Genomic DNA, 288,358 nt, shown 5'->3' with positions numbered 1-288,358 from the left:
CAGTTTCCTGCCGCTAAAACAGCGATAATTTTAACGAGGTTCCTTGCTAATATGCCCCTAAGTTTATTCAATTCTTAAACCAAAAATGGCGGGGGAGTGAGAACAGCTTCCTATTAGCACTCTTTCTTGCGAGGTAACCTGTTGCCTCACGTAATCCGTCTCTCCCTCTGCGTCGCGTAGGACACACCCAGTATCCACAGTTTTTCATTCAATGATGAAGCATGACACAGCTTGCTGTGTGTGAGGGAAGTTTAAAAAAAAATTGGTGCCTTCCACTTTCACTCACCCACCACCTAATATTATCATTATTATCCCTCTTCTTTTTTTTATATAAAGTAGTGGGAGATAAGCCTTAGCGGTGCATTGGACTTTCCCATAAACTTTAACTTGTGATCCAGGTTTGTCTTTTATATTTTTGTTTGGTAAGCCTAGTGGTTGGTTATGTGTCTGGGAGGATATAGGGGCATGTGTTGATTCCATCTCCCTACCCAGGATCCCCGTTGTACCCTGGCCCTCAAGCTGTTGGACATATACCCCTGGGATCATGTTGGATGGAAGAGGGCCCATAGTGTTCATATTACCTGTCCCCTGTCTGTCTTCTAACATACTTTTTAAAACCATTATTTGTGACTACATATCATCAAAACGTGACAATAAGGGGGCAAGTTCATGCTTGATTACGTCTCTGAGAGACTCTTTAATTTTTTGTATAAAATGTTCCATAAGGTCTTGGTTAGAGAAGCAAAATGCCATGTGTTCACATGTAGGTTCACATGTTGATTGGGATACATTAGCAGTGGCTTTCACTGGCCCTTGAGTGTCTGCAGCGGCATGTCTCTGCTCTGTAAATTTATGAACTTTATGATTCTTATCTTTAGCTTCAGCTTAGATTGGGTCCTTGAGAATAGGCTTCATCCTCTCCTCTCCCATCCCTAGGGGATATCTTTAAAAAAACAGAAGTAGTATAATACTAAGATTTACATTTATTTTCAGATATGCAGAAAATCCATTTTCATGTTTGCATTGTTCGTATATGATAAGCTTGAATGCACAAGTTGTCATAAAGGTTATCTCTCGAATCTCTTTTTTCCCTTGTCTTCTTTCTCCATCTTTCTTGCCACCTTAAGCTCTTCTGCAATTACCTGTTTTTACTTACCCCACCACTGTGCTGTGGAAGGTGGTGTTGCGTTCAACAGGAAAACTCCTAAGCTTCCCTGTCAACAACCTTAAATTGATCTAAGTAACCATCTTTTATGAGCTTTATGACAAAGGTGGTACATTACTCTAAGGGCAGAAGTGGAGGGCAGAACTGAATGAATGGTCGCCCTCTATTGCTTTTACAAAACATATGCCGACCATAACCGAGATACCTCATTTTGTGACCCAAGCAGTGGCATCACCTTGCGCTCAATCACCAGGGCTCTTGGCGTGTGGTATAGTATTTGCTTTAAAAGTGGCCTCATGTCTCTTTTTAAATCCATGCCCACCCTCTACATGCAGTATTCCTCTGAAGATAGAACTGAATGTAGTTTGCACTTTAAACACTGTGGCGCTTATTTACAAGCCCCTTGTGCCGTCGGAGCATCAGTTTTAATATGGGAAAAAGTGACGTACTAGCAGTGCAAGAGGCTTCTAAATAAGCTCCTATATTTTTTGTTATATCTTGCTAAAAAATTGGTCTGGTATTGTCCCACCAGATCATTAAGATCCAGCTCAAAATCCCTCCTAGTTCAACCTCGGGCCCGGACGTCGCGTAATGGATGTCGGTCCATTTCCTATGTGGCTGCTCATCTCTGAAATAAACCTCCCCCCCATCTTCTCAATTACCAACCACCAGCTATTTCGAAAAAACTTAAAAAACGGGCTCTTTCCGAAATCACTGCTACCTAGCAGCCCCAGCCTATGTCAAGGTTGTTGTTCTTTACAGCAAAGCTTCCTGAGACCGAAAGGTGATTTGTGCGCTCTATGAAAGCATCTGACTTTATGACTTTATATTCAGGTTTGTTCTGAAACAGATGTAAATATCTCTGTAATGGATATTCACAGGCACTTTGCTGAAGCTGGGAACAAAAGACATCAAACTTTAATATAAAAGAATGACTTGGCCTAATCTGGAGGAGTGTGGTAAAAGTAATTTCCCCCAAAAAGGTGGATGTCGTGCCCTACTCCTCTGTGCACCACTGCCCCATTTACATGGCTATGTTCCCAGTGGGAGAGCCACTGCCAGCTTCAACCATGAGATTCACCCACTTGACATAAGCGTAATGGAAGGACATGGTGTTGGCGTTGACCACACAGTTTAGGGCATCCTGTTGGGCGCCATTTCCACAGACACTCGTTCTGCCCTGCTCCATCATTAAAACCGTAGCAGAGCAGATCCTGCTGTGCTGCTGGGAGCCTTTTTGTGGGAAAATGACAACTGCTGCAACTCACAGACAACTCAAAATTTTAGAAAACAAAGGCATCTTTTCTGCATAGAGCTCCTTGGCCTTTTACATAAAACAGTGGTTATATAATTGTTTTGCCCAACCTAACTCATTCCTCTTTAATATGAAATCAGAGATAACAGGTGAGCATCTGAACCTGAGCTGTTCGCTCTTAACCCACTGAGCTTTATTAAAATGTAATATTGATCTGTATTCAAGAAGCACACAATGTTTCAGTGGATGTACACGTCGAAGAACACATAAATCCAGTCTCCTATTGAAACTAGAGGAATGTTCAAGTCATAACATGAGTTTCTAGTACGTTTCTGGTTGCATCAGTGTGAATTCTCTTTAATCCTCCCTTTTTAGGTCCAACCTATAGCGGCAGAGCGCATGCGCTGCTCGCTTTGCGAGGCATGCAGTAATCGAGTATGGAGTGGAAGCTTGACCCTCTCTCCGCCCACTCTCAGCCCATGTTTTTAATTGGCTCCTGTCATTGTCTTGATTGATTATGAGGCTTGTTAGTCCCTCCTTAGCACAGCCTTGTCTTCTTTTGTAACCTCCCATGGCTACTGGCCCCTTTACTTTGAGGGTTACACCGTACATGTACGTTTTTCTTTATCTTTGTTGGCATTGGAGAGTAAGCCATCGAGGAGGAGGGCTGACCGCGCTAGGGCCAGGTGGTGGTCATAGAATGAGACAGAAGGGGCATGAGCAAAGCGCCCTTTAAGAGCAGTGTCAGGTGAATGTTGCGATTGTGAGAGTAAAGGTCACCCTCAAGGGAGATCTCGATCCGTAACTGTTTCCCCTCTTCCCGTGGACATTGAGACTTCTATCCCTGCGAAGAGATCCCCTCCCCATGCCAATTATAGTGTCTGTGAAAGAGCAGTCCTTCCCTTACAAGAGGCTGCAAAAAGTGGTCTTTCTGCAAGGTCAAGTACCCTTTTTTCTAACAGTGGACGTACCATGCCGATCGCTGCACACTGCCTCCTCCCCGTTGCTGGGCGGCTCTTGTCTTGATATTGCTGCATGCCTGTTCCCGAGATGGGACTCCGTATCCACATGAGGTCACCAGCTGTTGTGACCAGATTCCCAATCTCACTTCATATCTGCGTGATTTTAGGGGTGTTCTCTTTTGATGGTCCATGCCGGTACGCCCCTGTAGAGAGCCACCCGGGCTCTCCCACACAATGTTGCCACTGCACCATGCATCCACGCATACCCCCGGGCGGGTTCGCACCGGGGTATAAATAAAGAAGGCGGAAGACCGCTCGGGGTCTTTCTGGCTAACTAACACTACAGTGCCTGTGTCCCTTATTTCCATAGCCTAGCAGCCACGTGCTAGGCCCTGACTTTGGCCCACCACACTGGCGATGAGGCCGGTCTGGATGCTCGCGTGCCTGGCCACCCCCGAACTGCCAAGCGACACTGTGCCTGCTTCGGACTGCGGAGCCCACCCGCCTTCTGTCCGGTGGCTGACCACGGCTCTGAGGCCTGCCCACGCGTCTCCCCGTCGGGTGCGCCTTCAGCTGGCGGGGCTCGCCGTGAGGTCCTCCGCTGCCGCCGAACCTCCAGCTGGTGTGCGGGTGAGTCAAAACCCCTCTTAACCCGCCCGCGCGGCCTACCTGGCCTAGGGAACTCCCTGTCACTGCGCGGAGGCCCGCTAGAGCCGTCGTCTCGCTCCCGGCCTGCAAGGGGAGGAGCTACGCGCCGTGAGGAGCGCCCGGGCACCGCTCGAAGCAGGGAGGCCCTGAGTAGGCCGCCCCAACGGCGGGGAAAGCCGCTGAATGTGCCGGCAGGGGTGGGAAGAAGCCTCATACCCCACACCCTCATCAATCATTGGCAACACCCAGGGAGCAGAGGATAATCCAAGGGCACACACACACTGGAATTCGTAGCCCCATCCCCACAACGACCCAGCGCAGCGGGTAGCTCTGAGCAGGGGGAGAAAGAACACACACAGCAATTGACCTTCTCTCCCTAGCAAACAAGCACAGGACAAGTCAACAGTCTCGGGAAAAGATCACTGCGCGCAAAGTCCTCTCAGGCAGGTACCAGAGAATGTCCAATACAGCACCGGGAGCCGGTCAAGCTAGGGCAGGACAGAATCCACCCGTGGTGGTCGCCCCGCCACCCGTGGTCGTCGCACCACCGCCACCAGGCCAAAACCAGGCCGGGGCCATTGCACCAATGCCACACAGCCACATGCACTCAGGCGCAGCGCCAATCCCACCATTCAGCGAGGCGGCAGATCCTGCGACGGTGGCGACGAGATGGAAGGCGTGGGTAGGAAGGCTAAACCTCTACTTCAAAGGCACAAGAGAGACCAACGGGACTGTCAAGAGGTCGCTCCTCATCCTGTATGGGGGTCCAGAGATCTACGACCTATTCGAAACACTCCCTAACACCGGACCAGAGCACGACTACGATGCCGCGGTCGCTGCACTTGACGCGCATTTTGATCCCCAACTCAACAACGACTTCGAAAAATTTAAATTCAAAAGGGCGTGGCAGACCGAATCTGAATCAATGGACATGTTCTACGCCCGGCTGCGTCGACTGGCAAAAACCTGCCCGTTCAACAACCCGAGAGAAGAAACCCGAGACCAGATAATAGTGGGGTGCCGCTCCAAATTATTGAGGAAACTCATTCTCCGACAACCTGGCATATCGCTGGACGAAATACTGATCCTGGCGAGGTCACACGAACTTTCGGACGGCAGGGCGGAGGAAATGGAGGTCGCTCTACGAACACCGGTGGTTGCACCGGCTATGACCAGAACAACACCGATCAAGGAGGAGAAAGTCGATGCCATCCACAGGAGACCCCAGACAGTCCGCCCACGGGCCCCTGCCTACCGAGGAAGCCAGTGCGGATACTGTGGTGAAGACCACCCAGCGACGGCGACGTGTGCGGCTAAGGGGAAGACATGCTTGAAATGCGGTCGATTGAACCATTTCGCCGCAGTGTGCCGAGGAGGAAAGTACAGACCAGCAGGTCCAAGGCCCCGGACCATGACGCAACGCGTTCGGCAGCTGTCGCTGTACCAAGAGCCGCCTCCTCCAGACAGTCAAGCCCAAGAGAGACGACCCCGATATGAGGATGACGAGGACGATGAAGTGTATGTCATCTCATACGTCAGCAGAGCGTCGACTAACAGAAGACCGCCGCCCATGTGCTCCGTCGCCATAGAAGGCACCAAAGTAGAAGCCCTCATAGACACGGGGGCCTCAGTAAATGTGATGGACTCCGACCAGTATGAAAAGATGTCTCCCAAGCCTCCTCTTGCACCTTCCAATGCCAGGATTTATTCATACGGTGGTACAGAGCAGCTACCACTGAGAGGGGTCATCCAGACGACCGTTGTAAATGGCGAATACTTAACGGAAACACGTTTTCACATCACAGAAGGGAAGAAAGGAACCCTGCTGAGCTGCCACACGGCAGAGGACCTTGGGCTAGTGTTCTTTGCGAACCAGGTACACCAGGCACATGCGGACATCCTCCTGAAAGAATTCCCAGCACTGTTCGAAGGCCTTGGAAAACTGAAAGGGAGAAAATTCAAACTCCACATCGATACATCTGTAAAACCGGTAGCCCTATGACATAGACGAGTACCATTCAATCTGAGACCGCAGGTGGAGAAGAGCTCCAGAAATTGGAAGACCTGGGAGTGATAGAAAAAGTGTCGGGCCCGACACCCTGGGTGTCCCCATTGGTAGTAGCGCCCAAGCCAAAACAGCCTGGGGCGATCAGGCTGTGTGTAGATATGAGGTTGCCTAACGTAGCTGTCAAGCGGGAGAGACACATCACCCCCACCATGAACGACATAGTGGCCGATCTGAATGGGGCCAAATGGTTCTCAAAACTGGACCTCAATTCGGGATACCATCAACTTGAACTGGAGCCAGCGAGTCGGTACATAACTACCTTCTCAACTACAATGTAGGACTACGTCGCTACAAGCGGCTGAGCTTTGGCGTATCCTCCGCTGCAGAGGTATTTCAAAATGCTATACGCGAAGTATTGTCCGGGCTGAGTGGAGTGATCAACCTCAGTGACGACATCCTAGTATACTTGGCGACACTGGAAGAACACCATACGCACCTGAGGGCAACCCTCCAGAGGCTGGTGGACTGTGGGCTGACCCTACACCGTTCAAAATGCTCCTTTTATCAAGAGTCTATTGATTTCTTTGGGTATACCTTCACAAGAGAGGGACTGAAAGTTGACCCCAAAAAGGCGGAAGCGATCAAAGCAGCCAGCACTCCGCGGAATCCTACAGAAGTGCGGAGCTTTCTAGGCATGTCCACCTACTGTGGCCGGTTCATCCCGAACCTGGCGGCTCTCACAGAGCCCTTAAGAGCACTCACATGGGTGGACCACAAATGGGAGTGGACGGTGTCGGCAAATAAAGCATTTCAAGACATAAAAGCTAATCTTGTGGACATGGCAGTGATGGCCTACTTCCAACCGCGTCGCAAAACAGAGCTGATAGTGGACGCCAGCCCAGTGGGCCAAGGAGCAGTACTCCTGTAGGAACATGGACCGGAAGTATGGAAGCCAGTAGCATACGCAAGCAAAGCGTTATCGGACACAGAAACTCCATACGCCCAAATCGAAAGAGAGGCCCTAGCCATAATATGGGCATATCAGCATTTCCACCTTTACCTGTGTGGCCAAGAATTCACCGTAATGACGGACCTCAAACCGCTGTTGCCACTGTTCGCGGGGTCCTTCAGGCTGGCACCCCCACGGATAGAGCGCTGGGCCGTCCAACTACAAGGGTACAACTTTAAAATCATCTTCCGACCGGGAGCACATAACCCAGCTGACTATCTATCCCGGCACCCCGACGCCGCCAGTCAAGGCCCGACACAGGAAGACGAAGGAGATAGGGGAAGCAACTGCAAAGGACGAAACGCTATCCAGAGTGCGCCACACGCTTGAAGGGAACCGTTGGGCACACTTCCTCGATGGGGCGCAAACCCTTCGGCCAGAGGTCAGACACACACGCCAACAGCTATGGCAAGTCAGGAGCGAGCTAAGCGTGGGAGATGAAGGGGTCATCCTGAGAGGACATCTGATCGTAATACCTGAGAGCCTCCAGCAAAGGATACTCGCGCTGGCTCACATAGGTCATCAGGGAATGGCCAAGACGATAGACCGCCTGAGAAGCAAGGTCTGGTTCCCCGCATGGGCAGTCTGGTCGACGAAATGGTGCGCTCCTGTCATGCCTGCACCATCACCGGCAGCGATCCGGCACCCGCTCCAGTGATCACAGAGGACGCCACCCAGATGCCATGGTCACACCTAAGCATCGACTTCGGGAGCTTCCCCGACGGACGGCATATGCTAGTCCTGGTTGATTCATTCTCAAAATTCCCTGTGGTGGAAGTAATATCCTCAACGGCGTTTCCCCAGGTCAAGAAAGCCCTGAATCGCATCTTCGCCACCATGGGTCTTCCGGACGAAATTATATCTGACAATGGGCCACCCTTCCAAGGGAGAGAGTTTCAGAGCTATCTTGAGAGTCTCCAGATCAAGGACCGGAAGATTACCCCTCTGTGGCCCCAGGCCAACGGGGAGGTCGAAAGACTGATGAGGACACTCAATCGAGCCCTGAGGATCGCCGTAGACAATGGAGAGGATCCCGAAGCAGCCCTGGATCAGTTTCTAGGAGCCTATCGGCAAACGCCGCACAGTACCACCAAATGTGCCCCAGTACATATACTATTCAAGAGAGCACCCAGAGACAGCATCCCGACCGACAGCACTTGGGTGCCTGGAGACAGGAATGACGAGGCCATTCAGGCTCGGAGGCGAGCCACCAATCTGAAAGCGAGCGCGGCACATCACGCCAAAGAGCCTACACTGCAAGTTGGAGATACCGTGGTGGTTCAGGATCGACACCCGGGATGGAAATTCCGAACACCTTACGAGCCCGAGGTGTGGGTTGTAGAGCGGATTCAAGGAACCATGCTCCCCGCCCGGCGGAATGGGCAAGTAGTGACACGCAATGTGTCGTGTTTCAAGAAGACGAGAGAGCTGGCAACAGGCCATGAAACAACAGAACATTCAGAGATGGGAGATGATGGCGGTCTGGATCTTGGGGCATCGTTCCCAGGATCACCGGTGGCAAGGCAGTACGGAGGGAGCTCACCCAGGGCGGAGACGCAAAACACCACGACCGAGTCTAGTCGACCGAGCATATCCCTGAGCAGTGAGAGTGGAGAGGCGACCCCGGCTGGGGCTGCCGTATCCCCGTTTGCCCGGAGCCAACGGTTCAGTCTGCGATCCAACCCAAGACCAAGTCAGAAGCTGAGAGACTTTGTCTGGACATCTCCCTAAGGCAAGAGTTTTGATTCCTGAAACGAACAGACAAAATTGAAGGAGGGATGTAGAGAGCCACCCGGGCTCTCCCACACAATGTTGCCACTGCACCATGCATCCAAGCATACCCTGGGGCCGGCTCGCACCGGGGTATAAATAAAGAAGGCGGAAGACCGCTCGGGGTCTTTCCGGCTAACTAACACAACAGTGCCTGTGTCCCTTATTTCCATAGCCCAGCAGCCACGTGCTAGGCCCTGCCTTTCCCCACCACAGCCCCCAACTGATTAGCTTAATGCTTTTTATTGACACCTATATTGGAGCTTGGACACAACACTCTTGTTTGCTGGACGTGTTCGTTCATTGAATGATGTAATTCAGAAGTCATTACCCTCCAGACCTAGTTGCTTTATAATAATGACAGTTTCTGTTCTCACTTTTGGGTCCTATTCTTACAATTGTTTTCTTTATTAACTACATCTGTGCTGTTTGCGGAAGCGACCTAAACAAGGTATTAATGAACTCGCTTTCTACTTGATTGTGCAAGATGTGCCATAGTCCTCTTTCTATGGTCCTACATGAACCTGCCTGACCCCTTCTAGTTTTGGTCGAGACGTAAGAGAATCTGAGAGGTCTGAACACACAGCCGTGATATTAAAACTGAAGAAGCAGGAAACGGTGTAAGCTTCCAAAGTGCTGTGTGTGAAGAGGCTGACACAGTACTGTCTGCAGAGCATTAGCCTGGAGATCGAACCCTTGCCTGCTGCCCTCTTCTTTCACAATTTCCTGTTTGCAAGTTTCCTTCCAAGACTGATTAAAGTAAAAGGTGAGATCACCTGCAAACATAGGGTATTAATCTGATCATGCACCTGCACCACACTTGTATCACATCCTTTGCCTGCCTGTACTTTGTACCCCATCCAAAACGAGTTTTACAGTTTAATCCAGGGGCTGTCCGGTCTGTGCACGAGACCTAGCAGTGCCAGCTGAGGGGTGTAGGCTATCCAAAAATGGATGCTCATCTACACGGCCCGCACAGTACGTTTGTTCAGGGGTCTTAGGTCACAGATTGCGAGATAGAGAAGTGGGAAGGTAGCCAAATACATAGTGGGTGCTGAGACAGAGCTGAACAAAATATAAGGTCTACACTAAGAGCTAAAGCGTCAGCTGCAGCATCGAAATAGTCGAATATTCAAATAAGGGCATTTAATGAGGTGTTTAAAATTCCAAATAGCATCTTTTTCTACAATTTTGGATTAAAAAGTTGGAATTCCCGTGAATGGCAACAGACAAGTGATTGTACTACATAAGTATTTAGGGGCAGATTTACAAGCCCCTTGCGCCACTTTTGCGTCACTTTTCCCATGTGAAAAGTGATGCAAAAGTGACGCAAGGGGCTTGTAAATTCTGCCCCTTAGTACGTATATATCTTGCTCGCATTCTCTTTCTGAATCTAAGATATAAACCTAGGCACATTTGTTTCCGAACACTTTTCAATATTGATTTATTCAGTCTCCTATATAAGTTAACTTTACGCAAAAGAGGGTGCGGTGTGTGAAGGTAATCCTAACTATCCAGTTTCGCTGGTTTTCAGGTTTGTTTTGTAACCACAACACCATCTAACTGTTTTTCCTGGGAAAGTGAGTATTTTTATTTTTAAGAACACATGTTAAAAGTGACGCAAAAGTGGTGCAAGGCACTTGTAAATCTGCCCCTTAGCACGTATATATCTCGCTCGCATTCTCTTTCTGAATCTAAGATATAAACCCAGGCACATTTGTTTCCGAACACTTTTCAATATTGATTTATTCAGTTCCTATATAAGTTAACTTTACGCAAAACAGGGTGCGGTGTGTGAAGATAATCATAACTATCCAGTTTCTCTGTTTTTCAGGTTTGTTTTGTAACCACAACACCATTTAACTGTTTTTCCTGGAAATGTGAGTATTTTTATTTTTAATAACACATGTAATGTCCTATGAGCAAAAGAAACAATAATTTAGCCTTAAAGTTGTTTTTAGTGTGTGTTTTGTTTGTAGTTGGTTATAATACATCCAGCTTCCAAGTTTCTCCTTCCACTCTTCCCAACCTCCTGTGTGGTCAGCAATGGGTTCATGTTTCTTTGGCTGTGCGCAACAGGGATTAGCTTTAGGACATGGTCTGCAGCTAGATCCTGCATCCAACACGCAACTTGTTCACCTGCAGAAAACTTCGACCATGTACACAGGGTGTAGGCCACAAAGGGCCAGATGTAGGTAATTCTATTTTACGGATTCATAAATACCGAATTTTACCGATTCGGTATTTATGAATCGGTAAAATGGAAGTAGTCAGATGTAGGTAATTTTCTTTTCACATTTACCGAATGCCTTGAAGCCCATAGGAATCAATGGGCAATACCGATTCGGTATTTACCGAATCGGTAAATACCGAACCCTGCAAGGGTGCAGGGGGTGTCACGTTGACACCCTCTAGCACCCCAAATACAGGCATGTGTGCCATGTGGCACACAGACATGCCCTAAGGGCATGTCGGTGTGTCACATGGCACAGGTGTGCATGCACAGATGTGCATGCACACCTGCATTCGATATTTTACCACCCAATAGGATTGGGTGGTAAAATACCGACTCTAAAGGGCCTGTGGCACTCTCAGGAGTGTCACCTACATGTGGAATTACCGAATCGGTAAAATTACCGATTCGGTATTTTACAGATTCGGTAAATTTACAGAATCGGTAAATTTACCGATTCTGTAAAATGCTGGCCTCTACATGCCGATTCCTAAATACCGGTCGGTAACGGCCCTATTCGGCCGTTACCGACCGGTATTTCCTCTCCTACGTCTGGCCCAAAGTGTCAAGCCAACTCCAGTGCTTTGGAAATCTACTTCCTTGCCCTTTAATCTAATGGCAAACATCCATGTGGGCAAGGCTATGCTAAAACATTAATAATTACACCGGGGTGCCGCTCATTGTGTGTTGCTGCTCGTGAGCCTTATTCCCGTTCGGTGCGAAAGGAGGACGTCGTGGGATTCCTGTAAACTTGCCAGCGATTGCTGCCTTGTGCGTTTGGTGAAAGGGGAGAGTTATCTGACAGCTTTAGACGCCGAGGGACTGCGAGGTCCAGCAGGCTCTCTGCTACACAGCTACTGCCTCTTCCCTCGGTGCTCCCGCCCCCCCGCCCGGACACTTGAAAGACACATCGCGGCCCCCGCTTCGCGGGAGCCGCTCATTGTGTGTTGCTGCTCGTGAGCCTTATTCCCGTTGGGTGCGAAAGGAGGACGTCGTGGGATTCCTGTAAACTTGCCAGCGCTTGCTGCCTTGTGCGTGTGGTGAAAGGGGAGAGTTATCTGACAGCTTTAGACGCCGAGGGACTGCGAGGTCCAGCAGGCTCTCTGCTACACAGCTGCTGCCTCTTCCCTCGGTGCTCCCGCCCCCCCGCCTGGACACTTGAAAGACACATCGCGGCCCCCGCTTCGCGGGAGCCGCTCATTGTGTGTTGCTGCTCGTGAGCCTTATTCCCGTTGGGTGCGAAAGGAGGACGTCGTGGGATTCCTGTAAACTTGCCAGCGCTTGCTGCCTTGTGTGTGTGGTGAAAGCGGAGAGTTATCTGACAGCTTTAGACGCCGAGGGACTGCGAGGTCCAGCAGGCTCTCTGCTACACAGCTGCTGCCTCTTCCCTCGGCGCTTCCGCCCCCCGCCCGGACACTTGAAAGACACATCGCGGCCCCCACTTCGCGGGTGCCGCTCATTGTGTGTTGCTGCTCGTGAGCCTTATTCCCGTTGGGTGCGAAAGGAGGACGTCGTGGGATTCCTGTAAACTTGCCAGCGCTTGCTGCCTTGTGCGTGTGGTGAAAGGGGAGAGTTATCTGACAGCTTTAGACGCCGAGGGACTGTGAGGTCCAGCAGGCTCTCTGCTACACAGCTGCTGCCTCTTCCCTCGGCGACCCCGCCCCCCCCCCCGCCTGCAGTGATTTAATCTCGCTTCCATTCCCGCGACGCGGGACGCTCGCGGGACATAGCCCGGGGCGAAGCCCGGGCAAAGGGCGGGCCCTCTTAGGCCCTCAGAGGCCGAAGTAGGCCGGGCTGGGCCCATTCTCTTCCATTTTACATCTGATTTCACTGTTTCTCTATTTGTGTTTATATCAGATATTGTTGCTTGTTGATTAGTTTCAGCTTCTCATAGTTTATCTTGTTTAATTCTTTTTAGATATTTTTGCATTCTTATTTTCTTTTAAATATAATCATGACAGCTAAAAAGCTTCGTTCAGGGAGACTTTTGGTAGGAAGGTCTTGTGCTAAAACCAAATCTAACCCATTTAGAAACAAAGAGGTCCAAAACCTGCAACTAAAGGGCCAGTGTCAATTATTCCAATTATGGGAGAAGCCCAAAGATAAGAATATGCCTACGGATATGGGTGTAGTTGGTTCCCTTGTGGGGTCTCCCAAGCCGTCATTGGAGGGTCCACATATGGAAAAGAAATCAGCCATGAGCTCACTGATCTGTGAGGAAATTCATTTGACACAATCTACTGCTTCCCTTTCTACTAAATTACCCGCCCCTAGAGCTGAGTGTATGTTGCAGCATAATACTCTTACAATGTCCGGGGTCAACTCGATTCAAGAACTTGCAGTTGGTTCCAACCAAAGGGAAGTAGCAAATGAGGACTCTCAAATGTTGGATATTGATCTGGATCTTTGTGGGCGCTACTTAGTAGATGGATCTTTGAAGCTATTGAGGCCACTAAAACCCCGCTTGGCTCCATTCCTTCGGGTCTACGACTCTATAGTAGCACCCCTTCTATTAAATCCCAAGATATTACCTCCCTGTCTAACAACTCAAATAGCCCCATGCTGAATATATCAGGCATCCACCCAGCTGTCTTTCCCCGCCCAGAGAGTCTTGATAAACCTATCTCTGAGTCCCTGATTGCTTTAGAACATCTGCTGTCCTCTATATTACTGCTATTGGGTAAATTTGTGGGTAGTAATGATTGTGTTCTGGAAACAGTTACCCAGATATTGAAGGTCCTTTTAAATAATTCTTGGGATAAGATACCCAGTATAGATCCTCGAGGTGGTTTGCAAGGGCCTAAATCCGGTGGTGATGTTTCGCCAGGATCTGGGCCCGTAGACTCTCCTCTTAATTCAGCCCAGAGCATCCCGTCTGTTTCCGCTGGAAACGAGCTTATATCAAAAGTGCTCACGTCAGTCCCTAAATCCTCAGCATATAATTGTATTACGGACTTGGCTCTTGAAATTGCAGAAGATACTGGCGAAGGAGTTGACTTAAATTCTGTTAAAGAGTTTTTTCCTATCTTTGCCCAAGAGACTAAGGAGAAGGGGGAAAAAGAAAAAATGGAAAAGCCAGTAAAGTGTAGAGGAAAAAAGAGGAAACCTACTCGCAGATTAAAAAAAAAGAGGCAGAGACAAATAATTTTTGATGATGTGTTAGATCAGCACGTCAAGAGTGATGAAAATATGTCCTTGCCGGCTATTGTTGGGGCTGAAGATGGAAGCCCAAAACAGGGCACCAATATGCAAAGAGATGAGGCTTCAGTTCCCCTTGTTGAGAACAACGATATCATTTCCAGTAGTACGAATCCCAATCTAGGAAGCCCCACTATCGGATCAGGGAGGTCAATGAACCCTTTTCGGATAGTGAAGATGATAAAATCTGCTCCTGGATTGGTATCGGCCCTCAATCCTACTGCTCCCCCCTTTCCTGCCCCGATACAAGATGCAGTTTGCTCAAATAAATCCCCTGGTACCCCAATAGAGGATAGTATAGACACGCTGACGTTGGATTTCCTCCCTCTCTTTGACACTGAATTAATAATGAATAGATCTTGACTTCTTAGGTGTTTTAAGGAGATGGAGAGTTTGAAGTTAATCCAAACTAGTGACATTGATCTGGTCTCAATTTTGAATGTTGAGGCAGGTTCTTGTACTAGGGTAAGGTTCTATTCCAAACTTATTGTGAACCACATTTTGAAGCAGGCTGAGAGTCTACAGAGCCGTGGGATCGACGTAATGCCTTTTTTCTCCATCTGTAGAGTTGATTCCTTTGATAAGAGGCCCTCTGGCTCGAGACATGCCGGTCCTCCTTTCCCTTTTGAGGATTTAAAGATCTGCCTTTCTAAATCTAAACGTCTAGTAACACATGTAATTCCTCCCTCTTTATTTCTAAATAGAAATAGAGTAGATGACGGTCAGCAATGGAACTGGTTACCTGGCGCTTTATCAGGTAAATCTACGGCCAATCCCAAATTATTTTCTCATCTTTAGCAGTAGCTTAAAAATTATCTCTTGGAATGCCGCTGGAACCAAGAACAGCCCTGAAAAGATGCAGTATCTTTATTCCTTGAAGGCTAATGTGATTTGTATACAAGAGACGTGGTGTGTGGATACAATGATCGTGGGTAGGGATTACATTGTCCTAGAAGGAGGGGCTGTTGCCTCTAAGAGGGGACATGCTAAAGGGGGAATTGCATGCCTGTTATCTAATCGGATAAAGTGGAAATATTCACACCACTTAGATCCCAGTAACCTTTTTCAGGCTGTGACACTATTTAGTTTTGACAATGTGGAAAAGAAACACCCCTGGTATTAATAAATGCATATATCCCCCCCCCCGATGACTGTTTCAATGGAGTGTTAAAACAAGTTTTTATTGAACAAATTAAGGATACAGTTCCCTCCCCTATGTAATTTTACTGGGTGATCTTAACTGTAAAGTCTCTAATTTAAGCTTGGATCTATTTAGAAACAAGCTTAAAGAGGAATATTTTCAGATCCCACAAGCTCTTTTTCCAGTTTAAATTAGAACGAATAAGAGAGGGAAATTGCTCCTAAAAGAATTATCCGAAACCAAGGGTATTATAGCTAATGGAAGGCTTCCCTCCGACACACCTGCACTTTTTACGCATAAATCCAACTACAGTGAGTCGATATTGGATTACATAATTGTTGATTATTGCTTGTTTTACCTTTTAAAAGATCTAGTGGTCTCCCAGACCTCATTCAGTGACCATAAGGTAATTGCTTTAACTCTTACTATAACTCTGCCTCCTGCTGACCCTTGGACTCTTAATGTTTCTGGACCTCAAAAGCCATGAAGGGTCTGGAACATATTCTACATAAAGCACTCAAAGATCTCCATAATTGGCTAGGGGCCGAATTGATGTCTTTTGAGGTTTTTATGAAAGAGGTTACTCTGGCTGCAAGGAAAACCAACTCAATCATAAAAAAGCCCATACTCCCCAGTTCGGTCATTTCCTTAAATAAGGAAATAAATAAATTGGTGAGGGAACAATACTTGTCCAGATCCCCCGAAAGATACCGTAAAATAGCCCTCTTAAAAAGAAGGAGACGAAGGGCCAAGATTAAAATCAAAAAAGAAAAAGAGGATTGTCTCTGGATCAATCTGCGTGAGGCCGCAGTAAACGGGCACGCTAGATTGTTCTGGTCTATAATCGGGGAGGGTTGTGGAACAAGGGTTAGTCCCCGCCCAATCCACATATCTGAGCAAATCTGGGTTAATTATATTGTAAATTTATATGTCAGTAATGGGCCTGCGGCCGAGAATGGGAGATTTTGCAATGATAGTGATCCTCTAATAGATTTCCCGTCTGAAAAAACCATTGAATTGGCTATAAAAGAACTCCGCCTTTCAGGTGCAATGGGGCCTGATGAGCTCCCTATATCTGTCCTGAAGCAGGACCCAGTTTCTTGGAGCAAAATTTTGTTCCTCATATTTAGATTTTGCTTCCTGAATAAATCTGTCCCCTCGTCTTGGAAAGGGAGCATTCTGGTGCCATTGTTCAAGAAGGGTGATAGGAACGAACCTAAGAATTATCGGCAAATCGCCCTTCTCGATGCAATCGGTAAAGTTTTTTCCAAATGTCTCCTATATACTATAAATGACTGGGTGGAGAGGAATCACATTTTACCTCTAGAACAGACAGGTTTTCGCAAGGGTCATGGCACATTGGACAACCTCACCGCACTTCAGATAATCTCTGATAAATATGTAAGGGTTCGAGGAGGAAGAGTATATGCGGCGTTTATAGATTTCTCCACAGCATTCGACAAAGTGGATCGCCGTTGCTGTGGAGAAAACTAGCGGCCTTAGGCATGCCTCCTCTCCCGTTAGATTTGGTTAAGGCCCTTCACTCGGATACTTGGTGCCAAGTCCTTCAAGGAGGGGAAAGGGGGTTATCCCAAAATATTCCGACTATCAACAGACTAAAGCAGGGTTGTCTTTTGGCGCCTCTGCTCTTTTCCCTATATATTTCAGATCTCCCTATGTCTTTATCTGCTTGTGAAGGTATCGCTCCGTCATTAGGGGAACCCCAATTTCCTGTTTGTTATATGCGGACGATATCCTTGTATTGGACCTTACGCCCAAGGGGTTAAATAATCGTCTGCACGCCCTACACCTTTTTGCAGAACTTCATTATTTAAAGATAAATACGGCCAAGAGTCAAATTATGAGTATTTCAGGGAGGAAAAAACAAAATATGTGAACTTTGGTTGGTCCGTAGGAGGTCATAAACTGGAGGTGGTTAAGTCTTATGTCTTCCTGGGGAAAATAATATCTGATAACCTAAGCGACAAGGCCCACATCGATAATAACGCCCGGAAGGCCCTGTCTCAGGGTAAAAGTCTGAGTGCATTGTACTCTGCCACTGGGAGAAGACATTTTCCTCACATGCTAGAGGTTTTCAGGGCAAACATCCCGTCATCCCTTCTGTACGGTATTGAAATAGTTGATATAGGGCAATGGGGTTTTTTACATGTTGCAGAAGGAAAAATTCTACGGTTTTTAGCCTCTATTAACACTGCCTGTACAGTGGCATCTCTGAGACTTGAGTTTGGCATCCGTAGTAGCTGGGTGCAGGGCTTGGCAGGGCTTGGCAGGGCTGGTGCGTTGGGTAGCCAGTCTGGCCAGAGGGGATGTGGGTACCTTGAGACACTTAATGAAGTCGGAACTGTTGGGCACTTTAAGGGAGTTCTCCTCTATTGTAAAGAATTTCAGCAAAGCTGTTGTACTTCTGCAATTGAAGGAGAGCACTCTTTTCACTCTGTCTGCCGTACAGTTAAAATCACTTTTGAAACAGGCCTCGTGGGACCTCAGCTTTAGGCTGGACAGGGAATCTATTCTTGCAAAGAAAAAAGTATCCCCCCTCATTGATACGTGCGTATTAAAACGCATGCAACCCTATGTCGCCTGGAATCTATCTCATGGCATACGGCGTTTTTGGCTTCTTCTGAGGCAGGATCTACTCCGTCTTAATAAGTTATGGCTAAGTGGTATGGTTGCTCCGCAACTTGCAATTTTTGTAATTTGTCTACCCAGGACTTCATACATGTTCTTTTTGTATGTCCTGCACTTCGTTTATCTCGTCGCAAGTGGTTAAGACAAATTTGTTTGAAATTGAATATCCTTACAGCCAATTCTTTCTTATGTGCTTTATATGATCCTCCTAATGAAATGTTCTGCTTTAGCATTTTTAATTTTTTTAAATGTTTCTTAGATATCTACTAGAGGGTTTTATTCAACTGTGCTGTGTTGATTATTTAGTATTTTGGAAAAAACTTGTTAATGTTTGTTGCATTTGTATGAGTACTTTGTATCATGTATTTCTTTTTTTATTTTATGTGGACATCTTTGGAGTTCCAAAACATAATAAACAAACTTGTAAACTTGTAATAATTACACCCAAAGTTTTTATTCTCGCTTATTTCTCTTTAGGTCTAGTGGGACATTTGAATTTTAATATGGCAATCGGCTTATGACCACCTTTATATAGCAAGGATTGAATCCATGCATGCCTACTTGAATTTACCAATTTCTTTCCTCCCTAGATTTAAACTTTCTTTGTATAAATCTGGTTGTAAAACGTCTGCAGGAAGTTTTTGGTTCTTATTTTCAGGGTTATCTTTCTATAAGCTAGAAACCACGAATCACACATAATGGGAGGAAAGCTAGTTTGCACATACTCTTCTCCATTATTTTGTACAAAATCACTATTTGGGTGCACAAACACCTCCATATGCCCACTAAGTATACTAGCGCCTTGATGCCTTAGGGTGATTGTTGCGCTCTATAAATATCAAGATCAACATCAGGGTATTGCTTTTGAACCCATTAATGCCCCGCTGGCATACAAAAATCTTATTAAGATACCATGCAGTAGCCGGACATGCTGGGCAACTGAAACTAATACAAGAAATCATCCCATGATGTAGCGTCAATCCGAGAATGGGCAGGCACAATTTTGGAAAAACAAAACAGGATATGAGCTCCAAGTTACTACAGCCCAGCCCAGCTCCTTGCTGACCCTTGGGCCCAATTAACAGTCATGTGGTACTGATGCAGTGGAAACTTCGCACCTGTAAACTCTGGTACCTTGTTTTAAAACCTTGCCAGTACCATGTAATTACAAATGAAACCAAATAGAATGAGGAATAACTACATGGAACCTGATTTACCAGCCTGAATACTACACAGAATTTACAATACTGAGGTGCTAAATGCACATCTTTATCACCTAAATGTGTGCTGAGAGTCTGGTACAACATAAGGGGTGGCCTGAAAGAGGAGAATGATGCCCTGCAAGGGGAGGCATTACATGCTTCTCAGTACCTTTCCTGAGGGGGGAATTGGTGCTAAATAATGGGTCCAGGCTACAATACAGCCCTCCCTAGTGTAGATTTGCCAGCTGGAGTTTCCAGTAAGTAAAACTGGGCTCTGTGTTCCTGCCCCTGGAAAAATCTGAGAGTGGGCACACTACCAATTTATGACTGAGCAGAGAGAAATTCCAAGCAAGAAATCTGGGCAACTCTTAACCAGCGTGTTAATGTGATCGTACCTTACATGATTGATCTATATTTCTGATTAGTTCTGTACTAGAAATAATATGAGATAGTGTGGTTGATTGTCAAATCTGCATGACAGAGATATAGCTTTACTGTGTGAGACTTGAGCCTTGTAAGGTCTGTGTAACTAGAGTGATAGCTCTGTTGTCCAAAGTAAATATGTTCTGTGATAATGTTGGATTGCACTGCTGCTGAAGGCTTGTGACACTATATATAGTTTTGCTGTCTAAAAGCTGCCACCTATGAGGTATAGTTCTGCTTTCCAAACTGTATGCTAATAGGATCTGTGTAGCCTGAAGGAGAGCTCTTATGTATGATTCACAAGTCTGTGAATTCTGACTCGCCTGAGATTAGCTCTCAGGAGTGGAGAGTGGCAGGCACTGCAGGAGCATGCACTAAAAATGACAAGGTCCCATCTTGCTGACGCTTGGTGTGATCCTGGTATGTTTGATCAGTCATGTAATGGAGTAGTGTAATGTTAAGGATTAGCTTCCTGTATAAGTCCACAGACTGTTACATTAGGTGGTAACTTGAGGGATAGCTTTGCTATATCAGCACTGAAACTGCATGTTCAGTGCAACCTGATGGGTGGCTCTGCAGTCTAAAGAAAACATCTGTAAGTCTTGTTAGCTTGAGAGCTGGCCTTGTTAGCTAAAGCCAAAAGCAGAGCACAAGAATTACACAATGTGATGAATTGAATGCTTGAATTAATCTTAGACTCAGGCAATTACCATGTCTGAAGCTAAAGCATCTTTGTTCTGTATAACACAATGTGCACTTCTCATGTGTGTTTCCTGAGCTTGTGACTTCTGTGTCTCCTGGGGAATAGCATGCTGCCTAAAGGCAGATCCTCTTTGTCTGTGTAGCCTCAGATATTGCCCTACAGGCAGTGTCTCTGAGTGTAAGGCCTGTCGAAGCTATGTGATGGCACGGCTCACAGTGGCTTTGATGTATGCGCTCTGAGTTGCTAGTTACATATCACCTGATATCTTTAGCCTAAACTCTAAATTCTGTGTAGCCAGCAATGGCCTCCCATCTAAATCATATTTAGCTATATCTGTGTGTGCATCATAGACCCTTAACCCGATGAGCTATCTCTATTTGATGTATTTCTTACACCTTGTATCATCCTGTCACACAGAGGCCAGCTGTAGAAATACATTGGGAGTTGATTTTTCTCTCTTCGTTTCCCTTTCACCCCTCATTCTGCTTCCTATATATTTGTATTCTTTCTCTTTCAGTCTCTGTCATCACTCTTCTTCACTCATTTCTTGTTCTGTCTAACTTGCTTCTCTCCTTTCATCACCTTGCATCTAGTTCTTAATGCTGCCTTGCCCCTCTGCCCTCTCATTTGTCTTTCTATCATTTCATCGTTTGCACTCCCTGTCCTCTCCCGCTTTCTTTTCTCTCCCCTATGGTTCCAACTTTCTACCTTTTCAGGCTTCGCCTTGGACTGTTGCACCAGTGCAGCATCACCTCAGCACCAGTCAGCACTACCTGAGCACCAGGACAGAACCACCTGAGCACCAGGACAGAACAACCTGAGCAACACCAAAGCATCACTCAACACCACCAAAGCATCAATCAACACCACCAAAGCATCACTCAACACCACCTTAGCATCACTCAGCACCACCTCAGTATCACTGAGAACCACCTGAGCACCAATTCTGCCAAATCACACCACCATCTCAGTATTACTCAGCACCACCTAAGCACCATCACCCCACCATCTCCACATCAACACAGCACCACCTCAGCACAGCACCATCTCCGCATCAGTGCACCACCTCGACTAGCGCAGCTCCACCTCAGAAGCAATTTAACCCTTATGCAGCACCACTTTAGCATCAGCACAGCATCATCTCAGCACAGCACCAGCTCAGCACCACCTGACTACCAGAACTACCTCAGCATCCCTCAGCACTACCTTAACATCCCTCAGCACCACCTTAGCATCCCTCAGCACTACCTTAGCATCCCTCGGCACTACCTCAGCATCCCTCAGCAGTACCTCAGCATCACTCAGCACTACCTTAACATCACTCATCACTACCTCAGTATCACTCAGCAACACCTCAGTATCACTCAGCATCAGCTGAACAGCACCACCTCAGCATCAGCACAGTACCATCTCAGCATCAACACAGCACCACCTCAGAATCAGTGCAACACCACTAGCACAGCACCACCTCTGAATTAGCGCATCACTCAGAACCACTTGAGCACCAGCGCAGCACTACCACCTCAGCATCACTCAGCAGCACCTCAGCATCAGTACACCACCACCACAGTGACATCCTAGCATCAGCTCAGCAACATCTCAGGATCAACACAGCACCACCTCCTCATCAGTGCACCACCTCAACACCACTGCAGCACCGGTGCGGCACTAGTGCAGCACCACCTCAGCACCAATGATGCACCACTTCAACACCAGCACTGCACCATCACAGCATCAGCACAGCACAAACTCCGCATCCCTGCACCAATCACCAGCGCAGCCCACTTCAGCACCAACGCAGCTCCACCTCATCAGCAACTCAGCACAATGCAGCACCACTTCTGTATCAGCGCAGCACACCTCGCCACAGCATGACCTGAGCACCACTTCACCAGCACCATTTCAGCATCACCCGCACCACCACAACATCACTCGGCACCACCTCAACAACACTTAGTACCACCTGAACACCAGCACAATCAATCAATCAATCAATATATTTGTAAAACGCACTACTCACCTGTGAGGTCTCAAGGTGCTAGGCGTGGAGGGGAGGGAGTGCTGCTACTGCTCGAACAGCCAGGTCTTGAAAAGTCTTCTGAAGGTCAGCAGGTCGTGGGTCTGTTGCAGGTGGATGGGGAGGGTGTTCCATGTCTTGGTGGCGAGGTGGGAGAATAATCTGCTGCCGGTGGTCGTTCGGTGGATGCGTGGGACGGTGGCGAAGGCAAGGTCAGCGGAGCGAAGTTGGCGGTTCGGGGTGTAGAAGGTGAGTCGTTTGTTGAGGTATGCTGGTCCGGGGTTGTGGAGTGCTTTGTGAGCATGGGTAAGGATCTTGAAGGTGATGCTCTTGTTGATGGGGAGCCAGTGCAGGTCTCTCAGGTGGGCAGTGAAATGGCTGTGGCTGGGGGTGTCAAGGATGAGGGGTGCGGAGGTGTTCTGAATGCGTTGTAGTCTTTTCTGGAGTGTGGCCGTGGTTCCCACGTAGAGTTCGTTTGCAGTAGTCCAGTCTGCTGCTGACGAGTGCCTGGGTGACTGTCCTACTGTTTCTGGTGGGGATCCATCTGTAGATCTTGGAAGCATGCAGAGGGTATTAAAGCAGGAGGAGGAGATGGTGTTGACTTACTGGGTCAATGATAGTGATGAGTCCAGGATAAAACCCAGGTTGCGTGCGTGGTTGGTGGGTGTCAGTGCAGCTCCCAGTGCGGCTGGCCATCAGGAGTCGTCTCAAGCGGATGGGGTGGAGCCGAGGATGAGGACCTCCGTCTTGTCTGAGTTCAGTTTCAGGCGACTGTTCTTCATCCATTTGGCGACAGCTTTCATTCCTTAGTGGAGGTTGTTTTTTCTCGGTGGCCGGGTCCTTAGTGAGGAAGAGGATCAGCTGGGTGTCATCGGCGTTTGAGATGATGTTGAGGTTATGTTACCAGACGATGTTGGTGAGTGGTGCCATGTAGACTTTAAAAAGGGTCGGGCTGAGAGATGATCCTTAGGGTACGCCTCAGGTGATCTTGGTGGCTTCGGAGCGGAATGGGGGAAGGCGGACCCTCTGGGTTTTGCCGGTGAGGAAGGAGGGGCTTTGTCATGTTGTGGAGGTGTGTGCTTAGGGTGTGGTGGCAGAAGGTGTCGAAATTGGCCGAGAGGTCCAGGAGGATGAGGGCCACGGTTTTGCCTTTGTCCAGCAGGGTCCTGAAGTCATCGGTGGCGGCGATGAGGGTGGTTTCGGTGCTGTGGTTGCTGCAGAATCTGATTGGGATGAGTCCAGGGTGTTGTTCTCCTCGAGGAAGTGGGTCAGTTGCCTGTTGACGATCTTCTTGATTACTTTCGCCGGGAACGGGAGCAGGGAGATGGGCCGGAGGTTCTTGAGGTCCATTGGGTCTGCGTTGGGTTTCTTGAGTAGGGCGTTGATCTCAGTGTGCTTCCAGCTCTCCGGGAAGGTGGCTGTCTCGAAGGAGCTGTTGAGGATCTTACGGAGATGCGGTGCAATTATGGAGCTTGCTTTGTTGAAGATGTGGTGGGGGCAGGGGTCGGATGGCCAGCCGGAGCGGATGGTGTTCATGATTTTGATGGTGTCTTCATCATTGATGTGGTTCCAGGAGAGCAGGAGACCGGTGTGGCTGGGGGGCGATGAGTTGGAGGTGTTGGCGACTGTCGGGGGGGTCTGGGTGTTGTAGCTGTCGTCGATGTCTGTGATCTTGTGGTGAAAGAAGTTGACTAGGGAGTCGCAGAGGTCTTGCGACATAGGTATGTTATTGGAGCTGTGGTTGGCGAGTTCCTTCACGATGTTGAAAAGCTCTTTGCTGTTATGTGCGTTGTTATTGATGCGTTCCTTGAAGGAGGCCCTTTTGGCGTTTCGGAAGCGTTGGTGATGCTTGCGGATGGCGATCTTGAGACAGCGTGGTTGTCCGGTGTCTGTTCGTGGTGCAACTTCTCAAGTCTTTGGCAGGTCTGCTTGGATACCTGGAGGTCGGTGGTAAACTTGCTGCACCTTCTGTTGATGCATCTGTTTGAGGGTTTCTTGATCGGGCAAGAGTGTTGGCGGAGTCATCGAGCCATTGCCTGAGGTTGCGGTCGATTGTGTCGGTGGGGTCGGTTGGTGGGTCTCGGGCGAGGGCGGTGATTAGCTGTGTCATGCTTCGTCATAGGTCTGCTAACACACCTCCGTGCCTGCCCAACGCTGGAGGTGAAGCAAAAGCGAGGGGAAGACAATTCAACATACAGTGCCACATCAAGGGTGAGAATTTGTGCAGAAAAATTGATATGAAACTGATCTCAGGGAATCCTTATTACAATTTTAATATTTGGTACCCTGATCAGAATTAAAAAATGTGAATATAAAACTGTGGATGCTGGGTTGGGGAGCTCATAATGGGACTCCAACCCCTCCACTCTGCTTAAGTGTTGACATGTTTCAGCCGGCAAATGATAATTCCCTGGCTTTCCTCAAGACTCTCACCACTGTGACCCCTGGGTGCTCACCCTCCCTCCTATAAATCCAGAAGAATGGGAATGTCACCTTTCATAGAGCCCCTCACATTTGGAGAGGAACCAAGGGGCATATTAGCAAGGAACCTCATTAAAATGATCGCTGTTTTAGCGGCAGGAAACTGCAGCTAAAACGGTGATAATGGGCTTGCTAATATGCGTTATAGAATTCCTATAGAAGCCCAGGTTTGATGTGCAGGACATCTAACCTGGGCTTCTATTGGAATTCTATAACGCATATTAGCAAGCCCATTATTGCCGTTTTAGCGCCAGTTTCCTGCCGCTAAAACAGCAATAATTTTAACGAGGTTCCTTGCTAATATGCCCCTAAGTTTATTCAATTCTTAAACCCAAAATGGCGGGGGAGTGAGAACAGCTTCCTATTAGCACTCTTGCTTGCGAGGTAACCTGTCGCCTCACGTAATCCGTCTCTCCCTCTGCGCCGCGTAGGACACACCCAGCATCCACAGTTTTTCATTCAATGATGAAGCATGACACAGCTTGCTGTGTGTGAGGGAAGTTTAAAAAAAAAATTGGTGCATTCCCCTTTCACTCACCCACCACCTAATATTATCATTATTATCCCTCTTCCTTTTCTGATTTAAAGTAGTGGGAGATAAGCCTTAGCGGTGCATTAGACATTCCCATAAACTTTAACTTGTGATCCAGGTTTGTCTTTTATATTTTTGTTTGGTAAGCCTAGTAGTTAGTTATGTGTCTGGGAGGATATAGGGGCATGTGTTGATTCCATCTCCCTACCCAGGATCCCCGTTGTACCCTGGCCCTCAAGCTGTTGGACATATACCCCTGGGATAATGTTGGATGGAAGGGGGCCCATAGTGTTCATATTACCTGTCCCCTGTCTGTCTTCTAACATACTTTTTAAAACCATTATTTGTAAATACATATCATCAAAACGTGAGAATAAGGGGGCAAGTTCCTGCTTGATTACGTCTCTGAGAGACTCTTTAATTTTTTGTATAAAATGTTCCATAAGGTCTTGGTTAGAGAAGCAAAAAGTCATGTGTTCACATGTAGGTTCACATGTTGATTGGGATACATTAGAAGTGGCTTTCACTGGCCCTTGGGTGTCTGCAGCGGCATGTCTCTGCTCTGTAAACTTATGAACTTTATGATTCTTATCTTTAGCTTCAGCTTGGATTGGGTCCCTGGGCTTTTTACTCATTTTTGGGGTTGGATCTGGTCACTGGTTTACCTAGCCCTTGGCTGTTTAGGATGTAGTGATTGAGCCCCTTGCAGGGACGAGGGTATTGTCATGGGAATTATCCTCTTCTAGCAGTGCATCTAGTAGGGCAGTACCAAGACCCTTGGCAAAGCCTTCCCCTCCAAGAGTTCAGTTTCAGTGCTAATCACCTATAAAGCTCTTTCCAACATTTGGTCAATCACAGTATGTTTTACGGGGGGTTCTGGCCAGGGGTTTCCCTGGTATCCCTCTTTTGCCCATGGTCTAACTGGGTCAACAAGCAGAGAACAAAAACAAAATTTCCCCCAATGCAATATAAACAAACACCAGTCGACAGATGATTTTAAGCACACAATTTCCAAAAAAGGATTCTATTGGAAACACATGGTCCCACTCGTTTAGAAGAGTAAACTACAAGGATACAAATTGACCCTCAAACGGTCGATGTCAGAGAGGGGGCCAAGTCCAGCCTCATCCGGTCTTGGATGGGCACAGACGGGAACACCCTCAGCACTGGCTTGGCCCAGGCGCATCCCATGCAACGGGGCTGTGGCATACTTTTAACGAGATTTGGTGATCCAGCGGTGGCAAGGAATTGTGGGGATCAGGAGGACACGCAGGGGACATCGGAGGGCTCCAACCCGAGAGGCCCGGCTGACCGCAGCAGCACCAAGGCGAAGCGCCCCCCCCCCCCCCCTACCTGTGCCAAGACATTGCTGGCGGGTCCGCGGGGCACCGATCAGGAGGTTTTTCACCTGTCTTTTTAACAACCTCTCTCCCCCCTTGCAACACATTGTATCCCCATTTCTCGGCTGGCTGAATGCCCCCCTAGCAGCGGCGAGCACTGCCACCACTGCATCCTCCAGGGGAGCCTGCTCCATGAGCTGCTAGCGCGGGGCAGCCGCAGTGATCGGCCGCAAATGGCGTGCGGAGAGGGGCATGTGGGGAGCGGGAAGCCCGTCAGCCTGCCGTCCAACCCACCACCCAACAACAGCGGCTCCCCTGGCCCGCTCTGAAGCGGAGCCCGGGTTCCCCGCGGCCTCGGGGGCCAGAGCAGCGCCGGAGGCTCCTTTCCACACCAAGGAATTATGGTTGTCCCGGACCTGCAGGATCAGCACGCAGCCCCTGCCAAGAAAGGTGAGCCCTGGCCGCGCCCCCCGGCCGCCCCACATCTGCAGCAGCCCCTGCAATATTCTGGGCCAGCAGAGAGGGCCCATGCGGAGTGGCCTTCGGGGCACACACCCCCCTTTGCAAAACAAAGCAGCGGGCCGTGAAAACACCAGATACAGGCAGGGCCACATTCGAATGAAAGAAACTATGCCACGGACTCTCCTGGACTTCTTTACTTTTTTCTTTTGTCCTGGCCGCCATTTTGCTGCTGCTCTCGGACGCTTTTCTCTGGACCCTGACCCGCCATCTTGCCCATTTCCTCGTCCTTTAACCCTCTTCCCTCGTTTCCCCCTTGACGATCCTCAAATGTTTCTTCCCTTTTCTGAATTGCCTTTTCTCCATACCCGTATATCCTTCCCACCCACCCTCCCTTGGTGCTCTGCCTGCATCCCCCCTCCGACCCCACTTAATGGAACTCTGCTTTTCTGTATATAGAGATAACTCTAATCACTAGTATATGCAGTACACCTTTGTACTCTCTACCATTCCTATGTGACTCTTGGAGTTTATCCATTCGTGTCCCTTCTCTATGTATATAGAGATAACTCTAATCACTAGTATATGCAGTAGACCTTTGTACTCTCTACCATTCCTATGTGACTTTTAGAGTATATGCATTTGTATCCCTTCCCTATGTATATAGAGATAACTCTAATCACTAGTATATGCAGTAGATCTTTGTACTCTCTACCATTCCTATGTGTCTCTTAGAGTATATCCATTAGTATCCCTTCCCTATGTATATAGAGATAACTCTAATCACTAGTATATGTAGTAGACCTATGTACTCCCTACCATTCCTATGTGACTCTTAGAGTTTATCCATTCGTATCCCTTCCCTATGTATATAGAGATAACTCTAATCACTAGTATATGCAGTAGACCTTTGTACTCTCTACCATTCCTATGTGACTCTCAGAGTATATCCATTCGTATCTCTTCCTTGAGGGACTTTACTATTTGTACATTTGCAATTTTTCTTTCTGTTTATATCTCTTCTTTGTTTGACTTTACATCTAGTACATTTGCAATTTCTTCTGTTTGTGTCTTTTATGTAACGCATGTAATCCTTAGTCCTTATGTTTTGCAACTGGTTCTTATGTAAAGCGCTCTGACACGTTTGGGTAAAATCCGCAGTATATAAAATCGCATTAAATAAAATAAAATAAATACAAATTGTAGTGCCCCAACAGTAGTCAGCAATCCCATGGCTCTCTCCCGGCAGGTTCTGTGCTGCAGAAAGTTCCGCAGGCACAGCAGAGCTGTGTGGCGCTTTTTAACACAATTTGGTCCAGGTGGTGGCAGGAAATTATGGGGATTGTAGTCCCCCAGCAGTGATCAACAGTCCCACAGCTCTATCCCAGCATGCAAGCTGCATAAAGAGCACCTGATGCAGCAGTGCCGAAGTTCGCTTTTATGTGCAATTTGGTCTTCCAGGTAGTGGCAGGGAATTGTGGGGATTTTAATCCCCCACCGGTGGTGGACCATCACTTCCCTGGAAAGTCCATGCTCCACAAAGCGCCCCAGGCGCAGCGGCGGCTTTAGTGCATTTTTCAGTGTGACTTGGTGCTCCCGGTGGAGGCAGGGAACTGTGGGGATTGTAGTCCTCCAGTGGTGGTCGCCTGTCCCGCGGTTCTCCCAAGGCAAGTTCTGTGCTACAGATTGTGTCCCAGGTGCAGCTGGGCTGCGGCGTGCTATGAAGCGTGATTAGGTGATCCAGGTGCGGGCAGGGAATTGTAGGGATTGTAGTACCCAAGTGGTGGTTGACAGTCCCACGGCTCTCCCACAGCATGTTCTGTGCTGCAGAAAGTGTGCTTCATTGGTCGTCGGGGTTCACTCCATTCATGGATGGATTTTAATGGTGGAGGTTGGAGATGAGGTAGGGTGTGGTTGAAAGTCGAAGTTCCTGTAGATTTTAGATATCTTGTTGTGGAAGAAGTCAGAAAATTAGTTGCAGAGTCCTTGTGATGGGATGGTGTAGTTGGAGGTGGCTTCCGGATGGGTGAACTCCTTAACTATAGTGAAGAGTTCTTTGTAATTGTTGTTTCTGGCTTCAATCCTTTGGCTCAAAACTTTTTTCTTGGTCTCTTTCAGTTTATGGTGGTAGTTGCAGGCCTTCAATCAATCAAAGGCCATTTGTAGAGCGCACAGCTACATCCGCAGAGGCCTAGAGAGAAGGAAGTCACAAGCTGCTATTCCGCCTGCTTGAAAATCCAGGTTTTTAACACCTTTCTGAACTTGTGCTCTGAATTCAGCATGCGTAAATGAAAAGGCAAGTCATTCCAAAGTTTGGTGGTCCTAAATGTGAAGGACCTGACCCCTGTCTCATTTTAGCAGAGCGAGGGACATTAAGGAAGCGCTGTTGAGTAGATCTTAATGTCTGCTCCTGGCGGTATAGGCTAGGCCTCAGCCTGAGGTAGAGCCCTTGCGATGGATGGCGCGAAAGGCAAGGGTAAGGGCCTTGAATTTGATCCTCCTGGCTACGGGGAGCCAGTGGAGCTGTTTATGGTGGGGGGAGATGTGCTGGCGCATAGGTACCTTGCGGATGAGCCTTGCCACCACATTCTGCGCCGTCTGAAGCCTGTGGATCAGGTAACCAGGCAATCCCAGGTAGCGACAGTTGGCATAGGCAAGTTCACAAAAGGTCACTAAAGAGTGAACCGTAATTCTGCTGCCCCCTTCTGGCAGGAAACCTAAAAATTTCCTGATGGATCTAATTTTTCCAAAGCAGGCCGCATAAATTTGCCAAACTTGTGCAGTGAGGGCAAAGTCCTTGTCTCATCTGACTCCAAGGTTTTTAACCGAGTCCTTAGGGGAGGGTGGGGAACCCAACTCCCTAGGCAACCAAAAGCATGGCAAAGGAGGTGTTGCCTGAATACAAAATAAGACCTCCATCTTATCTGTGTTTAGTTTCAAGCAATTTTCGTTCATCCACCCAGCAATTTCTATCAGGTAGTCCGTAAAATTGTCAAAGATCCCCTGCCTTCACTCACAGTTATCACAGAGCTCCGCTTACAAATGCGTAGAGTCCTCTCATACTCCTTATGTGTGTGAGTGAAGGTCCAATAATGAAGCAAGCCAGAGGTGGTACCTGTGGGTGAGGACCCTAATAAATATATATATATATATATATATATATATATATATATATATATATATATATATATATATATATATATATATATATATATATATATATATATATATTGCAAAGCAGAGATACAATCACAAAAGGAAATCAAGCGAGGCCACAAGATAGATGTAGCAGGTGAGATTTATTCCTGGCAGCAAAGACGACACGTCACATGACCTACGTCTCCACAGTGGAACCATTTTAAAGGTACATTTATAAATTGTCTAACATAGACAAAGAAGAAAGTAAAGTTTTTTTAAACATGTTAACATTACATTTCAAAGTAAATAAAAGTGCGAAAAAACACAATTGTGCATTGATTAAAAAGATAGCTACTGCAGTTTGTGCAGTGTTGTAGCCGAGGTATTAAATGTTTAGAGTACATTCGTATTAGATACCAGCGTGGCTTCATAGGTGACAAGTAATCATTAATGACCCCAAAGAAAAAATAATATATAACAATAATAACCATGATAATACATAGGGATAATTACAGTATACATTGGATGGAAAAATGCATTATGTTAGAGTTTCTTAGGTGAAACTGTTCACTGCGAAAGTACAAGTTTGTCTTATTTGAGTCCTCATAGTGCAGGTCTAGTACCTGAGTGTGCTCATACATTCGAAGTGAATTGGAGTTCGGGCAGACGCCATGTGCTCCAGTGCTCATATCGCTATCATGGGCGTGAGTAGCTAGGTAAACTGCACGACACTCTCCTGTAAGAGGAAAATAAGACAGTTAATGCATCAAACCAGTCTATGTAAACATAGTACGTAGAGTAAGTGCGTAGTATGGGGTGTAGTACATATGACAATATCTGTCACCTAAGCGGTTTGTTAAGTGGCATCTGAATATGCAGTCCTTAGATATTAAAAAGTAGGGGATCGGGAAGTGAGATGTGGTGGAGGAGGAGGAAAGTGGGGAGAGTGTAGGGAGGTTAAAGGAGGAGAGGGAGGTGAGTTAGTCAACGAGGCAATGCGAGTTTGGAGGACATGATACATTTTCTAATTTACAAGTGACTGTACAATTCCTCATCTTGGTTCATGCCATACGGAAACTTGCTACCAGCCTCGCGTTTGCGGAGAGCCGCCATGCGGTTACCTCCTCTGGGGTTGGGATTAACGGTATCTAGGCCAAAGATCTCGCTTTGGTCCAGTCTGCTTCGTGTTCCTTAGCAAAGTGTCTGGCTGTGCTATAGCTGTTGTCTTTGTTTGTAATAGCCCGCCAGTGTTCTAGGATGCGCTTTTTCACTGCAAAGGTGGTGGACCCTATACACCAGAGGCCGCAGGGGCAGACGATGGCATAAACGACAACTTCAGTGTTACAATTGATTAATTGTGGTATTCTCCATTTGGTTTGTGTTCTCTCTAGGATGGTGTCAGTGACGTTGTTACTATATTTACAGGCCTTGCAGTTTCCACACTTGCGGAACCCTTTAGTCTGTTGAAGCCAGCTACTCTTTTAGGTCTGAAAGTGGCTTTGTACCAATATGTCCCTGAGGGATGAATTTCTTTCCTACGTGATGGATGGTGTGATACCTATCGTGTTGCGTAAAATAGGATCTTGTCTCAGGATATCCCATCTGTTCTTAAGGATATTGCAGATCTGATTTGAGTGACTACAGAATTTAGTGATAAACCTGATCGGTTTCGTATCGTTGTTCTGTCCCTTCCTGTTTTTGGTTCTACCTTCTTCCAGTGTTTCCTCTCTGCATTTGGTTTCCACTCTAGTTTCAGCCTGGTGTATGGCTTTCTTAGAGTAGCCTCTTTCTTTGAAACTGAGTTTCATGTCTTGTTTGGTTTGTGTATAGGACTCATCAGAGCTGCACGTGCATTTGGCTCTGAGAAATGCACTGTAGGGAATACCCCATCTGAAGCTGGGTGGGTGAGCACTGCTGGAGTGTAGGATGGAATTCCCTGCTGTTGCTTTACGGAAAAGATTGGTGCCTATTTTCCCTCTTTCTACAGTGAGCCTCAGATCTAGGAAATCAACTGATGTTTGGCTGTAGTGTCTGGTGAATTATTAAAATCATTACAGTTGAGACAGTCAATGAAGATATTCAGCTCAGTTTCAGATCCTTTCCATACAAAAAAGATGTTGTCTATGTATCTCAGCCACTTTGCCACATTCAATGCCCATTTTTCTGTTTGTTCATTCCAGAACACTTGCTTCTCCCACCAGCCCACCATGAGATTGGCGTAGCTGGGAGCAAAGCAAGTGCCCATGGAAGTGCCCTGCAATTGTTTAAAATGCGCATTATTAAACAAAAAAACATTTTCTTTAAGGCACAGAGAAATCATTTCTAGCAGCATGTTTGTATGTTGTAAGTATTCCACTCTGCAATTCTTGAGGAAAAACTGACAGGCTTTTATGCCATCGGCAAGTCGTATGCTCTTGTAGAGCCCCTCTACATCTAGACATAACAACCAATCCCCCACCCCCACTCTGATGTCTTTGGTTTTATGTAGGAAATCGGTTGTGTCACGTATGTATGATTTTAATTCCAAAAACACGTTTAATGTCTTTCTGTACTTTTTGAATCGAATTGAAGGCTCCTGCATACTTGGCCATTTCCTTAACAAAGTATTCACCGAAAAGCATTCCGTCGGCTCTTTCGCCAGATTCTTTTGAAGCTAATGCGGCTAATTTAGGGTCAATTTTCATGAGGAGGCTCTTTCTTCTTTCGATACAAAGGGAGGCATTAGCATTGCCTAGAAGGCAGATAGCCCTTTGTATCCATTGGCGAAGATCTATTGGGTCAATAATGCCATTTTGTAGGTAGGCCTCTTCACAAACGTCGAAGATTTTGGTCAAAGGTCCAAAAACGTCTAAGAGACGATCTTGTCAGCCTTTCAGGCCTTTGTCGAGTCCTCGTCTTGGGTCTCTACCCATTTTGTTGAGGAATGTAAGCATTTTAGAGTCGAGCTCAGGAGTAAGAGCAACTTTATTAGGTAAAGAGGGTCTGGGACACTCTGATCTCAGTTTTGTTCTTACTTCTCTGGATATTTCCCTTCTTATCCAGAACTGGACGTAATCGGCAACGTGTTTGATTGGTTTCCATTGAGGGGAGAGGGGGTGCTGAATTGAATTAGGATCAAACATTTGTTCCCCTAAGGGGTCAAAAAGGCAATCCGCATTTTCTTTTTGGACCTTTTTAGCATCTATTTCATCTTCCTCCTCGGAGGTCTGAAAATCAGAGGAACATGAGACCAGTATGTCTCCACTACCGGAGGATTCATCGCAAATAATTATTTTGCGTTCCCCTTTCATGGCCTTCATAGCCTTATCTGTAATCTCCGTATCTCCGTATGAGATGGTCTTTCCTTCCCTTTCAGCATAAAGGGCTTTTACTTTGAGATACATCCTCAGTATGCCTCCTCTTTTTACTGGCCTTTACACCACTACCCGAGGGTATGGAACCAGATCTGTCTACCTCCAAAGAGCAGACTTGAGCAGTTGTATCTTTGTCCCTTGACAGTCTCTCCTCCATTCTTCCAATACAGTCATCGAGCTTTTTACCCAATTGTGTGGCCAAAGTTGACACTGCTTTGTCAACTGAATCTTTGATTCTCATATCAACAGAGTCTCCACTCAAATCTGTTTGATCCATAATGGATGTAAGAGGGCGTTGCTCTAAGCGCCCCTAATATAAATATAAAAAACAAGGACTTATTTAAGTATAATATACTTATTATCAGATCCTCTAAAGAGTTCAAATTAGGAAGTTAAACTGGTGAAAAGGGTTAAATCCGATCAAACTGTGAGGGTTAAATCGATCAGTTTGTGGGGAGCACGAAGATTTCGTCGATCGTCGTTGAAGTCCCGAGGGAAAACTGTCAAACCGGCTCTTTTGCATGTCCAAAAGATGGCCGATAGTTTCCCATGGGTTTGATAGGCAGGATCCCTATCAAAGATGGCGGTCGCGTCAGGTGACCGGGAACGGGAAGCTAAAAGGGTTAAAGTGCGTCCGAATGCAGTTAGAAGATCGCGCGTGTGGAGGAGAAAAGCGGAGGGGGGCCTCTGGTTAAAGGAAGGAGCAGAGTCGGGTGAGGGCGAGTGAGGAAACGGAGAGTCTCTCTCTCCGTGTCAGACATCTCAAATGCGGCGGCGAAGGGGATTCCTGGTCTTTGGCGGTAAGTGCGGGGAGGGGGAGAGATCTCCGGTAGGAACGCGGAAGCTCAGGAATAAAAGGTCTGGGAAACCCTAGCCATATCTGAATATGGTTAGAGCGAACGTAAGGGGGGGGACAGCAGGAACTCGCGACTCCGTAAACGGGAGTAGGGGGGAGAGAAGATTATCAAAATTCGATCCTGATAGGAAAAAAACGGAGCGTGAAGAGCGGGGATGGATTCGGCTAAGAGTAGAGTAAAACGCACATTTGTGAAATGAGCAAGATGTAACGTCTTACATTCAAATCAAAACATATGGAGGAATAAGAAAAGACGTAAAATACAAGGAAAACATCCTCAAGATCAGCAAGTACAATTACAGAATGTCAATACAGTAAAATCAGGTTCACAGGCCCCAAAACATGACCAAAATCAGGTAAAAAACAAGGTAACCAACAGGCACACAGAGAAACATGACTTATCTTGGCTGTGAGCAGCAACAAAGAAGGAAGATGGCTGCCCTTCACAGAACCTTGTTGACTTTAGAATGTTACCTTTTAAATTCTAAATTCTTTGCATTGTTTGCTGTTGCTGCTGTGAGTTGGCAATTAAAGAAATATGCATAATATCAGTCTCCGTGTCTTTAATAAAATCATGATTTTCAACCCACTGAACTGTGGAAAATCTGAATTCCTTGACATATGGGAAGAGAAAGTGGTCTACAAATGTGCTGGTTTTTTCCATGAGGCTGTTATTTGAGGAGACTATGGGTCACCCTGGCGGATTGGTTTTGCTCTTATGAACCTTCGGTAGAAGGTATAGAGTCAGTGTGGTAGGTGTTGCATTGGTGATGAATTGATTCGCATCCCAGCTAAGGAGACCTTGTTTATGACAGTTCTTAAGTTTCTCATGGTATGGGTTTTTTAAGGGTGACTAGATATTTTCTGTCTACTTTGGCATAGCATGTCTTGTCATCTAGTTGGCGGTATGCCTCTTTGAGGTACGTTTCCCGGGTCAGCAGGACAATGTTACCGCCCTTGTTAGAGGGTTTGCTTGATTAAAAAATTAGACCTCCATCTTACCTGCCTTTAGTTTCAAGCATTTTTTGTTCATCCACCCAGCAATTTCTATCAGGCAGTCCTTAAAATTGTCAAAGATCCCCTGCCTTCACTCACAGTTATCACAGAGCTCCTCTTACAAATGCATAGAGTCCTCTCATACTCCTAATGTGTGTGAGTGAAGGTACAATAATGAAGCAAGCCAGAGGTGGTACCTGTGGGTGAGGACCCTAATAAATAAATATATATATATATATATATATATATATATATATATATAATATATATATTGTCCGTTCGTTTTCACTCAGCAACACGCCCATCATCTGGAACTGCGGCAGAAGAAGAAACAGAAGACCCAGAGTGCAGGTGAGTATTTTTATTTTAGGCACACCTCGCCGGCATAACGTTTCGGCCTACACAGAGGCCTTGGTCACATGACGCACTGAGGGAAGTGAACTAAATTTAAAGTGCTAGTGCTAAAGGGAAAGTACAACTGATTGGCTAGTACATTGGGAGGGGGATGTCTTATGATGATCAACATAGAAGACATCTTGTATAAAGTGCTGAAAGGGAGTAATCCCACAGTATTATTAACATTCACTGTATAAATACATCAAAATACTGACGCTTGCCAAACCTTTATCGTATATAGTCCAATACCACAATAAGATGCAATAAATAGACAATCCATATTTTTAAAAAGAAAAATTATATATGTACATATGTTATATTAAGTTTAATTAAGTTTGGCACACCAGACCTCAAAATACTGTGTTTAAATACACAGTTACCCTTAATGTCTGATACCGCACTTTAAACCCATGGCGATAGTTATGCTGATGTTATGCAATTGTAGTACCACCTACGCATATCTCGTATATTGGGTTTATACACATCTCGTTTTATAAACTCCATAGCCAAACGTCTGTACTGGTGTGATAAACAAAACAAAAACATGTTTTTTTATATAAACTTGTGTGTGCAGACAAAACCAAATGTGGTAAAATCTTAAAATTCAGGTTATGTATAACCAGCACTACGTGATGCATGTTCCGAAGAAAATGGACCAGGTGTATTCATTGTATGTGTACCAAACTATGCAACCTAGCTGTTAATACTTATATAGTTGTAATAGTAGAAGGGTACAACAATACTAGTGGTAAGCAATTGATACAGGCAACTCATAAGTTAACAATGGAGGCAAGTTATTAGTTAACATTCAGAGTTGGCTAGAGACACGTATAGAAATCCTCTGTAGAATTGAGGCCATGAGGGGTCTTACTGTCCATTTCTAAGATGTATCTGGTCTCCAACGCTCTTAAGGTGCCTTCTCTATTGCCGCCTCTCCTCATAGGAGCTACAGCATCTATGGCATAATACCTAAGGAGTCCACTGTTGTTGTTGTGCAATTCCTTGAAGTGTCTAGCAACAGGATACGTGGCATCGTTAGTGTTGATAGCCCTGATGTGCTGAATTATCCTCTTGTGGACCTGCAATTTGGTACTACCAATATATTGCAGGCCACACGGACACTCCAGCACATATACCACCTATTCACTCTTGCACGTAAGTTGTTTTTTGATTTTACGGGGCACTGTGGAAAATGCAGTTTGGAACTCGGTTTTATTGAGTCCATGTGAGCAAGCCTTGCAGCTCGAGCATTTCCTAAATCCTTTGCTTGCGGCCATCCAATTTTTAGGAGGAATCACCTCAGGACTGGATTTAACCAAAGCATCCTGCAAAGAGTACGCCTTCCTGAAAGTGATCGCTGGCTTACTAGGCATATGTTCGCCAATTACTGGGTCTAACCTGATTAAGTTCCAGTATTTATTGACTATTTTCCTTAGTGCACCGTGTTGCCTATTGTAGGTCCAAATGAGTCTTGTTGGTTGAGATGGCTTAGAATCTGTGAGTCTCTGGACTCTTTTATGGGTCAATGCATCATTACGGGACAGGGCATTCGCTTTGTTAATAGCTATGTCAATTAGGTTTTCTTTGTACCCCCTAGCCAGAAACCTTTGCTTACTGGCTGCCTGGGCTGTTTTGCAATGGTTGTCTGTGCTGCAAATGCGCCTAATTCTAAGCATCTCCCCGTAGGGGATGCTTCTAATTAGGTGCGGGGAATGGTGACTATCAGCATGCAGCACAGTATTGCCCGCAGTGGGCTTTCTGTAAAGTCTAGTGTCCAACCTGTCCTGGCTGACCTCTATTGTGATGTCCAGAAATTGTGCTTGTGTCTGACTGAGATGTGATGTAAATGCCAGATTATATACATTGCTGTTCACGGTTTCAATGAAAGTATTTGCCTCCTCAAATGTCCCTCGCCAAATCATAAGGACATCATCGATGTACCTATACCATCGTACGATATGGCGGGAGCAGATTTCGTGGTGATCACCATGGAGGACCTGCCTCTCCCAGTAGCCCATGTGCAAACAGGCATAACTGGGAGAGAAGCAGGCCCCCATGGCAACACCCCTAACCTGCTGATAGTACTGATTGAGGAACATAAAATAGTTGTGGTTTAAACAGAAACTGGTCATAGTGAGTAACATTTTGTTATGCTCAGCGAGCTCAATCGGGCGCTGGCCCAGGTAAAATTGGATGGCTCTCATTCTGTCTGTGTGTACAATACTGGTGTAAAGTGATGTTACATCAAGTGTAATTAACCAGAAGTCTTTCTCCCATTGCACATCTTTGATTTTTCTTAGCAGGTCACTTGAGTCCTGGATGTAGGATGGGGGTGCCACAACATATTCCTGAAGAAACGAGTCAATATATGTTGTGGCATTCTCAAGTAGCCCCCCACACGCCGAAATTATAGGTCTTCCTGGCGGTTTAACAGAATTTTTATGCACTTTGGGGATTAAGTACAGCACAGGGGTGATTGGATGGTCATTTTTTAGAAATTTCAGCTCATCCATGCTGATGAGCCCTCCCGACCGCCAGCCCATCAACATGGAGTGGAAATCAGATTGCGCTTTTCTTAATACACCCACATCACAGTGTTTGTAACAACTTAAGTCATTCAGTTGCAAGTACGCCTCCTCCATATAGAGGTTCCTGGGCCAGAGCACCACATTGCCGCCCTTGTCAGATTGCCTGACAATCATGTTACCATCCTTTTGTATTTTTTTGACCAGTTCCTGGTATCCATTGTTGCACCTTTGATTATGTTGTTGAGATTTCAATGTTTTTACATGCAATGTCTTGACTTGTTGATAATTGCATCATGAAATATGTCGATGTTGTCATAGGGCGTTACCGGAGTGAATGTAGAATGTGGTTTGAAATTTGTTAGCCTGCCAATTTTGGCAGTTGTATCCCCCTGTGTGTACTGTGAGGGAGATAGTTCCACTCTCAACGCTTCCAAGTCCTGCATGAGCGGGATATCATTCACAGCCAACCCCGTAGTAGTTGACGTAACCGTTGATTTCCTGGCTGTGTTACGTAATTTACTACTAGCAAAATGTTTTTGCAACTTAAGCTTGTGCGTAAATTTAAAAAGATCTATTCTTGTGTCCGCGTAATTAAAGTTGCTAGGGGGACTAAACGACAAACCCATCGACAGAATACAAATCTCTGAGTCAGTAAGAACAGTAGGAGTTAAATTGATATATATATATGAGCAGCAAACAGGGAATTAAACCTGACTTTGAAATGGAAATTCACGGTGTCAGTGCCTTTACTTTGATGCGAAGTGTGGATTGGTAACCAATATATATTTAAATATATATATATTCACTGAAAATGCCATAGGTTTCAGGCACTTTATAGTTAGAAATGCGCATTTAAAAAGCCATAGAAATTCACTGAACAAAACCATAGGTTTCAGGAACGTTATAGTTAGTTGGACATTTCACTCAAACAAAACCGAAGAAATTCCGGCGTTATATAACTCGCGCCCCTGCAATGCACTGATGATGTCACATATTACATAATTTATGACATGGTCAGTGACATCACTGATGAAATCACTGATGACATCTCAAATGGCATCACTGATGACCCCATCCAGTGACTGTGTGTTTCTTTAAAGTTTAAATATTTATTTATAAAGTTTTTTATAGCGCAAACAAGATCCCAAGGGATAACAGAGCGCTTTACAATATGATGGGAGGAAGGACAAAAGCAATATCTTTAACAATATCCATAAGAATAAGGGAGAGAAAGAAAATACAGTGCAAAATACAACTAGGATGGTAATACAATAAAACAAGTGTAGGCGGGTAGCAGGGTGAAACACAGTGTACAAGGGGGAGCTGTATCAAAAGAAAGAACAAAGTCAGCAGTGGCAATGTTAACGGGCCTGTGAGTCTGACCCTTTTAGGGTGTGAATTGGTTCATTAAGAATCTTTTGGCTTCCACTTTGAACACCGTCAAAGAGGAGATTCTGCGAACTTCCGGTGGGAGAGAGTCCCAAATCTTAGGGGCAGCTCCGGAGAAAGCTCAGTGACAACTTCTCTTTTTTTTCTTAAGGATGAGTGGTTTCAGGAGTAGGGTAGAGGCACTTCTTGAAGTTCTTATGCCACAGGATAGTTTACGTTTTTTTGCAAGATACGTAGGAGTATTAAGGTGAAGGGCTTTGTGTGTAAGAACAGCAATCTTTAATTGAATTTGTGCTTCGAAGGGCAACCAATTGAGAGATTTTAGGGCTGGGGATATGTGATCTTTTCGCTTGGTATCAGTAACCATTCTAGCAGCCGAGTTGAGTGCAACCCTTAGTGGAGCCAGAGCGTATTTGGGTAGGCCACAGAGGGTAGTACTGCCGTAGTCTAACCTCGGCAAGACAAGCGCTTGGACCACTTGCTTGAAATCATTTAGAGGAAGCAAAGGTTTGATATTTCTGAAAGATCTTATCAAGTGGTTAGCTCCTTTGCATACATTGCTGATATTACCTTTCATGTTCAGGTGCTTGTCCATGTTGATACAGAGAGACTTGGCTGCATCTACGATGAGCGGCGTACAGTTGAAAGCAGTGAGGTGACTCAGCCAGAGGTCTAGCTTGGGGATGAGATTCGGAGGGGAGATGAGTATAAATTCCGTTTTAGTGGTGTTGAGCAGTAGATGATGCTCCGTTAACCAGTTTTGAGTAAACATTAGGGTAGTATTGAATGAGATGATGTTTTCCGAGGATGAGATTTTCAGATATAATTGCATGTCCGCATACATGTGGAAGAGAATGTTCATGGAATTTAGAGAATGTGCAAGAGGTTCCAAGAAAAGATTGGAGAGGATAGGAGATAGAGCAGATCCTTGGGGGACCCCCTTGAGTACGGGAGAGTGCTGTGAGAGAGAGTGGTTCGCCTTGACTCTTTGAGTTCTGTGATGAAGGAAGGATCAGAACCATTGTAACACCTGATCAGAAAAACCCATTCTATTTTGCAGGATGGATAGGAGGTTGTCATGATTAACCGTGTCAAATGCAGAGGAAAGGTCGAGGAGGATCAGGAGGCAGGATTCATTTTCATTGAGCATAATTAAAATGTCATCAAAAACGTGAGTGAGAGCCGATTCAGTGCTGTACCACTTCCTAAAGCCCCATTGATGCTGGTCTAGGAGTTGGTAGTTCTCTATGTGGGCACAGAATTGGGATTGCACACGTTTTTCCAGTAGTTTCGCTAAAGTGGGGATGTTGGAAATGGGGCAGAAGTTATTGAGATCAGATTTGTCAGTGTTAGTTTTTTTTAGTATGGGTGTTACCTGAGCTGCTTTTAAGCAGTCTGGGATCATGCCTTGTGCTATGGAAACATTTACAATCCTAATTCTTGTGGGGATCAGCGCATTCTTGATTTCTTTGAAGATAGAAGGGGGCAGCAAGTCGCAGAAGTGGTTGGAAGGGTTGATATTCTGAAGAATCTTGAAGATATCATATTCACTAAAAGTGGTAAAGGTGCCCCATGATGCATTGTTCTTCGGATTCATGGGAGTCGATTTACACCTAACAGAGGAGTCAATGGGTGAGGCAGCAATGGGAGAAGATAGTAGAGCCTTCTTAGAGGTGAGGTCAATGGAGATGATTCTTGATTTCTCTGCGAAGAAGTCGGCAAGATCATCGCTAGAGGGTGGGTTGCCACAAGGATCAGATTGGTTAGACCCAACAACTGATTGTTGTTTGACCAATTCGAAGAGTTTCTTGGGGCGGCTTGCTGCTTGATCCAGTTGGTGTCTGAAGTAAGTCGCCTTAGCACTCTTGATTTGTTTGTTGTATCGGCTCCTGGCATCTCTAAGGAGTTTTAGTTGGCCAGAGGAGGGATTGACTCGCCATGACCTTTCAAATACCCTAATGTTGTGGCGTTCTGAGTTTAAGTTTTCATTATACCAAGGTTTGGATATTTTTGTTGAGGCTTTTTTTTGTTGGAGTGGAACAATATTCTCCATGATGTTGGAGATGGTTGAATTGTAGGCGTCTGTGAGTGATTGCACCACAACTATATCAGCATGGAAGGAGAGGGCAGATTTACAGTGGGCAGCTAGTTCATCAGAGTTTATAGCTCTTGTGTCCCTTTTCCAGGTCTTAGATTTTAGAGGTTGAGCCTTTCACATCAATACCTCCCTGTTGATATAAAAGAAGATGCAATGGTGGTCGGACCAGTCACAAGTTGTGATGGAATCTATAGAGATAGACTGCTCTTTAGAGATAATGAGGTTTAGCATTTCTCCTTTGTTATGAGTTGGTTGGACACAGTGCTGAATCAGATCTTGATCAATTAAGAAAGATTTAAAGCAAGATGAAGCGGGGTCATTGGGGTTAGGCCAATGAAGGTTGAAATCACCAACGAAGATTTGTGACACCGCTGAATCAACATTACTAGAGATGATTTCCATTAGTTGCTCATTGAAAGGGAGATTGTCACCTGGGGGGTGGTAAAAGGTGTGAAGTTTGCAAACCGGTAGGTTCATACCTGATATAGTGAGTCAGAGGTATTCACAGGAGGTAGGTAGGTAAATATGTTTTGTACATATGCCAAGGTGTATTGAAGAATGAGTGGGTACTATATAAGTGTCTGGATGGAGGATTTAGTAGGTGCGTGACTGACTGTATAAGTGAGTGATTAAATGTGTCGTACTGAATGCATGAGTTAGTGACTAAACTGTGTGAATGTCTGTTGTTGTGTAGGCTGCTGCATCAGTTGGTCAGTAGCTACATGAGTGTCCATAGGGGTTATTGATTGGTTGCCTGAGTATTTGTATGGGAGACTGATTGTGTGTGTGGGTGGGTGGGAGGTGTGTGACTGTTCATAGATGTGTGTGTGAGTGGTTGATTCACTGGGTGTATGGGTTCAAGAGTGCATGTGGAAACAGCTGAATGGGTAGGTGACTGTGTGTTTGTTTGGTGCATTGACGAGTGAATGGATGTCTCAGTGGTACATGTCCAAGTAACTACATATGTAAAAGGCAGTGTATGCGAGAGTTGGAGTATATAAATGACTATATGTGAGGGACAGTGATTGTGAGAGTGGCTGTATGGCTGAGAGTGTACTTGTATCAGTGATTATATAAGAGAATACGCATATGTTAATATCAGTATGAATAAGTGAGGTGGTGTGTGTATAACTGTATAGGTGAGTAAATGGGAATGTGATTGATTCTTTGCATGACTCACTAGGTGTGTGAGTAACTCCATGGATGAGTGGCGGTGTGTGAGTGTGTAGTTGTATGAGTGTATATGATAGTGTTGTATTGATGAGTGACTCCATGTATGAGTGATTTTATGGGTGAAAGAGTGGATGTGTGTGTAGATCTAGGAATTAGTGAGTGTGTATGTAGTAACTGGTATTGGTGTCTCGATGGTTTCAAAAATAGTAGTCTGTATTTTACAGTGGGTGTATCAACAGTTATATTAGAGTGTGAGGAGGTAGGTCAGATTTCCACATGGATGATATCATCAGTGATGTCATTTGAGATGTCATCAGTGATGTCATCAGTGATGTCACTGACCATGTCATGAATGATGTAATATGTGATGTCATCAGCAGTGCATTGCGGGGGCGCGAGTTATAGTTAGCTCAACTAACTATAACGCCGGAATTTCTTTGGATTTGTATGAGTGAAATGTCCAACTAACTATAACGTTCCTGAAACCTATGTTTTCTTCAGTGAATTTCTATGGTTTTTTTAAATGCTAATTTCTAACTACTAACGTGCCTGAAACCTATGGTTTTTTCAGTGAATTTCTATGTTTTTTTAAATGCTAATTTGTAAATATAAAATGCCTAAAACCTATGTTTTTTTCAGTGAATTTCAAAGGTTTTTTAAATGCTAATTTCTAACTATAACATCCCTGAAACCTATGGTTTTTCAGTGAATATATATGTTTGTGTAGTGTAGGAGATCCTGCTGGGGGTAGTGTTTTAGAGTTTATGACAATGCAGTGGTGTTTGGGTAGTGTATGGGTTCATGCTGGGAGTAGTGTTTTAGTGGTAAGGGAAGTGCAGTGGTGTTTGGGTAGTGTAGGGGGTCGTGTGGGGGTAGTGTTTTAGGGTTTAGGGTAGTGCAGTGGTGTTTGGTTAATGTAGGGGATTGTGCTGGGGGAGTGTTTTAGGATTTAGAGTAGTGCAGTGGTGTTTGTGTAGTGTTTGGAAGTTCGTGCCGGGGGTATTGTTTAGGGATTAGGGTAGTGCAGTGGTGTTTGTGTAGTGTAGGGTGTGTGCTGGGGGTAGTGTTTTAGGGTTTAGGGTAGTGCAGTGGTGTTTGGGTAGTGTAGGGGTCATGCTGGGAGTAGTGTTTTGGTGTTTATAGTAGTGCACTGGTGTTTGTGTAGTGTAGGAGGTCATGCTGGGAGTAATGTTTTAGGATTTAGAGTAGTGCAGTGGTGTTTGTGTAGTGTTTGGGGATTCCTGCTGGGGTAGTGTTTTAGGGTTAAGAGTAGTGCAGTGGTGTTTGGATAGTGTAGAGAGTCGTGCTGGGTAGTGTTTTAGGGTTTAGGGCAGTGCTGTGGTGTTTCAGTAGTGTGGGGGGTCATGCTGGGGGTAGTGTTTTAGGGTTTAGGGTAGTGCAGTGGTGTTTGTGTAGTGTAGGAGGTCCTGCTGGGGGTAGTGTTTTAGAGTTTACGACAATGCAGTGGTGTTTGGGTAGTGTAGGGGTCATGCTGGGAGTAGTGTTTTAGTGTTTAGGGTAGTGCAGTGGTGTTTGAGTGGTGTAGGGGGTCATGCTGGGGGTAGTGTTTTAAGGTTTAGGGTAGTGCAGTGGTGTTTGGTTAATGTAGGGGATCGTGCTGGGGGTAGTGTTTTAGGATTTAGAGTAGTGCAGTGGTGTTTGTGTAGTGTTTGGACGTTCGTGCTGGGGTAGTGTTTTAGCGTTTAGGGCGATGCAGTGGCGTTTGGGTAGTGTAGGAGGTCATGCTGTGAGTAGTGTTATGGTAGTGCACTGGTGTTTGATTGGTGTAGGAGGTCATGCTGGGAGTAATGTTTTAGGATTTAGTGTAGTGCAGTGGTGTTTGTGTAGTGTTTGGGGGTTCCTGCTGGGGGTAGTGTTTTAGGGTTTAGAGTAGTGCAGTGGTGTTTGGATAGTGTAGAGGGTCGTGCTGGGGTAGTGTTTTAGGTTTTAGGGCAGTGCAGTGGTGTTTCGGTAGTGTAGGTGGTCATGCTGAGGGTAGTGTTTTAGGGTTTAGGGTAATGCAGTGGTGTTTGTGTAGTGTAGGGGGTCATGCTGGGGGTAGTGTTTAGGGTTTAGGGTAGTGCAGTGGTGTTTGTGTAGTGTAGGAGGTCCTGCTGGGGGTAGTATTTTAGAATTTACGACAATGCAGTGGTGTTTGGGTAGTGTAGGGGGTCATGCTGGGGGTAGTGTTTTAGTGTTTAGGGTAGTGCAGTGGTATTTGGGTAGTGTAGGGGGTCGTGCTGGGGGTAGTGTTCTACGGTTTAGGGTAGTGCAGTGGTGGTTGGTTAATGTAGGGGATTGTGCTGGGGGTAGTGTTTTAGGATTTAGAGCAGTGCAGTGGTGTTTGTGTAGTGTTTGGAGGTTCGTGCTGGGGGTAGTGTTTTAGGGTTTAGGGTAGTGCAGTGGTGTTTGTGTATTGTAGGTGGTAGTACTGGTGGTAGTGTTTTAGTGTTTAGGGTAGTGCAGTGGTATTTGTATAGTGTAGGGGGTTGTGCTGGGAGTAGTGTTTTAGTGTTTAAGGGAGTGCAGTGGTGTTTGGGTAGCGTATGGGGTCATGCCGACGGACTAACTCACAGAGCTCCGAGCAAACGGACTGGCTTCTAAAGGCAAAGCAACGACCTGGTGATGTGGGGAGAGGCAGCATGAAAGGGGTATTTCACACAGACATAGATGCAGTATATTTTCTGTGTGGCCTCCCTTTACAAGCCGATGGCTTTCTGTGTGTCCTGCTAGACTGAGTCACAAAATGTCTGACAGCTTGCAGACCCAGACCTGCGAGCTGACGCACTGGCTTCTAAAAGTATAACTGCGAGCTGGTGATGTGGGGAGAGGGACTGTGAAAGGGGTATCTCACAGAGACAGAGGTGCAGTATATTTTCAATGTTGCCTGACAGCGGTATTATTATGGACCCTATGGCGTCTACACAGAGAGATGGGAGCTGAGGGACTGAATCACAAAATGCCTGCCAACACTTCCTAGTTTCAACAGTTCACAGCCAATGAGCTGCAAGCTCGTGTTTGTAACCCCTCAGCCAATCAGATGTCAGAATTCTCAAATATCGATATCTGTGAAATGTGATATTTCTCAAAAACTACTACACGGATTTACACCATTTAAACAAAAGCGTGCTTTCTGGACCAAGACCTTTCTCCCTGCCAAATTTGGCGTAATTTGGTTCAGCAGTTTCACCTGCAGCCTTGTCTAAAGTTTCCTATGGAAATTGCATGAAGAAAACACGTTTTGGGACCCTCTTTTTCCTCAACCCCCTTTCACCAATCACTCCTAAACTCTCATGACCTCAACATCCTCTCCTACGCCGATGACACCCAGCTGATACTCTCCCTCACCAAGGACCCCCACACCGCCAAAACCAACCTTCACAAAGGAATGAAGGCCGTTGCTGAATGGATGACGAACAGCCGACTGAAGCTGAACTCGGACAAGACGGAGGTCCTCATCCTCGGATCCAACCCTTCGTCCTGGGACGACTCCTGGTGGCCGACCGCACTGGGAACCGCTCCAACACCCACCAACCACGCACGCAACCTAGGAGTCATCCTCGACTCCAGCCTCTCCATGACTAAACAGGTCTACAAGTGGATCCCCACCGAAACGAGAAGAACAGTCACCCAGGCCCTTGTCAGCAGCAGGTTGGACTATGGAAATGCCCTCTACGCAGGAGCCTCGTCCAAACTCCTGAGACGGCTCCAACGCATCCAGAACGCCTCTGCACGCCTGATCCTCAACATCCCTCGCCGCAGCCACATCACACCCCACCTGAGAGACCTGCACTGGCTCCCGGTCAACAAGAGGATAACCTTCAAGCTCCTCACCCACGCACACAAGGCACTCCACAACACCGGACCAACGTACCTCAATAGACGACTCAGCTTCTACACCCCCACCCGCCAACTCCGCTCTGCTGACCTCGCCCTCGCTACAGTTCCCCTCTTCTGAAGAGCGACCTCAGGCGGCAGATCATTCTCCCACCTCGCTGCCAAGACGTGGAACACCCTCCCCATCCACCTACAGCAGACCCAAGACCTGCTGACCTTCAGAAAACTCCTCAAGACCTGGCTTTTTGAGCAGTAGCAGCATTCTCATCCCAGCGCCTTGAGACCCTCACGGGTGAGTAGTGCGCTTTACAAATTATATGATGGATTGATCAAAACATGAGGGAAGCCCCCGCAGCCCCAGCGAGCCCCCGCTGTTATTTTTTAGGAAATGCCCCCGGAACCTAGCCCTCAGGGGCCTCATTAAAATAAAACGCAGGTACCCAAAACCCCAGCGCAACATTTTTTTTAAATGCTTTTTTTGGCCCTGGGTGTCCTGCTGGGACCTCCTGAGAAGGCCTAGGGGTCAGGGTATTTCTACCCTGCCCCCTTCTCTAGTTTTATATCTTTGTTTCTCTGTTTTCTGGTGACTCGCTTCTACCGAGTCACAAGAAGGCTGCCAACACTTCCTGGTTTGGAGTGTTGGCAGCCAATCACAGTGAAGCTCGTGCTCGGGAGTTAGGCTCTGCCCAGATATCAAAACTTTTATTTTGTAACTTTCTCAGCAACTACTGAACGGATTTACACCATTCAAGAAAAAGGTTGCTTTCTGATCCAAGAACTACCTTTTTGCCAAATTTGGGGTAATTCCATTCAGTAGTTTCGGCTGTAGCCTTGCCCAAAGTTTCCTATGGGAAATAGATTTTTTGACTCTTATTTTTTGGATTTCTCAAAAACTACTGAATGGATTTACACCATTAAAAAAAGAAAGGTCGCTTTCTGAACCAAGCTCTACCTTTCTGCCAGATTTGGGGTAATTCCGTTCAGCAGTTCGGGCTCTGGCCCGTCGCAAAATTTCCTATGGAAATTAACATGAGGAAATCGCATTTTGGGACCCCCCCTTTTTTCTCAGCCCCACTTGACAAATCACCCCCAAACTTTCAGGATAGGAGCTGACTTGGATAGACTTTGTGGGAGATTTTTGCAAGGAATCGTCAAACGACGCCAAAGGTATTAGCAAATCAAAAAATGCTTTTCCTATGGAAACTAAGTTCTAACTATAACTACCTACTGGCAACTGCCAGTAGGTAATATATATGTATATATATATATATATATGTATATATATATATATATATTCACGCTCCAAGGTTGTCCACCATGTGAGTAGCACGCGAGCAGCAGCTTTATTTATGTGTAGGTGAGGACGGGGATCCGCTTGTAGACGCCGCTCCGTAATGGATCTGCCCGACGCGTTTCGAAGCTCCATCTGCTTCTCTTCAGGGGCTTTAACGGAAGCGGTGTGCGCACCCGCTACACTTCTCCAATTATATAACTCGCCCGTCGATGGGAGGCTCCAGTGAGACTTCTGGGAAGTGTAGTACGGAAAGCACACAATCAAGTCCTGTATGGACTCCACAAGTGGGACCGTCCTCGATTCCATGTACGGCTGCTACTTCACTGCAGTGACCCCCACGTTAACGGGGTGGTGCATATGTGTAGGTGAGGACGGGGATCCACTTGTAGACGCCGCTCCGTAATGGATCTGCCCGACGCGTTTCGAAGCTCCATCTTCTTCTCTTCAGGGGCTTTAACGGAAGCGGTGTGCGCACCCGCTACACTTCTCCAATTATATAACTCGCCCGTCGATGGGATCCGCTTGTAGACGCCGCTCCGTTATATAATTGGAGAAGTGTAGCGGGTGCGCACACCGCTTCCGTTAAAGCCCCTGAAGAGAAGCAGATGGAGCTTCGAAACGCGTCGGGCAGTCCAGCCGCAGAGTATGCACCACCCCGTTAACGTGGGGGTCACTGCAGTGAAGTAGCAGCCGTACATGGAATCGAGGACGGTCCCACTTGTGGAGTCCATACAGGACTTGATTGTGTGCTTTCCGTACTACACTTCCCAGAAGTCTCACTGGAGCCTCCCATCGACGGGCGAGTTATATAATTGGAGAAGTGTAGCGGGTGCGCACACCGCTTCCGTTAAAGCCCCTGAAGAGAAGCAGATGGAGCTTCGAAACGCGTCGGGCAGATCCATTACGGAGCGGCGTCTACAAGCGGATCCCCGTCCTCACCTACACATAAATAAAGCTGCTGCTCGCGTGCTACTCACATGGTGGACAACCTTGGAGCGTGAATCTATATGCGGCAGTCCAGCCGCAGAGTATGCACCACCCCGTTAACGTGGGGGTCACGGCAGTGAAGTAGCAGCCGTACATGGAATCGAGGACGGTCCCACTTGTGGAGTCCATACAGGACTTGATTGTGTGCTTTCCGTACTACACTTCCCAGAAGTCTCACTGGAGCCTCCCATCGACGGGTGAGTTATATAATTGGAGAAGTGTAGCGGGTGCGCACACCGCTTCCGTTAAAGCCCCTGAAGAGAAGCAGATGGAGCTTCGAAACGCGTCGGGCAGATCCATTACGGAGCGGCGTCTACAAGCGGATCCCCGTCCTCACCTACACATAAATAAAGCTGCTGCTCGCGTGCTACTCACATGGTGGACAACCTTGGAGCGTGAATCTATATGCGGCAGTCCAGCCGCAGAGTATGCACCACCCCGTTAACGTGGGGGTCACGGCAGTGAAGTAGCAGCCGTACATGGAATCGAGGACGGTCCCACTTGTGGAGTCCATACAGGACTTGATTGTGTGCTTTCCGTACTACACTTCCCAGAAGTCTCACTGGAGCCTCCCATCGACGGGCGAGTTATATAATTGGAGAAGTGTAGCGGGTGCGCACACCGCTTCCGTTAAAGCCCCTGAAGAGAAGCAGATGGAGCTTCGAAACGCGTCGGGCAGATCCATTACGGAGTGGCGTCTACAAGCGGATCCCCGTCCTCACCTACACATAAATAAAGCTGCTGCTCGCGTGCTACTCACATGGTGGACAACCTTGGAGCGTGAATCTATATGCGGCAGTCCAGCCGCAGAGTATGCACCACCCCGTTAACGTGGGGGTCACGGCAGTGAAGTAGCAGCCGTACATGGAATCGAGGACGGTCCCACTTGTGGAGTCCATACAGGACTTGATTGTGTGCTTTCCGTACTACACTTCCCAGAAGTCTCACTGGAGCCTCCCATCGACGGGCGAGTTATATAATTGGAGAAGTGTAGCGGGTGCGCACACCGCTTCCGTTAAAGCCCCTGAAGAGAAGCAGATGGAGCTTCGAAACGCGTCGGGCAGATCCATTACGGAGCGGCGTCTACAAGCGGATCCCCGTCCTCACCTACACATAAATAAAGCTGCTGCTCGCGTGCTACTCACATGGTGGACAACCTTGGAGCGTGAATATATATATATATATATATATATATATCAGGAAATGCTCCAACCAGGGAAAGAAGAAGCAGGGGAAGCCCAGAGGAGAAGAGGAAAGGCAGCCTTTATTCACCCGGTTCACAGAACTGATGGCGGCGAATGCATTTCGGCGTGTGCCTTCGTCAGCGCCCAACATCAGCATGACTCATAGTTCCTCCCTGCTGCCGATTACATGGTGTGCGCAAGTTCGTCCCTCCCCCTTGTGAATACGACTCAGCTGGTGCAGTCCGTTCTCCATAATCCGGACTGCAATTCCCAGGATGCCTTGTGGTGCAGGTAACCCAGAATGGTGAGTTGAATCTGTGGGGGGTTATGTTGTAAACGCCGAGTGCGCTGATTAAACAGGGAGATGTCATGAAGCCGTGTCCCAAGTTCACTCGGACTCCTCTCGGGTCTCCTCAAACTGCCACAGCCTCCCGAACCAAAGTCAATAGTGCAGGGGCCAAACTGCTGTTGCAGAATGCCCACGAGAGAGGTAAAATACCTCCACTGCTCCTCTCTTTTAGTGCGGGTGGCGGGAAACGGACTGATCCATACCTGGAACGAAGGAAATGGCCGTGAAGCACACCAGTTGAAGTCCAAACCCTTTGGCGTGGCAGGGGCTATCCCAAGTGCGTTACTGGAGACCGCACGTCAAATGTCAGGAAATGCTCCAACCAGGGAAAGAAGAAGCAGGGGAAGCCCAGAGGAGAACAGGAAAGGCAGCCTTTATTCACCCGGTTCACAGAACTGATGGCGGCGAATGCATTTCGGCGTGTGCCTTCGTCAGCGCCCAACATCAGCATGACTCATAGTTCCTCCCTGCTGCCGATTACATGGTGTGCCCAAGTTCGTCCCTCCCCCTTGTGAATACGACTCAGCTGGTGCAGTCCGTTCTCCATACTCCGGACTGCAACTCCCAGGATGCCTTGTGGTGCAGGTAACCCAGAATGGTGAGTTGAATCTGTGGGGGGTTATGTTGTAAACGCCGAGTGCGCTGATTAAACAGGGAGATGTCATAAAGCCGTGTCCCAAGTTCACTCGGACTCCTCTCGGGTCTCCTCAAACTGCCACAGCCTCCCGAACCAAAGTCAATAGTGCAGGGGCCGAACTGCTGTTGCAGAATGCCCACAAGAGAGGTAAAATACCTCCACTGCTCCTCTCTTTTAGTGCGGGTGGAGGGAAACGGACTGATCCATACCTGGAACGAAGGAAATGGCCGTGAAGCACACCAGTTGAAGTCCAAACCCTTTAGAGTATAACCAAGGATGAGCATAATTTTTTGTGGAAAGAACATCCGACTATACCAAACATCTACTTTATCCCGATGGTCCACAAAAAGGTGCTTCCCACACCTGGGTGACCAATTGTGTCTTCGATCAATAGCATGTTTGAGAACACCTCCAAATACATTGATCACTACCTACAGGACTTTGTAACAGCATTACCTGCCTACATTAAGGACACCACAGATTTCCTTTTCTTGCTGAATCAATGCAAATGGTCTGAGGAACTGATGTTCATAACTATGGACATTGCAACGCTCTACACAAGCATTGACCATGCTGATGGACTTAGAGCAGTAAAATTCTATTTATGCAAAAGACCCATTGAAATGTACAATCACAATGGCATGATACTTAAGATGATTGACGAATGTTTGAATAATAATATTTTTTTGTTCAACAACTCCTTATTTAAACAACTTAGAGGAGTGGCTATGGGGGCATGTTTCTCCCCCAGCTACGCGGGGCTCCACGTAGGCTGGTGGGAGGAACATGTCCTCAGGGTCTGCTTTGCTTCAATCTGCTCGAATCACATTTTGAAATATTGGAGATACATTGACGATGTATTCATTATATGGCAGGGATCTACACAAGAAGCAGTGAATTTTGTTAATAACATCAATAGAAATGATTTGAATCTTAAATTCACAGCTAGCATGAGTAGAACAGAGGCAGATTTTCTGGATGTACATGTGGCAGTTGAAAATAATGAAATAACTACTAGTATTTTCAGAAAGAGTACATCGGGAAATACGATCCTCCATGCTGGGAGCTTCCACCCCAAACACACAATTGCTAGCATACCTTACGGGGAGTTTTTACGAATTCACCGTACTTGTAGCTCTCCTACACTCAGAGATAAACAACAAAAGGATGCCAAGTGTAGACTTACAGCTAGGGGGTACACTCCATCCATGCTAGATACAGCAATGAGAAAGGCAAATTCTTTAAACTGTCAAGATCTCCTAAATCCAGACAGAAAAAACATAGAAAAGGAATCAGATCCAATGGTCTCTAACCAAATCAGACTTATCACTGGGTTCAGCAGGCAGGCTAAACAAATCGGCCAAATTGTAAGACGTGAATGGCCTATTATAATGACCGATTCAGTTTTGAAGGAGATCATGCCCAAAGCCCCAACCATTACTTTCAGACGCGCATTTTCAATGCGCAATGAATTAGTCACCAGCAGCCCTGAAATTAGTAAAGGAACGAACTGGCTATCCCCCAAACATGGTTTTTTCAAGTGCAATTCCTGCCGGGCGTGCACTTTTGGGGTCAATACCACCACATACACAACCCCATTTGTAACAACTGAGTCCGGTCCCCCTCAGGGCCCATTTCACGTGCCGTACCGAAAATGCGGTATATGTGCTACAATGCACTTGCAATCTAAGGTATGTGGGCAGCACGAAACATCCGGCCCACGTCCGCATTTTGCAGCACATAAGGGCTATTGTTAATACTGATGTAACATACCCCGTAGCCCGACATTTTGATACCACTCATAACAAAGACTTATCCAACTTGCAATACTTTGTTATCGATGCAGTGGAGCAGTCGAAAAGGGGTGGGGACATAGAGAAGACATTACGCCAGTTAGAGTCTAAGTATATTATCAAACTTAATAGCAAGACTCCTGGGGGCCTTAACATGGGTGAGGATCTTAAAAATGTTCTCTGAATCGGGACTGAAGGATGGTGAACTCCAGGCTTGAAGCTCATATTTAGATCTAACATTAACTTTATATTGTGACATATATTTATAAATGAGTCCCCCTCCTCCTGAGGGCAGTTTAATCATATTATGAATCAAGATATTCTGTGAAAACATTTGATGATTTTGAATGATAGTCACATTTCAATCAATTTTTAAAAACACCATACACTTTTTCACTTCTTATCATGCATTTTGATAGGGAGTGTCCTTTTCTTCTTCTTTTGCAAGTGTCTCTACAATTATGATCTCCACCATATGCATTTGTACAAAATAAAACACCATATGGATTGTGCCAAATACTCGCAAAATATGATTATATGCCACAGTTACCAATGAGGCATTAGTGCGCAGAGATATTTTTTAAATATAGGGTATATTTTATGCAATCTTGATGTGGATGGCAGCATGAGAATCAACATTTTAATAGTCTCCCTGCGGTTTTTTGCATTTATCCTATTCTGTCCTTAATTGTCCCATAGACATACCTAACATGTTTACATCTTTTAGCACTATGCACTTTATCCATGTTATATGGTTAATTTTGCACAAGTCGTATGTTTACATCTTGAAGCACACTAGCACTTTATTATTGCAATGTTGCACTAACCAAAGGCATATTGTAATACTGTAGGTATTGCAGCTTTCCTATATAGTGTTATTCCATTATAAATGTATTTGTACAAACTATTAACTTTTCTTTATATTTGAAATGGGACTATGTACAACTGACAGACCTTTTGCACTAATGTTAGGAGAACGAACAAATGATATCATGTTTCTCATATGCCTTTTTTCCATCATCAGGTTATTATTATAAATAACTTTATATATACATATTTTTACTTGCTCACTTTATGAATGGCCAATTTGATGTAACCGGTAAATTTTCTAGTGATAACCAATGTGATGTTCAGATGTTAATTGCATCGGGACTATGGCTTCCCATACTGTTCAAATATGGTGGTATCTTTCCATGTTTATAGGAAAGCATTTGACAGCCTATGTCCGTTGTTAATGTTCATTACCAAACAGCGAGTTTTGGCACGTCTTTGTTACACTGTGTATATTTATAATGGTGGAGGCACTATGGCTAATTGTCAGTGAACAAGGGCACAGCCGGTGCCCAAAACGCGTCTGACGAGGCTTTGCACCCTGCATGCACGAATAAATTTCAACACATGAAAATTACCTGAAGTCTGGCTGTGGCGTTATTTGATGTCCCGTTTTCTTGTCAGCGCGCCAAGTGCTTTTCGTGACAAGCTGGAGTTTATATATATATATATATATATATATATATATATATATATATATATATATATATATAGAGAGAGAGAGAGAGAGAGAAAGAGAGAACAGAGCAAATCCCAGGTTGTCACCAAACTTCCACGGCGCATAAACACAGGTACGGACCACTCGAGGGACGTAGTGAAAACTGTTGTGCTTTATTTAAATTCCATGATTACAAGCAGTCAGTCCTGGCCAGTGCCTCAGCATGACGCGTTTCGACAGATACGACTCGGTCTTGTTCATATAACGCGCTACAAGACATCATGTGTTTAAACAGTGTAGGTTTTTGAAAATAAGTGGGCAAAAAAACGCATCTGGGTGCAATTAAGCCAAAGTTACGTGACATATAGACATAAAAGACATACAATGAGTAAAAAAATACCTGAATTGCATAAATATGTGGAATCAATATTTAAAATCTCATTAATACAAATATAAATATTGGAAATGTAAAATTATAAATATTCAAGAACCACATTTAAAAGAAGTAGAGAAGATGAACTTTATATGATTAATGCCTGTACCAATAAATATAAACTTATTGTCAAATACATCTTGCATATAAGTAGTCTGCAAAAATAGAAATAATATTCCCTCACAGCTATATTGTGCATAGTTATGTATGTAAACTAAAACTCATGTGCAAATAATCAGCAGCTACAAATATTGTCTTAAGTCTTGGAGTAACTTTATACTGGTGCGTTTGTTAAAGTGCAGAAAGTGTAAATGTGCTAGTGCATGAATAATACCCAAATTTAATACTTTAAAGAGAGGACAGAAGCCCCCGGAGCCCCGGGGAAGCCCATAAAAATAAGAATAATTGAGTGGCTAAGATAACATCTTGAATATCGGGCAAGTGCCCTTGCTCGACTAGAACATATACTAAAAAGAGAATAGTGGTGGTGGTATTGGTGGTGTTGGTGGTGTTGGTGGTTTTTGTGGTGGCGGTATTGGTGGTGGTATTGGTGGTGGTGGTATTAGTGGTGGTATTGGTATTGGTGGTAGTATTTGTGGTGATATTGTTGGAGGTGGTGGCATTGGTGGTGGTGATATTGGTGGTATTGATGGTGTGGTATTGGTGGTGGTGGTATTGGTGGTGGTTGTAGTGGTGATGGTATTGGTGATGGTGTTGGTGGTATTAGTGGTGGTGGTGAAATTGGTGGTGGTATTGGTATTCCTGGTGGTGGTGTATTGGTGGTAGTAGTATTGTTGGTAGTGGTATTGATGGTATTGGTAGTGATATTGGTGGTGGTGGTATTGGTGGTAGTGGTGGTGGTGGTGTTTCTGGTCGTAGTGGCATTGGTGGTAGTATTGGTGGTGTTGATGGTGGTAGTGTTGGTGGTATTGGTATTGGTGGTAGTATTTGTGGTGGTGGTATTGGTGTTATTGGTGGTGGTATTGGTGGTGGTATTGGTGGTATTGGTGGTGATGATATTGGTACCGGAGTATTGGTGGCGGTGGTATTGGTGGTGGCCGTGGTATTGGTGGTAGTGGTGGTATTGGTGGTGGTGGTGTTGGTGGGTTTATTGATATTGGTGGTAATATTGGTGTTGGTATTGGTGATGGTGGTATTGGTGGTGGTGGTATTGGTGGTGGTAGTGGTAGTGAGTGGTGGTGGTACTGGTGATGGTGGTGATATTGGTGGTGGTGGTGGGGTTATTGGTGGTGGTGGTATTGGTATTGGAGGTGGTGGTATTGGTGGTGATGATGGTGGTATTGGTGGTGGTGATGGTGGTAGTGGTATTGAGTGGTGGTGGTATTGGTGGTGGTGGTGGTATTGATGGTGTTGGTGGTATTGGTGGTGGTGGTATTGGCGGTGGTGGTGGTATTGGTGGGGTGGTGGTATTGGTGGTGCTGGCGGTATTAGTGGTGGTATTGGTGGTATTTGTGGTGATATTGGTGGAGGTGGCAGCATTGGTGGTGGTGGTATTGGTGGCATTGGTGGCGGTGGTATTGGTGGTGGTGGTGGTATTGGTGGTGGTGGTAGTGGTGATGGTATTGGTGGTGGTGGTGGTATTAGTGGTGGTATTGGTGGTATTTTTGGTGATATTGGTGATATTTGTGGTGATATTGGTGGAGGTGGCGGCATTGGTGGTGGTGGTATTGGTGGCATTGGTGGTGGTGGTATTGGTGGTGGCGGTGGTATTGGTGGTGGTGGTGATGGTATTGGTGGTGGTGGTATTAGTGGTGGTGGTGATATTGGTGGTGGTATTGCTATTGCTGGTGGTGGTGGCATTGGTGGTGGTGGTGGTGGTATTGGTGGTGGTGGTATTGGTGGTAGTGGTATTGTTGATAGTGGTATTGATGGTATTGGTAGTGGTATTGGTGGTGGTGGTGGTAGTATTGGTGGTGTTGATGTTGGTGGTGTTGGTGGTGGAGGTATTGGTGGTGGTGGTATTGGTGGTGGTGGAATTGGCGGTGGTGGTGGTATTGGTGGAGGTGGTGGTTTTGATGGTGGTGGTGGTATTAGTGGAGGTATTGGTGGTATTTGTGGTGATATTGGTGGTATTTGTGGTGATATTGGTGGAGGTGGGGGCATTGGTGGTGGGATTGGTGGGATTGGTGGTGGTGGTGGTATTGGTGGTGGCGGTGGTATTGGTGGGGGTGGTAGTGGTGATGGTATTGGTGGTGGTGGTTTTATTGGTGGTAGTGATATTGGTGGTGTTATTGCTATTGCGGGTGGTGGTGGCATTGGTGGTGGTATTGGTGGTGGTGGTATTGTGGTAGTGGTATTGTTGATGGTGGTATTGATGGTATTGGTAGTGGTATTGGTGGTGGTATTGGTGGTAGTATTGGTGGTCTTGATGGTGGTGGTGTTGGTGGTGGAGGTATTGGTGGTCGTATTGGTGCTGTTGGTATTGCCAGTGGTGATGGTATTGGTGGAGGTGGGGGTATTGATGGTGGTGGTATTAATGGTGGTGATGGTATTGGTGGTCTTGGTGGTGGTGTTGTTGTTAATAAAACAGGCTTTTCAAAACAATCCGTAAGGTGGCTTTAGTACATATGACATGCAACACAGATGTGCTGTTGTCAGCTTCAGCTCATTAGCACAGGATTATGTGCTACCTGGAATTCAGATAACTTAATTCCCTAATCATTTCTAAATCCATTTTACTTAGGGAGTTGAAACAGACACAAGATAATGCAGGTTAAAGTGATGGAAAGCAAACTCCCTTGGTATGTGGGCAGCCATGCTGCTTAAAAAAACACAAGCTGTTTCAGCTGAAGCAGCGGATTTCTGGCCTGCAGTAAGAGAAACTCAATAAAGTAAATAGGGCTTACAGACTAAATAACAGGTCCCTTGTAACAACCGAAGTAAAGGGGCCAGTCACAATGGGAGGTTACAAATGAAGACAAGGCCGTACTAAGGAGGGACTAACAAGCTTATTAACTAATCAGAAGGCAGCATTTACAAAAGACAATGACACAAGCCAATGAAAAATATGGGAGGAGAGTGGGCCAGGCTTCTCTCCCATACTCTACTACAGCAGTCTCGCAGAGCGAACAGTGCATGCGCGCTGCCGCTAGGCTCAACCTAATGAGCACTACGAAGGCAGTTGGGGTCATCCGCGTGGAGGTTAAGATTAAGATCCCCCAACACAGTAAAATTGGCATAGCGTGTGGGCTATGAAGTCTACCAGTTTAGGCGTGTGACTGTGCAGCAGACCAGCAAAGGATAAAGAGGGGGATATTTTAATATAAACAATTAGGCCTTTGATGTTGCCGATCTGGCCCATGTTGGAGGTGGAAATCTCCCAAGAATCCTTAAAGGTAATGTCCACCCCACTCCCATATCTATAATCGCCCCTGTTGGCACACACCATTTGATAGCCGGAGGGAATCGCCAAGGCCACGTCAGGGTTAGTTTCTCCCCTTAACCAAGTCTCTGTGAGGAACGTTATATCCCAAGCATTATCCACAAGAGATTGGCAGACATCTTGGAACCTTATTTAAGTAGACTTATTCTGGAACCGAATATTCCACCAGTTCATCTTTTTGGAGTAGACCATAAAGTTCTAGCGTACGCGGATGACGTCGCAATTGTTACCTCTGACGTCTCCTCTGCGCTATCCATAATAATCAATTTGGCCAACGAGTTTGGAAAGGTTTCTGGCTATAAGTTGAACATTACTAAAACCCAGATTATTCATTCAGAGACGGGTAAGCCCACTGATATTCCATTAAATACTACTGGTTCTTATCTCGGTGTTACCTTATCCTCCAAGGTTGAGGATATCGTTGCATTAAATGTAGACCCCTTGCTCATATCCTCTAATAGATCGTTAGAAAGATTCAATAATTTACATCTGTCATTATATGGCCGTACTAACGTTATTAAGATGATGATCTTCCCAAAATTTCTGTATTTTTTTCGTACTATCCCTCTATTTTTTCCAATGTCTCTCTTCAATAGAATAGACAGAATGGTGTCTAGGTTTTTATGGGGATATCATCGTGCTAGAAGATCTTTAAAATGGTGCACTCTCCCACTAGAGTTTGCTGGTTTGGGGCTCCCGAATTTTAGAATGTATTACTGGGCTATTGCTCTGAAAACTTTTCGGGTGTTGCTTTTTCATGATTATGTTCTAGATCCTGCTATGACACCCTCTATTTTTGAAATGCTTCTAGGTGCTGATGCACGGCAATGTTTGGTGAAAGTTATTGAACCTAGCTATTATAAAAAAACAAAGTTCAAGGTAGTCCTTGCGGCAGGCTTAATATGGAGGCAAATGAACAAAATTCTATGTTTAGTCCCAAAATTGAATTATTATACACCTTTGTTTGATAATAAGTCATTACCTATAATCTTTCAAGACACGGTAATTTATCGGTGGTACTTGAGACAGATCTATTCACTTGGCCAATTGTATCAAAATGGGTCCCTTCTGTCCTTTTCTAAATTACAAGAGATTTTTGGTCTATCTAGGAATGATTTTTTTAAATATTTACAGATTCGTAGTTTTTTGGGAAAAAAAAATGTTTTATTTACTGATACCATGGAAACTATTGATATTCTAGAAAGCTCTAGGAAGAATAGTCGTATTGGCATTATCTACCAATTAATGAATGGTAGGATGCAGAATGATTTGGATCATCATACTCGGAAATGGGAGAGGAAGCTCTGTGTCGAAGGGATCGATCTGGTAAAAGTATTTGAGTTGAGTAATAAGACGCTAATTAATAGCTCTCTCAAGAGTCAACATTATATGTCCACCTTAGATCTTTATAATACACCTGCAAAACTGGCAAAATGGAAAGCTGTAAAGGGTATCAACTGCAGCCGCTGTGGTACTCTAGCAGCCGACTCAATCCATATGTTCCATAGTTGTCCTAAACTTGCTGATTACATTGAGAAGATTGAAAAGTTTTTATCCAATTTGTTACATGTCCGGATTATGCTGCATCCTACTATTATTATTTTTGGTGTGTATTTTCCTCCTCAGGACTTTACAATAGATCAAGAATATTTTCTGTTTATCGGAATGTCTATTTATCGAGCTTGTATTACATCCAGATGGTTGGATGTAGATCCTCCAACGTTTGAGTTATGGTTGGGAAAATTACTAAATGTTTACAGAATGGATAAAGCAGTTTATAAATTGAAAGGACTCAGAAAGAAGACTTTTGGTCGGAAGTTATGGTCACCAATTGACAATTGGATCTGAATTGCATTATTGTTTCTTGGTGTAAAGAATCTTGTCTGACTTTGTATTTTTTTTTTTTTTTTTTTTGGTCATGTCCTTGTATGTATTACCTCTGCTAGAAAACAATAAAAAAAAATAAAAAAAAAAAAAGAGATTGGCAGACATCACTTGCATGCTTAGGTAGGGACCTGCAGTTGATTAGGCAGGCTTTAATATCCTTGAGTCTGGAAGTCTGGAGAGTTTTGTGTGCTGCTTTTTTCACCTTTTGCTCTGGCCTTATTTTGAGAGAAAAGATACTGGCCGAACAGCAGAACTCCAGGCACCCTGACCCAAAGTCGGCGCGAGGCATACCTGAACACGTCTCACCTTTTAATGCAACAATCTGGTCGCGCACCTATCTTAAAATCCTGCCCTGTCCTTTGGGCAGCATGACTGGCGGTGCCCGTGATCCAGTAGCTTACAGGCACAGACGGGCTTGCCATCCGTGTTGCTGTGGTTCAGATATAGCAGCCAGGAGGGGGACTGGGCTGCTCTCCCTACCCAAAATGGTGTTGGTTTATGTCCTAATGGAGCAAGGGAAAAATGGCACTACTACGCCAGGGCCTTCCTGGAGGTGGGCTCATGTGAGGTTCTCCATTTTCTTTCTATCTGTTTGGATTGCCTCTTGGACTCTCTCAATGCATCGGTGTACCAGCTTGTTTGTTTGTTTATCCTCTCCGGGTTGGCGTTTATGAGAGATGAGTGGATATTGCTGCTGGTGGAGATCCAGTTATTGAAACAGACTGTGTTTCTGTTGGTGTTGTCAGTGAAGATAGGGGTGTGGAGCTTGAGGGTGCTAAGCAATGTGACCTTGGTCACCTTCTTCCAGCTGTGGCTGGGGGTGTGTAGTCACTCCATCAGCATGGTGGGTGCAGTCGAGATGTTGAAGTATATGTTAAAGTGGTCCATCAGTGTGAATGTGGAGATGTGTATGTCCTTGATTTTACTGCTGAAGATAAAAATGGGGTCAAGTGTGTATCCTGCAGCATGTGTAGGCCCCTAAACAAGATGTGTGAGTCTGATGTTTGTAGGCTGTTTAATAGGCATGTGGTATTGGATCTGTGGGGTCACCGAGATGGAAGTTGAGGTCATCTAGAAGTAAGAAGTCTTTGGAGTTTATGGCGAATACGGTGACAAGGTTGGTGAGAAGGTTGCTGAAGTTGGTTTGGGATCCTGGAGGTCAGTATGCGAAGATCTCATTGAGGGTGGTTTGCTCTCTGTCTAGAGCTTGAAATGTAGGTGTGCTAGGAAATTAGTTTCTGGGTTTTTGGTTATGGGAAATTAGTTGGTGTCTTGGTGGTGTAGGTGCAGGATCTTGTATCCTGGAGGGATAGCATTAGTTGAGCCAGGTCTCGGTGAGGAATGTGAGGTTCTGTGTGTGGGAATGGATGAGGTCCCAGACCTCAGATGTGTGCTTGTTAAAAGACTGCGTGTTGAGGAGCATGCATGAGAGTGAATGTTGGTGAGCGGGTGAGCTGTGCGAAGTGTGGGTGTGGGTGCTGGAGTCGGGATTGGTGCTGTGTGAGTAGGTATGGCTGGAGAGTGCTAGAGTGCAGCGGCAGGCAAAGCTGCAGTGTAAGAATGTGAAAGGGCCGACTGTGGAGTGTGTGCGGTGAGGCAGCAGCAGTCTTGGTGATGTCCGTGGTTGAGACTAAGGGTTTACTCAGGGGTGTATCTGTGGGTGCCCAGAAGACAAGGATTCCTGGCGATCAATGCCAATCAGGTGCGTTGGGCTCAGACGGGCTTGACCTTTGTGCGCACGCAGCATGGGAAACTGTGGCCTGCATTAACTAGGTCTTGTGGTGGGTGGGGCTAGGAATCATCAGGTATGGGGGAACCAGCCCCCTGCAGTGCAGCAAGTAAGGAACAAGGAGGTAGCAGCGAGAACCGGGCAGAACCAGACTAAGCTAGCCCAGGAATCATTCCAGGCAGAGGAACATGATCGCTGTGGCTCACTGGGTGTCCTGCTACCTACTCAGAGCAGTCACACTACAGCCTGCATTAAGTAGGTCCCAGGGTGGGCAGGGCTAAGAATCAACAGGAACCTGGAGAACTGGAACAAGGCAGTGCAGGCAGCAAACAACAAGGAGTTAAGAGCTAGAACTGGGCAGGACTAGACTAAGCTAGCCATTAAATAGTCAAGGCAGAGGAAAAAGCAAGCTGTGCCTCACTGGGTGCCCAGGAGCCTAGTCAGTGCAGTCGCACTGCATCCTGCATTAAGTAGGTCCTGGGTTGAGTAGGGCTAGGAATCAGTAGGAACCAGGAGGGCGGGAACAAGGCAGTGGCAGTGGGGGCAGCAAGCAACAAGCAGGGCACAGCTAGAACCATAGAGAACTAGACTAAGCTATCCCAAGAACTAGCCCAGGCAGAGAAACAGGAAAGCTGTGGCTCACTGGGTGCCCAAGTGTCCATTCTTGTATACTACTGCTGCATAACAATAGAGAAGATGTTAGCAGCATGATATATGTGTATACATTTATAAACTTGAGGGAAACCCTTTATAATGTGGTTCACATTAGGTTATTTGAAGGAGTTGTACGTTATCTGTATGCATTGTTCTCTAATGGTATGATATTGACATTGGGGGATTTTAACATACATCTGAAACCATCCCATGAGACAGTGCTATGTGGAGAACTGATTAAACTTAACAAGATATTCCCAGGAGGTTTTCCACAATGCGACATCACTGAAGTTACCATCACACATCTGAATAGGAAGTGACATACTGGTTTTCTCAGCAAAAACATCATTGAGAGAAGAAGCCAACGAAGAGGACGTCCTTTCCCACCTCCCCTCAGCACAGGAAGCGATAGCATCCACCTGCACAGGAAGTGACATCACTGACTTTCCCATCAGCAAAGGAAGTGACATCACTGAATCTCCCATCATCCATCTGCACAGGAAGTGACAACCCCTGAATGTTCCATCATCCATCACACAGGAAGTAACATTCCTGGTTTTCCTCCCAAAATCGTTGTTTAAAGAAAAAAGCAAAGCAAGAGGACTTCATTTCCCACCATCCATCAGCAGAGGAAGTGACATCACTGGATCGTCCATCATCCACCTGCACAGGGACTTACATCCCTGCATTTCCCTCCATTCATTTGGACAGTAAGTGACATTATTGTTTTTCCCACCAAAACCGTCTTTGAAAGAAGAAGCCAAGCCTGAGGGCTTTATTTCCCATCCCCCATCAGCATAGGAAGTGACATCACTGTATCTCCCATCATTCACCTGCATGGGTATTGATATCACAGAATTTCCCATCATTCATCTGGACCGGTAGTGACAATCCTAGTTTTCTCACCAAAACTCTCTTTAAAAGAACAAGCCAAGTAAGAGGACTTTATTTCCCACCAGTCATCAGAATAGTACGTGGCATCAATGGATCGCCCATCATCCACCTGCACAGGTAGTGACATCACTGAATGTCCCATCATCCATCTGGACAGAAGGTCACATTACTGGTTTTCCCACCAAAATTGTCTTCAATTGAAGAAGCCAGACAAGAGGACTTCATTCCCATCAGCCATTAGAACAGGAAATTACTTCATGGAACCCTAGACTTCTCCCCCTCTGACAACCTACTTGGTAACAGCTGCATGACGGAGAGGCAGCAGGCAAGCCCGTCTGTGCCCATTCGTGTCAAGTACCAAAAACCTGCTCTGATCACCACCCAGCGCAGCGATACTCTGCAGCACTCCTTGGGTCGCTAGGCCTTGGACGCTGTTTCCCCAAATGCTGGAAGAGGGAGTTGGAGATAAATCTCCAGAAAATAAAATATATGGTCTTCATCCCCAAATGGAAGGTAGGCCTTTAGAGAGGGTGTCCATTTTCGATTATCTGGGCCTCACACTGAATGATAAGATGGATTGGGGGACCCAAATCAAGAAAGCCAACCTTAAATTAACACAGTCTATAGGGGTGCATTTTAAATCTATACTACTATTACATCATTGTAATCGTCAGGGTGTGCAGATGGACATAGGCTATACTACTATTATAAAGGAAGAACTTTGCACCTTTGAGGCGGGTAAACTCGGGAACCACAGCGCCAGTCCTCACACCCGATACATCATTGTAATCGTCAGGGTGTGCAGATGGACATAGGCTATATAAAGTATAAAAATATACGTTATTTAAAAAATGAACATAAAAAAAAGCAGTCCCTTCAAAGTAGCGCCGGCCGCGACCTGCGTGCTGACGTCACGAGCGCGGGGAGGAGCGGCGACCAGGAACGCGAGGAGGAGCAGTGGACATGGCGCGGGGGAGGAGCGGTGAGGACCAGCGGACAGGTGGAGGAGCGGTAAGCGGCGCGGAGCGGTGAAATGAGGAGCGGCGGCTGAGGTAAGGCTCCGGGCAGGTGGGGGTCGGGGCAGGCCGGGGCCCGGTTTGCACGTGTTGAGTACTGTTGTAGTTACAGGTGCTCCAGGCATGGTTCTGCACACTGCTGTGACTACAGACTGCAGTTTAGAGGGCACTCTGCGGACGAGGGGCAGGACTCCGCCCACAGCCGGGGACGGGTCCAGACCAGCTCAGTCACGCATCCCTGGCGGGCCGGGGTCAGGTTCACTGACAAGGCCAACTGCAGGGCACGGGTAATGGCAGTACAAAGCGGCCGAGGGGCAACGAGAGGGTCCCAGGTGAGGGGCGGGCGGGCCAGTGCCAGGCCGCAGTCACTGGGCCTCTGTTGTGCGGCCTCTGGAGCGGGGCGCCCAGCCCCGTCTCATCCCCTGATGGGCCCTAATGGAGGGGTGCGGGGAGCACAAAGGGCCTTTCAGCGCCGCAAGAGCCACAATGAGAGCCTTGTCGCCTGAGCAGGAGGGAGGGGGACTGCTGCCTGCACCCTGGACGGATAGCGCTTTGAGGCCGCGGCTGCCTGCACCCTGGACGGATAGCGATTCGAGGCCGTGGCTGCCTGCACCCTGGACGGATAGCGCTCCGAGGTGCGATGGGAGGATAGCGCTCCGAGGTGCGATGGGAGGATAGCGCTCCGAGGTGCGATAGAAGGATAGAGCCGTGCGGTGGGAGGAAAGCGCTCCGAGGTGCTACCTGCACTGTAGATGGATAGCGCTCCGAGGCCGGTGCTGCAGCGCCCTGAAGTCTGCTGTCAGAACTAAGTGCTGTCACACTGATGGTCTATTGTGAGGCATCGCTAAACTCTCTGACACCTGCAGGGGGTGCTGATAGCGTTCCGGGGCCTGCCTCCAGCGCTGATAAGGTCCTGGGGCCCTCAGTTAGGGATAATATCACCATCGGCATGCAGGGAGAGCTGAATGTTTTCTGAGGAATGAGCTATAACGCTCTGAAGGGTTTTCTGAGAGCGGAGAACGCTCTAGGCACCGGGCTGGATTCACAAAAGTAACGGACACTTATGAGTAAGCTTACTACGTTTCAGTGTTCAAAGTAGTAAGTTCAGCAGTGCATATGTTCAACCAGTGATATTACAACACCCTCCCATAGAAAATAAGGGATGTAGGGACTTAAAACCAGTTAATACTGCAAATTAAATTATTTTAAACAGTTAAAAATAAATAAATACAATTCATATTATAAATAGATTTAAAAATAATGTATTTTTAAGATTTAACTATAAAATATTTTAATCACCTATTTTGAATTTAAAAACTATGCAACCATACATGTAACTATTAAAAAATGAAATGCATTTTAATCTAATATCTATCTATATCTATATCTATACTACTATTATAAAGGAAGAACTTTGCACCTTTGAGGCGGGTAAACTCGGGAACCACAGCGCCAATCCACACACCCAATACATCATTGTAATCGTCAGGGTGTGCAGATGGACATAGGCTATATAAAGTATAAAAATATGCGTTATTTAAAAAATGAACATTAAAAAATAAAAAGTAGTCCCTTCGAAGTAGCGCCGGCCGCGACCTGCGTGCTGACGTCAGGAGCGCGTGGAGGAGCGGCGTCCAGGAACGCTAGGAGGAACGGCGGACATGGCGCGGGGGAGGAGCGGTGACGAACGGCGGAATGGCAGTGAGGACCGGCGGACAGGCGGGAGGAGCGGTAAGCGGCAAGGAGCGGTGAAATGAGGAGAGCGGGGGAGGAGCGGCAGCTGAGGTAAGGCTCCGGGCCGGCGGGGGTTGGGGCAGTCGGGGGTCGGGGCAGGCGGGGGTCGGGGCGGGTCGGTGGCCCGGCCTGCTTGACAATGTAGGGGCGGGCGGGGGGCCGGGCTGCTGCAATTTGTGCGGTGAAATGAGGAGCGCGGGGAAGGGGCGGCGGCTAAGGTAAGGCTCCGGGCAGGCAGGGGTCGGGGCAGGCGGGGGTCGGGGCAGGCGGGGGACGGGGCGGGCGGGGGCCCGGCCTGCTTGACAATGTAGGGGCGGGCGGGGGGCCGGGCTGCTGCACAATGTCAGGGCAGGCGGGGGTCGGGGAAGCCTGATTGCTCCCGGACAAGGTCGGGACGGGCTGCTAGTAAAATAATAAAGAGAGAGCCCAAACCTTTGAGGCGGGTAATCTCAGGAACCACAGCACCAATCACAACACCCAATACAGCGTTGGAAAGGGCAGTTGCAGCAGAAGGACATAGGCTATGCAGACGCCCACCATATACATTTAAAAGGTAAAAGAACCGTGCCAGAAAAGTAGTCCCTTGTGGGCGTGTCTGCGTTGTGCTGTGGGCGTGTGCTGGGGCCGTGACAAACGCTGGGGGCGTGTGGTACGTTCCGCCCTTCATGCCATGTCTCATATCGTGTGCTGTGGGCGTGTGCTGGGGGCGTGTGCGGGGCACGGGGCGCGGGATTACGGAAAAAAAGCAAGCGTTGTGGTGCCCAATCTTTCATTGTTTTTTCTTCCCAGGTTCTGTACATTCCAGCTCCGGGTGTCCGCCCTGCTCCCTTTAAATACCCCTGCACCCCATAATCATAACCCACCCTTACTCCTTAAAATACCCCAACACCCTTAAACACTAACCCATCTTAACCGTATAAATATACCCTGTACCCCAAAACCCACACCTATCCCTAAACCCTAAAAATACCCCTGTACCCCAAAACCCAAACCTAGCCCTGAACCCTATAAATACCCCTGCACCTCAAAACTCAAACCAACCCCTGAACCCTAAAAATACCCCTATACCCCAAAACCCAAACCTAGCCCTGAACCCCAAAAATACCCCTGTACCCCAAAACCCAAACCTACCCCTGAACCCTAAAATACCCCTGTACCCCAAAACCCAAACCTAGCCCTGAACCCTTAAAATACCCCTGTACCCCAAAACCCAAACCTACCCCAGAACCCTAAAAATACCCCTATACCCCAAAACCCAAGCCTAGCCCTGAACCCTTTGCGCCATTTCAACAACTGGGAGCAACAGTCTACTTACAGAATCCTGCTCGCCTAAAGGTTATATTCAAGGGAACCACACGCAGCTTTGCATCGGAAATCCAGGCCCAAGCGTATTTGCAAGAAATATCAGCTCACAAATAGGATAAAGTTGGCGACAAAAGATATATGAATAATCTCTGAACATAATTTTGTGAAGCGAATACCGGCTACACTTCCTGACTGACTTCTTTTTTCTTTTCCTTTTCTTTCTGGGTTTCTTTGTTTTTTATTTACTTCTTCGTCCTTCGTCTTTTTCTTGAATTGAGACTAGCAACAGTAATAGTAATTTTCTCTTTTTTTCTCGTCTGTTTAAATAGAGCGAATGTCTCTAAACCAGAAGTCAACAAAATTAAGGCGCATTGATGCGATTTGTACAGGGTGGTACTATAGAATTATAGTGAAAGTAGAGGGATTGGACCGGGGAGGGGCACGGGGTCACAAATGCTTGGATGCCATCATCTTGGCTCTTCCGGCGCCAGGTAACCTCAGTGGTAGGTGGTGGAAGGGGGGTGGGGTCTGAGGACGGGTGGTCTAGATGGGAGAGGGGGCTGAGGGGAAGGGGTTGGCACTCTGGGGGCTGACTCATGGGGCTAGATGTATGAAGCTCAAATGGGTTCGCAAACGCCGAAATTCGCAAATTTTAGTGCAAAATAAGGAACCGCAAATTTGCGATTCCTTACTTTGGGGTTGCATGTAAGGAATCGCAAAATTTGCGTTTTCTTAAATGCAATGTATGATGCAAAAAAAATTGCTAATTGTCTCTAAGGAATCGCAAATTACCACCAACTTCAAGTTGGTGGTAATTAGCGAATTTCTTGAACAGTGCCATTTTTCAAAGTGCCATGTGATGCACATACATGCCCTTAGGGCATGTATGTGCACAACATGTGCACCCATGCTTATTTCAGGGGTGCAACAGGGTGTACTTTGGACACCCTTGCACCCTTGAAATTGAAAATCGTAAATTGAGAATAATTTCACATTCATTCGTATGGGCCTCCTGGCCCATAGAAATGAATGGGAAATTATTCCTTAATTGAGATTAGCAATTTGCTAATCGCAATTAAGGAATTTTAAGAAATCGCTAAAAAATAGCGAATTTCTACATACATACCATTTTGCAATTCTCAAATAGCGATTCCTTAAAAATCGCTATTTGAGAATCGCAAAAGTGTATCTTGATACATCTAGCCCTAAGCTCCTTGGTTTTGTTATTATGGCAGAAAAGCATTTTTATTAATGAGTAAATTATGTATTGCAACAATTAATATATGTGGTCTTAATGACATCAAAAAACGGCCAAACACTGTGGTGGGGCTACGATTGTTAAAAACTGATATAATATGTATGCAGGAAACACACCTTGAAAGAGCACAGATACATTTGCTGGAAACACTTGGATATAGATTGGTTGGGGCCACAAGCCAAAATTCTAAGACACGGGGGGGTAGCAATATTAAAAGCTAATCACTCTATTCATTCCCTCGAACAATAGCTGATCAGAATGGGCGGTGGGTAATCACAGAGTGTTGTAGGGACAATGGGGAGCCAATCACAATATGCACTATCAATGGAAGTACTCTAGATGATCCAACTGTTTTTGACTATATAAATAATGAGTTAGCTACATGGCCACTACCTATTGTTATTTGTGGGGATTTTATTTAAACTTGCCTGCTAGTCAAATGTGGCCTTTGATAATGGCTGGGAATATAACATTTGTCTTGGAGACATTGACCTAATGCCACTCTGTTGTTGGTAGAAGTTAAGATTGAGGGTTGTAGCATTTTAGGTCGGTAAAATTCCCTCAGACCCCCCTGTTGTATGTATTGTTATGGGAATATAACAGGCAGAAACACAAGGTTTTCAGAGCTTTAAGGACACTATGGGGCCCATTAGGATGGCGGGCGGATTGCCCCTGCCAGGCCAGCGGTGGTCACCGCCGGCCTGGCGGGGGCAATCCGCACGCCATCCGTTCCGGAATGACCCCCGCCATATTAGTATGGCTGGGGGGTCCGCGGCGGACAGAAAGACTGTCCGCCGCTTTTCTGCCCCGGTTGCCTTGTGACCGGGGCAGAAAAGGGTTTATATGGTTGTGGTGTCTATCAGACACTGCCAGCCATATTACCATGGGCTTTTACTGATGCCTTTCCGTGGCGGGAAAGGCATGCAGAGACTGCTTTGGGGGCCAGTTGAGGGCCCCCAGGGACTCATGGGGGGGTGGGGCGTTCACATGGGGGGTACCTATGGTACCCCCCTGCATTACAATGGACAACTTGGCAGGCACCGTGCGGTGCTTGTCACGTTGTGCTTTGCAATGCACAATATATTTTTAGCATTGAGCTGGGCGGTGCTTTCAGCACCGCCTGCCGCAATGCCAAAATTACTGGAAGCGCCCGCCACTGTGACTGGCGCATCCTAATATCTACAACGGGACCATTCACCGGTAGGATGACGGGCGGACAAAGTCCGTCAGTCATCCTAATGGTGGCCCATGTCTTGAGCAGGCACTCTCTGATATCTGGAATTGGCAAAATCCCTCTGACCCGGGTTTTAAATTTTTTTCTTGTCCACACCAAAAGCATGCCAGATTAGACTTTATTTTAGCATCACATACTATTCTTCATGAGCGCTCAATTGAGAAAGCTCTGAACTAACTAGCAGATCACAACCCTTCAATAGTAGAACTTAAAGGGTTTGGCTCTAGAACTAAGGATAAGTCTAATTGGAGTTTTGAGCGAGCTCTACTCTTAAACGAGGAATACTGTGGGCATATGAAGAAATGGATACCTCATTTTTTTAAAGAGAACATAGGGAGTACCTGAGTAGATATAGTTTGGGACACACTGAAAGCAGGGATACGGGGGGAAACACTCAGCTTTTCACTTACTAGGACTAAGGAGAAGCAACGCTTGCTCAATGACATGCAGTGTAGTTTGGGTGTTGCAGAAGAAAATCTGATTGTAGCACTTCAGGAAGGTAGAGACGCCACGGAAGCACACATGAAAGTGATAGTAGCTAAATCAGCAATTCTCAAAGTAATAACAAAGAGAGCGGCAGATAGATTAGCGGTATGGCGAGAAAAGGCGTACAAATGTAGCGAGCAGGTAGGGCACCACCTCGCAACTAAAGCCAGGCAAATAATAACTCGAAATTCAATAGCCGAGATCCATGACCCTGTAAAAGGGCGAACTACAGACCCAGAAGGTACAAGCAAGGTATTTTACTCATATTATCAAAATCTATATCATGAGGATATTCTTGATAGCCCAGAAGATGTTACTCTATATCTTAATCAAGGCTTAGGGGTACAATTCTCCGAGGAAGACCGAGGAAGATTAAAAACAACTTGAGCAACTTCCCCAGTAGGTGGATATTTTGCTCTGCATTAATAGTCTTCCGAGCAGTAAAGCTACTGGGTTGGATGATATGTCCCTGGAGTTTTATAAAACGTTTGCCCCACAGTTGAAAGAGATAATGCTACAGCTAATTATACATCTATTTAAAGGAGGGAAACCACTCCGGTCCTGAACACAGGCCAAAATCATTATCTTTCTTGAAAAACACAAATCACCACTAGAACCTGGCTCTTATTGCCCTATCACTATAATTAATGCTGATAGCAAGATTTACTCAAAAATTCTTGCCATTCGCTTAGCTGCTGCCATTCACAAGGTAGTCTCATCGCGGCAATAGGGTTTTATACCAGGACGTGGAACGACTGACCACATCAGGAGACTTATTTCACTATTTGATGTCGCCAATATTAACGGAGCACCAACAGCACTTATACTGCAGGATGCTGAGAAGGCCTTCGACAGGGTCTTCTGGTCCTTTTTATGGGTGGCCCTGTTGAGGGTCGGTGTCGGCAAGGGACTAATACAGGTTTTAAAATGTTATACTTTTATCCTAGAGCAAGACTCTCTGTAAATGGGGTTCTCACAGACTTATTTGAAATAACCAGAGGTACCCGACAGGGTTGTCCAAGTTCCCTGCTGCTATTTGGACTGTACGTAGACCCCTTTTTACGACAACTTGAAAGTAACAGAAGGATTAGTCCTATAGAATCTCAGGGTGGGAACACTAAAACTTTGGCCTATGCCGACAACATTGCGATATTCACCCCTGATCCTGAAATAGCTATGGGTGAGATAGTGGCGGAAGCAGTGAGATATGGGCGACTCTCGGGGTACTCCTTTAATAACACCAAAACCCAAATTGCTTGTAGCAATATAATCAAGGCTAATGACGCTCGACAGGTAGAAAAGGCCACATATTTTGGGGTTGATGTTCTGGCTTATGTCGACAAAATTGTTGAGGGCAATATTGCTCCTTTGATTGCTAAATCTAAAACTGACTTAATGAGAATAGATAAACTACACTTGTCGATTATCGGCAGATGCAATATAATTAAAATGCTTTTCTTTCCCAAATTTTTGTATTTTTAAGGGCAATTCCTTTAGAATTCTCTACTCTATGTCTGAAAAAGATTGAAGACTTATTTTCTTGTTTTATTTAGGCATATGATAAGTCGAGGAAAGCATATAAATTGTTATCTTTACCAAGAGAGAGGGGAGGTTTGGCATTGCCAAATATTAGATTATACTACTGGGCCACTACCCGATTAGCTAATCTAAACCTCAAATCTGAAAAGCCACCAAATAGTTTTATGGAGGAAATACCTAAGCCTGTTGAACTTATAATGGGCAACGATTCATGGGGGTGGCTTTGGAGATTCCTTAATGATAGCCACTGCAAGAAGGTCAGTTTCTAAACATTAATAGGTGGGTTCAGAATTATGAGATTAGCTCGGAAATTGTTAGGGTTGGGCCGACTGAACAACTATACACTGATAGATAATAACCCTAACTTGCCCGAAATTTTCAAAGATCCTATTATTAAAAGATGGTGTGAGGCCGGCCTGTCCAAACTAGGTGATTTCTATTCTTTAACCAACATAGCTAGCTTTGACAATTTTAAGGAGACCTATAATTTAGATTGGAGAGACTTCTATAAATACCTCCAGATTTTAGATTTTCTAGGATAAAAAGGTGGAGGCACAATTGGATTTGCCAACAGTAACATGATAGATAGACTAAGGAAAAATAGACCGCTTTCCATCAGAGACGTTTACAGTTATTTTAACTCATTAATGTCGGATGATATGGATGCTTAAGCAATAAAATGGAAAACAGATAGGCAGCCAGGAAAACCTATTTTCACCAATGGCTTTCCTGTTTATTGGCAAATTATACTTTTGAGAGAGCTATATATGCAAAGGGGGGGACTGCGGGCCCGATCTAAAGGCTTAAAAATCTGGGCACCACTGACTAGATGGCTTAATAAATACTAGTGAAGTTTCTCATGCATTAATAACTAATCTGAATGAGTTCAACCCCTCACGGGTGGGGAGGGTGGGGTCAAGTGCGGGTGGGTAAACTAATAAAATGTGCATAATTTGTGCACTTTGTCTGATAATTTTTTTGGGGTTGTTTTTATGCTTTTTATTTTCTATTATTCTTCTCTCTCGGTTTCTATTTTCCTAAAAGGAATGGTAATAACTGTATTTTTTATAATTATACACAAATAAAAAAATAGAACAAAAAAAAGACCACAAGATGGGCTGTCACACAAGCACTTATATTATGTTACATTATGTTACGTGAATTTGTAGAGCTCGGCTAATCATCTGTAAGGTTATTCAGGTGCAGAGTAGGTTACACCTAAGTTGAAAGGAGGAGAACATGCCTGTTTCTTCTGGTAGAGCCATGTCTTGAGAATCCTCCATAAATCCATGAGGGAGGGAAAGGTTCTGAGTTGTTTCGGGAGGTCGTTCTAGGTCTTGGCTGAGAGATATGAAAAGGAGCATCCTTTGCTTCTGGCCTTGATGTGAAGAAGGTGTGCCCTTCCCTGGGATGCTGATAGAAGGTGTCTGGTGGGTTAGTAAAAGTTGAGGTGGTGGTTCAGCTAAGCTGGACCTGTGTTGTGGAGAGCTTTGTAGGTGTGGGTCAGTAGGTAGAACATCATCTTTACTGGTCCTGGAGCCAGTGGAGATTGTTGAGGAGTTAAGAGATGTGGTTATTTTATGGGATATCCAGGATGAGCCTGGCCGTGGTTATCTGGGTGGTTTGGAGTTGGTGTAGGACGTGGGCTGGTATTCCTATGTGGAAGGCATTTCCATAATCAAGTCTTCTTGTTATCAGTGCCTGGGTAATCGTTCGTCTGGAGTTCAGAGGGATCCACTTGAAAATCTTCTGTAGCATTCACAGGATGTAGACCCATGATGAGGAGATGGCATTGATCTGTCTGCTCAGGGAGAAGTTGGTGTCCAGGATGAATTTGAGGTTCTAACAATTGGCCCACAGGGGTTTGTAGAGGGGCAAAGTCCATGATGGCTTCCAAGAGGCATCCAAGAGGAAGTGACTATTGCTGAGGATTAGGACTTCGGTTTTGTCTGTTTTGAGCTGGAGGCAGCTGTTTTTCATCTAAGCAGCGACGCTCCTCATGCAGTTGGGGAAGTTTGCTCTGGCGGTGCTGGTGTAGTAGGTATAGTAGAAGATGAAATGTGTTGAATCGGTGTAAGATACAATGTTGATGCTGTGTGCTCTGTTGATGTGCATGAGGGGCGTCATTCTGACTTTGACGAGTGTTTGGCTGAGCGACCATCCTTGAGGGATCTCATAGATGAGTTTCATGGGTACTGAGGTGTAGGGGGGAGTCTAACTTGTTGAGTTCTGTCCGTGAGGAAGGAGGCTATCCACTTGAAGGCTGGTCCACAGATACCCAAGCGCTGAAGCTTTCTGATGAGTGAATTGTGGGAGACTGTATGGAAAAGCTGCGGAGAGGTCAAGGAGGATGAGTGCGGCTGTTTCTCCTCTGTTGAGGATGTTTCCGATGTCATCAGTGGGCGCAATGAGGGCTGTCTCTGTGCTGGGTTGGTGCGAAGACTGATTGGGAGCTCTCTAGGAGTAGATGGAGTTCTAGGTGGTGTGCGAGTTGGGGGTTGATGGCTTTCTCAATGACTTTAGCTGTAAAAGGCAGGAGTGCAATGGGTCTGTAGCTGCTGAGAGTACTGGGGTCCACTGTTGGTTTCTTCAGTGGGCTGTTGATGTTTGTATTTTTCCAGCAAGACAGAATGATGGCAGTGGTTATGGAGGTGTTGATAATAACGGTCAGTGCGGGGAAATGATGGTTCCTCCAAAATTGTATATGAAGTGGGGGCATGGATCTGATGTGCCTCCTGAGTGGATGATATTCATCAGGGTCGTGGTTCAAGAGCAGCTTACAGTTGCTTAGCTGCTGTTTGGTGATTAAGACGGTGTCCGGCTGGTTGGGGGAGTTTGTATCGGCATACTGTGGTCGAATGCGCTGTAGATCTTTGCAATCATCTGTTTGAAGAAGTTTGAAAAATCATTGCAGAGTGCTTTGGATGGGATGATGATGTTGGCTGTGGGGTTTGAGATCTTGACAATGGTGAAGAGTTCTTTGCTGCTGTTGGAGCTGGCATTGAGTCAGAGTTATGGCATTTTTCTTTGCATCTCATCTCAAGCGCAGCCGATTCAAACTTTGTACGCACACTTACAAAGCCCAATTCAACACAGGACCACAATACCTGAATAGCCCCATACACTTGGCCACTTTGACCAATCCACTATACACCTACAGTCTGCCTCACTCTCACTCTCACTCGCACACACCCACATCCACAAAAGCAAAGCTGTAGGTCACTTATTCTCCTACATTGCACCCCAGACATTTAACAACTTCCCTCACCACATCAGGGCCTCCTCCTCACTTATTGAGTTCCGTAGAAGACCTGGCTCTTCATATAAACAGCTTGGGACCACACACCTACACACCTTGCTCAAGCGTCTGGATACCCTCTCAGGTGATTAGTGCATTATACAAATTAACATGACATAACATGAAACAGATGTAAGTTAGCTGGGGAAATGACGAAGATAGTTGGTGAAATGGAATCTGTTCTGCTTAAATGGTTGTTTCCAGTCAGATACCCCCCGCAAGGAAGACCTTAAATCAGGGAATTTCACTTGGCCATATAGATTACTTCTATACTCTAGCCTGGCATTTTCAGTGATTCATGGACTTTCATTTCCTTGACCTAAAAGACAGCACCGATTTTCCTCTAAGGGTAAACTTCACACTGGAAATTATTAAAAGAGACCCAGTCATGCCGTTGGAAGTTCCTCACCACAAGAATAAGTACCCTGAATATGCAGCCACTTCTGACCTGCAAATTAATGTAGACCAGAACTGTTTGCTGTCACTGGAGGGGATTTCCATCAAAGGGTATGAGGATATGATAAAACCAGTAGTGGACTTTCTGGTAGAAGACTGGCAAAATGAACCAAAGAAGACAAAATATCCCCATTTTTATGGGATCGAAAAGGTCTGGTGGTTTGACTCAGAATGCGAGGAGTTGAAATAACAATTTAAGAAAGTTGAAAATGATTTCACAAGAATAATGACAAGGGTAACTCGTCATGGACTTTCCATTGATTTCAATGGAAAGTCAATGGAGCTCGTCGAGGACCCTTAGCAGCCAAGTGGTTAAGGATGTTAATACATATCAAGAAATGCTCAACCAGTATAAATCTATACTAATATAATAAAGAGAGAGCCCAAACCTTTGAAGCGGGTAATCTCAGGAACCACAGCACCAATCACAACACCCAATACAGCGTTGGAAAGGGCAGTTGCAGCAGAAGGACAAAGGCTATGCAGACGCCCACCGTATACATTTAAAAGGTAAAAGAACCGTGCCAGCAAATTAGTCCCTTGTGGGCGTGTCTGCGTTGTGCTGTGGGCGTGTGCTGGGGGCGTGTGGTACGTTCCGCCCTTCATGCCATGTCTCATATCGTGTGCTGTGGGCGTGTGCTGGGGGCGTGTGCGGGGCGCGGGATTACGGAAAAAAAAGTGAGCGTTGTGCCCAATATTTCATTGTTTTTTCTTCCCAGGTTCTGTACATTCCAGCTCCGGGTGTCCACCCTGCTCCCTTTAAATACCCCTGCACCCCATAATCATAACCCACACTTACTCCTTAAAATACCCCAACACCCTTAAACACTAACCCATCTTAACCCTATAAATATACCCTGTACCTCAAAACCCAAACCTATCCCTAAAACCTAAAAATACCCCTGTACCCCAAAACCCAAACCTAGCCCTGAACCCTATAAATACCCCTGTACCTCAAAACCCAAACCTACCCCTGAGTCCTAAAAATACCCCTGTACTCCAAAACCCAAACCTAACCCTGAACCCTAAAAATACCCATGTACCCCAAAACCCAAACCTAGCCCTGAACCCTTAAAATACCCCTGTACCCCAAAACCCAAACCTACCCCTGAACCCTAAAAATACCCCTGTACCCCAAAATCCAAACCTAGCCCTGAACCATAAAAATAACCCTGTACCCCAAAACCCAAACCTACCCCTGAACCCTAAAATACTCCTGTACCCCAAGACCCAAACCTAGCCCTGAACCCTTAAAATACCCCAGTACCCCAAAACCCAAACCTACCCCTGAACCCTAAAAATACCCCTATACCCCAAAACCCAAGCCTAGCCCTGAACCCTAAAAATACCCCTGTACCCCAAAAACCCATACCTATCCCTAAACCCTAAAACTACCCCGGTACCCCATAACCCAAAACTATATCTGAACCCTTAAAATACCCAAATACCCCAAAACATATACCTCACTACCGCAAAACATATACCCCTATACCCATACCTACCTTATCCAAACATTTTCAAAAAAACATGCTTTAACCATTCATGCTTTTACAACGAATTTCGTTGTAAATGTATGCGTGGTTAAAGCATATAAAATGTAATGCCATGCGTTATAATGGCATTGTGGAGGTATGGTACTTTCGTAATGAAAGTATGCGGAGTGATGGTATGCGGAAAGAAAGTTGCGGAATAATGGGTGTTTACCCTCCCCCGGTAAGTACATTGGTGGCACACATCTCCAGCAACATACTCATATTTTTTCACCACCGATTTGAAAAATGCACAGGTCTCTCTCATTGATGGCCAACACCGACATACACTTTTAGACACACCTCCCGCCTCAAGTTCTAGAATTGCGAACTTTAGAGCTGGGGAGCTACGTTCGAATCTCGGCATCAGCTCAAGATCCTGTGATTCCAGGCAAATCGTTTTGTCTCCCCGTGCCTACCACAAATGAATGTGTTCTTCTATATTGTACATTGTGCTCATGCCATGTTGTCGAGTTTGCGCTATATAATATTGCAAGGAAAAATAAAGTAGGGAAACTCGAGTTCACACACTACTGAACGCACACTCTTAAGTGCATCAGCAGTGCACTGTGAATCGGAGCGTTTCACAGGCCTGTCACAGATAAGAAATGCTATAAAAACGAAATCCTACAAAATAATATACTACTGGCCGGCAGCAATTCATACCCGGACAACGTCGGGACGAGCTGCTAGTCAAGAATAAAAAGACACAATGGGTTGCAGTATGAGGAAAATTGGGAGGAAATTATATCTGTAACTTTAACAAAAGATTGCAATACATTTTGGAAATTAGCAAGATTGGGTACATATGGTCATCATAAGAGCTCTGAAAGTATGGTTCCAGAAGAATTATGGGTGGAGTATATAGAAATACTGTATGAGGGGAAGGGTGATGAAAGGGTAGATACTACAATAGGAAATGCTTACTTTTAAACTGCTTTAAAAACACTTTTGTCTGAATTAGGCTAACAAATCTGCAGGACTTGGCAACTTGCCATTAATAACAATAAAATCTAACTTAATCTGGTGGGCAAAATATTCCTTAGAAATATTTAAGTGATTCACCATAACAGGAGTATACCTGGAAGATTAGAAAGGTGGCATTAAATATTCTTTGCATAAAAAGGGGGATGCAGCAGATCCAAAGAATTATCGCCTAATCAGTCATATGTATGGGGGTGCAAAGATTCATGCAAGAATATTGATCCAAAGTCTTAGGGCTGATTTAGATTTCGGCAGATGGGTTACTCCGTCACAACGGTGATTTATATCATGTCCGCTGAAATATAAATCACATAGGATTAATGTTTTGGTGGATGGGATGTCCGTCAGCATTGTGACAGAGTACCCCGTCCGCTGAAAACAAAATCATGCCCTTAGAGACTAAATCACAGAGGAAAATATGATCCCAATCAAACAGGATGGTTTTAAAGAAGGGAATTCCACAGAAGACCATTGCTTCAGCGTGTTGGCCATTATATGAAAACCAATAGAAGTATGCAGCTTCTTATGACCTTTTCGTGTGGATTTTGGTACTGCCTTTAATTTGGTAAACCGTATGATTATGTGGTGGAAACTCGAAACTATGAAAATCTCTGAAGGAATTCTAGAGATTCTAAAAGATTAATTGGGCAAGAGGTATCTTGGATCAAAAGGAAAGTCTTTCAAAGAAGTTAAGCATTGAGAACGGGTTGCGTCAAGGCTCCTTGGTAACGTCAACACTTTTTGCTCTATACTTAGCAGATCTTACAGCAACTCTTAACGCGCACTGCCTTCTTTATGCAGATGACCTGTAATAATGATGAGCACTACGATGGACCTTAAAGACAGAATGTTAGAATTTGATAAGTATATTCAAAATATTAAACTTTGACAAGACACAAGTTATGACCTTTGGAAGAATAAAAGTAAATAAGTATGATCCATAGGGGATACACGAGTTGAGGACCTCTCTGATATACATTTTTTAGGATGATCTTTAATAGGTCCCTATCATGGAGGCCACATTGCAAACCACTAAGTAAATAGCACTCTATACAATTGGGGGTTTAAGGAAATTTAAAAGAGACTATGGAGGTCTCTTGCACCTTTCCGTTTTGGTGCTTACAGCTTAATGGTGCCTCCTAAATTCCTGTATGGGATGGAGGTATTAGGTATTCATGTTTACTAAGACTGGGAAAAGATGGAAATAGTTGAAAAAATCTGCTAGACCTCCAGCTTCTGGAGTCCATGAGCCGGTACGAGGGGCAGCAGAATTATCATGGTCCTGCAATATATAAATAGCCTGGTTCATGGTGTGAATCAGTACTGTTATCGACGTACTGTTGGGTAATCAGATACATGCTCACTGATATTCGCATTGGAGGATGCACAATAACTCTGCATTGCAGTTACAAGGAAATCATGTTTCGCAATGGGTATAGATTGCTGTTTGGGTGGAAAGTTCTGGACTTTAGCGCTACAATTGTCAGGGCCCAATTTAGTTGTGGCACATTCCTTGTAAATGGCTACACCCAAGAGCCATTGTAGAGTTGAGTGTGAAGAGAGATGGTGGATTACGCTCTCTCAATTAGTAAACGTCGGTATGGAATAAATGTCATACGTTTCACTGATGTTTATCACGTGCTTGGTTTTTATTTATATTTCCAGAAATAAAGTGCAGACAGAAATGGTGAAGAGAAAAGCAGACACGTGTTTCGCCCTAGTGGCCCAATGGCCGTGGGCTTTTTCAAGGCTGATATTAAAGGAGTTGGAAAGGGGGGATTGAAAGTGAGTACAATTTTAAAGGAAGAGAAAATAGAACGGGAGGTCAAAAGGTGAGAAACTGCAGGGTGATAATAATGTAAAATGGGACGTGGGGAATCAGGAGTTATTGTGATGTAAGTTGAAATTTAGATAGTTAGGCAGAATAGGAGAGTATGGGGGACCCAGTGAAAGAGAGGGAGAAGGGGAAAGAAAGAGATACCAGCATGGGAAGAGGCAACGAAAGGGGTGAGGAAGGGGAGGAAAAAGAACAGGAAGAGAAATAGGTAGAGAAAGGATTACATGGTTAAGTTGAATTGCAAAACATATGTATGGCATATATATGTATATACAGGTGAGACATCATTACATATCAGGGAAAGTACCATATTGAATTATTCATAGACATGATAATTGCATATGTATATAAAGGTGTAAGTACCATATTAATTGTATATGGACGTAAGAGGGAGAATGATCTATTTCAGGCGATTCCACCTGTGCTATCTATACTCATTCCATGAATATGGGACATCAAAAGTGAACTGTTATAGATGAAACGTTTTTTGCTAGCAGTAATTGTCTAGTTGTATCTGCATTACCACATGTATTTATAGTCGAGAAATAAGGTGAGTGGGCACCAAATACGACCTTTCTAATTAAAGTATCAATTACATAAGGCCAAATATGAAAAACAGTGAATCAAACAACGCAATACTGCATAACTAAGGTAAGTTTAGTGCTTCATTATTGGAAAAATAACATGTGTTTAAAGTCGACAAACAAAGTAATTATTCCCCAAATATGACCTTTCTAATTACATGCATTAGGCTAAATATAAAGTACAACCTCTTACCAGAGCTTCGTTATAACAATTAATCTTCCTATTCCTGAAGGTAAAGAGACACGTGAAATCACTGAGGGTTGCTCATGTTAAAAGTGTGGAAGAAAGCCATTGAATAAATCATGCTTGGGCTGGTGGACCATATGTGAGCGAGGTTTTTTTGTCAGTAAATTAACGTGGTGTCAAAGGGAGCAAGTTGTGAAAAGGCCTCATGCAAGGAATGTAAACATAAATGCGGCCGATATTAATGTGGTAATGGGGCGCGCTGAAAGTACAAGTCCTTTAAATTATAATCCGATGCGCTAGAGGAGAACACGTAGATAAGATCATAATTGGTTAGGTGTTTCCACAATAAGGACATGTGTGCACGCTGAAATTGACTGCAAGTGACACAAGAAAAAGACGAGCTGGGAGGGACACACAGGGCTTTAAGTGGTAAAAAAAAACTGGGGGTGCTCTAAAAGGGGCGGGGCAAACCTCAAAGGGGTGTGGCCTATCTAAGTAGGGGTGTGGTCTAAATAAATATAACTAGTGCAGCAGTACCCCCTGCTCTGACAAACCGTCAGCTCTAGGACTCCTCAGTGTCATCAGATTTGGAATTACCCGCTCAGGCTCGCTATCTCCCCTCCTTATTACAGCAAGGCTATGTATGGATAACGCCATACACCCTCCCCAGTACCCCAAGACCGGTGTTGTCATCCTGGGAAATACCCAGACAGACACCTCCTTTATAGGGTGGCTTCACGTGAGGCTGAGTGTACTAGAAGCACTGCTCCCAGAAGGCAACTCGGCTTCACAGGGGTGAGTTTTACCAAAGCCACCACCCCTGTCAAAACATGCCACAGAGTCCTTGTACAACGTGGCTCACCTGGCATGCCTTCATGCCTTGATCTCCACTACTCAGTAGTGAGCAAAATGAGCATGCGCACATCGATGTGCATGCTCTCACTGCAGTCCAAGAAAAAAAAAAAAAGATAACTGACTACTTCTGAGAGGCCCGAAAATAGAGCCTGATTTGAGGCACCCTAAAAATAACTGCCAGTGCTTAGACAGACCCGGCCCAATTAAAGCCCTTAGTAGTGCAATCTCCTACCATGTTACTCCCAACTCCTTATGTAATTTACTTCACTCTATTTTAAAGCACTCCGACACCTGTGGGTAAAGTACGCGCTTTATAAAAACACATAAATAGGAGGCATCAACCTAGCAGTCGCGAATAGATTCGACTTGTTTGTGAGATCGGGGGTAGTTCGGAGCGCAGCCATTCATAGCCCTGCCGAGTGCATGCATATCAGTTAAATGAGAATATATGTTACTAATTTCCTCTGATCCCCCACAAGCATTGCAAATTGCCATGCACATGTTCGTTGCCGTTAAGCAAAAAAAGCTGATAGCGTCGCTACTGCCATCTCTTCTTTGGTTGATAGCAGGTGAGTGGCTCTGGGCTGGGTTATGGGTGGACTGATTAATGTCTAGGCAGAGGCTCAAGTAAGGGCGAAGTGGGCACTAATTCTAGCACAGGAAAGTGGCTCCTGTGTAAAACGTCACTTGTTAAATGTATTCCAAGCGATGCTGTAAAAATGAGCTTGCTTACAAAAGTAATAAACGCACCAGCTTTACAACCCCCCCCCCCCCCCCCCGCCCCATCGTGAGTGTCAGCACAGGATGATCAGCTTCCCGGGCACACACACATATGTACCCGAGCGAGTCCTTCACGGGTCTTTAAAATACCATTTACTTACTAACGAGGCTTTGTTGTTCTTCGCGCCCCTTCTTAGAGCCCCTGCATCTCCACTCTGACTTTCACTGGCACTAGTTGCACCTCTGCCAGCAACCTGAGCAAGCTCCTAACTTCAATTGCTGAGGAGGGAAACATTTTCGTTCATACATTCGGATTCTCTATTCTAGAATGGTGACGTAAAATAAAACACATCTGTCTTTAAGAATAATAATACAGAATGAGACTATATACTGAATGATACCCATAGGAAATAAAACAATGAATACAAATATATTCATTTTTAAGCCTACAAATAATGCAACTAAAGCTACCTATTACTTAATACCCATTGGAAACAACACAGGACCACAAACATACCCTCACGCGTAATCGCTCAACCTTGATGGTATCTTCCGGTGATGTGCACTCCTTCCCAGATCCACTCGTTCTGTCATTCAGACCTGCTTACCAGCCAACGGTGCCTGTTGTTCTAAATCAGCATATTGTACATCACAAGAAGATTCTTTCCGTACTAAGCTCGAGTCCAGACGCACTCGCCACACTTTTTCTCAGATTCACCACATTACTTACGTTCCATCGCTTCCTATCTTCCAACACAGCTGTAAACCTTCCAGTTCTACTCACTGTAGTCCAAGAAAAAAAAAAAGATAACGGTCTGCCTCTGTGAAGGCCGAAAATAGAGCCCGGTAGAGACCCCTCTTGAGGCACCCTAAAAATAACTGCCGGTGCTCAGACCCGGACAGACCCGGCCCACTTAAAGCCCTGGGGACACATGATGTTGATGTAGCCTTGAAGAAGTCCTGTGAACGAAGCACGTGTCGGCTGCCTTCATGGTGAAACTGTTTATGCCATTTACAGAGTTGTAGAGAACAATACATGGAGAGACTGCCTACAACTGAACATCAAGTACACACATTGTCTTATCAAGGATTTCATTAAGTGACTAGAGCTTGTGCTTCGGTGCATTTTCAGGCTTCGGGAAATGTGCTAGGCCTTTTGTAATCAGAATGGAATCTGGGCTGTCATCCTGGTCCTCTGTTGCTTTAGTGTAATTATTGAGATATTGGAATGCATTGTTAGTGGTAGAGCAACGCAAAATAGTCATACTGTGCAAAGAAGAAATATTTAAAAGTGAACTGTGCTGGGCAAAGAAGACAAACAATTAGTTACAAATATTGACATAATTTCCCCACTGATAGGTTGTGACTATTTCTGGGTGTTGAGATTGAGAGCAACAAGGGTAGGGTCTGCTAGCTGGGAATCATCACTTACAATGCAACTTTTACAACGCAATGCTTTTACATCGCAACTTTTACAACGCAAACCATTACAACGCATTGCGCTGGGGGCGCTCTAGGATAGGGAATAGTTTTAATTTACTATCCAACACCTTCCCTACTATCCACGGGGACTGGAGTTAGAATAGTAAATTAAACTATTCACTATCCAGCACCCCAAAGCGCTATGCGTTGTAAAGGCATGCGTTGTAAAACTTGTGATTTAAAAGCATGCGTGGTAAAAGCATGCGTTGTAATGTCATACATCCCTGCTAGCCTTATAACCCAGTGTTTAATTAAAAAAAATAGCATAACAACTATTTGTGTCCCCTGGCCACCATAACCACTGGTAAGGGCCTGAAATAGTGCCATTAAGGGTCTGATTCTGATGCGGGTTGGAAAGCTTCCCGATCGAATCGGTTTGGAAATGGTTTCCGACCCACTTGGATCAGGAGAGCCAACCGACGGAGTACGATGCATCCGGATGCTTCCTGATACGATTTGGTTGGACTCCCATTGACTTCAATGGGAGCATATGTTCCTAACCGCATCATAATTGGGCCCTCTGTTGGTAAGACATGTTCCCAATCCGATTTGGAAGGAGCAAATGCCTTTAGGAGGCCTTCCTAACCGCATCAGAATCAGGCCCTAGGTGGGAATGCCCTTAATTTTTGCCAGTCCCAGACACGTAGATGCTGAACTGTTTCATTCAGGCAAATCTCCCTGTTTTGGAATTAAACAGGCTCAGAATAAGGTGTATCTATCCTGAACCTGCCAGGATTTGGTATCCCAAATTGATTTCACGTCAATGGTATCTTTCTAATAGTTATAGCCTTTTACAGCTAATTGTGTGACAAACCACTCTCTATATATTAATTTGGCTTGTGTAGCATATATTTCTTTGGTGGTGTAGGAACAAGTTTAAAATAAAAAGATTTTGGATCTATTGTGTCATTTCCTAAAAATATGTGAATTTATACCTACACGTTTTTGATCTCCCTTGTGGGAGAGTTGGACAATGTTCCCATTGTGTAATTAAAAAGTGTGGGTTGAACACTAGATCAATGTAAATAGTTATGTCCATAATGATGGTAACAGAACATTTCACCATAATCAGCAACAAATGAGGTACAGATCATCTGATTCGAAAACAGTAAAGTATTCCACCTCTGAGAGCATGGATTTTACAGTTTCAACATCTCAATCATCAGAATGTAATCCAGGTAAAATTACGTCACCCTAAGAACCCATAAACACATGAAGAATATGCAGTATTTCTGTAGGACCAAATATATCTTATAGCACTTTATCCCAAACAATTCCATCAGTTACTGGAACAGCTGAAATGTTCATAATGGACAAGTCTCTTTTTAGCTTATGTGAAGATGAATACGGCTTCATCACCTCATCGACCAGTTCTGTGGTAGGGCATTCTGGAAGGTAATGGTTATTTATCAGCAATAAGACAAGAGTCACAAATACAATCCATAGAAATAGAAAAACCAAGGAAAGTGCTATCCAAACATATATCCAAAGAGGGACAAAAGAAGTGTGTTTCAGCTATGAAGAGAAAACGCAGGCCATCGCAGGTGGAGTTTCTAAAATGGAGGAGCTGTTTAAAAAAAGAAGAAGAAAAATCATCTGAACCCACATAATAACCAGAAGCAGTTTGTTGAAAAACAGGTACAGTAATAGAACCAGTAAAATCGAATAGAGGTGGATATATAGAAGCGACAGTACAATACTCACATCAGTGGAGTTGCTGCCATTTGTGATGATATTAGGAAGTAACTGGAGTTCCTTCTCCACCCCTCCCCCAGCTGGGGAGAAACAGCTTTGGTGGTTCTCATTAGCTGCAAAGAAATTCCCTATATGGTAGTGAGAGGAGTTGGGGAGCTAGCAAGAACTCCGGGGCATATTACCAACAACTAGCGATAATTATCGCTATGTTGGCTTAGCGGCAATATTTTTATCGCCGAGCTGCGGCAATTTTTATCGCTTAGGAACCTTGCTATTATCAAGGTTTATCTCCTAAGCGATAAAAATCGGCCAAAATGCATGAATATCGCTGAAAAGTCAGCGATATTCACGCATTACCGAGCTAATGCTCTTAGCCATGTTATCCACCTACCATTGGATAACATGGCTAAGAACTGCTCAGGGGCAGGTGTTAGCTTTTGGAGATAATCGCGCTTAGCGCGAATATCTCCAAAAGTTGGTAATAGGAGATAGCGATGTTAGCGACTGTTTCCTGTCGCTAACATCTTGGCACGCCCACTTTGCATGTCATTAGTGATAAATTTCACTGTCATGCAAAGCGGGGCCCAAGATGGTCGCTATCTCCTACTAGCTGTCGCTAACTGGTGTTAGCGACAGCTAGGTAATAGGGCGATAATTTTATCTCCGTTTTCTTGGCTTTTAAAGCCCAAAAAGCGGAGATAAACCCCCTTGATAATATGCCCCTCCGTGTGGCCTGCTATTTGTAATCGGTCACAAGACGTAACTTGATGTGAATAATGGAGGCAAAACAGTTGTATTTAGAACTGGCAAGCGGTAACAAAATTATAGCACTTTTACCTTGTATGCCAAGCACTGACACCGGTGCATAGTACGATGGGCCAAACTCCTTCTTTACGGCAACCTTTTGTTGCTGGGTGACATAACTCCCAGTACTGGAATAAAGACACTGACTCTTCTTGGCAATGTAGAGATAGTATTTACTAACTTTTGCGACAGGAAGAAAAGCACTATGTTCTTCACCTCAGCCCTGCTCAACTTACCTCTGGAGTTTTCCTCAACTGCCTGTTTGCAGACAAGCCTTTTTTTTTACAAATCAATACAATACTTTATTACGCATAATAAATGATAGTTGGCTAGCAAGTTACAAATTTAAGGTGGAAAAACACTCAAAACCCTTACACATTCTTCATTATACTTGTGACAAATCTTAATGACAGAGCATTTTTTGGCCTATGAATGCTTGTGTGTTTCGTAATGGATGCAATTTACTTGAAGTGTATGCTGGCAGTATTGTGTGCCTGAGATCTTTGTGTGCTCAGAACTTTGGGGCATATGTACAAGGAAATGGTGCAGTGTGGCGCTGATGCAAATTTTGAAATGCCGTGCTGCACCATTTCCAAAACGCAGGGATGAGCCGTACTTACAAGGATACAGCTCAACCCTGTATTTTCTCTAGCGCTGGCGCTAAAAATAGTAGCCTAGCGTCAACACGGCCACCATAGTGCAAGGGTGTTTGCATTGCAGGGGTGATTGTTTCTGTGCAGTAAGGTTTTACTTCCCGCATATTAACAACCAATAATGGCAATTTGCTACTTCTATCTGTGCTGCACTCTGCAGCACACATTGAAGTAGCAAATCACCACTTTTTAATGAATGCTTTTGTACATGAATTGATACCTTCAAACACAAAAACAATAATTAATTTTTTTTCTCTTATTATGTGTGTTGCAGAATGCAGCATATATAGAAAAAGCAAAAACAAAAATAAAAATAAAAGTATTTCTCCTTGTTGCACCAATCTAACGGCTGCTTTTGCATGGCGTTAGTTTTTGGCGCTGCCTCAGATTTACAGATCCTTGAAAATCTGGGGCAGTGTCAAAAAGCAATGGGTGTTTGCTTTGTTCATTATTTTTGGCGAGAAGCAGGGTTGAGATGTATATGGCTGTGATGATTAACGGGATCCCTGCCTTCCACCTTGAGGGCTGTTTGTGTGACCAAGGTGACTGTGTAAGGGTCCTCGCAACATTTCTCTCTCCATTATTGAACCCAATTGCATAAAAACACTTTATCTCCTACTTGCACACCTGGGAGGTTGACCTCGGTGTTGGCACACTTGACTTTTTCCTTGGTTATCTGTTTGGAGATGAACCTTGCTCATGTCATCAGTTCACACAAATATATATATGCATTTCATCATTCAGTGCTTGTGACTAACTTTCTCCCAGAATTTTACTTCTAGTGGCAGGGACTTGGACATTGATAGACCTTCTTGGCACTATTTGGTGAGGTGTCAAGAGATGGTCTAAACTTTGTGTATTCCACAGGGAGAACAGTGCTATTGGCAATAAGTATAATCACTTTTTGTTTAAGGTAACACCTAATTTGATGAACCTGCTCTTCAAGAGCCCATTCAGGTGCTCAACAATACCATTACTTTGAGGGAAGTACATGAAGGGCATTTTGTGCTTTATCCCCAATAGTGTTGTATTATGTTCAAATATTGTATTGGAAAAATGAGTGCCATTGTCATATCTTATCCCTTCTGAGATTACCCATGATGGCATCTCTTCCTGAACTAGGAATTTGGCTGCTTGCATAGCATCACAATGGACGCATGGTCCTGCTTTGATCCATCGGGAAAATGGGCAGACCACCACAATGAGGTACCTGTAGTTACTGCACCTATCAATCATATCCACAAAGTCCAGATGAAGGTCTTTAAAGGGACCTTGTGGTCGTAGTATGGTGGAACTTATCACTTTTAGGGTGGAATTTGGGAAACACTGCTGGCAGATCATACACCAGTGCATATGCGTGGTAATTATGATGTGCAAATTGGGGGCAAATCAATCTTGTATTTGTGTTACCAAATACTCCCTGGAGGTGTGGGCTGGCAAATAGATCTGATCCACGGCTATTGAGAACAAAGGACCTGATTTACAAAAGTAATCTGAGACAAAATCATAACTTTACAACTTTCGGTATTCACAAAGTGCATTTAGGAGTTTTGAAGTTAGGAATCCTAGCTTTACTACTCCTAAATGCACTTTGTGAATACCAAAAGTCACAAAGTTAGGATTTTGTCTCAGTTATCCTGACGTTTTGGTAAATTTAAGGCAAAAACTTACGTTTAACTGAGACAAAATCCTTACTTTACGACTTTCGATATTCACGAAGGGCATTTACGAGTAGTAAAGTTAGGATTCCAAACTTTACTACTCCTAAATGCACTTTGTGAATACCAAAAGTCGTAAAGTTAGGATTTTGTCTCAGATTACTTTTGTTAATCAGGCCCAAAGCCTGTGGCATTTCTGTTTTTCACATAGATAGCTGCCTACACGCTAAGTCATCCCCTGACCGAATTAATCCTCTATTTTCCCATAACTGCTTTTCGTGCAAAGCAGCAGCTTTCTGAAGTTCTCTCAGGTGTAATCTTGCCGTCTTGGAGTAATGAGGCGTGTCCTTGTCTGTGGTAGTCCTGGATCCAGACCCCACTGTTGAGGCAGTCTAAGCCATCAAAGCAGGGGTAGGTTGGGGATCTTATGGTACCTTTGGGGGTGTGTGCCTAGCTACATCCTTAGCTGACCATCATTTTTTGCTGCTTGATCTGCTAGTGCATTATCCAGAGACACCAAATCCTGTCCACTTTTTTGCGCTGCACGTTTCAGAACCCCCACTGCCTGTCATAATGCAAGTGCTCTATTGGAGCTTCTAAGAGGTTTCTATGCATCACAGGACTACCATCTGAATTCGGAAACCTGCTCCTGCTCTACCGCATCATGCTTGAGTGCACCTTGGTTGTTACATACGCAAATCTAAGTGTATGGTACTTTCTTCTCCTGCTCTGGACTTAAGGGCTGATATTAATGCTGTTAGTTCTGCTGCCCGGGTGGAATAATGTGCGGGTAACGTCAATTGTTCTATGACTTGCAGTGTATCAGAGGAACCATGCTGTTGAGCCTTGACTACTGCTCCCCTCTGTGTCTTATTCCTGTCTCCCAAGTCAATTGTTGAGGAACTGTCAACAAAGTAGGCAATTTTACTTGGTATATGATCGTCTATGGCTCATCTGCTTACTTAGACAGGAGATATTGGTTCATTCTGGGTAAGACGGTTTCCTCCTTCAATGTAATCCATAAAGGTGCAGCAGTGCGGATGAGGTCAACATCCTGGTGAACCCTTTGTCCACAAGGTGTCTGGTATTTGGGATAGATCTGCTTCTTTTACTGGATCATATATTCCGCTTGGTGTGGGAAATCTGACTGCCAACACTGTCCTCAATGGTATGACCTCTTGAAAAACCACAACTGTTTTCTTGGGGTCATCAACAAACGGTTGGTCATCCAGTATCTCCCTAATCATTTTAATGGCTCAAAGAAGATGACGCATGCTCACTAAACATTTTAGTGTCTGGCTATTAGTGCGCAATGGGTTTGTGTCAATTCCAAAGCATCTGTCTGTTATATCAACTTGCCATTTGATTGCTCAAAGTCCTGTCCTTGTTGTCTAAAAAGGAATTATTTGGGCAATTGAATCTCCTTTCCCAGTAGTTCTGGTGTCTCTGCTATGATGGTGTATACTGCTCTAGTATAAACCTCGAAATCAATGGGTCATGCTCGAATTTGCTATCTGATGGAGGAACTGCTGTTAGGTGTGGACCAAATCATGTTACCATCTGGTCCAAATGAATTGTCATATTTGAATTGGCCATCAAATCCCTTCTTAACAAATTAGCTGGGGCAGCTGGAGAGAACAGTAGACAGCCATCAATGTGTCTCCCTCCCTCCTACTTCCATCTCCGGCGGTTTGATAAAAGCAACCCTAATAACTTCCCCAGAGACTCCCTGTGTGTCCATTGATCTGTTGGAAATCGGAAGGCTGCCCTCACTAATACATACTGTTGTTGCTTCTTTCTCTGTGAAGAATGTATACCCTTTGTTATTGTTAGCTGCCATCACAGTGGGTTCCACATCTGGCCTGTGCTTTGTTGACAAGACTGGACACAGAAATATTCTGCGGGCACCCTCATTGTGTTTACCCTCCCACAGGATTTTCCTGGAAAGGATTTCCTCCCCTCACAACTACAACTCCTTGCCCACTTTGGAGTGGAGTCCCCAAAGGGGGTGCTTGGTAGTTCTGCTGAGCAGTCCCTGCTGTGCTTGGGAGATTGCTGGCCTCTGCACATGTTGCAAAGGTGTCTGGGGCACATATATTATTTGGGGATTTTGTTGTGGCTGTGATGTCAAATTACCTGGTTGACTATAAATTCCCATTCTTCCATTTTGTTTATCCCATCTCGTCGTATCACTATCTTTAATCAATGCCCAAACCTCTGACAATAATAACACACCTGATCCCTTCTTGAAGGGCCCAATCTACCTTTCCTACTCCTCCTCGTCCTTCTCTACTACTTCCCTGTATCCTTACATCATTCCGTTGCTGATGGTACTGCCATTGGGTGGCCCCTGGGGCCATTCCCAGAGTCATTGCAGTCATCTGAGTGGCCGCTGGCACTACAGCACCTTCCATTGCTCCTTTTTTCGCTAATTTCTGCTGCATTAATTTGGTTGCTGCTTTCACTGCTATTTCCTGTTTTCTTTTTCTTGCTTTTTCTTGCATAAATCGATTATGTGTGCTTAAATTTCAGTCCAGAACTTGGCTTCCAGTGCCACTATGTTATCTAGGCTGTCCTGCATGTCATGAGGCAACCATTTCTTGACTACATTATAAAACAGTACACCATTACCTCCTGTCACTTCCCATCCCTGACCTACTTCCTGGGTCCAGTTCCTTTTCATCTTATTGATGTATTGTGCAGGATCCTCATTTGGTTGCATAGACTGATTTATGAGGGATCTGATGCCTGGTCAATTGGGTAAATTTGTATCATCTCATCGCACACTACATATCTGACCAGATTAAATGGAGACCCATCACACCTGAAATCAGTGAGTGTCACAATTCAAACTCCAGCTTTTTGAAATACTCACGCACCTAGGCAGCTAGAACCCCTAACCGACTAGCATCAGTGTCACATTAGCTCTTCGTCCTATAGCAAAGGAACCAATGATTAGACAACCCAGAACATGCGACTTAGGTTACTCTCAGGAATGGTGGGAATCAAGAACACTCTATCGTTTGTTATTCTCATACAAGTCCACAACATGGGTAAAAAAGAGACACGATAAAGTTTAAAATGTTTATTTTCACAACGTGCTCCAAGATGCAGTACTTTTGCAAACATAAGCAGGCATATGATTAAAAGTAATATGATCAGCATGGTTACAATTCCATAAAACACAAAAGAAGAAATCATATTATAAAGATGGTGGGAACAGGTCTTATAGTGCCTTGTATGCCACCCTCCCTAGCTAGGAACTATGGGCCAGATGTAGGTGGCCATTTACCGACCGGTAAATGGGTATTTGGGATGTAGGGGGCCAATTTTACCGATTCGGTAAATTTACCGAATCGGTAAATTTTCCGAATCGGTAAAATACAGAATCAGTACTTTTACCGATTCGGTAACTTTGAGATGTAGGTGGGACTGTTCTGAGTCCCAAAGGCATTTCAGATTCGGTATTTTACCACCCAATCCAATTGGGTGGTAAAATACCGGATCTAGGTGTGCATGCACATGTGTGCATGCACACCTATGCCATGTGACAGACAGACATGCCCTTAGGGCATGTCTGTGTGCCACATGGCACACATGCCTGTATTTGGGGTGCTAGAGGGTGTCAAAGTGACACCCCCTGCACCCTTGCTTGAATCGGTATTTACTGAATCGGTAAATACAGATTCGGTAATGTCCATTGATTCCTATGGGCTTCAATGCCCATAGGAATCAATGGGCAGTACTGAATCGGTATTCACCGATTCGTTAAATACCGATTTTTACAGATTCGGTAATTCAATTACCGAATTTACCTAAATCTCCCTCCTTCTATTTCACCGATTCATAAATACCGAATCGGTAAAATTCGGTATTTATGAGTCGGTAAAATAGAATTACCTACATCTGGCCCAATGTTTTATAAAATATAGAAGGTCTCTTAGGCTTGTGTGGGGGACCTTTTAGGGAGATTAATTAGTGCACGCTGTGCCTATAGAGATGGGCTAGCCAGTTCCGGCCTGTACCTAAAACCTTGGCTGTCAATGATTGCTTTAAGTCACGGTTCATCCGCTCCACAACACTATTGCCCTCAGGCCTGTATGGAGACGAAAATTTGACTTGGACCCCAATGAACGCATGGCATCCTTGTACGCCTTAGAGGCGAACGCAGGACCCTGGTCCAAATGAAAAGTACCACATGCAAAAATTCCCACAAAGACATGCAAATCCCTTATGACAGTTCTTGCATCAGCACTCCTTTGTGGCCACACCCAAAAAAAGCGTGTGCACGCAACTAAGATGTACTTATACGCAGTATTAGTGGAGAAAGGACTGCAGTGATCTAGATAAATGCACCCAAGTGGTTTATTAGATATGTACAACTGTGTCTGGGGTGGGCGCGCATCAGTTGAAGGTTTAATCTGCTGGCATATGTCACAATGAAGGACATAATCACTCGTCTGTTTGTACAATCTGCGCAACCAGTAATGCTGTCGTAGGAGAGATACAGCAGCTGACATGCTGGCATGAGCCGAGGCCATACCCTTGTGAGCCACTGTTATCAAAGACTGCCTGCGGTCCACGTTGGGAATCAACCTGTCACCATTGTCGTTAATTCTCACATAGGAAACTTTATCAGGACTTAAATGATAAGAGTATTTAGAAGGGAAACCTTTCGGGTAATTACCTCCCTTCTCTGTTGCGGCAAATAGCTGCCAAGATGTTATCATCAATCTTACTTTTGGAATGTGTAACTGCTGCTACTAAGTATGTCGCTACTGCTGTTTTCGCTGCTTTATCAGCAAGACCGTTACCAACAGTGTGTACCCCCACGCACTGGTGACCAAGAGTATGAATTACAAACACTAGTGGGAGCCGTTCTTTAAGCTCAGCCACTCGAACCCATAGCATTTTGTGTTTAATCGTGCTACCTTTGGAATCATGATAATCATTCTGAGTCCAAAAGTACAAGTTGTCGTTGTAGGACTGTGCACAGTAGTAAGAGTCGCTTACAATAAGAGTAGTCAAACTAGGATCAGCGTATTCCAGTGCAAGCACCAGAGCACGGAGCTCTGCCAATTGGGCGGTAAAGTATCCTAATGTCTGTGTATGCACGTCAACAGACTTGAACTCTCCATTCACCATGGTACCAGCCACTATTGCGCCGGCCGCAGAATAAGCATGTTTAGACCCCGTCACCGGTTGCGCCGATCCATCTGTGTGAATGTCACAATGGAAATCCTCCAGCGGGCGAATGGTCAGACGAGCAGGATAAACAAATTCATACTGCAAGTACTCTTGAGTCTGCAAAGAGGAATACAAAATTAAGGGGACATTAGGAGACATCAAAGATGTGGCCCATTGTATCGACAGGGAGTGTAATGCTTTCGAATTAGGTACACTGGCCTTTGTCACTGCCTCCGAGGCAGGATACAGTGTTACAACCAACATGCGCTTCCCCTACTACAGTGCACGTTCTTTTAGAATCGCCATCTGCACCGCAGTCAAGACTTTTTCCACATAATAAAACCGCATTTCAGCCGAAGTGTACAAGTGTGACTTGTAAGTGATAGGGACTGTGTCACCTTCATTAAAAGTCAGGTAGGTGAAACTCATCTCCCCAGACACAATTCTTATTATCAGTTTGGTGTGGTTGTCACAAGTCAGTAAGTAGATCGATTCAAGAAGATCAGACTGCAAGGATCGCAAAATTGCAGAATGTTCAGGCAGCCAGCAAGATTTGGAAAAGTAGGTTGTACCAAGGCATAAAGCGGCTTGATACAAGAACAGTCCTGGCGTCTTTGCCGCCCGCATAGTCTCTCTTTTGGAGAGGCTCGACCCTGATGCGTGCTCGTATGTGGATGACATTTATCTCACAGACTACGAATTGTGGATGCATCTGTGTCGCGTTGACCGCATCATCTGTTCTTTTGCGGAATTCGGTTACAAATTTAAATTTGCAAAGTTGCACATTGCAGAGTACACAGTGTTGTTATTGGGCTATGAGCTCAACAACGAAGGTCGAGGTTTAGCACCTCACTCCCTGGAGAAATGCGCACAGTTGCGCGCTCCCACAACTCTGAAGAAACTGCAATCTTTGCTTTTTTTTAACTTCGGGTGTACTTACCATAGCTAATCTTCGAAAATGTTTCTGTTTACCGCCACAGGTAAATGCTGTCCATTGACTACTAATAGAAGACAGGTTATGGCTAAAAATCCATTGGATATGTCAAGTGTGGTCTTAAATCTTCTACGCACAAGATTATCCACAAGGGCAGAACTGTGAGTATTCTGTACTGCGCCGATCCCACAATGGGAGTTTAAGTGCCGGTAATCCAATACCAAACGGTACGAGCCATCAGACTTGGTCACAGTAAAAAGAGGATTATTCATCGGAGACACACACGTTTCAAGCACACCTTGATATTCCAATTGTTTAAGGGAGCTTTCGCTTCACGTTGCATGGGATATTGGGGTTGAGGCTGTGACATAGATCGCAATGGCATCTCATGTCTGGGAGAAAATTTGTCCCATCCACATTGAGTACGGTACAACGCCGGTGCAAGCACCCTAGCCCACTCTTCTGTAAAATGCAGGGCCTGATCCTTCGGCACAGTGTGTGCGAAAGAAGGGAGGATTACTTCCTCCCCCTGAGGAGCAGCCAGGACAAAAGGTGGGGGCCAATCGGCCTCCACCAACAAAATGTCATAGGTAGTCTTTAGATTTTCCCAAAATACCCCTTTGATAGTGCGTTGTATGTCTCCTTCCATTAAAAGGACTATTTCATAAAGTCTGTCAGGGGGAGCCACTCTAGTGTCAGCTGTCTCAGAGTAACAAACGTGTCAGTTGCTGTCACCTCCAGAAATGGACGCAACGCTTCCCCCATGACTGTCATTTCTGCTGCACTGTCTAGCAGCGTCCACGCCCATGTTAGATTCTGAAGCTGTGCTCTCACTATCCGTGGCATACCTTGCTGTTAAAGCAGCAACTTTCTTCTTCTGAAACTGGAGTCTTTGACGCAGAGTGTCATCCTGCTTGCCTTTACCGTCGGTCTTGCGGGGCTGCTCACGATTTTGTAGGGCACCCGCCCTCTGCCGCTGTCTTCTCCACCGGTTTGTGAGACCGATGAATCCTGCAAAGAGCGAGGAAAACGTTGATCAAGAACCTGAAAACGATCAGGTGACTTAATCGAAGTGTGGTCGCGCAAATCATATGTACGCTCAGTAGACACAGGTATTGGCGACGAAGGACATGACCCCTGTTTCTGTTGCTGTTTTCCCTGTTTTTTTTTTATTCCAAATCTGTTTTGGAGCATTCGGGCGTTCATTTTTATCAGATTTTGCCATCTGAGTTTGCTGTTGTGCTGGTTTCTTAGCAAAAGGCTTAACACCCAAACTATTCCGGCCAATTGTCTTATATGCCGCCGCAATAATCTTTGGTAACTGCTGGGGTTTCTCGGCCTCAGGGACCTCACGCAAAACATTAGATACTTGGAAGTTCACCGCATCTCCCTTAACATTAGTAAGGACGAGATCGGAAACTATGTCAAACACTCCAATGAGTCTCATCCCCAATTCAACAGCTGCCTCCGCCCCGTATTCATCTTGGAAAGGCTTAATGACGGAGGGTAGGACAGCCATGCATGGTGTGCCGAAGCACTTAGCATAGACTGCCGCAAATATCTTACCCCAGGTGTCACAATCAGTCACCTCTAGCACTAATCCTTTTTGCAAAGTAATTGCCAGAATTCTGTGTTTCTCAACAGAAGTCGTATTAGGAAATACTGCTTCCAGTTAGTCAAATTGCTCGGCAAGCCAAAAAGGCATTTCATCCTTATCCTGGGGGCGCTTGCCCATGACCGCATTAACCATGACAGGCCTAAGCTTCATCATGCCCGGCCCAACCGGATGCGCCGTAGCTCCAGGTGCCCCGCCGTGGACGTTGTGGGCTACGTATTGTACCAACTCCCTTACAACCCCTATAGCAGAGGTATAAAGGCTTCTCAAGTCACCAACCGGAACCTGCATGTAACGCGGGTGCGGAGTAAACCCAGCCATAACAGGCCAAGAGGCTCCTGGGATGGACAAAGGACCTAACTGAACCGCTGTTACAGAGTGGGGAAGGGCGCCATTAAACCAAACTCGGTGCTGCCAAGCTGAAATCGGAATCTCCTGTGTCCTATAAGGAGTATAATCCATTGGAACAGCAGTGGGAGTGTAAATATGAAACGTATTGCTATCTGCATTCACCGCAGGGAATGCAACCCATGAATAGAAAAACTCAAACGGGTAAGCCGCTTCAGCACTTACCACAAAAACAACCGCCATGCCCTCCAAGGGGGTGGCATATGTCTGCAAATAGTTCTGGACCGCCATCCGACTATGTTGGGGGATCTCATCATCAGCCATAAGGACACAGTAGAGAAGAAGTAAAGAGAAAATGTAGCACAACACTAAATGGGCGGTAACTCAAAGTATGGACCTTTTTAAATTATCAAGCTTGAAAAAGCCTATGTAACTATAGGCAGGTTAATCGGTCACCACTGTCAACCGGAAACAATAGTGAGGGTGTCGTGGACTGATATAAGCACTACTCAGGAGTCTCAAAATAAGACCACTACATTAGGTGCGCCATGTTGCAGGGATTCTGCTCAGACACAGAACAATGCACAGAGACCCATGACCTCAGTGAATTGTGGTGGACCAAACCTGTCCCTTGATGTTTGCTTCTGGTCCAGAGCGGACCTGGCTTGGTAGTTGGGCTGGACTGTTCGTATGAGGAGCAGGGTCAAGACTGATTTGCATATGGCTGGGTCTAAAGTAGGGTGGCATGGTGAGCAAAAGAACAATGGATTCACCCAAGATCTCTTGACTGGGGGTGAATGTTTGATTTGTTCCACATTCCATCCATCATTTGTGTGTCTTTTGCTCCCTTTATTAGCAGTGGCAACTGTTTTCTGAGTTTTCCTTGTCCATTTGTGGCTAAGGAACATAATGTAGTTCCCCAGGTCCCTTACATATCAGCGGTATCTGGTGTAAAGGACTGGTGACAAGCTGGAGATAGTGCAGTTTGGTGCATTTCCGCCATATACACAGACATTTCCTTATGCAAATGTAGTCCCACTCTCGATCACTCTCACCATACAGAATGCAATGTCATGTAGGTCAAAGGACACATCTTGTGCCCATGGGCTCATTTGTGGAGCTAACCGTTCAGTCCAGTCTGCTAAGTTATCTACAAATGCTACAACCAAGTGCCAACTATTTTCTTCCTTCCTTCCTTCCTTCCTTCCTTCCTTCCTTCCTTCCTTCCTTCCTTTCTTCCTTCCTTCCTTCCTTTGGGCACTCATTTGCTGTGCTGTACCGTTGTGAAGTGTCACTCATCCCCTAACCTCACTGTATCCCATTCTGGGGTTTGGCTGGCCATGGGTGCTTTGGAATTGTAACCTCTCAAGCTCTGTAGCTTAGGGTTTCCTACTACTAAGGAGCACATTTCACTTCTGTTTCCTTGCATTATTTCGTTTAGGCAGTCTCCATGCGTCCCTTGTGCAGTCTAAGTCAATAAGCGATCTCTCTTGCATATCATAAGAAGGGTGACTTGCTTCTGGGATTTGAAGAAGTTCACACATGCTCTCCACATGGTCGTGTATGGATTCTATGCTGTCTGCTCGCTTCCCAAAACTTCTCTAAGTTAGTCCTGTAAAGCCATCGTCATATCCTGCTCTCCTCACTTTACTTGTCTCTCTCTTCTTGCTCTCTCTACGTGATCACCAGTTCTGCACACTCTCTGGTGAGACTATTACACCTCCCCCCTTCTCCTTCTGGCAAGGGAGAGGACTATATTCAGTCCCTCTATGCTCCTGTTCTCTTTCTTGAGATATTGGCTGTGATGTCCTATATACAGTCCTATTCACATAGTCACTCCACCCTGCATTCTCTATGTCCCTTTGCTGTGGAGTGGACACTCAGGGGCAGATTTATAATTACTGGCGCATCCCTGCATATCAGCAGGGATGCGCTAGTAATTGTGCGCCGCAGCTCCGCCATCTATGATGCACCGCATTTACAATGCGGCGCACCATGGGGCAAAAACGGCACAGATGCTTGACGCATCTGTGCCGTAAAGGCGGCGCATTGCTGAAGTTGCGTCGCAAATGCAACACAGCTCCAGCAATGCTCGGGGGTGCCCTATTCTTCCACTGCTGCGTCAAGCCTTACGCCTGCTTCAAGCAGGCGCAGGGTTTTGACGCAGCATTGGCCTAAAAGATTGTAGATTTCACTTAGCCACTTTTAGGAGGAGTTCCTGCGCCGGAATGCCCCCCCACCTGCGCAGGAACGCCTATGTGTCACGTTGTAAGTACCCCGCACCATGGCACAGGATTTGCGCCGCCGCTGCGTCACAAAAGTGACGCAACGGAGGCGTAAATGAAGCGCAAGGGGCTTGTAAATCTGCCCCTCATTGTCTAATTGCTCTACCTGTAGTATCCCTTTTCCGAACCCATACCCGGAATTTGTAATTAGGTGGTCCACATCATAGGTTTAAGCTTAGGTTAGATAAGGCTGGTGCACCTGTTCCAAGACTTTTCCCTTTGCTACATTTCTCCTCTCCAAGTAGCAAGTCACGGTTTATATGATAAGAAGTACAGTGTTGTAAAACAGCAGCTGTGCCACTGGGTTGTGTCTAAAACGTTAGGAGACGTTGCTGACTGAGTGCAAGAAAAACATTACACCATGTTGTTCTCCCTTGTAAGAAATGTTCATACTGATTCCCGAAAAGAACTGAATAATAATATGTGCAGCGTATTACTAAAATAATACCATGGCACAAAATAAATCTGTCTGGAGTGGCTGTGCAAATCAAAGGCAGCCTAAAACGTGTAATACGCTAAAATAAGGGAGAACAAAAGTGGGACCAAAAGGGAAATTACTACAAAAGGTGGCCTTGAGCCCCTTTTTAAATCCACGCTATCTCTCTGACTGTAGTGTGCTCTTTAAACACTATATTAAGGTTTATTCTGAAAGAGATGTATATGTCTCTGTAATGGATATTCACATGCCGTTTGCTGTAGCAGGAAACAAAAACATCAAACTTTAATATAAAAGAATGACTAGGCCTAATCTGGAGGAGTGTGGTAAAAGTACTCCCCCCCCCCCCCCAAAAAAGGGGTTAGTCGTGCCCGTCCTCCTCTGTGCACCACTGCCCCATTTACACGGCTAGGTTCACAAAAGCAGAGCTTCAACCATGAGATTCACTCACTTGACATAAATGTGATTAAAGGAAATGGTGTTGGCATTGACCACTCAGTTTAGGGCATCCCATTGCACACCATTTCCACACACACCCTTTCTGTCCAGCAGTGCAGCTCCAACTGAGCTGTTGGAAGTCTTTTTTCAGGAAAATGACTGCTGCAACTGACAGACGACTCAAAACTCTGGATTACAAATGAATCAGTGTGTTACAATAATAAAACCATGTACTGTATATAAAGCCATGGCCAAAGGCATTTACATCAAACAGTAGGTATATAATTTATTTTGCCCAACCTAACGCATTGCTCTTTAATATGAAATCCAAGATTAGAGGTGAGCATCTGAACCTCAGCTGTGCAGTCTTAACCCACTGAGCTTTATTAAAAGAAGCTTGTAATGTTGATCTTTATTCAAGAAGTGCAGAGTTTTTCTGTGGAAGAGCACAGTTTAAGAAAACATAATAAATCCAGCCTCCTATTGAAATTAGAGGAATGTTAAAGTCATGACATGAGTTTCTATGACAATACTGGTTGCATCACTGTGAATTCTCCTTTAACCCCAATGTTTAGGTCTGCCTGACAATACAACTGTCTGCAAACCTACTGTTATCAATTCTGTAAAATATGCACAGAGTGGGGTTTGGCAGCGACCAGTGGACTATATGTCTCTTTAGATACTTGGTTGTTCTCTCCCCTATGGAGTGTTTGAATTGCAATACATAAAGAACTGTTTTATGTATCTACAGTAACCTGATTCACAATTCATTAAATTCTAAATCTCATAACTGCACTGTATGCAGAAAGCAAATGGGTTTTGTTTTGTTTATTTCAGTGCAGCAGGTGTTTTTATTTAGTCAGTTCTCCAAATACAAAGAGGAACAATGTTTCTTGGAAGGAATACTTATGGACTTTTATGTTCCAGTTCTGGTGTTTTATTGTGACGTCTTTGAAGGTGCCGCAGCAGTGGTCAAATAAAAGATGTTTGCATAATGGTAGCCTCTGGTCTTGTAATTAAATTAATTCTACCTTAAGCATCATATCTAGTCAGATACCCTGTGGCAGATGCCTCTGAATGGGGTGGTGAGACGGGAGGTGGGGGGGAGGAATAAAAAGATGAAAAAATAAAAAAATTCACTTACCTGCTTTGTAACCGCCTTCACCTCAGCCGCACTCCTCTCCTCCGTCACCTTGTCTCCCTCCCGGCTGCTGCCTGCAGCATGCACCAGAAGCATCTAGGCTTCCAGTCTCTGCCAGCCAATCACGATGCTGCAGGAGCGGCATCGTGATTGGTCTGAGTGGCCTGTTTTTCCACTTAGGCAGTGCCTGGGAAGGCTGAGCATGTTCTCCAGGGGGCTGTGCAACACAGCCCAACGGTGAACATGCAAACTGGGCATGACTGGTCGGCCCTAGAGGGCCGGTGAAAGCGCCATGCGCATGTAGGGAGGGAGTGCAAACCACTCCTGCTCCCTCTGCGGCGAGCCAGCCCCTCCCATTCCGGAGTCCCAAAGGAAAATAAAATGATAATACCTTCATGTTATCATCATTTTATTTTGGCGATACTCTGCAGATACTCCCACAAGCAAGACCTTTAGTAAGGGGAATTCACTTGACCCAATAGATTACATCTATACCCTAGTCTGGGATTTTCAATCATTCCTGGGCTTTCATTGGATACAGGAGTTGAGGAAGTCTCTGTACATAAATATTTAGGGATGAACTTTATTAGGGTCTTATTGCTATATGCCACCACGCCAGGGCCCTGCTGTCACACCGCCAAAGCCATCCGTTGACCTCCCACCAGCATAAGAGTTTCCTCCAGGTCTGGTGGGCGGGGCTTTGGCGGTTCCAACTGGAGAGCCTTAGAAAGGCACCGCAGTGGGAACACCAAAGCACGCTCCTGCTCAGACCAAAATACACAATGTTGTGCATTTTATCATGTGCAGGAACATGAGGGTGCACATAGACATGGGGGCACACCACATGCCCTCCTGCATGCACCCCCATGCATTGAGGCGTTCCCCTCAGTTTCCACACCACCACCCTTTTCATGGCGTGCTCGCCGTCATAAACAGGAGGGCAGTGAGGAAAGTCATAATATGCTTGGCGGTGCAGCAGCTAGACCACCAGCATATTATGGCCTCTGACCACTGCGCCACCGCCAGGGATCACCGATCCCTGGCAGTAGCAGTGGTCCCATGGTGGTCCGACCGCCCAACTTGTAATAGGGCAGTTGGATTGCTGGTACGGCGGTAGCTGCACCACCACTGTGGGCTTAGCAGTCCGCCAAACTCAAAATAAGGCCCTAGGTCTCGATCTTGGAGGACACATTCCAAAGCACCAAGTAGAAAGCATTCTCTACTATCAGGGGTTTAACCTCATCCATGCTCATGACGAGCCTGGCTCGTCATGAGTCACAGTGGAGCTGTGCTCTTCATAACGGCCAAAGTCCGCCCACACACGATTGATTCCCCGCCTGTGCGGGCAAATTAATCAGTGGGCGGAGTCGTGACAAGCCCAGCTCGTCATGAGCATCGTGGCACCGTGGCCCCCTCCCCACACCATGGTGGAATTACCGAAACAGCGAAGGGGTTAAGGAAATTTAAAAGAGACTGATGGCCACTCGCTCCATCTCGATTTTGCTGCTTTCACAGCACTGAAACGCATTGGCTAGCAAGGAAAGTGACGGATGTTAAACCATCTCTTCAACATGAATAAAAGAGGAATATTACCTCACTGCTGTTGTGTGCTTCTCTGATGCAGAGCAATTGGACAACAATATATATATATATATATATATATATATATATATATATATATATATATGCAAAAAAGGAGAGAACTCTGTGTAGTTCTCAAGTTTAGGTGGAAAGCAGTTCCTGTTAGAGCACTCTCAACACCAGCGACACTCTAGATCTGCTCACCTCAAATATCTATTCTTTAAGCATTGGATTAGCACAACACCATCCATGCCGAGATAGAAAAGGACAAAGTATTTTGCCATTTCTACAGAAAAGTCTTTAAGCATAGGACTAGCACAGTGCTGTCCTTGCCAAGCTGTAAATGACAAAAGCCATTTATCACTCCAGGCACAGTATTGCAGCTTTGAATTGGTAAAATACCAACTCAAGCCAACCTGAAATGAGTAAAAGTAACCCCTGACACAGTTTTTCGCTCTAATTGAGGCTCTTCATAGACGTATAGCTTTGTCCAGACACAAGGGAGCACCCAGTATAAGTCAAAACAAAACCCTTTCAGGCATAGAGTAACGCATAAATTATGCAAAAAGAGGGAGAACTCTGGGTAGTTCTCAAGTTTAGGTGGAGAGCAGCTCCTGTTAGAGCACTCTCAACACCAGCGACACTCTACATCTGCTTACCTCAAATGTCTGTTTTTCTATCAAAGTCTTTAAGCATTGGATTAGCACAGTGCCATCCACGCCGAGATAGAAAAGGCCTAAGTCTTTTGCCATTCCCACAGCAAAGTCTTTAAGCATAGTACTAGCACAGTGATGTCCTTGCCGAGCTGGATAGCTTGATTCCAGTGGCACAGTGAGCCCGGGACACACGTCTGGGCATACCCGGCGCACTTAGGGCGAGAAAGCAAAAGACACACAATTGATGGACGGAATGCAGAACCAATCAAAACATTTACCCCCAGTCAAGAGATCTGAGTTAAATCCATCATTCTTTTGCTCACCATGCCAAACCAGTTTAGACCTGGCCATATGCAAATCAGTCTTGACCGTGTGCCTCAATTGTGTGTCTTTTGCTTCCTCACCCTAAGTGCGCCGGGTATGCCCAGACGTGTGTCCCGGGCTCACTGTGCCACTGGATTCAAGCTATCCTGGCTGAAGAGGGGTGAAACCCCAAAACCAGTCTTAGGATGATTGTTTCTGGTCCATGGAGGACCTGGCTTAGCAGTTCAGGCTGGACTGTTTCCATGAGGCACAGGGTCAAGAGTGATTTGAATATGGCCAAGTCTAAACTGGGGTGGCATGGTGAGCAAAAGAATGATGGACTTAACCTAGATCTCTTGACTGGGGGTGAATGTTTTGATTTGTTCTGCAGTCCGTCCATCAATTTTGTGTCTTATGATTCCTCGCCCTAAGTGTGCCGGGTATGCCCATACGTGGGTCACAGGCTCCCTGTGCCACTGGATTTAAGCTGTCCTGGCTGAAGAGGGGTGAAACCCCGAATCCGGTCCTAGGATGCTTGTTTCCGGTCCAGGGAGGACCTGGCTTAGCAGTTCGGGCTGGACTGTTCTCATGAGCCACAGGGTCAAGACTGATTTACATATGGCCAGGTCTAAACTGGGGTGGCATGGTGAGCAAAAGAACGATGGATTAACCCAGATCTCTCGACTGTGGGTGAATATTTTGATTTGTTCTGCATTCCGTCCATCAATTGTGTGTCTTTTACTTGCCCATCTAAGCACCTAGAATCTCTGTTTTTGGTGCAAGGAATATGTGCAAGCAAGATATTTTAATGGAGAGGGCAGCTGGTGAGAACTGATTACTGCCTATGCGTGCTTGCTTTTGGCAAGGATTGCCTTGTCTACCGAGTAGGAGCATTGTTGGATACGCTTCTTGATGCTTAATTTGAACACTTTTTTACTTGGATTAAGGTTCCACAGTCGACCTACTGATAGTTGCAGCATTCATTTGAAAAATAACCAAATGTATAACCCACCAGGGTTGGTTTGCCTAGTAGTCAAATTTGTAGTATATTATTAAGATTTAGAATAGAGCTCCATCCATCCCACTCTCATCCCTTAGGGGTATATTTTTTAAAGAAATCAGTAGGGTTGTGTGGCTGTGGGCTGGAAATGCTAATTACAAAGGTCCATATTTTTTAGATTATCTTTAATTCTTAAATCTGTGTCACAAAATTTTAAAACCATAATTAAAACCCAAAGTTTTAAATATGATATAATAAGAGAAGATTGGACACAATTACATTTTTATTTCTAATGCAACTTATGAACGTAACGTGTGCAATTAGTAGTTTTGTAATGGCTATAAATGATTGTGTAGCTTGTTTATGAGAAATGTTTCTTTTTTAATTACAACTGCTAAATTTTAAATGTGTTTCCCAGTTATTTGTATTTTAATGTACTTTATTTTTTAACGTTATGAACTGTGATTGAATTGTTTGAGATACTTGTGTCTTAAATAAACTTAACCATGAACTGAATGTGTGAAAATAGAATGGAGCCTGGGTTCGCCATTTTCACCTTGGAGAAGGCCAGTAGGGTTGGGTTCAACAGATGAGCATGGACCAGTGGATCATGCCCGCAGAATGGTAGTCAAAGACAACCGTAACTGGGGTCCAAATGTCCCTTCGCATTTATTTGCCCAGATACCCCTTCAGCAGTGGGTCTCTTTGGGCCGTGTGGCATTACAGCGCATGTTTTTATCCCGCATGCTGTTACAACGCAATTCTTTACCCCGACTTGCTGTCGGGGTGCGCTGGAGTTTGAAGTAGTATAATTTACTATTCCAGCTCCAGTCTGTGCAACAGTAGGGAAGGTGTTGGAGTTAAATCCAACACCTTATACCACGTACGACAAGCCATGTTTGTTATAATGCCATGCGGGGTTAAAGCATGCGTTGTAATGCATGCGTTGCAGCGTTTTTTTCTCGTCTCTTTGTGACCTGAACTGGAAAAGACGGCTATGCTTGGGATCCAAAGGCCCCCTCGAGCCTTTGGGCCCAGATGCTCCTGCACCTGTTGCACTCTGGATAGCTATATCCCGGCTAAAGCGAAGAATTTGGTTAGTCTGTTTACTGAATTGAAAAAGACCAGGATCATTTGGATACACAGGGCCTCTCTTCAAAATATCTGGCTGAACTGAAACAGACAGTTGTTCTTTGTATTCAAAGGGCCCCTCGCACCATGGTACCCTTTTGCCACTGCACCTGGTGCACAATCAATAGCTGTGCCCCTCTTAAGAACAGAGCCTTTGGAAGGCCTCTCTGTGTTCTAAATTGAAGAACCAGACATACCTGGGGTCCAAAGAACCTGCACACGGGCATTGGCATCCACAGGCGGGGCAAGGAGGGGTGCTTGCCCCCCCTGGAGCGCCCCTCCTTGCCCTTCCCTGCGGACGCCCATGCTTAGTGTCTGTCAGTAACTGCCTTAGTTTACTGCTCATCTTTTTATTCACTCTCAGGTATGCATTGATGGGAGAATTATATATATTTATAGTGTTTTGGCGTGTGGTGCTTGTATCATGAATTGCCTTTTTTTAAAGGTGTAAGTTGAACTTCCAGGTTTCGGCGGCAGCCTTCTGTCTCTGTCCTTTGTTGCTTTTATGACACCGCTGGTTTCTCCGGAGGCTGCTGTTTGTTTGCAATGGGTCAGGTTCTTGGCTCTAGTGAAAGGCATCCTTCGGCTGCTTTGTTGTGCTAAGAAGTGTGCGTTTCTTCATTTTACAACACCAGGCTCCCCGTGGAGCTTCTGCCTCTTGCTCTGATGTTGTTTTTGTCCTCAGGCTGCTACCTGCCCCTTCTCACTTCTCTGAGAGCCAGTGCCCCCTTTTACCCTCTACATGTCGCCCACCCTCTCCCCTGTCTGTCTCTGTCCTTTGTTGTTTTCATGACACTGCTAGTTTCTCTAGTGGCTGCTGTTTGTTTGCGATGGGTGAGGTTCTTGGCTCTAGTGGAAGACGCCCTTCTGCTGCTTTGTTATGCTAAGAAGTGTGCGGTTCTTCATTTTACAACACCAGGCTCCCCGCGGAGCGCCTGCCTCTTGCTCTGATGTTGTTTTTGTCCTCAGGCTGCTCCCTGCCCCTTCTCACATCTCTGAGAGCCAGTGCCCCCTTTGACCCTCTACCTGCCGCCCACCCCCTCCCCCGCTTCTTCTCCCGGTTCACGCCTTGGTGCTTTCACACTTAACGTCACCTCCAGCTCGCATTTTCAGAGAGGGCCCCGGGCTCCCTATCACCGACATGAGGAGGAAGAAGAGAGGGGGAAACAGAGGAAGACTTGGTGGGGTCGGGGAGACGCATACAGTGGGGGGGGGGGGGTGAGAGTGAACGAAGGGGGGGAGAGAAAGAGAGAGAGAAGCAGTGAGGAAAGAGAGACCGAGAAGTAGGGAGGAAGACAGATGAGAGAGCAAGTGGAGGGGGGGGGGCGGGGGGTCTGAGTGAGGGAGCGCAGTTTCAGAGAAGTGAGACCTGTGTCCTAACTCCACCAGTGAAGACAGCGGGTCCAAAGGAGAAAGAACCAGGCCAGACAGAGTAGGTCCAGGCAGTGTGCACGGAGGCAGGCTCGGTGGGTCCGGAAGAGGGACAGGGCAGGCAGAACATCACCAGAGAAGGGCGAGCAGAACCAAACCAGGGCGAGCAGATCCAGACCAGCAGATACTCCTGAGCTGGGAGACGGCGCGATACACAATCAGAATGTAGTGTTCTCCTTTTGGGGTGCCGGGGGGGTAACTTTAGGGTTCAGGGTGTGTGTGGGTTTTAGGTTGCCAGGGAGTCATTTTAAGGTTCAGGGTGGGTTAGGGATTGGGGTGCCAGGGGGGTAATTTTAGGGTTCATGGCGGGTATGGGTTTTGGGGGGCCAGGGGGACAATTTTAGGGGTCAGGGTGGGTATGGGTTACGGGTTTTGGGGTGCCAGGGGGTAATTTTAAGGTTCAGGTGGGTATAGGCTTTGGCGTGCCAGGGGGACAATTTTAGGGGTTAGGGCGGGATGGGTTATGGGTGCCAGGGCGGTAATTTTAGGGTTCAGGGCGGGTATGAGTTTTGGGGGGCAGGGGTAATTTTAGGGTTCAGGGTGGGTATGGGTTTTGGGGTGCTAGGGGGTAATTTTAGGGTTCAGGGTGGGTATGGGTTTTGGGGTGCAAGGGGCCTAATTTTAGCGGTTCAGGGTGGGTATGGGTTTTGGGGTGCTAGGGGGTCATTTTAGGGTTCAGGGTGGGTATGGGTTTGGGGGTGCTAGGGGGTCATTTTAGGGACTTTGGGGTGCCACAAAAGAAAGAGATGGCTGTGGCACAACAACCCTATGGTGTATGAGGCCTGCTTCCTGCCCCCATGGCTCCTCCTCCGCCCCAGTGTTTCTTGTGCCGCACCTGGCACACATCATGTTGGAGGATGGTGATGACGTTAACATTCCCCCCCCCCCCTGGAAAACTTTCTGTGGACCCCAGTGCCAGTGCACATGGTGTAGTGGCACTGAGGGTGGTGGGCAGTGCAGCACCATAGACCGAGACGTCCTTGGCCGTGGTACAAAGCCTGAAATAACGACCACCAACGCATCCCACTTCCAGTGGGCAGTGGAGATGGGCTTCCAATTCTGAGGGGATCAAGTCAGTCCTCATCGACAAGCACAGGTAAAGTCACCCTGCGTGACTTAACCTGTGCTTGTAAATATCGCCCCTGTTCACACAGCACTTTGCGTGTTAGGGGCGGGACATGGGTGTTGCTGTGGGTGTTCCCACGCAACACCCATGTCCACTGATGCATTTCCAGATTTACGAAAAATCGTAAACCTGGAAATGCGTCAGTTTGCTGCATCGCCATAGGGGTGGCGTAGCAAAGCGAAACGAGGAGAATTGTTTTCATTTCTCCTCTTTCAATGCGTGCTGCATTCTACAGCACGCATTGGAAGAGGAAAATGTCTGCAGTGATTGCTTTTGTGCAGGAAGGGGTCCCTTCCTTCACAAAAGCAATCTCCCCATGGTGCAGGCATCCTTGCACCATGGTGCAAGGGTGCCTGCACCGGCGCATGGCAGCTGTTTCTGCGCCAGCGCAGGGGAGAGCACAGGAATGAGACATATCATTGTAGATATGTCGCATTCCTGTGCTCTGAAAGTGCCACACCTGGCGAGGCCACAGGGTTTGTGGTGCCGCGCTGCAGCACTTTCTTGTAGATCTGCCCCTCATTGTCAGCAGTTGTTTGTGATTGCAGACGTGCGGGAGCGCCCATGTTCCGCCCCACGGTGTCAGAGAGGTGGGAGGGGCGGGGCCTGAATACATATATCTGTGCTGCAGACAGCTCGGTGACACCTTACTGCCAGCGAGTTTCTGACTTGAGCCCTGCAGGCCGCACACGCTGCTCAGGTGAGACTGGTGAGTTGGTGCCAGATCAAGCTTCACAAGTGCCTTCCCAGTGTGTTCTTGTGGTTGGAGTGTTTAACATTCACTGCTGTTTTATCCTTGTACCTGTCTTTGGTACTTTTTTTGTAACTTGCACACACCACTTTTCCCTTGTAACACACAGTATGCTACCGCTCACATTTTGCTTGCCTTTGATACTTGCACAAGTGCCACCATTGCCTACATTACGTTTATTCTAGTGCCTGAGTGTCTAGCATATTTTGCAATATTATACCTCTAATTGTACTTTGTTTTCTCTTGTAACCTGCACACTTGTCACTTTTTCCTCCTGTGCACTTTTTGCTACCTCATGTATTTTGTTTGCTCACAATTGTCACTTTTACCTCATGTAACTTAACGTCTGCTATTGTAATCTGTTCACGTGTAATGTTCTCCTCATGTATCAGTTCTGTTCCTTTTGTGAAGCGCTCTGACGCCTTCGGGTAAGGTCCGCGCTATATAAAAACGCACAAATAAATAAATAAATAAATACATAAAACACATTTAGACATGCATACACTCCGCTTAGCCAGCTACAACGCCGTTTCCTCCCATTGTCTCGGGTCCATAATAAACTGGCTACCCCACTGTGCTAGAAAAAGGCCTTTTTTTCGCTTAGAGGGTCACCCATGGCCTATGATGATAATCTGTGTTGCACGTGAGACCCGGGAAGAACGCTTCTGACAGCTCAGTAAGTAACACGACCAATGATGTGAGAATTTGAATAAAATGCCTTATAGTGACCCGAAATGGTTGACACTTAGCAGGGTGTCAAGGTGACGTAACCTGTCTTCCGTGTTGTTTTATTTGCTAGACATCGCTCAAACTGCACACATGTGGCGAAGTTGAAATGTGTAGCCAGCGTTTTAAATATTTCTCCACCTTATTAAACGTTATTGACAAATGAATTGGACTGTGATGTTGCAGCTTTTTTTTTTAATACCTTTTGTAATTTGGCACTTTTCTTGGAGGGAATTTGAAACTTGCTTTCCATTGGCTTTTCACTTTGTCTTGATTTGCTCTGCACAGCTGATACTCAGCAAAGGTTGAAAGGTGTGTAGCTATAAACACCTGCATTGTAGCTCGATTTTCCATATGTATATACTGCTTCTTCGAAGCCTCCGTGTTTTGTGTTGCACTGTGCTATGTTATTTGTGTTGTGACTGCTATGCTATGTATTGTTATACTGTTGCCGTGGGGTTAGATTGTGTCATGTTATTGTTATGTTATGTTATTTGATGAGTGATGGAGACGTGTAGTATTGTGATGTGTGATCCCATGGTCTGGTGTGAGGTGTTGTGTGTTATTTGTTCATGTGATATTTTATGTAATGTTATGTTCTTGTATTGTGCGGTTGTTGGTGGTGTGTTGTGTATTGGTTTGTTGCGTTTTGAGTGGTGTTTTAAGTGGAGTGTGTTGTTTTTAGTGCAATGACTGATGTTATGAGCTCTGATATGTTTATTTATTGAGAGCTGTTGTTGGGTTTTGTTGGTATGTCGGGGTTAAGCTGTTATTTTTTTCGTGGTATATTCTGAAGTGAGTTAATGTGCTTTGAAATGCAGTGTTATGTGTTGTGAAGTTTGGTTCCTATAGACGATTTATGCAGTATGTATTCTTTGCGGTGTTGGATGAAAACTGTTGTGTGGTGTATGATAGTCTTATGTTGTTTGTTTTGTCTGTTTTGTGTTTTCTTGGGTTTTGTATGTCGTTTCCTTCGTGTGTGTTGTCTTGCGAATTGTGTTATGCATTTTAGTGTTATGGGCTGTGTTTTGCCATAAGTGTTGTTGAATCTGTTGTCTGTAGGTGAGTTGGGGTGTCTGGTTTTGTCTTGGAGGATGTAGATGTAGTGTATAGTATGGTATTAGTCTGGGGTTCATTTGGGGTGTGTTGTTGCACTATAGTTTGGTAAGTTGCACAACATGGTGTGTTTTTTGTTGTGTAACATGTCATGTATTGGTACTCTGTTGTGGATGTTCTTCCCGTTTGTATTTTGTGCTTGTTTACTTAAAGTGCTCTAATATGGTGATGTGTGCGTTGTGGTAGGTGTTGTGCTTTGGTGTGTTGGTTTGTTGTGCGGTGTTATATATCGTTGTGTATTGTATGTGTGCTACTATTATGTATTAATGTGTTGTGGTGGTATGTTGCCTAGTATGTGTGGGTGCTGCATGTTTTATTTTGTGTGTCGTTTTCTGTTTTGTATGCAGTGCTGGTAAATTATGTGTTGTGTTATGTGTCTTAGGGCCATGTGTATCAAGATACCCATTTGCGATTATCAATTAGCGATTTTTAAGAAATCGTTTTGAGAATCGCAAATGGGTATGTATGTACAAAATCGCATTTTTTTTGCCATTCCTTAGAATTCCTTAATTGCGATCAGCAAAATGCGAATCGCAATTAAGGAATACTTTTCCATTCATTTCTATGGGCCAGGAGGCCCATAGGAATGAATGGGAAGTTATTCTCAATTTGCGATTCAAAATTTGCTAATCGTAAATTGAGAATAATTTCAAGGGTGCAGGGGTGTCCAAAGGACACCCTGTTGCACCCCTGAAATATGCATGGGTGCACATGTGGCGCACATACATGCCCTAAGGGAATGTATGTGTGTCACATGGCACTTTGAAAAATGCAAAAATGTGCATTTTTCAAGGAATTCGCAACTTACCACCAACTAGAAGTTGGTGGTAATTTACGATACCTTAAGGGCATTTTGTTAATTTTTTTTGCTACATATATTGCATTTAAGGAATCGCAAAATTTGCGATTCCTTAAATGCAATTGCAAAATAAGGAATCACAAATTTTGCGATTCCTTATTTTGCACCACTTTTGCTTCATACATTCCATTTAGCAAATTCGCATTCGCAAAGGCCGAAATTCTGTGAATTTCGGCCTTTGCGATTACGAATTTGCATGATACATATGGCCCTAAGTTTTGTAAATTGTGTTATGTGTTGACATGCATGTTGTGTTGCATTTTGTGGTGTCTGTTACTGTGATAGGCTTTTTGTTTAAATATGTGTGATGGATTGTTTGTGGTGGGTTGCGGGTTGGTGTGTTGTGTGACAGTATTTTGATGTGTATTTTGGTGTGTGTTTTTTTGTGTGATAATAACTTGTGAATAAACAAGAGACCATCCAGGGCATAGCTTGATTTCAGGGCAGTTGCTGAAAGTTTGACATTATGGCCATACGGTTAAGGTTTTCCACTTGCACTGTGAAAGTTAAGAGTTTGAATTCACTTATTTTTCAATGATCATGTTTTTCTGGTCAATAACTAGGTTCACAGTGAATCACAATTTTTGAAACCACGTTGATTGTCTATAACAAAGAGTTTCAGTGAATAACAAGTATAGGCATATACTACGATGTTTGTTCACCAGTTTGTAAGGGGTGACATTTGATTTAATTGTCATTTTGCCCAGTGTTTATTATTCTTTGCTCGTTACTTGGGGGGGGGGTAGTTTCACTGGGGATTACTGCTGCAGAATGCTGCCAAAACAGGTCAACTAGAAGGCAGGCTGGCAGGATGCAGATATGGCAGTTGTTATGGGGCAACCGGATTCCATGGGGGGTATTGTCTTTAATATGACCTGCTCATGCCTACTCATGCCATCCACAGAAATATAAATCCCATTATATCCTATAGGATTTATATTTCTGCGTCTGTAGATGAAAAGCTTCATCTACCTCAGCTCCTTCCTGGAAAGTGATTCGTCAAGCAGAGTCCAATAAAAAGGGAGATCTTCACTCAGAAATCGTGCTTTTTGTGATTTGGCTGTTTGAGAGAAATTGACTCCTTGTATGCTCAGGACGGCCCGGCCGTCCTACGTGATGCTGGGTGTGTGCTCAGGACGTCCAGGAGCTGTTCGAACACCGCCGATTCCCCAGCGCAGCGCGAATTCCGTGCCTGCGCTGGCCTGGAAAATGAATTAGTGGGTGGAGTTCGGATGGCCCGGCCCGTCCTGAGCACACGCCCAGCGTGACGCAGGATGGCCAGGGGCCGTCCTGAGCACGCAAGGGGTTACGTCCCCTAATTACGTCCCGCACTGCGGCTGAATTACCGCTGCAGGGAAGGGGTTAAGCTTCAGCAGTGTGGTACTACCAAGATCACCACAGAGTACCAACAAAAATGGCAAATAAAGCATTGTTATTGACTGGTCCCACGGAGATGGGAACAGTCCCAGGAAGCTGAGTGCTGTGTAGAGTAATGTTGTGGCTGCCATTTCGGACTCGGGGAATACAAAATTTTCTAGCTATCGCGACAAGAATTTTAGATTCTATTAAGGACACGGAGGCGAGGATTATGCTTTCTCATTTCTTTACTGCACAAACAGCAGCCAATGAAAGTAGTACTACAATAAGTAAAAAACAACATTTCCCATGAGGCTTTGAACCACGCCTCCAATAACAGTAACCAATCACAGAGGTAACAAGCATATAAAGTATAGAGACACTAATCTGGCCTCCTCTTTCTTTGCGCGAACAGTTTAGTCACAGAGAACAAGTCCTTAACTCTCAACGGAGAGAACAGTTCCTTTGTACTTCTCAATGGAGAAAAACATCCAAAACCAGAAGGATCAACCTCCATCAGGGAAGAGCAGCAGCAGCATCCACAGAAGGCAATTAACTCTTGTTGGAGTCGTTTCCTGAAAACAGAAAAAGGAAGTTTGAGAAAAGAAACCACAAACCCTATGTTCCAAAGGGCGGGCATAAAGTTGTTAGGCAGTCACATTTCAAACAACTCACAGTTATCTAACTGTCCCAACGGGTGGGATAATCCTCGCCTCCGTGTCCTTAATAGAATCTAAAATTCTTGTCGCGATAGCTAGAAAATTTTGTATTCTATGGCAGGACCGGAGGCTTCTGATTATGCTGGTTCAAAGCTCAACAATCAAAGCTCATCAATCACAGCATCAGAAACATGAGGAATTGGTTTATAATAAAACACTTTAAACATTGAATCCGAAGACCAGTCAGCAGCTTTCAAGATATCTTCCAACCGGGAACCCAATAAGTAGGCTTTAGAAGCCATCGCACCTCTAGCTGAATGAGCACCATAAGTAGATGCATCAATGCCAGCTTCCGACATGATCCACCTAACCCATCTGGCCAAAGTGGCCGCAGCCACCGGCTTGAAGGGTTTCTGAACAGAGATCAGCAATTGGCCCAAAGGATCCACCCTATGCACAAGAGTACGTTCCTCATAACACTTGAGACACTGTAACACACATAGCTTACTCTTGTGTGGAAAGGCAGGGTACTCCACTGAACGTGACATGGTCTTAGTACGCCGTGTAATAACAAAAGACACACCTTGAGGAGAAAACATCCTACCAGCTAAATCGAGAGCCCTAACATCCGAAACCCTGCGACATGAAATAAGACACAAAGCATAGTGAGTTTGGCAGAGAGCTGTTTCAATGACAAATCATTATTATTAGGCCAGGTTTCCAACAAATTAAGCACCTTTGTAATGTCCCACATTGTGGAATACCTGGGCCGAGGAGGATTGGCAACACGCACACCTTTAAGCAACTTACAAACCAAGGGATGAATCCCCACAGGTTTACCCTCAATGAGGTCGTGACCAGCAGAAATGGCAGACCTGAAATTATTAACTGACCTGTAAGCCAGGCCAGAGGCCGCACGTTCAGATAGAAAATTCAGTATTTCAGTTACATTAGATCCCACGGGATCCACTTGCTTTGAAAGGCACCAACCCACCCACTTCTTCCAGGATGCAGAGTATCGTTTCCGGGTGGAAGGAGCCCACGCTTGCTGCATAAAGCCGGAAGCCTCTTGTGAAAGCCCTGCAAGGCGTTCATGTCGCCTGAGAGCGTCCACACCATTAAAGTCAACTGATTCTGCAGGATTAAGGGATGACACGCTCCCACTGGGTCCTGCAGAAGCGTCGTGAAGACCGGGAGCCGGAATGGGAGATCCACAGACAACTCCAACAGTGTGGGAAACCACGATTGAGTCGGCCATAACGGAGTCACCAACACAATTGTCGCTCTCTGCCGGCGCACCAACGCCGCCACTCTCGGGATCAGCGCAAACGGAGGAAAAGCATAATTCCTCAGTTGCCCCCAATGGTGAAGGAACGCATCCGTCCCCATGGCCATCGGGTCCGGTCTCCAACTGTAGAAGAGTGGGAGATGGGCATTGAGGCGAGATGCAAATAGGTCTACTTGACAGGGGCCTCGCATAGTCATGATCTGCGAGAACAGCGATGGGTGAAGTCTCCAATCGCTGAAGTCCCGGAGAAATCGGGAGTTCCAATCTGCCACCTGATTGAACTTCCCCGGAAGGTATTCTGCCACCACAGAGATCTTGCGATCCAGGCAGAAGTGCCAAAATTCCTTCGCAATGTGGACCAGCATCCGGGACTTTGTCCCTCCTAAGCGATTGATGTATCTCACCGCCGAGACATTGTCCATTCGGAGGAGAATGCAACAATTGCTCTTCAGCGGTGAGATAGACCTGATGGCAAAAGACCCTGCTAACAATTCTAGACAGTTGATGTGTAGAGTAAGTTCGTCTGCTGACCATCGTCCTCCTGTGGTAAAATCTCCACACCGAGCGCCCTAGCCCCACTGACTGGCGTCCGACTCGACTACCACAACCGGGGCTGCGCCGAAGATGGCTCGGCCATTCCAGGCTGACATGTGTTCCAGCCACCACTGGAGTTCCTCCCGGGCCTCCGAGGAGAGAGGAATTAGGTGATCGTAGTGAAATCGCCGTTGGAGGTAAAATATCTTCAATCTCTGCAGGGCCCTGTAGTGTAAGGGGCCGGGGAATATGGCTTGGATCGACGAGGCCAGTAGGCCCACAATCCTCGCCAATACCCGCAAGGAAATTTTCTCTTTGGCCAAGGTGGATGTAATCTCCCTTTTGATGGACCTGATCTTTTGATGGGGAAGTAGCAACTGAGCTGCAACAGAGTCTATCAGGAAGCCTAGAAATTCCATCTGTTGATTCGGTATCATCACCGATTTTTTGGTGTTGATGACGAATCCCAGATTCTGAAGGAGGGACGTCGTCCACTCTAAATGAGTGAGAAGAAGGGAGCGATCTTGGGCTAAAATGAGCATGTCGTCCAGGTACACAATGAGACGCACACCCATCTCTCTCAGACGCGAGACAACAGGTTTGAGGATCTTGGTGAACACCCACGGGGCTGAGGACAGGCCGAAGGGGAGCACTTTGTAGCGATACCATAGCCCTTTCCAAGGAAACTGCAAGAATTTTTGATGAGAGAGGCAGATGGGGACCGTTAGATATGCATCCTTTAGGTCTAGGCGGACCATCCAGTCGTTCTCCAACAGGAGGTCTCGCAAAAGATGGATACCCTCCATCTTGAAGTGTCGGTAAATGACATAGGGATTGAAGTCTCGTAGGTTCAAAACTAGGCGTTGTCCGCCACCTTTCTTCTGCACCAGGAAGACGTTGCTGCAGAATCCTTCGGGGATGAAGGGTCCGACAGCAATAGCCTCCTTTTGCAACAACTCTTTCAGCTCTGAGTCGATAAAACTCTGCTCTAGACGGGAAAAAAGGAGAGGCTGAGGGGGGGAGGGTTGAAGGGGGTATTCCAACATTTCTATGTGATAGCCCTGAACGGTCTGTAGTAACCAAGCGTCTGAAGAGAGGCACATCCAATTCTTTACAAAACAACGCAATCTGCCCCCTAATGGGGCCAGGGGACACAGTAGACTTACCGGATGACTGATTATCGAAATTTTTGTAGCCTCTGTTGACCCCTCGATTGTAGCGACCTCTGAAGCCGCGGGATCTCGAAGGGTAGAAGCCAGCCTGGCCTGGCTCCTGTGTGTACCCTCTGCCCCGCCTGGGGACGTAACCTCTTTGAGGACTGGTATTCGAGTAGCGGCTGGTCGAGCGTCCCCTGCCACGACCGGCCCTATTAGAGACTTGGTGTAACACTCTTTTCAAGGAGGCCTGGGACTTATCCAGAGTAGCAAAGGTGTTGACAAATTTAGCAATGTCCTTGACAAAATTGTCGCCAAACAACTGTCCTTCGGCCAGGGGGCCCGGCTCTGACGAAGCCAATTCAACCAACTGGGGGTCGATCCGGAGCAAGACCGATTTCCGTCTCTCCGAAGCCAGAGCGCAATTTGCGTTACCCAACATGCAAATGGCTCGTTGCGCCCAACCCGCAAGGACTTCAGGGTGGATAGCGTCATCTGTTTCCTGAGCCTGGAGGGCCAACTCCAGTATCTTGGCCAAAGGCCCTGAAAGGTCCAGGACCTTATCCTGGCACGCCCTGAGGGCGCAATCAATTCCTTTTTTGGGATCTTTTTTGTACTTTTTGAGGAAAGTAGTCATGGACGTGTCGATGTCCGGGGTGATGGCTACCTTGTGGGCCAGATCGGGCCGGGGACATTCGGACTTAAGGCGAGCTCTCACCTCTTTATCAAAGCTTTTACGGAGGTGCGCCTCCAGATATTCCGCCACAGCTGGGGGTGGGACCCAATCAGAGGACCTAGGATGAATGATGTCCGATGGGTCAAAGGAAAAGGGCGAGGGAGTGACAGAAGGGGATGCGTGTTTGCGTTTCTTAGACCGTTTACGGGGTGCGGCATCAGAGGAATCTGTGTCTGTGTCCGTGTCAGTGGTGGTGACCTGAAGAGGGGAGGAGGGAGGGGGACGGGACGGCAAGGTCTTGTCACCAGTGGAAGTCTCCTTTGACTTATAGAGTTTATCATAGGACTGGGCATGGGGCCAGGACGGGTCAAGAGCAACCTTCTTACGGTTAGAGGGGCGAGGGTCCGGGACAGGGTGAGGGATAGGCTTACCAGGGACAAGCAGATCAAGCTTTTTGGTCAGTGGAAGCAGGGCTGAGGAGAGGGCCTTGTCAAGCTTAGCGTCCAGCTTCTTATCAATTAGATCCTCCATAGATTCCTCCTCGTAATACTCGTCATTGCCCTGGTAATCACACGCAGCACCCTCCTCATCGCAGTACTCAGTATCTGCCATCTTCACCAGAGACTACCAGCCTCACTACACAATCCCCAGAGGGAAGCAGAAATACCAGCCCAGTCAGGGGCGTCAAAGTGGGGAAGTGCCAGGCGCAGGAGCCGAAATACCAAGAGAATAAATATATATAGAGTCCAATTCTAGGACTAATGGAGGGAAACAACCCCCAATCAATAGAAGGGTTGCCAAAAATTATTATCCCCCTTCCCCAGTCACTGGGAAGGCAGGGGTTAAATTATCAGGGCTCCGATTGTCAATGTGTTGAAAAACGCTGCTTTTTTTTTTTTTTTTTTGGTTAAAGACTTTGTGAGACTTGGCCCTTTCCCCAAAATTTTTCGCCTTTTTATTTCCCTTTTAAATCAGAATGCCCTCATGGTAACAACAATGTATAGGCCTTGTGTAGTGAGGAAAGCCCTGTGTACTGTGAAACTGATGTTAAGATGCAGGTGTCTTATACCCCTAACATGGCTGCCACTGACCACTGCTACTGCAGCGGGGTTAGTGGGCGCATTCTAGTGGCTAGGGCCTGGCTGGAACCCTCCAAACAATGTATCAATTTAGCCTGCCAGCCTGCCCACAGGTAGAATGTTGGAACCTCCTAGAACCCCCTGGAACCTTCTGGAACAGGTGAGGTGACACCAACTGCCACTGCCAACTGTCAACTGGCACTGTATAAGGAAAGGAAGGTAAACTTTCCTGTCAGAGGGACTAAGGGGAGACCTGGGGAAGTACCTACGCAGGAGGATAGGCAGTGGGGGTCAGGGCAGGGTCTTATGATGCTGGAATGACAGGGCCTAGTGTGCTGCTTTACAAGTATTGAGGCATCCTGTACCCCCCCCCCCACTGACCTAACCCCGCGGCAGGGAACCCCCAGGGACCACTTGAAGGGATTGGCTGAGAAGAACTTGGAACACCAGCCACCAAACTATTCCCCCCTTCAAGGAACAAGAAACCAAGCAACAAAACTAAGGGCGTAAGGAACATCACGCCAACAAGAAACTAAGCTTCTATTTACAAGGGCGCAAGAAACATCACGCCAACAAGAAACTAAGCCTCTATTTACAAGGGCGCAAGAAACCTAAAGCGCTAAGAAGAAATTAAATCATCACAGGACTTTTGAAGAAGCAAACAGGTATTGGCGCGGTACTGACCCTGCGTTTCCTGATGTCACCTGGGGTCTCCCTTGCTAACCTGCTACTGGGGTGTCACCTGTCCTGTATATCTAGCGCTGCCCTTGCTGACCCTGTGAGGAGCGCTGAAGTAATGGAGGGGGTTGCTGCCTTCTGAAGCGCTATATTTGCCTGAACTGCAGCACCCTGAACTGAATGTTATTAGACCTGCTGGTCTTGCCCCCACCTCGTGCGGGCCAAAGCGCTATAGCCCTGCACCCTGCTGTCTGTGAAGCGCTAGAATCCTGGGCGCGATTCCTGCCTGAAGCGCTATATTCTGTGGTGCCCTTCAGCAGCGCTACCTGGAATGAACTGTCTGCCGAGCGCTACCTCTGCTGTGAATTGCCTGCTATATCGTAGCGCTGTGAATCCTGAAAAGCGCTATCCCCCTGAAGCGCTGTGTCACCAAGAACTTCTGTGGCTCTAGAAGTTGCTGCCTTCTGAAGCGCTGACTCCCTGCTCCCCCAACGCTCCTTTGCTGTCCCTGTGAAGAGTGCGGAGGTACTGAAGGGGGTTGCTGCCTTGTGAAGTGCTGTACCTGCAGGATGCTATTATCTAAACCTGATTGCCTGCTGAAGCGCTGTCCCCAGCATTGCCTGTGGCCAAGCGCTGTCATGTGAGGAACTGAGGTAGTGCCCAGGGAAGCGCTGTAATTTCACTCCAAGCGCTTTCTTGAATGTCCAATAGAAGCGCTGTAATTGTGCCTCCAAGCGCTCTCTTGTAGGCCCCAGAGAAACGCTGTATTTTTGACCTTAAGTGCTCACCTGTTGGCCCCTATGTGCCTCTAGTGACGTGGAGGCCATTAAGTTACTGTTTATGCCTGAGGACAGGCTTGCCATTCATTAACTGTTTGGGCCCTGGTTCCGGCGTAGGCCTAAAGACATACTGAGTTCATCTGCGATGGCTTAGCCCTGCATAGGGGAGTCCAAGGCATAGTAAAATGCTCATTGAGAATGCTTTACTGAATTGCTTATTGAAATGTTCACCTTAATTAACAGAAATGTTTTACTAATCTAAAGCAAGGCCTGTGCTTACTTAATGAGATGTTGCTCTCTAGCAATGAGTAATGTTCTATTTATAAGTTACTTAATGAAATGCCTATGCCTAATTCCTTCCCTGTAATGTTTACTCCTGATTAGGGGGATGTTACCTATGATTGGGGAAGAGTTTTGAAGTGGTTATTCCTGCTTGGAACCAGGATTATTCTGAACTATAGAAGTTTTATTACACCCCTGCCCCAGTGTTATAACCTCTACTTATTTACAGGATTACTCTTGGGTGCTGAGAGGTTTATGCCTGCTTAATGTAGGAATTAGAATGTTGATCCTGGCCTGGGGGTGGAAACGCCAACAGCTGCATAATGAACTGTGTCTGCTGACTAATGAAACATTTATTCATGTTGGTTGAAAGGTGGAGCACATGCCCACAGTTATGGAGTGAGGTGCTCCTTGCTTTAAAAGAAATGTTTACATTTACTAAAAGGCTTTACATGCATAAACCAAGTCTTCTAAGCTCAGGCTTGCCTGTTAAAAATGGTTATCTCTGCCTTGAAGAGTTGTTAACTGTTGATTGCTGAGTAGGGGAACGTTAATGCTATAAGGATATAGTTACACTGCCTAATGAGATGTTTTATCCGCAGTGGCGTGTTTTTATTCCTGCCATAGGAGTTTCATTCCTGCCTAAGGAAATGGTTAATGAAATGTTTTACCCTCAGTGAAGTGTTTTACTTCTGCTAAACTGATTATCTCTATTGCAGGAAATGTTTTACCTGTAAGCTCCTGATTAATAGGGGGAAGGCCCTGCCTGTTCAGGCATCAGGTAATAGGATGGTGTGTGATGCCTAAAGGAATACTTTATGCCTAATGAAAGGTGTTGACCTCATTTGAGGCAATGTTTACTCCTGCCCAGGGAAGGGTCTCATACCCCTGCTATAACAGAGATCTACTTACACCTGCTCAATGTAGGGATTTCTACTTCCCTGATGGAATGTTGGTGTAGCCCTGATACAGTTAAACCTGCTCAAGGGGATGGTTACCTAGATTGCAATGTTTTCTCCTAGTTAGTGCTGGCTAATGCAATTCATTAGCTGGGCCCAATGAGAAGTTCTCCCAAAGGGATGCCCAACCTTGTTATATGGAATAATTATTCTTAATGAAATGTTTAATTCTTATTACAGGAGGAGAGTTACGTCCACATACTTTTGTGGCAAATGAAATGTTTCATATTTAAGGAAATGTTTGAACTACACTTAACGAATTGTTTATTCCTACAGCGGGGAGATGTTTCTGTTATGGAACTGTCCCTTTGTTTACCTGAGGAAATGGATATTGATGCTTAATGCAGTGTTGTTCTTATGACTTTGAGATGTATTCCTTTCAGGTACTGACCAAGAAGCAAGGCGTAGGTCGGGCCTGTGTCCCACTAAAAATGTATTTAACTATTTATTGATCCAATATTTAATATTTATTGCAGAACGGATATTTATTCATCCAATATTGATTGCAAGTCTTGAGACACATGTATTTTAAATGAATTTATGATTTCCCTGATCCTCCTCTATCTATCTGATTATTTATCTTAATACAAGTCACTTGTTTTTATACAAGCTCTGGAGTGGAGTCATTTATTGCGTGCCCAGGTTTCTGTCTCAGTGTGAGTGTGTGCTGCATGATCACTTAACACATGTGCTTTCGGATGCCTACCCGCTCGTGCCATGCTACCCTAGGGGACTGGTGACCCCAGTTCCAACAGACTTTTATTGAGCAATAAAATAAGAGTTACAGATATGGGCCTACAACCACACGGGCTGGCCGCTAATTGCAACGCACAACAGAAATAGCAAACAATCATTCCCGTGGCAAGGCACAGAACATATACCAATTATCGCTCGAAGCATAGGACAGGACAGAACAATTTTATACTAATCATAAAAAACAACAAACACTAAACAAGACGAATGCACATTAGTCAAGTCAGCCCAGAAGGCGGAGGGGAAAGCAACTAATCAGGAGGACAAAAACAGATCAATGAAATTCGGCATGGCCGGGGGGGGGGGGGGGGGGGGGCAGCGGGGAGGGCAGGAAATCCTAAAACAATATGAAAAATTATTCGGGAATGTTAGCCTAGGGAGACAGGGTAACATCGGGAGTGTCAACCAAGGGAGGGGTACAAATATCTCCACGATATGCAATCCACTGACCCCAGATCTTCGTCCACGCCCTGGGTCAGCCCCTAGCCACATAGACAGTCTTCTCTCGGAACATGGACCAGTCCATATTATCCTCCCACACCGAAACTGCGGGAGGTCTGGATGCGCCCCAGAGTTGCGCAATGTCTCGCTTCGCGACCATGTATCCCAAGGTCACCCATCTGGTCTGGACTACAGAATAGTCGGTGGGTTCCCACACGTTCAACAGGCATCGTCGGGCCTCAGGCCGCAGGGTAATACCAGTAACGACAGTCATCACCGCAAGCACATCAATCCAGTAGGCTGCTACCACCGGGCATTCCCAAAGAATATGTAGAAATGTAGCACTCATCCCGCAACCACGCTTGCATAAGCCATCCGAGGAAAAACCCATCACAACCAGACGTGGACCAGTCACATACACCCGGTGGAGGATCTTAAGTTGGACCAAACGGAGACGGGCGGGGATGGCGACCTCTTTCGGAGAAGAGAGCGCCGACTGCCAATCCTCGTCGTCCAAGTCCAATCCGTCACCGACCCAAACCTCCCTAAGTCGGACCAATAAGTCAGCGCGATTATTAATCAATTTCTTGTAAATAAGGGAGATAGTGCTATCCGGCAAGTGTCCATCCAGTATACGATCCTCAAGGGGGGAGGACTCGGGCAGGGTCTCATCAGGAGTCAGAACTGAGGCCAGGGCATGCCGGACCTGCAAATACCGAAAAAACTCCCTATCACTCAAGTCATATTCTGCCTTAAGGGCCTGGAAAGACTTCACTCTACCCTTCACACAGACATCACCCACTTTACATATCCCAATCATATCCCAGCGGTCAAAGCCCTTAGTAGACCAGAGACACCCCAATCGTTCGGAAGCAAATAGCGGGGTCGCCATTGTCAATCGATTCTCCCATCCCAAACTCACATTCGCGGCGGGCCACACATTGACTGCGATCCTGGACGGGCCCGCAAGAAGGCGCCCAGCCGATCTGGAATAAAGCGCTCTATTAAAATTCCCTCCCGGCAGCTGGAGTCTATCCATCTCAAAGGCCGGATCCCGACCCGGGGAATACATTGCGTGGTTAAGGGCAGACAGCTGGGCAGCCCAATAATATCTCTTGATATTGGGGAGCGCCATGCCCCCGTCATACCAAGGGATGGTAAGTTTCGCAAGGGCGATACGTGGACGTCCGTCCCAGATCAGTTGCCTTTGAAGACTCTCGATCTCCCGGAAATAGGTAGCGGGAATGTCGTCATAAAAATTTTGAAGCGCGTATAGGAATCGCGGCAAAGACATCTTTTTAAAAAGGGCAGCCCAGCCCAGAGGAGACAGGGGTAGCTTACGCCAACGGGCCACATCCAGTCGCAGTCTAAGAAGCGGGGAGAGGAGGTTACGCTCGAACCGGAGTGAGGAGTCCAGCGTAATAAAGATCCCCAAATACTTGAAGCCAGAGTGGACAACCTGGATAGGAAACCTGTCCGGTAATGGGGGCAAAACACCCGAGAGAACATATACACAGGACTTAGCCCAATTAATAACCAGACCCGAATTAGTGCCAAACGAAGTAAGAACGTCAAATAAGACATTTAAAGATTTACGCGGGGAAGTAAGATATAAAAGAATGTCATCCGCGTAAAGCGAAACCCGGTCTTCAAAATCTGGTGACCAACGGATCCCTTTGAGTGAAGGTTCCCAGCGAAGCCACGCAGCCAACGGTTCCAAAGCAAGCGCGAAAAGCAACGGAGACAGGGGGCACCCCTGACGGGTCCCCCTACCAAGACAGAAGGGGACAGAGACCCGACCGTTTACCACCACCTGTGCCAAGGGTTCGGTGTATAACAACTGCACCCAACCGATAAACTCAGGGCCAAAACCGAATTTCTCAAGAGTTGCCCAAAGATAGGGCCACTCCACCGTATCAAAGGCCATCGAGGCGTCTAGCGAAGCCAAAATGGCCGGCTCTGTCAGAAGCCCCGCCCTCGCAACTGCTCCGTGGAGACGACGTAGGTTAAGAGCCGTGTTGCGATGCGGGATAAATCCAGACTGATCCGGATGAACCAAGCCACTAATGACCGTCAAGATGCGGGTTGCCAGGAGCTTAGCCAGGACCTTGGGTTCAACATTCAACAGGGAAATGGGCCTGTAAGACGAACAAAGGTCCCGAGGTTTACCGTCTTTGGGAATAACAACTATCGTAGCCAGACGCTGATCATATGGGAGAATACTCCGTTCCCGGGATTCCAAAAACATGGTGCGAAGATAAGGCGCCACCTTGTCAGGACGTAGCTTGTACAATTCAATTGGCAATCCATTCGGGCCCAAAGCTTTGCCCGAACGGAGTGAGCGAATGGCCGTCGCTATCTCGTCCGTAGTGAAAGGGGACTCCAAAGAGATGCGGTCTAAATCGGAAACACTGGGCAGAGCTATATCACGCAACAAAAGGCGAGAGTCATCAACATCCCGTTCAGACACAGGGGTATAAACCACACGAAAATAATCCGCAAAACATTCAACTATTCCAATCGGGTCTGTCACTCTCACACCATTCGAAGTCTGGATCACAGGCACCACACGATTCGCCCTCTCCTTCTTATCCAACCATGCCAATAATTTACCCGCTTTGTCCCCCACATCGTACAATCGACCCTGTTGCTCCCAAAACATCAATTTAGCTGCATCAGTGACCAAAGACCTGTAAGCAAATTGTTTCAGACCCAGGGCGTGGAGTTTACCAGACGTAACACCCGATTCTAGGTCAGCCTCTATGTCAGCAATCTCCCCCTCAAGGACCACCACCTCCCGATTCCTCGCCTTTTTGGATTCAGCAATAAGGGAAAGGGCCTGCCCGCGAATCAAGCCTCCCACAGGGATACCGCAGAGGAGACGGACCCCTCGTTGTCTAAAAAATAATCGTCCAAAGACTTAATCAAGAGATTGCGGGTCTCGGGGGAGGTGAGGTACCATGGGTTGATAGGAGCCACCCGGCCCGCCGCCTCCACCCCCACCTCAAAACAAAGCCAGAGCGGGGAATGATCAGAGATGCCCCGGGGGAGGTGTCTAATCTCACGAACCGCTGGCGACTGCGCCACAGGCATCAGGAAGTAATCCAGTCTAGACAGACTCCCGTGGGCCCCAGAGTGGAAAGTGTATTGAAGCTGAGTAGGATGCATAAGTCTCCAGCAATCCACCAAGCCGAACGTATCCAGAAACCCACCCAGCCACTGTTGGGCCAAAGGGGTGTCCCTAGGGGGGTGACGATCATGTAGACCGGAGAGCACAGAATTAAAGTCACCTGCTATGAAGAGAATACTATCAGGGAGGTCCAACAACACACGGCCCAAGTCGGAAAAGGTAGAGGTCTGTAGACCGGGGGGCACATAAACGGCAAACAAGGAAAGGGTTCGGCCCTCATAGCGACCCACGAGGACGGCGTAACGCCCCGATCATCAAGGATCACATCATCAATAGCTAGGGGGAGGGAAGCCCGAACAAGGATACCCACCCCCCTGGAACCCGTGGTAAACCCCGAATGTGCGGCGAGGCGGTAGCCCCACCTATTCAGTGCACGACATGTATTACCAACCAAATGAGTCTCCTGTAGAAAAACAATATCCGGAGACAAACGTCGTATACAGCGCATCACCACACCCCGCTTAATACGATCCCCCAGACCATTAACATTCCACGAAATAAACCTCAACCTGCTACCCCCCATCCCCACATCAACGCCGCAACCCCCCTCCAATGAGCATGACATCAAAAACATCATTAGCAAGATAAAATCGCCTTGAGAACACAACACACAAACATCAAACTTCCCATCCACCCACCCCCCAACAATCGAGAAAACACCCCCCACCCTGCACCCCTGCAAGAAGCCAAAAAGCCACCCCAACATGCAGTGTGCCTGTCGCCCAAGAACCCCCATTCTACAAAAAGACCCCGGAGGAGGAAAGGCTCTGACCCACCCGCCACCCCAACAAGAAAAATAACAAAGAAAACACTCAGACAGCAGAGGCACTTAGGCAAAGAATCCCAGAAAAAGTTACTGTACACGAGGACCCGGGCATAAACAAATAGTTCAGCTCTCTACACCACCCTCAGCACCACCCGGGTGGGCGGCGGACTCAGCCGCAGGAGGTCGGTCCGGCAGGGAGTCCAGCCAGTCATTCACAGAATCAGGCCGATCAAAGAAAAGGGTTTGTTCATTGTACTCAACTCGCAGCCTGGTCGGAAAAAGCATAGCGTAGCGCAGTCCCATGTCCCGGAGACGCTTCTTGACTCCACGGAAACCCATACGCTGTTTCTGCACCTGTTGTAAAAGTTCACCGTGGCATTCTCAAAGGCCACCGGGCCCTTCACGCGTGATGCCTGCAGGATAGCGTCCCGATCCCTATAGTGGAAGAGTTTTGCAACAATAGGCCTCGGCGGGGCGCCAGGCTTACCCTGGCCTCCCGGAACTCGATGGGCACGCTCCACTGCGAAGAACTTACTCAGCCCAGACGGAGAGAGGTAGTTCTGGATCAGTTCCTCAACCAGGAGATCAACAGAGTGCGGTTATGGATTCTCCGGAACGCCAACCACACGTACATTACAGCGACGTGCCCTGTTCTCAAAGTCCTCCAAGCGCCGGGTCATGAAATCGTTTACCCTACGGAGATTGCCAATCTCTGTCTGTATCTCCGAGACGTCTGCCGTAAGGCTGGATGACTTGAGATCCAATGACTTCACCTTCTCATTGGTTTTAGATAGGTCGGCCCGAATCAAGTTCACATCAATGGCCACGGTGTCGATTTTGTGGGCCAAAGCTTCATATTGTTGACCTATCGTTTCCTTCATGCCAGATATGGCGCCCATGATGTCCTGCAGGGACGGTTCCGTTGATGCGTCCACGATGTGGTCAACCGCACTTGAGCCAGGCAGGGCGGTTCCGGGGGACCCCTTCGCATGGGTGTAACGGTCCATAACGTTAGACTGGACCGGGCCCCCACGCAGGGGCGTCTTGGTCTTTCGTGTCTCTCGGTCCCCTCTGCCCGCCATGACGGAAACTGCGTCGCCAGGAGACTCACTCGACCCGATGGAAGTGGCCACAGGAAAACAGGGCGTCGGGACCAAAAGGCCGCTGCAAGGGTACCACTAGGAGAGGACCAGCCTGAAAGGAGAATAAGCCAGCCAAAGGCCCGACAGCCGCACCGTGCGCCAGTACCAGCCCAGGCCAGACTCCCCGGCCAGATGTCTCAGTCTGAGGCAGAATCGAAACCGAAACTTAAGAGGGGGACCCACAAGTCCAATCCCCCTGCCGTTGTTGTTCAACTCCAAGACGGCCAGAGAGCCTCACCCAGTCCCGGGCGCACTCCGAGGGCGGACCCCGAAAGTTCGAATCGCCGTATCTTCGGCGCCCCGGGTCCAAATCAACTTCCAAATATCACAGGAAGATCAGCCCAGCGTCCTCTACATAAATCCTCGTGAAGAATCAGGATATGTTCAGGATATCATGCCAGGAGTGGCGGGGGTCCGGAGAGCGCTGTGCTCACGCGGCCATCACGGATGCCCGCCAAGCTCCTCCTAACGCTGCCTTTTTAAGGTCGAAACCGGCCCCACGGCTCCTGGCCCGTTGCGTGGAGGCCCCCTTCAGCCGGGGCTAGAGCGTCTGAATGGCACAGAGGGCTGCGCGCGCACAACAGGCGTGCGCGAGCCCTGAAGACGCACGCAGGGGCCGGCCGGGCGCCTGCGAGCGCCTCCTTCCCCGAGGGGGGGGCGAAGTCCCTCCGGATCGCGAGCGCGATCACCTGCGGTCACAGCCGCCAGCAGCGAACAGGGGGAATCAGGGAGAGCCTACAAGCGCAACACGCGCTGAATCTAGCTGTCGGGGAAAACGGAGCGGGCAGGCAGCACCGCTCCGGTACCGGAGGGGTAAGGGGGTGTGAAAAACGCCGACCGCGGTTACAGCGCGGAAAGAGGACCAGCAAACAAGCGTCCACAGAGCACAGCAAAAACGGTAAACGTTAGCAGCAATATGAATATTTACAATGCAATCATGCGCCTGGGGCGAACCATATACAGTGAAAACAAGCATATAAAGTAAGGAGCACTTATCTGGGCTGCGGAGCAGCAAAGAAAGAGGAGGCCAGATTAGTGTCTCTATACTTTATATGCTTGTTACCTCTGTGATTGGTTACTGTTATTGGAGGCGTGGTTCAAAGCCTCATGGGAAATGTTGTTTTTTACTTATTGTAGTACTACTTTCATTGGCTGCTGTTTGTGCAGTAAAGAAATGAGAAAGCATAATCAGAAGCCTCCGGTCCTGCCATAGAATCGATCCTTGTGCCCTGAAAATTTCAATCACAACGTAAAGAAGGGCAGCATAGGGGTGCCCTAAGCCCCTGGCCCTTATGTGGGTCAGGAGTGAGGGCCTGGGGTCAGAGTGCAAAAAAATAAAATATTCACATCTCCACAGACTAGAGGTACTGTCACAGTACTCGGTATCCCCCTGCAAAAATACAGAGAAATAGCCACAAGATTATTTTGGGATGTCAAAAGAAAGTAAAATAAAAGGAGGGTGGGTATCCATTAGTGTTGTGCGATTTTAGAAGTTGCCCAGTACTGGGAAGTTGGCTGCCTGAAGAGGATTGGTACCGGGCTTTGCCATATGCCTTATGCCAAGTCTGCACCCAGCTCCATGCGTGCATGGCAGAACAACATGCATGGAGGAGATTGGTCACACGCATTGGGGTGGGTGAATAATCCCACATCCTCACGGCCAGAAGCCATGTGTGTCAGAGAGTTTGGTACCCACAGGGGGTTGAGTGCCAGTTCTTCCCACATGACAGACCCTTCACGTATTTCCCACCATGCACGGCCAAGGCCATGTACTGCTGGGGGTTGAGATACTTAGGTATGGTAACAAAATCGAAGCACATAAATTGAGAGAGGCATTGATGCAAAAGCAACAATTCGTAGGTTTTAATCCCACAGATGATGGAAAACAATGATGACAGAAAAGATCAGTCTTTCACTAGAAGGTATTGTAGATCCTTTTATTCATTTATTACATGTGTGGTGGCTATTCTGCATTTTTAAACCAGTGTATACAAAAACTGATTAAACACAGTATTGTATATATTTTAATGGACATAATGATTGACTCTTGCACCGATCGATGTATACGTTGATGTACATCTATGTAAATATTATCTGAAATCCTTTTTAGGGCCCGCGCCCGGTGTTGCACTGCGTAGCAGTGCTTCGCAGCGCGAGCGCATTTTGTAATCGAAAAACGGGGTTTTGAAGCTGCCCTAGGAATCACACACGCTCGTGCGTGTGCTTTTGCTTCTGTGGGCAGCTATTGGCCTTTGCTTACGTCTTTTAATGAAAGACTGCACGCAATAGGCCACAGGCGTGCGCATTTCTCCGCCCATGGCCTATTGGTGTCTATTACGCGCTTGGTGCGCGTAATAGACACCAATAGGCCGTCACGTGTGTCACAGTAGCGCGCACGCACCACTCGAACTGTTCGCAGGCTTTTTTTTTACTTTGAGACCACCTTTGATCCTGACCAAGGCGGAACTCTGCGTGCCTCTGAGAGCAAGCACATGGGAGCAAGTTGGTGTCCAAGGGTAGCTCCTTATTTTATTTTATTTTTTATTTTTTTTATTGAATTTGTATGCAGTATTTTACAACAAATGTAAAAAAAAAAGGAATTTCACAAAAAATACAATTACATCCATTTTCAGTTTAACATAGTATGTAACAAATTACTCAAAATAACACCCCCAGATTTGATCGAACTTTTTTAAACCCCCAACTCTTTTTGCATACTGTTGTTCACATTTCCTAATCCTCTTCATTTTCTCAAACCATTCCTGAAACGTCGGAACTTGTGGTGAACGCCAGTTCTGTAATAATAGAGATCTAGCAACGGCCATTATAATGTATATCAATTTTGCCAAATAGCTTATAAATTTACATTCTGGATCATACCCAAATAGTAAGATTTTTGCATTACATGGAATTAATATCATATAATAAGTTTTAAGAAAAGCAAAAATTTCCTCCCAGAAAGACCTAATTTTAGGACAATACGCCATAATGTGAGACCAATTAGCTTGATCGCAGTTACAGCGTCTAAAACAGATAGCGGATGTATTGTCATACATTTTGGCAATAATTACTGGTGTGCGATATAACAGCGATTTGCTAAAATAAAGCATTCGACGCCAATTGGCGCCGCGCAATAAACAAAAATTAAATTGATTGATGGTTTTCCATATTTTAGTTGATAATACTAGGTTTTCCTGTGTATGCCATTTGCGTATAGCTTTGGAAGTCAACTCATCCTCCCGACTCTGTGTCAGGCACTGTTTCCATGCCCCAGGTTTCTTCCTAAAATCATTAACAAAAAGATCTAATGCTAATGAAGAAGAATTATTAATAATAATACTGGGGTCTAATTGTGTCAAAGTATGATAGATCAGATTAATATAGGACCCGATTAGCAGAAAATGACCAGGGATCAAACGTATCATATCATTAACAGTAAACCAGGTCCCATTTGCCAGAAAATCAGATAACGTTTTAAACCCTGCCTGACCCCAATTTTCTACAACTATAGGATCAATCTTAATCCTTAAGAAAGCAAAAACACCAATTAAAGGAGTTGTTAAATGAAAAAGAGGGAGGGAATATCTCTTATGCTTGGCATCTCGCCGTTTAAAAAACCAATTTAGGGTCTTATAACGGACGAATTTGGGTGATTTCGGCACAAGCAAAGGGGATGGAATCTGAATTTCTAAACATACTAGATAAAAATTTTTTTATAAAAAACCCGGCACCTGGATTTGTATTTTTAAATCTCTCTAGGTACTGCGCAAAGTATGCGTAATAATAGTCTTTTAAATTTGGTAAAGAAAGACCTCCATATTAAATTTTTGCAGATGAAGTCCGTAAGTCTATTCTAGGCGTTTTTTTCACCCAAATAAATGTGGAAAACATAGATTCTATTCTGGTAAAAAAGAGCCAGGCAAAAAAACTGGAATAGTTGAAAATAAAAAATTAAAGAGGGGGAGTATTGACATTTTAATCAAAGCAATTCGACCAAGAATAGATAAAGGCAAAGGGTCCCAGCGGGCAAACATTAAATGAACTTTTCGAATTAAAGGGACAAAATTAAGTGTATATAAATCCTGGACGGTAGAAGAGAAAAAGATCCCCAGATATCTTTTAGGTTTTGAATTAATGCAACCTTGGAGACCTATGTGTAAAACTGGGTCTGCACCCCTGCAAACCAGTATTTCTGTCTTTTTTTTATTAATTCGATAGCCTCCTAAGGCTTCGAACTCTTCAAAAATTTTAAGAATCTGTGTCTGTGATATAAGGTCTGGTTTAATTAGTAGCATAATATCGTCTGCGTAAAGTTTTATTTTGGCCATGGAAGTAACCTGAGGAGTGATCCGGACACAGTTCCTAATAGCTACAGCAAGTGGTTCAATGAAAAAAGCAAAAAGAATTGGCGACAGTGGGCAGCCCTGCCTGGTGCCCCGTTGAACTACTATTGAACCAACTGATGATTTGTTTATAATTATGTTTGCTATGGCACCCGTGTACAAATTCTGTATCAAAATAATGATATGTTGTGGAATAGCAAACTTACATAAAAAAAAGGGTGTCCCACACCACCAAATCAAAAGCTTTTTCTGCGTCCAATAATAATACTAAAGCCTGTATCCCACCTGACTCAAAATAATCAAATGCCTCAGCTAAGAAGTGTGTGTTTGTAAATAATTGTCTACCTATAATAAAGCCGTTTTGGTCGGGATGGATCAGCTGCGCCGTAAAATTATTGAAACGAAGTGAAAGCAATTTAGTGGTAATTTTATAATCTGAATTTAGTAAAGTAATTGGCCTATATGAGTTTGGGTCTTTGGGGTCTTTCCCCTTTTTCAGGAAACTAACTACTGTACCTTCATGAAATGATTCAGGAATTTGTCCTCCATCAAGCATTGAATTTAATAATGACAGAAACAAATCACAAAAAGAGCTAAAGAAAACTTTGAAAAACTCTGAAGGGAGGCCATCAGGGCCACAAGCCTTGCCCATTGGAAGGTCCTTTACCACTTCTTCCAATTCTACCTTAGAAAATGGTCTTTGCATATTCAATTGATCTTCTGAGGATAGACTAGGAATTACGTGTCGCGCCAAAAAAATCAGACAAGTTTTGATGGTCAATAATGTGTTTTGTACTATAAATTCTGTCATAATGTTGGAGCATAATAGAATTTATTTCAGCCTGAACGAATGTATCGATATGAGTGACGGGGCCTTTTAAAGAATTAATCATATTTGAAGCCACCTGCTCTTTTACTTGCCAGGCTAAAAATTTCCAGTAAAATTACTCTCTTCGTAAACTTTTTGAGATTGTTTACGAACGACCTCTTCACTTTGTACAAAGTAATGGGCACAAAGCTCACGTTTGGCCTCCCTCAGTTGTTTTAGAACATTACAAGTTGGATTGCGATGTTGTCGTAATGTTAGGTTCTGCATTTTATGTAGCAGAGAGTTCCTAATATTTTTCACAGCGGACCACTCAGCCGCATCTTTGCTATTGATTATGCCCCTGCAAAACACTAGAACAGGGGTATAGGGCCAAGAAAGCTGCACTTTATCCAATGTTTTGTGGTACAATTAATTTGTTGTGGGTGCTAGAAACCTGAAGTCATAGACCCCCTAGACTCCCAACATAATTACAATCCAACACAATGGTTCAGCACCCCACACAAAGTACAATTGACAATAATAGTCAAAACAGTAATCAGGAAGAAACGATTCAGTAGGACTTAAAGTTTTCTTTCTTGCTTTTATTCAAAGTCTTCAAGTAAAAAAAGCCTAAGGCTACTTTTTTTACTTGAAGACTTTGAATAAAAGCAAGAAAGAAAACTTTAAGTCCTACTGAATCATTTCTTCCTGATTACTGTTTTGACTATTATTGTCAATTGCACTTTGTGTGGGGTGCTGAACCATTGTGTTGGATTGTAATGATTATGCCCCGTATAAAGGCCTTTAAAGAATCCCAAATAATATGGAGAGGGGCCGTACCTGTATTTCGAGCAATATATTCCACAATCTCAAATTTTAATGCAGAGACCCAATTTATATCCTGTAAATACATTTTATGGAACATCCATCTTTTTGAGACTTTAATATTCTCTTCAAAGTCAAAATTAATCACCACCATGGCGTGGTATGAAAAAACATTATGGTAGAATTTCTGAGAGCTAAATTTGAGCTGTCTAGAGGCAAGAAAAAAATCTATACGGGAAGAGGATTTAAACCTGCCTGACCAACAGGTAAAATCCCTTTTCCGTGGATTTCTTAAACGCCATTGGTCACACAATCCCAATATTGATATGTAGCTTAGCATAGTCCTAAAAGATTTAGGCTTGGATTGTCTTTTGGAGGACGTAGTAGAATCTAAATTGGGGTTCATAAGTATATTAAAATCGCCACCTATAACGAAGTCCCCACCTACCAATAACAGAGATTGAAACAGACCCTCGTAAATCTGGGGACTATCTTCTATAGGAGCGTAGAAACAAACAAAGGTAATTGGGCAGCAATGAGTTTTAAATTTACTTGAAACTCAACACCAACGACCCAGAGCATCACTTTCCGTCTGAATAATTTTAGTCTCTAAATTTTTATTCAAAAAGAGAGCAACTCCCCGTTGTGAACTTATGGTGCACGAAAAACCCCGGAAAGAAGCCCAGGTTTTAAACATCTTGAAATCCTCTTTTTTAGAAGCAATAATATGAGTCTCCTGTAACATTACCACCGCAGGATTTTCAGTCTTAATCCAAGACTCTATCGCTCGCATTTTTCTACCTTTATTCAGACCATTCACGTTAAACGATATTAATTTCAGCCCCCTATTAACCGACATAATGCATGATTTACTGCAGAAAACAATACAAAGATTTTAAACATATAATGCCATATTTTGCATATGCATATACTAATGTACCTAGAAAACACTATTTTACAAAAAACACATCTGCTGCAAACAACTTCAGTCTTTTCAAATTTTACCCCCAGTATCCCCACCCCCACCTTCACCTGTGGCCATCTTCTTGCTGCCCTTACCCACGCAGGCCACTGATTCTCTTCCCCTATCCTAGAGGTGTCTTGATGTAACACCCCATAGCCTCCCAGCATTCCCTCCCTGACCACCTACCACCCCTCCTCGACGTTAGTTAACTATTTTTAGCCAGGCGACATTTTGCTAAGAAGATCTTATGCTTCTTCAACATCGGTCAGTAAATAAAATTTGCCTTTGATCAACACCTTAAGTTTTGACTGTTGAGCGATTGAGGCCTGAGCTCCCTTAGCCTTAAACAAATGTAATATTTTAACGAACTCTTTTCTGCGGCGGGCCGCAGCCGCGGACATGTCCGAAAATATCCTACATTTTGTAGTGGCATTTGCTGCGAATTGGCCTTGTTTAATGGCCCTAGATAGGATTGTCTCTTTTATACGAATGTCAGCAAAATTTAACAAAATAGTACGAGGGAGGGCAGAATTAGGGAATGGTTGAGCAGGTACCCGATGGGCTCGGGTGATCGTCAGATCGCCTTTAAACTCCGGTATGACTTCATGTAACAGAAAAGAAGAGACCCATTTGACCATATCGAACCCCTCAATTTTCTCAGTAACCCCGACTATTCTAAGGTTTGATCTGCGGTTGAAGTTTTCAAGTTCATCAAGCTTAACCTCTAAGGCCTTAGCTGTTTTAGAGGCACTTTTGCTGTCCTTTTTAACCGTAGTCATTTCATCCTCTAGGACTGAAATCCTAGCTTTGGCTTCCTGGAGACGGGGGGAAGAGTGGATACAAGATGCTCAATTTTGTCCAAACGATTCTGGATCCCGACCAACCCGGCACTTTGAAACAGTTTAACTTCACGTATCTCATCTAATATCATGGCCGTCACCTGTGTCGCAGTGGCGCGCACGCACCACTCGAACCGTTCGCTGGCTTTTTTTTTACTTTGAGACCACCTTTGATCCTGACCAGGGCTGAACTCTGCGTGCCTCTGAGAGCAAGCACATGGGAGAAGTTGGTGTCCAAGGGTAGCTCCGGCAATCTACGGAAAGAAAACATGAGCCGCACGGATTACTAAATTTATCCTATCTTGGACAAGCTGCACAAGGCAAACACAAGCTTTTCTCTGCAAGCAAGTGAGAGACTTCTGTTGCTGCCCACCGTGAACCCTTTGCAGGCTCTGCTGGTGGCAGAGCGAGCCGTAACATAGCGTTTCGGCCTTTAACTGGTTTAAAATATGCAAGTTGCTGTGAAGAAAGTAAAACTAACTGTGGATAAACAAGTTTCAGATCTCAACCCAATACCACTCAAGCTCAAAGACAGCCGCTCCAAGCACACTGCCCCACCTCTCCTCCCTCCCTCCCCCCCTCCCCAGTCCTAAACCGCCAGACAGTTGCCGCCATTCCCCCCTGCGGGCCAATGACTCCTGAACCACGCCTAGACCCAACTCACCCCCCCACCTCCAAGGTCGGCTGTTGCGAGCATAACCCCCCCCCTAGAAACACCGCCATCACCCACTGTCTCTTTACACCACCCCCTGCGCTCCCAAGCCCTAGTCTCCATCCTAACACGTTATTTTAATCATGTCGCTTCCTTGCGCGTGCTGCTCCTTGAGACTGCACCCCCCAGCCAGGTGCACGCCGACCCATGCTGCTGGCCTTTGTCAATCTCTGCCAGCAAAACACGGGTGTGCTACGGAGGCCTGAACTCCACTTCTTCAAGCAGTGGATTAAAAGGTGACAGGGATTTTGCGGAGACACGTTTAGTGGGTGTACTGACCACTTTTACCACGTATATTTAGGGTTACCGCCGGTGAAAAGAGGGGAATGGGGACTACAGATTTTACGAAACATCTTTGAAACTACGACTACCTACCAACTTTTACAGTTACTGATGGACTGGACCCCTCCCAGCCCCCTCTCTTTAACTCTTCTAGAACCCTCCCTCGGCCCCCACCTTCCGTCTTTCTCACCTTGCCTTCCATGTCTGCATCCTCTCACCCTCCCACCAGCCCCGGGTGCCTCTCTACTCGGGATCACTCGGCAGCCTCTCTCCCCTGCTTGGGCCTCTCTCCATCCGTCTCATCACTGCCTTCTTCTTTCCACTTCTTCCCTCCATTAACCCCCCTCCTGCTTTTCGTTCTGTCTTTCCCCTCCTTGTGTCTCTCGCCTTTTCACTCCTCTCTCCTCGTCCTGACTCTCTCCTCGTTTCATTCTCTGCCCCCCTCCCCGAGGCCATCTCTCCTTTCTGTTCACCCCATCTCTAGACTGACACCCCTGCCATGTGGCCTCATCTGCCCCTTCCTTTGCCTCTAAGTCCATCGGTGATACCTGGGGAGCAGCACCGGGGCGCGGAGCTCTGAGGCTCGGTAGCCAGGGAGCACCCATGGACGTCAGTGCACCCCTCAGTGAGAAGCTTGACTGCAACCCAGTGGTAGGACTTTACATATGACAGCGCTGCGGCACGAATTTTATCATTACCACCATCAGGAGCGAGTGTGACAGCTGAGCACACGATGCGGATGATGACAGGTTTGATGTCACACTTTCAGCCTTTTAACCCTGGTCTTTTCATCTTGTGCAGCTTGGTTCACTGTTAATGCTTTACTCTTAGGGCCTAAACTCATAAATGCCTCTAAGGTCAAATGTCATGAAGGTTTGTGTTTTAATGAGTTAAAATGGCCGTATTTGTCATCTTGGCGCTTGATCCTGTCGTTTGGTCATTCTTAGCGCTGTAAAAGAAAGCTGCTGTGACCGTCTCAAATCTTCACCTTTTCAAACTAAGCAGTAAGACAAAATGCAGAGACAGCACAGATGGATTCATATCGGTGACGGATGTATGACATTACAACGCATGCTTTTACCACGCATGCCTTTACAACGCGGTTTTTACAACGCATGCCTTTACAACGCATAGTGCTTTGGGGCGCTGGATAGTGAATAGTTTAATTTACTATTCCAACTCCAGTCCCCGTGGACAGTAGGGAAGGTGTTGGATAGTAAATTAAACCTATTCCCTATCCTAGAGCGCCCCCCAACGCAATGGGTTGTAATGGTTTGCGTTGTAAAAGTTGCGTCGAAAAGGCACTGCGTGGTAAAAGTTGCATTGTAAAGGATGTTTCCCATCGGTGACCTGCCTGTGAACTCACAGATCTTCGCAGTCAGCGTGTTAACCCACAGAGCTACTTTACCAACTGACGAACAGGAAGCATATCAAATATTTATTATTACAAACGAGAGCATGCCATTGTAGTGGCATACCCTGCACCAGAGGGCATTACATTCATGTCTCTGATCTGACAATGGCACATGACTATAGTTACTGCCATTTTGCTTACACCATTTAATTAATGCTTCACAAAAGGAAAAAAAACAATAACATTTACAATGCCAATAGCTCAAAACAATGTAATTGCGAGACCTATTGCATTGTAAATGCTTTTTTTTATGTTGTTTGTGCTGTGAAATCCGTGCAGCCTCCATGTTACTGTAGTGTCTGTGTTTTGCATCTTTTTTGTGGTTCGCATTTTCTTACTTTTCTACTCCATGCTGTGTTTACTTGTCTGTTGGTTTATAGGGTGTGAAATACGCACACAGCCTTGCTGGTTTTGTATGACTTTTGGTCCGATTGTCTTGTCTGTAATTGTCCCAGCAGAGGAGTTTTTGGGTGTGCTTTTGGCTGCTTCATGCCCACAGAGGCGGCCCAGTTTTGCATCCATAGCCTATTCTGGTGCAGGAAACACGAGCAGCCCCACCACACCAGGCCTTCAAAAGTCAAAATTAGTGCCTTTCTGAGTTTTTAAAGGGGTGCTTTTCCTGAGTAAGCGGCACCCCTTCCCTCGAAGTGTTTCACTTGTAGAGGGATCAGTGTGTTTTATTTAATATTTATTTATTATTACAATTTATAGAGCGCAACGAATGCCCGTGGGCGTCTTGTACTCCGTCAGTGTAAAATGTGTATTGCTCCTGATCAATACGCAGTTTTTCTTACTGCTTTGCATCTGTTTGTCCCACATGGAAAGTCATCTCTCTCTCACATACCCACTTCCCCTCTCATCTTTCTGTCACACTCACACTCCCACTACCCACTCTCATCTCGCAATACCACTGCCCTCTCTCATCCCTCCCTCACACAAACTGTCTCCTCTCTATACTGCCTATTCATACATGCGACCTCCCCATACCTCCTCACGCTGTGCGCTAGGCCACCTCTTGCCTCACCCCTGGTGCCCCTTCCACTTGTCCCTCTATCTCTTGTACTCTTTCTCACACAACCCTCTCGCTCTCTCACACACTACTTCTGCCTTTCTGAAGTAGTTGACTCAGGTTTTCAAGCAAAGTTTCTATACCATAACTTTTCAAAGTTTCTGTCCCTGAAACCTACGCTCTCCTCCTCTTCTTAGGGTGTCTTCTGCATACACAAAACTTCAGTCTTTATGCGTCAATTGCCTGCTCTCACCTTCTTTCTATCTTTCTCATACATATTTCTGCTCCTCTGTCTCAAGTTCAATAACTGCTCCCTACACAAACTACCTATCCCTCTCATGCTTCCTTTCTCTCTATTCTCCGCAGCTCTCACCATTATCTATTCACCATGGCATACAATTCCACTATACAAATACACTAGACAACACACAAATATACAACTAAGAATTTGAATACAACCTGCATAATTCCGCTCTAGTCCATACCACAAACATCCACTAAACTCCAAAACAAAACACACAGGTAAAAAACATAATTTACAATGCCGATAGCCCCAACTCTCACAAATGTGAGACCTATTACATTGCAAATGCTTGTTAATATTGCCATTGATATCTTTTTGATTATTTTTGCATTGTCATTTTGCCGCCCTGAAGAAGCCCGCAATGGGTGAAACGCGTTGGCTGTTGTGTATGTAATAAATGAATAAAAGAATCTACAATACCTTCTAGTGAAAAACTGACCTTTTCTTTCATCATTGTCTTCCATCATCTGTGGGATTAAAACCTACGAATTGTTGCTTTTGTATCAATGCCTCTCTCAATTTATGTGCTTCCATGTTGTATTTGAAACCACAATAGGTGGATGGTTTTGGGAGGTGGGCATTGTCTGTTAGAAATTATTCAGAATGTTTTTTTATCTATTTATAAGAAACACTGGTAGTTTGTGCAGTAAGTTATACACAGCCACCATTCTTGTATGGAGTAGACTAGTATAAGGGTAACTTGTACACTACTTAATTGTGACATTAGGACTTCTACCTAATAACGAGACTATCAACATGTCTTTTGATGATGACAGAGAAGAGATGGCCAGGGATATCTTTAGTGTTAAGGGCTCTAATTGTGATTAAGGCTTAGCAAGGGTCGATGGACAAGAGGGTCTTAAATCAAAATTCCAGAGACTGAAAAGATTAAAAAGAAATGAACTATCAAAGTGGTGGGACTAAGTAACGTTAAAAAAGATATATGGACAATAGGAAGGTCCCTAGAGGACTAAGGGCCAGATGTAGAAGAGCAAATACCGGTCGGTAACGGCCGAATTCGGCCGTTACCGACCGGTATTTGGGTTTTCACATGTAGGGGCCATTATTTTACAGAATCGGTAAAATTACCGATTCGGTAAATTTACCGATTCTGTAAAATACCGAATCGGTAATTTTACCGATTTGGTAAATCCAAATGTAGGTGACACGCCTGAGAGTGTCACAGGCCCTTAAGAGTCGGTATTTTACCACCCAATCCTATTGGGTGGTAAAATACTGAATCCAGGTGTGCATGCACATCTGTGCATGCACACTATGCAATGTGACACACAGACATGCCCTTAGGGCATGTATGTGTGTCACATGTCACACATGCCTTTACTTCGGGTGCTAGAGGGTGTCAAAGTGACACCCCATGCACCCTTGCAACATTCGGTATTTACCGATTCGGTAAATACCAAATCGGTATTTCCCATTGATTCCTATGGGTTTCACAGCCCATAGGAATCAATGGGAAATACCGATTTGGTATTTACCGAATCGGTAAATACCGAATGTTACCGATTCTGTATTTCTAATTTAAAAATTAGCTACATCTCCCTCCTTAATATTTACCGATTCATAAATACCAAATCGGTAAAATTCGGTATTTAGGAGTCGGTAAATGTCCCTCACCTACATCTGGCCCTAAGAATCTTAACGTTCCAAAATTTTGACGATGTAGATCCAGATTTATCGACCGAATGGGAGGAAAATCTTCAAAACTCTTCGTTTACAATGATGAAGGTCTTGATACAGCATTGGGATAGAAAATGTGCCAAGTTAAGGGAGGAGATAAAAAATTTGGAGAAAGAAATCAAACAGCTTGTACTAAAAGAAGCCACTGACAAGAATTATGCGATTCTTAAAGATCATATAGTGAAACATCAAAAATTAATTAAAGAACTCAATCTAACCAAGATAAAACAGGATGACAGGGACTAAGCCACAGGAAGAATCTTTATGTTTGCCAAACGTTTTGATAATACAGTTAACATTAAACCGACAGAAAGTGTACCGCAGGACACTGTTAGCCTCTCATGTGCAATAAGTAGCTTGGATGTCTCTTCTTTAGAAGAGGCAGGACCTAGCAACATGACAGAAACTAGATGAAACTTCAATAGTACAGCAACTTTTTTAGAGGAGGTTTGACGCTTCAGAATAGGGAACAGACAAAAAAAGAAAAGAAGACCAGAAGAGGGGGGAGACGGAAGAACAGACACAAAAGAGGGGGTCTTGACTCGCAAGCAGAAGAGCAAACAAAAAAGACATTAAGAAAAGAGACTGAAGCAGGATTGTTGAACGGTGAAGGGGCATTTGGTACTGATAATTTGGTGGTCAATACTTCTGACTGTGTATTAGATGAATGTGAACTGTCTGTCCTTAACAAGGGCTTAGGCTTTTGTCCTGTTAACAAAGGAAAGTTCACTGATATTCATGTAGGCTTATTCAAGTTTACCAGACAAGCGAAACTTAAATGCCATTTTTCTTTGAATAATGTGTATCAAACTGTTGGACAAACTTTATCAGCTTCCCCAGAAGTATCTGTGTCACATGTTAAGAATGTCTCCTTATTACTTTCTCTGAATGATGATGATTCACGGACTGTGGAACAGGTTATGAATGATCTGGGGATTGAGCAAGATTATACACTAGAAAGTGGCCTTCATCCACGCAGTAAATTCACGCCACAGGGAGTTCATCTCAACAATATTGATGTCTTTTACCTACAAATCACAAAAGCCCTCCATGAGCTAGAAGACAGCAAGCTGTCCTCAAACAGAACCTTTGTGAAGGAAATTCTCAGTAGAACAGAATGAACATTCCTTATGAAGATCAGGAACAATAATGTGCTGGTGATACGAGAAGCTGACCAAGGGGGAAATATTGTCCTCATGAATAGAAGGGACTATGAGTCGGAGGTGTACAGACAGCTGTCCAACACAGTCTGTTACAAAAAAATGGACATAAATCCATGCCCCCTTGCCTCTATTACAATCAAGGATAAACTCAATCATTAGAGAGAGGTTTATCTTTTGTTAGACATCGAACATAAGGTTTTACAGGTGGAACATCCCAGATATCCTTGTTTATATCTTTTGCCAACGATACATCAAAAAGAGAAGTTCCCGCCAGGCCGGCCAATCATCTCTGGCATTGGTTCGCTCACTGAACCAATGGCTCAATTTGTGTACTCCTTTCTGGTGCATAACCTTCAATCCTATATAAAGGACACAACTGACTTGTTAAACAAGTTAGATGGTCTTGTGTGGACGATTCACTATGGTTCTCCACTCTAGATGTGGAATTCCTGTACACTTGTATAAGAGAGGGCTTAGGATGTAGAGCGTGGAGCATTCTCTATCCTCTCAGAGTGCACGCCATCAAGACCACAATATAACAATATAATGATACTTAATATGATACATCTGATATTAGATAACTATTTTTTGTACAGCTACACTTGGTTTAAACAACTACAGGGGACCGCAATGGGGTCCAAATGTTCCCCCTTGTATGCCAACTGTTCATGGGGTGGGTAGATCTGGTATACATATGGGCCCAGGCAGGCGCACCATGGACCAAGTACATTAACTTTTGGGGACGTTTCATCAACAAAATTTTTATTACATGGTCAAGATCAGAGGAAGCTTTTAAATCATATTTTTCTAAACAGTAACGCCTTAAATGTTAGATTCACAATGACTATGGCTAAGTCTAGAATCCAATTCCTGGATCTTTCCCTATATGTGCAGAATAACACCCTGCAGAACACTTTTCTCAGAAAAGAAACCTCTGTGAGTAGCTTACTCTACTTTCAGAGCTCGTATCCCTTGAGCACGAAGAAAGCCATTCTGTATGGGGAGTTAGTGCATATAAAAAGAAATTGCAGTGAAGCAAGGCAATATAAGAAGCATAGCCAAGAATTTGCACAACGCCTCAAACGGAAGGAGTATAAGGATCCCATTCTCTCCCAAGCATTGGAAAGAGCTAACCGATTGGAATGTGCAGAAACACTAGTACCAAAAAGGAGGAGTAACAAGGAATGCTTGTCGCTTATTCCCACAAACTCCTCTCTGAACCAAGAGGTATTCAAAATCCTCTGAAACATTGGCATTTATTGAAGGCTGTACCTGGGGTGGGACATCTTGTGCAGGATAAACCAAGTGTTGTCTACAGAAGATGTAGGACCCTCAGCTACACACAACCTATTAAAAAGGCACAGGAAATGTGGCTCACTCGCCCAATGGGGTTCTTTCCCTGTGGCGGGTGCAACGTATGCACCCTGGGACAAATCACAAAAATCTTTAAATACAACATGAACAGATTCTATACCATTAGGCATTTCATTAACTGACTAATGTGATTTGTGATCTATGTGATTGTGTGTGTGTGCGACAAAATCTATGTCGGGAGTACTGTTCGGCCCCTGAAAACATGCATCCAAGAACATAGGAGAGCATGTGTTAATGGAGATGTAACGTATGCATTAGTGTCACATGAACGCACCTCAACAAGAAATAGGTCGAATTTTAAATTCCACGCTATTGACGATGTACTCCTATTGCAGAGAGGTGGTGATAGGGAATTGTGCATATGCCAACTGGAAGCAACATTGATATGTAGGTTGAGATCCATAACTGAGGGCTTAAATTTGGATACGGAGATGCATTATTTGCTTTGACATCACTGTGTAAACCATTAGATATCTATCTGAGGCTGTACTAGTAAACTAGGACCATATCGCTTTAACATGTCTCGCAATGCCAAACACTATTTTTGTTGTAAACTATGGTGCCACACTATGTACATCAAGAAATGGTCAACCAAAAGGAAGGTCTCGTGTCTCCTTTCTCCTCTGGCTTAGACTTGCGTTCTCCTGTGCTTTCTTGTACTACATAGAACATTAAGGAAGTGGCCAGATAAATGAATATTATGGCATCTATTTCAAAACTTGCGAAGTAACAGATACTCGCTGAGCTAACTTGATGTAAGGGCCTGTGTTGTAGTTTAAGGGTCTTGTAGACTCACCGTCTTTGCACTATTATTCCTTTTTTGTGAAATGTCTTTACTTAATCTCTGGTTGCACTTATGGAGAAGTAGAACCAGGAGGTAGTGTTATAGTTGACGGTTCTCTCAGTACAGTACTTTGAACAGGGTTAGTCTACATAAGCATTGGCAGGTTTATGTCCCTTCATCCCCTCGTTTTCAAATTATTTTTAAGTAGTTTGTTTCTTGCTCTCAACTGTTAGAGTGGTTACTAATAGGGAACCTGGTTTATAATTTAGCTGTAGAGGTTCTGGACTAAAAATATGTCCACGAATGTGTTTTATACATTGATTATCTTTGTAGTGTTACTTATGTTCAGTACTGCTCTTCCATTTAAAAACTGATTACCTATGCGGGTGAATAGAACTAGGAGTGAATCTTTGGTTTGACGGCTCCAATATCACAACTGACTGATTAAGGCTGACTCTCATATGCATTGGCAGGGTTTGAGTCCCTTCATCCCCTCATTTTCAAACTTTTTTTAAATAGTTTGTTTCTTGATTTCAACTGATTTGGAAGAGTGGTTACTATTAGGGAACCATGGGGCATATTATCAAGGAGGGCGATAAGAGAATATCGCCGCTTTAGCGGCCGTTTTCGGCCGCTAAGCAGCGATAATTCTATCGCCCTATTAGCAAGCTGTCCCTAACAGCAGTTAGCGACAGCTTGTAGGCTATAGCGAGCGGTTTGGGGCCCGCTTTGCTTGTCAGCGATATTTATTGCTAATGACATGCAAAGTGGGCGTACCCAACCTGTTAGCGACTAAAAACAGTCGCTAACATCGCTATCGCCTATTATCAACGCAGGCGTAGCGATGGAAGTATTCGCGCTAAGCGCGAATATCTCCAAAAGCTAACGCCTGCTCAGACCAGTTCTTAGCCCTTATATCCAATGGGAGGTGGATATTGTGGCTAAGACCCTATTGGCGTTAATGCATGAATATCGCTGTATTCTCAGCGATATTCACGCATTTCGCCGCTATCGCCGGATATTTTATCGCTTCAGAGATAAACATTGCTAATAGCACATTATCTCTGCGATAATATCCGGTGATGCTTGGCGATAAAAAATAAAAACTCGCTAAGCCCATTTAACGATAAATATCGCTAGTTGTTGGTAATATGCCCCCTGGTTTATAATTTTATACACTAAGGGGTCCATTAGTATGTCGGGCGGATTGCCTCCGCCAGGGTGGCGGTGGCCACCGCCACCCTGGCGGAGGCAATCCGCCCGACAAGCACTCTCGTTTTCCCCTCCGCCAGATTAGGATGGCGGAGGGGACAGCGGCGGACGGAAAGACCATCCGCCGCTTTACCGCCACGGTCGCCTTGTGACCGCGGCGGTAATAGATTAATATGGTGGCGGTGTCCAATGGACACCGCCAGCCATATTACCATGCCACAATGTAGGGGCCTTTCCGCGGCGGCAATGCCGCCACGGAAAGGCAGGCGGAGATTGCTGAGGGGGCCCCCTGCAGGGCCCCCAGGTTGCCACCACTGTCGGGGGGCACATGGGGGGGTACCTATGGTACCCCCCCACTTGTACATGTGCAAAGCGGCAGGCACCGCGCGGTGCCTGCCGCTTTGCATCCTGAAATGCGTCAACATATGTTCTGCATTGTGGCGGGCGGTGCAGAGAGCACTGCCCGCCACAATGCAAAACATATAGGATGTGCCTGCCACTGTGGCGGGCACATCCTGATTCCCACAACGGGACCCCCGCCCTTATGGCGGGCGGTCCCGATCTCCGTTAGGGTGGCGGGCGGACAAAGTCCGCCCGCCATCCTAATGGACCCCTAACTCTCTTTGTAATGTTACTTACCTCCAGTACTGCGCTTCCGCTTAAATACTGATTGCCTATGCGGGTGAAGAGAATTGGCTGATTAGGGCTGACTCTCATATGCATTGGCAGGGTTTGAGTCCCCTCATCCAATTTTGATCGAAAAATGTTTTTGATATATTGTGTCTATTTGCGGGTGAAGAGAACCAGGAGTGATTCTGTGGTTTGAGGGCTCTAACAGCACACCTGACTGAATAGGGATGACTCACATACGCTTGTCGGGTCCCCTCATCCTAGATGAGCGCAAATAAAATTGGATTTATTACTTTATAGAAAACAGGAACAGGCAGGCGGATTTATACATCCCTTGGAGTGAACTAGTTTAGATCAAGGTTAGATACATACCTGGAAACAGTGCGCTTCCTCTATTTGGGGAAATGCAACATGGATGCTAAGGTGGACGGTCTAGTGTTTTTTTTTCTGCCCTATAACGTCACAGCTGATCAGAGTTGGTTAATTAACATGGTTATTTAAACTCTGGGGTTGCTGGATTTGGCACTTTCTTCGAACATTTGCAGGGACATGCAGGGCCGTTTCTAGGTGTTTTGCTGCCCTAGGCGATTTTTGAAAAATGCCGCCCCCTCCCTTTTACTACCATAACTCTCTCCCCCTGTTATCCAGGTTAGAAGAATTAATGCATTAGATATTCCAAAGCTCATGTTTTTTGCTTCCCTCCCCCTTTTGCCACCCTAGGCGGCCGCCTAGTCTTGCCTAATGGTAGAAACGGCCCTGGTGACATGATTTTGCTTGATGGCCACGTGATAAGGTAAAATTCAGCGAGGATATGCTTTGTTTCTCTTGCAATATTTGCTCTTAAAGCCTAACTTAGAATCTGCTTGGACATTTTGTCTGTTTAGTGACCCAAGCACTGCTATAGGGAGCAGGCATGATTTACTTAGGCTGTTATTTTTAAAGGATAAGTTACGCATATATCCTCTACATGCGTAACCTAGAATCTGCTTGGACATTTGTCTATTTCGTAACTCAAGGAAGTTCTTTAGTCAATGTAAATTTGTCATATATATTTATATTTTTGTTTGTACATTCTGTGCTTGCTGTGTTTGATATTGTGTTCCTCTTGCCTGAGTTGTTTTGATTCTATGGCCTGCTATTTTTGTTTGTTCCATTTTTGTATCAGTTCTCTCATGTAACATAACTGGTTCTATTGTACAGTGCTCTGACACCTTCGGGTAAAGTCTGCGCTTTATAAAAATGCAATAAATAAATAAATAAATAAATGGGGAGCTTATTTTTAAACAATATGAGTCGCAGCGTCTTCACAACATTACTGACCTGTAGGTTGGTATGTTGTTCTGCCAGACTTTTTTTGATTTTAAATGCGGAAAAATATTTGTGTTTAAGAAGCCCTGCATGAGCATTTGGGCTTTTGTAGTAAGCCGTGATCTACATTGAGACAATATTACTTGCAAAACAGAGCTTTCTTTGTTCTCTGTGCAAACTGTGCGTTAGGATTTTATGGTTAGTTATATTTTACATTAAGATAACTTTACTTGCAAATTAGAGTATCCTTTAATGCTTGTGTAATTGTGCACGTTTACCTTGATTACCGGCCACCGTCTTGTATGAAGTAGAATGGTAACAAAATCTTAGTTATAGTTAGGTGAAAATGTTAGGTGCTCAAGTTATAGTTACTTTGGGTAACTATACCTGGTGAATTTCAGTAATTTTCTTAGTTTAAACTGGTTATTTTAACTGACATTTTTATATATATAATTACATATATATATATTCACTGAAAAAACCATAGGTTATGAACCATATATAGTTAGGAATTAGCATTTAAAAAACCTTACTTTACTCACACAAAACCATTGAAATTCCATATATAGTTAGTTGTACTAACTATATATCGCGCACCCGCAATCCACTGCTGATCATGTCACATATTACATCATTCATGACATGGTCAGTGACATCACTGATGACATCACTGATGACATCTCAAATGACATCACTGATGACATCACTGATGACATCTCAAATGACATCACTGATGACATCACTGATGACATCTCATTTGACATTACTGATCACATCACTGATGACATCATTCATGTGATAATACGATGAACCTCTTCAGACTCTAATATAACCTTAGATACACTCAGTGTAAACACAGACTCACAGATTGTCACTCATCCATGAAGTTACACACACACCTAGTCAGTCATGCAAACAATCAATCACACCTCCATTTCCTTAACTATACAGTTAAACACACCTTACTTATTCAAACATATACTAAAACATATTTACTCACTTATACAATCCTGGATACAAGTTCACAATGATCCATACAGCCACTCACACATTCACTGGCTCTTATGCACAGTTATTTATATATGTCAACTCTCACATGTACTGTATTTTACATATGTACTTACTTTGACATGTAGCACTGAGATATCTATTCACTCACCAATACAGTCATGCACACAGTCAACCGCCCATACAGCTGTTTCCACATGCACTTTTGAACCCATACATCTATGCAGAGAGTCATACACCTCCCAGCCACCCATACACACTCTCAGTCTCCCATACAAATACTTGGGCAACCAATCAATAACCCATATAGTTAATCATATAGCTACTGATCAACACATGCAGCAGTTTACAGAACAACAGACATAATGATGCACAAATTAAGACAGTTTAGTCACTAACCCATGCACTCAGTGAGACACATTTAATCACTCACTCATACAGTCAGTCATGCACCTACTAAATCCTTTGTTCAGACACTTCTACATCCACTCATTCTTCAATATGTAAGACATATTTTAACTTTACAGAAACATACAGTCACTGGATGTTGTCATCAGTGATGTCATCAGTGATGTCATTTGAGATGTCATCAGTGATGTCATCAGTGATGTCATTTGAGATGTCATCAGTGATGTCATCAGTGATGTCACTGACCATGTCATGAATGATGTAATATGTGACATGATCAGCAGTGGATTGCGGGTGCGCGATATATAGTTAGTACAACTAACTATATATGGAATTTCAATGGTTTTGTGTGAGTAAAGTAAGGTTTTTTAAATGCTAATTCCTAACTATATATGGTTCATAACCTATGGTTTTTTCAGTGAATTTTCAAGGTTTTGTAAATGCTAATTCCTAACTATATATGGTCTATAACCTATGGTTTTTTCAGTGAATATATATATATATATATATATATATATATATATATATATATATATATATATATATATATATATATATATATATATATAACATTTCTATGGCAAAATGAAACCCCTTATTTTGTTCCTTTTCAAATTAAATGTATTAAGTGTTACCACTTTATTCCAATCAAGATGACTTCAGGTGTGCCATACTTTTGTCATAAGTAAGACTGTTAGCGTTCTAGTTGTTCTTTAAAACACTCTGGGACATTCTGTCACTGGGCTATAGTTGGGCTACATCTGGCTGATATTTGGGCTACATTTGTTTTTTTTTGTCTCTGGCGGCCATCTTTGGGCTACATTGGGCTTCATTGGGCTACATTTGGGCTCAACATATATATAGCCCAATGTAGCCCAATATATATTTTTCAAAGTTAATTTTCGTAGCATATATCTTGAGACATAGCAAAGGCACATCGGGCTACCAGTCCCTACAATTTTGCCAAGTTTCGTGGAAATCCATTCAGCCGTTCAAGCTAAAAGTGAGTCCAACCGCCCTATGGAAAACTCAATGTTAAAAACACGTTTTGGGACCCCCTTTTTTCTCGGCCCCCGCTTGACGAAACCCCCCCAAATTTTCAGGGGCTGCGCAGAAACAAAATGTTCCATTTTCCAGAAAATTTCAACCAATTCCGTCCTCAAACGCCAAAGTTATTCAACATAGAATTTTCAAAAATCCCATAGGAAAAAAATCCTAACTATATATACCTACTGGCGACCACCAGGTGGTAATATATATATATATATTATATATATATATATATATATATATATAACATTTCTATGGCAAAATGAAACCCCTTACTTTGTTCCTTTTCAAATTAAATGTAGTAAGTGTTACCACTTTATTCCAATCAAGATGACTTCAGGTGTGCCATACTTTTGTCATAAGTAAGACTGTTAGCGTTCTAGTTGTTCTTTAAAACACTCTGGGACATTCTGTCACTGGGCTATAGTTGGGCTACATCTGGCTGATATTTGGGCTACATTTGTTTTTTTTGTCTCTGGCGGCCATCTTTGGGCTACATTGGGCTTCATTGGGCTTCATTGGGCTACATTGGGCTACATTTGGGCTCCAACATATATATAGCCCAATGTAGCCCAATATATATTTTTCAAAGTTAATTTTCGTAAAAACCACTGGAGCATATATCTTGAGACATAGCAAAGGCAAATCGGGCTACCAGTCCCTACAATTTTGCCAAGTTTCGTGGAAATCCATTCAGCCGATCGAGCTAAAAGTGAGTCCAACCGCCCTATGGAAAACTCAATGTTAAAAACACGTTTTGGGACCCCCCTTTTTTCTCAGCCCCCGCTTGACGAAACCCCCCCAAATTTTCAGGGGCTGCTCAGAAACAAAATGTTCCATTTTCCAGAAAATTTCAGCCAATTCCGTCCTCAAACGCCAAAGTTATTCAACATAGAGTTTTCAAAAATCCCATAGGAAAAAAATCCTAACTATATATACCTACTGGCGACCGCCAGTAGGTAATATATATATATATATATATATATATGTCAGCTCCAACAATCCCTCCCCAAAATCCAGGGAATAGGAGGCAGCACTCCAAAGATAGATGCAAAAATTTTAATTTTGTTCACACAAGCGCTTTCGGCACTCGGCCTTCGTCAGGTATGAGACACTGAAAATCAACAGTCGTTTGTATTTAAACTCCCGCGTTGAACGGGTAATCAACATAAAGGTAGGACTAACCTTAAAAGATGATTCAAACATAAATTGGCGGTCGCCATATTGTAAAGGTTAACAATGTGTATTGCCCATATAAATTCAAGGAGCAATATCGCAATATATTTACACAAAATTCAACCATTTACGCCACTCTTACCGCCCTGTATGGGCATACTCCATATAAGAGGTTTCTCGCTAATCTTTATGTTATATAGCCCATAATGGGCATAAATCCATTACGATATCCACAACGTACACAACCCTTATGGAATCCAGTTATTTACATAGAAATTCATACATCCTTATATATACAATGAATAAACGTGAAGCAAAGTACAGTCAATGTGAATCAATTCATCCCAGGTGCACGGCTAAGTCCTCATGCATATTCAATCCGGCCGGCGTTTTACTTAACAAATCAATTATATATCGAGATTCTAAACGCCTTAATTTCTGGAGTCTGTCACCACCTCTTACGTTCACCGGGACAGAGTCTAGGCAGAAAAATGTCAGCAATTCCCTGTTGCGAGCATGCTCCTTATCAAAATGTCTCGCAACTGGATAAGTTGCATCTGCATTCTGTATTGCTCTTTGGTGCTCCAGTATCCTCAATTTTACTGGATTGGTGGTACTGCCCACATACCTTCTCCCACAAGGACATGATAGACAGTACACCACGTAAGGCGTGGAACATGTGAGGAATTTCAAAATTCTTTTAGGCTCTTTGACCCCTGGGCTATATAACATAAAGATTAGCGAGAAACCTCTTATATGGAGTATGCCCATACAGGGCGGTAAGAGTGGCGTAAATGGTTGAATTTTGTGTAAATATATTGCGATATTGCTCCTTGAATTTATATGGGCAATACACATTGTTAACCTTTACAATATGGCGACCGCCAATTTATGTTTGAATCATCTTTTAAGGTTAGTCCTACCTTTATGTTGATTACCCGTTCAACGCGGGAGTTTAAATACAAACGACTGTTGATTTTCAGCGTCTCATACCTGACGAAGGCCGAGTGCCGAAAGCGCTTGTGTGAACAAAATTAAAATTTTTGCATCTATCTTTGGAGTGCTGCCTCCTATTCCCTGGATTTTGGGGAGGGATTGTTGGAGCTGACATTGTTGTCGGGTGCACCCCCGACTGGCAGGCACCCGCCTTGGAGTGCGACAGGCTGGTGCGAGGGAAGCTGTCATATATATATATATATATATATATATATATATATATATATATATATATATATATATATTAAAACGCAAGTTGCCCTGAAGCTTTGGAGGCGCACTCGACGATTCTCAGCCCTCCAGCCTGAAGATGCAGCCTGCTTTCATAGTGCCTGTTCCATTGCAATCTGCCTAGGCGTTTCAGGGCCATTATTGTATTATTGGGTATTATTGAAATCGCTTCAAGGACTACCAGTCCCAGCATGCCATATATTAAATCTCGCACTTAGCGTCTTACAAAAGGGTCAAACAACCAATGAAATCTTGGCATGCAATTGAAATACTGAAAGCGTCTTCCGCGCCACGTGTATGCTAATTGCCTCTGAGGATGCGGCGGAAAGCCGTGAAACGTGTCAGGCATCATGGAAATTGCCGGTACATCGAAGCAAGCTGAATTTTAACACCGGATGGTGTGGCAACCTGTTGTGTGCTTCCCTGAGCTCCCTGGGCTTTTTTGTTGACTCACATTTCTACACGGCGCCCTGGCCGTGGGGGAAGGCACCATCTCTGACACATGGAGAGGCGCAGGTACGGAACGAATTCACACCGCAAGCACAGTGAGCCCCAAATGAAGAGTGACTTGCCTTGCAACTCCTGGGACCTACTAAAGGACATTTTGCTTTCCTGCATGGGGAGCAGCATGTTAGCTGCTCCCCAAGCAGAAAAGCAATGCGGGCTCACGCAGGATGCGGGGAGCCTGCAGGGACCGTGGGGGGCTTGGGGACCCCCCCACGGTCCCCAACGGAGAGGGCAGGCCCGGGGGATGGGGTCCCCGAGGCCATAAGTTGCCCAGGAGGAGGCCAAGTGGCCCTCCTCCACCATTAAAAAATTAAAAAAAAAAAAAAAAGATTGGCAGGCCCTGGGGGATGGGGTCCCCGGGGCCATAAGAGGGGGGCCATGCAGCCCCCTTCCCGTAAAAAAAAAAATAGAATTGAGGGCAGGCCCTGGGGGATGGGGTCCCCAGGACCAAAAAAAAAAAGTATTGTATTACATCTATATAGCAATTGTAATATATTTCCTAACGAGAACATGTGCCTCTACACATACATGTTTATATGTATATGCATATGCATCTTTTTCATTCCACTAGATACAACAAAGTGAGAACGACTCTTTTGAGATTGGAACATGACTTATCAATGTTTTGAACCAGACTAGGACATTCTATTCAAGAAAAGACATCTGGGACCTCTGTATATACATGCTGCATTTATTTGTGCATATTTATGTTTTGATTATTTGCACTATCACTTTAGCACTTTTTTGCATATTTTGCACATTGTCATAAATCTTTTTAGTGATGATATAGACTTTTGTTATGACATTATGTACAATATAAGAGGCCAGAATTGGATATTTGCATTTTAGGTTTTGGAAACTGGATTCAAAAACTCATTAACAATATTTAGCACTATGCTAATATTTTGGTTATAATTAATAGGGTTTGAACCTACTGATGTACAGCTGTTTTTCAGTTTGATGTTATATATTTTTAAGCACTATGCTTGAATGTAGATGTGTCTTTTTCAAAACGGACATGTATTGCAACAGAGAAAAAACAGGCCTCTTTCTGTGTTTATGATGTGTCTATAATTAATTCGATGAAATGCGTCATGTGCTTTTAAACATTTCACTATATATATATATATATATATATATATATATATATATATATATATACACTAATTGGTCCAGCGCGTCATGTGATCAAGACTGCCGTAAGGCAGTCAAAACGCGTCATGCTGGGCACTAGCCTTTTGACAAACTTTGCACTTGCACTTTAATAATCTGCACAAAATAAAGAAGAAGATTTTCTCCGCATTTGTAGTCCGTACCTGCTTTCTGGAGTGAGGTTATTGCAGGACTGTGGTTGTCTTGTCATATATATATATCCAACACAGTCCAGGACCCCAAATTAGACTGGCCACTCGGAAGCTGATTTTCAAACACCGTCTTTATTATCACATGCTCGTGGATTTCAAACCGGAAAATGCTTTCAATTATTTCCGATGCCAAACGCATTTCGAGAGTTTAACATACTCTCTTCTTCAGTGGCTTCAAGTCAAAAGGTGAAGTGACAGCATATGGTGTATTTTATATCAAGCACCTGCCCTCCTTGGGCGTGGCCACACATGGCCTGCTGGGCGCTGTAGTTTTGAAGCTGTGTACTCCAAGTGGATGCGCACTTCATCAAAAATTAAAAAACATATTCACATCCCAAATGGGTGAAAGTCCAGTGTCCTGTTCTCTCTCCACGCTGCTTTATTGTGGCAATATGGTGCGGGCTCGCACACAAACCTGGATAGCGTCCGCTCCCCTTCCGCCTTCAACGCTGTACCCTGTCATGGTGTCAGCCAAGGTCGAAGTATAACTCGAAGGGCCCAGTCTGCGACCAGGGAGGCCGCTAACATCCAACACAGTCCAGGACCCCAAATTAGACTGGCCACTCGGAAGCTGATTTTCAAACACCGTCTTTATTATCACATGCTCGTGGATTTCAAACCGGAAAATGCTTTCAATTATTTCCGATGCCAAACGCGTTTCGAGAGTTTAACATACTCTCTTCTTCAGTGGCTTCAAGTCAAAAGGTGAAGTGACAGCATATGGTGTATTTTATATCAAGCACCTGCCCTCCTTGGGCGTGGCCACACATGGCCTTCTGGGCGCTGTAGTTTTGAAGCTGTGTACTCCAAGTGGATGCGCACTTCATAAAAAATTAAAAAACATATTCACATCCCAAGTGGGTGAAAGTCAAGTGTCCTGTTCTCTCTGTATATATATATACATATTCGCTGAAATAAACAAAGGTTAAAGTAACATTATAAATAACAACTCTCAAGGTGGCTTGGTATAGCGGTCAGGGCACACAAACAATTCTTGACTTAGATAGTCCAAACCTATTTATACCACAGTGCTCTAAAACGAAAGGTGGCCACCAAACAAACTTTAAGAACCATGTAAGTTCAAGTGTTAGGAATTGTCTTTCAGCACAAAAAAATTGAAAGTCTACAGTAGTTGTAATAATAGTCCATCATTTATTTTGATCTTTGGATTTCGAGCCTCTAGCCAATATTTGTTTTGTCGAAATGGCGTATCGCCTACGACTTCATCAGGGCCAGTACAAAGTATATTTCATTATGGGTAAAAAACCTAATTCTTGTATGTCCACTGGCATTGTACCAGGGAGTACTCCTGACTTCAAGTAACATGTAGTATTTATAGCGTTTTCTGGAAAGTGTTTTTGCCCCTATGGAAATAAACTTTATACTGTGTACTGTAAAATCAAGCTCTGATACCCATAACTAGTGAATTTCTTGATCTGATTGGCAACCTGTGAAGCTTCTTCATAGACTTAGACACCAACTAGTGCTTGGGGGAACTTTCAACAGGAGAGGGGCAGTGGCATTTTGCAAGTGAGAAGTTTACTGAGCACATGTTGATGTGTATTCAAGTAAAATCCATTACAGTAATCAAGCTTGGATAGCACAAGTGAGGTAACTAACGTTTTCTATAGATGGGATAGGATAAAAGGGGGTACCTTATTTATCAACCTAAGGGTGTGGAAAGCACCAGATATAACTGCATTAACTTGGTCAGCGTAAGTCAATTTGTTGTTAATTAGGACTCCCAGGTAATGGATTTTACTGACTGGAGCAGGAAGGGAGCCAGGTTTTGTGGCCACCAAGTGGGCATACAGAACAAGGACTCCCTGAGCTTTATTAAGCCCATTAGGCCCTGGGGACCCTATCCCTCAGGTCCTTCTGTTTTTTAAATGGGAGGCAGGTCAAGTGGCCCACCCTTCGTAAACTTATTAGGGCCTGGGGATCCCATCCACCAGGGCCTTTTTTGGAAAAGGAAAGGTGGGTCATGTGGCCCTCCTCCCAAATCTTATTAGGCCAGGGGACCCCCACCTCCAGGGCACCTGTATATTTTCAAGGGGAGGAAGGTCAAGTTCCCCCTCACCAAGCCTTATTAAACCCTGGGGATCCATCCCCTTTTTTTTAAAGGGCCCCCTTTGCTAGCCTTTAATGTCATGATTCTGCAACGTCAGATTCCTGGTGCACCATGTCTGGCACCTGTTTACAGTTTTCTATTGTTTTTGCCAATGCTTTTTTGACTTTGCCACTTGTCTGTGCCAATGCTTGTTGCAGACTATGATGAAATGTGTAAATCCAGCAGCATTTAAATTAAAATTACCAAGTTTCATGAAAATCTATCCTGTGTTTCACACTTCATTGTTAAAACCAGCAAAGACCAAACGACAAGCTGGTCCATCACCTCTCCTCATTGGAGATCATTAAGAATATGAAGTACACAGAATAGAGGGTAGTAAATGCATAAAAAGAAAATTGTGGTATTTGGTTTCATGAAAAGCTATGGTCTAGACGAAGACTCATGGGAACCAAGTGTACTATTCACACACCACATTTGATACGTACATTTCACAGGCCACCACGTGACTGGCGGTGCGAGCACTTTTGATGGGGTGGACTGTCATGATTCTGCCACGGCAGATTCCTATTGCACCTTGTCTGGCACCTGTTTACTGTTTTCTATTGTTTTTGCCAATGCTTGCTGTGACATTGCCACTGATCTGTGCCAATGCTTGTTGCAGACTATGATGTTATCTGTTTTCTGTTTTCTATTGTTTTTGCCAATGCTTTTGGCGACTTTGCCTCTTGTCTGTGCCAATGCTTGTTGAAGACTATGATGTTGTCAAGGCCTTTTGTCCCTTCTCAGCTCCAGCAGTTTACCTGTGAGCTGGAATCTGGAAGCTAATAGGGACCACACCCTGTTCTAGAAGCTTCTTCCTGAGCCCTTTAAATAGGGGCCACACCCTGTTCTCATTGCTGGTAACTGAGAACCCTGAGCATGAGCAGCAGCTGTTCATGTTCTCTGGTTGCTGAAAGAAGATTCCGGTTGCAGCAAGAAGACTTCTGTTTTCTTTTCCCAGGTCGTAGATCCTCTCTCAGCTACAATCAGGTTGAATCGTTCCTTTCTTAACCAACAACATTGTGAAAGGAACTCCATGCTGTTTTTGTTATTTTGCATTTTTAAAGAAAGTTGCATATCGTACTGAAGTGCTTTTGAGCATTTACATGTTTGGTTTTTTTGGCACTGTTGTACATCGCGTCGAAACGCTCTTTATCATTTACATGTTTGGTAACTTTGGCAATGTTTTACATGTTTGGTGATGTTGGCATTTTTGCACATCGCTCTGAAGCGCTCTTTGGTCATTTACATGTTTGGTGATTTTGGCAACTTGGCACATCAAGCTGAAGCGGTCTTTGGACATTTCCATATTGATGACTCTGGCATTTTGGGCACATCATGCTGAAGCACTCTTGGGGGCATTTGCATACCTGATGCCTTTGTCATTGTGTCACATAGCGCTGAAGCACTTCCTGGACATTTGCATATTTTGAACTCTGATACATAGCACTGAAGCGCTCCCTTGGGCGTTTGAATATTAATCTTCCTCATTAGCATATGTAACGTGTTGTGTATTGCAAAAAGATTGTCAGAAGTACCACTGTGATATTTAACAGTGGTTAAAGCACATCATTACAGAAACATGTCTAAAAGCCAAGTGGATCTTTATATAAATGTGTGCTTCGTTTTGAAACATGGTATCCTTGAGAATTATAGGAACAGAAATTGCCAGTGAAGCCTGAGAAGACCTACAGAATGACTGTTCTATGCATAACCTGCTTTTCTTTTACAGATATTTTGTCTTTGCTTAACCCATGTTAAATATAGTCAAGAAGTTTACGAAGCACGAAAGGAAAGTTAATCAAGGACAACGTCTCGTTCCAAGTCTCCCTCCCCACAGTACCCACTCTAATTCCCTTCCCCCGTCTAACCACTTTGATACTCAGTGCAGTCAAGCTTGAGTCAAGGCTGCTGGAAGGTGGGCTTCTTGAGGTGGGCTTCTTGAGGGTACTGCTCCTGAGGAACCCAAAGGAATTTTTTCTAGTTCTGACAGAACAACCAGCCATGAAATTGGTTCCTCCTGAGCAGTTTCATCGGGATGGCCACCTTGGAAGATTTGTGTTCTATGTTGGGAACCATGCACAAAAAACTGTCAGCTGCTAGGCAGCAAACTGGGGTGTTAGCTAATAGGGTCACTCCTTTACAGACACAACTAGTGCCGTCTCGTCCTCCTGAGGTAGTTGCTGCCAGTAGCTCAAATCCATCTACAGTATCGGTAACGGTTCCAATTACTATTCCTTTGGCACTGCCGGAAATGTTTGCAGGTGAACCCCACAAATTTCAAACCTTTTTAATGCAAGTGCAGTTAAACTTTATGGTTAATTACACATCCTTCCCCGAGGCTCAGTCGCAAATTGCTTTCTTGATCTCTAATTTGAGTGGAGATGCTGCCATGTGGGCAGTACCTCTTGTGCAATTGGATGACCCATTGCTTTATAGTTGGTCTCACTTCAAAATGGAATTTGAAAAGGTCTTTGACCGAAGAACAATAACGGGATCAGCTGATCGAGAGTTATTAGAACTCAAACAGGGTAATAAAGACCTCGTTCATTATCAATTGCTTAATAACAGAAACAAATTGGCCAGAGGACAAAAGGGCGGCCTTATATTATCAAGGCCTGAAAAACAAATTAAAAGATTTGATAGCTCCATAGACCCTCAACCTAGAACATGTGAGGCCTAATAGCCTTAAGTCTTCAGTTAGACCACAGAGTTTCGGATCATAAAGTAGACAAAAAACGGTTGTAGTTCAGACCTTCTATTCGACCTAAAGAAAAAACACACTTTGTATCACAGGATACTAGTAAACCAATGGAGATTGGAGTAATACAAAAACCCTTAACCTCTGAAGAAAAAGAGACTTGTCCGAAAAAAGGTCTCTGTCTATATTGCGGCAAAAAAGGACATTTTGTCAAAGACTGCTTAGCATAGCCAAATACAACTGCAACTAAAATGGGAAACTAGAATACTCGGGGAACAGCCAGGAGACTTTCTCGAGTATTAAATCTTTGCCTCCTGATCAATCTGTTGTCAACACATTGCAAATCTCAGTTCCTCATCTAGCATTAAACGTACAATTCACCATTTCTCAGCAGGAGCCTAAAACTGCGGTGGTCATGGTGGATTCTGGAGCCACCGGCAACTTTATAGGTGCCGCTTTCACAACAAAATTCCAAGGGGCAGATTTATGAGGCCCTTGCGTCTCTTTGCGCCGCAATTGCGACACTTTATTTGACCCAACGGCGGCGCAAACAATGCGCCCTATTTACAACGTGACACATCTAGGAGATGCGTCACGTTGTAAAGCCCTGCGCCATAAGGAGGCCTTCCTGCGCAGGGGGGGGGCGTTCCTGCGAAGGAACGCCTCCTGAAAGTGGCTGAGTGAAATCTATAAGATTTCACTCAGTCACTTTCAGGCCAATGCTGCGTCAAAACCCTGCGCCTGCTTGAAGCAGGCGTAGGTCTTGACGCAGCATTGTGAAGATGGGGCACCCCCGAGCCTTGCTGGAGCTGCGTCGCGCTTGCGACGCAACTCCAGCAATGCGCCACCTTTACGGCACAGATGCGTCACGCATCTGTGCCGTTTTTGCCCCATGGTGCGCCGCATTGTAAATTCGGTGCACCATGGGTGGCGGAGCTGTGGCGCACTGTGGCGCACATTAACTGTCGCATCCCTGGGGATGCGCCAGTTAACATAAATCTGCCCCCAAATACCTACCTTAGTAAAAACAAAACCAGAAATGGTTCATGTGGAGATGGCAAACAATTAACATCTGGACTGATTACTCATCCTACTATGAAAGTAACTGACATGTTTTACTCAGGATCAAAGGCAAGTGGAGGAAATATCATTTGATATTATTGATGCTTCGCAATTTGGCGTCATCCTTGGGTGCTTTGATTGACCGACCATAGTCCCACAATAGACTGGTCTAAGAAAAGTGTTACTTTTCAGGCAGAATGGTGTCAACAGGAATGTTTACACCCACAAGAAAATACTTCCAAAACTCTTAGTTCAAGATCATACCAAGTCTACTGCTCATTATATCGCTACAATTGTGGAGCAGGACATATAATTACCTGCAGTGTATGAAGAGTTCCGAGATGTATTCTGTGATAAAAGTGATGAGATCCTTCTCCCTCACAGAACATACGACTGTGAAATAGACCTTGTACCTAGTGCCAAGATTTCCTATAGCAGGATCTTTGCACTTACTGAACAAGAGAACCATCCTCTTAGAGACTACCTAGACAAATATTTGAAGAATGGTTTCATTCGCCCTTCCAAGTCTCCCACAGCGTCCCCTCTGTTTTTAGTGCCAAAAAGTAATGGAGAATCATGCTTGTGCATAGACTATTGCTTTAAATAACATCACGATTAAAAAAAGATATCCTTTGCCACTTATCCCTGTTCTCTTGGGCCAGGTAAGATCAGCAATTATTTACACCAAGTTGGATCTGAGAGGGGCATACCATCTCGTATGTGTCCGAGCTAGAGACGAGTGGGAGACCGCTTTTAAAAATCGTTTTAGCTTGTTCGAATACTGCGTAATGGCCTTTGGCTTATGCAATGCCCCTGCGGCGTTTCAATTTTTCCTAAATTATGATTTCCAAGATTTTCTTGACAGGTTCGTCATCGCTTACATTGACGATTTGTTGATCCATTCACAGTCTGTCTCGGTACATGAGAAACATGTAAAACTGGTATCAAACACCCTCTGCCAACATGGCCTGTTATGTAAACTATCTTAGTGCGAATTCCACACCTAAGAAGTGGAATTATTAGGTTTCATATTGTCACCTCAAGAAATCACAATGGCGCCCAGAAAAGTTCAGGCAATATTATACTGGCCAGAACCAACCTCAGTGAAAGATATCCGGCAATTACTAGGATTCGTGAAATTTTATCATCGCTTCCTCAAGCAGTTTTCCAGCAAAGCAAGTCCTTTAGCAAAATTACAAAGGAAACATGTTCCGTTTCAATGGATGGCAGAATCGAAATCTGCCTTTCAAACCCTTAAAACTGCATTTACAACAGCCCCTGTTTTAAATCATCCAGACATCGATCAGCCTTTCATAATTGAAGTGGATGCTTTTGACACTGCAATTGGTGCAATTCTATCTCTAAAAAATGAATGAACTAACCAATTACATCCCATTGCATGCCTATCCAAAACATTTTTACCTGCTGAGATGAACTATACAGTGGCAGAATAAGAACTGTTGGCTATTCGTCTCGCCTTTAAAGATGGGGCCATTATCTTCCAGGTGCAAAACATACAGTGACGGTCTATACGGACCATCGTAATCTTCAATTTGCTCGAGCTTTGACACCTCAACAGTTACAATGGACCTTATTCTTTGCAGAATTTAATTCTGTTATTACTTTCAGACCTGGCAAAACAATTAACAAAGCAGATGCTTTATCTCGATGCGAAACAGCAGAAGAAAATCAAAAAAGGCAATTACAACTCCATCCATAGTTCCAAAAGAACAAATTATCGGAGTTACCATGTCTGAACAATTTGTTCAAGACATAAGAAAAAGTATGCAGTTAAAACATCTTAATTTGGGAACAAAAAGACAAAGAGAGAACTACTATTCAAGGATTACCATTTAAAAAAACACTCCTATGCATTCCATAAAAATCATTACAAAAACAAGTCTTACAGTGGTGTCACACAAAATCATTAGCTGGAGATCCAGCAATAGTAAAAACCCAAGAGCTTGTCCAAAGACATTTCTGGTGGCCTACCTGGAGACAAGATGTAATCCAATATGTAACTCAATGTGACATTTGTGCTTAAGCTAAAGGAGATCATAGCAAAAAAAAAGGATTATTGCAGCCCCTTCCTACTCCAAGATGGCTCTGGGAATATATATCCATGGACTTTATTACAGACTTACCCAAGGATCAAAGGAAAAGCACCATTTTAGTGGTGGTGGACAGACAGATGGCTCACTTTACTGCTTGTGAGAAAATGGCAACAGAAACTCAGTAACTTTACTGGTTACTGGTTCAAAACATGGTAAGATTGCATGGCTTGCCTTGCACTATTACTTCCGATCGAGAGGCACAATTTAAGTCAAAAGTATGGAAAACTTTGTGCGACACTTTACAGATAAAAAGAAACTTATCTACAAGTTTCCATCTGGAATCGGATGGCCAAACAGAGTGAGTGAACCAGGTATTAAAACAATATCTACAATGCTATTTATTTTATCAACAAGGCTCATGGGTGAATCTCCTATGGAAAGCTGAATTCGCCTACAATAATTTAAAGCACGCTTCCATGAACATATCACCATTTTTTGCAAATCATGGCTGTCATCCACATTACGCTCCATTGCTATTAGCACAACCTCACACTAATATACCATCTTTGGACTCTAGAGTACAAGGAATGACTGCTTTTATAACAAATTTACAAAGAAACGTACAGAAAGCAAAAACAAACTATAAAAGATGTGCTGATAGAAAAAGAAAAATAGGACCAAGGTACAAGACTGGTGAATTTGTCTGGCTCTCTACAATACGTTTTCAGTTGAAAAAGAAATATAAATTCCATCCACGATTTATTAGACGTTTGAGATCGATAAATGTGTAAATCCAGTAGCATTTAAATTAAAATGACCAAGTTCCATGAAAATATATCCTGTGTTTCACACTTCATTGTTAAAACCAGCAAAGACCAAACAACAAGCTGGTCCATCACCTCTCCACGTTGTAGATCATGAAGAATATGAAGTAAACAGTAGTAAACGCATAAAAAGAAAATTGTGGTATTTGGTTTCATGGAAAGGCCATGGTCCAGACGAAGACTCATGGGAAACAAGTGTCCCATAAGTCAGCTCCCCACATGCAGACAAAGCCGGCATTTTTCCTGCCCACAGGGAGCAGTTATCTCTGCTGCTCCCTCCAGGCAGGAGCAATATCTTGATCTGTTTCCCTGCTCGCACCAATTCTGGTAGGGAAACAGATCAGAAGTCAGCTCCCATCCGGCAGAAGCATTTTTACAGCTCCTTCCTGCTGGAAGCCAACTTTTTATGTGCTCTTGCATTGCAGAAGATTAAAAAATACTCCCCCCAGGTGGGAGACAACATAGGTTTCCCTTCCTGCACTGGATACCACTGCGACCCGGGGTGGGATCCCTGGGATACAGCTAGTGCTAGCCAGCCCCTGGGAATGGGGTCCCTAGGGTCATGAAAAGCTCGGGTAGGGGGACTGCATGGCCCCCTCCCCTTAAAATTTAAATAGCGACCATGGGGGATGGAGTTCACAGGGCCTTTTAAAGGCTTGGCAGTGAGGCCACATGGCCCCCTCCCTTTTTCGTAGCATTTTGGCCCTGGGGGAGGGCTCCTCAGGCTTGGGGGGGTCGCCCGTCCTCCCTCTCCTTTATTAATGAAATCAACTCCAGGGGATGGGGTCCCAGGACCTTTGGAGACCCGGTGGTGGACTCCCCAGTGCCTATAGTTGAAAAATGCTGCCTGGCAGCCATATTTTTTGATCGTATAAAAAACCCAAGGATCAAAGCAATTTTTGCAATTTTTTTAGGTTTTTTGCCAAGGGTTGTGGTCATCCCTCTGGATCACTCCATGGGGCCTAGGGGAGCTGGGTTTCCTTACCGTGCGCTATTATATTTGTTTTCATTTAACACTTTAGGACAACAGCTCCTCGAACCTAACCGTCCAGATATCTCAATATTTTTTTTACCTTAATTGTTCAAAAACTACTGAACAATCTGGGTACCAAGGTCTATCTTCTTGCTAAATTGTGTGAAATTCCGTGCAGCAGTTTTTGCTACATCCCTGTCTTAAGAAGTCTATGGAAAATGCGTGGGGATTTTGCATTTTGGGACACTCCTTTATTCTCGGCCCTCGCTTGATGAATCACGTGAAACTTTCCATGTACTAACTGGTCAAAAAGTAGCACCTGTTTAGAAAGTTTTGTGGACATTCACTTAACTGTGCCAAAGTTATTAGCAACACAAAAAACGCTTTTCCTATAGAACAGCTGACCTAACTATAACTAATCAGTGACAATTGCCACTGGGTGATTACAGTTAGGACTGGGTTTCCAAAGGAAACAGATTGTTTGGTTTGCTATTAACTTTGGTGGCATTTAACTAATTTTAATTCATTTTTCCCCCAAAAATTTTCATTCACCTCAGCTCTGTATTGAAAAGTTTAGGGGTGGGGGGCTTAGAAAAGGGGGCATCCCGAATGCAATTTTCCCATGCAGTTCCCGTTAGCACTACATCCAAATGGCTGAACAAAATTGCACAACGTTTGGGAGAAAGCAAGAGCTTGATCAGGAAGCTTGCTTTTTGTGATTCTGTGTAAATCTGTTCAGTAGTTTTAGAGAAATTCAAATTCAAAATGTTTATATATTGCAGGCAGTACTATCTTCCTGGCAGTACCGCAAACTACCGCAAGCTCAAAGCATGTCTTCTGATTGACTGGCCACAACATGAAGAGAAAGTTACAGCTGCCATTTCATGGCTTTGGGACCTGGTTGCTGAGTTGAGGAAAACAACATTTTAAAAAAGAGACTAGGGGATAGGATACTGGTACCTCCACCCCCTGGCCCTTGTGGAAGGGTGGACCCCAGGGTCAAATAAAAAGATTTTTGTCACAGCGCCATAATACCGCTGCACTATTGCGAGGCTTAGCATGGACGCTGTGTATTTTTGCAGGAATATTGCGGCACTGTACAACACGGGGGCTGTGCGGGTCGTTGAAAGCCCATGGTGGTTGACATGCAGTGGAGTGATTGTCGCTCGATGGGTGTTGGGCACAGGGTTGCTCTAATTAAGTATTTTAAAATATTGCTTCACGTAAAAAAAAAACTGAAATCCATTGAAAGTAACTAATGTAAAAGTGACATTCAAGTTAGGTGAGAATGTCAGTTAAAACATAAGTTTGGACTCAAAAACCCTCTGAAATTCATCAGTTATAGTTAACTAAAGTTAACTATAGCTCATGCCCTCACCATGCACTGCTTATGACCTCACAGATGACCTCACTCATGATATATTCTATGACATCATTGGTAACATCAATACAACACCTGAAATCACATAATTGATGACAACACTGTGCATGACTGGAGTGCAGTGATGTTATCAATGATGTCATAGAACATGTCATGAGTGAAGTAATATGGGAGGTAACTAGTAGCGCATTGCTCTCTCCATTGAAGAACATTTGGTTTAGCTGTTGCTGCACACAGCTCTTGTGGATGTGGTCCAACTGGTGACATTGTATCACCTTTCGTCCACTCCTGAAGTTTTCCTATTTGCGACTCTGGAAACATCTGGCAGCAACCCTAAGGCCATGCCAATGAAGTGCATTCCATTAAAATTATTTGTACTGAACTAAATTAACCTGAATTCAACTGAGAACGGTGGAGAGTAGACCGAGAAAATGACAGAGGGAGAGAGAAAGATCTGAAGCAGGAGGCAGTGGGATAGAGAAAGGGAGAGAGATACAGAGAGTAAGATAGACAGAGAAAGAGAGGAGAGAGGGAGAGAGAGAGAGAGAAAGAGAGAGAGAGAGAAAGATAGAGGGTTTTGTATGTATTTAAAGTTCAAGCAAACTGGAATACTTTATTCACATATAAACAGTCATATATTCGCCATGGGGAATATTTCCAAAGAGGAGTGCTAAAAGTCTGAGTACGAATCTCATGTGAGATATTTTTATTCACAGAAATGCAGATGATACATGTAAAAGTACACTTGCAAGAATGATCCCACAAAGAGTCAACTGTGTACATATTACTGATAAGAAGCCAAAATAAAGTATTCTCTATGGCCCTTAGTCAAAGGATGCTCATGTTAACCATAGTTCTTATGGCCTGCTGAATTTTTCTGAAGATGATTCTTAGCACCATCTATGCTCTAAATAAGAAGTAAAGACTCTGAGGTCTACTTTATTGTGGATATAGCTATCCTGGTTTCAGAAGAGGCCCATGCGGTAAGAGCAGTGGGGCAGGGTGGGGGTGTGACAGACGACAAGGGAATATTAAATAAATAATTTATTTTCCCTCGTCGTCATCTGTTGAGTACCCCCCGTCCTGCCCCTACTCTTACCTTCACGGGCTGCTCCTGCCTAGTTCACACAGTCAGATTTAAGACTTGAGATGACTGGATTTAAGAAGGGAAGTAATTCACAAAATGTGAACTTGCAGTCATAAATTATTTTATTACTATGAAATGTGGGGGCATATTATCAGGAATGGCGTTAAAAGTATCGCCGGTTTAGCGGCAGACAAACTGCTGCTAAAGCGTCAATAATTTTTAACGCCCTTCTTGATAATATGCCCCAAAGTCCTGCGGTAACGTAGTATTGGCTCATGAATAAATGCTAGGTCTTTTGGGCTGTAGTCATCCCGGGGCATAGCTAACTGAAAGATTGTGATCAACTTCAAATACGGGGTCTCTCACCATTTACCACCCTGGAAGTGGTCAGCAATTTGCTGTTTCAGTAGCAGGATTGAATCAAATTCTGTGGTGATGAGTGGAAAGGAAAACCGCATAAGATGCTTTTCCACAGGAAAAAAATTATTTTCCCCATGGAGAAAAGAAGAAATTTGCTATTGCTAAAAGTATCTGGCACTTCAGTAGGAGCAATTGTGCAACATGCATAAAATACTAGTAAATAGGCACATCTAATAATTCAAAACCTTTCCCTGAGATACACTGTGGAAGCTGCAACTGAATATCAGGTCATAAGTCTGAAGGGGTTGATTTTCAACTTCTTTGTAAATCTGGGCCACGTTTCCCACTGATAGAGCAAATTTCCACACTGTTATCCTGTAGCTATAAATACTGAAGTCTGAAAACTATTTGCATTTTTTTTTATTTATTTTAAGTTGGAAAATACTAGGAGTTCCAGAAATTAGAGAGATCAATATGCTGCAGTCATTCATCAAACCTCAGGCGATTCTTCGATCATCGGGGCCTGCGAGAGCTTGCTTCGACCAGAGGAGGAACTGCAGTGCAGTAAACTTGAACACCATGTTTGCTGGGAAGGTGGCTGTCATGACTGCCTCCACTAAAGGGTAATAAAACATGTTTTTCCTCTTTTAAAGCTGCAGCTGTTTGTGTTTAGACATGCAAAACTGGGTGTCCACAACTGAGATGCATGGAGATATGGTTTAATTTACAGGGTTCAAGCCCCCACAATTGTTTATTAATTGGGCAGTAATCAGTCATGCTAAGATGAGAAGGCACTTGGTACCTATTTACCCTGTATTGCTGTTTTTCAGAATGATGTGCATTGGATTGTCCGACCCAACTTGCCGATTTCCGCCTGTTCGCGAAACTCAGCAGAATCTCACAGAGTTTTCATGTAACTCTGCGAAATCTGCAGAGTGAAACTCCATGAGTTTCGCTACTGTGCAGAGTCTGTGCCCATAGACTAGGCCTGGGCGGTAAATTCCGTTCGGCTCATGGAATTTGCAGAATTTGGGTAATGTTGCATTCTGTGGAGAACGCAGAATTGCCAAAAAGTTCAGCGATCGCGGCTTCCCAGACTTTTTTGCTTGTTCGCGCTTTCAAAATGCGTGTTCGCAAGATATTTTTTCCCCGAGCACGCAAACAGTGTTCGCGAACAGGAAAAAAGCATCACGAACGGGCTGAACAAGCAATTCCGCGTGTTCGATGAACTCAGCGTGCTCGTATAGAGTTTTTACCATTTCACAGAGCTTTGCATAGTGCAACTACGCAAATTCTGCCCACCCGTACCATGGACACTTCCAGGGCAAGATTCCAAGGTGTGGCGTGCGGGTTCTAACCCCAGTGTGGCCTATTTTCTCCTTGTTAGAAATTGAGGTCTCTAGTTGGCAGGATGTTACCCTGTCCAAGTAAGGACCTTTCTTCCTAGTCAGGATAAGGTAGATACACTTCTAAAATAACCCTCTTGGTAGCTTAGCTCAGGCCAGGTTCACTCTAGGGGGCGGAGACGGCATTGTGGAAGTCAGACACAGTCCATTCAGGTGCAAACAACACCTCCTCCCACTACTCTAAATGCAGCCAGGTACATTCAGCTTGGCTAGGAGTCACCCAGGAAAGAAAGAACCCCCAGAACCCCCCTTGTGTTTGTCATCTCCTCCTCTTGTCACTCAGAACCCAGACAGGTAACACACAAAAGGCACACAGGATGGTTAGACAAGAAAATACTCACTTTCTATAAGTGGTATTTTCAAACACATAATAATAAAAATCATCTTTACTAAAAGATGTATTTTTAACTCCTGAGTTCAGGCATCCTAAACTTCATTTTTCTATCAGCTCCCACTGGCAAGCTACCTTGGGAAAGTGTTACCAAGCAGCTCCCATGTTAACATATGGGAGAGAGAGAATTTCAACACTGAAAACGAAATACACTGCATTTCACTATTAGGACTTGCAAAAATACACCACTTCATGTTTCTCCTTTTAAATACACCGCACTCTGCCCATGGGGTTACCATAGGGGTGACTTAGATGAAAGAAAAGGGAAGGGAAGTGAGTGCATTTGCCAGATCGACATGGCAGTTAAAAAGTGTGCGCAGACACTGCATGGGCAGGTCTGAGACACCTTTGAATGGCTACTTGTGTGGGTGGCACAACCAGTGCTGCAGGACCAGTAGATTTTGATTTGCAGGCCCTGGGCACACACAGTGCACTGTACTAGGGACTTAGTAGTATATCAAATAAGCCAATAATAAAACACCAATCCATGACCACAATTTACATGGAGAACATATGCACTTTAGCACTGACTAGCAGTGGTAAAGTGCCCAGAGTCATAAACCCAACAAAAACAGGAGTTCAAAAAGCAAAACATCTGGGGGTAAACCCACTGAAAAAGTCTAACACTCATCTTGTTGTCCATTACCTGCATAAACACTGAAAGAGCTACAGATGTTAGATCCTGTGGTTTAAAAAAGGTGCAGTAGCTGAAAAGAAACTGCTCAAGCCAACTATTTATCTTAGAGTACGAACTACAGGAGCTGCTATAAGGTTTGTGCACTGGAGACGTTATGCAAGTGCCCTGTGCGAATGAAATAGTTTATGAATGTTCATCTTCTGCTAGAACAAATCCAGGGCAGAACGCAAAATGATGGGGCCCCCTTGCAGAGTGTAAAGAGGGGTCTGTGTCATTCATATCTCACACATGTCCATTGCTTGTGTGAAATGGGACCCATGAAGGGTTGGCGGATGCCCCGGTGCCGTAGGGACTGCAGGGGCAGGGCCTGTGTTATGCTCGTGCACAAATCTTTGTTATCTGCACCATGGTATCTTGGCAAGTTTAGTGCTCTAAATGGGTAGGTATTGTCTGGTACTGAGTACCCGCACTTCTTTAATTTGAAAAGCAGTGTACCTCCACTTCAAGGCACTGCTGCAATATATATAGTGGGAGAGTACTGGCACTTCTCAGGAACAAACAGGTGCTCTAAATAGTGAGTGCCTGTACTTCTGTATTTCCATTTAAGGCACTGAGAATGGTGTGCCATTTTCCACAGCTAATAGGTTACGGAGCATGCATTATTTTCTTTCTTCCAATGGTTCAATTGCCCTTTTCCCTTAACTACCTTCCAGTTATCTCACAACTAAAGGAATTTATTTTCTGAGGTTTGGGGGGAAGGCTTGGGTTCTTGGTTCTTGGGCCCTCGCAGGGAAGCGGACCTAGTTGGAGTATCGGGGTTTTAGGCCCTGACATCCTCCAGTCAGTACTTTGTCTCCACCATGCCTGGTGACAATTTTGCACCTGTGTGACCCATGTGTTGGTTGTTCTTTGATGTTGTGTGTGAAAGACTTAAAACCAAAGATGATGGGTGAGATATGGTGCTATCTGTGGATTTAAACTGTTTCCAAATCACATTGATGGTGAATTTGGTCCAGCTTGATGTGAAGGTTGTCCTGTCAGTAGTCTCTGCTTTCTAGCTCTTCTACATGGTCCTCTCTTTATGGTTTCCTCATTTGCTTGGCAGGGTTGCTAATATACCTGCTGAAACTCCACATTTAATTCTTGGTCACATACTGACCTGAGGTGCAATCAGGTCAATTTTCTGGGTTATATAGCTAAATTTCTTTTTCTTCTCTGATACCCTGACGCTCTAACACAAACCCCTCAATTTCCAGTTAGTAATCTTGATCCTGGGTGGCAATTACCAGTTTCCCCCACATTGTTCTTGATTTCTACAGTGATTCAGAAACTAGATTTTGGCCTTTGAGTAAAATAGATTCCATTTCCTTATTTTTGGTCATCTCCATATAAAGATATACTTTTGGGGTTTTCATGCAGTAGACTAGCTATTGGATATTCTTTTATTGGAGTGGCTAAATATGACACTATGAAGTAGCCATATAACGATACCAGCAAAGTGTTTATTGTTTGACTGTCTAGGGTATTTTGCATGTTGTTGGTTAACACAGAGGTCCCTTATCTTGACTGCCCCATTTGGTTGAGAATACATTTTACTTAATCTTCCCTTCATGGAGCACTTTCTCCCAATAGGCTCCTGGTTAGAACGGACACGCTACATATTCTACTTGCTTGTCAACCAATGCACATAATTCTACCTTGGAGGCAATCCTCACCTGTCAAACAAGTGCATGTAGCAGCCCTTGTTGCCTTGATGACATTTAATCTCCCTGCCCTATGTTTATAGGATCGGACTTGCCAGCGCTAGGCGCCTCGCACAGCAAGGAGCTCAGGTGGTACTGAGCAGCCGAAGTAAACAAAATGTAAACATGGCAGTGGAACAGCTTGCTGCAGAGAACCTGTCAGTTTCAGGAATAGTTTGTGATGTTGGGAAGAAGGAAGACAGGAGCAGACTGCTGAAAATGGTAAGATGATTTGCAAAATTCTACCTACCATCTTTAACATATATATATATGAATTTGCAGGTTTGTTAACGTGCTACTAACAAACATATGGGGAAACTAGAGCATCCTTTACGATTGGTTTATGAAGGGCATCCCATGCTCAATCACAGAATCAAGACACACTACTAGGCCAATATGGAGCACATTAATTTACCTAAATTGCAGCTGACCCTCACTGGCCTGAAAAACAATGAATGGAAGTCACTGACAGCAACAAGCCACCGTACCTGACTTTCTGGGGGCTCCTGGGCAAGTCACTACACAAATCAACAAAGGATTAAAGAGAGCTAATCATTCTTCCCTCATGGATGCATTAAGGTATAGTCCTCCAGCACTGGATACAAAGGAGTCAATCAACCCACCAACCTACCAGGTATAAGACTTACAATTTCAGTGGAGTAATTCAGCACTCAAAGCCTTAATAGTATCATACTACAAATCTAGAAATAGCAAAAGAAGACATGCCTTAAAAAGCCAGGCTTAGAGAATCTGAAATATTAACCCAGGATAGGTTTGACAAATTGTTTATTCGTCACATCAAAAAGGACCTTAAAGAGTATCTCTACATGGTGCTCTTGGTCTAACACCGAAAAGGAACACTCTGTGTCAGACATCAGTTGTCAGCGGTGTGCCAGGAGAGGGGTCAAGGGGATATGATACACATACAATTCATATCCTACAGGGTGTAATAGTGTGGGTACTTATGAGCATATGAAAGTACATTTATTGCTCTTTGCTGCATACTTAAGGTACAAATAGAGGCTTCAGAGGTCACTACAACTGAATATGTGAGAAGGAACACCAATCAGGACAGATTCCACCAAGGGCATGAATAGACAAAGAAAAGTTTTGTAAAACAATTTTAACTGACAATAGAAAGTTTTCCTGAAGTTATTTGAAACTTGTACCAAATTCCTAAAAACCTAATATGATGCATTTCTAACTCAGTACTGTAGAACCTGAGTATTGATATAATTAAGACTGTTTCCTACAATCGCTGTGAGTTATGTGAATGTAAGTTTAATATTGACACAGAAGCAACTTAAGAACAGATGTAGTCCCAACTTACAATAGTCATGCATTTGTAAATCTAGCTTGAAGTTCATTTGAAACAGCAGACTTAGTGAGCATCAATGACTGCCTCCAAAAAACGAACAAATCATATTACAAAAATAGTGGTTGAATGCTCTGAAATATATTTGAACTAATAAAGCATTTAGATAAAGCCTATGAGAAAAGTATATTGTTATTTAGGGTGGTAGAGAGACCTCGTCAAGTAATAATGTCACTGTCCATGTCAGGTCCAGATAGGGTTCTTTAAATCAAACCCTAGCTTAGACCTGGGTAGCTGTGACACAGAGCAGTCACGCTTAACTAAAAGGAAACCAAGTGTAAAGCATTTATCAGTACAAAAACAGTAAATACATAAGAAACACACTGTAAAATTACCACATATAAAAATAAAATATATTTTATATTACACAATAAACTAGCAAAACACATAACGAGACCTGGAGTTATGAACTTTGCAAGATTTTCATCAATCACTCCAAAATCTTTTGAAAGTTTGAAAAAGTTTTGTAAATCACTGTTTTTCACTCATAGCAGTAATCTACGAGCCTCAAATCCGAGGCTCCAGGGCAAAGTCTGACTGTATGAAAGACAGGGTCAGATGCTGGCATCCTCAGCAGCTTGAGGCTGGCTTTGGGCTTGATGTCGACAGAAGTGAAGTCCAGCAGTCTGGTGTATTCTTGGTCTCGATTACTTTGAGGCTACCTAGGAACCGGCAAGTAGTGGTAGTCTTTGAGACGTGGACTCTGTGCCCTAAAAACTTTATCTTTCACGTTTGTCTTGCAAGTTGCAGTTCTAGGGTAGAAAGAGTGAACTCTAACACTAGCCAAAGGTCCAGGGCCTGTGAGAAACCTCCTTGGGTCTAGCACTCAATCTCACAGGCAGTTCACAGCCAGTTCACTGACAAAACATCGATGTAAAAAACAGAAAAGTAAAAAATATGAATGAAAAAATATAGAATGCAAAAATATCGACTCCCTATACTTAAACAGGTAGGTTGAGAAATATTGAGAAAAAAAATATTGATGTAAAAAATATAGTTGTACGAAATATCGAATTTTATGTATGTCTAAAATTAAATAATAAATATTAAATATGTTAAATAATAAAATTAATATAAAAAATAAAGAAGATTTTTTAAACTATAGAAACTCAATTAAAAAAAGTTAAACACACATAAATAATAATTCATATATATTTACTTTAAAACAATTAATAAAGTATTAATTTTAATTTATTTATTTTATAATTTTTAACGAAGCCACAGCCACTGAATCCTTAAACACAGCGTGTTATATATATATTCCACAAGAAGAATCATGCTTCCTTCCAGCATGAAATTCAAGCCCATCCAGTCGAGATGTAAGTAAAGTAGATTTTATTTTAACAGGCAGCTTCAGTAGTAATAGCATGACGCATTTCAACACAGCAGTGTCTTAATCATATGCAGCTGTGGGGAACAAGTGATTTTGAATTTAAATACACTTCATTAGTTAACAGTGAAGAGGGATGCTTGTATGCACACATCTACTGTAAAAGAGCCAGTCAGAACTTATTTTCGTTTTTTCGTTTTTCAATCTGGAACTGCACAACTGGTTTCCTTGCACAATATTCTCATTAATTTCATTGACAGTGCATTATTGTGAAGGAGTGTCCGAATGTGCATGGTCTAAGTCCCAGTACTACTTGTTTCTGGACTACAGTGACCAGAATGCAACACAACTGTTTTGCAAAATACAGCATTGCATCCTTCTTCTTTAAAGTCAATTTCAGTATTTGCAATGATAAAAATGTTTAATCCAAAGGTTATAACATGCCCACCTTAATGCCTTAAAGGAGTCAATTCCATGTTGTGCAAGGGGGCGATATAGTTTTCCTCCATTCATCTCAAGGGCAAGGCCACATAATTTTGAGCATGCTGGTACTTGTTGTTCGTTCTCAGTTCTACAAATATTTCCCTCCGGTGGGTGATGCCGTTTCTTTAAGCAATATTTTTCCCATATATATATGTGTGTGTGTGTGTGTGTGTGTACCAATAACATAAAATCTAATAAAAAACCTTATATTATATTATAAATTAAAACATTAAACTATTTAAAAATCTTCAAACCTAAATTTCCCACTCCAGTAAGTGCAACAGTAGGGAAGTGTTGGATAGCGGAGGGGTAAAAATTACTATTCCAACTCCAGTGAGTGCAACCGTAGGGAAAGTGTTTGATAGCGGAGGGGTAAAAATTACTATTCCTACTCCAGTCAGTGCAACAGTAGGGAAAGTGTTTGATAATAGAGGGGTAAAAATTACTATTCCCACTCCAGTGAATTCAATAGTAGGGAAAGTGCTGGGTAGGGGGGGGGTAAAAAGTTATATTCCCACTCCAATGAGTGCAACAGTAGGGAAAGTGTTTGATAGCGGACGGGTAAAAATTACTATTCCCACTCCAGTGAGTGCAACAGTTGGGAAAGTGTTGGATAGTGGAGGGGTAAACATTAATATTCCCACTCCAGTGAGTGCAACAGTAGGGAAAGTGTTGGATTGCAGAGGAGTAACAAATAATATTCTCACTCCAGTAAGTTCAAAATTAAAAACAAACAACATTTTAACAAAAAAATATATCAAAAACAAAATAAATAAAAAATATATAAATATGTGAAAAATGTAAATACAAATATATTTAATGTTTAAAAACATTCAAACATATTATAATGTTAAATACATATGACTAATACCTAGAAATATTATATTTAATAAAATATAAAAGAATTCCATAAAATATTAAAAAACTAAATAATTAATTATTACATACATTTACTTAAGTAAAATTAATTTACTACCCACACTGTACCCTTATTACAATAAAACACCCACAGAAAACAATAAACAAATACCCTAATTAAATATACATTGATCAATTAATATTAATGATCAACTAATTGTTCGCACCCTTTACCCCTATAAACCTCACAACTCCAAACCTAAAAAAATCACACAATTGCCATAACTAATTATCAATTAATTAGTTAATATAAATTAACAATTAAATATTAATTAATTAAAAATAAATTACTTCCCACACTTTACCCCATAAACCCACAACACACACCTAAAATAAATCACACAGTTGCCATAATTAATTATCAATTCAATAGCTGATATAAATTAACAACTAATTATTAATTAATTAAACATAAATGATTTCCCACCCTTTACCCCTATAAACCCCACAACCCACACCTAAAATAATTACACAATTTCCATAATTAATTTTCAATCAATTATTTAATATAAATGAACAACTAATTATTAATAACAAATAAATTACTTCCCACCCTTTGCTCCTATGAACCCCAAAACCAGCACCTAAAAATAATTACACAATTACCATAATTAATTATCAATTAATTAATTAATTTTAATCAACAACCAATTAATAATTAATTACAAATAAATTACTTCCCACAATTAACACGAAAAAATCTAAATTAACTAAATACAAAATAATCATTAATTTATTATGATTAAATTTCTTCTCACCCTTTTCCCCTACAAACCCACAACCCACTACGGAACTAAAAAATGCAAAATGTAATTAAAATACAATTCGTAGATATTAAAAATGTAACACATATATTAAAAAACATAAACAATACTTAAACAAAAAATATCCATCACATACATTTAAAATATTAACTAAATACATAACATTATTTAAAAAATCAATATTTTTGTCGAGAGGATGTAGCCTTACGGCTAGAGAGGTCGACCTCTAAGCTGGGGAACTGGGTTTGAGTCTCGGCAACGACGCTCAGCATCATGTAATCCTGGGCAAAACACTTAATCTCCCCGTGCCTAACAAAAAATGAATGTGTCCTTCTGTAACAAAAGCGCTCTGATACCCGATGTCTCGGATCTTGTTCGCGCTGTATAAAATTGTCTTAAAAAAAACGATATTTTTGCAAACAATAGTAATAACTTCTATATTTTTTTAAAATGATATTTCTTATCTTAATTCAATATTCTTGACCACAATATTCTTGCTGTCGATACTTCTGAATCATGAAATTTCCAACAGGATATTTGTGTAAGTCGACATTTCCAACTCTTTATTTCCAACACTCTAACGAGCTATACCAGCGGAATGCAACTCAAGTCCAATGCCTAGTGGGCCGCTGGGCACTTTGCAGGTGCAGGCTTGTTTAACTTTTGTATCCTTGAAGCTTAACAGGAGGCTAGCCAACTAGCCCTTAGAGCCCACTGACTGGATTTGGCACAAGTGGGAGCCGGTCCAGCCCTTGGGGTTTCTCACTAATAAGTCAACTAGAGGAGTAGCCCTTTTCTTTCTGAAGTCCTATCTTGGTTCAGCAGGTGCAGCAGGTGAAGTCTTCCTGAGTGCAGCCTTTATTTCTGACGTCCACAGGTTCAGCAGGTGCAGTCATTCTGCTGTCTTTTTTGAGTCCGAGAGTGTCCTGGGAATGGTAGCTAGGGTTGCCACTTTTATGGCAACTTTGAATATGTGAGTGGGGAGGCCTCATTACCTAGCCAATGGGCTACAAGTCCCAGGGGACAACTGCACTAACTCTTACGTCATTTCCTGTGGGATTGGCACCAAACAATACCATAATGTATCTCCCTGCCCAAATACAAGATATCAAGACTCTTCTATTCTAGGTTATAGCTATGGGCACACCCTGGAGGTGTATCCAGTGTATTTATCCAGCTGTTAGAAATTGGGTTGTTGGTTAGTTGTGGTATGAGCCCTGGTCAAGCAGCAAACACAATCCTAGTCAGAGTAAGAGGTTGGCAAACCCTAAATTAACCTGTGCTCACCATCAGCTAGCTTTGCACAGAGCAGTAAGGCTGAACTTTAGAGGCTGTGTGTAAAGCATTTGTGCAACACTTCAAACAATAAATGGTGAAAACACCACACAAAAAGATTCCACACCAGGCGTGGTGGGTTTTGCAGAACAGTCACGGGCAACATGTCCTGATTTTCCACAATAAAGACACAATTTTAAATGGAGTCTACGATCTTTTTCATCTTTGGACAATGGTCCACGAATACTACCTATTTGTATAGGTTCTATAGTGTTTGATGTAGAAGTGGAGGTTTCCTTTTTCTCCTGCTTTATCACAAGCAATCTAGTTGTGTCACTATGACTCCTTTCACCCTTGCGTTCACCTAAACGGTGATCTAAACAAACCACTAGATCGGTAAATTCTGAACAGTCAGTAGATAGGTCAACAATTTGAGCAAGTATGTCTTTAAGGTCATCTCGAAGCCCCCGATAAAACGGTGCCGTTCTTTTTTTATTAGGAGCATTCAGTTTCAGCAATGAGACGATCAAAAGATGTAATATACATTAATAAAACCTTATTGCCCTGGTACAAATCCAACAGCTCATTATCACTGGCTTGAATGAACTAATGTTTTGCAAACAATTTTTGCATTGCTTCCTTAAAACACGTGAAATCGTGAAGCAAAGGATGTCTCGTTCAACAATTGGAATAGACCATGTTGAAGCTATTCCGCCCAAGTAGATTAAACAAAAGCTACTCTTGCCGCATCTGTGGGAAAAGCTGATGGACGACAAAGAAAGTGTAATTGGCATTGATTCATAAATAATTCTTATTTTGTGTGAGCTCAGAAGAAACGTTCTGGGGGTGCTAACGGAACTGGCATGGAAGTGGTAACAGAGACATTCACAGTTTGGACTACAGGTGCTTCAGTATACATTTGGGGTAAAGTGAAAACGGGGAGACTGAACCACTGGTTTGGTTTTACCTGTACTATCTTCCTACAGATTCCCACATGGTTTGTAACACTGGAAATACGTTTTTAAGAAAAGAAATTCTTGTTTCAGTGATGCTACTTCTCGCTGTAACTCTACGAGGACTTTAGTCAAATCCGGCATTATAAGAGGGTCTAAATCTTGACCTGGCGCTACAAGATCATCAACTGGGAAATCCATCGCCCAGGCCAACGTTATTTTTTGTGGCTTGACTTTCTGTTATGATGGTCTAACCACTCACCTGAAATCCAGGTAGTTAGCAGGGGCGATGACAACGCCCAACACTCTCTGAATATATCTCAGCACTACTGAAAAAGAAACAGGAGCCCTGGCAAATATTCCAAGAGGGAAGGCGTTTTCGGATGAGAGACAAAACATACATAGAATAAACACAGCCATATTCTGCCACCTGGACCTGCTGGGATCATACATGCAGAACTGTCTTCTTCAATCTGTCCGTGAAGGAAAGCAACGTATGAGCTAAGCTATGAATCGGACAAACAACTTTGATATGTTACATATGCTCTGTGATAATCTCCTGCTCAAATGCTAAGGTTTCCATATGAGTGTGATTGAAAATATATCAGACAAAGAAGGATTATCCTCCTGGAGAACCTTATTGCACTAAGTAATGGTCATGCATTAAAGAACTAAGATAAAACTAGAAAAGAAAATAATTATCATTCAGTTGTAGGTTTTTTGTTCAAAATATATGTTATATATTACACCTCACCTTTGCTTAATCTGTGTAGACATAATTATTTTCAGTAGTTACTACAGAAACAAAAAGGCACTGATACCTTTGCAATATGCTAACAAGTATGTATTTTTCCTTGGTTTACAATGTCTATCCTTTGCCAATTAACATGCTTGTACACTCAATAGACTTGCAGGATATAAGACTCACAATGATACCACGAAAGATGAAAAGTCCCACATGGGTCTGGAGAGAAAGCAACACAAATAAATCTAAAACAAAAATAAATAAACTGAAGGCTTAAATACTCAAGTCATTCATCCGCATTCACAGGACTTAGCGTTCCTGAAGCGGAGAATGTTCTTTTATCCTGCGGTGGAGCCGGCTCTTGGAAATGCTGAACATCTTCTGATAATGACCGCAAGATGGTTTGAAGTCCTGACGAGAACATGAGCCAAAAGGAAGTCAAGCAAAGAGTTATGGGGGGGGGGCTATTTATAGCCTGTCCTTGGGCGTTGCCAACCGCATAACTAAGCGTGTGTCGACAGCGTCCTGAAAGTTCAGGAAGAAACGTGGTTGTCAGGAAGCTGGTTTTCTGGCAACCAGAAACAACACTTACATGCGCTTTTGCTCAGCACGTTACCTCTATAAACAGGAAATGCAAATAGAAAGACATTATTGAAACGTCGATATGGGCCTTTTTAAACATTAAACACCAAAGCACTTAAGTAACAGTAGAGCATTCAACATAATTAGGGATTCCATGTCTACAATTCCATTATTGTAAAGCAGGTCTTTGAATTAGTACATGATTTAAGAGTTGCCCCTGTGGATGTTGACAAATCACACAAGACATAATTTCAGTTGCTGATGTGTGCTGGTTCCTGACACCTGTTATGTCCCTGAGGTCAGCCTGCTAGCTCTTGGAGTCCCTCTGGGGTCAAGTAAGCCAGGTCCAGTATTTCTCACCCAGGCAAGAGGGCAGCAGGCAGCAGATCGGCACAGCAAAACAGGAGTCTAGCAGAGTGCAGTCCAGCAGCGTGGCAGTTCCTCAGCAGCACAGCAGTCCTTCTTCCCAGCAGTATACTCAGGTCCAGAAGTGTACTGAATTGGTGGTGTCTGAGGTCCAGTACTTAATACAATGGTGCCTTTGAAGTGGGGTATACTTCAAAGACAGGCTCTTTGTGTGGTTACAGGACACAGCCTACTCGGGTGTAAATGAGGCTTAGTCCAGTTCCTCACTCTCATCCTGCCAGGATGGCATCAAGTCACACCTAAGCTCCCATTGTGTGTGAATGTCTAGTGGGAATACACACTGTTCAACTGTGACCCACCCCAGACATGGGGTCAGAGACAGGCAGCAGGCACCAAATGGCTAAAGTAAGAAAATGCCAACTATACCAACTATCGAAAAGTTTCGCGGAATTGCAGTTTAAAGTCTGACATCACCATATGTTTGGATTTTAAACTATGATACCAGAGACACCAAACTTGAATCAAATATATCTTCGTATTTGGAAATTACAATATAAAATTTAATAAGGTAATCCCAATGTTATCCTATGGGAGATATAGGCTTTGCACTAGTGAAAAATGACTTTCAGAGTTGTTCATGATCTGAGCAGGTATAACTTATAAGTACATTTCCTTAAATGCCAGTGTTAACTGCACATACAGGTTCTGCAATGACCAGCCTGAAACATGGTTAAAGGGGCTATTTAAGTGGATGGCACAATGAGTGCTGCAGGCCCACTAGTAACATTTAATTAATAGGCCCTGGGTATATGGAGTACTACTTTACTAGGGACTTATAAGTAAATAAAATATGCCAATTGGGGATGAACCGATATTACCATGTTTAGGGACGAGAGCAAAAGCTCTTTAGCAAATCCCTTCCCATCGTCTGGCCACTTTGACCCTCTGGTATTTTTGTGCTCAGAGTCAAAGCTGCAGGAAGGTGGACTTCTTGAGGGCACTGCTCCTGAGGAACCTATCATAACTGATCTGGCAGAATAATCCGCCCACAAATCTCATTCCTCCTGAGCAGTATTGCCAAGATGGCCACATTTGAAGACGTTTGTAAGATGCTAGGGAACATGCAGAAAGAGTTAACTGCAGCGTGATTAGAAACAGCTACATTGCCCAGCCGAGTATCTCAGATACAAATCCAGCTTCTAGCTAGTGCTATGACATCCTCCAATACTAGGGGGTTATCCTCTGGACATACACCAACAGTATAAGTAACTATTCCTTCAACTGTACCTCTTGCTTCACCAGAACGATTTACAGGAGACCAAAGTAAATTTCAGACCTTCTTGACTCAGATTCAATTACATTACATGGTAAAGTCAGCGTCCTTTCCAGATGCACAATCGTACATAGCTTTCCTCATTTCATATCTTAGTGGTGACGCTGCCATGTGGGCTGTGCCTTTGGTTAATTCAGATGATCCCTTGCTTTACAACCAGTCAGCCTTTAAAGCCGAATTTGAAAAAGTATTTGACAGACGTACAATTACTGGGTCAGCCAACTGTGATCTCCTGGAACTCAAGCAATGGAATAAAGATTTCATTTGTTATTTAACACAGTTTAATTGATTAATCACAGAAACCAATTGGACAGAGGAAAAATAAACTGCACTCTTTTAGCAAGGCCAGAAAGATGATCTTAAAGATTTGATAGCCTCTATAGATCTTCAACCTTGTGATTGTGCAAAATTAATAGCTCTCACCTTGCGGTTAGATGATCGTTTGTCAGAGAAAAAAGATGACGGAAAGAAACTAGATTTTAGACACTCAATACATCCAAGAGAAAGAGTTACTAAATCTACCCTTGATCATCGTGAACCAATGGAGATAGGTGATTTGAGAAAAGCACTTACCCAAGAAAAGAAGGATGCACAACGCAAATTAAGAGTGTGCCTGTATTGCGGAAAAAAGGGACATTTTGTCAAAGAATGCCCAATCAAACCCAAAGTAAATAAGTCAATAAATACAGCTTCTTCTAAACAGGAAAACTAGAAGGTTCGAGGAACAAACATGGGAATTCGTCGAGAAGGTCTCATGATTCCTCTGGTCAAATAATAGCCAACACTCTTCAGATGTCGGCTCCGCATTTAAGTCAGAATGTATTATGCTTGATACCCGGTGTTCTTAATGAAGAAGTAATGGTCATGGTGGACTCCAGAGCACCCGGAAATTTTATTGATGTCACTTTCTGTTCTAAATTACATATGCCTACCATTAAAAAGAACAAACCAGAATCCGTGCTCGCAGTCGATGGTACGGTACTTACCTCAGGTCTGATTACTCATACCACTGTCACATTAACGATGATTATTTATTCAACAGAACACAAACATACTGAAGACCTTCATTTTGACTTGATTGATGCACCTCAATTTGGGGAAATCCTCGGAATGCCCTGGCTTACCCAACACAACCCTACTATAGATTAGGCAAGAAGAAGTATTACTTTTGACTCCGAGTGGTGGCATCGATAGTGTCTTTTTTCATTGAAAACTCTGAAACAGGAAGTACAAACTAAAACAGAAGCAATGACTGGAGTGCATTGTAAAGCCACAGCAGCAGAACAAGGCATTGAATTAGCTTCACAATATGACTCTTTTTGTGATGTTTTCTGTGAGAAGAGTGCAGATACTTTGCCCCCACATCGTGACTACGATTGTGAAATTGAGTTAGTACCAGGGGCCAAAATACCTTGTAGCAGGATATATGCCCTTCTGGAATTGGAAAACCAACAACAGCGAGAATACTTAGATACATTTCTTAAAAACGGATTCATCAGACCTTCCAAATCTCCTGACGCCTCTTCTCTCTTCGTTGTGCCAAAAGCTAATGGTGAACTCCACACGTGCATTGATTATAGAGCAGTGAATAACATCACAGTAAAAAACAGATATCCTCTGCCTCTCATTCCAGTGCTTCTCGATCAAGTTCGAACAGCTCAAGTGTATGCCAAATTACACTTATGAGGGGCTTACCATCTAGTTAGAGTTCGTCCAGGAGATGAATGGAAGACGGCCTTCCAGACTAGGTATGGTCTTTTCGAATATTGTGTAATGCCGTATGGATTATGCAATGCTCCAGCTCCATTTACATGTTTAGAAAAGATGTATTGAGAGAATATCTGGACCGAGTTGTAATCATCTATATTGATGATATACTTATTTATTCTACTTCACATACAGATCATGAAACCCATGTAAGAACTATCTTAACCACGCTAAGGAAACATGGCCTTTATTGCATACTGTCTAAATATTGTGGAGTAGCGTACAATGGAGTGGCACACAGTGGAGTGTTGTATAGTGAAATAGCATGGGATGTAATGACGTAAAGAGCAGTGGTTATTGCAGATCCCCCATGCACATGTTTTATTTAGTAAGTTCAAGTTGATAAGTAGTCCAATCCAACAATATCATCACTCTTCCATTCCACTTAGCTGATCAGGTGGGTGGTGACTCTGGCCAGGGGGCTCCAACAGCACCAGTGGCATCGCCCTCCAGGCAAGCAAAGCATCCTGTGCTTTATCATTACTCCTAGTCCTTCTCATATCTGCCTCTTCCACCCCAGCCAATTTCAGCATATGTTTCTCCTAAACTTCCTGTGTCTGGGGACGAGGGCCTAGCCAGCGTATTGCTATGCGCCATTTCAGCATAGTAAGGACTAATACAGTAAATCGCCAGCTCAATCATTTTTTCAGGGTGTTGGGGAGAAGCCCCAGCAGACACTTTTTAACTGTGGGCGGGACGTCCGATCCTGACAGACGCTTAAGCTGGGCCAAAATCTCGAGATAGTAGGAAACTAAAACAAGGCAGTGCAAACCATATGGAGTTAATCAGCTTCCACAGTCTTGCACCAAGGGTAACTCTGACACCCTGGATATATGACGTGAAGTCGTTTGGAGAAAGGTAAGACACATGGACAGTAGTGTTAACCTTATACGTTTTAAAAACTTAGTGTATAGTGTGCCTCAGTACACCACCACACATCCAGATGAGAAGCCAGTATGTGGTTCGCTAATGGCTGTGTTTACCAAAGGTAAAAGGCAGAGATGCAGTTTGTAGCACAGTTTGGCTGCCTTCTGCATTTCACTGTGTGGTGGGTTATGGTCTTACATATAGAAAAGTTATAGGTTTTATTTTTGTTTACTACCTTTTCCCAATTTAATAATTAGGTACAGACTCTATTTTTGAAGTAGAGCAGTAATTTGTAGGTATTACCGCGGAACTCTGTAGACTTTTTTCTGTATGTTTAAATATGTTTAAAATAGCAAATACACTCTAGTACACTATATTTGTTTAATAAATTGTATTGCAATGTATTTTACATTTTTTAACATATATGTATATATATATATATATTTTTTTTAAGTACCATGGTACTCTCAAGACAGTACCGTGGTACTCCATACCACTTTAATCAAATGGTTATAGGTAGTGAAAAATATCAAACCGTATACATACCCATATCCCATGTTGAAACGTAGACCACACCCAAACTGAACCTGAAAACAACATTGCTTCCTACAACTTTTGTAAAGGCAGAAATTAGCCAATCAAACAATGACTTGTAATTGCTATGTACAGTGGTACTTACACGCAAAACCACAAAATACTGTGAAATCTTGTGAAAGTACCACAACTGCAGATATCACTAAGTTAGAAGGCCTTATAACTTATAAAATACTTGGCCTAATTACCTGTAGTCCTCAAAAGATCAAAGGATCATCTGTGGCCCATAATGTGCAAACTTGCCAAATTTCATTCAAATCTGTCCAACCGTTTTTGTGCTACACACTAGTACAATGTATAAAGGAAATGCACTGCTGCCCAAATTAGTTTTGCCCCCCCCCACACTTTTTTCTTTGCACCCCCTTGAAGAATCTATGCAAAAACATTGTATACTCTGCCAATTTATAAAGAGGAATAGGTCTGCAAAGTTTGATAGAGGTTCATAAAACTAGGCCAAAGTTATTAATTGTCAAATGTCAGAGGAATTCCTATCCCTGGTAACCCTAAGTATATGTACAGTGTGGCTAGCTACTGCGTAATAAATATATAGTAAAAAGGGGTTGTTGATTATTTTCTCTATACCAACCACAAAATTTGATTTATTAACAAGTGCACCAACAAAGATATCACACATTGCTACAAGGTCATTGCAATGGTGACGAGATAACTAAAAATGGGCCTATTCTTGGGACAGTAAAGGGATCCAGGTCACTTTAGCCTTTGTGGGATATTGAAAAATGGTGCTTTATAGTAGACCTGCAAAAGGCCCCTTGATCTTTTCTGAGGGCAGTCTGTAGCATTAAACACACACTAAAGACTCTTAAAGTGTTGGTTACCCACACAGATGTCTGGTGTGATTAGACATAAATTGACAGAGTATATACCAAACAATCGGCCCAATTATATTTTGACCACGGTGGTGGCATCAGAAAGTGCTCTCTTACACTACAGCTTGTGCTGCGACCCAGGAAAAGGGTCGCAGCACAAGCCTCAGTATAAAAGAGCACTTTGTGCACATCCATGCACTGTGTGGCATGCACCATGTGGTGCATGGCACACAGCACATGCATGTGTGAGGGGGCACTACATGTGCCCCTAGGGCCACTTTGCAGTGGCCCACAAGGGACAGGGTCCTGTTTGAGGATGCCAAAGTCAGTTTCCGACAGCCATTTCATGGATGTTGGACCACCATGAAAAGGCAGTCAGAAAGGGACATTGTGATCCCGATGGAGGTGCCTACCTCGGCACCGCCTCCTTTCGGGATCATGATTTTGACGTTATAAATATATAAACACAAAGAAAAACAGGGTATGGGGCAATATTCACTGCTCCTATCAGCTATCTGGTAGTAGTCATTTTTTTAAGGGTGCCCGGGACCTGAGGCTCAATACCCCTAAGCCTCCTTGGGACAAGCCCACACTGAAAACAAAAGCACAGTGATCCAGCACTCCACTGCATAGTAAAAACAGATCTGTTTCAACTAAATTCCAGATCCATTCAGCAGGTCTTGTATACATTTTCTTTTTAGGTTTCGTAACCTGGCGAGGGGCGAAGCCACTCCCAGATCGAAATCTGTTGTTTCTAATAGTGAGGTTAGGACAGCCTCTGTTTCCAATTGGCTAGCTCCATAAATGGAGGCTAGCCATTGGGAGGCAGAGGCTGTCAATCGCGTTTTCTCTCGAAAACGTGATTCGGGGGCGTTTCTGGTGCTTTTTTAAGCCCCGCCCCTTTGTCCCGGGCCGCGCTGCCATTGGCTGCCGGCCCGGGACACCCCCGTGACGTCATTCCAGGGCCGCGCTGTGATTGGCTGCCGGCCCGGGACACCCCGTGACGTCAGCCAATCACAGCGCGGCCCGGGACCTGACTTGTTTTTTTTTGCAATGTATAGTATGACATGATGAGGCAGAATCATCTACTGTAGTTGCTCGCGTTTGAACTACAGGTGGCAGTCACGAGCCTCGGCTTCCCGGCAGTACCTGGCGGGCGGAGAGAAGTTTGAACTTGTTGTGCCTCCCACGGACTCTCTCAGGTGCAAAGGTGCGTTTGCAATGGCAGCGCAGGAAGTAACGTCAGCGGCTGGTTAATGAACACACCCCAGTCACCTGGGCAGGGCAGGGCTGCGGGGAAGACAACAGGCAGGCGGGCGCCCAGCGGCCGGGCACTGGAGCAGGCACCATGGCGGGAGAGGGCGCGTCCTCCTGGGAGATGGGGCTGCTCAAGACCTTCGACTGCGCCGAGTTCTCCAACTGGGAAAAGATCGGCTCGGGCGGCTTCGGGCAGGTGTATAAAGTTCGGCACGTCCATTGGAAGACCGACCTGGCCATCAAGTGTCCGCCCAGCATTCATGTGGACGAGAAGTAAGCATAGAGCCCCCGTCAAGGTTTATGTGCATCTTATCCCCGTTGCACTCTGTGTATTTAAGAATGTGTGTATATGTGCGTGCAGCCAGCGCTGTCAACTGGAGAAACGCGCACCCCTGAGGTTAGGAAAGCGGCTGTGGTGTTTGTTGTGTTCCTGGCAAGTCCCAGGGACGGCTGGAAACCCCCGTTGCTACTTAAGTGTTGCTGCACACCTGAGCTGCAACTTTGTGCCATTTTTTATTATTTATTAATATTCCCTTTACGTACCTTAACTTTTTCCATATTAATGTTTTATTTTTCTGCATTTAGTCCCTGAATTGTTTTCTCTGCCCAAATATTCAATCACGGAGTTTGATTTTTTTAAAAAATTTTCCCCTGATCATTGTAATGTGGATAAAAGTATCGCGTGGTCACAAGGAAAACGAGTTTGTAGTTCTTTAATATACGCACCCAGTCACACACTCGGTATACTTGCAATCCTCGTAGTCACTTTTCCTACATTTTCACACGGGATCTTTGTGTCTTTCAAATGCCTTTCAAATGCTTGTGCTTTTAACCTTCGGGCCCTGTTATTTATATTAATCCAGTACACGGGTGCCATATTCTGGGGCACGGGAGATTGTTGCATTTAGACCTTGCTGTTAGTGCAACAAGGTTTTCTTTGCACTGTGTTGTTCTGAATCTGGTGTGCGCATTGTGCAACTTGTTAGCAGCAGCAGGCTTTGGAGGTGTGTATTTGTAACCCCGCTGTCTGCGCCCAGGCTAGTCGCGTGCTTTCCATCCATAATGTCTGAATGCATCTGCTGTGGTTCCGCACTGCTGCGACATGCCACGGGCGTGACGCAATATGATGCTCCAGTCCTCACCCTACAGAATGTGGGCACTATTTTTACCATCCCAATACCCCCCTTGGCAGCTCTTCACCGTCTCACCAACAAAGTCATCATCAGCGGAGGCTGCTGAGCTATCGGTGATTTAGGCGGGCTGGGGGCGGTCCGGAGATGTTTGTGCTCAGGGGCCAGTCACACCTCTGCCATGGCCTGACCAGTGAAGTCAAACGCCCCCCTGCTGTCTCATTTAATTCACTAAGCATCAGCAAGGGTGCCACATTTCTCCCAGCCCAGGGCGCTAACTTGACAAAGGCGGCTCTGAGTGTATGTGTAATAGATCAAGGGACGCTGTTAGGGCCCAGTGCACATTGTTTATTAACTTCTTGCTTACTGTGTAAACCTTACGGCCTTACTCATTCATGTACGCAGGACTGAGCTACGTAAATTCAATGATATGCCATCCGCATATTCACGTGACCGTCTTAAGAAGTGTTTCATTCCTGCCAACCGAGAGTCACGTGACATCCGCTCCAGGGAAGTTTGGCCCGGGTCAAAACGATGAACTGTTTATGGGACAGGAAGGCTTGTATCCACATGAGTAGGTAGAGGTGATACAGGGGAGTTTTGAGTAATTCAGAGCAAGGAAGAGGTGAAAAGGGTCAGCTCTCAGAGCAAAACAAAGCACTTTAAGGTGTCTCCTCTGTCTTCCTTCTGAGAACAACCTAAGTGGTTCGATTGCCAGTCAGAAATCAGACAACCGTAGTATTATACGAGCGTGATCAATTTTTTAAGAGAATTGTGACTTTGTTAAACATGGCCTGACTTAAAATTGCAAGAATCTGTACCAAAGATCGTACGTCTTTGAAAAACACATGCCATGCTTTACATCTGAAACAAATGCTACAGTCACCCATTTATTTTTTGTACCATCATACGAGGACACTGTGTACCCTTTGTGAAAATTCCAGTGGACCAGTTGTAACTGAATTATAATGATCCAGATGCAAAAAGAACGATTGCACTGGAAAAATATAAGATACGTGGTCTTGCCATTATCTGGCGTAATATGCTCAACCCCCCATAACTGAGACCCTTCCCTCTCCCCAGAGACCCTTCCCTCTCCCCAGCGTGTGTTGAGCTGGGGCAGGTGGCATGCATGTGATTCTTGTATGTGCATATTTACTGAACTGGGTAGCAGTATGAATCCCACAGAATTCTAATAGACTACTAGAGTGCTAACATGCTACTTTCAAAACATAAGGGGTGCACTCCTGGACACCATGTTACTGGAATATGAGCTGTTAAATGTAACTCCTTGCCCTAGGAACAGGAAGACGTACATGAATATTGCGGTGTTAATTACAAACATTAACTCAGCTGGTTGCAAATGTGAGGAGAAGTATGGATTTGTATGCCTTTATGCCATATTGATATTGTATGTTAATTGGGTAAAGACAATTAACAAGAGAGGTCGGTACTTAAGTCCTGCATTAACTTCCCACCTCTGTTTCTTCAGACAATCCATACCCTCTTAATTTAAAAAAGTGTAATTTGATAGACATAGAATTTATTGTTTTTTTATTTTCAATTTACATTTATGAAATTAGAGCTTTCAGAGGTGGAAAAAGTTATTAGCTGATCTGATCTCATATTTACAGTAGATTTGTGCTCTTAGAGAAACTTAAACCTTCAAATGGGTTGCTGTTTAGAAAAGTAATGTTACTTTAAAAAAAAACTTTTTCCTACTTTCTTTGTGTTAGTAGTTTGAGCTCCCTTTAGGAAGGTACACTAACCTCATATTCACTTTCACAGAAGTTAAATAGATTGAAATGATAAAACCTGTTTAAATAATATATTTTCGTCTTTAAAAATGTTGTGCTAGATATTGTATAAACAACTACATTCAATGTTATTTAAAACATTATAATAAAAATAACATTGTAAATCCAACTTGAAACATTTTAAAATAAAAAGCATTGTAAATCAGACAAAATAACAAGGCATCTATTTCAAATCCGAGCCAACGAACCACGCAATTTTTACTGACTTCGAACACTATATATATATATATATATATATATATATATATATATATATATATATATATATATATATATATATATAAATGAACAAACAGAAAGGGATGTTTTCGGGCACTCATTTAATTCAGGGTCTTGTAGCAGCAGTGCCTCAACTTCCCAACTTGTCCAAAACCACGCAGCAATTAACCATCAATTGACAGCTAGTTCACTTGAGTCCACCACAAAAACCTCCCCTCTACTGCCCTCCTTGAGGTATTTGCAATATTCAGCAGCCCACTACGGCTCCGTGCTTCCGATCAGCTTCTACCAAGGAATTTCAGGCATGGAACTGGAATGTTTATTGGCGCTCTTCTGCCTGTGCCACATCCCAATCAGGTGCAGTTAGGTCGCCACTCTTCTCTTTTACTATACAGCACCTCTTTCATCAACAATTCATCCAACCAAGGTGCTCCAGTGTGTGCGTGCATGTGACTGCTCCAGAGTGTGTGTGTGTGTGACTGCTCCAGTGTGTGTGTGTGTGACTGCTCCAGTGTGTGTGTGCGTGTGGGACTGCTCCAGTGTGTGCGTGCATGCGACTGCTCCAGAGTGTGTGTGACTGCTCCTGGGTGGGTGTGTGTGTGACTGCTCCAGAGTGTGTGTGTATGTGACTGCTCCAGAGTGTGTGTGTGTGTGTGTGACTGCTCCTGGGTGTGTGTGTGTGTATGTGACTGCTCCAGAGTGTGTGTGTGTGTGTGTGACTGCTCCAGTGTGTGTGTGTGTGTGACTGCTCCAGTGTTTGTGTGACTGCTCCAGTGTGTGTGTGACTGCTCCAGTGTGTGTGTGTGTGACTGCTCCAGTGTGTGTGTGTGTGTGACTGCTCCAGTGTGTGTGTGTGTGTGTGTGTGTGTGTGTGACTGCGCCAGTGTGTGTGTGTGTGTGTGACTGCTCCAGTGTGTGTGTGTATGTGACTGCTCTGGTTGTGTGTGTGGCTGGCTCTGGGTGTGTGTGGCTGGCTCTGGGTGTGTGTGTGGGTGGTAGTAATTGCTGTCTGCTGAGCTCGTCTGTAGGGTACAGTAGTTCTCACATTTGCGAGAGATTAAGCTATTGGCAATGTAAATGACAATGCCATTTATTTATCTGTTTTCAAAACCAACACATACATACAAATTTTGTCATTTACAATGCCAATAGCTCTAACTTCTCCAAAGGCGAAACCGTTGCATTGTAAATGCTTGTTTCATAATGTCCTTAAAAACACACGACCGTAGCCAACGTGTTTCGTCCCTAAGGATTTTGTAGTATTCTCCTATTACTATCTATCTCTTTCCTTATAAGCAAAGCATTCCTGTCTTCAGGGCAACAATGTCAAGGAAGCATTATTAATATTCATCAATGTAACACTGAAAAAAAAAGGTCTCTATTCGAAAACGGCGTCAGTGTGCCCCCACCGCGTGTTCCTACTGGAAGGACCACGTGATGGGGGCAGACTGACACCATTATCGAATGGAGGCTGGTTTATACAGCAACTCAGCTCACTGACTGAACAAGATAATTGGATCCCTTACACATAGGAACTGTGACTCTTAGACTATGATAAACTCTGGAAACTATTGAGGTGGCTGTACTGGGAGGGAGCGACTAATCTTCAGTATTACATTGATGAATATTAAGAATGCTTCCTTGACACTTTTGCCCTGAAGAAGTCCTCAGGGACGAAACACGTTGGCTAGGGTCGTGTGTTTTTAAGAAGATTATGAATAAAGAAAATTTATACAAGACCTGCTGAATGGATCTGAAATTTTGTTGAAATAGATCTGTTTTACTATTCAGTGGAGTGCTAGATCACTGTGCTTTTATTCCGACATTATAATGCAGCAGTCACACCGAAGGGCTGTCTGTCAGTGAGACCACCACTGACAGACTGGCGGTGCAGTCCCAACGACATCAAAATCAGCCCCACTGTAAGTGAAGAGTTAAAAATGTTTTTAGAAAAAAAGGACTTCATGCACATCCTTGAATTCAGCAGAACTGCGCAAAGTTAGTCTGAGGATAGGGAGTACACAGCAGAAGGCTGGGAGTGTTAGGCCAAAAATTGGCCTGTGACTTCACCTACTTAGTAGCATATTGGGCAAACTCTGAATGGATGTACTCTTGGGGCCCTATTTATGATGGGGGTTGCATCGCTTTTGACCCACGCAACGTCGTTAATGGGCAACACAAACCCCAAATGTGATTTATCAAGCCACACAAGGCCTATTTATGTGACCCTGAGTAGCTTGATAAATGGGAGTAATTCAACGCATCGCAAGTCCCTGTATTGCATTACTGTGCCCTGGGGAAGCATTCCATGGGCATTGCGTAGGTGTTCCCCTGCAATTCCCATGGACTTTGACACATTCCCAGAATTACCATTCCTGGTAGACCTGGGAATACGCCAGAACACTACGCCTTCCAAGGTGAGGCGTAACAAGGAGAAATATCTTTATTTCTCCCCATTACTTCCTCTTTCTGTGTGCTGTCTTCTGCAGGAGATTGTTTTTGTGCAGGAAGGTGACCAACTTCTTATTTCAGGCTCATGTCAAACCCTGCTTCTCTAACCAAACTCTATGTACATCTGACATTATTCTGCACATAGTACTATTTAAGTTTCTTTCATTCGGTTTAAAATAAGATTTACTGATATGGCAAGTGAACAAAAAGGCAGGAAAAACATGTTTCCAGCAGTTTGAATGAATAACAGCAATTAGTAATGGTCGCATGTACGTTGGATGAAAGTAGAACATGAAGAAAGTTGGTCTGACAAATGTATTTAGTTGTGCTATTGTTGATGCATTTTCCTTTTAGAATGCTGTTCACAAGGTAGACAAAACCAAGCTGCTAATAGCCTTTATCTAGAAATATTTTTTAATTTTGTGACTCTTTGGGGAGTGGGGGTTGGGGGTGCTGCTTAGCTCCCTCTTCTGTATTTTCGAGACCTGCCTCCCATGCCCATTAAGATATTCCACTCTTACTTTACCCCAGTTTCTTTTATAGATCCCCTACTCCCTTTTCCACTTTACTCCTGTTTTGTACAAATCCATTACTCCTCCTCCTCCTCCTCCTCCTTATGTACTCCTCCTCCAGCTTTAAATATATATGTTTTGAAAAACCCTTATTCCCACTCCTTGTTTACTTCTTTTTTAGCCCCCCCATACCCCTACTGATTTATTCCTAGTGTTTAAGAACACCAATTACTCCCATTCCCATTTCTTACTCCAATTTTTCAAACATTTACTCTCCTTCCTTTCTCCTCTTTTTTTTACAAACTGCTTATTTCCCGTCCCACTTTACTTTCTTATTTCAAACCCCTATTCCCTCTCCCACTTTACTCCCCCATTTAACAAACCTCTGCTATTTCTCCTTCCTGATGTATGCCTCCCCCATCCTGTATCTTCAACCACATTTTTTCTTCTTACCCGCTTACCTGCTATCCTGTACAATAATCATTTACTTTTTCCTGGAATCATTATATTTTCATAGAAAAGGTATCTTGTCATTTTACCTTTTCTGTAACCTGTAGTTTGGACAGCATGTTTTAACAAGCTGAATTTCTTCAGTTTATAAATACAACACAATGAGAGATTACAATTTTTAAAAACTGAAACCATTGTGGATTGTTGTACATTCCTTCTGAACAGAAAGTGCAACATTCTAATCAAAAATACCTATTTAAAAGGCATGGGTGAAGACATCCTTGTTAATATGTTCTTCAGTATCTACTTTCATGCCAGTATTAAGTGTGGTTTCAAGCCTACCTTAAGTGTATTTATTAAAACTTGTGTCGTTTAATTGATGCACCATACTCAATTAATTCTCTTATCTTGATTTTTGATGAGGCTCTTGACAAATATGGAGGAATCGACTGTCTTTTCTCTAATGCAGCATATGAGCTAGATCCCAAAAATGTTTTGGACTCGACTGAAGAAGAGTGGGACAAGGTAAGAGTGTAATATTCTAATTTTCAACAATTGTGGCTAACCTTGCCATATTTGTCCTTACCAAAGAACTCATTTTATTCTGATCCTCCATAATGTTAATTATGTTTAATGCAATAAAAAGGTTCCAGGTTCTTCTTATCTCATTACTAAGTTGTAATGTTGAGCAAACTCCTTCCCAGGGAGGCTGATCCTCCATAGCATCCAACACTCAATTCTAGCAAATGAGTGAGAGAGAGAGTAAATAAGTGTGTGACAGAGGGATGTCATGAGGGACAGGGAACACCTAACCTATTTTTCCAGATGTGGATCTGCACCTGAAAATCCTAAAGTGGAGAAGGGCATGAACTCTGAGCAGAGGCACAGAACAGCCCATGCCCATCCGCTTCAGAATTACAGAAACAGCATGCAATGCTCAACCCCGTTGGCCAGAAGTTATATAGCCCAGCACTAGCAATAACCCAGAGAAATTTACCACCAGATGCTGGTAAACCCAGGGAGAAACATGGGGGGCTGGGTCCTGGAGGTTGTTTCCATTCAGAACAGTTTAACTCATGACCCTGTTAGGATTCTGGGTGGAATCCACTTTCTCTAATAAGATATATAATGTTGATGTACTATCTGTTGCTAGGTCCTATATGAAATAAGATAGTCAAGAGAAAAGACAGGGAGGCTGCTTTTTACAACACAATGATCTTTTACCCTCTTAGAACACTCCACTGCTATTACAAGTCACACAGTTGTTGCTAAAGTAAATACTCTGGTTTAAAAAAAAAAAAAAAGCATATCCCCAGTATTGGGGTCTGCAAGATTGTTATATAAAAATCAGGGGTAAGCCCATAGTTGACTAGTACTCAAAGAAAGAAAAGAAAATAGATATTGCAAAAGGACTAGTAAAGAGAGCCTGAGAGTTGAAGATATTTCAAGAAACTATAGAGTAAGGCTTTGATTGAAAATTGGCTGGATAGAGCAAGCAAACCTCAGAAACCTGAAACCTTCACAAGGTATGTGTGCTCACTAATTCATCTCTTTCCAGGTGATACAGGGAAGGACCAGCAAAGGTAAGGTACTGCGAGGCTAATGAAGAACTCCCAAAATCACCTGGAAAGTCACACAGGCCAGCTGAAAAGTGTATCTACAAATTCAAAGGTCCCCACATCCTCAACTTTTAGATGGCACCATTCCATGGACCATTTTCAGTCCCATCTACTTCCCAAATGCATGCATTAGATAAGAAGACCCAGATAGAGAGTACATATGTATACAGTAAACTACTACGATACGAAACAAATAGGAAAATGCTAGCAGAAAACTAGTACAAACTGAACCTGAAGAATTAAAATAAATGCCGTCAGTAACCCTTATCTACTCATATGAATTACTTCAAACTACTAAAATTAACTGACAAATCCTGCGAGGGTCACTGGTCTCCACCACTTATTTCCTGGGCATTATCTTACCGTCACGCTGCTGCACGAGTCCTCCCGCCGCCCCCTTCACCATCACTGCGTCCGCTGAGCGGAGGACTCGCTCTCCTTCCAACCCCTGCGGCGGGCGCAGGCTGCTCACGTCACCAGAGCGCCAGGAGGCGCTACAAAGGCTCCCAATACCCGGCGGAGCTCGTAAATCCTGCGAGGGTCACTGGTCTCCACCACTTATTTCCTGGGCATTATCTTACCGTCACGCTGCTGCACGAGTCTTCCCGCCGCCGCCTTCACCATCACTGCGGCCGCTGAGCGGAGGACTCGCTCTCCCCCCAACCCCTGCGGCGGGCGCAGGCTGCTCACGTCACCAGAGCGCCAGGAGGTGCTAAAATGGCTCCCAATACCCGGCGGAGCTCGTAAATCCTGCGAGGGTCACTGGTCTCCACCACTTATTTCCTGGGCATTATCTTACCGTCATGCTGCTGCACGAGTCCTCCCGCCGCCGCCTTCACCATCACTGCGGCCGCTGAGCGGAGGACTCGCTCTCCCTCCAACCCCTGCGGCGGGCGCAGGCTGCTCACGTCACCAGAGCGCCAGGAGGCGCTACAAAGGCTCCCAATACCCGGCGGAGCTTGTAAATCCTGCGAGGGTCACTGGTCTCCACCACTTATTTCCTGGGCATTATCTTACCGTCACGCTGCTGCACGAGTCCTCCCGCCGCCGCCTTCACCATCACTGTGGCCGCTGAGCGGAGGACTCGCTCTCTCTCCAACCCCTGCGGCGGGCGCAGGCTGCTCACGTCACCAGAGCGCCAGGAGGCGCTACAAAGGCTCCCAATACCCGGCGGAGCTCGTAAATCCTGTGAGGGTCACTGGTCTCCACCACTTATTTCCTGGGCATTATCTTACCGTCACGCTGCTGCATGAGTCCTCCAGCCGCCGCCTTCACCATCACTGCGGCCGCTGAGCGGAGGACTCGCTCTCCCTCCAACCCCTGCGGCGGGCGCAGGCTGCTCACATCACCAGAGCGCCAGGAGGCGCTACAAAGGATACCAATACCCGGCGGAGCTCGTAAATCCTGCGAGGGTCACTGGTCTCCACCACTTATTTCCTGGGCATTATCTTACCGTCACGCTGCTGCACGAGTCCTCCCGCCGCCGCCTTCACCATCACTGCGGCCGCTGAGCGGAGGACTCGCTCTCCCTCCAAACCCTGCGGCGGGCGCAGGCTGCTCACGTCACCAGAGCGCCAGGAGGCGCTACAAAGGCTCCCAATACCCGGCGGATCTTGTAAATCCTGCGAGGGTCACTGGTCTCCACCACTTATTTCCTGGGCATTATCTTACCGTCACGCTGCTGCACGAGTCCTCCCGCCGCCGAATTCACCATACTGCGGCCGCTGAGCGGAGGACTCGCTCTCCCTCCAACCCCTGCGGCGGGCGCAGGCTGCTCACGTCACCAGAGCGCCAGGAGGCGCTACAAAGGCTCCCAATACCCGGCGGAGCTCGTAAATCCTGCGAGGGTCACTGGTCTCCACCACTTATTTCCTGGGCATTATCTTACCGTAACGCTGCTGCACAAGTCCTCCCGCTGCCGCCTTCACCATCACTGCGGCCGCTGAGCGGAGGACTCGCTCTCCCTCCAACCCCTGCGGCGGGCGCAGGCTGCTCACGTCACCAGAGCGCCAGAAGGCGCTACAAAGGCTCCCAATACCCGGCGGAGCTCGTAAATCCTGCAAGGGTCACTGGTCTCCACCACTTATTTCCTGGGCATTATCTTACCGTCACGCTGCTGCACGAGTCCTCCCGCCGCCGCCTTCACCATCACTGCGGCCGCTGAGCGGAGGACTCGCTCTCCCTCCAACTCCTGCGGCGGGCGCAGGCTGCTCACGTCACCAGAGCCCCAGGAGGCGCTACAAAGGCTCCCAATACCCCGCTTCGCGGGACGCCGGGCAAAGCCCGGGCAAAGGGCGGGCCCTCTGTGGCCCTCAGAGGCCTGAGGAGTCTGGGCTGGGCCACCCCCCTTTTTCCCATGGATAGATACCGAGGATGTCAACCACTAAGGATAAAACATCGACGTCTGGTGGCGAAAAACGAGGTACGCTTGATAATTACGTCATTCGTTCTACATCAGCAGCTGATCGGGAACTAGCTCTCTCTGAGCGACGCTCTGCGAGACGCCGCTCTGTGGAATTATTTAAGACCAAGCGATCATCCCTCGGAGGCATACAACACGCTGTCTCACCCCCACCCCCACCAGCCACGATCTATGAGCGCAAGGGGCATGAGGTACCCCTTAATGAGAGCATTCCACTTCTCTTTCAGGACATAACCTCCACCTTGCCCGATTTCAATGACAGAACCATAAGCGCCTTAACAACCCCGGGTAACTCTATTTCTAACTCTGATGTACAGATCCTGCCCGACACCTTATCTACGCAATCAGGTAGCACTCATAACACTTTATTTGATGCACTACTGGAAATATCCCCACCTCAGGCAGAGTCTGTCCAAATTCTAAAACCAACCTCAAATGCCCCCCAAATCCGAGGCCAGCCACCAAAAAAGCAAAGGAGAAAGGGTTTAAGTAATCAGCCTGTTCAGACCAACAAGAGCAGGAATACTCACCTTAATTTTGGGAAGAAAAATAGCCCTGCCCCACATACACCTACAACTCCTGACATTGTAATCCCCCCCATTCTCAAATTGAACGAACTAGTTATCGCTGATAACATGGGTCCACTGGAAAATGTATTCAAGTCACTGTTTCTCCCTGTAGTCGAGAGACTTAAGAGAATAGCTACACAATTGGGTACTATAGAGCAGATATTGGCAGAGAATAAGCTTGAACCCAAAGATCAATCAAACCCTGCAATAACTCCCATACCATCTTCTACAGCCACTCCCCAGATAGCTTTAAAACACACTATTCAGCGTAACCATAACCATTTGAGATCTCAAATCTCAAAACCAACAGGGGAACATACTAAAACAATAGCGAGAGAGACCCAAGCTGGCGGAAAGTCAAAATCATGTGAGAGCAAATGCGACAAAAGGGTCGCACCTAACACCAAATCATCTGATGACCGCTCTATCCCCCACCATCAGTGATAAGACAGAACACTGATAGGCGTAGGCAAATTAATCTACCCCCTGAGGCGGACCCCTATGTCATAGTGTTAACCGGGGTCCCTGAAATATCTGACGGAAGTTTTGAAAACTATCAAACCCTAAAGAATAAGACTATGCACTGGTTGAGAACACACAGGCCATTACCTCCTAATCTAAATGGAGTAATTCTCCATGTTCGACGAGCAGAATCGCTGGGGAAGAGACCCAAAACAATTCCTGGTGACATAGTCATTATAAACTTCAAAGACCACAGGGCAGCTAGTTTTATTAAAGATTGGTACTCGGGTGGAAACGAGGGTAGCATTAGGGCCAGAGAACTCAGCTATTTTTACCCGAAAGCCTTGGTGGGGGATCTTCCCGGGATTTCTAAACGGTATCATAGAACGGACATGCCCTTGGCTTTCAATATACCAACTACAAACCACTTTGCCCCACTCATGGGCCTGGAGGGCGTCGATTGACATCCCCCCCCTAAAGAGGCCGGTCCCTTACTGTGGGAAATGCCTCTATGTCACCACCACATAACACCAGAAGGAATTCTAAGGCACCCCACGCACAAAAACATGGGGAGGATGGAGTATTTAAATGTGAGGGTGATATGGTGAAGCCACAGGGCACAACTCCACCACGGGAACTGGCCTTAAAAGGTACAGAGCCCAGACCAACAAACTCCCAAGCGAAAGGTACCAGGAAGGATCGAGTGAGTAAAACTAGAAGAGATAAACCACCTACCGAGGTAAATAATACAAGCAAACAATTTATATTATCATGGAACTTGGCCGGTCTAAAGAGCAAAGTAAATAACCCAGATTGGCTAAAAAATATTCATAAATATAGTATCCTGTGTATACAGGAAACTTGGCTAACTAATGAAATACACTTACTGGGATACCAAACGTTTAACACCCCCAGGAGACCAAGCAACCGGGGGAGAAATAGTGGTGGATTATGCACCTTTATTTCTAATACTGCTGGCATTAAAGTCGTCAAAAATATCTCAGATGACTTTTTCCAAGTTCTATTGGTCAGCTGGCCAGGAGTGAACAAACTCGTGATAATTAATTTCTATAACAACGCCCATTGCAGTGAATGGGACAACATCTTTCTCAGGATACGGAAATATATAGGGGCACTAGAAATGGTAGGGACAGGAGATATGGCACTCCTTTGGGTAGGGGATTTTAATTGTACTATCTGTACCAACAGTGCTCTGGGCATTTGCCCATTGAAGGGAAAAGAGTTCGGTGAGTCGTCCCATTTCATTCACTGTGGTATAGGGAATAAATTGAACGAGTTGATCTATGAATTAGACCTGGGTTTTATAAATGAAATCTGTGTAACCAAGAAGGACTTTGAGCCAACTTTTATTGGAAGGGGGGTCAACTCGGTAATCGATTTCTCACTTTTATCACACCGTTACCAAGGGCTGGCCCTTTCTTGGGAGACACTAAGACTCGCTTTCGCGGATCACTACCCGCTCTCCATGGAGCTGCAAGCAAAGGGACAGTCCGCCAGTAACAATTAAGTGTACCCGATACCTATTACCCTGGGGAAATTAAATGGGTACTCACTTAAATGGGAAAAGGTGGACCCAGAAAAATTCCTGATAACCTTACTGTCTAGAGTTCTCGATCACGTCTTAATTTGTTTGAGCGATCTTGAACAACCAGAAAACATTTTAGACTCTTTTAGTGAAACTACTAAAGAGATAAACAACCTGTTAATGAAGCCATTAAAAAAACACCTAACAAAAATAAGGGTTGGTTTAATAAGGAATGCTCTAGAGCGCACTCACATCTAATAGCGGCTCTGCACGAAAACCCAAGATCCGTGGCCCATGTAAGAGAGGCGCGTAAGCTTTACAGAACAGCATTAGACACCAGGAGGAAGGAATTAAAAAGAGACTTATGGGACAACTTACACTCAGCCTCCCAGAAAAACGATAATATCGCCTTTTGGAAGGCAGTAAATGCCCCTTTTTTTAAAAATAGTGACAATGACGCTATAGATATTGCAGTGTCGGGGGAGGCGTGGGTCGAACACTTTACGCATCTCTATGATAACAACCTCAATCAAAGTGATTGTACAGCCCCAAACCCGACTAAGGAGCTCCCGTCCCAGTTCCCGCTGGGAATTACTTTCGATCATAGGGAAGTTACCAAGGCCATCAGTGATAGTGCGTCAGGCAAGGCACCCGGACCAGACGGAGTCCCCATTGACATATATAAAAGTAGGATAAAGCTGTGGGCTCCCCTTTTAACAAATGTTCTGAATAGCATTAATACTGTGGGTTTTATACCCACATGGCCTGAGGCAATCGTGGTCCCAATTTTCAAAAAGGGTAATAGAAATGATCCTGCCTGCTACCGTCCCATTTCACTTCTGGACGCCTTGATGAAGGTAGCAGGCAGGATCATTCTAAACATGCTTCAAGACTGGTCGGAAGATAATAACACCATAACTCCCCTTCAATATAGCTTTCGTCAAGGGAAGGGTACTGTAGAGCAGAGTTTAAATCTGGCCCTCCTCATTGCCAAATATACAGAGGCAAAACACGCTTTGGGACACACTGATAGGCTTAAGTATAGACAACAGAATCATTGTTTTTATCAGGGAATTATACAGAAATGCAGGGGCTAGAGTGAGATATGGCAGAGAAGGACAATGTTCAGATAAGTTCCCCATCAACAGAGGTGTGCGGCAAGGGTGCATTCTTGCACCCTTCCTTTTTACATTGTACATAAACACAGTGGTGGAACATATGAGGAAGTTTCAGTTTGACTAACAGTGGGAGTGACCTCCTTACCAATCCTCTTATATGCGGATGATGCCGCCATACTATCACGGACCCCAATCGGCATGCAGAGGGCGGTGGTGGAATTTTCAAATTACATGGACACTCGTGGGTTAACTATCAATGTAACAAAGACCTACTCCATGAGATCTGGCCCCTTAAGAAAAATTCCAAAGTCCATCTTCTTACAGCAGAAAAAGATTCTCAACACGGCCACTTTCTGCTATTTAGGAATAAACTTTGATAACAAAGGTAATTGGATGAAGGCGGTCCACGCCAGAAACTTGGCCTTTAGCAAAGCAACCGGAGCCTTAATTAATTTTTCGAGGAAACTCGGTGGTCGCCCTGCCAAAGAACTCTTACAAATTTATAAGGCCAAATGTCTTTCAACTGGCACATATGGCGCGGGAATTTGGGGTTTCACAAATACTAAGCAGATACAATTGACTGAAAACAACTTTTTACGATATCTGCTTGCTACCCCAAAATCATTATCTATCTTTTTTACACACAATGAATTGGGTATTCCCCATGTAGAAGACACGATTAAAGCTAGCCCTCTACTTCTGTGGCACAAAATTTGGACTACCCCGGAAACGTCATTAAACAGGGAGATAGTATTGGACTGCTTAAACCTAGCGGGGGTACGAAATGTCAAATGGCTGAACTACCTAAGACAAATGTACATAAATATTGGCCACGAGGAATATTTCAACAATCCTATGTCCCTGGAAGCCATTTCTAAGCGTTCTCTGAAAAAGTCCATAATGGATCACCTGGCCATCCAAAGGTGGTCGAGTGAAAAAGAAAAATACACCAATAATTCAATAGGCGCACTCATTTAACCAGTAGGAATGAAATTATATCTAATTATGGAGAGCAGCCCGTATTCAAGAATGCTATTGACAAGGTTTCGAGCTGATACATTCTTCCGCTTGATAACATTTCCTAAATGTAACGTTTGGGGCAAACAGTTGGAAGCTTGTCCCTGTGATGGAGTTTCAAAGCAATCAAACATCCATTCTACTCTGTTTTGTCTTTTTTACCTGGCTCCTAGGAAACAGTTTTTAAAACCAATATTTATTAAATGGGGCATCAGAGGATGCCACGAAGCTTACCACGAACTTAAGCAACTAGAGACTGCCTTTGAGATAAAGGCTGTGGCATCATATCTGAAGACCATTATAGCTCTTAGAAAGTCAATGTAATCTGATATTTTAATCATTGTATTTAACGAATTTTAACAAAGGTGTTTTATTCATGTTTTTTAATAGAAATGTAATTTTTCTCTGTGCTTTTATGATTCTGTTCTCAAAATCGAATAAAGCTATTTTGAAATGAAATGAACTGACAACATGTTTTCTAACAAAATTATACCAGACTGAATGACCTAGTATCGCAAACAAAATGTGTATGTGTAAAAACAGAGCTACAAAGAAGTGATGGATAGACAGTGGGACATTAGGGCACAATGCCACATTCAAAGATTGCATTTATTTAATATGTTCTCGTTTATGCAGAGCTCAGCTCAACCAAGAAGGTATAAAAGTATTTCATACAATACCTACCTTCAAACACGTTACTATAATAAGTGGGTTCCCGATTACTTCATTACAGCTGCCATTTATCTGGACACACAGACAGACAGATGCTTCTCTTCCAATTGGCTCACATGCATGGACGTAACGCAAAACGATGGGGACCCCTGCAGAATTCGATGAGGACCCATCATTTTCTCGTATCTTACAAATATTCATTGACTTTGGGCTGACTGGGGCCCCCTTGAATGTTAGGATGTCCCCTGTGGGGTTGGGCCCCCCTGTGCCGCAGGAGCCTGCGTTACTCCCCTGTTCCTGTGATTACTTGATGCTGCTAATTTCTGCCAAGGTTGACGCTTTGCCATGCCCAGTGCTGGCTGGCATTTCAGAGCCAGTGCTCCAAGTTTTTGGATTTACAGGTCTTCGTGCAGACCTTCCCCAGATCTACCCCAGACCACCCATCTGCTGCTCCCTCACTACCTTTGCTTTCCTGCTCTTCTTCCTGCCTCATTACTGCAGGGGTAAGGGACAGCTCGAGCTCGGGACTTTGAGGCCGAGGAGTCTCAGAGTGCTATCTATCCCTATCAACTTCCATCCCTGCCACTCCCATGCAAGGAAGCATCTTCCTCCTTCTACTGCCTACTCTGGTGGCCTTGGTGTGTGGCTTTGGCCCCCCTCCTAGTTTCCACTCTGCTCTGCCACTTCAGTGCCCTTAGCTTTGCCTGGAAGTTTGAACGGCTGCTTCCGGTGGACTGTGAGGAGGAGATGACCACTTCTGTGACTGGGCAACTGGACTGTTGGTGTCTTGACTTTCAGATCCTCTCACAGCTCCAGCAGCTAGAGATATTTTGTAAGCTGTCGGGTTTTGTACCTGGGTTATTGTGTAAAGTGCAGGAGAGCAAAAGGGGGGGTCTACTAAGGCTCCTAGGCTAACAGTGGCAATGGGCATCTTGTAGTATAGAGTGTGGAGAGGAAATCTAAGAGGGCCAGTCACCCATCCACACACAGAAGCATACAAGAAACTTAAAGGAGCCTAATCTGAAAAGGAATCCAGAATTAATCAAAAATCAATGTTAATGGAATATAAAAGGATTCTAAAGGGTCAAGACCTGATTCAGTCTCTTCCATTATGGACAAGGACCACTACGGAAGCGGCCGGTTGCGCTCGTGCTCTCGGGAGGTGGTACTTGTCCCCGCCTTGTGCAACCTGCCATATCCTCCCGGTTTTCCTGCATTTCATTGATTCCGGGAAGCTAGTCATGTGTAGTGATGAGCTCAGAAGGGTATGGCAGCTTCCCAGTGAATTCAGAAAGGGGGAAGCATCTCTAAAAGGTGGCCATGGTGTGGCTCGTAGAAAAATGCCTCATGCCAGTAGGTCTGACCATCTTCAGTAAACTGGCAACATGGCTTCCAGATTGTTACCAAACTGCAGGATTACCTGCCCGCACATGGTCTAACTAGCCAGGTGCATTGCTTCATAAAGATACAAAGCCACTGCGTTAAATTCTACTTGGGCAGAGGATACTTTAGTGGAGAGAAGTACAAAACTTTAAGGAATATCTTTACCAGTCCTATCTACAATAATGAGGGCTACCAGACAAAACTCTAAATCAAGACTACAAGCTGCTCATGCAGCATCTATTAGCGACCCTATAAGTGACTCTAAGCTTCACCTGCAGATGGGAATATTCCTGGGGAATGACTTGATCCAAGTCAGCTACCATAAGCCAGGAACTAAGACAGAAGACAATATGAATGATTATGCAAGCAACTACCTAACACTGTGAAAGTGGGTAAAAGCAAAAGGTTGATAAACCCATTCTTAAGAAACAGGCAAAAATGGCATTGCCTAATTGTCTGCCATCTACTCCTACCAAAATTTAAACCTCCCCACAGCCACCCAGTGGTCTCTAAAAATATGAAAAAGGAATATCAAGAAAACCAATTGTTATGAAAGTCAGAAGCACCTGCCCATAAGCTGACTCAATGGTCACCGAAACTAGAGGTCTGATTACGAGTTTGGTGGTCTTACTGCCATGCGGCCACATCGACGGTCTTCTGCCCGGTCTATCACGATGTCACCTCTGGCTAGCGGCGGTGTTTCAAACAGCAGGGAATATTTTTTCAAATGTGTTGATGCAGGTGTGTACATTTTGACTGCACAAGTGTTAAATGCACACATATGCATGATACGTGAACAAAATACCTACTACCAGACCTTTCCCATTGCTGGAGTCTGGACCACATGTGCCCAGTTCAGTCAATGGGTAAATAGTACAAAATTGACTTACCTGGATTTCGGTGACAACAGATGAGGCTGCTGCTGTGAAGGGGGGCCCTGAAGAAAGGGATCCACGTGGGAGACTGAAGGGAAGAAATGGAAATGAGTGAGTATGCACCTCAAGTCCTTCGATTCCGCTGACTCGAAGCAGGCGATATTCTTATCACGGTCGGCTTGACAGAAAGCCAACTCGTAATTCCGATGATGGTGAAATTGTCTGTACTGCACTCTCACAGCTACTTTCTTGCTATCACCATTACGTCTGTCTGCGAATGGCTGGTGGCGTCTGTGGTACTATGGCCATCTTTTCATCAACAGACCACCAATATCATAATTCGGCCATCGGACCGCAGTGGGAAATCTCACTGCCGAGCTTGTGAGCAGACCCCTAGCAGACCCCTAGGTCAGTTCTATCCCCAATGTCATCAAATAGAATTGCTGAATGCTATGCCAAAAGTTTGACATTAGAATGCCTGGTTGCAGCCGCCCCTTTCTCTTTCTCCACCTGTAGCTTTAAACTGGAAGAGAATAATTTATCAGTCCTGCAAGGGGAAATTGTAGTCCTTGGTCAAGGTAACTGCCATTAAATGTGGAATTTAATCCACTTTGTACTGAAGGAGCCTAAAGCAAGCCAGTGATCAATAACACTGCTTCACTTGAACAAAATAAATCCTTTTATCAGTCTGCGTGAACAATACCTTACGAATGTAGCAGATGTACAAAAGGAATAAGAGTATGGTGAATGCCTCTTGGCTGGTGTATTAATAAACTGCAGTTTGCCACATCTTCTAGATAGGGAAACTCTACCTTCATATTCCCAAAACGTTTTTTCTTCAAGAATTATCAGTAGAGCAAATAAGAAAAACAAACGTGCCTCACTAGAATTGGATGATGAAATATTCGGCCTAATTGACCCTTACCATTTGCTCTTGTGTGACCCCCCTATGTTACATGCCTATATATGAAACAAAAACAGGGGCGCACTCAGTTAACTGTATTCTACAATATTAGTACAAATCGCAACAGATAAACCTGTAGGGTGCTACACTACGGTCATGTGTTGGCTACACATACAGTAAATAGCTCAAAGAAATGCTGAATACAACCTACATGTAGTGTGCACTATTCCTAAGTGAACACTCCGTTCACACTTAATAAAACAAATCGTTGCTCAAACGTTTGTACATGAATTTGTCTATATTTACTAAACATGAAAATAATAATTCATAAAACATAGGATCGACATTGTTGTCGATACATTACATAGTATCATTGCTTATATATCCCTCTTCATTTTTGCAATCTTGCTTTGTACAATTAGTTCATACATAAATGTATAAATTAAAATATGATGGCATACAATTATGTGTCATAATGCATACAATTTACAAAGAAGTTGATTTCTCACGATTCAGAGCCCAATGCATTTCGGAAATAACCATTCCCTTCATCAGGGGCAATGTCCTGAACTCGCTGCTCCAATACGAATTTCACGACGTAATGAAAAGTATTGTGACAGGATCCCAAAGTCCTAAAATTGCTTAATAGCCGACTGTAATTAACCGGACAAACAGAACCATCAATGCCTTCAGGTAAGTGTTCAATTCAAAATCCGTGGTGCCACAGTCTCACAGCGACTGTCAAAGGGTCACACCGGAGTGTACATGTTGTTTTTTCTTTAGCCCGTGTGTCAACACTTATTTAGCTATGTTTAGTAGCGTGAAACTCCAACTCTTCCGACTCTGTTTCCGACAAACCAGCAAGTGTATTCACCGCGAGGAGTCCCGTGGAAGGATTCCAAAAGAACCTGAAAAAACGCCGGATCTTAAACACAAATCTAGACGTGCTGTGCTTTTTGGGTTTCACGCTAATATACTATTAAGTCTTCAAAAATCTCAAAAAAGCAGACAAAGAAAGGGATTTGCTACAAGGAAAAATAAAAACCTGTCCACTGAGCAACATCAGCCCTTTTGCAAGAAGAAAGAGGGCACTAACCAAGCACCCTGAACATTTCTGATGACTCCTTCTGCTCCAAAAAATAAAAAAGATGTAATAACAAAGTTGAAGTGCTACCTCCTGTGTCGGGAACACTTGCTTAATCAAGGAACCCCTATGGGCCCTAAGCAGCCTCCACGTTCATCCAGTTTGGCAGTAGTGTCCCTAGACGCCCCCACAGCAAACAATGGTCACACCTCTTATTCTGATCAGTACAACCTAATTGCATTTAATGACTTTGCAATAGCTCAACAATTGGAGGAATTTTCTGGACCAACCACTTCTACAATCATTGAAGATCCCTCCAGCTTAAATCCTCACTTACCAGTAGATCTCCATGTTGTATGAGACCGTTCTAGATCCATACCTCACAATTCAGTTTTGAGATCCGTAAAAATGCCTTATAGGTATTTTTTGTATTGTTTTAGTGCTCTTGCATGTGTTTTGTTATATTTGATAATTTTTTCACTATGTGCCGAGTTATAGTATGGCTTTTTAACGCTGAAACAATAAAGAATTTGATATCAGCTATCAGATATTGAAGCTTGATTCCTAGACACATTACATGTTGTGTAATATGTTTGAAGTCCAGTAACATCCCATTTGAAATTTCTGCAGTTAAGCAAATCCAAACTAAATACTGTAAATTCAGTGTAGTTTAATTTAGAGATGGGTAAGTCAATGTACAGAAAAATAAATAAAACAGAGGAATTTTACAATCAAATTAAAAATAATAAATTCAGCAGGTTAGTAAATTTAGTAGCAGTGGGCGGAGTTCGCTGAGTTGTACTACACAGAATTCCACGGAGTTGCATAAATACTCTGTGGAATTCCGTGGAGTTCCGCTCTGCCCTAACTAGCAGATGATCCTCTCAGCTAATGCTGTTCTCACTTCCCTATCTCCACCTATTACTTATGTCCTAGATTTACTGTTGCTTTTCTGCTATTATGTGTGTCTGGTGAATGTTTGAAAACTTTAAGATTTATGTAATAATTCTTGCCTGTTTGAAAAATGGACATAATGCAGCAAAAGAAATAAGATCAGGGTTTGCCTGGATGGAAAACTAAAGGATTTTTTAAGTTCAATGCATGTTTGCTATTAACGTTATTATTAACGTTAAGACACCAAGGAAGTAGAAGTCCTCAGTAAACTCCTCCAGTAAAATCCCACCAGTTCTCGGCCGTACCACACGCAACACTCACAACTGCAGACCGCGTTTTAATCGCACACTCACATTCCAGATTCAGGAAATGCTCCGGACCGTCATTTCTTTCTACACCTGGATGCCGACCTCTTGACCCGTGGTGAACAGGCTCTCTGAATATCTTCCCAGTACCGCCAAACAGAGTCGCTACACATCTCCACCTCCATCTCTGAGCCTGCACCCACCAGTCATTCCCTCCAGCTGAGACAGGGCGTGAGTCTTCTCACACACAATGATGACCCATGTTTTCTGCAGTTTTGCTTGGGTGGTCACAGGGCGCAAACAAATGTCAATTTACTTATATTAGATAGCTAAGTGTCCAAGGTCACACAATATCAGGAAGGCCCCCTTAAGAATCCAGATCTGCGGGCCCTGAGGCCTACAGCACACCCTCTTAGTCACTCATAACAATATGGGAGATAAGAGTACAAGGCCCCTTTAACCCCAACATGCACAACCACAGTTGTTAGCCGTCATAGGAGCATAGGGCCTAGCGGTGAGGTTTCGTGACGGTGACTGTCTGCATGTGTTGTACCTTCTCCTCCACCAGAGATCACACCATTGCTACAGAGTCACCCTCCCAACCTAGTCGCATCATTCCGACAATGACTTCAGTAAGGGAATAAGTGCTCTGACTCACTTGCCGCTGGCCTGTCTGGCTCACTGAAGGTCCCTCACCTCTGCGTGCCTCACGCTTAAGTTGACAACCCATACTGGATTTGGTTAAGGGCATGCCCCTGTTTACATCACAGGCTAGAGTCCCATGCCCAGGGGAGGGGCAGGCGCCACAGGGACACTCGGAGATGCTGAAGGGCTGCACCAAGAACGACATGTCTCCTGGTACTGATGGGTATCCACTCGCCAGTGCAGTTGGAGTTGCTGGTCCAATGCTTCTGATTTGTCCGCTTAGAAAGTCTCCTTTTTAAAATTCATGCTGCATCTAATGGTGCTCTTAAATGTCATTTCTTTAGGGCTTAATACATATTCATGACCACAAATCGCTTCTGAAGAACGCCTGACCAGTGGGTGTTGGAGACTAGGGCGCATGCAGCCATCATAAAAAATTCTGATTGGCAGAGAACCTCGAGGGCAGGGGGGTTAAACGAGATGAAAATGACAGCGTTTGACTTGTGTAAAGCAAAACATGTGGTTTAGGGGTGAGCAGCAAAGGCAAACTCCATCATGCGGCGCAATTGGAGTTTTTTGCCGAACTCCGTGCTCCCAGCGGAGCTCGGACTTTGCTGGCAGAGCGGAGTTCACTGTCCACCCCTAAAATATAGCACAGTCTGTCACAAACCATGCTAACATATTGTGAAAGCACTGACATAATTATAATGATGCTTGATTTGAGCTAAATATCTACAATAAAAATATGTATGTCAAAATTACTACTAAAATATCAACTTCTATAATTAAATAAAAATTACCATAATATCTACTACCATAAAATCGTCTGAAAGTAATTCTTAACATATAAAAATACCCATTATGAAATTATCAACTACAACAATGTAATATTTTTAAAATAACACAAAAAAATTATAAAAATATATGCTTTGAAAATAATTCTCCAAGAACTGTTAAAGTAATTAAACCTGTATTTCATTGCTTAAAGTAATTAAAACTGTAATTGTTTCAGAAATATGTACAAGATTTACAAATACATTTTCTAAAAACCATAAACAAAATTAACTGTATTTGTATCATTACGTTACTGTAAATTTTACATTTCATATTTATTTGAAAAATATACATACATGTAATATTTATAGTAAGTATGTAAGACAATAGTCACAGATTTTACCATTTAAATAACATTAAGTACAAAATATTGTACGTGATTTAAAACTGATGCAAAACTATATGCAAATACTTTATTTACATTAAAAAACACCAACAATATATACACATTTATTGGTTAATAAATATGAAATTGTTGATTAAAAACATGTATTTCAAAACACTTTCTAGTCTCATTCAATAACTGTTATTGTTTTAATTAATATTTAAATAAATATTAAACTGTTTTGAAAATCATTACTACATCTAAAAAATAAAAAATAAAATAATGATCCAAAAAGGTCAAAAATATATCTTTCCATTTACAATCCTAAAAAAGTTGTTAAACTATATGAAAGTTAACTCTGGGTAATATTTACTATTGACCAATCCAGTCCAACAAGCACTGTAAAAAATGCATCTGTTTTGGTGGATAAAATTTACTATTCTTACTTCAGTCCAACAAATTTTCAGGAAAGTGACTATTATGTGGGTGGTCAGATTTGCTAACTCCAGCTAAAGTAACACTAGGGAAAGTGCTTATATTTGGGGGGGTCAGATGTAATGTTCTAAATCTAATCATACTTACATTGGATACGTGCGTATATGTGGGAAGGTCAATTTTACTATTCTAACTCCAGCCCCATAAACATGGGGAGATGCATATAACTGGGAGTAGGGGATGGTGCTGGATTTGCTATTCTAACTCCATTCCTACTAACATTGCACAAAGTGTAAATAATGGGGATCAGAATTACTATCTTAATTCCAGCATAACTAACATTGGGAAGTGTATAAAATGGGGGTGAGGGTCAAATTTTACATTCCACCTCCATCCAAATAACATTAGGGAACGCATATATTTTTTCATGAGGGTATAGTTTTACTATTCTAACTCCTGTTGTGCTAAAGTTTGGAGACATACATATATTGAGGTGGGTGGGGTATCTAACTCCTGTTATACAAACACTTGCGACCGTGCATGCATGTAGGGGTGAGGAGCAAAATCAGATGTACTAATCTAACTGCTGGGCCACTGGGAAAAGTGCATACAATTAGGGAAGGGGGTTGATGTGCGATTCTAAACCCAGTCCTAGTAACATTCAGGAAAGTATACATATTTGGGAGGTGATTTAGTATTCTAACTCCAGTCCCACATGTAGTGGGGAAAAAGCTCTAATAACTGGGAAGGGTGTCAGATAGATTTACAATTTGAAATCAAGTCCTTCATTGTTGGGAAAAATTGATAAATTTGGCAGGGGGAGAATTAATGTTATAAATCCAGTACAACTAATAATGTTTAAACTCTATCTAATGGAGATGGGGTGTAGGTTTTACCATTCTAGCTCCAGCAAAACTAACACCGAGGTAAACACATGTGATGAAGGGAATAGTGTCAGATTTAAGGTTTTAACTCTAGTCTTATTAACATTGAAGAAAGTGCATATATCATGTGCGGGTCTCACTCTAATACAACAAACACTAGCATTGTTCCTCTATAACTGGGAGGAGAAAAGTAACATTGTAACTTTATTGGCTTTTTTTAATGTTTGAAAACCTTTATTTAAATATAAGGATAACCAAATAGGATTGAACAAAATAAATATAGCAAACATCTATTACATAATATTACAAAATTCAATCAAACAACAAAAGACTTTATGATTTTAAGGAAGGAAAAGGGGGAGGGCGGGGAGGGAGAAAATAACACTTATTGAAATAGAAGAAAACATGCCTTCATAGATAATAAATTGACAGAATTAACTAAAAGGGTTCAATAGGTAAGAACAACAATATAATAAATATGCCTTGTAAAAAATCAGAAACAACAGAGAGGTAACACATTCATGGCGCTTTGAAATGTTCATACAAAGTACAGTTGGTAGTTGAAACATAACTGTTAGTATGTTTAAGAAAAGATGACAATGGTAACCATAATAATTGAGTATTATGAGATACAGAGTATTGAAAGAAATAAATAGTATCTATTTTATGATGAGAACAAATGCAATTCCACATACCATTGTATGATAGGTAAGATGAACATTTCCAATTAAAACCAATTTGTTGAAACAATAGTGCAAACAATTATAAAGTAATTTACAGTTAGGGAAGGAGGCCTAAACATCAGCAGTTAAAGTTCCTAAAAAGAGAAGGAAAATGTTAAAAGAATGTGGTATATTAAAAAACTTTTTTGATTTGAGACCAAACTTTATACCAAAATGAAAGAGTGTGAGGACATCTAAACAGCATATGCATGATATCACTGTTGGGAAACTTACAAGACCAGCATTGAGATGAGTTACCCGTTGCAAATTTGGAACATAGAGCATCATTACAATACCGTGTGGTCAGACTGCAGACCACTATCGTGGTGGTCAGGAGAGTACCGGACGGGCAGTCAGTGGTCTGACTGGCGCAGTACGATGCGACCGCCATGATAGTGGTAGGAAACTGCTCCATACCACAATGGTTTGTGCTGCGGCTGTTGAAAAGGCCTGTAGCACAAGCCGCCATGGTATAGAGCACCTCCTGCACCTCCATGCACCATGTGCTATGCACCATGTGCTGCATGGCACACTGTGCATGGAGGTGTGTGTGGGCACCACATGTGCCTCCAATACCACTACACTGTTTCCCACGAGGAACTGGGGTCCTGTTTGGGGGTCCCAAAACCCATTTCCGACAGCCTTATCATGGTTGACTATCTAACATGAAAGTCCTGTCGGGAAGGGGTATCATAATCCGGATGGCGGTGCCTGTCTCGGCACTGCCTGTTGTCTGGACTACAATTCTGACCACCGCTCCATCAGGATCTGAGATCCTGAAGAAGGTGTCGGTCTTCCCTCCAACAGCTTCTAGTTCGACCCCCGGTATTGTAATCTGGCAATCAGAATGATGGCTGCTGGTCGGACCAGCACCTCCGGGCTGTCGGTGGCAGTCCGACTGACAAAAAATCATCCCCATTGTGTGGGGGTAAAGTAAAGTCTATGGTAAAGAAAAAACTGAGTCTGAGTAACACTAGCTGTTCTAGAGATTTTATAAATAGTTGACCAAATTCTGTTTCAGAAGGAAATATGCCAGTTCACTCCAATGTCTTTATCTCAAAGGAGTTTAGGTTTGGAATTGTTTGAGTTAAAGTTGTGTATGAAATAGTTTTCTAAATAACAGATGCTTTAGGGAAAGCATTGAGACGTTTGGTAAGGTCTGAAGTATGTGATATGGAAAGAGGGGTGTCTTGTAAAGATAAAAAAGTATAAAAGACTGAATGAATAAGTAGCTACAAACAGGTATGGAAAGAGAGGGGGCACTGGAAAGCGTGCTGAAATTGGAGAAAGGATATAGGTGCATTGTTTTAAAATTATTGTGCAACCCATTTAATAGGTTTAGACCTCCTAGAATGCCATACAATTGGTCTGTTATTAATTTTAATAAATGTATTATGCCATATTGACATATTGAAGTAAATAGGACGTGTTAACTCAAGGGTAACAAAAGGAGACTTTGCCAATGAAGCAGTATGTAAAAAAAGAGCGGATTTAATAAGAGACGTTTTATAAGAAAAAGAGAGAGCATCTTTTGGGCAAAGGGATGAAGGAGAGCTTTCTCCACATCAAATTATAAAGGAGAGAATAGTGAGGTGGAGTTGGAGTTGGAAATCCAAAAGGAGGCCTAATGTAGACAAAAAGCTTTATGGTAGCGATTACAATTTGGGAAATTGAACCCACCTTCAAGTTCTAATTTCTGTAAGAGAGAGAGAGAGAGAGACTCTTACTTCCTTAGAAAGCATAGCGTTTATTATCTTAAAGGTAGTATTGGGAAACAAGTCTGGCATTATAGAAATAAGAGAAAGTACAAGAGGAGAAATCATAATTTTAATCGAATCCAGATGGCCAAACCAAGACAAAAATAAAGGATTCTAACGAGAATGCATGTTCTCAATTTTATTAACCAGTTCCTTAAAGTTAATTTAAATGAATTCATAAATTGATTTTGTAAACCAAATACCAAATTTAATTTTATAGGATGATGCCCACTGAGAACCAGCTTTTATAAAACAATGTGTGAAGGTGTATTTGTTTAGGGGAAGAATTGCATTTTATCTTTGTTGATTTTATAACCTGAAATGTCAGAGAAGAGGGCTATTCCTTTAAGTAGTGCAGCTAAGGATGTTTTTGGGGACGAAAGTAGGAGGAGAACATCAGCTGAATAGGCTGATAGTTTTAGATGGTGATCTCCATATCGAAAACCTGAGATGGACGAATTAAGGCATAAACAGGAAAAGAAAGTAAGAGGGCAAGGCTGAATAATAATGGGGAAAGAAAATAACCTTGTTGAATACCTCGCAGTAGGAGAAAATATGGGGAAACTACACTGTTAACAAGGACAGATGTGCTTGGGGCGTGATACAGAAAAGAGATTAGAGCTATGATTTTAGGCCCAAAACTATGACAGGCTTAAGTTTCAGCATACAATCCAAATTGATCCTGTCAAATGCTTTCTCTGCATCTATTGTAATTGCAGCAAGATGGTTTTGAGGAGAGGAGATTTACTAAGTATATTAACCGCATGCGTGCCAGCGGTTTTCCCGCTGCGCGCTGCGATTTTTAAAAAAACGCGTTACGTGACGAGCTCAGCTCGTCATCAGCGTAGCGCAGGTTACGCCCATGACGAGCTGAGCTCGTCATCAGCCCCGAAGGGGTTAAGGAATAATCTAGGGTTATTTTATGCTAATCTACATTTTATAAATCCAGATTGCTTCTTTCCGAAAAGATGCGGAAGAAAAGATTCTAAACTGATTGCTAAGAGTTTTACGAAAATGTTATAATCTGCATTCACTAATGAAATAAGTCTATCATTTTTACATAAAGTTGGATCCTTGCCTTCTTTATGAATCAAACAGAGTGTAGCTACTTGAAAAGTGGTGGAAGCAGAAACAGAATCAATGAAGTGACAGAACAAACGTGATAGATGAGAAAGGTAATAACGGAGAAATTTAGAAACAATTCTAAAGTAAAGCCATCCGGTCCTGGAGGTTTGCCTTTCTTTATGGAGTGTAATTAATGCTTTGGAAAGCTCCTTAAGGGTAAGTTTCCTCTCCAAAGAAGCAAAATCCAAATGAGAGGGAACAGAGTTAGGCATCTGTTGTAAATAGTCGGCAAAGTGAAAAAGTTGTACTGTATTTTCAGGAGTATATAAAGATTAAGAGAAATTGACAAATTAATTTAGGATACCTTTGTGTTTAGTGAGTGAGGCGCCTGGTGAGTCAATTAAGGAATGTATCTGAAGTCTTTGTTTTCTTAGTTTGAGATAATTAGCTAGTCATTTTCCAGCTTTATTTTTCCCACCATAATATCGAGCATTACAAAATGGAGGAGCCATCATTAGTGGATAGAGTATTAAAGAGTCATTTGGCATTAAGTACATTTTGAAGATCGGTATTCAATTTAGATGAAAAACACTTGTGTACTAAGACTTTAGTAGAGTATTGTAACACTGTATATTCACGTTTTCAAACGTTCTTTTGTTTAGATACATAGTCAATGATAATACCACATGCTGCTGCTTTGAAAGTGTCCCATAGTAAAGGAGGAGGGGTGGAAGGAGTGTCATTAATGACAAAGAATTCAGAAGCAAATGAGATAAAGGAAGTGGAGAATTGCACATCCTTTAGCAATAAGTTATTAAATCTCCATCCATGAGAAACTGGGGGCAGGGGACAAAGTCCAGATTTTTGATAATGATGTGAGAGGACTATGGGACTAATTGAGGATTGCATTATGTGTTATGTTGAAGTTTAAGAAACAAAAATGTGATCTATTCTTGTAGCTGGACCATAAGAGACAGTGGTATTGAATAGTTTGTGCATTTTACGAGGACAGCACTGGACTTGGGATTGTCTATCCAAAAAAGGATCCATAATTTGGTTACAATCCCCTCCTAGGATAAAGTGTGTGTAGTTATATTGAATACATTTGTGAGCTATTGCATTCCAAAAGTATAATCAGGTTGTGCTGGGGCTTTAATATTGAAACCAGTTAAAGAAATTGTATTGATTAAAAGTTGAATAACAATCCATCTGCCCATATCATCTTGTTCTAGTGAGGGTACTACAAGGTCTAAAGATTTCCTACATATAATAATAACAGTTCTTTTAACTGAAGGTGTGAGACACAAACACAAAGCCAACCTAACCACGATTGATTTTAACAAGTCTAATGGTCGTTCATTTTGGACACAAACAAATACAGTCGAGGTAGGTGCGATAGTGAAAAAAACTTTCCAAGAACAGCACGGTAACGCCTCCACTAATATCATGCAATTTTTTGAGGCACAAATGAGGAAGATAAAAAACTTAAGCTCAGTATCCTCTAGCCGATGTAGAGTGAATCAGGTTCCCCCTATCCTATACAAACATTTTTCCACAGCCGTGCAACAGGAAATTAATCGCCTAAAGCAAGTTAGATGCCGCTATAAATTAAGAGCAAGGAGAGATGAGATGGATGCCAAATGGATTGGGTTGAGAGAAGCAGCAAAAGCCAAAGATTCAAAAAAGTATTGGCACCTGATCGCAGAGTATTGCAACTCCAGACAGAGGGCACTCCCGATTCCGATCCCAGAAAGTGAGTGGGTGGACTATATTTCTTTATTATATAAACTTAATAGCTCAGTCCCATTTCAGATGCCTGTAATAGAGGAGGCTGGTTGTGGCGATTATGGTCCCCCATCAAGGGCTGAAGTGATGGGTTACATAAAGAACGCTAGAACCTCTGGTGCTCAAGGCCCAGATGGTATACCGATCATGCTAATTAAACGGGATCCAGTCGCATGGGGAGCTTTCCTGGTGCCACTGTTTAACTTTTGTTTTCAATCGATTAGCATTCCCTCATCTTGGAAGGGGAGTATCATAGTCCCGCTGTATAAAAAGGGCTCAAAAAGGTCACCTACTAGCTTCAGACAGATCACGCTGCTGGACGCTGCGGGCACATTATTTGCAAAAAGTATACTTCAGCATTTGCAGGAGTGGGCCCAAGACCAGAACATCTTACCGGCAGAACAGGCAGGCTTCAGAAAGAACCACGGAATGCTGGATAACATCACGGTCATTCAGACTATTGTGGAGAAATATGTTTTTTCAAAAGGCATGTTGGTCTACACAGCTTTTATTGATTTCTCCACGGCGTTTGACAAAGTGGATCGTCAGACGCTGTGGAGAAAGCTCTCTCATCTTGGTATGCCACACCATCTCCTGGGCCTCATAATAGAATTACACACAGACACTTGGTGTCAAGTGATGATGGGTGGCTCGCAGGGGCTTTCCTGAAGGATTAATACACATAATGGCCTCAAGCAGGGTTGCCTGTTGGCCCCTCTTTTGTTCTCTTTTTATATTTATGACCTCCCCGAGAAAGTAAAGTCAGCGAAGGGGGATGCCCCTAGAATTGGTACAATGTCTATTGGCACTTTACTATATGCAGATGACGTTGAAATTTTTCATCTAAACCCCATTGGTTTTCAGCGTCGTCTGGATGCCTTGACTAATTATGCGGAAGAGCATTGTTTGAAAATCAACATTGCCAAGAGTAAAAATTTTAGTCTTTCGCAAGAAAGGTCTTAGAATAAGGAAAGGGTATAAGTGGCTATTGGGGCAGGAAGAACTTGAATTGGTCAATGTGTACCTGTATTTGGGGAAGGCTTTTTCAAAAAACGGGCGCGACTCAGAGCACATCAACCGGTTTGTTGGTAAGGCCGCCTCCCAGGCTGGAGCTCTAAATAGATTTTATAAGACCTGTGGGAGACGTCATTTTAATCATGTTCTGTCAGTGTTTAAGGTTAAAATTCCCCCGACTTTCCCCTATGCTGCAGAAGTTTTGGATAGGAATTACTGGCTCTCTTTTGAAAAGGCTGAAGGCCGGTTTTTGCGTCAAATTTGTAATTTAAATTCCATGGCAGCCCCACATGTTCTTCGTTTGGAATTCCATTTAGTTTCTTCTTACATTTCTTCTCTGGCAGCGGTCCTGAGGTGGGGGAACTCTCTCTGTTGGGGGGATGAGGGCACTTTAAGGGCCGCTTTGAAACTGGAAATTTTTGTAAAATTAAAAGAGAAATCAGCTTTTTTTTAGATCATTTGCCCATGCAAACCATCTATTTGGGCTCAATTTAAATAGTGACTCACCCATGCCAAAGCCTGTACTGAAGTCTTTTTTAAAGAGGTCTGTAAGCACGATTAGTACAGCAAGAGATATAGCTTTAAGTCATCCTAAAGTTCGTAACGAGGTGATCCGTGTGAGTGCGACGGGGAGCGGACCCCAGCCCTATCTCTCATGGAATGGAATCCGGCCAAACCATGTGCCACTTTCACTCATACACCATACTTTCAACAAGGATCCAGCCAGTTCAAAATTGTCTAGAATAGAATATTTTGTCTCATTTGCTCCCTGTGACTTGCACATCAACCCTCTGAGTTAAATTAAATCGAGAGAGATTACAAGGGGCTATTTTGCTTGCATGAACAGTTACAATTAACCTCAGGACATGGGTAGGTTATAAACTCAATATACCTTATCAGTCAATCAAATCATAACTCCATATTTCGACAAACCATCACTCACCTCTTCTGCATCTACCAGATGTGGAATCTGATTCCACAAGCCTGGTATCATTCAAATCATGTTTACCAGTGGTTACCCCGAGTGGAATCAGAAATATCACCAGACCCAAGTCAGTGGGGCTGGATAAGTCTGTGATCTTTGATTAAACTAGCCCTGCTAGATTACTCAGGACTTCACCCACAATGGTGATTATGCATACATCCAACAAATGCCAATAATATGGAAGAGTTCACCATTTATACAATAAGACAACAGATAAGCACCAACAATGTTTTCTTATTGTCGTGTATTTCAGATTTTACACTTAAATGTGAAGTCAATGTTTCTCTTGGTGAAGGAAGTCTATCCTCACATGCAGAAGCGTGGGTAAGTATTACTAAGCCTGAGAAATAATGGAGTGAATACATCTAGGAGTAAAAGTGCTGCTGGGGCCAAGAGTGAAAGTGGTAACTAATATCTTCAAATATTATAGAGAGGCGTATTGAAATGAACTCTGAGTGCTAATGCTAGAGAGGCATATTAAAATTAACTGTGAGTGCTGTAGAGTGGGCATAGCTGGAAATGGATCTTAGAAGCTGGGGCCCTTAGGTGGTTGAGTGGAAATAGGGAGGGGCAGGAAAGAGGGGAGTTAAAAGGAGGCTGCAGGAGTATATGATGAATGATCAGGAAAGAGAGATATGAAAGAGTATGTGAGATGAGAGCGACAAACAATTGAGGGGAATTGAAATGTCAATGAGATGATGTGGAGCAAATCAATATATGTGACTGAGAGAGAGAGCATGGCATTGAGGGAGCAAAGCAATAAACAAAGAGAGAGAGGAAAAGAATTTAAAAAAAGGACTCAGTACATATTTCCCATATAATTATATAGACTATTCAAAGCACCTTTAAAGGCCATTGTTAGTCATAGGGGATCACCCAAGAAACAACTATCCTGATAATGAGAAGTGAAGTAATTGTTTCCTTTTAACTCAACAATTGAATGTCTATATTTGTTTTCCCATCTCCTCACAAAGATCCTGTGTCCATTTCTCTTTCAGGGGCGGAGCCATCGTCCTGACTTCATCCGTAGTTGGCTTTGCAAATATTCCTGTAAGTAAAGTTCAAAGGTGTTACAATAGAGATGTTCAACTCTTTCATTCTCTTTGTCATTGATTTTCCTGGAACCAGACTAACTTACTTTGGGGTCAATCATGCACAACAGCACTTGTCTTTTCATCAACTTGTTGATCCCCAGTCTACCCATCTCCATCTAATAATCATAATAAATAGTGAAGTCTCAGTACCATTGAATCATCTTTCCATGCTAAATATTGTCAAAAGCTATCTCTAAGTAATGTAGAAGACCATGATAAGTTTGCTCACCTTCAAAATACGAGAAATCTAAAGATTAGCACTCTTGTACACTCAATTCACATAACACACTAAAGGTTGCAGACACACCTCTTCTATCAAGCAAATGTATGCTAGAGGTACATGCCAGATGTTTGAAGACAAGAAAACCTTTCAAGGTAGTTAATCCTGATTTCTCGCCTGCCACTGCCACCTTTATCCTAAATGTTGGAACTCCCATATCTTATAATATGCAATACACACACTGACACCATCAGTCTATTGCCATTATGCCATTCACAAAATAATTGCAATACTTTATGATATTCCTGGTAATTTCATATAAAACATAGGGCCCGATTCACAGAATGAACTTAAGACTAAATCCGAAACTTACTACTATTTGGTATTCACAGAATGCAATTACTACTTTCGGGATTGACAGAGTCAACATACTGCTTTCGGGATTCACAGAATAAACTTACTACTTTCGGTATTCACAGAATTGATTTAAGAGAACTAACTCTAAGTCCGAACTCGGGCCGGAAATTCCGGCCCGGAGGCGGAGCTTCCGGCTTGGGGCGGAGCTTCCGACCCGGAGGCGGGGCTTCCAGCCAAGAGGCGGGGCTTGTGGCTTGGAGGCAGAGCTTCCGGCTCGGAGGTGGAGATTTTAGCCATGGCTGAAATCTCCACCTCTGGGCCGCAAGCTCCGACTCCGGGCCGGAAGCTTTTTCAAAAAACTATCAAAAACTCTTTGAAGAAAAAGAAACCTTATTTTTTTTGCTATCTTTACACTCTTTCCGTTGAGCTGTTATGAGAAAGACTTTTGCTTTCAGTCAGACTAGTAACTGCTTTCCTGTTAAGTTGTTCCATCCTTATTTTACCAAACACATTAGCACAGTGTTGTGATGGAGTAATCCATCTGCCTAGATCTAAATCAGGACCTTATTCTCTTCCCTTCCTACCCACCCTCAGCACACAGGTGATGATGACAAAGATCACAGACTCCTCCAGACCTTCAAACAACAAATCTTATTTCTATTAAAATACTCCTTGATTCTTTCGGCACACCTTTCTTTGGTCCAGCAGACATTTCACATCCAGTATCCAGGGAGCGGGCCTCTGCCCGTGCAATGTTTCCTTTACTTGCTCATTGGATGAGAAAACCAATGGATAAAGCTGACTGTAATAAGGCGCCCCAGATCGTTGCTACCGAATAAACAACTGGTCACTCCTGATGTAGATCTAGCAATGGCTGTTTTGTTTCCAAGAAATGCAATGATTTCAAGAAGGCAATCGATAAGGCACTACCATTTTAACAGGATACATTATTGGATGTCTTAGCCCCGCTAATTGAGATAATGGAAACAACTGAAGGCACAGTGCTTACAGTTGTTTCAGTAAATCAACCTATTCTCCAAGATTGGAGTTTGGAGTCAGCGGGCTATGTGTCTTTTAGGCAAAGTGAAGGCAGCCATCTCGGCTGAAATATGTAAAACTGTGGTATTCCTTACAGTGGATTTCATTTTGGGGATTAATCCCAAATTGTCAGTAATGGCAGAAAAGGGTTGGTACCAGAAGCAGATGGCCATCTGTTTGGGCCTCATTTTTCTAAAGACATTTCTGCTTGTATGCAAACATTTACTTCATTCGATAAGGCAAAGCAGAACCTGAAAAACATTTTTCCCTCATGTTTTTCAAAGATTGAGATAGAGCTTGCTCGTCCATCTTTCCTCAGCAGAGCACATTATGCCCTTCAATCTATGCCCCCAGAGCAGGCCCTAATGCAGGTGTTAGTGACACAGAAGGGTATTCATGGTTCTTTCCTCAACCTGGCAGTTAATACTGAGGAACATTTCAATGGGCAGAGGAGCTTGTACCAAACCAGGTCATATCAATTGAATTCTTCTTTCCCCATGAAAGTTGGGTGGACGTCTCCCCCTCTTTTTCCACAATGGGAGGTTCATCACATCAGACCAATGGGTTCCACACAATATTAAAGGGTACAAAGTAGAATTTTACTTTCTGCCAGTACAATTAAATCATCCTTGTCTAATGGTCTTCTGTGTACTGGAAAAAGAATTTGATTTTGTAAGAGATTTGCAAAAGACGCAATTCAAAAAAATCCAATCACAAAGGTTTCCAAAACAATCTTTTCTTGATCAGAAAAGCAGATGAAGGCTATCGTCCTGTCATAAATGTAAAACTTGTATACAACTTTGTGCTTTACAGGCACTTCAAAACAAATGAGATGCATTCTTTAGAGATTCGCTTCAAATAGGGGACTGGATGGTGTAGATAGAGCTCAAAGATGCTGATCCATTAATTCCAATTCATAAGTTATACACTCATTATCTGTTGTTTCTGTGAAAAGGAATGACATTCCAGCTAAAATCACTTCCTTTCAGTCTATCAACAGCCCTTTGGTGTTTCACTAAGAACCTGAAACTAGTGGTTGCACTTTTGAGATTGCACTGGATGAGACTAATAATTTACCATGAAGACATGTTATTCATTGCCAATTCCAAAAGCCTTTTGTTCTCTTCAATTTAATGGATATTCTCACTTCCCTAGAGCTAGGGTTTTGTGATGAATCAGAAGAAATCAATTGTGGTTCCATCCCAAGTGACTGAACTTCCAAGTTTGATTATAGAATCCAAGAAATCAGCACTTTTGCCCACAAAAGAAAATCATGCTAATAAAAAAAAAGAGATTCGGACCATTCACAAGCTAGACAAGTTTTCCCTTTGATGATTTGCAAGGGTAGTAGTTTTATTATCGGCATCCCGCTCCCTTTCATTATCAGATACTTCATTGTCTAAAAGCCCCTAATCTACGCAAAGCCCTCTCTTGTTCAGCATTAACTTCCCTTTTGCAAGAGGCAAAGCAACATTTGGAGTGGTAGCTCTCTCAGCTGAAAGCCTGGAAAGGAAATTCCATGTTGGCTGGGCTCCAGATATCATATTAGAGTCGGATGCAGCAGAACAAGTTTGGGTGCTACTAATAGTAGCAGAAGGAAAATTGAGTCTAAAGGAATCACAATATCACATAAATTACTTACAACGTCTTCGCAGTCAAAAACCTAGCTCCAGCCAAAGTAAATTGTTTTTCTCCATATGAACAATATCCTGCAGTCCGATATATCAACAAATTAGCAGGAGTAAGATGCAAGGGATTGGCAGATTTAGCTAAAACCTTTGGCTCAAGTTGTCCCACAACAGAAGCAATTTACATCAACATCTCAAAGGTTTTCTACAAAATCCTCCATAGATGTGGATCTCTTCAGATAGTATTTACATCACGTCTCAATCTCAATCTTCCGTGCTTCTTCAGCTGAAGGCACGATATGGAAGCAGAAGCATGGATGCTTTTCTGCAACCATGACAATCAATTCTAGCATATTCTTTCCATCCATCTGCAATGATTCTCAGGACCCTACTTTATGTCAGAAGGGAGTTAGCCTCCACAGTATTGATAGCACTTCCAGGTATTGGCCCTTCCAGGTATTGTTTCCTTAACTGCTAGACCACTGGAGACTTCCCAAAATTGCTCTTGTGTATCGTTGCCTTCTATTTGGTTCCCAGGGTCAAACTCATTAGTTGGTTTCCAAAGGTCATCTTCTTGTCATTGTTTAGAAACGTTTCAGGTCAGCCCAGAAAATCCTGGGCTCCTTCCGCTCTATCAAAGTATAAATATATCTGGACAGTCTTGGTTAGCAGGTGTATGGAAAGGAATATTGATCCCCTATCAGTTCTTTCAGCAGAAGTAGTACATTTTCTACTTTCTCCTTTTCTTTCGGGAAAAGCTTAAAGGATAATCAACTCTTATCGGTCAGATAATTCTGTTGGACAAATCCTGGAAAAATGAGGACCAGCAGGCAAACATTTTTAATTATGTAGAGCTTTAAAATCAATTTGACCTCAATTTCCACCAAAGCTGAATATCCAGCTATCTTGGATGTAAAAGTGGTGTTCTTGTTAATGTTATCTTGGCGAAACAATGAACTGTCATATTTAAAACATTTATCAGGTAGGTTAACTATGCTTTTGTGTCTCTTATCATTTGGAAGAATATCTGATGTCAGGGCTTTAGATATAGATAACACATTCTTTTCTCCTCAAGGTGTTATATTGTATGTCACAAGACGCACAAAACAAACTCCTCTTCCATTTTTAATCCCACTTTCCAAAACTTTACACAATTATATGTTGTTTCATGTCTGTGTTTCTTGAAGCTCAAATTGTTTATTTTAACACAAATATTAGGGAGTTTGCTGCTCTGCAGAGATGATTATATGATTATAAGTAGCCTTCTTACTAGTTGGTGTTTGTTCTTTTGAAGTCACTGGCACTCTGCCCTGCTAACCTCATTATACACATTTATGTTGAAAACAGTAATGAGCTTCACATCCACGTCTTTAATAGAATTCAAGCCTGTCCCTTTAGTGGGAGAAAATTCTATTATTTGCAAAGTTGTTAGCTGTCCAAGGTGAAGAGCCTGCATTGAGTATCTGCTGTCATCAAACCAGTAGGCAGTGCTTCCCATGAAGGGCTGGATGCCCCAATGGTACTTGTACAATGCACTATTGTATTGAGGCACTGTGAAAATGAAAGAAGCAGAGTTCTGCTGTACCATGCCGGCCTCCATCCCTTCTTTCACTATTGTGCACAATGAAAAGCTCACATGAAACAAGCTTTACTGTTTATTATCCAGTGAACTATGTTAAAAAAAACTTTGTGCTTGGTACATCCAGATCAGTGCAAGGAACTAAGTGGGCCCAGTCTGTTTACTACAGATCTGGCTCTGATATTATATGTAAAAAGAGGTCAACTTGCTCATGGTATGTAAAACTTGACTTATCTTTGTTTCTCAGACTATTGGCCCCTACAGTGTCAGTAAAACAGCTCTGAATGGCTTAACCAAGGTCCTGGCCCCTGCTTTAGCACCCATGAATATTCGGCTGAATGCCCTGGCACCTGGCGTTATCAGAACAGAATACAGCAGATCTGTGAGTATAACTTAAAAATTAACAATGACTAAAGAGGGGCTGGACATGCAAGCTGGCATGAAGTGATGATGTGAGTGAAGCAGGATTTGTTAGGGCAAATATTACTGTCTTAATGTTAAATAATTTTACATGATGTTGTTAGTGAATGATTCCTGTGTAGGACTCATAAATTGTGCTTCAGGGCTAAGAAGAAGCGACATCTATCTGCCCATGTTTGTGTCACATGCACAACCTAGAATCCTTTTATTTACCCTGAAGGTGCCATCATAGCTGCATGCACTGAACCCAGCTAGGGTAGTGGGGATGAATGAATGAGTTTTATGTTAAACTGTTTGAGTACTTAAAATCAATATAGTAAAAAGGATAATTTACCCATTGCCTCCCCACCTGTGAAATTTTGAAAAAGTGACAACAGGTCAGCAAGTCAACAGCAATTGTTTGCTCGGTTCATTTTAGTGCCATCTCCTCTTCCCCAATAAAATAGGATAATAAGTCTTTTTAGAGAGGGTGGGAGAGGAGTACCCTCCTTAAAGTTGCAACCAAAGGATGGTCTCTTAGGTCATGTTCCTTATATCCCCTGTGTTTGTTTTGGTATGTCTCATGCAGTTTATTTCGGCTATCACAGCACTCATGTACAAACCGGCATGAGAGCTGGCACAATTCACCTTTGAAGCAGCAGGTGATGGCACTCCTGCAGGATCCTATATTTAAAATTCCAAATTTTGGCTGGAACCACAATTGCCTAAACTCCCACAAATGCAGATCACATGAATCAGAGTCTCTTCTGCTTTGACACTATGTCTGCACAGTTTGTTTCTTTTATGATTTCATCGTCCGAACCAATAGTTTCTCAATGGCAGCAAACCAAAATGCCATCTCGTGAGATGGATCTTTGCTCTCATTGAGAGAGTCGAGCACAAATATGTAGGGAACCAACCTAGGGAGTATAGTTCCAATGCCCAACTGCCATGTTTTTCCACTATCGATCTTTTCAATTTGCCACTGAAGATAGAGCCTTTGCATTCTTCATTGCGAGTTTGGCTATGGTGTTTGTTGGGAGACTGGAGTCAACTATGTTCTCTGGTTCCAGACTCTGGATGGCCTTCCTAAGGTAAGTCTCCCATTCAGACTCAGACTCCTGGAGTTTCTTCTATAGCAACTGCATTAGGGTACTAGGTATGACTCTTTGTAATTTTGAGCAACATGCTACCAATGTCACCTGCAGGACTAAGGTTTGCTTCAAGCTGTTAAATTCCGGCCTAATTTGGGCATGGCCGGTACACTCTGGCAAAGAAAACAGTTTCCTATAATGCGCTACCTGCAGTTTCTCTAATAGCTCAAATGGTCTTCCACAGACAATACACCTTTCTTAAGGAATTTCCTGCCAAATATAATCGTTTTTGTTTTCTCCAGGTTGAATTGGACTGAGGTGTTTAGGGTTCTTTGTAAGCCAACTTGAGTATGGTCCAGGATTACCATATCATGTATTGTAATATTAAGATTTTCCAGTCAGCTAGGTGCGGGTACGTGCTCTGTTGTTTATCAGGTTGCTTTGCAGATCCTCCATATAGAGATTAAATAGTAGAGGAGCAACAATGCATCCTTGTTTGAGGCCTTTATCTGGGTAGATTTTTCCTGAAGTTGCAAAATTTTATGTCAATTTAATTTTTACCCAAGTCTCGCTATATAGGGACTCCAAGGCTCTAAGTAGGCCTGAAAGAATCCCCCAACCATTCAACTTGGCCCACAGACTTGCTCTTGGCACGTTGTCGAAAGCGTTGGAGAAATTAATAAATGCTGCTTATAATGATGGGGCCTTTGGCCGAGTCAAGTCATTTAAGAGTCTGGCATATCCTTTTTCCTCAGCATCCAAAAGTACTATCATCATGTAGTTGCTTGTCACTTGTCGGTTGCCCTTCTTATATACTGGGACCAGGATAGACCCTCTCCAGCGGTCTGGGATTGAGCCTGTGCAAAACAGTTGGCGTATACAAGTGTCAATATTTGGGCCCACAGGGAAACATCTTCTTTAAAGATGGCAGTAGGCACATCGTTGGGGCTTGAGGCGCCTGACCCTCTAAATTTGGTTAACCTTTGTTGAACAGTTTTTGCACTGGGACATTGACAGATACCATCTGGAGGCTTAGTTTCCCTTGTGAGGAGAACACTCTTTGCTGGAGTCCCCATGTCTGTATCACCGGCTTTGCGGGTCATCTTACTTAAAACTGCGTTAGTTGCAGCTGTTTCTGGAAAGCCCATTTTCTGCTGGTGCACTTGAATTTCTGATCATACCTGGGCTCCCTCTTCCCTTGAAGATATTGAGCATCTTACTTAAAAGGCCTTACTTGTAGCTGTTTCTGGAAAGCCTATTCTCCGCAGGGGCACTTGAATTTCTGACCATGCCCGAGTACCCTCTTCCCTTGAAGATACTGAGCAAGAGTGATTCACGGGGTTGTTACTTTATATAATTGTTGTAAGTGTCTTCTCCAATCCATTGGAGTGATGTTGCAATTTGTGTTTCCTTTCTCTCATCGCTCTGTAAGGTTGTTAACAAGACCCCAGAATTATGTTGAGTCCCTTATTTTCATGACTATAGCAATTTTGCCCAGGTGGATTAATCTTTCTTTAACTGCACCTTTCTTACAAATTTCCTATTAGATTTTCTGAGGAGTTTGATCTTTTGTTTCTGTACCCTGTTCCGGCCTCTATTCATTTTATTGGAGCGAAGAGATTTGTTCAATTCTTTCTTCAATTTCCTTGCCTCCAGCTCCCAGTCAGCAAGCTCTTCACGTTTGGGTGATCTATCTCCCCTGCTGATATTCCTAGCGGATTCTATCACTTTTTCCCATCCTTTTTGGGGGTTTCTATGTAGATTATGGCTGTCTAAAACCCTTTTTGTCCAGTTTAAAGCCAATCAATCAATCAATCAATCAAGAATTTGTCAAGAGCACTACATACCCGTGAGGGTCTCAAGGCGCTGGGGGAAAAAAGGGGGGCGCTACTGGTCGAACAGCCAGGTCTTGAGTAGCCTCCTGAAGGTCAGCAGGTCTTGGGTCTGTCGTAGGCTCAGTGGGAGGGTGTTCCAGGTCTTGGCGGTGAGGTGGGAGAAGGATCTGCCACAGGTTGTTGTTCTTCGGATATGAGGGACGGTGGCGAGGGCGAGGGCGGCGGAACGGAGCTGGCAGTTGGGGATGTAGAAGAAGAGTCGTCTGTTGAGGTAGGCTGGGCCGGTCTTGTGGAGTGCCTTGTGTGCGTTGATGAGGAGCTTGAAGGAAATCCTCTTGTTGACGGGGAGCCAGTGCAGGTTTCTTAGGTGGGGGTGATGTGGCGCGGTACGTCGAGGATCAGGCGTGCAGAGGCGTTTTGAATGCGTTGCATTCGTTTGATAAGCTTGGCCGGGGCTCCCACGTAGAGGGCGTTTCCATAGTCGAGACTGCTACTGATGAGGGCCTGGGTGACTGTTCTTCTTGTATCTGTCGGGATCCACCTGTATATCTTGCGGAGCATGCGGAGGGTGTTGAAGCAGGAGGAGGAGACTGCGTTGACTTGCTAAGTCATGGAGAGTGTTGAGTCGAGGATGACTCCCAGGTTGCGTGCGTGGTCGGTGGGTGTCGGGGCTGCTCCCAGTGCTGTAGGCCACCAGGAGTCATTCCAAGCTTTATCCAATCGGCAACGGCCTTCATTCCTTTGTGGAGGTTGGATTTGGCGGTGAGGGGGTCCCTAGTGAAGGAGAGGATCAGTTGAGTGTCGTCGGTGTAGAAAATAATGTTGAGGTTGTGCTGTTGGGCGACTTGTGCAAGCGGGGCCATGTACATGTTGAACAATGTCGGGCTGAGGCATGATCCCTGGGGTACGCCGCAGATGATCTTGGAGGCTTCGGATCGGAATGGGGAGGTGGATGCTCTGGGTTCTGCCGGAGAGGAAGGAGGTGGTCCATTTCAGGGCCTTGTCTCAGATCCCTGCGTTGTGGAGGCGTGTGCGTAGTGTGCGGTGGCAGATGGTGTCGAAGGCGGTGGAGAGGTCCAGCAGGATGAGGGCCGCGGTCTCACCGGTGTCCAGCAGGGTCCTGATGTCGTCGGTGGCGGCGATGAGGGCAGTCTTGGTGCTCTGGTTGCTGCGGAACCCTGACTGGGATGGGTCCAGGATGCTGTTCTCTTCGAGGTATCAGGTTAGCTGTCTGTTGACGATCTTCTCGATGACCTTGGCTGGGAACAGAAGCAGGGACATGGGCCAGAGGTTCTTGAGGTCTCTTGGGTCCGCCTTGGGTTTTTTGAGTAGGGCGTTGATTTCGGCGTGTTTTCAGTTTTCTGGGAAGGTTGTGGTCTCAAAGGAGATATTGATGACGTTGCACAGGTGGGGTGAGATGGAGCTGCTGGCTTTGTTGAAGATGTGGGGCGGGTGTGGGTCTGACAGGGAACCGGAGTGGATTGTGTTTATGGTCTTGATGGTGTCATCCATGTTCACTTTGGCCCAGGCTGGCAGGGGGTCATGTTCGATGGTGTGCGGGGTGTCTGGAGTGTCCATGTCTGCTGGGGCTATCTGGTGCCGTGGATGTCATTGATTTTGCGGCAGAGGATGGTGGTGAGGGAGTCACATAGAGCTTGCGACAGCGGGATGTCGTTGGTGTTGGAACTGGAGTTGGAGTTCCTTTACGATGTTGAAGAGCTCTTTGCTGTTGTGTGCATTGTTGTTGAGGCGGTCTTTCAATGAGGTCCTTTGGCAGACCTGATGAGTCGATGGTGTTTGCGGATGGAGTCTTTGTGGGCTGCGAGGGTGTCCAGTGTCTTTTCATTGTGCCGTTTCTTCTCTAGTTTCCGGCAGGTTCGCTTGGAGGCTAGGACTTCTGGGGTGACCTAGCTAACCCTCTTGCTGGTATCTCTGTGGGGGGGGTTTCTTCAGCGGGGCGAGGGTGTTTGTGCAGTCCTCGATCCAGCATCTGAGGTTGCAGGTGGCGTCGTCGATGTTGGAGGTGTAGGTGGGTGGGCTGAGAGCGAGGTTTGCGTGTAGTTGGTCTTCCGTGATTTTGCTCCAGCAGCGACGGGGGATCCGTTTGGTGCAGTGGTGTGTGGTGGGTTTCTGGAAGGTGAAGAGGATGCAGTGGCGGTCGTTCCAGAGGAGTTCGGTGGTGTGGTTGAAGGCGACGTGGGAGCTTGAGGAGAAGACGGGGTCGAGCGTGTGGCCGGCGGAATGAGTAGGGGTTGTGACGAGCTGCCTCAGTCCGAGGTTGGAGAGGTTGTCGATCAGGGTGGTGGAGTTGCTGTTGTTGTTCTCAAGGTGAAAGTTCAGGTCTCCGAGGAGGATGTAGTCGGTGTAGGTCAAGGCGTGCATCGCTGATGAAGTCGGCAATGGAGTCGCTGATTTGGAATCGGGGTCCGGGGGGTCTGTAGATGAGGGTACCTCTGAGGGTGGTGTTGGGGTCTGTGTGGATCTGGAAGTCGATGTGTTCCGCGGTGTTGAGAGTGCCGTCGGTGTTGGTCAAGACCCTGACTCTGTTCTTGTGGATGATGGAGATTCCTCCTCCGACTCCGTTGGTGCGGTCTCTGCAGGTGATTTTGTAACCGTCTGTTTAGGCTATGGCGATGTCGGGTGCGGAGGAGACATTCATCCAGGTCTCTGTCAAGAAGGCGACGTCCGGGGATGATGTGTCGAGCAGGTCCCAGAGCTCAACGGCGTGGTTGCGTGCAGAGCGGGTGTTCAGTAGGATGCATCGGAGGTGGTTAAGGTTTTTCTTGGCGGGTGGTTCGGCGGATCTGAGGATTGTGTAGCTGCAGTTATGGCAGGTGAAGGGACCATATGTGCGTTTCGGTGTGGCCTTGATGCAGGTGTGGGTCTGTCATCCTCCGTCAATGTTACTTGTTGCACTCCACTACCATGCAATTTACTTCAGTGGAGTCATATCCTTTTGATTTCCTATCATTTGTAATCTTGGGCAACTGGGTAGATTATAGATGGTGGTGCATGAGTGTACTGCATGATTTGTGGATCTTTTTGACATTATTTTGAGGTTGTTGATGAGGTGGAAATGTTCTATAGAGTGCCATTTATGGTGCCTAATCTGTATGGGAAATGTGTGTGCATGCAGCTGGAATATTACCCTTGGTTCATTTGTTTAGGCTTCGAAGGCCTAGAGTTTACATTCTTGGGGCCATTTTTGTCCTAAGCGGGCTGTTTCGGGGATTTTCCAGTAATTTTTTCCAATCATTGGCGGTGCTTTGTCCATGAGATTGGAATTCAAATAACCTCCAATAAGATAAATCACATCCCCATGCTCTGCCCACAAACCTCTACCCTCTCCAGCCAGGTTGCTGCTGCTTACCGCTTCCTATTCAATGAGGAGTGTAGGTAGATGTTTCCAACTATAATTACATTAGGGAGGGTCCTCTGATTAGGTTTAGTTGCAGAGATTTTAGCAATAATAGCTTCTTCATTGATAGCCCAGATTTTAGAGGTGCTAATGGTCCAGTTGCTTTATATGTGAATTGAAACCCCCCTAGTTCGGTGGTCCCCACACAGTGAGGGTAAAGCCAGGGATCTATATTCAACTTGATCTTGCAAGGGCTCGTCTTCCAGCCTCCAAGTCTGCTGTAAGCGTATCACATTGTGTGTGCTTAACTCTTCCAGATCTCTTCTTTTTTTTTCCTCTCCTGATATTCCTCTCACATTTCAGAAGCATATTTTTAATTCATCGCTCTGGGGATTGGTACTCTCCTTCGCGTTAGGGGTTCGAATTCCATGATCTAGCCAGCCAGTCATTTTTGGTTCTCCATATGGGATTCAGACTGGGCTATGTTCACTTCTCTCCCCCCGTTTGGGTATTTTTCTCCCTCATGCGTGTTTATCTGCTCTCCATTAGGCCTGGTAATTTCCGTGGATTTTCATTCGATGTTGGTTGATTGCTTTTGTGCTGCTTTAACTCAGATGATCGTAGGCCATCCCTTTAGACTTTTAAATCTGATTCCCTCCTGTAATCTTGTGGGAGAAGTAAACGAGGAGCCTCCCCCCTTCTTTGTCATTCCACTTCTCTTCTTGTGTCTTTAACGTTCTTCAGTATTGAGGATGTTTTCCTACGCGGTGAGCTACTTTACCTATAACCTCTTTTTTGATGAGGGGAGGGATTAAGAACTGCTGTATATTTCTCTTTCTCATAACTGTGTAGTTTAAACCCCCAGGATGCCAACAGGGATTTACTTTGCCAGAACTTTTGTTGCTAATTTATCTTCCCTTTGGCCTATCTCGGTCAGTTTCTGGAGGTCCCCTGGTTCAGGTGGCCAAAAGGCTACATATTCAATGTCTTCGGACCTCAGGCCCCCCAGGACTGGGATTTTGGAGGCCAATCTGAGGATGTTCTGCCTGTTGAAAATATCCCATTTTCACCAGGAGCTGTATTCCAGTTAGATGGTTATTTGATGTATTATTTTTGTTAAGCTTCTAGGCAGGTGGGATCTTGAATTGTCTTGCGGACTGGACCACCCATCACTTTCCGGGTCATCTGGCAAGAATCTTGTTATATTCCTAACAACTGAGACTCTCTATGGGGCAGGTGTATTCACCTCACCTTGCGTACAAGGTGGCCTCAGCTCCTCTCTTGGATCCTAGTTTGTGTGCTTTTTCTGAGTTGAAGGGAGGTGGGCTATAATTGCTAGCTGTATTGATCTTATCTCAAAGATTTCTAATGGTTCTGCTCTTTTCAGTGTTTTAATTGGCTCACTTCTTCCCTTCTCCTCTATCTGTGTATGGGTCCTCGAGTCGATAAGGGTACTTGAAATCGATGTTTTCCAATTTCCCTGACCTTCTGTAAGAAGCTGCTCCTTTTCCTTAAGGCTGTGATCCCTAACTTCATCCTCCAAAGTGAGAACCTCCTTCTCTTCCACGTGCTTCGTCACTGTCATTCTCCACTTTTTCCTCTCCTTTCCGGTTAAACATTAAGTAAACTGGGCATGCCTAAGGAGATCTTATTAGGTCAATAGATCATTTGAATGGTCATTTTTTGTTGAATTTCTTCAGTCGTTTTTGGTTTTCTGCAATAGACCTTCCCAATTACCCACCTGCATATAGATATTATTATTGTTCTTACTATTTTTGTTGGTATTATTATTGCTATTATTCTTGGACCCCTGGTTTATAATTCCCCCCCTCTTTGTGCAGTAAGCTGTTGTTTCCTCATCTAAATTGATTTCAGCAGGATTGGTAGTTTCTGAAAGTAGGTGCATTTATACTGCCTGATTCCAGATCGGTTGGAATCGAAGTCCCAATACTCTAAGATTTCTCTTTTCGAGACATTAGTCCGTTCTGTTCTGGAATATTCTTTGCAGGCTGGCTATCCATAGGGGCTTTAGTGCACCCCCCCTAACTCCGTGGTTATGGTTCTTTCTCCACCTTCGTGGGCTGGATCGCTCTTCTCCTGTGCCTTTGAGAGGCCATCCCTTCTATTTAGGCGATGTAACTGTGACTCTTTCTTTATGCTTTTGAATAAGAAAGTATCCGAAGTCTGGTAGTTGGGCGAGTTTCTCCACTATCGGGTTGCATTGGCAACACACCGCTTTATGTTTCGCGAAATCTTGAGCCTGTTTTATAAGTTGGTTTAAATGTTCCAGCTTTGAATCAATAGTCATCGTGAAGTTGGCAAGCATTTGGTGGACCTCAATCTGGGTGTCAAATGTATCCACATGGAGTTTGCTGACCTTAGCGATTTTATATATGACTATAGCCATACTCTAATTTTCCTGAAGTGGAGGTTCGGATCGCTTTCGTTGTTCCTTTGCCATGCTGGATTCAATTTTCCAGAACATTGCATTGTCATTCGCAGCCTTGATGGAGGCAAAGGTTTTGTCATCTTTCCCCATCCATTTCATTGGAGACCACTCTCTTCTGTAGCTTTTTCCTGTTTGGCTACTTTGTGGCTGCTACTGTTGAGTCATCGGGCTTCCGGAGGCTGCATCCGACAACAGCATTGTATTTGGCATAGGCAATGGCTATAACCAGGCCTTGCTGTCTTCCTGAGTGGACTTTAGTGGTAGGGCCCATGAGGCAACACAGTTATCTCTGATTAACATTACTGGGAAAAGTTGAACAAGCGGTGGAACAAGGGAAGGGGATAGTTGACCTTTTGTCCGAAGTTCACGGATCCAATTGTTTAGCTTACATTCATCAGATTGAGGGCTTATCCCCTCCTCTTCCCCTCTCCCTTGGGTATCTGTCCATTTCACCTCTGTTCTTATCCAACAATGCAAATGTGGGGTGTTCACTGGGATCCCAATGCAAGGGGAAAGTTTCTCGAGCTTAGAGCCTTTGCTCCATTATCGCCTCTTCCTTCTTGCATAGGCTGTCTTAAGTCCTTCTTTCGCATCTGAAGCTTGGGCTACCATTAGCTTAAAAAGGTTGTTAACTGTTGGTGATTTTAGCTTTAATTTTGCTGTCTTAGATACTTTCGGTCTTGGGGGCCCCAAATCTCTCCCCTTAGCCTTTTCCGGGTTTGTTGTATACCCCATTAAGGTGGCTGCTCTTTTTCTCTAATTTGGCCCCTGTGCCATCCTTGCAGCTCAGACAGTGCAGAGTTGGAAATTTCGAATTCTCATTTCAACCTCCAGCTTTCTGAAGTTCTGCAGGGGCAACCTCTCTGATGATCTATTCACTCCTTAGTGCACTAGCAGTACTAGCAACCAAAGTGTTGCACGGGTGAATGCAAGAGGCAGGTGCTGGGACGTAAGTATGAACATTTAGGCTAGGAAGCAATGGAGAACAAGGTGCCTGTTATCTGCCCTGTTACCTGCCCTGATAGAGGGGGGTATACTTTGTATTGTTTTATGCTAATAGTACCTTAGTGTTGTCAATTTTGAAACCTCTGTAGGCTCTGGCAACACTTTTAACCTCTTTAATCCCCCTTAGGTTGTTACTGGTATTAATGGTACTATTTACTGTCAGCATGCCAGCTGTGGAGTTTATTGAGAAGTTGCGGTGGTGTAAGCCCGAGGCACAGGTGGGTGCTGAAGGTGCAGGTGAGCGTCACCGAAAGCACCGGCCGCACCAGCCTACCGCTGGCCACTTGTGTGCTATTTGGCGGAGTCCAATGCATATTACCTAGCCCCTCCTGCCACCCAGAGGCTTACCACCTGTCATTGCCGCTGTTTTTGCAGTGTCCTTGCAGCGTTCACAAGCAGCGTGGTGGAACCGCGACACAGCATCCTGTCTAACTACAGAGTGTAGCGAAATCAATTTAGAGCATTTGATAACTCTGCCATTTGTAGTGCATTAGGGGACAGTAGGTGAATCTAGGCATGATGCATGGTCAATTTATCATCTACATTTGCAATGTGGCCTAGGGCAAACTGAGCTGAGTCTGAATATTTTAATGAATGTGAATGTTTGTGTGTATTAAAGGTCATGTTCACTAATGCTTTGTGCTGGGATTGCGTCAAATATTAGTAAAGCCATGCCCTGATGCATTGGTTTTGAAATAAAGATCACAGATATCGAAACGTTTTTGCCTCCAAGATTGCTTACGACTGCTTTCATTGCACCAGTCAGTAGGTGTAGTTGTAACCTTGGCTGTTTGCAAGCATATTTGTGTTTGAAATGGTAAGTTCAAGTTAGCGGATGTCTTTGCCCACAGAGAAACAACAAGGATAGCCACATCCCTTACTCCTTCTTTCACTTGCCAATATGGATCTCACCCTTGGACCTGAAGCATCTACTCACAAATTGAAGGTTAGGAAGGATGGAGACCATTCCACAGTGGGTACATCTGAAAATGTCGAGCCGCACCAAAAGATTTGTATGTTTGGCAGTATTCACTGATAATTTAAATAGATGGCCACCCTACAAAACACACTCAGATTTACCCTGGGAGAGGGCAGAGTGCCACCCTACAAACACACTCAGATTTACTCTTGGAGAGGGCCGGGCCCTATCAAAGTTGATGGCCATATAGAAGTATTTCCCTGTTGGGAATGTTATTTCCCCATGGAGAAGCAGGAACAAACTTCAAGTGTGCAAATGCACATTTGAATTGAGCTTCAGCATGCACAACTGTATGCCTGTTGTAGTTCTGAATATGGACATATTTATGCATTTGAAAACTTAAAGTAATTACTGTTATAGATTTCCTTTAAAACTCTGTTCCTTGAGAATAACAAAAAAGTTGGACATTTGCTGTCTATAAGTAACCTCACAGAGGGAAACTACCAGTATTTTTGCTCTAAACATTTAAGAATCTAGCATTCAGAGTATTGAGTCTAGACATCAGGGTGGAGGCTCGTTCTACAGTGAAAGCAAGATAGGTGCATCCATCCTGATTTCAACTAAATGTGATGCCTGAAGCACTAGCCCTGCAATGGATGCAATCTGCAAATTGACCTCATTGGAAGCAGTTCCCAATGAGCCAAAAAGCAATGATAGGACATCAGCCTCCCTGCAGTTTACTTAGAATCCTTGGACAGAAACTAAACGTTTGTTTTGGTGGTCCTGGCAGTTGCAGGTCAGCTGGTTTATAGCGGAAATGCTAGAGCTGGTCAAGAATCTGACTTGGCAGTACCCGCTAACATCCTTCCAGTTCATCACTGCTGCATTGCTGTCTAATCCTCTTTTCAGTCTATCCTTTCTAATTGAAAGCAACAAATAGCTAGCCCTGCTTACTTACAACCTACAACAGCTTGTTCCCAACCCCACACACATTGCAAAACATACATTGGATGTCCTTTTCAGCAACCCAGATCTACTCACATTTCAAAGGTATTCCAGTCATGTGGTCCGATGATGACTTGGTTGCCTTGCAACAAAAGACACCACAACTGACACCAGCTAAACTTTACTTATTCACAACTACATATCCACCTTAGAACATTAATAATTTGGAGTACCTAGAAACCAAGCTTCCTTCCAATATACATTTGGACACCAACTTATATCAAAATCTCGATGGATGCCTCCATGAATCGTTTGATATTTTAATCCCAAAGAAAACATCTAAATAGGACAGAAGAAAAGAACCCTCTTGGATGAATAAAGACTTAAAAAGGACAAAACACCAAAGTGCTAGGCTTCAGCGGACCTGGCAGAAAGCAAACATCTTGCAAGATAAAACACGCCTAAAAATATATAATAGAATTTAAACCTGAGAATCAAAAAAGCACAAAAAAATACTACTTAACCACTTGGATGCTAAGGGGTGTACTAGGAGCTCCATGTAATTTCCATTGAAATCAATGGAAACTCCATGACGAGTTACCCTTGTCATTAGCAGCCAAGTGGTTAAGCAAAATCCACAACACAACATGCCCCAATAAAGAATTTTAGAAATATTCACACATTATCACAATCCAAAAAAGCACCAAAGGAACCCATCCCATTTCTCTAAGACTTTTATCACAAGCTGACTCATCATTACAAAACTAAAGCAGACATGTTGGATTCTTGCTTAACCTACAGAAAATACCACAGCACTAACTAATTCCCAACAAACCCCTCTGAGGGTGGGTTTGCACAGCCATGGCACTCCTTCAAAGAATTATCTCAAACTAAATTTCTGGATATTGTCAAAGCAAACAGACCAGCGGTTTCCTCTGTGACCCCTGTCCATCACACATCTTTACAACAATTATCCTAGCGACTTCATCAACCATCCTAATCAGGACACTAAGTGACAACTCCTTACTTACTAAAAAGACATACATATGTCCATTATTAAAGCAAAAAAACCTGGATGCATAAGACTGTTACAATTACGGACCTATAGCAAATGGATCATTCTTTGGCAAACTTATAGAAGAGCAGCATTCGCCCAGATATCACAATTCATTGAGGAAAACTCTAATCTCCATCTGGGACCCCTTTAAAAAGACAGTTGATTCAATGGGGTTGCTGCCCTACTTTTACTGTACCTTTCAGCTGCCTTCTATACAGACGATCATGACATACTAATCCTAAGACTTAAGGAAGCAGGTTAGGAGGGTGTCGATATCACTTGGATCTTGCCCTTCCCATCTAATAGAACAAATGCCCTACTCTCTTATCCAAACCTAAAAGCATAAAACAGGATTCCCTCATTGCTCCCTCACCTCATTCAACAACTACATGCAATCCTTACCAGGACTGATCAATGTATTTTGGTTAACGTCCTATACCTATGCAGACAACATGCAGAAACTTAAATTATAAAGTCCAAAGACATTGTGAGCTCCAAATTTTTCAGCTGCCTCTTGTCCATTGAGTAGTGTATGATATGGCATGTGAATACATATATACTTACAAAAATCTATTGGACCATGTATATAATAGTATGTAGATGAGTTTCTGTATATAGATGTATGCCTCTTAGTATGATAATACATATGTGTCTGAGAATCTAAATTTGATATGATATGAACCAAACAGAGACATCGTACGGTCACTGTGGTGTGGAAAAATATGATACATCAAAACATCCAATGGTAAAACAGAATAACATCCCATGGAAAATACAAGCACCATTCTGCATTAATAAAACGCAATGACGTTTACTCTCAAATCAGTGAAGAGCAAACAATGGCTCTTGTGAAATGCCATATGCAACCTCCATTTGCCAGAGGAAGTGGCCTTTTAAATATACAGTGGAGCTCTGCTCCTCTCTTCAGGAAGAACATTGTGAGAAACCAAGGTTTTTTTCAGAGTACCCCTATTTTATTGCCCTGATTATCTAACTCTGACTGTGCCATGCCTCTGCTAACCACATGCAGGGCCTGTGGTCTGTGTAAAAGTACATGATAATAAGGTGTAATTACAATTGGTATTGACAAGCTACCTGTTAGTCCCTCTAAGTAACTAATGTTAATTTATCTCCAACAATGGCAGTATCACACCTTCCTACTAGGTGCATCTTTAGCGGATGAGCATCTGAACAAGTATGCATTCAGTTAATTCTGGTGCTAGCCTTACCCAAGAGAATTCCCCATTTACTAAGGAACACAAACATTGGCTGCACTTTTGTGTTCCATGCCTGAATTTCTACTTGTCCGTTTTACTCATTACTCTACAAAATACAGTATTATTCAAATGGGTGTAGGGTATGTATTAATTCATCAAAATATTATGACTCAATAGTACATCATATGGTGTTTAATGTAAGAGAGATCATGATCACCTTCCTATGGTTAATTACTAATTAATGAACTAGGTAAGTAAAACATCATTTGGAGTGAGAACTTTCTAGTGTATAGAGTACTATATTTGCAAATAATGTATGGTTATGGTTTATTTCAAAGCATACTAGTTGAACACAACACAGATAGTGCAACTAATTAAGATGCTTTAATGATTTTCTGTGCTTTTATTAAACAGCTCTGGGAGGATGAAGCTGGCTTGGAAGCCCTTAAAACAGTAAACGGATTCCGCAGGTAAACCGTCTTTACTTCTTCTGAACACTAGTGCTACCTCACACTTCAACTCTTAGTGCCAGAGTCTAAACTACATGTTGTAGTAAGGTATACTCAAGTGTTACTACTTTTTGTACTCCACCTGCAATTCTCAAACCTAAGGCCGGTATCTCGGCCTCCCCTATCTTTACTGTGCAATGATGTTCACCACAGAGTCTGAGATCTCCACACACGTAGGTATAAGATTTTGTAGTATATGTTGCAAGGACTTGGGAGTGATGGGAAAATGGGGTAGCAATACTTCCAAATGGGTGGAGTAAGAGGAAATCAAGGAGGGGTTAATTTAGGGACATGATAAAACCACATACCCACAAGAGTGAGAACATTGCAATTCACAAAATACGCTTCTAAATTTACAACAGCGGTAATAGTGTCAAAACAAGTTTAAATGTACTCCAGCCCAATAGGTCAAGAATCACACAGCAGTAATAATGTCAAAACAAGCTTAATTGTACTCCAGCCCTATAGGTCAAGAATCACACATGGCCAACTACTGGTACTGCAACACACTTGCGTAGAAATCAATGGAGAATTGGAATGAAACAAATATTTTTGAATCATTGTTGTTTTTTAAAATGTAATATATTTGAATAGGAAAAGTAAACATATAACTTAGGGGCCCATTAGGATGGCGGGTGGATTGCCCCCGCCAAGCTGTCGGTAGCCACCGCCGGCCTGGCGGGGGCAATCTGCCCGCCATCCTATCCAGAATGACCCCCCGCCATATTAGCATGGCTGGGGGGTCCACGGCGGACGAGAAGACCGTCCGCCGCTTTTCCGCCCTGGTCGCCATGCGACCGGGCGGAAAAGGTCTAATATGGCATGCGGTCTTCACTTTGGGGGCCCCCTGCGGGCCCCCGGAGTGAAGGAGAGGTGGGGGGTGCACACGGGGGCTACCTGTGGTACCCCCCAGCATTTGCATACACAAAGCGGCAGGCACCGCTCGGTGCCTGCCGCATTGTGTATGCAAATGCATACACGCATTTTTAGCATTGTGGCGGCCGGTGCTGAGAGCACCGCCCGCCACAATGTTAAAAATGCAGGATGCGCACACCACAGTGGCGGGCGCATCCTAATACCCCCCCATGGAACTCCCGCCCTTATGGCGGTCGGTCCCTCCACATGACAGGATGACGGGTTGACAAAGAACGTCCGTCATCCTAATGGGCCCCTTAGTGTTTAAAATGACACATATTTAAACAAATTAATTAAATACTTCCATTTTCACCAACCCCAATGTTAATTCAACAGTAATAAAAAAGGAATTTGTAAATTATGTATTTGAATCTAGAATTTATACATTCAATTATTATTTTAAAATTCTTTTATATTTTAATACAAATTTAACTAGAAGAGGTAATGTATTTTAACTTTTCATACTATTAGTTCCAGCTGAATATTATTTATTGTATTTTATTTGGTACTTTAATCGCACTCCCTCAACTAATTTGATGGCTTCGTTGTCTCACAATCCTTCTCTTGATTCAACGACTTTCCCGCATATTCTGGTGTCTTCCCTGCCCCTGTGTTTTTCCAGTGTTTGACTTTAACAATTACAAACTAACCCCCTCTCCTTTTGCCCTTTATGTGCTTTTCTCACTCAGCCCCAATTTCACCTTACCTCTTTCTATATGCCTCTCCTGCTCTCCCTCCTCTATTGCTCATCTACCACTCATACGCTTTCTGCCTCCCAGCCTGTCTGGTCATCATTTACTTCTTGTAATTGTCACCAATTGTCACTACCTGGGAAAATGTAAACAAATGCACTTCAGTTTAATCAAAGCTTAAAAGACTGATGTTATGTAGAGCTATAAAACATTTCTTAAAAGTACAAATGTAGTAAAGCCAGCACAATGATGTAGATGCTTTATCAGCGGCGGCCAACACAGGTAAGCGCGGTGGGGTGGTGGGGCAGGGCGCAGTGGAAAAGGTATTATTTATTTATTTAATTAAACCTATTCCGTCGTTTGTCCTTATACACCCTCCCACCCCGTCCCACCCCGCCACACCGTGCTTACTTGTGACGGCCGCCACTGTGATTTATGCTTCGCAGTGTGATGAATATAATTAGAACTTTGGATCGTTGGAATGTTGAGAGCTCCATTGAATTCAGTGAAGTGTGTTGGGCTATTAATGGCTGGTATAGACCTTCTGCTCCAAACTTCCAATGTTTGCCTTTCACTTTCTACCTTGTAAATTTAGAACATTCTACCCTCAGAGGATGGAACGTTCTAATAGCCTTATAGCCCTTATGACTTGCGCCATAGCAGTTGTTAAAGGTCCACCCTCTGATTATTCAAGAACTTTAATAACCGGTATAGCCTTCAGAAATGGGCAAGAAGGCTATATGATAACTCTGCTGACCTAGTGTTTGCTTTAGCTCTTTAGTTACTTGTCCTGAGGTGGGTCCTAGATAGTGTTAGACCACTGTGTTCCTTGAGATAAGTCTGTGGCTGGGCAGCTTTAAAGAGCAGTTTTTTTAAAAGGCAGAAGTTTGACATTTTTTAAATTGATGGTGTTTTTTGGGTGGAAAATGCAGCACTGGTTGTTTTAAAAAAGCACTTGCTATGCTTTTCAGAAGCAAGCAGTGTATGAAGGTGGATGAGCCAGCAAAATAACAGTGAGAAGCAACCCAGAGCTGAGCCAACAGTCTGGCTTGGATCTAAGAGCCCTAACTTGAGCTGAGCCGGCAGAATCTTTGACATGTAAATTGTTGATCAAACGTCCTGAAACAGCATGAAAAATTAGATAAAGTCTCTTAAAATTTCGAAAAACTTTCTTTTTTAACATTAGATGACATCATTGCACTTAGTGGCATATTTTTTAAGGGATTGTTTCCAAGCATGGCCTGGTGCATCAAAAGCAAGATGGCGGACATGTGAGCGGTCGAGTGTGAGCTCTCTCCTTCCCACCTGACTGTAGCACGAGAGCTAGAGAGAGGAGTTGGTTTTTGGACTGAACGTTTGTCGTTGTGGTGTATAGACACAGCTTTGGCTGTACTTCCTGTGTACTCTGGTGTGCTATTAGTGCATTGAGGAGCCTCGGAGGACGCTACCTCCCTCGGCCAGCACGAATACTTCAGATAAGGACTCACACTGAATTAGGCATGCCTCCAAAGAGTCTGTGCTCACTTCAGGACAGTGCAGTGGAAAGTTTGCCGGTAGCGCCCCACATATCCAATTCACCTGACATGAAAACAGATTGAAGTGGAAGGACGATGCAGAAACCAAGGACAAAGCATAATGAGCCCTGATTACTGGGGAAAGACGTGTATACGGCGAGTGATTCGAGTGTTTCAAACACCTCAGTGGCTTCTGAGCCCAGAGGCCGGCCATCTATAGTGTACCTCTTTATGTTGGCTGGGGTCTAAGAAAGCTGCCGGCCGCACAGTGCTGGCAAGGAGGGAATGTGAGAGATGCTGTGGGAAACGCTGGTAATGATTGCAATGGAGATGTGGGCGGCGATAGCGAGTCTTCAAGTTTGCAGAGGGAGCTGGACATCTCTGATGTTGTTGCTTCGGTCAGTGATCTTTCCAACAGCTATGCTATATGCCCAAAGGGGGGGGTGGAGAACAGGCTCCTTTAGACCTATCAAAGTGTAAAACTCCTAAGACAATAAAGGTCAGGGGGTAAATTACACCTTGCTTACAACACATATTCCTGAGCCTATTGAGGGGACGGCTTTAGCTTGGGGTCTGCACCTGATCAATACTCTGACTTCCCCTGCTGTGCCACAAATTAGTAGCACAAATTCAGAATATGTGCCAAAACTGGCCAATGCAGCCCCACTAGCTCCATTTGGGGGTGGTAGAACTCTTAACCACTTGGATGCTAAGGCCCTGGAAAGATTTATTAACAATTTCCATTGAAATCAATGGAAACTCCATGACGAGCTGAGCTCGTCATGAGCGTCGAAGGGGTTAAAGTCAACAGTAGAGACAATAGAAACTCTTGTCTGATCGATGTGTGTAATAATTGCGGTGGGACAGTTGAGGAAAGACTCAGAACATATAAGCCGCTAGATGACCTTCCAGAGCCCAGGGAGTGATTTCTCTCATTTACCAAAGGGTTACTTCAAGTGAATAAGAGGCAGACTGCTGAACAGCCTCCATCAAAACTAAGAGTGGTTATTCATCAGAGGATTGGAGTACTTCAACAGCACCCAAGCATTCAGTGTGTCACAGGAGAATAAAGTCGGAAGACAGCTGTGGTGGAGAGTGTGAATCAGACTGTCACTTTGAATACTGGGATTACTCAGCAACTCAACAGGTTTATGTCGACCTTTCAAATTTACAGCGGAATCCTTCACAAACTATGAATTCGTGGGCATACAGGGAGAGCCGACATTGGAGCTCACCTATCGCTCTATTAAACAACACCAGGAAGAGATCCGCCCTGGTAAGGTGTAAAACAAGAAAAGAAATTGCAGGGAGCAATGAGAAAGCATTCTAAGGCTTGCACAGAAATTTGAAAAAAGATCACAGCGGTAGAAAGCCGAGCTTCTGCGCAAGAAATAGATCTTGGTTATACAGTGGAAACTCAAGGACTTTGAGCACAGGCAACGACAAAATAACTTACCGTTAGTGGGCCTTGAGGAGTGGAGTAGAAGGCAAGATCAGACCCTTTATGATAAAGCTATTCAAGGTAACCTTTCCTGAGCTGGAATCATGAAACAGGGCACAATAAATTCAGAGAGTTCAGTGGTTCCCTCTCATGCTCAAACAATAAGATCAGTCACAAGGGGTTGGCACCCCTAAGCCTAGTGCTGTCATTGTTTAATTTGATAATTTTCTTTTAAGTAAGGCAAGCTGTGTTTGAAAAAGCACGTCCTGACTTCAAACAAAACTATGAAGGGTGGTTCTTCTTTACAAGGCCGTATTTCTGCAATGTAACCCTTGAAAATGATATTTATGAACTCACATCTGGGAGTTAATTTCTTAATGTCGAATTAATGATTGTTTCACTTGTCCTCTCTCGCTCTCATGGGAGGAGGCAACTTGCATTTTATGAATGTGTTAGCAGAGAAGAGGGTGAGCAGACGACCCATCAGTCAGACCAGCAGAGGTCGTATTGCTTCGGTTATAAGGAGAGGGTGGACTAGGGCGGGGGGGGCTGGAGGGATGGAGTGTGCATGGTGGGGGTAGGGCACTAAGGGTGGGAGGTAGGGTGGGAGGGAGGCAGAACATAATACAAAAGGAGAGGAGAAGGAGAAGATTTGTGTAAAAATTCAACAGAATGTTTGGTTTCAGTCCAATATCAGTTCTATGATTCATAGCGCTGCAATATTTAGTGTGTCACAAACAAAATACCGTTTGTTAAATGCCTCCAGTAGCTCAAATATGCAAAGCAGCAATTAATATCTTCAGACTAAAGGATCAGCTAAAAAGAAGGAATTTAGCAGAAAGTCTAAAACGATTGCGTGCAGACATAATATTTGTTCAAGAAACACACATAGAAGGGGCTAGGAAAGACCTACTTTACTGAGATACACTACACAGAGCACTAATACACAGGGGGTGGCAATTTTGACATGTAGGAATGTCTGCAGCTTGAATCGCAGACTCTCTGATAAATACTGGAGATGGGTTTGGTTTGATTTCAAGTTTTCTTGTGCGTGTGAATACCCAATGGCATCTTGGCACTAAAGAGGCATAAGATCAACTAACCAAAGGACTTATGGGGTTAAAATGAGAAAGAAAACAACCAAGATTTTAGCTGTTAAGAAGAATTGACTGACTTTTGAGATGTACTGGCAGTTTGTTCCATAGCTGGTAGGTGGAATACACAAAGCTATGACTGCCCAAAGAAGCTTTATTTATCCTCGGTGCAGAGACAGAGTGTAGGGCAGCAGATATCAGTCTTCTTTTTGGTTAATATCACCTAAATTCCTTTGTATGGTAGCCAGGTCCTGCACCGTACAAGGCTTTATGTGCCAAGCTAAGTGCCCTGAATGCAACCATTTTGTTTTTTACAGAAAGCCAATGAAGCTACATCATGGCAGTAGACACCGACTTTTGTTTAGGAAGTTTTTTGAGAAGGCAGAAGGCTGCATTCTTCAGCATCTGGAGCTTTTTGAGTGCCAATTGTTTGATGCCCAAATGATGCCCAAATAAAGGGAATTTCAATAATCAATCCTGGATAGGACTAGGGCAATAATCAGTGATTTTTGAAGCTGGGAAGGGATAAAAGGCAACACCTTCTTCGGTGATCTCAGCATCAAAAATCAGATGTCAATTTTTTAATCTGTTCCCTGAAGGACAGTTCGGCTTCGAAGACTACTCAAAGATTCCTTCCCTTGGGAACTGGCATGGGGAGAGAGCCAACAACTGGCTTGGGGAGCGAGCCAAAGACCTGCTGCCACCACGAATAATTCCAAAAGCTGATCTCCGTCCCAAAAATAAGGACCTCTGTTTTGTCTGAATTTAACTTCAGACATGTAATTTTCAGTTATTTAACAATGACGCACCAGTTAAATTTGTCAGCAACCTCCTCCATGTTGCTTGAGGCCAATACCACAATCTAGGTGTTGTCTGTATAGGCTCCTGTGGCAAACCCAAAAGTGTGGATCAGCTTAGCGAAAGACGTCACATAAATGAACAAATCGTTGGGCTAAGCGATGCCCCTACGGGCCCCACGGGGGAGGGAGAAGTATTTAGAGTTCAACTCCCCAAGTGCCACAGTTTGCTCCTTATCCTTTAGAAATGATGAAAGGAGATCATGCGCTGTGTGGAATTGGTAATTCCAATTTCTGTCAGGGGCTCCAACAGAACATCGTGGCTTACCGTATTGAAAACTGCGAAGAGATCCAGAAGAACCACCACAGCTCTCCCTCCAATATCTTTGTTTGCTCTCATCTCTTCTGAAACAGCTATCAAATCTGTCTCAGTGCTATAGCTTCATCTAAAGCCATACTGTGCATTGTCCAGGAAGGTTTTCTCTTCTAGATAACCTCATGGGCTAGTATTAAGATGTTTTTTCAAGTAACTTAGCTGCATAAGGTAGCCATGAAATTGGATGGAAACGTCTGTTCTCCTTTGGATCCAGCTGAGGTTTTTTAAGCAGAGGAAGAATTGAAGCCTTTTTCCAGTTTGATGGAAAAATTCCTCCTGTGATGATTATATTCAACAGAGTCGTAAGGACTGGAGCAAGACTGTCTGCTAAGTCTTGCACTACCTTAGGCGGACAGGGCTCCGAAGGAGGGGATAATCATGCAGCTCAGTCTCACGTTAGCCGATAAATGGGTATTCTGGGCTAGGGTAAGATGGGGAGTGGGTAGAAACATAATTCCCTATATATCACCTTGCGGTAGTTGTCTCATGTGTTGCTGCTGTCTCCTAGTCATTCATTCCATGTGGAACATCATCTTCAACTAGATCTAGAATGTGGAGTGTGCTTGATCTCTGTTGGTAGGTACTCGGAGTCAGTTGCTGTGGGATGCCCTGTGGGTAGGATGTTGCTGTACTTCAAGCTTGAATAAAGAAGTTCATCCCAAGAACCATCCTGCCTCCTTTGTACTTCTTCACACACCTCAACTTTGTTTTTAAAGAATTCAGCCAGTTTATCACAAAATGGCTGACTGGGGGGTGAACTAGAAGCAGGATTGGACATCAAAAGAGCCTGGATCACTTTAAAGAGTTCTTTTGAGGAATTGGAGGCCAGTTTGATTTTTTCTATGTAAAATATTGTTTTTTTATCCACGATGAGTATTTTTTATTCTCAGATTACTTCTCTATGTCTCCCTCTACTAAGGACACCTTCCTACACATAAACAATCATGCATGGCGTGCTGCTGTTTCTATATTTGCTAAACAATGCAGAAAACGTAGAGACAGCAAAAACAAGGAGAAGTAAAGCATTTTTCCTTGTTGCGCCATGTTAAAACTTAATTTTGGCGTTGCCTCATATTTACATCACCCTAGTAAATATGGGACAGCGTCAGATTGAATGGGTGTTGCGACACAACACCCACAGCAACTCTAATTGCCCGCCCCTTTCACGCTAAGTATAGCATGAAAGGGTGCCTTATTTACAAGGCAGTGTTAAGCCACGTTAAGTGGCTTAACACTGCCTTGTAAATAAGGCAAAGCCTGTGTCGCCAGAGTATCGTCAAAAAGTAAAGTTCCTGCGGTGATAGGGGCTTGTAAATATGCCCCTAAGTTTCAAGGTAGAACCTCCCACCAGGGCGAACCTGGTTCATGTATCTGAAAACTGTTACATCAACATCTGCCACAAATCATGCCTCTGTCCTGACTTACTACGACCACTTGATCATAATTGTTACTTCACACTTTTTGGTGCTATTTTTACATTCATTTCTCCAGTTCCTCTTATTGGAGTTTTGTAATTTTGGTGTCATCTATTTATTTACATTTATTTTATTTTTGTAATTTAATTTGGGAAATGTATTGTGTTGTGTTTTGACTTTTTTAGTAGTGCATAAATGCCTAACAGCCAGATTCATCATCGGCATGTTTTGCGAGTCTGTAATAGCGAATAATAAGGAATCGCTATTACAGACTCGCAAAACGAGATTCATGTAGGAATCGCAATATTTATTGCGATTCCTACAGCTTCCTTATTTGCGATTAGCTAATTGCTAATCGCAAATAAGGAACAACTCCCCATTCATTCCTATGGGCCTAAAGGCCCATAGGAATGAATGGGAAGACATATCAATGTGCGAATCGCTATTAGCGATTCGCATTTTGATTTTGCGATTTCAAGGGTGCAGGGGTGTCCAATGGACACCCTGTTGCACCCCTGAAATGACATTGGATGCTGGTGTTACGCACACACATGTCCTTGGGACATGTGTGTGTGTAACATACAACTCAGTAAAATGCACTTAAGTGCATTTTTCTAAGTTTCCGCTATTTACCACGAGGTTTGACTTCGCGGTAAATAGTGGCCCAAATTTGCGAATTAGCAATTTTTAAATGTTTCATGAATTGCATTTCAGGAATCTTAAATAGAGATTCCTTAAATGCATTTCCTCGCAAATTTGCGATTTCTATGATTGCGATTTTTGCATTTGGGATGATGTATCCCAAATGCAAAAATTGCGCTCGCAAAGGGCCAGATTCTCAGAATCTGGCCCTTTGCGAGCCGATTTCACTTTGATGAATCTAGCTGTAAGTTAAGCCTGTCTGCTCTGTGCCTTATCTTCCTGGTTGTTGTGCTCAAATTAATTTATTTAAAACAGGTTAATACTGTGACTTCTGTGGTTCATCTTGATGGGGATTCTGGCTGTTGCTCACACCCCATCCACCAATAACTCAATTTCTCACACTCCTATACTTGTACATCCAGAGAGAGCTCCTTTGTAATACAGTCAAGGCCAATTCAACCTATATTTGAATTCCACCAACTTGGCAAGCCCTTATGAAATGCCTTAAAGTTCAGTAGTCCGTGTTCATTATGATAGAAAGCAGGTACATATCGACCTTCCATCTACAGAATTTATTTTCTTTAACCTATCTTTCATAGAAATAAAACTTGCCTGTACTTTTTCTTGTCCTGAATCTTTCCCTTGTAATTCTTCCCTTGTCTTTTAAATTTTATACATATGTATATGAATGATTTAACTTCTTTTGCATTTATATGTTCAGTTCCTGAATGAACAAATTATAATACTCTTTTATGATACCCTGGTAGATATATGGGGATAAATAAATGCACATTGTCTGGACCAGTCCACAGTCCATTGACGAAAACATGTCCTTTCTTTTTGGGGAACTTAGAAGTGCATTTTAGTAAGACAAAGCAATTTCCATATTATTTGAAAATCTAAATCAATGTTTGGGTGTTCTGTCTTGACATAAACATCAGAGCAAAGCACAATTAAAAAAGAATTGCAAGCAGTATCAGGAAAAATTTAAATTTGACTTGGATTTGCCCACCATATAATCATTCTGATTTTTTTTCTTTCTGTCTTCAGAGTTGGAGAGCCAGAAGACCTTGCTGGGATGGTGTCTTATCTCCTTTCACCGGATGCCTCCTATGTCACCGGAGAGATATTTGTGGTTGGGGGAGGGTTTAGGACAAGGATCTGAAACTGAATAGTGTGCATTCCCATATTATTCTCACACACCTAAGGGAAAAAATGTGAAACTATAGCTACCAACTTCAATACCTCTGCATATTGTCAAGACTTTAACACAACTTAGATCTACCTTCAGACATGTTCCAATACTCTGTAGACATACACATTGCCTTCAATCACTGCTCTTGCCTACTGAAGTGATGCCATCACAAAGGAAAGTTTCAACTGAGCAAAGACAGACTGCTTTCAAATCGCATCGCCAGTTTCTAAAATAGAAAATCACATTGAAACTGGATGTCCATTCAAAGCCAACAATGACATTTAGGGTAGGGAGCTACTGAATGGATTAGTAATTATTGTAACCCTGTTAATAACAAGCGATTATCGCTTGTTCCCAAATCCTATCTCCAAAAGCTCCCGCTACCTTACTTATTCCAACTAGCTGCTACCTATATTCAAAGACACTGCCACCAAGGGGCAGAGAAGGGAAGTTCCACAGCTAACCCATCCTACCTTGCAAGCACCACCACTAAGTTCAGTAGGGATTTGCAGCACCTAGAGCCAGGGTGAACATAAAATACTAGAAAAGTTTAGGTTATGTAAAAAAATATAAAAGTCAAGGGCATAAGTGGAGAATTCAATATGGCGCACATAACTGTACTCTGAATATTGTTAAATCTTCCTAGATGTGCGCCCTCAGGCCCTGCCCTTGCCCCACACTGCATCTGCTTCCACTGAATAAAAGAATCTCTTTTAAGGCTATGTGCCTACGCCATAAAACCTTTAACGACAGGGGCCCTCGGTATCTCTGTCTTTCCTGGTGAAACCTTACTAGCCCTACCGTAGTCTTAGATCGACCAGCGACATGTTGTCCCTCATGTGAAAAGAACCCGGATGGGTGGCTGTTCTTTTGTACTTTGAGCTTAGAAAGTGTGGAACACCTTACCTCTCCACCCCAGGATGGAATGCTCTGAAGCAACCTTCCTGGTTATTTCAGTTGCCCTAAAATGGCATGGCTTGAGTTCGGGAGTAGGCTGGTAGGGCAATCCTAGTATGGGGACACCAAGCGCTTTACAAATCAAATTATTATTATTATTTGTAGCGATCATAGGAAATGATAAAAGAAAACGTCCAACAGAAGGCCCTGGTCCGTTTATAACATAACATGTTTATTTGTAAAGTTTACCCAGAAGGGTTTCTTGGGGCTGAATAACAGATGCTTATTGTTACCCAACTTAATGGTACTCATTTTATTGACCTCAGATGGATAAAAGGCTGAGTGGACCCTTCGGGATTTGAACCTGTGACCATGAGGTTGAGTACAGGCCCCTGAAATAGGCGCATTAGACCACTGAGCCACCAGACCTGGCTGTCAGTGGTCACTGGTCGGTTCTGGAAGCAGAAGGGAATTGAATCACAGGCTTCAAAAAAATTGAAAAGCAAGATCCCATCAGTTTAATAATTTTCCACCTACATTTTCACTGCAAGCCACAGGATTGAAAGTAGCAGTAAATCTGTGGTTACCTTCTCTACTAAGGGTCCTTCCATAAAAAAAACCCACACATTTCCATACATGCCAATAGACTCAATTCAGGTTGGAAACTCCTGATTTTTTTAAGCAAAATAAACTTTATTTTAACTGTCTCCTGGCTGAATTTGCCTCTGCTTCAATAGAAGTCAACTAGGATAATATGTCTCCCACTTTTCTGTTCTATAATGTTGGCTTGTATGATTCTGCACTGTGAATAATGTGTAAAAAGGCACTTAATCTGCATAGTAGCTGCAAGAGTAGGAATAAACAGTTGGTCAAACTGAGCTTTTCATGTAAGAGAAGGACACATACAAGATTAATTTATATTGAGAAACACTGAAAATATTCTTAACTTGCTTATGTACCTTGATGCTTATTTTTGGAGTAGCTTTTTCTAATTTTCTTCACATAAACAATAAAATTTAAAGAATGAAAGATTGCTTCAATGTTGTTTATTGTTCTACTTGTGATAAACCACTTTCAAGTACGTGAGCTTTTTCTAACCAGAAGTGCTGGTGACTAGAAGGAAAAAGTGGCAGCCACTAAAGTGATGTGACAGATTCCTTAAATTGCACTAGTTTATAACTATTTTTCACCAATATAATTTGGGTTAGTCTTGAGTCTGGCTTTAGAAAACGTTTCTTAATTCTATTGGAAGCATCTACTGTTTATGAGGATTTTCCTTGAATAATATCACTACAATGACCATATAGTGCGGAGTCACAAAAACAGTGATTGTTAATCTTTTGCTATCTGTGAACCTGCAGTGAATCACTACTGATCAAATCAAATCAAATCAAATATAACTTTATTCGATTTTTAAAAAGCAATCACTACTGAAAAAGGGGGCCTCCCACCAAAACAATACACAAAAAACTGAAACAATTGTGCATCAAAGAAATACCCAAACACTGAAATATTTTGGGCCTTATTTACAAGATTTTGCTGTTGCGGCGCTGGCCTACGGCAAAAGAAAAGGGCAGGAATGCACCATATATCTGCAGAAATGCACCGTATCAATGAGTTATGGCACATTCCTGTGCTTTACCCCTGCACTGGTGCACAATGGACTGCCATGTGCCAGCGTAGGCACCTTGGCACCATGATGCAAGGGTGCCTGTGTTGTGCGGATGATTGGTTTCACTTCCTGCGCAAAAACAATCACAAAAGGCATTTTCCTCTTTCAATGTTTGCAGCAGAATGCATAACACATAGAAAAAGGAAAAACTAGGAGAAATAAAGGTATTTCTCCTTGTTGCCCCTCCCTTATGCCTCCCCTGGGGAGGCATATGTTTTTGGTGCTGCCTCAGACTTGCGATTCTGCGTAAATCTGGGGCAGTGCCAAAAAGTCATGGGTTTTTCCGGGAATGCCCGTAGCAACACTCATTGCATGCCCTTTTAACCCAGGAAACTGTGTTAAAGGGGAACAATATTTACAAGCCGTATTAAGTCATGCAAAGTGGCTTAGTGCTGCCTGGTAAATATGGAGCAGACCCCTGCGCCACTGGAGAGCAGCAAAAAGTGATGCTCCTGTATTGCGGCCTCATTGTAAATGAGGACCTTAATTCACAAACAAAGCCATATGCAAAAATCTAAATTTGAATGGGAAGGTTACACCATCATATCTTTGCGAGTCACAAATTGCAAGGCGCTAAATGAAATGTACAACAGTGTGTTTACACTGTTTTGCGCTTCCCAGTGGGGTCGCAATTTGCGAGGCTCATTAATATTAATAGGCCTCTCGCAATTTGCGAGCCCTTTGGGAATGCCAGTCCTCCCAGGGAAGGGGGCCTGCTGGGCTTAGCAGTCCACCATGTCTGGGACTGCTTTTTAATAAAGCAGCTTTTTCTTTTTTAACCCCTTGCCCGCGGCCGGAATTCCGCTCCTGTGCGGCGCATTCCGATCGCGGGCGTGGTCATGACGGCCCCCAGCCGTCATCAGCATGGAAGGGGTTAAATGCAGCCCATTTTCCTTAAAGGAAAACATAGGGGCCGATTCACAGAACTAACTTAAGACAAAATCCTAAACTTAGGGGCAGATTTATGTTAACTGGCGCATCCCCAGGGATGCGCCAGTTAACATGCGCCACGGTGCGCCACTGCTACGCCACCCATGGTGCGCCGCATTTATGATGCGGCGCACCATGGTGCAAGGAAGTGAGGATGCGTGACGCATCTCTCGACGTACGGGCGGTGCATTGCAGGAGTCATGTCGCAAGTGCGACATGACTCCTGCAATGCACAGGAGCCACCTATACTATGCATTGTGCGTCACCCTTACGCCTGCTTCAAGCAGGCGTAAGGAAGTGACGTAGAAAGTGACTGAGTGAAATCTCATAGATTTCACTCAGCCACTTTTGTGAGGCGCACCTGCCCCGGAACGCCCACATGCGGCGCAGGGCTTTACAACGTGACGCATCTGCCTAGATGCGTCACGTTGTAAATCGTTCGTAGGGATGCGCCACGTTTACGCCGCCTTGCGTGACGCAACAGCGGCGTAAACGTGGCGCAAGGGCTTCATAAATCTGCCCCTTACTACTTTTGGTATTCACAGAAGTTAGGATTTTGTCTTAAGTTTGTCTTAAGACAGACTTAAGACAGACTTAAGTTAGGATTTTGTCTTAAGTCTGTCTTAAGACAAACTTAAGACAAAATCCTAACTTCTGTGAATACCAAAAGTAGTAAGTTTAGGATTTTGTCTTAAGTTAGTTCTGTGAATCGGGCCCAGAATGCATTTAAAATAGAAAAACTGAAACTTTTCAGTTTCATTTTTTAAGGGCAGGCAGTGGTCTCTGGGACCACTGGCTGCTCTTAAAGTGTATTTTCCAACATGCTAACAAAGGAGAATGGGTCCCCTGGAGACCCCTCCCCTTTGCGAGTGGTTTACCACCTACTTGAGGTAGGTGGTAAACTGCGAGTGTTTTGGGGCCGCAAATGCGGTTGCAAAACACTAGTACATAGTATGTTGACACGCTATCAGAAAGGGACGCCCCTTCCTAATAGCGAGAGCCGCAAATGCTATTTTGCGAGTCAGGGACTCGCAAAATAGCATTTGTACATGCTATTACCCTTTTTTGCGGCCACAAACAGAAGGTTCTCCTGTTTGCGGACGCAATAAAGGGTCGTACATCTGGCCCTTTGTATTTTTTATTCCAACGCATGTTTTCATTTTGTGGGCATGTTCCAGTATTTCATTAAAGGTCACAAGCCATACTTACTAGATTCCTTTTGCAGTTCTGTACTGCTCCGACAAATTAAAATAAGAATACCAACCTAAGTTTTTAGCATCCAATTTTCTAATTCCTTCCGATTTATCGAGCTTTTTAGTATTTCCAATATAATATTTAGTTTTGCTTTTGTATGTGCATTCACTTTAATATTATGCTATTATTTAATTTCCTAAACAGCTGTGAACCACTTGAGTAGACATCGCGGACCACATATGAAGAATTACTACACAAAGGCATGTGGGATGGTACAATAGTACTCCTGCAGTACCATTTTACATAATCTTACTTGTCTTTGTGAGATATTACTGAAATATCTACATAGGGAATAAAATGGTAATATTCAGGAAATATAGCAACACAAAAGGTCCCAAGATGCTTGTTTTCTGGTCCAGGGAGGACCTGGCTTTGCAGTTTGGGCTGGACTGTTTCCATGGGGAGCAAGGTCAAGACTGAATTGCATATGGCTGGGTCCAAACTGATGTGGCATGGGGAGCAAAAGAACAATGGATTAACCCCTCCCATGCTCATGACGAGCTGAACTCGTCACGAGCCACGCCGCTCCGGTGCTCATGACGAGCTCAGCTCGTCATGGCCCGAGGAACGCTCAGGTGCAGGGAGAATTCCCCCGCTGTGCTGAGCGTTCCACGGGAGGCAATACACCTGTGACGAGCTGAGCTCGTCATGAGCACAGGAGCGCCGTAGCTCATGACGAGCTCAGCTCGTCATGAGCATGGGAGCTCTGTGCGCGCCCCCCTCCCCCAGCACAGCGGGGGATTAACCCCCGCAGCGAAGGGGTTAAACCCAGGTCTGTGTCTGGGGTGAATGCTTGACAACGTTCAGCATGCCATCCATCATATTGTTGTGTTGCTATAAGCTGCCCATAGTGGGAATGGTATGCCCTAAGTGGGAAGGGTATGCCCAGACGTGTGTCCCGTGCTCACTATGCCACTGGTTTCAAGCTAGGCTGGCTATTGAGGGATGATACCCTGAAACCGGTTCCAGGACACTTGTTTCCAGTCCAGGGAGGAACTTGCCTGGCAGTTTGGGCTGGACTGTTGCTATGGGGAGCAGGGTCAAGCCTAATTTACATATGTCTCGGCCCAAACTGGGGTGGTGTGGTGAGGAAAGGAACAATGGATTAAATTCAGAGCTGTGCCTGGGGGTTAATGCTTAACAATGTTCAACATTCCGTCCATCACCTTGCTGTGTCACTAGAATTCAGGAAATTAACATATACAACTAATACAAATACAAAAGACTATGCCCTCTTTGCACTTTTAATAATTAGGAGTTTGACCTTTCAGACATCATTCACAAAGGCATGCAAGAGTATGTAAAAGAGTGCTACTAACTACTCTCCCTACTCGTCAATGCGTTTGTGAATCAGTTCATAAGCTCCTGTGAACCAATGTAGGAACCTATTCATTAAAAAAAAATATTTGTATTAGTTTCATAACCAACAGGTAAACAACTGTAGTCTCAACAGAATCCCTGTGCCTTCCCCAGGTCTAGAGTATAGGGACTGCTCCAGACATCAAGTACACATTGTATTAAAGGATTCCTACCACATCATGCACCTCCTGAGGTATCTCTTCACCCCTCCTCCCAACTTGACTGGAGCACAGGCAGACACTACAAGAATCCTACCCCCGGTGTCCACTCTGGACCCCATCATCCAGCTCCTACGCATCTGCTTCATCCATAAGTTGCTTCCACTAACCTGTACCTTGCCGTGTTTCTGGGGGGTACTTTGTGACCGAATGGCCAGTTTTTCCTGTTGCATGCGCCATTCTAAGTTCAAACTCCAAGCCTTGACTGCTGGAGGCTGTTTGATTCCCCAGTTGCAGATTTTGACCCATTGATCCTTTGCCAATGCCATATTACAAGACAGTTGCACGTACCTGTCTAGCAATTGCTCTTCCCATATTCCCAGCATTACCAGGCCTGGGGCAAGCCTCAGGGTGAGGCCCAGTCCTCTCAGTATTGTTTTGCTGATTGTATCCCATTATCGTTGTCTACGTGGGCAGTCCCACATGTGTGAAATAGTTCGCCCCATTGTATGCAACCTCTGAGACATCTATCATTGTCTATCTTGCCCACAGACAACAACCGTGTTCTAGTGTAGTACCCCCTGTGGAAAATCGTTAGTTATACCAACCTAAAGCCCGCCCTGATACTCCACTTCTCTAGGGTCTACCCACGTCTCGTTTCCAGTTTTCCCTAAGTGCTGTGAGGGGGTAAACTTATTAGGCAGTGTGGCATAGATATGTGACACCACATGTTTGTGCAGGGGGCCCCCAGAAATTTAATCTTTAACAGTGTTTTATCCTTCAACACTTCCAAGTCGTAAGGATGGGCCCTCATAATATTCTGCATCTGCATGAAATGGAAAGTCTGGATACTTGTAAAGTCATATCACTTCTCCATTCCTCCAAATGCCCATTATTATTTTTTCAGTTACCCAGCTGCGCCTACCTCTGGCGCCCTTCTATGTGCTGTTGGTCTTTCAATACCTACATCTCCAGAAGGGTGTCCCCAATTTCAACTTTGCTCCCTAAACCATGGCCTCTGTTGCTTTTTTCCATAAGCGCACCACTCTCACCTTCGGGTATGGCAGCGCACCTGCCCGGGCTCCCCATGCTGGTATTACAGATATTCCTCGGGGTCCAATGCTCTCCTGTCTTCCATCAAAGCAGGGTCCTGTTGGCTTGAGAAAACCCACTCATTAAACAATAGCTGAAACGCTTGGTATTCTTATTTTAGATTCAGGAGAGCAATTCCCCATCAGCGGGTTTCCTAGTCAGGCTAAAGAGTGCTAATCCTAAGGGCTCCCCATCCCACAGGAGTTCCCTCATCACTGCGTCAACTTCCTGAAAGATCCGAGAACATCTGAACACAGCTAAACTCTGCTTATCCACAACTACACATCCACCTTGGAACAAGATTAAGGGCCCGATTAGGATCTCATTAGGAAGGCCTCCAGATGGCTACCGGAATGTGCGAATCCGATTCGGAGCCTATGTTTCCGACCGAGTCATCACCCGCTCTGAACAACCAAGTACGATGCGAAGATCTCGTCCGCGTCGACCGAACCGTTTCCATGACCCAATCCTGTCCGACTGACTCGTTTGCAGATGAATCGTGATGTGCAATGGAGCCCGATGCCGACCGAGTGAGTACGATGCATGATTCGGACAACTGTATCACCGTGGTCTCAGTGAGACACAACAGCTATTGGAATCGGACTTCGGGGGGCCATAACAGGCCCCCCTTCACTCGCAGCCCTCCGATTCGGTTGTGGGGGTGCACAAGGGTTCCCTCAATCCAAGCATGCACAGTGTGGCAGACAACATGGGGTGCTCGCCAATGGGTTTATGCTTTTCCCCACCCCTTTCTAGCTATGGGAGCCTATGTACGCTTCAGTACACAGATTCCCATGGAGTTCAATGGGAGTCTGAGCGAACCGAGTCCATCAGCATACGACTGCATTGTACTCGTTAGGTCGGACTCACACAGCGCAATTCGCTTGGAAAGCCCACAGGATCTGAGTCGTACGAAAGGCTTTCCTAGCGAGATCGTAAACGGGCCCTAATTTGGAGAACATAGAAACCAAGCTTACTTCCAACATAAATTTGGACACAAACTCAGTTCAAAAACTGTATGGATGGCTCCATCCATCCATTGACATTTTAATCCCAAAGAAATGATCTAAATATGACAGAAGAAAAGAATCTCATTGGATGAATGCATACTTAAAAAGGTCACAACAAATAAATACTAAGCTTCAGCGGACCAGGCTCAAAGCAAACATCTTGCAAGATAAAACACACTTACAAGGATATAACAGAATGTAAACCTGGGAATAAAAAGAGCGAACACAAAAAAAAATACTGCCTGAGCCGAATCTACAGCACAAGATGCCCCAATAAAGAATTTTAGAAAATATTCACTCATTATCACTATCCAAAAAGCACCGAATTAACCCATCCCATTTCTCTAAGACTTTTGTCACATAACTTTAGTCAGGATAGGGGGTGAGGAGGTGTGCAAAAGTGCAAGTAAGTGTTTGAACAATATGGAATGTGTGAATGCAAAAAGACATGAGAAAATGTCCAGGAAAGTAATGATAGGTCATTACACAAGTAAAGTAGACATGTTGGGTTTTTACTTAACCCTCAAAAAACACCACAGCACTAACTAATCTCGAACCAACCCCTCTGGGGTGCGTTTACACAGCTTTCGCTCTCCTTCAAAAAATGATCTCTAACTAAATGTATGGCCATCACAACCATTATCCTAGCAACTTCAGCAACCATCCCAATCAGGACACTAAGCGACAACTGCTTAATTACAAGAGTTTTTCCAGAAGGCTTAAAAAAGGCATACAAATGCTCATTATTAAGGAAAACAGACCTGGACCCTCAACACCTCTGCAATTACAGACTTATAGCAAATGGACCATTCTTTGACAAAGTTATAGAAGAGCAGCATTTGTCCAGATATCACAATGTATTGAACAAAACTCTAATCGCCATCTGGGACACCTTTAAAAACACAGTTGACTGAATGGGGTTGCTGCCGTTCTTCTCCTGAACCTTTCAGCCAGCTTCTACGCAGTCAATTGTGACATATGAATCCTAAGACTCAAGAAAGCTGGCCTAGAGTGTATCGCTGCCACTTGGATCTCGTCCTTAATATCTAATAGAACAAATGTTCTCCTCTCTTATCCAAACCTTACAGCATAAAAACAGGAATCCCTCATCGCTCTATCATCTTTTTCAAGTCTACATGAAATCCTTACCAGAACTGATCAATGTTTTTGGGTTGACCTGCTATACCTACGCAGATGAAATGCAGACACTTCTTAGATTAGATTGTCCAAAAACCTGGTAAACTCCAAAATATTGAGCTGATAATTAGGTGTAATTACAATTGACACTGAAAACCTACCTGTAAGTCATTAATTCTAATTTCTCTCCCAATGGCATTATCACAACTTCCTACTTGGTGCATCTTTAAAGGGATGTGCATCTGAACAAGTATGTATTCAGGTAATTCTGATGCTAGCCTTGCCTGAGAAAAGTCCCCGTTTACTAAGGAACACAAATATTGGTTGCCACTTTGGTGTTCCATGCCTGAGTTTATACGTGTCCATCTTACTCAAAACACAGTATTATTCAAATGGGTTTAGGTTAGGTATTAATTCATAAAGATATTATGAATCAATAATACATCATATGGTGTTTAGATGTAAGAGAGATCATGATCACCTTCCTATGGTTAATTACTAATTAATGCACTAGGTAAGTAAAACAATAATTGGAGTGAGAACTTTCTAGTGTATAGTGTACTCTATTTGCAAATAATGCATGGTTGTGGTTGGTTTCAAAGCATACTAGTTGAACACAACACAGATAGTGCAACAACTCTAAATGCATGAATGTTTTCTCTGCTTTTATTAAACAGCTCTGGGATTATAAAGCTGTCTTATAAACCCTTAAACCAGTAAATGGATTCAGCAGGTAAACAGTCTTTACTTCTTCTGAATTCTAGTGCTACCTCACACTTCCACTCTTAGGATCAAAGCCTATAACTACACTTTGGAGTATAGTATACTCCAGTATTACTACTTTTTGTACTCCAAATGCAATTCACTAACCTACGGCTGATATCTCGGCCTCCCCTATCTTTACTGTGCAGTGATGTCCACCCTAGAGGCTGAGATCTCCACACACATAGTTATAAGATTTTGTAGTATATGTGGGAGCATCGGGGAAGTGATGGGAAAATGGGATAGCAATACTCCAAAATGGGGGGTGGGGTTAAGAGGAAATTAAGGAGGGGTTCATGTAGGGACATGCTAAAAACATATACACACAAGAGTGAGAACATTGCAATTCACCAAACACTTCTAAATTTGCAACAGCTGTAATAGTGTCAAAACGAGCTGAAATGTCCTCCAGCCCAATAGGTCAAGAATCACACATGGCCAACTACTGGTACTGCAACACATTTGCATAGAAATCAGTAGAGGTATGGAATGAAACTAATATTTTTGAATCATTTTCGTTTTTTAAAATGTAAGATATTTAATCAGGAAAAGTAAACTTATAACTTAGTTTTAAAAAATGACACACATTTAAATTAATTAAATACTTCAATTTTTACCAACCTTAACGCAAATTAAACAAAAATAAAAATGGTATTTGTAAATTATTGATTTGAAACTAGAATGTATACATTACATTTTTTTAAATATTTTAATTCACATTTAATTAGAGGAGTTAATCTATTTTAACTCGTCGTACTATTAGTCCCACTTGAATATTATTTATTCTATTTATTTTGGTACCTTAATCACATTCTCTCCCAAATTTGATGGCTTGGTTGTCTCACAATCCTGCTCCTGATTCAAAGCCTTTCCAGCATATTCTTGTGTCTGCCCTGCCCCTGTGAAGTTTAGTCTTGCCATGGTCAAATTGGTTGACCTGTATCCTTCCACAGCAGGTATCAGGGAGCTATTTTTCATTTTTAGTTTTTCTAGTGTTTGACTTTTAACAATTAAGAACTTCCCTCTCCTCTTTTGACCTTTATATGCTTTACTCACTCGGCCGCCATCATACCTTACCTATTTCTATATGCCTCTCCTGCTGTCCCTCCCCTGTTGCTCATCTACCACTTGTACAGTTTCTGCTCATCCCTACATCCTCTCTCTCTCTCATCACCTCCTCCTGCCTCCCTGCCTATCTGGTCATCACTTCCTTGCTGTAATCATCACCAATCATCACTGCCTGGGAAAATTTAAACAGATGCACTTTAGTTTAATGTGACTATTGCTGCTTTTGTGGTCTATGCTGGCTGGGTGAGGGAGGCAAGTTGAAATTGTTTTCAGTTGCTGTGTTCACTGCCTGGGAAAGATTGCATGTTGAGTGAGAACAGGGCTGGGCAGATGAATCCTGAACAAACATTTCTGGGTGATGCTAGTACTGAACAAACATTTGAAAGGCATCTCCACAGTGAATAATCTATACTTGAATTAATGTGCCAAACCTGGATTATTGTGTGCAAACACTTTCTCAAATGAACGTGTAAGGAACAGCAGCAGAGACAGCGGTGGACAACCTGAAAGGTAGTTGCAAGATTGAAAAACAGATAAAAGGGAGAAAGCTTCAAAAAAGGAGAGAAAGGAAAGTGGGAAAGAAAGATAGAAAAGTGAAAAGGAGTATGTGAGGGGAGAGTTAAGAGAAAGCGTACACAGGCAAGAGCACGAAAGACTGGATAATAGGAAAGGTGCATTGTGAAATGGGAAGGAAGAAAAGAATGTAGTACAGGAGACGGATAAAGGGTGTACGCCTCTGCACATATATATATATATATATATATATATATATATATATATATATATATATATATATATATATATATATATATATATATATATATATATATATATATACACACATATATATTTCATCACATGTCATTTCTTTCGCTTCAGTTGCGATTGCTGTCCAGTCACGGTGAAGTACCCGTATGACCACAGCTAACTAATCACCTCACTCTGTGGGTCACGTAACATTTAACAATTACCTTCAATAACGATTTGGTAAGATGTTTCCAAAAAAGAGAGGAAAATAAAGATTTGAATTTAATACTTTATGAGATTAAAAACGTATTCTTCTATACTTCATTTTAGCCAGTATAGAGGATAAGGAGGTGTGCAAAAGTGCAACTAAGCGTTTGAACAATATGGTATATGTGAATTTAAAAAGACATGAGAAAATGTCCAGGAAAGTAATGATAGGTCCAGGAAAGACATTAGAAATTAAAGATTAAAGATCGAAAACTCTTCTGTCGTTCCTGAGTTGTTGTCTATTCAAGTTTGTTTATACATATCAGAGGGCAATATCCTTCTATCTACTTATTAAATATAACTTTCAATAAATACCAAATAGATCAAATTCAATCAGATATATCAAAAGTAACGTAATAATTAATTATGTAAAGTGCTATTATATTCATAAACAGTACTATGATGTTTAAAGTGCTATTGTTCTGATAAACAATACCTTGATTTTAAAGTGTCATTGTGCTGTAAACAGATATTTGGACTATATTTTCATACTTAAAACTGATCCCATCCATACTTTTAGGTGAAAAAAACTCGTATTTAAATTAAGTCCTGCATGTTCTTGTAGTGCTTAGAAACATAGCAGCTCTTTTTTGTAAAGGGACCACTGCCTGCCCTTAAAAAATGAAAACGTTTCATTTAATATTTTTTTTAGGAAAATCGGCTGCATTTAAAAAAAAAAAAGCTGCTTAGTTAAAAAGTAGTCCCAGACATGGTGGTCTGCTAAGCCCAGTAGCCCACCATCCCTGGGAGGGCTGGCATTACCAATGGCCACACAAATTGCAAGAGGGTCATTAATATTAATGAGCTTCACAGTTTGCGACCCCATTGGGGTCGCAAAACAGTGTAATAACACTGTTGTACATTTCACTTAGCGCCTCGCAATGAGCCGCAAATTGTGAGGCGTTAAATGAAAGGGTCATACATCTGGCCCTTAAACTTTATGAATGTTTTAGCTGGTAAGGAGGGTAAACAGATGACCGGCAAAGGTCTGATTGTTCCGGTAGCAGGAGAGGGTAGAATAGAGTGGGGGGGTGTTTGAGGGATGGGTTGTGCAGGGTAGGCAAAGGGCATCAACGCTGGGAGTGAGGCGGAAGATAACACCAAAGTAGAGGAAAGGGATAAGATTTGTGTCAAAATTCAGCAGAATTGTCGGTTTCAGTCCACTAGCAGTTCTATGATAGATAGTGCTGCAATATGTAGTGTGTTGAAAACATAAAAAAAATAAATTAAATGGCACAAGTAGCTCAAATTCGCAGAGCAACAATTAATATCTGGGGCCTTGACGATCGACTGAAAAGAAGAAGTGTAGCAGAAAGTTTGAAATATTCATTCAGACATAGTCTGTGTTCAAGAAACACACATAGAGGGGGCTAGGAAAGACCTTCTGCAGACTTTGGGTTATACTTTGTTGGGATAAACTACACAGGGCACTAATACATGGGGTGGCAAATTTGGCCAGTTGAAAGGTCTGTAGCTTGAATCACACAGACTCTCTGATAAGTTTGAGGCATGGGTTTGATTTGATTGAAACTTTTCTAGAGTGCATGAATACCCAAGGACACCTTAGCACTAAAGAGACCTAAGACCAAATAACCAAAGGACTTATGGGGTTAAGATGTGAAAGAAAATAGGCAAGATTTTAGCTGTTTACGAAAACTAAGAAGGTTCGACTGACGTTTTAGATGTACTGGAATTCTAGCATACTGTCCCAAAGCTGGCAGGTGGAATACAACCAGCTGCAGCCCCTCCAAGAGGCTTTTTTTATCCTGGGGACAGAGAATGAGTATATGGCATCAGATCATTCTTTTTGGTTGATATCACCTACATTTCCTTGTATGGTAGCCACGTCCTGCACCGTTCAAGGCTTTATGTGCCAAGCAAAGAACCTTAAATGTAACACTTTTTGACAGGAAACCAATAAAGCTCCATCAGGACATTAGGCACCGACTTGTTTTTAGGACATTGTTTAAGGAAGCAGAAGGCTGCATTCTGCAGCATCTGGAGCTTTTGCGTGCTAATTGTTTGATACCCAAATAAAGGGCCTTACAATAAACGATCCTGGATAGGATTAGGGCAGTAACCACTGATTGTTTTTAAGCTGGGAAGGAACAAAAGGCAACACCTTCTTCGGGGATCTCAGCATCAAAAAACAGGAAGATATCAATTTGTTGATCTGTTCCCTGAACGAGACTTCAGCATCAAAGACTATTCTAAGATTTCTTACCTTGGGAACGGGATTGGCGGGGGAGAGCCAAGGGCCTGCGGTCACCATGAATAATTCCAGAAGCTGATCTCCTACCCATAAATAAGGACCTCTCTTTCGTCTGAATTAAATTTCAGACAGGAAATTTCCATCCAGTTAACAATGGCGCACCAGTTAAATTTGTCAGCAAACTCCACCATGTTGCCCGTGACCGGTACCACAATCTAGGGCAGTCTGCAAAGGCTCCTGTGGCAAACCCAAAAAAGTAAATCAGCTTAGTAAAAGGTGCCACATAAATGAAAAAAGCGTAGGACTAAGCGATGACACCTGAGGAACCCCACAGAGGAGGAAGAAGTGCAACTCCCCAATTGCCATAGAATGCTTCTTATCCCTCAAAAATGATGAGAGGAGATAAGCTGCTGAAGAGGTCATTCCAATTTTTTATTCGTCCACTCTAATAGAACAACACGGCTTACTGTATTGAAAGCTGCAGAGAGATCTAGAAGGATCACTGCAGCTCTCCTAAAAGCTGCCTCAGTGCTATAGCCTGATCTAAAGGCATAGTGCTCATTGTCCAGGAAATGTTTCCCTTCCAGATAACCTGATAGGTTTGTATTAAGATGTTTTTTCAAGTACCTTAGCTGTGTACGATAGCCGTGAAATTGGACCGAACATTTCGTCCTCCTTGGGATCCCGCAGAGGTTTTTTAATCTGAACCAGAATTGAAGCCTTTTTCCAGTGTGATGGAAAAATACCTGCTGTGATGATTGTATTCAACAGTGGTAAGGACTGAGGCAAGACTGTCTGCTAAGTACTATCTTAGGCGGACAGGGATCCAAAGGGGCTCCTTACTTAATATGGCCGATTAACTCAATCACCTGGTCAGTAGCCAGCAGTGGAAAATCATGCCGCACAGGCTTGCTTGAGCAGATAAACGGGTATTCTCGGCTAGCGTAGGATAGGGAGTGGGTAGAAATATAGGGGCATATTACCAACGTTAAGCGATATTTATCGCTAACGATGCTTAGCAACGAATTTTTTACAGCTAAGCATCGTCAGAAATTATCGCAGATAAACCTTGCTATTATCAAGGTTTATCGCAAATGCGATAAAAAACGTCCGCAATGCATGAATATCGCTGAAAAGTCAGCGATATTCATGCATTACCGAGCTAATGCTCTTAGCCATGTTATCCACCTCCCATTGGATAACATGGCTAAGAACTGCTCTGGGCAGGTGTTAGCTTTTGGAGATATTCGCGCTTAGCGCGAATATCTCCAAAAGTTGGTAATAGGAGATAGCGATGTTAGCGACTGTTTCCAATCGCTAACATCTTGGCACGCCCACTTTGCATGTCATTAGTGATAAATATCACTGACATGCAAAGTGGGGCCCAAGATGGTCGCTATCTCCTACTAGCTGTCACTAACTGGTGTTAGCGACAGCTAGGTAATAGGAGATCATTTTATCTCCGCTTTCTTGGCTTTTAAAGCCAAAAAAGCGGAGATAAACCCCCTTGATAATATGCCCCATAATTTCCTATTTACTACCTCAACTTTGTTTTTAAAGAATTCACTCAGTTTATCCCAAAATGCCTGACTGGGGGGTTAAACTAGAAGCAGGATTGGGACTCGAAAGAGCCCGGACTACTTTAAAGAGTCCCTTCAAGAAATTGGAGCCAGTTTGATTTTTTCCATGTAAAATTTTGTTTTTTATCCAAGATACGTTTTTTGTATTCACAGATTACTTCTCTGTTTCTCTTTCTACTTATGTCATTATAATCCCTTCTCCAGGCTTTCTCAAGTTGATGTTATTTTTGTTTCATGGCTCTGAGTGCTGGAGAAAACCAAGGGGCAGATGCACTTTTATGTAAGATTTAATTTTTTTTAGCTGTTCTTGTTTTAGGACTAACCCACTTATCCAGTTTTGATAACTCACTGCTGCTACATTAGGCTATCTAATTAAAACAGGCTTTGATTATTCTAGGCTCTCAGCCAGAAACCCTTTATTTTTCTTATTCCACAGACAGATAAGTTTACTCTTTGCTATTGTTTTTATGTAAAGTATGGGATCCGGAGTATTCCTACTAAACTGAACTACCATATGATCCAACTATATTATGGGTAATACATCATCTACGCTCAGGTTATGATCATTTGAGAAAATGCTATCAAAGAATATGGCCTGCTTTATGTGTAGCGGTTTTCACTCTCTGTTCCAACTTAAAACAGTTCAGAGTTTCCATTAACGGGACTAAGGAGCTATTTACGAGTTTGGTGATCCATCGGACTGCCGATTGGCGGATGTATGTCGTTACAACGCATGCTTTTTCCACGCATGCCTTTACAACGCAGGTTTTACAACGCAAGTCGTTACAACGACTTGCGTTGGGGGGCACTGGATAGTGAATAGTTTAATTTACTATTCCAACTCCAGTCCCCGTGGATAGTAGGGAAGGTTTTGGATAGTAAATTAAAATATTCCCTATCCTACAGCGCCCTCCAGCGCAAGTCGTTGTAACGACTTGCATTGTAATTCCTGTGTTGTAAAGGTACTGCGTGGAAAATGTTTCGTTGTAAAGGATGTTTACCCCGATTGGCGGTCCACCCAAAATATTATGGTTACGGCAGTGGAACCGTCACAGGTCCACCGCTACTGCCGAGGATCATGGATCCCGTGGCAGTGGCGAGGTGGTGAGAGGTCCTAATATGCTGGTGTTGCGGTTGTGGCAACACCAAGCATATTAGGAGTCTCCTCATTGTCACTGTTTTCATGGTGGTAAGGCCGCCATAAAAACTGTGGCAGGGAGAAAACAAAGGGGGCCCTACATGGCCCCCTGTTTCCTCAGGGCCATGGTTTGCCTGCAGGGGGGCACATGCTGTTCCCCTCATGTGCATTCACCCCCTTTTCCTCCACACCATGGACTTCACAGTTCATGCCATGCTGGAACAGACTTTGGCGCTCTCATTGCGTTGCCTTTTTAATGGACACCGCAGTGGGACCACCAAAGCACTGGCCGTCAGACACGAGGGAACTCGTAATCTGGCAGGCGGTGTCAGTACGGTTTGGCGGTTTGAAAGCGGGGTGCTGGCATGGCGGCCTTCTCCTACACTACCAAAATCATAATTAGGGCCTGAATCTTAATCACTATGGTCCTCCAAATGAAAGTTAAGATCCCCTAATAAATTATAATTAGGATATTGAACACTGACGTTAATGTGATTGCACAAAGCATCTAAAAACTCAGCCTTAGGTCCAGGGGGCCTATAAATCAAAAGCCCATGAAAAGTGCAGCTATCTGTTAGTTTACACTTAGAGGAAAGAGCTTCACAATCTGAAGTGGCGGAGGGTTCACATACTATTCCCAGCAAATCATAGTACACTAATCCTAAAACGCCACCACGTTTGCCCACCCTTTTGAGTCTCCTAATGGTGTAGCCGACAGACAGTGCCATGACAACATCTGGTCGGAAGTTTCTTCCAACCAGATTTCGGTTAAGAATACCAAATGGCGTATGAGATTATAAAAACTTGAGAAACTTGTATTTGTGCTTAATGAGTGATTGTGTGTTAATTAAAAAACACCTCAGGGAGTTTCAAGCACTGCTGTGACAGTATCAACTGGTACAAACCTTCCAAACAAGGGGTAAAGTTACATTGATTGCAAAAATACCTAACTTTACTCCGGGGTCTAAAACATTGCAATCAGTCTGCCTCCTGATATATTAATGCCAAGGATCATGTCCTTTGTATAACAATATGAGGGAAAACAACCAGGGGTCCTGATGCAAGTACCATTCTGGACGGGAAACATCCTTTACAACGAAACTTTTACAACGCAGTGCTTTTACAACGCAGGTTTTACAACGAAAACCATTACAATGCATTGCACTGGGGGGCGCTCTAGGATAGAGAATAGATTTAATTTACTATCCAACACCTTCCCTAGTGTCCACGGGGACTGGAGTTGGAATAGTAAATTAAACTATTCACTATCCAGCACCCCAAAGGGCTATGCGTTGTAAAGGTTTGCGTTGTAATACTTGCGTTGTAACAGCATGCGTGGTAAAAGCATGCGTTGTAACGCCATACATCCTTCTGGACACTGATGGGCGTAGACAGTGTGCGTGAACGCCCTGTCATTGATGTTTAACTAGTCTCCTCCTAGGAAGACTAGACTGCAACTTGCCCAGAAATGGAGTCCGCAAGCCAGGAATGCTGAGTGCCTGGTGCAAAAACGGCCTCGGTGAGTAATGTTAAAAATAATATTAAAATCAGGTAAAAATAGCCCCAACAGAGTAGTTTCTGACGTTTGCCAATAGGTCCTGTGCGGTTGAGCTATCATTGGTATTTAAATAGCCTCCGCCTAGGAAGAATAGACTGCAGCGCGCACAAAAATGGCATCCGCTCGCTCTACCCGGCGTGTCAGGATTGCCCCCAGCAATCGATAAAGTGCCTAGTGCAAAAAAAGCCTCCGCGAGTAATGTTAAAATGGCTTCATCAGATTAACTTCAGCAGGTCGTCCTTAGAGGTCACAATATCACTGGTGTATAAATGGTCTCCTCCTAGGAAGACTAGACTGGAACTCGCGTGAAAATGGCGTCCGCTCACTCTAGCCATTGACTCAGGAATGCGCCCAACAATGGATAAAGAGCCTAGTGCCTGGTCCAAAGAAATGATCTGTGAGTACTGTTTTACATTTGTTGAATATTCCTGAAATATCTCAAAAGGGGATAAAATGGAAAAATCCTGGAAATGTGGCAGCACAAAAGGTCCCAGGATGCTTGTTTTCCAGTCCAGGGAAGACCTGGCCTGACAGTTTGGGCTGGACTGTTCCCATGGGAGCAGGGTCAAGACTGGTTTGCATATGGTTGGGTCTAAACTGAGGTGGCGTGGCGAGCAAAGGAATGATGGAATAATCCCAGATCTGTGACTGGGGTAAATGTTTGACAATGTTCAGCATTCCGTCCATCATCTTTTTGTGTTGCGAAACTTCAGGAAATAATCATATACAACTAGTACAAATAGAAACGACTGTGCCCTCTTTGCATTATCCTAATTGGGAGTTTGACATTTCAGACCCTATTCACAAAGACATGCAGAAGTGTGTAAAAAGGTGCTACTAAAGTACTACTCTGCCTACTTAGATCTAAAACTTTCTTACAGTGATAAGACATAAAAGTGCAATGTGCAATGAATACATTTCTGACAATTAAAATAATATTGGATCAGTTCATAAAAACTGATTACACAACAATGTGAACTATATAAAAGCTGTATATAATCAAACTTTCACATTTAATTGGGAGAGTAAAATCAATAGTCCCAGGTGAACCATTAACCATGGAAATGGGACCTGCTGTGTTATCTAGTCTTTCCATATGCATTTGCAGAGTCCAAAACTTTGATGCTTAATAGGCCAGATGAGGTTCATACTATTGGAGCTGGTGAGTGTGGTGGTGAATTTATCTTTTTGGCCTTCCTTCTAATTTCCCACAGTTGGCCCAAGAACTTTGCAAGTGTGCAGGCAAATAGGTCTTGCATCAGATTTTAAAATGTGTAAGGCCACACCATGTTTGTTAGTTCCCAACTGTTTACAAATAGGCGTTAGCCACCTTCTCGGACAGGAATAAGCATGGCAAACAAAGAGGGCGTGGGCGGTTGATTAATTGACAGCAGACCGCTAGGGCAGCCCTTAAACTGGGCTGTGTTACACAGCCGGGAGCTTGTGAGGGAGTTAAAAGGAAGTGTACCGAACCTAAATTGTATACATAGTTTTCGGTCAGTTGGTGCCTGGATTAGGTTGAGGTAACCTTCCAGTGAGCTAAATAAATAAATGCAACAAATTCTGCAGTTAACCTGCCCATCTTATTGTTCCTAATTTAATTCCGGGCTACCCGGTTCCAATACATAGCTTTTACTTGCTTCTTTGTTGGTGGCCCTGAATGACTGGTAAAACAAACAAGATGATGGACGGAATGTTGCACAATGGCAAAACATTCACCCCCAGTCACAGATCTGGGTTTAATCCATCCTTATTTTGCTCACCAAGCCACCCTAGTTCAGCCATTGCCATATGCAAATCAGTCTTGACCCTGTGCCTCATGGGAACAGTCCAGCCCGAACTGCCAAGCCATGTCTTCCCTGGATCAGAATCAAGCATCCTAGGACCGGTTTGTGGTTATCAGCCATCTTCAGCCAGGATAGCTTGACTCCAGTGGCGTAGTGAGCAAGGGACCCACGTCTGGGCATACCCTTCCCACAAAGGGTGAACAGCAAAACAAACAAGATGATGGATTGAATGTTGCACAATGGCAAAACATTCACCCCCAGTCACAGATTCAGGTTTAATCCATCGTTATTTTGCTCACCAAGCCACCCCAGTTCAGACATGGCCATATGCAAATCAGTCTTGACCCTGTGCCTGAATGACTGGTGCCATCCCTCTGGCCCTTTGATCAGATACTTTCAAGGTGACATGTATTGCTTCTAATCTAGCCTATCTTCTTAAATACATCCAAGGTACAATCTTCATCAATTGCTAAGGCGTTATGAGACAAATCAGGGGTCAATACTAGCATCTGCCAGAAAAGCAGCAGGTGAAGTTTTGCTAAATCTACAAATGTATTTGCAGCCCAAATCCAGTTTAAGGGGATAAAAAAATCAAAAATCAAAAAAAAAAATCAATTATCTTTATTTAGATATAGCACATATATCTTTAAAAGAAAGTTACAAAATTCACATTGTGTATCCATAAATAAGATAAAAATCAGTGAAGAATAAAAGCATGGTCATTTAGCAATCATTATAAAAATAGGAAGTGTCTTCTCTTAAGCCTCTTTAGATAAAATAGAATAGTTTGAAGCATGATGTACAAGAAAAAAAAGTCATCTCTTCCACCCTTTTGTATTATACTCGGCATTGATGATATCCTACTTTTAGGAGGTAACCGACATTCGTGAAGCTACAGCTCACTTTATTTTAACATCCGTCAGAGTTGGCAGGTGGAAGGGAGTCTTTAGCAGGGCCTCTTTTGATTAAAGTTATGATATGCATGCAGAATAAAATTTGTGAATCTTATGTTTAACAAAGTATTCTCCGGGTTCAAGGCTGCCGTAATCGCTTGCCTGGAGGTCCTAAAACCCAGCCTATTCCATTCTGGTTTAAGTCTCCGCCTGCGTTCTGAATTAAAAACTGGACACAGGCAGATCACATGCGACATAGTTTCAGCTGTTTTACCACACCCTCTACATGTCAAATCTTTCGTGGTGCGTCGCCAGGGGGGTAGATCTTTCAGGAATCGCCAGTCGACCATTCTAATGGCGATAAGGCTGCGTTTTAGATGGAGTGAATATGTGCAGGCCAAATAGGAGGCAGGGGTTACCCATCTATAAGAGTTTACAAGGGCCCAGGCATGACTACGTTTCAAGAAGAATGATTTATCCGTGATACTTGATAGCATTCTCACACCCTTTTTGATCCCTATTTTAAATGCTGTCTGACTGGGATTCAGGGCCCACAAGTCACTCGCAGACATTTGCTGGATGGCCTCTTTAAAGAGACGGCCGTATGTTCCACCTGGGTTATTCCGGGTTATTTCCTGCCAGACCAGGGATTCTAATGTGTTGGGATCCGCTTGTCTTAATTTGTGACAGAAATTAAGATATGCCCCGATGTTGGAGGCATCGTAATTTATCAGCCCCATCTCCAGTCTTATCTGTGCAGCAGATGCAGATTTTGGCAGCTGGAGCACCTTTTTATAAATTTTGGTTGTGTGCTGGTTCAGGGCTGTATTCATTTTCCCCCCAAATAGCTCTATACCATACGATAGAGTAGGGCCAATTTTTGCTCTCATCACCTCCAAAAGGAGCGATAGAGTTGGGCCGGAGAGATTTTTTGCAAGCTTGCCTAATGATACCGCAAGAGTTGTTGCTTTGACTGCAATCTCATTACGCTGCTTTCTAAAATTATATTTAGAATCCAAATGGACGCCTAGATATTTATACGTCCTGTTATGAGGCTTATGTTGTTGAAAGACCAGCTGCCACCTGTGTGTCGTTTCTTACCAAAAGGAACGACTTGCGTTTTTTTTAGGTTGACCTCTAATTGGTTAATAGTTGTGTAATCATACAGTTTATCAAGGAGCCTTTGTAGGCCCACCCTAGTGAGGCTAAAAAGGACAAGGTCGTCGGCATACAAAAGGTTGCTTAGACCCACGCCACCGATTTTTGGAGAATGGCTGTTGGTGCCATCCAGGGTCGCCGACAGATCTGCTATAAACAGGTTGAAAAGAAGGGGGGCCAACACTCATCCCTGCTTCACGCCTCTAGTTGTCATTATTTTCCGCGAGAGATGTGTGCCGGACCCTAGCTTCACCCGAACCCAGGTTTGCGAATGGAGTTGGATGATTGCCTGTAATAGATTCTCTGGAATCCCCCACTTCCTCGATTTTACCCATAGAGCCTCCCTGGGTACTCTATCAAATGCTGCTTTGAAGTCGACAAAGCAACAAAACACCAACCTAGATGTTAATAGGGCCTTGTCGACTATAGTTGAAATTGCAAGCAAGTTAGTGCTGGTCCCTGAGTTTGCAACAAATCCTGTTTGATTCATTGGCAACAGTTGATGGTCCTTTGCCCATGACCTTAGATCCTCCAGTAGGAGTTTCGCATAATGCTCGGCTTCAATGTCCAGGAGGGCAATGAGTCTGTAGTTATTCGGTTGGGCATGTGATCCTGATTTAAAAATTGGATGGATTATAGCGCCCCGCCATGAGTCCGGGATTGTTGCTGTTCTCAGTGCGTAGTTGAAGAGATTAGATAGTATTCCAGACCAGAAGGCAATGTCAAATTTAAACAGGCTCTGTGGCAGGCCATTTGGGCCCGGAACCCCATCAGATCTTGCTTTTGACATTGCAGTAGCTACTCTCTCTTGTGTCACTTCGAGGTCCATGTCGGTGGGATATAAGCAATCAGCAGGTAGACTCCGTGTGGTGGCAGGCCCATGGATAATCTCATGTAAAAAGTTACTTCCTTTGGGATCAGGGTGTTCTGGAGACTTGAAATGATCAGACAGGTATCTTACCCAGTCTGATTCCTGGATGTTTGCAGATCCAAAGCTCGATGTACTAGAATTGAGATGATTGATAAGAGCCCAAAATTTTCTAGAGTTTTTTTGCTTACTCTCCCACACCAGTTTACACCAAAGTTGGTTTTCATGAGACCTTTTGTCTTTTTTGATCGCCAGCTTGAAGGATCTTTGTGTGGTTTGATAGTGAGTTGTACATTCACTATTCCCCGGGGATTTAGCCAGTGCCCGCAGAGCTGCGTTTCTGGCTTTCTTAAGTGACTTGGTCTGCTGTGAAATTGTAAACTGACGCACTTGTGTTACCCTTTCGACATGGTGCTTTGCTGGAAAAAGATCAGTCAGGTGGGAACTGAGCATTGTCCAGGTTACAGACGGAATTGCCTCTTGCTCGATTCCTCTTCTTATGATGTCCTCACTTGCTTGGAGGATGTTCGAGCTAATTTCTTCAGACCACTTAAGGCGCTTTAGGTTTTCCGTGTATATTCCCCGGCATACTGATGGGGCAGTTTTGTGTTTCATCGGGTTTACGTTAAAGGAGATAACCTGCGGCCTGTGGTCACTTTCAGTTCTTGGGTTACTTCGGAAGTCGATTAGACAGTGGAGCAGGGCGGCATTGCAGATGGTATAATCCAAGTAAGAACACTTTGTACCGTTTGTCCAGGACCAGTTTGGCGGGGTGTCACCTGCTGTTCTGCCGTTAATGACAAGGTAACCTGCACTATAAAATTTCATCACACAAAGATCGCCCAATCCTCTTTGAATTTGGGTGGGTGGTTTGGTTTGTGTTATGGCCTCAATGATTGGAAGTAGGAAGGGCCCATCAGTGTCTGTTGCATTCCCTTGGAATAGGTAGGTGTTAAAGTCCCCCGTAACTATACAGTCTGAGTTCTGATGTTCAGCGGCTATGTCATTCATGATTTCCGTTAGGCGTGTCAAATGTTCTTTTTTTGTGCGAGTACTAGGGTTGATATATACATTTAAAAGGATCAGTGGGCTCTTCTTCCGCCAAGCATTGATTTTAACCCACAGTAGACAATCTTCATCAAGGGGCAGTCGTGATATTGGGCCTTTTAGGGTGTTTGATATATATATCGACAAGCCACCTTTGGGGTGACCGAAGCGGCTGTCCCTAAGTGCTGGATTCCATAACTCGATGAACCCGATGACTGGGCACTCTTGTGTGGCCCAAGTTTCCTGCAGGGCTATTACTGAGTGTTCACACAGGAAGGAAAAGGTGTCGGAGTTCTTAATTTTTTGCTGAAGGCCGCTTAGATTCCAGGAACATATTGTGACGGTGGAGTCCACTTGTGTATTTAATACTGCTTCTGGGGGAGGTAACATTACCAAGCGTTTGAGGCCAGGGACCACTGCTTCCGGTTCGGGTGGTCATTCTAAGCTTTTGGTCGATAAAGTGGCTGGAAGCCAATCCCATCCTTGGCTGGTGTCAATGTTGGTGGCCACTGTGGGAGTAGTATTACGGTCTTCCTCAGGCCCCGACGCGTTTTTTAAGATTGAATATGTTTTCTGGTGGTCTTTCAATCTTGTAATTCCAGTTTTTCGCGATGGCCTTGGCTGGTTTAGTAAGGCGGTGGGGTACCCTGGAAAGAAATATGGGTACGCTTGGATGCCCGATTCCCTTAAAGTGGCTTTGTGATTCAGGTGTATGCCTGCCCAGGTGGCCGATTTAAATGTCACTGGCGTTACCTCTGATGGTTGGGTTCCTCTTGGTGGAAGAAATTCAATGGATTCAATATCATCTGATATTAGACCAGGAAATCCGGGGATACCATTTACCAATTTTATAATGGTCGATCTGTTAAGAATGTCTTGGCGACCCTTTGATTTGTATTCGGGTGCTAATAATATGTAAGAATGTGACGAGACTTTTGAGGATTCCATGTGTTTTTGACTTGGAGCCGTCTTATTGGGTTTAATAGTTGACAGACCTTCGTCCAATTCTTGGTCCTGTTGCGTTAAACTATGGCGGCCCTTCCATTTGGGCCGACGCTTTGTGGCCGAAACTGTTTTAGTCAATTTCAGCTCTATCATTGTGCTGTCAGTCTTTGTTGAAGATGGGCCATGCTCAGGTTTCAATACCGCCTGAGTCTCTGTGGGTCCTGGTGTTTTCATGGTTGTCTTTTCTTCCACCGGGCCTAGCTCTTTTTTTTCAGTTCGCACTGCTGGTTCTCTTGCCTCATGTAATCTCCCCACGATTGATTGAGTCACGGTTACAGGTGTGTCTATTTCTGATTTGGACACTCCAGAGTTTCCTGGAGGTGAAAGTGCTTTTGTTTCATTGGGAGCCTCTTTGTTGGATGCCATTGCAAAGAGGGGGTAGTATTCCGGGTGGGCAGCAGTTGTTTAAGGGGATGTAATGGTGTGCTTAGGGGGTAGTGACACTAGGCTACTTAAAAATGTGTTCTCTGATATGGTTAGATCGACCAGTCTTTTGAAGCCCCACAGCTCGGCCCCACATAGGGCACAGGTCACAGCCTTAGATTTATCGATCTCTAGGGTGGATGCGACAGGTTTAGTGTGTGAAAAATAATGTTCCTTCTTCAGGGCCCCAACTATTTGCTTACATCTTAAATTTACCTTGATTAAATGCAGCTTCTAGGTCATAACATCAGATAATTTAATACCCAGATATTCTAAGCTCTTTACCCTCTTTTATGTATTTATTTATTTATTTTAAGGTTTTATAGAGCGCGAACTTGACCCGTGAGGGTATCAGAGCGCTTTACATATTCATAGAGAAATACAGAAGGAGAAGACCTGTACATCAGCGATGGGTCATGGGGAAGACAGGATATCACATTAGGGATAGGGGAAAACTATACATCAGGGCATTTTACAGAGAACAGGGGCATACAATAGGCAGAATAACACACGAGTCATGTACAGGGTTGCAGGATGAAGCATTATTCTCTCTGGTAGCTGTTGAACAGGTTTATCCAAGGAATTTACCCATGAGGAAGGATTTAGCCTCTTTTTCGAAGCGTGCCAGGGAAGGGATTCTTCTGATATCAGGGGGAGGGAGTTCCATATTCTTGGCGCAGTCCCGGTGAAAGCCCGATTGCAGGTTTTTATTTTTCTAAAGCGTGCAGGCCGGAGGAGGAGGGCATTGGTCGATCGTAGGTTTCTGCTTCCACCGGATATCACCAGCTTCTTTGCAAGATACGCCGGGGAGTTAGAGTGTAAGGCCTAAGGCCTTGTGCGTGATGCATGCCAGTTTGAGGTGGATCCTAGCCTCGAAGGGAAGCCATTTCAAAGCTTTCAGGGTGAGGACTGATATGATCAAATTTTCTGGAGCCTGTAAGAAGTCTGGCGGCTGCATTGAGGCAGGCTTTTATGGGAGCCAGCGAGATCTTGGGTGAGCTGGAGAGGGTGGAGCAACCATATTCCAGTCGAGAGATAACTAGTGATTGGACAGCTAGTTTTAGGTCAGGAGGGTCAAGAAAAGGTTTCAGTTTCCATAGGTAGCTCAGGTGGAATCTGGCCGATTTGGCCATTACGTTGATGTGGTCTCCCATGTTGAGGTTGAAGTCCAAGGTAATTCCCAACGATTTAGCCGAGTCCACAATGGTTGGGGAACAGTTTAAGGCTGTGATGGCTTTAATCCATGACTGGATCTCGGGGTTGCTCTTGGGTGGGGAGATTAAAAGGAACTCAGTTTTCTTGGCTTTGAGTTTGAGTTGGTTGGAGGAGAGCCATCTGACGGTCAGCTTCAGGGCCTCATTCAAGGTGAGGATCTCCGCAAGAGAAGAGATTTTTATATAGATCTGAGTGTCATCAGCGGACATAAGAAAGGAGATATTTGCAGTGCGAAGGACTTCGGCAAGGGGTTCTAAATAGAGATTGAAGAGGGTGGGGGACAACGTTGATCCTTGAGGGACTCCCATCGTGACCACGGACGGAGCAGACAGATCGCCATTGATTAGGAATCTCTGGGAACGGTTTTGGAAGTAGGAATTAAACCAGTCAAGGACTGCACCATCTAATCCCATACTCAATTTGAGGCGTTCGAGTAGCATCTCGTGGTTGACCGTGTCGAAGACCGAGGATAGATCAAGGAGGATTAGGAGACAGGTTTTGTCTTGGTCAAGGGCTTGAAGAGCGTCATCGACAATGTGGAGCATGGTTGTTTCAGTGCTGTGTCCTGGTCTGAAGCCGGATTGGCTGTCGTCGAGAAGATGGAAGTTGTTGATCTGGTGGCTAAGCTGTGTTTGTACACACTTTTCCAGCACTTTGGCCAAGAGAGGAATGTTGGAAATTGGTCTGAAGTTGTCTGGGGACGCTGGGTCCAGAGGTGGTTTCTTCAGAATGGGGAGGACTTGGCCAGCTTTCAGCGAGGTCGGAATTGATCCCTGTCGGAGAGAGGCGTTGATTATCGCAGTCCAGCTGGGAATGATGTATTTGTCAACGGTCACGAGACAGTTTGAGGGGAGCGGGTCGTTGAAATGGTTATTAGGGTTCAGGGTGGAAAGAATTTTTGCGACAGCGTAGAATTAATTTCTAACCCTACTTCATCACAAAAAAACTTGAATTGACTCAATGACGTCTGTTTCCTCCAGGAGTTTTTGAGACAAGGAGGGTATCGTCAGCAAATAGCAGTGTTACGATTTTCTCCTGCCCTAGCATTTGCACGTCAGCTGGAATCCTAGATAGGTGATCGACTACTTGATTAATGTATAAAGAAAATAGTGTTGGGATCAGGACGCAGCCTTGGCAGATGCCCCTGTTGTATTTTGATAGTGTCAGTCACTTGCCCTTGGCCGCCCCATCGTACCCTGGTGTAGGTGTCCTCGTCCAGATGAACAACTAATGTCAAGATTTCCATTGGCATCCCCATGTCTTTTAGTACGTGCCAGAGCTTATTATGGGGGACAAGGTCAAAGGCTGACTTCAAATCAATAAATGCTAGGAAAGAGCTCCCCTTGCCTAGGATGACCGTCTTCCAATATAGAAGGATGAATCGAAAGACCTGGTCTATTGTTCCTATTTTCAGCCGAAACCCTACTTGGGAAGGAGACTGTATGTTTTTGTCAGTTATCCACTCTTGGATCCTCATCATAAGGGTATGGCCGAATACTTTCTGTGTACAATCAATGAGGCTAATAGGCCTGTAGTTATTTGGACTATTCCTATCAGCTTTCTTAAAGACCGGTATAACTTCTGCTCCCTTCCATGAGTCAAGAGATGGAACCGACCACAATTTATCTTCCTTATTAACTTGTCGTCCCTATCTAGGAGCTCAAAAGTCACATTAAAATTCCCCAGAATCAAGGGATGTGGAAAATGCCTTTCCCGGCTCATAAATGCATTTCTGATTCAGCTCATAAACCCCTGTGAACCACTATAGGAGCCTATTTTTTTTTTTTTAAAACACACCTTTTATTAGTTTCATAACCAACAGGCAAACTTTAAACACAAAACCATAATCCTGAGATCCACTACAACAATCCTTTTCCCACTGTGCACCCTCGCCCCCTCTGTGCAACTCCAATCCATCTGGGTCATCCATAAGTTGCTTCCACGAACCCATCCCTTGTTTTGTTTCTGGGGGCGCCTTGTGACCGATAGACCAGCTTTTTCTGTTGCATGAACCATTGTAAATTCAATCTCCAAGCCTTCACTGTTGGAGATGCTTCCATTATCTAGTTGCGGATAAAGTCCCACTGAGCCACTGCCAATGGCATATTACAAAACAGTTACGTGTACTTGTCTAATGATTGCTTGCCCCATTTTCTCAGCATTACCAGGGTTGGAGCAAGGCTTAGGGTGAGGCCTACCCCTCTCGATATTGTTTTCCTGATTGTATCTCTTTATCCTTTTATACGTGGGCAGTCCCACATGCTGTGCAATAGTTTGCCCTGTTGTCTGCAGCCTCTGAGACATCTATAATTGCCTATCTTGCCCATAGACAACTGTGTCCTAGTGTAATACCCCCTGGGGAATATCTTTAGTTCAACCAAATTAAAGCCCACCTTGTTAGCAACTTCTCTAGGGTTCCTGCATGCTTCTGCCCAAGCATCATCCTCAAGTCTCCCCAGGACTCTCTTCCAGTTATACTTAAGTGCTGTGAGGGAGGTAGACTTATTGAGTGCAACACCACTTGTTTGTGCAGGAGGGGCTCCAGAACTTTAATCTCTAATAGTGTTTTGTCCTCCATCACTTCCACGTTGTTGAGATGAGTCCTAATTATATTCCTCATGTTCATGAAATAGAAGATCTAGCTACTTGCAAACTCCTATTGCGTCTGGAGCTCTTGAAATGGTATCTCTTTTTCATCCCTTCAAACTCCCCAATATTTTTTTTCAGATACCTAGCTGATCCCACCTCTGTTACCCTTCTAGGTGCTGTAGGTCTTTCGATATCTACGTCTCCCAGTGGGGTGTCTCAATTGCCAAGTTTGCTCCCTATCCTGTGGCCACTGATGCTTTTAAGTGCACTACTATCCTTCTATGTGCGGTAGGTCTTTCAATAAAAACTGTCTCCCAAAGTAGTGTCTCCATTGTCAACTTTGCTCCCTACCTGGTGGCCACTGTTGCTTTTTTCCGTATGTGCACCACTGTCCGATCCTTCAGGTATGGCAGTGCACCTGCCCGGTCTCCCCATACTGTTATTGTAGATATTCCTCTGGGTCAATTGCTCTCCTGTCTTCCATCAAAACAGTGTCCTGTTGGCTTGAGTAAAGCCAATCATCAGTCTCCAATCGCTGAGATGCCAGTACTCTAATTTGTGATTCGAGAGCTCAATTTTCCCATCGTGGGGTTTCCTGGTCAGGGTCGAGGGTGCTATCCTAGGGCCTCCCCATCCCACAGGAGTTCCCTCTTCACTGCATCAACTTCCTGCAGGAACCTCAAATGGAGTGTTCTGCTGGACATATAGGAATTTTAGTAGGTTGATGATTGTGTATTCAGCTACTCTGCTTATCAGAGTTAGGGGGATTGTCGCCAGTGCTCGACATTGTTTCTATAGTTTTCCAGATTGTGGGAAACCCTATCCCAATTTGTTGTCATATAAATCCCCAGATACCTAAACCCCCCGGGTTCCCATCGCAGAGAGGAACCCTACTCACCTCCCAGTTCCCACAGTGTCGGGTGGGGTAAATCACTGACTTTGTCCACTTTATGCGGATTCCTGCATAGGTCCCAAACAACTCCAAGACTGGCAGGACCCATCCTATCGTAAGCTTAAGGTCAGCCAGGTAATGGAGCATGTCATCTGCATAGAGTGAGATCACATTCTCCCAATCTGGGTCCCACTTCAGATTTCGTAGTAGGGCATCTGTTCGGATCCAATGACCACCATAAAAGAGCAAGGAGGTCAACATTGCCAGGTGCCCCTGCCTTGGTGGATTTTGTGTGAACTCACAACATTGACCCGGACCCATGCCATTGGCTCACTGTACATGCTCCTTATGCACGCCATAAAGGACAGGCCAAACCCCACTTTACAGGTACGGCAACTCCACAAAGCCTAAGGCCTTTGCAGCATGTGTGGTTAGGAGAACGGCCAGCTCCCTCACACTGTTTAGGTACACCAGGCTGTCAAAGAACCTCCTCAGATTATGCAGAGTCACTCTAAATGGCACAAAGCCACACTGGTTGATCGCAATTAGTGCATCCACCGTCCTCACAGATGGTTAGCCAGTAATTTGGCCAAGATCTTTGTTTCAACATTCAGCAGTGAGACAAGCCTTTATGAGCCTCAGTCCTCAATTGGTTTCCCTGCCTTATAAATGATCACTATTGTGGCTTACCTCCAGTCTCTGGGCAGCATTCCCCCTTCCATAGCTGCCTCTATCACTGCCTTTATTGATTTAATGCGATTTTCTATAGCGCGAACATTACCCAAAGGTGTCAGAGCGCTTTACAAAAGAACCAGTTGTGATACATAAGGACTTAGGATTACATGAGTTACATAAAAGATACAAACAGGAAAAAAATGTGTAAATGTACAAGTTGTAAAGTCACACAGGAAAGAGATACAAATAGAAACAATTGCAAATGTTCAAGTTGTAAAGTCACTGAAGGAAGAGATACAAATGGATAAACTATAAGAATCAAATAGGAATGGTAGTGAGTACAAAGGTCTACAACATATACTAGTGGTTAGACTTAGCTCTATATACATATATATAAAAATAGTAGATTTTCTCAGGATTCCATTTTACCAGCAATTCGGCTTGGACAAGTATATATCACATATTTACAGAGTGAAAAGAGAAATCAAATTTAAAAAATAAAAAGGGGTAGAGAGCGGTATGTGGGGGAGAAGAGTTGGAGGCTGAGATTGGTGAGAGGAGAGAGGGGGACAAGAGGGGGAGAAAGAGATAAGGCAGTCCAGTGTAAGTGAAATGTCTGAAGGTCAGCAGGATGGAATCCAGGGGACCAAAGCAAAGGACAATAATCAACAAAATGGTGGACCCGGGTCATGGGCATCGAGGGAAACCATCTCAACATGGCAAGATTCACCCAGGGCAAGAGCGACAACAGGAGAGGGTCCCAAAATGGCGGGGCGCACTCGAGTTCCAGTCCAAAAGTTACGAGGGCCAAGTCCAAAGAAAACCAGGGAGCCGGCCCAACGGGGGAAGAACAAGAGGGAAAAAGGACCCAGACAGTCAAAAGGAGGAGCATCTTCAGTATTTGCGCCTCCTTTTACCACTGCTGCACACACATGATCCCAGGTCTTAAATGCTCCCACGCTCCTGTACTGGGACCACAGTCCACCTGTGTCATTAGCTGGAGGGGTGTTAAAACAAATCCCGAGATCTCCTCCCAGCTTTCATGCTCGACAAAAAGCTGATGTCTATCTTGGCTCTCCCAGGGGGGCGTTAGCGGCTTTGTCATATGTAGGGGTTGAGCGCTGTAATTAAAATCCTCTCCCGGTCGTGTAACCTGTCCTGCCCGTCCTCTGTGGCCATGGGCCCCAATCCACACACACTGCGGACCCGGCCACACAGGCGGATGGAGGCTGCAGATCCGGCGATCACGTGCTGCACCAGCTGCGGGTGCCCGCCGGGGAAGATGAAAGGGCAGCAGGGGACCCGCTCCTGATGTCGCTGCCCCTGCATTGTTACCTCATAACGTGGGTCCGTTTCACCGCGGCCTCCCCACTTCTACCTCCGTTTCACCTCGGGCGCCATCTTGAGGTGTTATCGCCAGGGGTGGATATTGCCAATATCACGGCAGAGCAGCCACTGGAAGTATCGGCGGCCCCAGCGGCAGACGCGCCAGATCATCCGATTTTGGCATTTGGCCCTTACAGATAATTTGGTGGGGCTTGGAGGGCTGTGCTAGGATGATGTGCGTGGGGTTTCCACGGAGCTGAAGCTCTGGGCAGCCATGTTGCCACGCTGCCCCCTCCGCCCCGTAATTTTGGATTTCAAGCATTTGTAATTTTCAACCGGAAAACCATTGGAGTCGGTTCGGACAGCCGTTCCAATTCGGTCTGCCCATCATGAAAGGGCTGTCAGACTCTGACTTTGGGGGACCATAGCAGGCCCCCTTTACTGTGAGCTCTCTGGTTTGGGCCTATGAGGGTGCCCAAGGGACCCTTCTGTTAAACCATGCAGTGTGGCAGGCACCATGGGTTGCCCGCCACAGGGTGCAAGGTTTTCCCCAACCACCCCTTTTTTCAATGGGGGCCTGTGTTCTCATTTGGAACACAGGCTTTCATGAAGTCAATGCAAGTCCAAGCTAATGATGTTGTGAAGCATCGCAGTCGGTCAGACTCACAGAACCCGATTCGGTCGGAAACGATTCTGAAACAGATTCGGTTGGAAGAGTTTCTGAACAACATCATAATTAATCGCCCCTAAGGGTGAAGTTGTAATGGAATCAGGCAGTTTTTATGCATCTACTGATCAACAAATTACAAATGAACTATAATACATCAAATAAATCACATAGACACAATCAATTAAACAAGTATCATATGAAATTACTAATCAGATACTAAATTTGCGTAAAACATGGAAAAAATAATTGTAAATTAAGTGACTTCCTATACGAATCCACTGCAGACCCATCAAGCTACTGCTAAATTATAAATGAGTCATTAAAGTATAAAAAAATAGATTATACATAAAAAGTCACAAAATTCACTTTATTAAAATGTTAATTAATTGGTTAAACCGTTTATGTAATTAATTACAAATAAATATTTCATTTACATAAAAAAGTAATGTAAGAAATATATAACTAATGTGAGTTTCCACCCTAGTCTCCTGCAAACCGATTTTTAGCTCTGTAAAATGCATTTTATATTTAATAGTGTTTTTTTTTTTGCTTTATTTAATTACTATTTTAATGCTATTATTGTTTTTTTATTTTTTTATTTTGTGAGGGGTTTTTGGTCATATTTAGACAATAGGAAGGAAGTGTATATATTTCATTTTAAATCAGTTTTTTGGTTTTATTTCTTATTTATTTACATTATGTTGCATTTATTTTATAATATATATATATATATATATATATATATATATATATTGAGGCTCCACAGTCAAAAAGAATGACAAAATCAGCATTTGCAGTAGGTAAAACCCGCTAAGATTTATTGCACAAAGTATAAAACAAACGCGTTTCAGCAGTTGCCTTCGTCAGTGTCAGCTGACGTCGGCCAGGCGGAAGTTCATAAAGGCAATTATAATCAAAGTAGAAAACGGACCGAGGTCCAAATCATGAGCGCCATCTTACAATGCTGAAATTAACTCAAACAAAATTACAATGGACTGATTAAAGCAATATCTATCACTGTTGGAATCAATAATTCTGAAGTTTAAATATCACAATATACTGATAAATAATCTTGTGTATTATATTGCGCCCTGAATGGGCAAATAAATCAAGATTAATGAGTTTGTATCCAAAAAACAATGTTCATTGTACCAACATTCTTCATATTGCACATAAATTCATTATATCCTATGGTAGTGGTTTTTGGAAGAAAAAGATCTAACTCATCAAAACCCATGACAATAATAAAGCCCTTAATGGGCTAAACGGTGAAACTGAAATCAGTACTAATTAATTCCCCATACACCATAATTCCTAAATAAACTGTGAAAATCAAAATTGTCTTCAAGGGTCAACAAACCAGCTACCAACTGAATTTCTTCAAAGCATTTTTAGAAAAAAGATATATACTCAGGCATAGACACAGCTCCCCATATACATTCTTTGTTTCTTATCCTATAGGTGTGATATTAGCTCTTTTCCTGCATTTAGACCTCCTGGAGATTTAGTTTGGAGGTCTTTAATATATCTTGACTCCAATCGTCTTTACTTCCGCTTGAAGTCCCCACCTCTTACATCTTGTGGGATGCAGTCTAAGCTGAAGAAGCTAAGTAAAGTTCTGTTGCTATTGTGGTGAGAGGCGAAATATCGGGCCATCGGATAGTTCTCATCCTTGTTCGCGATGACCCGTTGGTGCTCTAGGATTCTCAACTTGACTGCCTTCGTAGTGCTTCCTACGTACCGTAGTCCGCAGGGATGCTTCAGGCAGTACACTACAAATGTAGTTGAGCAAGTTATAAACTTGCTAATTCTGATCTTCGAATCCTTATGGGGCACCTGGTACGTAAGCACCCTCTGGCTGTTGCTGCAGGCCTTGCATTTTCCACATGGGTATGACCCATACATGGCGTGCAGTTCTCCTTTAGATCTTTCTTTGGACAGATGGCTTTTGACCAACCTGTCCTTCAGTGATCTTGTCCTCCTGAATGTGATCATGGGATGATCCTGCAGGTCTTTGCCAATTACGGCATCAGATTTGAGGATACCCCCGTTTCTGGACATTATGGCTCTCACCCTATTCGCTGCCACCGAATAGTTGGTTATTAGTCTAATTATACCAGTGCCACCTTTCGTGGTACCGCCCCTTGTCTCCGTCAGGAGTGCCTGCCTGTCAATAGCTTTTGCCTTTCCTTTAGCTTGATGGATTACTGTTTTGGAGTAGCAGCGCGATTTGAAGCGTTTCACGCTTTTCTCTGCAGCCTCCTCAAAATCTTTTTCCAGGGAACTGTTACGTTTTATTATCAACAGTTCCCCATAGGGGATGCTTTTCACAAGGGATGCTGGGTGACTACTTCGTCCATGTAGGACGGAGTTCCCTGCCGTCTCCTTTCTATAGAGCGCAGTCTGAATTACGCCTGAATCGACAAAAACCCTCAAATCCAGAAAGCTCACCTCTTTCCTGCTCATACTATGGGTGAATTTCAGGTTCAAATCATTTGTGTTTAGGGACGCTATATAGTCTTCTGCCGAGGACTCCGATCCCCTCCAAATAAGGAAGAGATCATCGATGTATCTCCTCCAGCAAATCACCCTATCGACCCATTCTGCCTTATCGTCCGCCCAGGCCACCTGCTTCTCCCACCAGCCCACGAATAAATTTGCGTAACTGGGGGCGAAGCAGGTGCCCAAAGCAGTCCCCCTGATCTGTCTGTATCTTTGGTTCTGAAAAATAAAGATGTTATTATTCAGGCAAAATGATATAAAATCCAAAATCATTCTGCTATGTTCTAGGTATCGGGCAGATCGTAGGTTCAGAAAGGTCTTCACTGCTTCAATCCCATCAGTATGTCTGATGCTCGTGTATAGACTATTTATTTATTTATTTATTAATACAACTTGTAGAGCGCGTGCGTATGCCCGTAGGCGTCTTGGCGCTAAGATTGCTTAGACGGGTCTCTGGGTGATTAAGCGTAGAGGCAGGGAGTTCTTACTGGTTAAACAGCCATGTCTTCACCAGTTTCCTAAACTGGAACAGGGAGTGTGCCATTTGTATGGTTAACGGGAGCGAATTCCAGAGTCTGGCAGCAGATACTGTAAAACGCCTGTCTCCCCAGGTAACCGTTCTGGTGCGGGGTACTGGCAACTGCTGTAGTTGCATCGATCTCAACTGTCTGGCAGGGTAGTAGATGGAGAGCTGCTCTTGCAGGAATCTTGGGCCCGTGTTATGAATAGCTTTGAATGTTAAACAGAGGGTTTTGAATTTAATACGATTTTTTATTGTCAGCCAGTGGTAGCTCCTAATGATGTGGCTGACAGATTTAAATTTTGGGGTCCTTGAAAGTACTCTGGCAGCTGCATTTTGGATCATTTGAAGTTTGGAGATCACCCTGGACTGTGCATTGGCAAATAAACCATTACAGTAGTCCAGGGATGAGAGCACTAGTGTGCTAACCACTGTTTTTCCCGCACTATCAGATAAAAATGGGATTATTTTCCTAATGAGTTTTAGTTTGTGATAGGCATTGGCAGCCGTTTGGTTTGCATGTGCTGCAAAGTTAAGTTTCTCATCAAAAACTATGCCTAAGTTTCTGACCTTAACTGACGGTATAGGTGGAGTTCCCAGCGAGGTAGGCCACCATTCAGGGGACCATTGTGGAGCGATCTTACCAAAGATGACCACCTCTGTTTTTTCAGAGTTTAGCCTCAGGCAGTTGGCCTGCATCCAGTTCTTAATGGCCAACATACCCTCTTGAAGCCGAGCCGCTACCTGATCCCCATCGTTATTGATAGCGAGCACCAGCTGGGTGTCGTCAGCATAGGACGTAAGGCTCATGTGATAGGATTTGATCACCCTCGCCAAGTCCAACACGTAGATATTAAACAGTGTTGGACTTAGCGATGAGCCCTGGGGAACACCGCATGGTAGTGCAAGCTCTGGTGACTTAAAAGGTCCCAGCGTGACTGCTTGAGTTCTGCTCGATAGGAACGATGTAATAAGTTCCTTCGCAGTGGATCGGATGCCTAAATTCCCGACACGGTCGATCAATATAGAATGATCGACCGTGTCGAAGGCAGCCGATAGGTCTAGCATTATGAGGACGGCTGTCCCTCCCTGATCTCTAATTGTTCGAATATCGTCCGCAGCTTTGATGAGGGCCGTCTCGGTGCCGTGGAGTTTCCGAAATCCGAACTGCGTGTCATCTAGCAGATGATTTTGCTCCAGATAATCAGCAAGCTGGGTGTTCATTACCCTTTCGAGCACTTTGGCGAGAAATGGTAAGCTAGCAATCGGTCTATAATTTTTCAACACTTCTTTATCCAGAGATGGTTTTTTCAGGAGAGGTTTTAATAGAGTATTTTTGAGCATGTTCGGGTATCTCCCTGACCTAAGGATCGTATTACTTACTTGCATGATGGTAGTGCAGACGATATCAATCACTGGTAGGTAGACTTTAGGAGGACAGGGATCAAGAGCTGAGCCCGTCCTTATTGATCTCATGATGTCCCTTATTTGATTCTCCTCTACTCCTTCAAATTGGGAGAGTGAGCAAGTGGGAGGGCTAGTTTGAGTGGAGAGTGAGGGGGAGGTGTCATTGATTGAGAACTCAGAGTAAATGTCATTGACTTTGGAGAAGAAGAAATCGGCCAGGGAGTCGCACAGAGCCTGTGATGGGGAGGGGGCCGTGTCTATAGGCTTCCCGGCCAACTGCTTCACCACCTCAAATAATTGTTTACTGGAGTTTTTTGAGGAATCAATTTGATCCCCAAAAAACTTCTTCTTGGATTCATTAATCAATTTTTTATAGGTGGACTGAATATTTTTATATAGGGTTTTACTCTCTTGATCGTAAGATCTTCGCCATTGCCTTTCGTGCCTACGGCATTCTTGTTTTTTTTGTCTGAGTTCCTCTGTGAACCAGGGGGACGAAGGTGTCTTTCTGTTGCTAGATAGGGTCTTAAAAGGTACTATTACATTCATAGCATTCCCTATCCAGTCGGTAAATTGTTTAGTGGCTAGATTGGGATCTGCGGATATACTAGGGCAAGACTTAGTCAACAACTCGGCCAAAGCTGCATTATCGATGTCTTTCCATACTCTAAAAGGTTCTTTAGTATTGTATATTCGATTAATAGGGGGAGGAACCTTAATAGGTATGGTGCAGAGAATAACAAAATGGTCAGACCAAGTTAGGGGTAGAATATCCGTAACAGTAATACCCTGTATATTAGAGAAGATACCGTCCAGCGTATGGCCAGCCTCGTGTGTTGGGCCATTAACAAGCTGGACTAATCCCAAACTTGCAAGATCTTCAATTAATGCTTGGGAATCGGTATCCTTCTGTTTCTCCAAATGAAAATTGAGATCTCCCAACACTAAGAAAGAATCCTCAGTCACCACGGATTCAATCAATGAGGTAAGGTTGTCCAGAAAAGCGGAACGTGGGCCGGGTGGTCTGTAGATCAGTACTCCCTTAAGATTGTAAGATGGCGTCATCCTGATATCAAATTGAAATGCTTCACAGAATTTGGATGCGATGGGAAATGTTCTGACTGGGAAACAATGTCTCGTGATGACCGCCAATCCTCCTCCTTTCTTACCCTGTCTATCAGTTCGGTGTATAGTGTATCCATGTGGGATGGCAATTACCAGATCTGGGCCAGATTCAGCGTCCATCCATGTCTCCGTTATGAATAACGAGTCTGTGTCATTGTCAATAATTAGATCATGTATTTCCTGCCTGTGTTTTGCTAAAGATCTGACGTTAATGAGTGCAATGACATTCTTTTTCGCCTTATTACATACAACTTGTTTGAATCGGGCTTTGTTAGTTATAAATGGTAGAGGAGACATACAGCCGGGGCAAGTGGTGACTCCATTTAGGGAGATGTTCTCCGGGTTATAACGG

General features: G+C 44.1%; 1 protein-coding gene across 2 annotated transcripts; it reads left to right on the top strand.

The window, feature by feature from the left end:
* The first annotated feature begins 109,264 nt into the window (after positions 1–109,264).
* On the top strand, positions 109,265–250,989 carry LOC144790639 (dehydrogenase/reductase SDR family member 4-like). Of its 2 annotated transcripts, none has more exons than XM_078665370.1 (9): positions 109,265–109,327; positions 167,202–167,390; positions 170,988–171,165; positions 193,382–193,483; positions 218,533–218,603; positions 219,278–219,329; positions 224,443–224,577; positions 238,888–238,943; positions 248,919–250,989. In XM_078665370.1, the coding sequence occupies exons 2-9, from the start codon at positions 167,242–167,244 to the stop codon at positions 249,031–249,033; spliced, it is 858 nt and encodes a 285-aa protein (XP_078521496.1). In that variant the 5' UTR covers positions 109,265–109,327; positions 167,202–167,241; the 3' UTR covers positions 249,034–250,989. The 2 variants fall into 2 exon arrangements, with proteins under 2 accessions (XP_078521496.1, XP_078521497.1); XM_078665371.1 differs by having other exon boundaries at positions 109,270–109,318.
* The last annotated feature ends 37,369 nt before the right edge of the window (positions 250,990–288,358 follow it).

The sequence above is a fragment of the Lissotriton helveticus genome, chromosome 11 (assembly GCF_964261635.1).
Source record: "Lissotriton helveticus chromosome 11, aLisHel1.1, whole genome shotgun sequence".
Classification (NCBI taxonomy): domain Eukaryota; kingdom Metazoa; phylum Chordata; class Amphibia; order Caudata; family Salamandridae; genus Lissotriton; species Lissotriton helveticus.
Note: the sequence above shows the minus strand (reverse complement) of the source record. Positions and strands in the feature narration are given on the sequence as shown.

Bases quoted from the DNA above. Each gene is read 5' to 3' on its own strand.
- LOC144790639 (XM_078665370.1), top strand. From the start codon at position 167,242: ATGCTGCAGTCATTCATCAAACCTCAGGCGATTCTTCGATCATCGGGG. The intron at 219,330-224,442 runs GTAAGTAAAGTT...TTTGTTTCTCAG, and splicing joins TTGGCTTTGCAAATATTCCT to ACTATTGGCCCCTACAGTGT. The intron at 224,578-238,887 runs GTGAGTATAACT...TTTATTAAACAG, and splicing joins GAACAGAATACAGCAGATCT to CTCTGGGAGGATGAAGCTGG.